Source organism: Trachypithecus francoisi, unplaced genomic scaffold (genome assembly GCF_009764315.1).
Source record: "Trachypithecus francoisi isolate TF-2019V2 unplaced genomic scaffold, Tfra_2.0 Lachesis_group8, whole genome shotgun sequence".
Taxonomy (NCBI): Eukaryota; Metazoa; Chordata; class Mammalia; order Primates; family Cercopithecidae; genus Trachypithecus; species Trachypithecus francoisi.
Window position 1 is genome coordinate 62,610,166 of NW_022681473.1, and position 237,412 is coordinate 62,847,577.

The following is a 237,412-nucleotide window of genomic DNA, read 5'->3' on the forward strand; positions in this document are numbered from 1 at the left end:
GACTTGGTATACTGGTGGCTCTGGAGTTCACTAACCAAGCCAGAGCTAAATGAGAGGAGGACAGCCGAGGAAGGCGCCACCAATTTGGCCTGCTGAGCTGACAGGCCAGAGGCTGGCTGAAGCTCTGGGGATTCTGGTAAACTGCATTTGCTAAATTGTTTGTGAATACTCAGTTCTGCTATAGAAGAAAAGAAAACCAATGGAATGGATGAAACTTATGTGTTAAGTATAGGCTAGTTACTTTGGTGACATGTTGAACAAATAAAGTTAGTAGAGTATGTGTGTGAACATACATAGAAAGAGATGGACAGACTCTAAATATTCATGATACACTGAATATGCTTGAAGCATATGAGGCCCTCAGTATTCATGAGATCTTAAATCAGCTACTCACTAGCACCAGCCGTTCTCTTTCCACATGCCCTCTGCCCAAATAATGCATATAAAAGTAATAGCAGCTCACAGGATAATTGGCAAGCTACAGCTGTGGCCAAACATACCTGTCACTGTGTTTCTCCCATAGATCAAGTCTTGGGCCAAGGTATCTTCTTTTATTACTATTATTTTTTATTTTATTTTATTTTATTTTAGTTTGGAGACAGAGTCTCGCTCTGTCACCCAGGTTGGAGTGCAGTGGCGCAATCTCGGCTCACTGCAATCTCCGCCTCCCGGGTTCAAGCAGTTTTCCTGCCTCAACCTCCTGAGTAGCTGGGATTACAGATGCACGCTGCCATGCCTGGCTAATTTTTTGTATTTTAGTACAGACGGGGTTTCACCATATTCCCTGGGCTGGTCTCGAACTCCTGAGGTCAGGCAATCTGATCGCCTCGGCCTCCCAAACTGCTAGGATTACAGGCGTGAGCCACTGCACCTGGCCAATCTTCTTTTATTTTTAAGGGATAGAGTCTCTCTATGTTACCCAGGCTGGTCTTGAATTTCTGGCCTCAAGCAATCCTCCCACCTCAACCTCTTGAGTAGCTGAGATTACAGGCATGAGCCACCATGCCTGGCTCCAGGTACCTTCTGTCCATTGCACCACCCCCCTAACCCCAGCCACTCAAACCTCAACTCTGATCCTCATTACAACACCATCATAATTACACCACTTACCGATTTAACTTGCTGTATGATTTGAATCCTTTCATTTGGTCTGTGAGACTTTCTGCTCCATGACCTCCAGGAGAGCCTGTCTTGCAGTATCTGGGGGCTGCCATGACACCAATGTATGCTCCCACCTCGCACTGTGGACCAGGGTCTTATTTGTGAGAGGACAGAAACCTCCAGGGTAGGTAGTGACTGATGCCAGGGAAGGGGAAGAAGGGGTCCTTGCTCAGGGAGTCTACCACAGGGCTAGGTCCCCGACTAGGTGTGAGGGAAAGGGCCCTGTACTGTGTTACAGCCCAGAGGGTTCTGGTTATATGTTCAGGGGTCATCTACAAAGCAGGATCCCCCTGTTGGGGTGCTTATTGTGAAGGACAGGAAGGGGGGCCCCTAAGGGACACTGCCACAAATAAAGGGTCCTACACGTATACCTGTGACCCAAATCACGTGTAGTGAAGTCTCCCAGACACTCTGGCTGCGGCCACAGAAGGTGCTCAGCTGTGTCTCCACGACCAGGGACTCTCCCAGCAGGAAGATGAGGAACCACAGACAGGAGGCGGAGTGCAGCAGGAACTTCAGTACTAGGATCTTTAGCAGGCGGCCCAGCTTCCAAGGGAAGGAGGGGGAGTAGGGCTCTCAGTCCTGGGTGTCTCTCGCTCCTGCAAGCCCTTCTAGACTGCTCCACCCACGTGACTCCCCTTTCTCAGATTCAGTCACGCACTATTCAGACATACATTGAGAATGTGTTACATATCAGGCCGTAGACTCATATCTGTCATCTCCTTTCCAACCATATGAGGTAGACATTAATATTCCCGGTTTTTTTTTTTTTTTTTCAAGAACTGAAGCTCACAGAGGTAAAGTAACTTTCCCTGGGAGGCCCCACAGGCTCTTCAAACTCAACCACGTTAAAAAATAAATTTGGCCGGGCGCGGTGGCTCAAGCCTGTAATCCCAGCACTTTGGGAGGCCGAGACGGGCGGATCACAAGGTCAGGAGATCGAGACCATCCTGGCTAATACGGTGAAACCCCGTCTCTACTAAAAAATACAAAAAACTAGCCGGGCGACGAGGCGGGCGCCTGTAGTCCCAGCTACTCGGGAGGCTGAGACAGGAGAATGGCGTGAACCCGGGAGGCGGAGCTTGCAGTGAGCTGAGAGCCGGCCACTGCACTCCAGCCTGGGCGGCAGAGCAAGACTCCGTCTCAAAAAAAAAATAAAATAAAATAAAAAATAAATAAATAAATTCATGGGCCGGGCGCGGTGGCTTATGCCTGTAATCCCAGCACTTGGGGAGGCCGAGGTGGGCGGATCACGAGGTCAGGAGTTCAAGACCAGCCTGACCAACATAGTGAAACCCCATCTCTACCAAAAATACAAAAAAATAGCTGGGCATGGTGGTGGGCACCTGTAATCTCAGCTACTCAGGAGGCTGAGGCAGGAGAATTGCTTGAACCCGGGAGGCAGAGGTTGCAGTGAGCAGAGATCCTGCCACTGCACTCCAGCCAGGGCGACAGAGCAAGACTCCATCTCAAAAATAAATAAATAAATAAAAATAAAGAAAGAAAGAAAGAAATTCATCATCTTCTATCCTATCTTGCTCTTCCATCTTCTTCTATGTTCCCACCTCATAAAATGACCCGGTCACCCAGGCCGGGAATATGAGACATCTCTATGTGCTTGTCCTCTCACCCCAGTCTCTCTAACTCCTGCCCTGCACCCCCAGCCCACCTTTCACACCCCTACTAGAAGGCACTTTCTGAAACACAAGACTGATGGGGGACTCGCCTCATTAATCCTACAATGGCTCCTATCCTCTGTGGCTTATAAGGCTCTGTGAGATCTGGCCCCTGCGTGCTTCTCCACCACTCTTGATCTAACTCCTTTCAGTTTCTCTAACACTTTGGGTTCTCCCTCTCCCAGGCCTTCACACATACTGCTCCTGCTTCCTGGAACATCCCTCTCCCTGTTCCTCACCTGCTCAGCAGGAACAGGGCTCTTCTTCATAACCCCAGTGCCAGGCACCATGCTTGGCTCACAGTTGGGTCTCAAGGACATATTGGTTGGATGAAGGGCTCCCATGGAATTTGTAGTCGGGGTAGGCCTCTCTTTAGGAGAGTATAGGGCTGTTAATAGGATTAAGGTTTTGGAGGCAGAGAGACTTCGGTTTAAATCCTGACTCCACTATTTCCTGTGTACTTTTGACAAAAAGAGCATTGCCCTTCCCTGTGCCTCAGGTTGCTTCCCTATACCACTGAAGCAGAATGTCTGCCTTCCTCGGGGCTGCACTGCCAGCTACTTAACGGAAACATTCACGCAAAGTTATATTCACCAGGTGTCTAGCCCAGGGCCTCATAAAACAAGTGCTCAATAAGTGACAGTTATCATTAATCTTATTCTTAGTACCGGGACTTTGGTGCCAGCCAGCAGCCAAGGCAGAGGAAGGGCATGGTGAGGAAGATGAGGAAGGAAACATAGAGCTTCCAGATGGTGGTGTTTCCACGCCAGCCAGCCAGGTTCCCACACCAGATGGAGGACAGGACTTGCTGGCAGATGGGGTGTGCTACAAACTAAGCAGAGATGGGGCATAAGCAGACGGGGAGGCCACCAGGCAAGGAGGAGGATGGGGGAGCCAGTTGGGTACACAGCCCTTCCTTCCTTGCCACAGAGATCGAACAATCCTTCATTTCTCCCCACATCAGCAACTTGCTTGTCATGTGACCATGGGCAGACCCATCACTCTCTAGGCCTTGGTTTATGGAGGGAAAACTAAACTCAAAGATTTTCCTGAACTCTCTGGACCCTACATTCTTGAGTCTAAGTTAGACAGTGGTGGGTAGAACTGGGGATCCAAGACCCAGAATCCCCAGGGTCCCTGGCCTTCTTAGAGATATGGGACATTAGCCTAGATGGTCTTGAGGAAGGCAGAAGAGGGAAACCAGGGTTTGCTGTATTGGGAGACAGGGCCAGGGGAGCCATTATGAAGGAAGGTTTTTGGTTAAGTTCCTGGTGGATGTTGAGGGTGGATGAGAGTGAGGAGCAATGGGTTGGGGGAGGCTAAACAAGGAGCCTGTCTTTAGCTTAGAGGGGAGGATGTCTGAGGAGACAGGAAATAATGGAATCTTTTGGGGGATATTTAAGGCCTGAGAGACCTAGTCTTATCTTGCTTTATAGAGTGATGTACTGGAATTGAACAGAAAGACTGGATTCAAGTAACTCAGCAGGTCAGAGATAAAGCTGTCTAAGACCAGATGTCCTGGTCTGAAGGTGAGGTCTTGGTGGGTAATGGGTCTTTCAAGGGCTGGGGAGAGGTTACAGGCTTAGATTGAAGGTAAGAAGGGAGGGGACCCACAGGGCCAAGGGTCTAGACAGAAGGGTGCTCAGGACCAAGGCCTGGGAGGGTCTTGAGGGCAGGAAAAGGAGTTGCTTAGGGCTGGGTCAGGGAGACCTAGAGGTGGCAGGGCAAGAGAAAAGGACAGGGAGGGGATATAGCTATGGCCCAGCTGACCCGCTTCTGGTTGTAGTTGACGGCCAGTTGCAGCCTCGCCAGGTTGGGGATGCCTTCCTCAAAGGCTAGGCCCAGGCCCTCAGCCTCAGGCTCAGTCTCGCTGTCCTCGGCCAGGTTGTTGAACACTGCAGTGACCTCGCTCTGGTTCTGGCACATGCCCAGCAGCTCAAAGCCATAGTCCTGGCTCAGTGACTCCAGGGCAATGTACTCAGGCTTAGGGAAGCAGGTCCGTGTGTGCCTACCACCCTGTGGACCCAACCCCATTCAATCAGCCCACTCCTCCCTACCCCCCACGCCCACCAATAGTGGGCCTGGGCCACCTCTGTCCTGCCCTTGCACCATCATCTCCTACGTCTGGTGTCACTAGGGCATTGATTTCTTTCTTCTTTGCCACCTCACCCATCCTTCTTGCTCTAATGAGGTACCTCCTGGGTCACTTTGCTTATCTAGTGCTATTGCTACCTCATCACTAAGTCACTTCAACCCAAACCCCTCTGTCATTTTTTCTGTCTCTTTTCCTTCCTCTTCTAATCTGTTTCTTGTCCCATTTTTACACCTACTCCTTACACCCTTCATATGCTCATTTAATTTATTGGAACACTTACCTTATAAGAGAACTCACGTTGGCAATTTTAGGAGATGCAGAAATGAATAAGGCAGTTCTTATTTATTATTATTATTATTATTATTTTTGAGACAGAGTTTCACTCTTGTCACCCAGGCTGGAGTGCAGTGGCACGATCTTGAGTGCAATGGCATGATCTCGGCTCACTGCAATCTCTGCCTCCCGGGTTCAAGTGATTCTCCTGCCTCAGCCTCCCGAGTAGTTGAGACTACAGGCATGCGCCACCACGCTAGCTGATTTTTTTTTTTTCCTTTGAGACAGAGTCTCGCTCTATTGCCCAGGCTGGAGTGCAGTGGTGCGATCTCGGCTCACTGCAAGCTCTGCGCCTCCTGAGTTCATGCCATTCTCCTGCCTCAGCCTCCCGAGTAGCTGGGTCTACAGGCGCCACCACCATGCCCAGCTAATTTTTTGTATTTTTAGTAGAGATGGGGTTTCACTGTGTTAGCCAGGATAGTCTCCATCTTCTGACCTCATGACCCACCCCCCTCGGCCTCCCAAAGTGCTGGGATTACAGGCGTGAGCCACCTACAGTGCCTGGCCTACTCAGCTGATTTTTTTGTGTTATTAGTAGAGATGGGGTTTCACCATGTTGGCCAGGCTAGTCTCGAACTCCTGACCTCAGGTGATCCACCTGCCTTGGCCTCCCAAAGTGCTGAGATTATAGGCATGAGCCACCACGCGTGGCCAGTTATTATTTTTAAAAAATAGGTGGGCGTGGTGGCTCACACCTGAAATCCCAACACTTTGGGAGGCTGAGGTGGGCAGATCACCTGAGGTCAGGAGTTCAAGACCAGCCTGGCCAACAAGGTGAAGCCTCATCTCTACTAATAACACAAAAATTAGCTGGGCGTGGTGGCGGGCACATAATCCCAGCTACTCGGGAGGCTGAGACAGGAGAATCGTTTGAACCCCGGAGGTAGAGGTTGCAGTGAGCTGAGATCGCACCACTGCACTCCAGCCTGGGCGACAAGAGTGAAACTGTCTCCAAAAAAAAAAAAAAAAAAAAAAAATAGAGATGAGATCTTGCTATGTTGCCCAGGCTGGTCTCGAACTCCTGTCCTCCTCATCCTCCTGTCTCAGCCTCCCAAAGTGCTGGGGTTAGAAGCGTGAGTCACCGTGCCTGGCCTAAGGCGGTCCTTGGCTCCAATTTATCCATTATATCCTGGGTTTTACTTGAGGCCCTCACCCTAGAGAGCATCCAGGGATGGCTTTCAGGAGGTGAGGTCTGAGTCCCAGCACTGTCCTCAGGTGGTATCACATTTGGGCAAGGTACTTCCCCTTCCCAGGCCTCAGCTTCTCTGCTATAAAGTGGGGATGATACTTCCTGCTATGCCTGTCTCTTAGGCTGCTATGAGAATGGAGGGAAAGTCCTTTGGAAAGGACTGCCCTTTCCTGCTAGCTGTGCAGTGGGGGCTTTTCATTCTCCTATCCTTCCACCACCCTGGGTACAACCTCCTTAGCCCTGTATTTTAACATTCGTGTTGGTTTCCCCACCTAATGGTCATCTTGGGGATGGGGATAGTCTAGCTTGACACACAGGAGCCATCAGGGGATGAGGGATGGACATACTGGACTGGCGGCATTCCAGGACCCTTACTAGTCCCTGCCTCCAGGCTCCTCTTCATGCATTCTCAGTCCTTCCTGCAGTGTCTCCCCCTCACTCATCACCATGTATATTTTCACTACCTGAGAGCCTTTGCGTGGACTGCAGCCCTATCTCAAATACCCTCCCTGCTCCTCTTCACTTGTATGTAACCACCCACTTGCGTAGCTCAGCTTAATGTTACTTCTTCCAAGGAGTCCTCCCTGAACACAACAGCTGTGGCTTTCCTGACCTGTTTTCTGGGCTTTGGAAGCCCTGTTAGCACCATTCACAGCGGCACTGAATGAAGACAAGCGTACTGGGAGCACCTTGTCCCCTGTCTCTGACTTTTCCCTGCTGTGATCATATGCTTGAGATCCGCAACACACCACGCTCTGGGTGGGAACACCTAGCAGGTATTTAAACGTGATGTATTCTACTGAACGTCATCTCCAAGTCTGTCCAGTTATTTTTCTAGTTGTTTCTGTTCTCTCTCCTCCCTCAGACAGACCCAGGGCTCCCCTGGAGTGGGGCTGTGCCTCCCCCATAAGACTAGGCCCCTCTGGAGTGGCTGTTCTCTGCCATTAGAATGAAATTCTCTTGGGGGAATTCTTGACTCCCCGTCAAACTAGAGGTTTCCTGAGAACAGAGGCCAGGCCTCGTCCTCTTTTTGTGACTTCCAAGTTTCCCAGAACACCCACCACAGGCCCAACCATGCTCCGGTGGAAGAACAGACATGGGGCACCAGGGGAAGAGGAAAGTATGAGAAACCAACCTTAAATTCAGGCTGTGTGCAAGGTGCCTGAGCTCACGGCTAAGCCGGAAGGCAGCCAGCATGGCATCCTCACTGGCCAGTGAGAGGTGGGCCTTGCTGGCAATGCCACGGTAGGTGTTGATGCGGGACAGAGAGAATTTAAGCAGGTCATAGCGGCGGGGGTTGCTGCACTCGAGGCAGGCACAGGAGACCAGGTGGGGCCAGGCAATGGTGTGGCCCTGGTCCATAAGCAGCTGTGCTATCTCGTACAGGTCCTTCTGGCAGGACAGGGTGAGGGGAGTCACACCAGGTGCAAAGCGGGAGCCATCAATTAATGAGTCAAAGAAAGCCAGTGAGAAAGACCTGGTGTCTACTTTGTGACCCTTCTCCTGTTCCAGGTGGGCCAGCAGGCGATACACCACTGCTGGCTGGTTTGTGTCCACTGCCACTAGCAGGGCCTCATGGATCTGGCGGAAATCAAACTTGACACTGGCCAACAGCACATCGGTGATGGCCTCATGGCCCAGGTGTATGTCCAGGTTGAGTGCTTCCTTCCAGGAGCGCTCCTCGGCCTCTTCCACATTGTGCAGGGCCTACCTGGCCCACTGCTTGTGGCCTTAACCTTTGACTCCAGCAGCTGCTGAACAAGGCCCAGCTGGCCCTCCTGGATGGCAGCCAGGAGTGGAGGTGGGAACCTGAGCTTCCTGTTCATGATCTCAGTTCAGTTAGGCTGTTGGTAGATGAAGGAGTGGAGAGGCTAGGACCCTGAGTTTCAACCCTCTTTGTGATGGGGCCTCTTTCACCCTTCCATGTTCTAGCACTTAACCCTCTATATCCAGCCACCATTATATTCTTCCTTGTCCCAAACACACACTGGCAAATATTGTCTTATTCATCATTTTATTGTGTAGATTCTCAGGTTAGGAAAATCAAGACTGTACAGTGGGGGCTTTCTTTTCTTCCCCCACTGGGGAGAGAATGGGGGCCCCTTCCTCAGCTGAGTTTGACTGGGGGCCCCTTTCTCAGCTTGACTTCCACCCTCACAGGAGCCCCCCAACAGCAGGGCTACCTTGAGCAAGGGTAGATTAAAGCAGGGGTGGGCTGCCCTGGCAGCCTAACCCCAATACAGGTGCACAGGATCTATTCAGACCCAGCTCCCCTCTTGCTGACTTAATTTCCCAGATGCTCTTCCCTCTCAAAGTCCCAGAGCCTCTCCCACAGGCAGGCCCAGACATGTCCACACAGGAGGGTTTTGTGTGAGTTTTGAACTGGGTTTTTGTCAAGCCCCTCAGTTCTGACCAGGGCCCCAGCAGAATCCCAATATCCTCTTTCTTCACCAACCCTCCCGCTTTGCCCTCCCCTGCTTTGGGGGACCTTTCTCCCCCTTGGCACTGCCTTGTCCCTCTCTTCTACTAGGCCTGGCCCCATCCACACTGCTCTTTCTTCTGGGTCCAAGCTCAGGGTTCCAGGGGCTCTTCTCCCACCTACATAGTGACGTCTGCCACCTGCTTGGCAGCTAGGATGCCCCTGCAGTGCCTCTGGGCCAATTTTTTGTTTTATTCATGGGCAGAAATGGGAGCAGAATGGGAGAAGGTAGGGGAGCAGGCTTCTTACCGTGATGGGGTCTGTGGTTGTGCCCACCTATGCAGGCACCTGTGCTGGCAGGGACCGAAGGACTGAACTCCTGCTCAGTCTTTTCCCTGACTGTGCCTAGCATCCTCTTTCCTATCTATTCAAAACCCCGCCCTGGGCCCTCTCTTTGCAGGACCAGCTGCTCCCCCTCTGCTCTATATCCTGGGGACCAGGGGAACTGGTGTTAGTACCACAGAGTGAAATCTTCTGGGAAAGGGGAGAGAAGACATATTTGCTCAAAGGAGGTGGGAACAGAATTTGGAATATCACAGCTTGAGGGAATCTTTGACATCCTCTGGTTCAACCACCTCCTTGTGTAGATGAGGAATGGGATCTGCCCAAGGTTCCACAGCCAAGCCTAGAACTACTCCTTACTCATTAACCAATTTGGTCCCTATCACAGTTCTGTGAGCGGGAGGTTGGGAGATTTTTTTCTCTCAGTTAATTCTGGATGCTAAAATAAATAACTTGCTTAGTGTCACATAGCATCACCATTACCTGATTATACCCAGGACAGGAGCCCACAAAGGAGACTGAGAGCTCAGTTCATGGGATGCTGGATGTCAGCCTCGTGCTCAAAACCCATACGCACATTCCCAGCACACCACAGGATTTTATCTGTCAGGCAGCATTTGCTCTTCACTGGGCCTCGGTTTTCCTTTCAGGAAAATGGGCATGAGAATGTGCACCACTCACAGAGGGAAAGACATTTTGGATGGTGTCCCAAGGCCCAAAAGTGCCAAGGAGACTTCCAAGGGGGAAAAGAACAGAGCTGGCCTTAGGAGAAACACATGCCATGGTCACAGAAGCCTTGACAACTGGGAATGGGGATCAGGCTAGGCATAGAGGTGCCCTCAGGCAGAGTCCTGAGGGAATGAGTGGAGAGGAGGAGAGAGGGAGCTTCGGCCTCATCAGCCTTTCTCAGCTCTCAAGCGATTCAGTCCCCATCTCAGTCATAGAGGGTGGGGCAAAACCACAGGACCTCATGGCTCATGCTTGAGGGAAGTCCCCACATATACTGGCATGCTCTTCTATTTCTCTTGCTGAGAACTGCAACTGGCAGATAGGGCACTGAACCCAGGAGACAGGGCGTGAACTTTCTGGGGAGGACACCCACAGTACAGACTGGGACGAAGATGATGAGGGAGAAGCCGGGTGAGGTGGGGAGGTCTCTCCACAAGTAGCAGCATGCTGGGGAAGAATCTCAATCCTGAAGGAGCCTATTTAGGGAGAGAAGGAGGTAAACAAAATGGCCTGCTCCCAGGCAGGATGTCACCCTAAGAAGTCTGGATAAGCTATGAAGACAAATAACATTGATACACAGCAGACAGTGAGAAGTGCTAAGTCCAAGGGAATCAGAGAATCCTGCAGAAGCTTAGTTGGGAAAGATGATCTGGGCAGATAAGAGAACACTTGGCAAAGAAGAACCATTTGAACAGAGACTGAAACAGCAACCAGCATTTGGACATATAGGAAAAAGTTACGAAGGAAATTCTATGCCCTCTCTGATTGCGTTTTACATTGTTTGGTTTCATGCTTCTCCAGAGGGCAGGGCCCATGTCCCTTCCTCAGCTTAGCTGGCACAGTGTGGACAGGTGCTCAGTACACACTTGTCTTGAATTACACTTGACTAAAAATACAGTTCCACACCTTGCAGCTGCAGAGATGACAGAAGCCAGCACTCCAAATTCAAATGTTTCTTGGCAGTACTCTCAGATCTCCTATTCCTCCCTCAAGGAATGCCCAGTTGTCATACAACAACTCCCTGTGCACAAGCATCTTACCTGCACAAATTGGGCACAGTCCACTATCCTGGTCACCACTTCTTTGGGCCTGTTTTTTTTGCCTTGCTCTTGCTGTCTCCCTCCTGTTTGGCCGAGAATTAGAGTTGGATAAAGGCCTGTGAGAAAGAACAGGTAAAGACCAGCTATTAGTAAGAGGCCATAAGGGCTGAAGGAGCCTGGAGTCAGAGCAAAAATAATGCAGAAGAGTTAATGTAGACCTAGCAACTCTGGGTTGGGGTCCTGGTTTTCCCACCTGATGTACCAGACGTGAGGGAAGACATTTAACCTTTGAACATCTGAGAACAGAGATTCCATTATTGCCCTTGGGTTATTATTTTTTAATTGAAATATAGTACACATACCATAAAACTCACTCTTTAAAAATATAAATTCAAGGCCAGGTGTGGTGGCTCAAGCCTGTAATCCCAGCACTCTGGGAGGCGAAGGCAGGCGGATCACCTGAGGTCAGGAGTTTGAGACCAGCCTGGCCAACATTTGCCTGTCTCTACTAAAAATACAAAAATTAGGCCGGACGCAGTGGCTTACGCCTGTAATCCCACCATTTTGGGAGGCCGAGGTGGGGGGATCACCTGAGGTTGGGAGTTTGAGACCAGCCTGACCAACACGAAGAAACCCTGTCTCTACTAAAAATACAAAAATTAGCTGGGCGTGGTGGCGGGCGCCTGTAATCCCAGCTACTCAAGAGGCTGAGGCAGGAGAATCACTTGAACTCGGGAGGCAGAGGATGAGGTGAGCTGAGATTGCCCCATTGCACTCCAGTCTGGGCAACAAGAGCAAAATTCCATCTCAAACAAACAAACAAACAAAAAACAAAAATTAGCTGGGTGTGGTGACGTGCACCTGTAGACCCAGCTTGGGAGGCTGCGGCAGGAGAACAGCTTGAACCTGGGAGGCTGAGGTTGCAGTGAGCCGAGATCATGCCATTGCACTCCAGACTGGGTGAGAAAGCACAACTCCGTTAATTTTCAGTTGTTTATATATATATACATTCAGTTCAAAACCCTGTATTGACAGAGTTCTGTAACCACAACCATGTAATTCCAGAACATTTTCACTACCCCCAAAAGAAACCCAGAACCCAGGCTGGGCGCAGTGGCTCATGCCTGTAATCCCAGAATTTTGGGAAGCCAAGGCAGATGGATCACCTGAGGTCAGGCGTTCAAGATCACCCTGGCCAACATGGCAAAACCCCATCTCTACTGAAAACACAAAAATTACCTGGGTGTGGTGGTGTACGCCTATAGTCCCTGCTTCTTGGGTGGCTGAGGCAGGAGAATGGCTTGGACTAGGAGGTGGAGGTTGCAGTGAGCCAAGATTGTGCCACTGCACTCCAGCCTGGGTTACAGAACAACACTTTGTCTCAAAAAAAAAAAAAAAAAAAAAAAAGGAAAGAAAAGAAAAGAAAGCCTGAACCAGACTCTGGCAACTGCTAATCTACTTTAGTGGTTTAGAATTGCCTATTCTGGACATGAAATCATATACTATATGGTTTTTTGTGACTGACTTCTTACACTTAGTATGGTTTCAAGGTTCATCCATGTTAGAGCAGGTATCAGTACTATATTCCTTTTTTATGGCAGAGTAATATTCCACAGCATAGATATACCACATTTTATTTATCAGCTGATAGACACTTGGGTTGTTTCAATTTCTGGGCTATTATTTTATTTTATTTTTTTTGAGACGGAGTCTTGCTCTGTTGCCTAGGCTGGAGTGAAGTGGCCAGATCTCAGCTCACTGCAAGCTCCGCCTCCCGGGTTTACGCCATTCTCCTGCCTCAGCCTCCCGAGTAGCTGGGACTACAGGCGCCCGCCACCTCGCCCGGCTAATTTTTTGTATTTTTTAGTAGAGACGGGGTTTCACCGTGTTAGCCCGGATGGTCTCGATCTCCTGACCTCATGATCCGCCCGTCTCAGCTTCCCAAAGTGCTGGGATTACAGGCTTGAGCCACTGCGTTCTGGGCTATTATTAATAATGTTGCTCTGAACATTTGCCTGTAAGTTTCTGTGTGAACACCTGTTATCAATTCTTTGGAAGTATACACCTAGGAGCTGAACTGCTAGGTCATATGGTAACTCCATATAAACATTTTGAAAAACTGCCAAACTGTTTTCCAATCAGCTGCACTAATTTACATTCCTACTGGCAATATGTATGAGAGTTTCAATTTCTCCATATCTTTGCCAACACTTGTTACTGTCCATCTTTTTTATTACATCCATCCTAGCAGGTGTGAAATAATCATTGTGGGGTTTTGATTGGCATTTCTGTGATGGCTAATGATGTTGAGCATCTTCTATGTGCTTAATAGCCATTTACATATCTTCTTTGGAGAAAATTCTATTCAGATTCTTTGTCAAACATTCTAAAAATTAGGGTATCTTTCTATTGTTGACTTGTAAAGGATCTTTATATATTTTAGATAAAAGAGCCTTACTGGGCTGGGCGCGGTGGCTCAAGCCTGTAATCCCAGCACTTTGGGAGGCCGAGACGGGAGGATCACAAGGTCAGGAGATCGAGACCATCCTGGCTAACCCAGAGAAACCCTGTCTCTACTAAAAAAAAGAAAAAAAAATACAAAAAACTAGCCGGGTGAGGTGGCGGTCGCTTATAGTCCCAGCTACTCAGGAGGCTGAGGCAGGAGAATGGCGTAAACCCGGGAGGTGGAGCTTGCAGTGAGCTGAGATCTGGCCACTGTACTCCAGCCTGGGCAACAGAGCGAGACTCTGTCTCAAAAAAAAAAAAAAAAAAAAAAAGAGCCTTACTGAATATGTGATATGCAAATACTTTCCTCCATATTCTATGGGTTGTCTTTTACTTTCTTGACAGTGTCCTTTGAAGATTCAGATTTTTTTTTTTTTTTTTTTGAGACAGAGTTTCACTCTTGTTGCCCAGGCTGGAGTGCAATGGCGTGATCTCAGCTCACTGCAACCTCCGCCTCCTGGGTTCAAGCGATTCTCCTGCCTCAGCCTCCCGAGTAGCTGGGATTACAGGAACGTACCGCCACACTCGACTAATTTTTGTATTTTTAGTAGAAACAGGGTTTCGCCGTGTTGGCCAGGCTGGTCTTGAACTCCTGACCTCAGGTGATCCACCCACTTTGGCCTCCCAAAGTATTGGGATTACAGGCATGAGCCACCACGCCCAGCCAAAGATTTAGATTTTGATGAAGCCCATGAAATACAGCATACTCATCTTCAGATTCTGGTTCACTACAGGACTGCCTCTTTGCCTAGTTCCAAACCTGACAACATGTGGACAAGGATATCTTTTCTTCAATGCCCTTAGGTCTAAACCCACAGGTTAAACCCAGACACAAGGATACTCTCTGACCTTAATGAAACAAGACTGGGGGGGAAGGATAGCTGCAAAAGGGCAATAAGGTTTGGGGAGGTGATTTGGGTCTTTCATGTTGATCTACTTACCTTTGGTGCTGCACTTTCCTTCTTTTCATTCTGCCCACATCATTCTCAGAGTTTTGCTCCTCTGCTCTGGGCTCTGTATTAGAAATGCTCATTAAACAAAACAGTCTTAACTCTTAAACAATACAGTCTTCACATATGATGTTACTTCTTCTAAGAATATTCTTTCTACCCTCTTTGCCTGAAGGCAAAGAGTGTGCCTTTCTCACTCTTCCAAGTCTTAGATGAAATGCTAATTCCTATGCGGCACTTTCCCTGGATTCTCTAATCTGAATCCAGTCATCCAATTATGCTTTTCCTTGACAGTACTCATCACAGTTTGAAGATTTAAATTTATTTGTGTGACACTGACATGTGTTTCTCCACTAGGGAAGGAGCATTGCTATTTTATTTACTGTGGTATCCCTGATGCCTAGCACAGAGCCTGGCACAAACGATGCTTAATAAATATCTGTCAAATGAGTGACAATAAAAACTACCAACCTCCATTCGTCTGGTTATCCTGAATTTATGAAATACTTTGTATAGCATTTAATATATTTTAAAGTGCTTTCATAGCTCCAGGGCCCAGCCTATAGTAGGTGCCCAAAAATTATAAGTTCCCTTCTAGTCTCTTTCTCTTAAAATAATAAACTACATCTTTCCTTCTGTGGTAGACAGCTGAGGCCCAAAGAGATAAGGATTGCTGATTCCTAGGCCAGTGCTCTTTCAATTAGTATACAATATTTGATTTGTCTTCTGGTAACAAGACACCAACAATTATCTTTTCTATCACATGAAGTCCCACTAGTGAGCCATCCCTGTAGAGCAATGGTAGATTCAGGGAGGAAAGACATTGCTAGGGACAGGAAGGAACAGGTCATGTGGACTCACCTGCCCTGTCTGAAGGACTGGAACCTGGTTCTGCATGGTTGTTCTTTGGGCTTGCCACACTGACTGGAGGCACCCTGCGGGCAGCAGAAAGCACCATGTGGGCTGAACGCCCCAGAGTCCCTGGCTGCATCTGTGTTAGGATATTCCTGAGCTCTGAAATTTCCTTGGTATCCCTGCAGGGAAACAGAGAGTACTTGGTTCCACTTGAAATATAGGTCTTATTCTGCTCACTCATGTCAATGGCATTTAAGCAAGAAAGCTAGTTTAATACACAGATAGGGTCAGGCCTAGAGTATGTGATTAATTTGGTGAACCCAGGCTGGTCTTGTGTGCTTGTCAGTGACTTGATAGAATTTCTTTTCCAGGAGAAAGATCTGAGAGGTGGCTGGGAGACTTCTACTCCGTCAAGTACATACGTATGGGGATGTGGGAAGAACGTCCTCCGGATGGAAGGATTAGCTAGCCAGGGGCTAGGACCAGACTCCTGAGCATCAGAACCCTGAGGAAAAAAAATTGAGAGATATGAAATACCAAGATTCACCACCAGGGGACACTGCTACCTAGTGCCAGGGCCCACTCAAACTGTCAAACTACTCAAATGACTGAACTTTTTGGGGACATTTATTTCATTATTTCCTTCTAAATATTATCAAATAATATTGTTTCATTTTTAGTATGATTTATTTTGTGAACAATTTTGTTAACTTGCAACTAAAAACCTACCAATTTTAGCCACAATTTCTAGCCATCTATAAAGAGATGTGTGTGTATGTATGCATATAGATATCATGTCTCTAGCATTAGCCACCATACCTATCACCAGCATTCTATAACCTCCTTGCTCCAGAAATGTCTATGTGCAATAATCTCCCAAATAATTTCTGCATAGAGATTTTATTTATACCGTAGTATGCTGGTTTCTTAATTCTTTGTCAAAATTCAATTTATCTGTGATTATACCCCTACTTTTTAAAAAAGAGGTGGGATCTCAGCCTGGGTACAGCGATTCGTGGCTGTAATCTCAGCACTTTAGGAGGCCAAGGTGGGAGGACTGCTAGAGCCCAGGAGTTTCAGACCAGCCTGAGCAACATAGTGAGACCCTGTCTATAAAAAAATAAAAAAATTAGCCAGGCATGGTGGTACATGTCTGTGGTCCTAGCTACTTGGGAGGCTGAGGTGCTGAGGTGGGAGGACTGCTTGAGCTTCAGAAGCCAAGGCTGCAGTGAGCTGTGACTGCACCACTGCACTCCAGCAAGGTGACAAGAGTGAGACCCTGTCTCAAATAAAAAGAAGAAAAAAAAAATTGAGTCTTGCTCTACCCAGGCTGGGATGCAGTGGCAGGATCACGGCTCACTGTAGCCTTGAACTCTGGGGCTTAAGCAATCCTCTCACCTCAGCCTCTCGAGCAGCTGGGACCACAGGCTCATGCCACCATGCCCAGCTAATTAAAAAAATTTTTTTGTAGAGACAAGGTCTCATTATGTTGCACAGGCTGGTCTCAAACTCTTGGGCTCAAGCGATCGTCCCTCCTTGGCCTCCCAAACCACTGAGATTACAGGCATGTGCCATTGCACCTGGTCCCTTATTATTTTTTCTTTTTTGAGACACAGTCACACTCTGCCATCTAGGATGGCGTGCAGTGGCATGATCTCAGCTCACTACAACCTCCGCCTCTCAGGTTCAAGCGATTCTTGTGCCTCAGCCTCCTGAGTAGCTAGGATTACAGGCGTGCACCACCACAGCCAGCTAATTTTTGTATTTTTAGTAGAAACAGGGTTTTGCCATGTTGGCCAGGATGATCTTGAACTCCTGGCCTCAAGTCATCTGCCTGCCTCGGCCTCCAAAAGTGCTGGGATTACAGGCGTGAGCCACTGCTCCACTGCTCCCGGCCTCCTAATTCCTTTTTCCTTTTTTATTTATTGAAATTTCCTTTTTCCCTTACCTTAAAAAATTTTTGTCTTTAATTTTCAACTCTGATTCTTCTATCACAGCTTATTTTAAAGGTAAATGTCTTTCTTGTAAAGCATGACTTTGGCTTCATTCTACAAGCTTGAGTAGTATTTTCATTCTCATTAACTCTTTAATATTTTCTTTTTTTTTTTTTTTTTTTTTTTTTTTTTTTTTTTTGAGACGGAGTCTCGCTCTGTCGCCCAGGCTGGAGTGCAGTGGCCGGATCTCAGCTCACTGCAAGCTCCGCCTCCCGAGTTTATGCCATTCTCTCGCCTCAGCCTCCCGAGTAGCTGGGACTACAGGCGCCCGCCACATCACCCGGCTAATTTTTTGTATTTTTTTAGTAGAGACGGGGTTTCACCGTGTTAGCCAGGATGGTCTCGATCTCCTGACCTCGTGATCCACCCGACTCGGCCTCCCAAAGTGCTGGGATTACAGGCTTGAGCCACCGCGCCCGGCCAACTCTTTAATATTTTCTAATTACCATTATAATCCTTTCTTGGACCTAGCAACAATCCTGAAATTTTTTCTTTAATTTTCCAGGTTTTTCATTTTTTCTTTACCTTGTCTCATGAATGTTATAGTGAATGCGACTAGAAAGGGTAACTAGATAGGTGTGTAGAGATAGTTTATTTTAACCTTAACTCGGAGATTATCAGGAAATTAATTATTACAAAATGATTAATTATTAGCTTCTGAGCAAAGATTACTTGGAATCAAGTGGCCCGGGTTCAAATCCACTCCAAGACTTATTTGGCAGTGTGACCTGGGTCACGCCACTAAATTTCTCTGTGCTTTTCTTACGAGAAAACTGGTGATCATAATAACCCCATTTCAGAGTTAAAAGCCCTATGTTTTGCTTTCACTATAACATACCAATTAAAATGATTCATTAGAAAAAAAAGTCTATGACGTTTTAGGCATCCTAAATTATAAAACTGAGTGCCATCAATCTGTAATCCCAGCTTACATGTACCATCTGTCTCTTGCTGAAATGTTTCAGGTCATTCCTTTGCTACAGTTTCACGAAGTACCTGCATGTATGTTTCACCCTGCTGCTGATGTTCAATACCCTTCTGACAAGGCTCTGCAGTTGTTGACTCCCTTTGACCTCCATCCTACCATGGTCCTAGAAGTGCAGGGTAATGTAGATGGCCAAAATGGAAAAGAACCCTGAGAAACTTTTGTTTATCCTAAAACTGGGGTGAACATAGGTACTGGTTTGCCTGGAACAGTCCTACTTTGTATCTGTTGTCTCCGTATAAAAATAATAATAATTATTATTATGTTTTGAGACAGGGCCTCACTCTGTCACTCAGGCTGGAATGTAGTGGTATGATTATGGCTCACTGCAACCTCGATCACCTGGGCTCAAGTGATCCTCCTACCTCAGCCTCCTAAGTATCTAGGACGACAGGCACGGGCCACCATGCCTGGTTAATTTTTATTTATTTTTTTCTTCAGACAGGGTCTAGCTCTGGAGTGCAATGGCACAATCACAGCTCACTGAAGCCTTGAACTCCCAGGCTCAAGTGATCCTACCACCTCAGCCTCCTGAGTAGCTGGGACTACAGGCGTATACCACTATGCCTAGGCTGGAGTGCAATGGCACAATCACAGCTCACTGAAGCCTTGAACTCCCAGGCTCAAGTGATCCTACCACCTCAGCCTCCTGAGTAGCTGGGACTACAGGCGTACACCACTATGCCTAATTTGTTATTTTTTGTAGAGATGGGGTTTTGCTATGTTGCACAGTCTGGTCTCAAACTCTGGGGCTCAAGCGATCCATTCGCCTTGGCCTCCCAAAGTGCTGGGATTACAGGCATGAGTCACTGCACCTAAGTTTTAAATTTTTTGTAGAGGCTGGGTGTGGTGGTACACGCCAGTAATCCCAGCACAGTGGGAGGCTGAGACAAGAGGACTGCTTGAGCCCAGGAGTTTGAGATCAGCCTTGGCAACATAGTGAGACATTGGTCTCTGTAAAAAGTAGAGGTGGGAGGTTGCAGTGAGCCGAGATCATGCCACTGTGCTCCAGCCCGGGCAACAGAGTGAGACTTTGTCTTTTTTTTTTTTTTGAGACGGAGTCTCGCTCTGTTGCCGGGCCCGGGCTGGAGTGCAGTGGCGCAATCTCGGCTCACTGCAAGCTCCACCTCCTGGGTTCATGCCATTCTCCTGCCTCAGCCTCCCGTGTAGCTGGGACTACAGGCGCCCGCCACCGCACCTGGCTAATTTTTTGTATTTTTAGTAGAGACGGGGTTTCACCATGGTAGCCAGGATGGTCTCGATCTCCTGACCTCATGATCTGCCTGTCTCGGCCTCCCAAAGTGCTGGGATTACAGGCTTGAGCCACCGCGCCTGCCCCAACTTTGTCTTTAAAAAAAAAAAAAAAAAAATTATTTGGGCCTGGTAGTATGCACTTGTAGTTCCAGCTACTGGGAGGTTGAGGCGGGAGGATTGTTTGAACCCAGGAGGTGGAGGTCGTAGTGAGTGATCACGCCACTGCACTCCAGCCTGGATGACAGAGCAAGCCCCTGCCTCATAAATAAATAAATAAACAATAAATAATAAATTTTTTGGCCGGGCGTGGTAGCTCATACCTGTAATCCCAGCACTTTGGGAGGCCAAAGTGGGCAGATCACAAGGTCAGGAGATGGAGACCATCTTGGCTAACACGGTGAAACCCCGTCTCTACTAAAAGTACAAAAAAGTATCTGGGCGTGGTGGCGTGCACCTGTAGTCCCAGCTGCTGGGGAGGGTGAGGCAGGAGAATGGCATGAATCTGGGAGAAGGAGCTTGCAGTGAGCCAAGATTGATCGCACCACTGCACTCCAGCCTGGGTGACAGAGTGAGACTCTGTCTCCAAAAAATAAATAAATAAATGAATAAACAAATTTTTTGTGGAGACAGCGTCTAGCTATGTTGCCCAGGCTGGTCCTGAATTTCTGGGCTCAAATGATCCTCCCACTTTGGTCTCCGCAAGTGCTAGAATTAAAGGCATGAGCCACTGTGCCTGGACTTAGTGTAATTATTAATAGCATTCTCCTTTGCCCTTAAAGTGTCCTGGTTTGGATGATAAGTTTTATGGTAACTCTATCTACAACTCCCCTTTAAAAGGTCACTTACATAATGAACATTTAAACTAAAAGGCTACTTTGCTCTGGGCAATGTTCTAGGTGCCAGGAATGCATTACAGAACCAGACAGACAGGTTCCTAATCTCATGGAGCTTTATTTTATTGGCTAGGCAGGATCATAGAGATCGAGCTCCACTCATGTCAGCTCTTAGCACTGCAGCAGTGGAACCTGGTAGGGCACACCGAACTGCCACTGTCGGTCCTTTTACATTTTTTTAGCCCTTTCCACAGTGGAAGAGTAGTCTCAGACCAAACTTGACTTTGTCTTATCTCTCTGGATCTCTCCTAAAACTGCACAACAAAAGGATCTACTCTTGTTCTTTCTGCTCTAACTTCATTTTCTCTTCCCTGTGCTGCCTCTTCTTTTTCTCAGGAACCTCAAAAGGATTGACTCTTGTGAAGTTCGCTCATGTGAACTGGGATTCTTTTGGTTGTGAAAGGTTTGAAACTTCTAAGAAAGTTTCTTGTGTGCACAAGAGGCAGAGTGTGTAGTGTAGGCAGAGTGTAGGGACAGGAGACCTAGTCCTTATGCTGTTCTGACTCACTGTAGGACTCTGAACATATAAAAGTTTTCCTATCTGGGATGGAAAATGAGATGGTGGGGGCTGGATGATCTCTAAAATTCCATGACTCTAGCTTTGTATGATAAAACACTCATTTTTTTATGAATGAAATATGATGGAGGGTACTGGCTTAGAAAGATAAACAAGTGTAACAACAAAGCAAGAGGAGTCAGAATAGGCTTAAGAAAAAAACTAGAAGCCTGGTTGAGCAAATCGAAGTAAATTGATATAACCTCAGGGCTAGAAATCCATATATCTTATCTAAGGAGTACAGGCGTACTTCATTTTATTGTGCTTCATAGATACTGTGTGCTTAAAAAAAAAGGAAGATTTGTGACAACGCTGCAAGTCTATCAGCACCATTTTGCCAACAGTATGTGCTCACTTCCTGTTGCTGCGTCACATTTTGGTAATTCTCACATTTCGGTAATTCTCACATTTCAAACCTTCTCATTATTACTACATCTGTTACAGTGATCTGTGATCAGTGATCTTTAATGTTACTATTGTAACTGTTTTGGGGTGCCACGAATTGTGCTCACATAAGATGGTAAACTTTTTTTTGGTTTTGAGACAGGGAATCGCTCTGTCACCCAGGCAGGAATGCAGCTGCACTAATCATAGCTCACTGCAGCCTCAAACTCCTGGTCTCAGGTGATCTTTCTGCCTCAGTCCCAAGTAGCTGGGACTACAGATGTGTGCCACCATGCCTGTTTCTTTCTTTTTTTTTTTTTTTTAAAGATGAGGAAATCTGAGGCTCTGAGGCTCAGGAATTAGGTGACTTACATGATTTTAGTCATGTAAATAGTAAGTTGTCTACCTTGTCCCTATATTATCCTTTTTTTTTTTTTTTTTTTTTTTGAGACAGAGTCTCGCTCTGTCGCCCAAGCTGGAGTGCAGCGGCACAATCTTGGCTCACTGCAACCTCCGCCTCCCGGGTTCAAGCAATTCTCCTGCCTCAGCCTCCCAAGTAGCCGGGACAACAGGTGCACGCCGCCACACTCGGCTAATTTTTTGTATTTTAGTAGAGACGGGATTTCACCGTATTGCCCAGACTGGTCTTGAACTCCAGAGCTCAGGCAATCCGCCTGCCTCGGCTTCCCAAAGTGCAAGGATTATAGGCATGAGCCACTGGGCCCGGCTAATTTTTGTATTTTATGTAGAGACGGGGTTTTGCCATGTTGCCCAGGCTGGTCTTGAACTCCTGAGCTCAAGGGATCTGTCTTACACAGTGCTAGGATTACAGGCGTGAGCCACCACATCCAGCTGAAAAAATTCTTGAAGAAAATTAAAAGTGCTACTCTAGTGAAAACATGTATGATAAGAAAGCAAAACAGCCTTATTGCTGACATGGATAAAGTTTTAACAGTATGGATAGATCAAATCAGCCATGATACACACTTATCCAAAGCCTGGATACACACTTATCCAGAGCAAGGCCCTAACCCTCTTCAATTCTATGAAGACTGAAAGAGGTGAAGAAGCTGCAGAAGAGAAGTCTGAAGCTAGCACAGATTGGTTCATGAAGTTTAAGGAAGAAAATCCATCTCCTTAACATTAAAGTGCAAGACGAAGCAGCAAGTGCTGATGGAGAAGCTATAGCAAGTTACCCAGAAGATCTAGCTAAGATCATTGATGAAGGTGGCTACACTAAACAACAGATTTTCAATGTAGATGAAACTGCCTTCTATTGAAAGAAGATGCCGGGCAGGCGTGGTGGCTCATGCCTGTAATCCCAGCACTTTGGAAGACTGAGGCGGGTGGATTACAAGGTCAGGAGTTCGAGACCAGCCTGGCCAATATGGTGAAACTACATCTCTACTACTAATACAAAAATTAGCCGGGTGTGGTAGTGTGTGCCTATAGTCCTAGCTACTCGTGAGGCTGAGGCAGGAGAATTGCTTGAACCTGGGAGGTGGAGGTTGTGGTGAGCCGAGATTGCGCCACTGCACTCCAGCCTGGGCCACAGAGCAAGACTCAGTCTCAAAAGGAAAAAAAAAAAAAAAGATGTCACCAAGGACTTTCATAGCCAGAGAAGAGAAGTCAATGCCTGGCTTCAAAGGACAAGCTAACTCTCTCTTTAGGGCTAATGCAGCTGGTGACTTTAAGTTGAAGCCAATGCTCATTTACCATTCTAAAAATCCTAGGGCCCTTAAGAATTATGCTGAATCTACTCTGCCTGTGCTCTATAAATGGAAAAACAAAGCCTGGATGACAGCACATCGGTTTACAGCATGGTTTCCTGAATATTTTAAAACCACAGTTGAAACCTAGTACTCAGAACGAAAGATTCCTTTTCAAAACATTTCTGCTCACTGGTACTGCATCTAAGCCAAGAGCTCTGATGGAGATGAACAAGGAGCTTAATGTTGTTTTCATGCCTACTAACATAATATCCATTTTGCAGCCCACAGATCAAGGAGTAATTCAACTTTCAAGCATTGCTATTTAAGAAATATACTCTGTAAGGCTATAGCTGTCATATAGATAGTGATTCCTCTGATGGATCTAGGAAAGCAAATGAAAACCTCCTGGAAATAATTGGATGCCATTAAGAATACTGGTGATTCATGGGAGGAGGTCAAAATATCAACATTAACATGAGTTTGGAAGAAGTTGATTCCAGCCCTCTTGTGGGCTTTCAAGACTTCAAGGGAGGAAGTAACTGCAAATGTGACACAAAATAGTATGAGAAGCAGTCCGGGCATGGTGGCTCACACGTGTAATCCCAGAACTTTGGGTGGCTGAGGCAGGTAGATCACTTGAGGCCAGGAGTTTGAGACTAGCCTGGTCAACATGGTGAAACCCATCTCTACTAAAATACAAAAAATTAGCCAGGCGTGGTGCTGTGTGTCTGTAATCCCAGCTACTCTGGAGGCTGAGGTGGGAGAATTGCTTGAATCCGGGAGGCAGAGGTTGCAGTGAGCCGAGATCATGCCATTGCACTCCAGTCCTGGGTGACAGAGCGAGACTTTGTCTCGGAAAAAAAAAAAAAAAAGAAATAGTAAGAGAACTAGAAATAGAAATGGAACATGAGGATGCGACAGAATTACTGCAATCTCAAGATAAAACCTGAACAGATGAGGAGTTGCTTCTTATAGATGAGCAAAGTGGTTTCTTGAGATGAAATCTACTCCTGGTGAAGATGCTATGAACATTATTGAAATGATAAAAAAAGATTTAGACTATGACATAAACTTAGTTGATAAAGCAGTGGCTGGATTCAGGAGAATTGATTCAAATTTTGAAAGAAGTTGTAGCCGGGCGCGGTGGCTCAAGCCTGTAATCCCAGCACTTTGGGAGGCTGAGACGGGCGGATCACGAGGTCAGGAGATCGAGACCATCCTGGCTAACACGGTGAAACCCCGTCTCTACTAAAAATACAAAAAACTAGCCGAGTGAGGTGGCAGGCGCCTGTAGTCCCAGCTACTCGGGAGGCTGAGGCAGGAGAATGGCGTAAACCTGGGAGGCGGAGCTTGCAGTGAGCTGAGATCCGGCCACTGTACTCCAGCCTGGGTGACAGAGCGAGACTCCGTCTCAAAAAAAAAAAAAAAAAAAGAAAGAAGTTGTACTGTGGTTAAAATGCTATCAAACAGCATCACATGCTACAGAGAACTCTTTCATGAAAGGAAGAGTAGATTGATGTGGCAAACTTAACGGTCTTATTTTACAAAATTGCCATGGCCAGCCCAACCTTCAGCAATAACCACCCTGATCTGTCAGCAGCTATCAACACTGAGGCAAGAATCTCCACTAGCAAAAAGATTACGACTTGCTGGCTGGGCGCGGTGGCTCACGCGTATAATCCCAGCACTTTGGGAGGCCGAGGCAGGCGGATCACGAGGTCAGGAGATCGAAACCATCCTGGCTAACACGGTGAAACCTTGTCTCTATTAAAAATGCAAAAAATTAGCTGGGCGTGGTGGCAGGCACCTATAGTCCCAGCCATTCGGGAGGCTGAGGCAGGAGAATAACGTGAACCCAGGAGGCGGAGCTTGCAGTGAGCCAAGATCGCGCCACTGCACTCCAGCCTGGGCAACAGTGCAAGACTTGCTGAAGGTTCAGATAATTGTTGGCTTATATACACTGAAAAACCAAAAAATGTGTGTGACTTGCTTTATTGTCATGATCTGGAACCAAATCTGGAACATCTCCAAGGTATGCCTATATTGTGCTGTACAGGGAGAAAAGCAAGGGAACAAATGAAACTGCAGAACACACATGTAAAGATATAACTTTGTTTAAGGGAATAATGACAGAGAAACTACACGGGAGCTTTGGGACTTACAGTGCTCAGAGGAAAAGTCTGATAAAAGCTACAGTCACCCAGTAACTTAGAAATAAAGTACGAAGTTAAGTTTGGATCCAAGAATAATGTATTTATGGCTAAAGAGCAAATGGTCCAAAAGTTTTGTGTATACTGTATCCAAGGCTCACTCATTTGCTTATTCCTCGTGTGAGACAGAGGAGTTCACTCTTACCTGTAAGAAAGGGTATCAAGCCCACTGATACTTGTATTTGTGTGTGTTTGTGTGTATGTGTGTGTGTGTCTATGCTTCAAACAAGCACCAGCTTCTTAACCAGAAACCTGCAAAGGAAGGGCAAACATTAAATCCTCACTCCACCATCATATATACCTTGTTCAGCACAGAGCTCACAAGGGCGGAGGGACCCACCGCAGAGTCATCTAAGGAGTCCAGAGAAGAACGCACCCGTAGAAAGGCCAGGCCAAAGGACTGATGACGCGTGAAGGGTTGGGAGCAGGTCAGGCGAAGTCGATCCCATAACTCTCCTGAGGCTGGAGCCAGGAAATCAACTCAAGGGAAAAAGAGAAAGAAAATAAGGGGGGAATGAAAATGCATAAATGGGAGAGAAAGAGGACGAAAAGGTCAATACTAAGGAAAGGAGCTATAGAGAGTAACCTCCAACAAAAGGAAGAAGGAGGTCATCAGCAAATGTCCCCTTAGGCTTGGGTGCTCAGGGTATGGTAATGCCAAGCAGGCCAGTCAGGGCATTCTCATATCCAGTCCCTTGCCTTCTCGTCATCATTCCTCTGTCACAGTTCCACACCATTCTCACCATGAATTCTATTCCTTCTCCAGGGACCTCATCAATATCTCATTTTAAGAAGTTACCTGCAGAGTAAGGGCCCAGTGGATTACCTGAGACATATATCAACCCTTCCTGGATCATAAGACTTCAACCTCCCTCACACCACCACGTGCTCTACATGCTCACAGTATCACATTCCGATATCACAAACTCTCCACATCTTTAGTTCCTAACACTGTCTAGTCAGTACCTCACTTCCTCCAAATCATATGCCCCTCCAACGTCACTCTTCCTTTACAACATTACAAATACTTCCAACTTAAAAACAGACAAATCCTTATGAGACTGTACATTCCTAGAGGCTAGGAATCAGATCTTATGTTTTTTCTGTAGTGCCTAGTGAACAGAGATTTGTATAAACAGAATTCAGTAAACATTATGTACTATATAACTATAACCACTATGTAGCCTTCCATCACTCACATAAACATCTATCCTACATCCACACTTATACCCACAAAAACTAATTATTGTTATTATTTTTTGAGACAGAGTTTCATTCTTGTCACCCAGGCTGGAGTGCAATGGCACAATCTCGGCTCACTGCAACCTTTGCCTCCCAGGTTCAAGCAATTCTTCTGCCTCAGCCTCCTCAACAGCTGGGATTACAGGCGCTTACCACCATGCCCGGCTAATTTTTGTATTTTTAGTAGAGATGGGATTTCACCATGTTGGCTAGGCTGGTCTCGAACTCCTGACCTCAGATGATCCACCTGCCCCGATCTCCCAAACTGCTGGAATTACAGGCGTGAGCCACCGCGTCCGGCCACAGAAATAATCAACAAGTGTGTGTGTTCTATATATTGGGCCCTACCGAACCACAAGTTATGTATAAATATAAATAGTTCATAAATCTCCATCTCTCCAGCTAGCATGCATCCTCAGCACACAGATCTCACACACAAGCACACCATTCCTTAACCACCCTTTGCCCCCAACAGATATAACTAAGCCCCTGCACAGGCTCCCTCTCCCAGTCTACACCTAATAGCACTCAACAGCCCTCTTTAGCACTGCAACTCTGTTTCTCATAAAGACCACCCCCATCTTTTCTGCTTTTGCCCTCTTTACCATCTTTAAACATGCGGACCCCGGAGTGGTTCTTCCCCTGCTTTGAATCAGTTAGAGACATTAGCATGGTTGCAGGGAGCAGGGTGACGAAAGCTCTGTCCAGGGGCCAGGAAGAACGGCCCACATCAATTTGCAGGAATGCACAGCCACAGTTACCTGGGGACAAAAGGTTGAGAGAAGGTTAAGAGGGATGAGACAACTGAAGACAAAGGAATAGGGTGGAAGGAGGACACTCCTCTACTTCACAGCTAGTTGAAAGCCAGAAAGGTTTATCGATATGTGGAGTCCCACAGGGAGCCAGTAACTGGAGTGGAATGAGACTCCAGTCCACTAAATACCAATGTCACACATTCACCATGTTCCTTCCAGCCAGAACCCTTCCCCTGATTAAAGAGACTTGTTGCTTCTCTGTCCTCTGGCCCTGGTGGAGAGCGCTAAATTCTGTCTCTTTTAATTCCTTGCTAGGGAGCCTGACATCTCTCTGTCCTGACGAAACAGACCAGTGGACTTGACAGTTCCAGATTCCAGAGAATTCTAAGGTCAATCTTCTCAATCCATAAACTCCTATTCAGCCTTCTTGGGTGATCCTTGCACAGTTAATCTCTCCAGCATCCTCCTGACACTGATATTTACAGGTGTATGCAGGTTCTATTTGTTGGGATTTATTTTTATTTTTTGTGAGACAGGGTCTCATTGTTGCCCAGGCTGGTGTGCAGTGGCATTATCACAGCTCACTGCAGCCTCAACCTCCTGGGCTCAGGTGATCCTCCCACCTCAGCTTCTCATGTCACTGGGACTACAGGTGTGCACGATCACACCTGGCTAATTTTTGAACTTTTGGTAGAGACGGGATTTTGCCATGTTGCCCAGGCTGATCTCAAACTCCTGGGTTCAAGGGATCCTCCTGCCTTGGCCTCCCAAAGTGTTGCGATTACAGGCATGAGCCATTGTGCCTGGCTGGGATTTATAATTACCTCAGTGTCCTAAGGTTTTATCCAAACCACTAAGATCAAAGCATGGTAGTTATGTTGCATAATTTGAGGAGCACCATTCACATTGTATTCTACGTGAATAGAGCCCTTGGAGTTCTCCACACAGATCTGCTCCAAGGGCAAGGGCCACATTTCCTTTTGACACCCAGGTAAAACTTATTCCATAAAGACTGCTCAGCCAGAATGAACTGAGACACACTAGTGGAGTAGTTAGAGGGGACTATCATTCCTGTGTTCTTCCTCAGAGGTTCCTAGGCCACAGAGAACTCACCCACATCAATGTAGCCAATGGGCACTGCCCTCTCCAGCTGTAATTCTACTTTCAGTTGCCCACTCTTGTCCTGAGGGCAGCTGAGCCAAGGTCTCCTTGGATTATCTGGGTTTAGCAAGTTCTGTACAGGATACCTGGGATCCTAAGTAAGAGAGGAGGAGAAAATCAGGAATCTCACTGAGCCCAAGGGAAAAAGGATGCCCACAAATGAGGGGTCCCTAAAACTCCAAACCGTCCCAGTCATCCTAACATGATAGAAAAGGCACTAGATGGGAGGCCATAGGAATTCTGTTATCATGTGCCAAGTGGTTTACAGATATCATTTTTCTCTATCTCATTTACCAGATGACCTCCTTTAATCTTCATAACAATTCTTAGGTGGTTACTATTATTACTTCCAAGTTAACAGATCAGTACTGAAGCTGAGAGGTTCAGAAACTTACTGAAGGCCATAGGCTCAATAACCAAGCAAAGCAGAATTCCCAGGTTTCTGAAAGCAGAGCTCTTTTTTTTTTTTCGAGACAAGAGTCTCACTCTGTCACCCAGGCTGGAGTGCAGTGACACAATCTCAGCTCAATGCAACCTCCACCTCCCGAATTTAAGCAATTCTCTGCCTCAGCCTCCTGAGTAGCTGGGATTACAGGTGCTCACCACCATGACTGGCTAATTTTTTTGTATTTTTAGTAGAGATGGGGTTTCACCATTTTGGCCAGGCTGTTCTTGAACTCCTGGGCTCAAGCAATCTGCTCGCCTCAGCCTCCCAAAGTGCTGGGATTATAGGCGTGAGCCACCACGCCCTGCCAAAAGCAGAGCTTTTATTTTTTTATTTTATTTTTTTTGTGAGACAGTCTCACTCGGTTGCCCAGGCTGGAGTGCAGCGGCGTGATCTCAGCTCACTGCAAGCTCCACCTCCCAGGTTCATGCCATTCTCCTGCCTCAGTGTCCCCAGTAGCTGGGACTACAGGTGCCCACCACCACACCTGGCTAATTTTTTTGGTACTTTTAGTAGAGATGGGGTTTCACATGTTAGCCAGGATGGTCTCAATCTCCTGACCTTGTGATCTGCCCGCCTCAGCCTCCCAAAGTGCTGGGATTATGGGCGTGAGACACTGTGCCTGGCCCAAAAGCAGAGCTCTTAACCACCATGATATGCTATTTCATTTATAAGATTTTTTTTTTTTTTGAGCTGGAGTCTCACTCTTGTTTCCTAGGCTGGAGTGCAATGGCGTGATCTCCACTCACTGCAACCTCCGCCTCCCGGGTTCAAGCAATTCTCCTGCTTCAGCCTCCCGAGTAGCTACGATTACAGGCATGTACCACCACCCCTGGCTAATTTTGTATTTTCAGTAGAGATGGGGTTTCTCCATGTTGGTCAGGCTGGTCTCGAACTCCCGACCTCAGGTGATCTGCCCACCTCGGCCTCCCAAAGTGCTGGGATTACAGGCGTGAGCCACCGAGCCCAGCCAAGATGTTTTCAAGGACATTTATTTATCTTTATAGTTATTCTGTGGGATAAGAAAGTCAAAGATTTTTATTCTAAGTTTATAACTGATGCTTAAAGTGATTAATCAAAATCAATAATAATGATACTGAGATATAAATTATGAGTTCTAACCTAAAGTCAGATATTTTTTGGTTGACAGATCTTGAGTAAACTACTTTCTCTCTGGGTCTAAATTTCTTTCCTTCTGTAATCCCAGCTACTTGGGGGCCAAGGCAGGAGAATCGCTTGAGCCTGGGAGGCGGAAGTTGCAGTCAGCCGAGACTGGGCCACTGTACTCCAGCCTGGGTGACAGAGTGAGACCCTATCTCAAATAAACAAACAAACAAATAAACAAATTTCTTCTTCTTCTTTTTTTTTTTTTTTCAGAGACAGGGTCTTGCCCTGGATGGAGTGCAGTGATACAATCATGGCTCACTGCAGCCTCAAATCCCTGCGAGGATCACTTGAGTGATCCCCCTTCCTCTGCCTCCTGAGTGAGTAGCTGGGACTACAGGTGTATGCCACTGCACCTAGTTAATTTGTATTTTTAATTGAGACAGGGTCTTGCTCATTGCCCAGGGTACAGTGCAGTGGCACAATCGCAGCTCACTGTAGCCTTAACTTCCCAGGCTCAGGAACCTCCCACCTCAGTCTCCTGAGGAGGTGGGACTACAGGTGCATGCCACCACACCCGACTAACTTTTGTATTTTTTGTAGAGATGGGGCTTCACCATGTTTCCCAGGCTGGTCTTGAACTCCTGGGCTCAAGCAATCTCCTCGCCTCAGCCTCCCAAAGTGCTGGGATTATAGCTGTGAGCCACCGCACCTGGCTATTTAAAATTTTTTTGTAGAGATGGGATCTTGTTACATTGCTCAGGTTGGTCTCCAACCCCAGCCTCAAGCTATCCTTCCACCTCAACCTCCCAAAGTGTTGGGATTACAGGTATGAGCCCTGTAATCTAAATGTCTTCATCCATAAGTGAAAGAGAAAGACCAGACTCATGGTTTTCAACCTTTTTTGTTTTAGCAATAAAACCCTTTTAACTGAAATCTTACACTGGTGTGTGTGTGTGTGTGTGTGTGTGTGTGCGCGCGCACGCGCACATGTGCATTTTTTTTGATAAATAAAAGGAGAGCTCTGGTTAGAGCACAGGTAGGGAGGACTAGAGACATACTTGTCCCCCTCTCCCTTTCAACTTCCAGAAGTGGGTCTCTCTACAGAGTACAGCTGAAAACATGAAGTTTGAAACTAGCTAATGTTCTCTAGCATTTTATAAGGCTAAAAGTCTATGAAGCAGTCGGGCGTGGTGGCTCATGCCTGTAATCTCAGCACTCTGGGAGGCCAAGGCAGGAAGATCATGAGGTCAGGAGTTTGAGACCAGCCTGGCCAATGTAGTGAAACCCTATCTCTACTAAAAATACAAAAATTAGCTGGGCATGGTGGCATGTGCCTATAGTCCCAGCTACTCATGAGACTGAGGCAGGAGAATCACTTGAACTCAGGAGGCGGAGGTTGTGGAGAGCCAAGATCACACCACTGCACTCCAGCCTGGGCAACAGAGCGAGATTCCGTCTAAAAAAAATAAAAAGTCTATGAAGCAAATTGTTTAGCCTGACCATGCAGGTAAGGAGAGTAAGTGTAACACTATTTTTCTTACAATAGGGGTTAATATATTAGTTCCTAAAGATCCTCTGAGGGTCTTTTCTTTTTCTTTTTTTTGATACAAGGTCTTGCTCTGTCACCCAGGCAGGAGTGCAGTGGCACGATCATGGCTCACTGTTAGCCTCAACCTCCTGGGCTCAAGTAATTCTCCCACCATGGCTTCCTGAGTAGCCGGGTCCACAGGCACATGCTCTCACACAGGGCTAATTTTTAATTTTTTGTGGAAATGGGATCTCCCTGTGTTGTTCAGGCTGGTCTGGAAGTCTTGGGCTCAAGAGATCCTCCTGCCTTAGGCTCCCAAAGTGCTGGAATTACAGGCATGAGTCCCATGCCTGGTCTAAGGATCTCCCTGAAATGTGTGGGGATGTTTTTGACTGTCACAATGACTAAGACGCCTGGGGGCCAGGGATGCTAAATATCTCATCATGCAAATGATATTGCTACAAAATACAGACTTATGGCCCCAAATGCCAATGGCACCCCTTGAGAAAGACCAGGATAACAGAAGAGGAAGAGGAGGAGTAGGAGTAAATAGAGCAGTGACAGGAGAGGAAAGGGTGGGAAGTCCCTAAGAATCACATCAGATCAGGCCTGGTCTCAGGGCCTAGAATCTAGCTCTAATTGTGATATTGTAGAACTTTCAGGAAGGAGGCTGAGATCACACTTGATGGTGGTGGTGATATCCTCACAAGTCTGGCATTACCTCAAGTGCCCTGCCCTGTTCTCAATGATAGAATGATCAAACTCCCTTTCTGAGGATCCTGGTGCAGTTTCTGGTCTTATAGCTTTGCCAGTGCCCTTCAAACTGGGTGGAATCCTGAGGGTGCTGTTTTGTATACTTTCAACTTTTCAGAACACTTCCTTTGCGCTTCCTGCACTTCTGTGGGAACAACCTGAGGGCAAGAGCTGTTTCTTCTCTTAGACTCTGAACTCACAATGTCTCTTCTGTTAGATTGGGAGTTTCCTGAAAGTGGAGCCAAGACTTCTGTTTTTTCATTCCTTTCAGTTATCAAGAAAACAAATCATGCCTGCTGATTAATATACCTGAGAAGAAAATGATACCACATGGCTGATCTTCACAGGAGCCATGGTGGCCGAGCAGCTGTTTCAAGTACAAGGCAAAAATGCTTCCTCCCAAGATTTCTTCTGTCACTACTTTGGCACTGACTATGTGCTAGCTTCCAGAAAAGCAAGAATCCTCATATCACTCCTGAAAAAGAGAACAGAAGAAAAACAAACTAGCCGTGCCTGTGATAACAGGAGTTATTTGTAGCAGTCAGTTCATTTCTCTCTCTTTTTTTTTCTGGGACAGAGTCTCGCTCTGTCACCCAGGCTGGAGTGCAGTCGTGTGATCTTGGCTCACTGCAAGCTTTGCCTCCCAGGTTTATGCCATTCTCCTGCCTCAGCCTCTCAAGTAGCCGGGATTACAGGCACATGCCACCACGCCCGGCTAATTTTTTATATTTTAAGTAGAGACGGAGTTTCACTGTGTTAGCCAGGACGGTCTCGATTTCCTGACCTTGTGATCCACCAGCCTCAGCCTCCCAGTGTTGGGATTACAGGTGTGAGCCACTGCACCCGGCCGAGTTAGTCCATGACCAACATGGGCCTGGTGGGAGTGGTGGCAGGGAGTAGGTTTGGATCAGCTGATGAGGCTCCAAAAAACACAAAATAACTCGAATGCAACCAGAAGGCAACACAGCAGCAAGTGCAAAATAATATATTAAGATGTTAATGTTGGATTTGTATATACGTGAGCTCTCAAGGACATGAATTGTGCCTTAAATTGTACACCTTTATATCACTAGAGCCTAGTACATGGTAAGGATAGGCAACAAATGTTCAACAAAATATATGACACAACTCTTTTTTTCTTCTTCTCCTAAAATGTATCTTCCTACATTTAGCTTTTCATGAAGTTATTCCTCTGCTAGACATCTTCAATGACGTGCTGATTTATGCAAAACCCTTGGTAAGCTGGGTGTGGTGGCATGTGCTTGTAGTCCTAACTACTCAGGAGACTGAGGCAGGAAGATCACTCGGGCCCAGGAGTTGGAGGCTGCAGTGAGCCATGATGGTGCCACTGTATTCCAGCTTGGGTGACAGAGTGAGACCCTAACTCTAAAAAAAAAAAGTTCACATGGGTATTTGTACTTCGTATTTTGCTAAACATTTTAGGTAAATTTTTAAATATATGCAAAAACACACATATTAGTATAATGAACTCATGCATCCATCACCTTGCTTCAACAATTCCTTGCTGAGAGTAGTTTTAAAGTTGTCTGAATGTCTTTAGGTGGAATATCTTCAAATATTTATCCCTGTCTATTTTATTGATGTTTGTTACCCATCTGGCTCCTGAAAATACGAGTCCATGACTCTTGATATACTCCTGGCCATAATGGTCTTTTTGCTTACCCTCCCCACCAAAAGTTTTTTTCCCTTTTCTCCAAGATTTTGCTCATGCCATTGCCTATGCTTGGAATGTTCTTTCTCTTTCCCATTTACCAAATCTAATGCATCTTTGGTGCTCAAATGTCACCTCTCCTCTGATGAAACAGCTTAAGGTGACAGCTCCATCCTGTCAATCCTCACTTAGCCTTTAACAGAGTGCCTCATATTACAATTATATGGGTATGTCTTCTTTGTCCCTTGACAAATTGTAAGCTCCTGGGGGACAGGTCTCATGTCTGATTCATTTCTGTGTACCCAATGTAAAAGGGAGAATATAGTTCCTGATTTGCAAATGTCTGTTGAATGAATGACCATAAAAATTGTGCTCCAAAGGGCTCACAGTCACAAAGCATTCAAAGTGGAGTAGATTGTAGCAATAGCAGTAACAAACTCTTAGTGAATCCCATCTAAACATCAAGCACTCCTCACAGGCCACAGCCAATATGGGGCTAAGGCTTCAAAGACAGAAGAATGAAGAATGAGTCCTGAGTCTCCTCTCTAGGGCTCAGATTAATTAAAGCTCACTATTCCCATTGTGGGAACTCACTGGGCACACAAATATCTTTCCTTCTTTCTGCTAGATTTTGGAGATATAAAAATAATAAAAATAAGACATAGCCTCTGTTTTGAAGAAACTCACAGTATATTTTTGTGATTTGATGCGAAAAACTCCACCATCTCTTATCATCAATGAACACCCAGGCTAGGCATGGTGGCTCACGCCTGTAATCCCAGCACATTGGGAAGCTGAGGACGGTGGATATCTTTTTTTTTTTTTGTTTGTTTGTTTTGGAGACGGAGTCTCGCTGTGTCGCCCAGGCTGGAGTGCAGTGGCCGGATCTCAGCTCACTGCAAGCTCCGCCTCCCGGGTTTATGCCATTCTCCTGCCTCAGCCTCCCGGGTAGCTGGGACTACAGGCGCCCGCCACCTCGCCCAGCTAGTTTTTTGTATTTTTTAGTAGAGACGGGGTTTCACCGTGTTAGCCAGGATGGTCTCGATCTCCTGACCTCGTGATCCGCCCGTCTCGGCCTCCCAAAGTGCTGGGATTACAGGCTTGAGCCACCGCGCCCGGCCTGGACGGTGGATATCTTAAGCCCAGGAGTTCAAGATCAGCCTGGACAACATGGCGAAATCCCATCTCTACAAAAAAAAAAAAAAAAAATTAGCCAGATGTGGTGGCGTGTGCCTGGAGCCCAAGCTACTCAGGAGGCCGAGGCAGGAGGATTGCTTGAGCTTGGGAGGCAGAGGTTGCAGTGAGCTGAGATCGCACCATCACACTCCAGCCTAGGAGACAGTGAAACCCTATCTCAAAAATAAATAAATACATAAATAAATAAACACTCTTGGTTTGGCAATTCCGACAATCAAACTGCTTGTAGTTCTCACAAGATTAAGTTCTTTGAGAACTCCTTCCCTTACAAAAACTGTTGCTGCCATTTTTTGGTAATTACTTGTTTACCCTGTGTGCCTCCTCACTAAGTAGTAAGCTCTTTGAGGATGTGGATTTTTGTCATGTTCATGATCTCCTACACTTCAGAGCAGCATCATGATTCTGTCAGAAGCAATAAAGTAATAAATGATGTTCAGGAAATTGGTTGACAATGAGAAGAAAAATAAAAGTAGATCCCTACCTCACAACATATTTAAAAAATTATACCTAGGCTGGGCATGGTGGCTCATACCTGTAATACCAGCATTTTGGGAGGTTGAGGTGGGTGGATCACTTGAGGTCAGGAGTTTGACACCAGCCTGGCCAACACGGTGAAACCCTATTTCTACTCAAAATACAAAAATTAGCTGGGTGTGGTGACACATGCCTGTAATCCCAGCTACTAGGGAGGCTGAAGCAGGAGAATTGCTTGAACCTGGGGGGCAAAGGTTGCAGTGAGCCAAGATCACCCCTCTGCACTCCAGCGTGGGTAACAAAGTGAGATTCTGTCTCAAAAAATGAAATAAAATAAAACAAAATAAAATAAAGACAAATAATTATACCTAAAAGGCTGGTACAGTGGCTCACACCTGTAATCTCATCACTTTGGGAGGCAGAGGCTCAGGAGGATTGCTTGAACCCAGGAGTTCAAGACCAGCAACATAGTGGGACCCGATCTCTACAAAATATTTTAAAATATCAGCCAGGTGTGGTGGCACATGCCTATAGTCCCAGGTACTCAGAAGGCTGAGGTGGGAGAATTGCTTGAGCCTGGGAGATGGAGACTACAGTGAGCAGTTATCACGCCACTGCAGTCCACCTGGGTGACAGAGCCAGACCCTGTATCACTCAGGTTGGGCACAGTGGTTCACACCTGTAATCCCAGCACTTTGGGAGGCCGAGGCAGGTGGATCACTTGAGGTCAGGAGTTCGAGACCATGGCCAACATGGCGAAACCCCGTCTCAACTAAAAATACAAAAATTATCCGGGCGTGGTGGCGCGTCCATAGTCCCAGTTACTCAGGAGACTGAGACACAAGAATCGTCTGAACCCAGGAGGCAGGGGCTGCAGGGAGCCCAGATTGAACCACTGCATTCCAGCCTTGGTAACAGAGCAAGACACCGTCTCAAAGAAAAAAAAAAAAAAGCACTTGGATTAAAAAACAAAATGAAACACAATAAAATACTGTATAGTCACAGCTACATATAATTTTTAAAAATGGATTGGGAGGGCCGGGCGCGGTGGCTCAAGCCTGTAGTCCCAGCACTTTGGGAGGCCGAGACGGGCGGATCACGAGGTCAGGAGATCGAGACCATCCTGGCTAACACGGTGAAACCCCGTCTCTACTAAAACGAAGAAAAACTAGCCGGGCGAGGTAGCAGGCGCCTGTAGTCCCAGCTACAGGGGAGGCTGAGGCAGGAGAATGGCGTAAACCCGGGAGGCAGAGCTGGCAGTGAGCTGAGATCCGGCCACTGCACTCCAGCCTGGGCGACAGAGCGAGACTCTGTCTCAAAAAAAAAAAAAAAAAAAAAAAAGGATTGGGAGAACACAAGCTAATTCTAATCCATAATAGTTGCTTCTGGAGAAGATGAGAGGGTAATGGGCTTGAGAGTAGAAAAAACAGGTAAGTTTAACTTTTATTGTATTACCTAGCTTTTAAGAAATGAGTAAGCAAATAAATCATAAGGCCAATAGTCAATTTAGGGTGATGGGTGTACAGTGTTTATAACATTCTCCGTATTAAGTTTCACAAAATAAAAATAATTATTTTTATTTTAAGTACATGAGATGCCTGTAGATGATGTAAATAATTCCCTCTAATTTTCTGTTGGTCCCAGTATAAAGCTGACTTTTCTAGACGTTCTGTGGACTCACAGGCCATCCTAGTTCCGTTCACCAGACAGATCCAGGCGGACGCCCAGAGGCGTGTGAACTGGGGCTACAGGTTTGCAAGGTATTGAGTTCACATGCTGCTGAAAAATCAGTTACGAAGGCATACGTAGGGGTGGGGCAGTATGGTGTACAAAAAGGAGGGTATGGCAGGAGCGGGGGCCGCAGGAACTGGGTTAGGAAAGTGTGCAGAGATGTATGAATTGGCATGACAGCCTAACTAAGACGCGGAATGTGGGGGCCGTGGAGGTCCCGCAAGGCTCTTCAGCTCTCAGTTTCTGGAGCTCAAGCCGTACCTCTGCTTTCACTGTTCATCGGGAACAGGCTGCTCTGTTCATTTCCTTGATGGCCACCCCTCCTCCCTCTCGGTCACTCCCCTCCCCATCAACAAATCCCAAAGCGCCTCACCCGGGACCGTGGACCTCGCGGAGCCACCGTTGCCTCAGATCGTGGACCACCAACCTATTCTCCCGCCAATTCGGCCCTCTAACCTTCGCCTTCTGACCCCGAGAGCTACTCTTCCGCCTTCCGTAGCACAGGAATGCGTTCTGGGCCTCAAGAAGCTGCTGTTTTTGAAAATGACTCCTACCGAGGCAAGACGGCAGGTGCTGCAGCCAGGAAAATATATTTGCGTGTGTTTTAATGTTTATTTTCACTCACTACAACCCTTTCTCGTGGAGGGAGCGGAATTTAAACTTCCGTGTCAGCCTCAGTGCAGTTTGGGAAACGTAGTTCCTAGTACCCACGTCTCGCTCCTTGGAGGCCAGACTGAGGGAGCGTCGCGAAAGTTTCCCGTTTAGGAACTCTCCTATTTCGCTTTCCACAGGGAAGAATTGGTTAAATAGTTCCACTGAAAATAATGCGATTCAAATTTCTCATTTTCCAAGAACGCTCCCTTGCTGAAGCTTGCAAGGGCACGGGACTTCTCTCTCCTTGATCCTGAAACGTGCAGCAGGTAGATAACCTCCTGATCCCTGACAGTCTCCGCCTGTTTTTGATGCCCCGCCCCCTCTGCTGGAGTCCGAGCCGCCGATTGGCTAGGAGCACTTGAACGGCGGAAGCAGCTGGCTCGCGCGGGACTGCGGTGAGGGGGCGAGCCGTGAAGATGGCGGCAGTGGTGGAGGTGGAGGTTGGAGGTGGTGCTGCTGGGGAACGGGAGCTGGATGAGGTAAGCGGAGTTGAGAGACGAGGAGAGACAGCCTGAGACTGAGGGCAGGGGCAGTGAGGTATTGAGAGGTGGGGGTCTTAGGAGAGACGGGAAAGATCCTGAGAGGGAAGGAGCTGACTAGGGGGCGGGTGCGTGGAGAGGGAAGTCAGAGGCACTACTGACTTGCGGACTCCGAGGCGGCCTTGGGAGTAGAAGACTTGCATTAGCTTCAAGGTTGGAGATGGAGGACAGAGAGAGAGAGGTCGGAGGGATGGGGGTGTTAAGATTTTGTGATTACTAGCTGGGAGTCTTAGGGTAGGACCGAAGGGCTAAGAGGTAGTTTGAGTTAGAGGGGCGTGAATTTCTTCAGGGGCTTCCTCTGTGAGAGAGGACTCTGTCTAAGCCTAGGATGGGGGTTGGGGACACAGACCTGGAAAGAGTGCTAATCCACTAGTAGTATAGCTTTGAGTTATCTTGAAGTTGGAAATGTTTTGTTTATCCTTACATTCTAAGATTTTGTATCTAATGTACGCTCAGTAAAGTTTTCGTCAACGAATGAAGGAACAAGTGGATGAATAAATGATTGTATGCCGGAATTCATGCATTTATTCACTTAATAAACATTATGACTTTTGCTCTGGATCCTGGGCCAGGTGCTAGGGAGACAAGGGGCCCCTCCGTTGAAGAGCCCACAATCTAGTGGTGGGAGACAGACAAGAATAGTCATTGCATTAAAGATATAATGGTGGCACTGAGAAGTGTGTAACAGTTCAGCTTGGGATAGGGAAGGCTTCCCGGAGTTGCTGAGTTTTAAACGATAAGTAAGTGTCTCTCTCTCTCCCTCTAGACTTATGAGTTCCTTGAGGGTGAGCTCCTTGAGATTGTATGTTCCCTTTACCTATCTAATTGGCATTTAAAGACTGGGATATTAAATTACCAGTGGTCCTTGAAGGAATCACTAGGAGAAAGGAGATGTTGAGTGTGAAAGGAGTGAAGGAACAGGGCAGAGAAGCAGAGAGAGAGGTGAAAAAGGAAAAATGAAAAGATTCTGAAGCCAGAGGCATAGAGATCTAGTGGTGTTTGTGATCCTGCACATGCCAGCATATGGACAGAGACATCACAGGGGTAGGAGGAAGGGGATTGGTTGTCAGAGATAAAACCAGGGAGATCTCTGAGGGGTCAGAATCTTAGAGGCCCCTTGCTGTGTGTTGGGTGTGGGAAGAGTGGGGAGGATTGGGGATGACTGAAGATGAGATTCAGAGAAAGGAAGAAGTGGACTTGCCTGGTAGTGGGATGAGTTGGAGGAGTTGGGTTACCTGATTGAGATCATTAAGATGGGAGGAAGGGACTGAGAAGTTGGCAGGTGATCACAGCAGGGGAATTTTTAAAGAAGTGTTGTAGTCTTCTACCTCCCAATCACTAGAGACTATAGGTGTTTGGATACTGGTTGGTTGGTTAGGTGAAGTGGGTGTGGAAATGACCTCTAAGACCCCTTCTGGCTTTTACATTTCTGTGATTACAGTTGGCTGTGGTTCAATGAGATATATTTGAAGACACTTTGGAAAGAGTAGATACTGCATTGAAGTTCTTATTTATGGTTTGTTAGTCATGGGCTCTCCCTTGAGACAATTATGTATATCTCAAAGCTTTAGTTATGTATGTCAGGGTTCATTGAGATAAAGAGCAGAAGTTTTGGCAGAGGAGAAAATAACATTTTCTTTCCTTCCTTCCCTCCCTCCCTTCCTTCCTCCTTCCTTCCTCCTTCCCTCCTTCCTTCCTTCCTTTTTTTTTTTTTTTGAGATGGAGTTTTGCTCTTGTTGCCCAGGCTGGAGTGCAGTGATGCAATCTTGGCTCACCACAACCTCTGCCTTCTGGGTTCAAACAATTCTCCTGCCTCAGCCTCCTGAGTAGCTGGAATTACAGGCATGCACCACCATGCCCGGCTAATTTTTTGTATTTTTATTAGAGACAGGGTTTTTCCATGTTGGTCAGGCTGGCCTTGAACTCCCGACCTCAGGTGATCCGCCCTCCTCGGCCTCCCAGATGTGCTGGGATTACAGGTGTGAGTCACTGTGCCCGGCTAAGCAAATAACATTTTCATTAAGACATTTTTGATTTTTGTTTCTTAGCTTTTCTTTATTGTTTTAAGGACTTAAGAGCTTCTAGTAGTATAATAGACTTTACAGAGTGTCATGCATAGAAGTTAACTTTATATGAACCACTAGCATTCATCCCAGAAACCTTGTTACTTATTTCATTTCCTGAGAAAAAGTATAATCTGTTGTCCGGAAATTACATGTGGACTGGTTCTATCTTTTTTGTTGTTGTGTGTTTGAGAAAGTAAGCTCTGAGAAGCAGGAACTGTCATCCCTTCAAGCTCCAAAAATAACAGAGGTCTGGTCTGGCAGACCTTAGTTTGTATTCAAGTTTCTACTAATGTCTCCCCAGCTGTTTCTTTGCAGCCTTAGCTTGTGAAAGAGAAGGTGAAATCCGTCTTTAATATGTAATTATGGGGTCTACCATGTGTCTTGCACTGAGAATTCAAAGATGAGTAAGACAGGAGCTTTACCAATTTACAGTTGAGTGAAGAGACATGCAAATAGTGTATTATAATATTAGATAATTGCTGTAATGGAGGCATGTAACAAATGCAGTGGGGCACAAGAGATCAAGCGCTTGAGTCGACTGGGGGAGTCTTTACGATAGAGATGGGTTTGAGCTGAAAAAGGTTGGGTTTACAAAAGAGCAGTGGTTTACATGTGGCGTTAATGTTGCCTCCTCTGTAGCACTTTCTGTTTGATTGATAGACTCTAATGTGGAGCTGAGATTATAATTGGGTAATGGGTAGCCTGGCTAAGATGGAGCTGTTGTACTTTTCTATTTCTTGGGAAAGAATGTACACGCTGTGTACATTCAGGATGTTATACCTATGTTTTCCAATTTTAGATGCCATTAGCATGATACATGGTCTGGAATAGCATTCATTCATATTCCTTTTCTCTTTTTTTGCCTGGTTTCGTTAATACTTTCTCTAGAAATTGAGACGTAATTTAGGCTTTCCTAACGGTTTCTTCCTTTGGAGAGAGAAATAGAAAAGAAGGTTTAGGAAAAGAGCTACCGGTAGAAAAGGCTACTGTTTCTTCAGCTCTTACCATACACCAGCCTCTGTTTAAAACCTGCGTCATCTTATTTATTACTAACAGTAGGCCTGTGAATTAGATGGAGCTAACCCCATTTTATAAATGAGACTGAGGCTAGAGAGGCTAAGGAACTTTCCTAGGATTCCACAGTTTGTGAGTAGGGAAGTACAGCTTATGATCCAGGCCTTCCTATGCTATACGGAGCTTAGCCCATTCTATGCTGAGCACCTGGGTTCCGTTTGTGCTCTAGGGGGTGGGTACTTTAAAATTGTATAGTCTTAATCATCTCATGTGTAAAAATGGATACCATATATTTGATAAGTGGCTGTGATTCAAAAGAGCATTTTGAATTTCACATTTGTGAGGAAAGTTTTATTAGTATTCCCTATTTATGATTGAGGAAGCTGAGGTTCAGAGGATTTGAGATATGTCAAAGGTCTTGAGACTACCAAGTGGTGTCACAAAGATTTAAACCCACGTTTCCAGATTCCAGAGTGTTTGTTTCCCTTCGTTCTAAAGACCCAAACTCTTTTCTTTGTATAAAAGTTCCATTTTCAAAGCATAAAGCAGCATTTCATCCCTGAGGGGATCAAAATGAGGGTTAACCAAAAGAATATTGGTTTTTCTATACAGATCCTTTAACTCACTGATAACTGGATTCTGCTGAACCCTGTTCAGGAGGAATGATTAGCCTATTGGTAGTTAGGGATAAGAGAGATGGGCCTAGCCAGCTCAGGTCAGGTGTTAAACTGGCCATGATGACTGCTTAAGCTCAGTTTTGTCTCTCAGCCTGGCAAAGTACAGCATGCTTGAGATGCTAGTAGGATAAGATGTGGGTACCAGTTAGGTGGCCCAAAGGCCAATCTAATCCTGGAGCTAGTGATTTCCTCCTCAAAGGGGAGGCTAACCAACCTCTGAGAGGAATTAGATGCACCCTTTGGGCACAGAAAGCTAACTTGGGAATTAAGGTAGAAAAGCACTTCAATACCCAATAGGGCCAGCCAGGGCATTGCCTGGCGGCTGGTGACTGTGAATCTGGATGTGTCCACTCCCAAGTCCTATTTATCTGCCAAAATGATGTGAAATCATGCAGATTCAGTGAGGAGTTTCCAGCTCAAGCCAGAGTTCAAAGCAGGTATCCCAGCCTGCAGCTAACTTGAGGTATTAATATTATTGCCTCAGGTGAATAATTTACCTCTCTTTGGCCCTGTTTTACTCTTGTTAAAAGAGGAGATTAGACTAGATTGGTGGTTTTTAAACCTTTATTTAGTCATGAATCCTTTTATTCAAACAAAATCTCACTCTGAAGCCTTGTGGTCCTTGAATGGATTCAACAGAACCCCTAAGGTGCTTGAAGCCACCCTTTGAAAACCAAGGATTTTTCTGTTATAGTCCACTGATTGGGTCAGCCCACTTTTTAAATTTAAAAAAAATTTTTAAAATTTTTTTGAGATGGAGTCTCGCTCTGTCGCCAAGGCTGGAGTGCGGTGGTGCGATCTCGACTCACTGCAAGCTCCGCCTCCTGGGTTCACGCCATTCTCCTGCCTCAGCCTTCCTAGCAGCTGGTACTACAGGTGCCCGCTACCACGCCCAGCTAATTTTTTGTATTTTCAGTAGAGACGGGGTTTCACCGTGTTAGCCAGGATGGTCTTGATCTCCTGACCTCGTGATCCGCCCGTCTCGGCCTCCCAAAGTGCTGAAATTACAGGTGTGAGCCCCCATGCCTAGCCTGGGTGACCCCACTTTGTGTTCCCTCAGCCCACTTGTACTTTGCCTAGGGCAGCCCCACCAAGCATTATAAAATTGTCTGCCTTCCCCACTAGACTGTAAGCTTCATGAGAGAGCAGAGTCCAAGTGTATCTTGCTCACCATTGTATTCTCTTCACTCAGCATGTTTCTGGCATACAGTAGGCACCCAATAAGTATTTGATAATCATTATTTTTGATTAGTAGTATGATAGCTACCATTTAGTGGATGTTTGTGATATGCTAGCTCTTCTGCCTAATGGTATATGCTTTTTTATTAAATGTTTATGACATCCCTATGAGAATTGAATTATTAGATGAAATCGTCTCCAGCTCTTTCTGGCTCTAGCACTCTATGTACTGTTTCTAATTACTGCCAGGCTTTGTTGGTGCTGTCCAGTCTGCCTAGAATACCTTTCTTTTCCCTTATTGCTTTTTGAAATTCCACCTGCCCCTTAAAGTTCTAGCTCCCTTGGCTTCTTGGACTATTCTGATCTACACTGATACCTTTTCGCCTTGCCTTTTATGGTTTTCTCTGTTTAAGTTTGTTCCCTCATTTCTCAACTTAGTCCTCAAACTTCTGAAACATTTGTGTGCCTGGCACTTTGGTGTGCCTGATAATACCAAGATGGATAAAGTGTGATAATTGCCCTCAGAGAGTTCACAGACTGGTATGAGTAGAGAAAGAGTGATAAGTACATGCAAAATATGTCACAGATACTGTGATAGTGAGGGGGGTGTGGTGGGTACATCAAGGAGGAAGTGGCAGTGAGTGTTACGTCTCCTTTTCCCAGATAGGTTGGTAAACCCCCAGCGGGCAGGCTGTGGAAGTGCCCGTCCCTTGCTTCTTCAAGCAGTAATCACTGGGTTTTTGTGTGTCCTTTCCCCTGTGGTTCTCTCCTTATAGACATTTAGTAAATGTACCTTGTTGCCAGGGATTTTCTTCTCTAGAGATTTTTGGTCCGAGCCAGTATCTTACTGAGGGATCAAGGCATATGTGACTGAAGTTTAGTGTGGATATCTGACTACCTCTGGATTTTTTTAGGCATGTAAAGTGAGTGTTGGCAAGTGTAGTGGGGAAAAAGCCATAAAGTAGTAAACAGTGGACTCATATTCTAGACTAGGAATAGCAGATTTATTTTATCTCAGAGACAGCCACCTGATCATAGATACTTAGAAGCCTGTATTGAGAAGGGTTCTGAAGCCAGGGCTTAGCAGAAAAGAGTGCTGACGGTGAAATAATACAGATTACTTATTCTGTGCCTAGTCCTGTGCCAAGTGTTTTAAATGCATTCTTTTTTTTTTTTTAGACAGTCTCACTCTGTCACTCAGGCTGGAGTGCAGTAGAGTGATCTTTGCTCACTGCAACCTCGGCTTCCCAGGCTCAAGTGATTCTCCCACCTCAGCCTGCCAAGTAGCTGGGACCACAGGTATGCACTACCATGCCTGGCTAACTTTTTGTAGAGACAGAGTTTCACCATGTTGCTCAGACTGGTCTCGAACTCCTGTACTCAAGCAATCTGCCTGCCTCGGCCTCCCAAAGTGTTGGGATTACAGGCATGAGCCACTGCGCCCAGCCCTTAGATTCATGATCTAATTTAATACCATAACCTTATAAGATATGTACTCTTATTACCATCTCATTCTATAGATGTGGAAGCTGAGGCATAGAGAATTTAAGTAACTTGCCCAATGTTATACAGCCAGGTGAGTGACAGAACTGGGGTTCAAATCCAAGACTACTTCAGTGCTTGTGCTGTTAACCACAACGGGCAATATGAGTACTCTATACTGCCCATCCTGTTCTACGCTAGACATTTCCATTTTGTACATTTGGGTCTTCCTTTCCGGAGGTGATTTAACTGGAGTCATGGTATTTGTCTTTCCCACCAGACTGTGTTCTCCTTGAAAGGAAGGCCTTTTCATTCCTTTATCCTTTGTGCCTGGCATAGAGTATGACTCAATAAATGTATAAATATGTGAACTCAGGAAAGATTCCAGTCTCTCTGTACCTCAGTTTTTTGTCTGTGAAATGATGGGTTTGGACTAGGTGACCTTTGAGATCTTTTGCAGCTTTGAAAGACTTGGATCCCAGAGTTTTATTTTGGCCATGTTTCTTATAACTCTCATCAGGTACTCAGTAAATACTAGTGAATGACTGAATGAATGAGTGAATGAAGATATAATTCTTCTTCTCCTTTTTTTTTTTTTTTTTTTTTGAGACGGAGTCTCTCTGTTGTCCAGGCTGGAGTGCAGTGGTGCGACCTTGGCTCACTGCAACCTCTGCCTCCTGGGTTCAAGTGATTCTCCTTTCTCAGCCTCCTGAGTAGCTGGGACTACAGGTGCGTGCCACCACGCCTGGCTATTTTTTTGTATTTTTAGTACAGACAGGGTTTCACCATGTTAGCTAGGACGGTCTCCATCTCCTGACCTCGTGATCCGCCCGCCTTGGCCTCCCAAAGTGCTGGGATTATAGCTGTGAGATTATAGGCGTAAGCCACCACGCCTGGCCTATAATTATTCTTAATAATCTGTGCTCATAATTAACATTGGGATGACAAAATTAAAAATGGTGATGGGGAAGGAGTAGACAAAAAGGCTTACATATAGCCTCTTATTCCATCACCTTTGACTTTGGAATTCAGCCAAAACCTCATGCTGTGCCAGATACCCTGGCAGATTCCCATTTGAATTCCCATTCCAATACCTGCCACCGCCAGCTCACCCTTGCTTTTTTTTCAGGTCACTTTTTTTTTTTTTTTGAGACGGAGTCTCGCTCTGTCGCCCAGGCTGGAGTGCAGTGGCTGGATCTCAGCTCACTGCAAGCTCCGCCTCCCGGGTTTACGCCATTCTCCTGCCTCAGCCTCCCGAGTAGCTGGGACTACAGGCGCCTGCCACCTCGTCCGGCTAGATTTTTGTATTTTTTAGTAGAGACGGGGTTTCACCATGTTAGCCAGGATGGTCTTGATCGCCTGACCTCGTGATCCGCCCGTCTTCGCCCCCCAAAGTGCTGGGATTACAGGCTTGAGCCACCGTGCGCGGCCTTTTTTTTTTTTTTTTTAAAGAGACGGAGTCTTGCTCTGTCGCCCAGGCTGGAATGCAGTCGTGCGATCTTGGCTCACTGCAAGCTCCGCCGCCTGGGTTCACACCATTCTCTTGCCTCAGCCTCCCGAGTAGCTGGGACTACAGGCGCCCGCCACCACGCCTGGCTAATTTTTTTTTGTATTTTTAGTAGAAACGGAGTTTCACTGTGTCAGCCAGGATGGTCTCGATCTCCTGACCTTGTGATCCGCTGCCTCGGCCTCCCAAAGTGCTGGGATTACAGGCGTGAGCCACTGGGCCCGGCCTGTTTCAGGTCACTTTTTTATTATGGCTTAATAACACATCTACCTCCAGAAGGAATTTAATATGTCAATCGATCAGTAAGGGGGTTAGGAGAGAGGGGAAGGAAAGATGAAGAGGAATGTTTTAATTCGTTGAGTGCAAGGACTATTTTTCTCATCTTTGTGCGTTCCTCAGTGCCTTGCTCAGAGCTTGGCACATAGTCCATATCAATATATTTATTGAGTAAATAAGAATGCTTCTAGGTGTGGATTCTGTCAAGGATAAAGGGAATGTTGACTAAATCGCAAAGTGTGACTGGCATGCGTACTATTTGACCGTATCAGTATTTGTTTTTGAACTGCCTATGAAATATTTTCATTGGATTCATTTAAATTAATGCCAAATTGGTCCTTACCAGTGAGTCATCGGCACTGCTTTCTGCTCCCATAGCTCCCTGTACAGATTTCCGTCAGCACTTACCATATCGTATTGTCTCTTCCATTAGGCAGGGAACTCCTTGAGGGGACTGCACCTTATCATTTTTTTCATCTCTGTATTTTCAGCACCTAATCTTGCACAGTGGCTAGCATGGAGTAGTTATTCAAATATTTATTGAACTTGAATTTTTATTTTCTATTTTTTTGAGACAGAGTCTCGCCCTGTTTGCCCAGGCTGGAGTGCGATCTTGGCTCACTGCAACCTCTGCCTCCTGGGTTCAAGTGATTCCTGCCTCAGCTTCTAGAGTAGCTGGGATTACAGACACTGCCACCACGCCCAGCTAATTTTTGTGCTTGAAAATGAATCTTAAATCTAGTCCATCCACCCATGTTGAACATCCCCAGAAAATGGACACCAGTGTGTATGTGAACCCGTCTAATGATAGCGAGCTAATCATTCCATGGTCAGACTATTGCTTCTTTGAATGCCTCTGTCGGAGTGTCCCTCAGGTTGGATTAGATTCTTATTTCTGTATTGCTTCAACTTTTTAGTCCTCATCATACCTTTTCCCAGATTCTGCTTCTTTGCATCTCTGACTTGCCATGGCACAAACACTGCCAGAGAATGCCTCTGGGGGATGTAGGCCCAGTACTCCTGGCTTTATTTGGTCTGAAATCTTACTCCGTGGAAGGCAACCCAATATAATCCATCTTGTGTCATTTCTCATCTCTATGTTATTTGTGTTTTCCCTTGAAGTCATTTGTTACCTTTATTCCTCAGAGAAAAATTTGTAGGTAAACATAAACTCATTAGTTCCCTCTAAAGTGAAACTTTCCCAAGAGGATGCTGGATCATGGCCGTGGGGTTTTTGGCCCCAGGCAGCTAGGGAGAGACTGGGGAAAGGGGAGGCAGAGAGCACAACCCCTGCCAAGGTTTCTGTTCATTTTGTCCTCCTTTTTCACAGGGTGTTATCAGTAACTCAATGCATTCTGTTACTTAGAAGCCTCATGTGACATTTTACTCCCTATTGCTCATAGGATTGAGCCTAACTACCTCTGAGCTTGTCATTTAGTGCCCTGCAAAAAGTCTTTTCTCCTATTTTAATGATAACAGGAATAGCTAACTTTTTTAGTGCATACTATGTGCCAGGCAGTAAAGTAAGCATTTTACAAGTGTAATCTCTTAATTCTTTTTTTTTCTTTTGAGACAGAGTTTTGCTCTTGTTGCCCAGGCTGGAGTGCAGTGGTGGATCTCTGCTCACCACAACCTCCGCCTCCTAGGTTCAAGCGATTCTTCTGCTCCAGCCTCCTGAGTAGCTGGGATTACAGACATGCGTCCCCATGCCCAGCTGATTTTGTGTTTTTAGTAGAGACGGAGTTTCTCCATGTTGGTCAGACTGGTCTGGAACTCCCGACCTCAGTGATCCGCCCGCTTCGGCCTCCCAAAGTGCTGGGATTACAGGCGTGAGCTACTGCTCCCGACCTTAATTCTTTTAAAAAACCTTTTATTTGAATTTATTTTATCCTGAATTTATTCTCTTACCGTACGTTTTTGTTTGATGCATTTCTTCTGGGATCTTTTTCTTCTGTGCAACCACCTCTTCTGGTTAAGGAACGATTTTCTCCTTTTTGGTAGGATCATCTCAGTGTGGCAGGGGAGCTCATGTATAGATTAATTTGGTCTTGAGCTCTGTAAATATGGCAGTGCATCTTGGGTGCTTCATGTACCTGGATGTGTTCGATGACCAGATATTCCATTAATACCTCTTAACTCTTTATTTTAACCTTTGAGATGGAGTCTCGCTCTGTCGCCCAGGCTGGAGTGCAGTGGTGCGATCTCGGCTCACTGCAACCTTTGCCTCCCAAGTTCAAACGATTCTCCCACCTCAGCCTCCCCAGTAGCTGGGATTACAGGCACCCGCCACCATGCCTGGCTAATTTTTGTATTTTTGTAGGATGGAGTTTCGCCATGTTGGCCAGGCTGATCTTGAACTCCTGACCTCAGGCGATCTGCCCACCTTGGCCTTCCAAAGTGCTGGGACTACAGGTGTGAGCCACTGTACCTAGCTCATCTAAACTGTTAAGTTCAGCATTACTCTGCATTTTTAAGTGTGTGCAGCAAAAATTCACTCTTTTTGGGCCATGAACCCTGTGCCCAGCCTCACTGTTTGACTTAGGCACACTTACTGATGCCACATTTGTAACAATGGAATGGCTTACATTGTTTCTATAAAGTGACATCTTTCAGATACTTTGTGGCTTTTTGGATTTGCATCGCTCCCCCAACCTCCCTCCACCCCCATGGCCTGGGCAGTTTCTTGCGTCTCCTTATATGAAGATTTTCATGTCTTGATTTGCATGATTTTGTGGGATGTTCTGGGTCGAATTAATAGGCAACCATTTTCACAGATCATCTTAGGCTGCTTACTGGAAGAGGAAGAGCTAATTCTGTTTCAATACTGTTATGATCTTAATTTTCCAGATGAGAAAAACTGAGACACAGTAAAGTAATTTATTCAGGGTCATATAGCTTATAAGTGGAGGTGGTAATGAACTTGGTGATACAACCTCATGTCTTCATGTTATAGTGTACACTATTGCTGGTATACACTATGACATGGATTCACTATTTTCAAAAGTCACTATGTATTTATTGTGCACTTAATTATGCCAGGTACTCTTTTTAGTCTTGGGAATTAATAAATGGATAAAGAGACTATCTCTGCTCTGAAGAGGTTATGGTCTAGTTGGGAGAGGAACCCATCAAGTGATAATGACAATATAGTATGATGAGTGGAGTTATAAATTATGTACAAGATGCCACAGGTGTGCAGAAGAAGGAGTGCTTAAGTCTATTTGGGAGCATTAAAGAAGACTTCCGATAGGGTATGGCATTTAGGCTGATTCTTAAAAGTTTACCGTGTGGATAGGAGGCCACTTTAGGCCAAGATAAAAGCACATGTATAAAGGAATAAAGGCATGAAATCTCTAATCCTTAAGTATATGATTCCTCACTAATGACATATTTACTGATAACTGCATGCTTTGTGCAAGTCACTATGTTAGGGATTTGGGTTGAGAGAAAACCATGTTTCTTGTATTTAGGGAATTTACAGTCTAGTTAGAAAAATACTTGTAGTCCAGTTGGAAAGATAGTGGCCATAATTTTAAAATAAGAAGTACTAAATTTTTTTTTCCAGTAGAAAAAAACAGAGTATTGTAGGGGAAGTAAGTCCCTCTCATTGGTATGGCTAGGGAAGACTTCGTGGAGTTCGGCCTTCCTGGATGATTTGAATTTCATTAGAGCATTAGGAATGAACGCTCAAGGTAAATGTTGAGAAATGAGAATGTATTTGTGATTAGCAAGTAAGAGAAGAGTAAGAGCTAAATTAGAAAAGGTAGGTTGGGGCCAACATGAGGTTGATTTTTGAATGCCAGACTGAGGAATTTGGATACATTTATTCATTCCTTCAGTCACCAATTAATGAGTGCTGATATATGCTAGATACTGTGCTGGGGACACAAAGATGAAAACTTTCTCAGGAGATTAATAGTCTCATGAGGTAAACCAGACATGGGAACAGATGGTTGTAGTATAGTGTCAGCATGTGTTAAATACTGTGGTGACACAAAAGAGGGAGCGATTAACTCTGCTTCAGGAATCCTTAAAGACTTAATGGAGAAGATGTTTGAGTTTGTTCTTGAGGATTAAGTTTGAGTTCAATAGATAGTCAAAATCAGTGAGGTAAGGAAGAGTGAGTGGTCCAGCAAAATGAAAAGATATGCAAAGCTTGGAGACGTTAAACAGCGTGGAATATTCTGGGAACTGTATGAAGTTCTGTATAACTGGAATTTAGGTTAAACATAAGGGGATAGCAGTGAGTGACTGCTAAAAAGCCTGGGCTGTAGAGAGCCACTGAAGAGTGTTGAGCAGAGGAGTAACATGTTAGATCTATGTCTCAGAATGACCAAGTCTAGTTGAAGTTTGGAAGTTACTTTTAGAGGGATCAGGTTGGAAAAAGGAGAATAAATCAGTTAGGAGATATTGCAGTAGTTGAGGAGCGAGATGATGGGGACCTGAGCTTGAGCAAAGACAATAGGGTGGAGAAAAGTGAGCAGCTATAAAAGTGTTAAATAGCAATGCTTTCACTTATTTGTGTTTTGCCCTTTATTTATCTCCCTAATTCATTCACTCACGTATTCAGTAAACATTTATTAAGTTTGTGGTCAGTATTAATTATTCATTATTTCCTTCTTCAAATACTTGTGACTTCAGTGTCAAACATTTTTCTAGGTCCCAGTAATTCAGCAGTGAACAAGACAACCGAGGTCCTTGCTCATATTAGGTTTAGTTTCTAACGTGGTAAAGCAGATAACAAATAAACAGGATAACTCCAGATGGTGACAAGTGCTTTGAGAAAAGTAACGTAATGTGATAAAGATGACTGGAAGAGAAGGGCTACTTTAGATAGGGTGGTTATGGAAAGCCTCGGAGGAAATGCTATTTGAACCAAGACCTGGATGGTGAAGACCTAGCAATTTCCAGATTTGAAAGCACATATGTTTCAGGTGGAAGCAAGTACAAATTAATGGGAATGAGCAAGGTATGTCCTGGGACCAAAAAGAATGCCAGTGCGACAGATGATAGTTAGCAAAGGAAAAATGATGTTGTATGAGGTCAAGGAGTCTGGCAAGGTCAGATTTATAAGGCCTTGTAGCTGCTGCAGTACATGTTGAATTTTATTGAGAGTATAATGAGAAGACTTTGATTGGGTTTCAAAATGGGAGTGATGTGAGCTGATTTACATTTTTATTTTTTATTTTTATTTTTTATTTTTTATTTTTTATTTTTTGAGACGGAGTCTCGCTCTGTCACCCAGGCTGGAGTGCAGTGGCCGGATCTCAGCTCACTGCAAGCTCCGCCTCCTGGGTTCATGCCATTCTCCTGCCTCAGCCTCCCGAGTAGCTGGGACTACAGGCGCCCGCCACCTCGCCTGGCTAGTTTTTTTTTTTTTTGTATTTTTTAGTAGAGACGGGGTTTCACCGTGTTAGCCAGGATGGTCTCGATCTCCTGATCTCATGATCCGCCCGTCTCGGCCTCCCAAAGTGCTGAGATTACAGGCTTGAGCCACCGCGCCCGGCCTACTTTTTTTTTTTTTTTTTTTTTTGAGGCGGAGTCTCGCTCTGTCGTCCAGACTGGAGTGCAGTGGCGCAATCTCTGCTCACTGCAAGCTCCACCTCCCGGGTTCACGCCATTCTCCTGCCTCAACCTCCCGAGTAGCTGGGACTACAGGCGCCCGCCACCTCGCCCGGCTAGTTTTTTGTATTTTTAGTAGAGATGGGGTTTCACCATGTTAGCCAGGATGGTCTCGATCTCCTGACCTCGTGATCCGCCCGTCTCGGCCTCCCAAAGTGCTGGGATTACAGACTTGAGCCACCGCGCCCGGCCCCGGCCTACATTTTTAAAAAGATCTTTCTGGCTGCTTTGAGAAGAATGGATTGTAGGAGGTGACTCAATGAGAGGGTTAGGAGGTTATTGTAATAGTCCAGATGGGAGATGATAGTGTTTCGGAGTTGAGGGTGTGTGTTAGTCCTTTTGGGCTGCTATAGTAAAATACTTTAGACTGGGTAATTTATAAACAGCAGAAATTTGGCCGGGCACAGTGGCTCACGCCTGTAATCCCAGCACTTTCGGAGGCTGAGGCGGGTGGATTACTTGAGACCAGAAGTTTGAGACTAGCCCGGCCAACATGTTGAAACTCTGTTTCTATTAAAAATACAAAAAAAATTGGCCGGGCATGGTGGCAGGCACTGGTAATCCCTGCTACTGGGGAGGCTGAGGCAGGAGAATCACTTGAACCTGGGAGGCGGAGGTTGCAGTGAGCCAAGATCGCGCCACTGCACTCCAGCAAGACTCTGTCTGGAAAAAAAAAAAACAAAAACACTATATATATATGTGTGTGTGTGTGTGTATATGTACACACACACAGAAAAATATATCACAGTTCTGGAGGCTGGGAAGTCTAAAGTCAAAGTTCTAGCAGATTTGATGTCTGGCAAGGGCTCTGTGCTTCAAAGGGGGCTCCTTGTTGCTATGTCCTCACGTGGCAGAAGGGACACACAGCCTCCCTAAAGCCACTTTTGTAAGGGCACTAATCCCATTCATGAGGTCTCCATCTTCATGACTTAATCACCTCCTAAAGGTTCCCTCCACCTCTGAATACTATTGCATTGGAGATTAGATTTCAACATACGAATTTTGGGGAACACAAACATTCAAACCATAGCAGGGATAGCAGAGACAATGGAGAAAAGTGGATAAATTTAGAATATGTTTTGAAATAGAGCCTACAGGACTTGCTGGTGGATTGGATATGTGATGTAAGGGAAAGAAAATAATCAAGCTTGACTTTTATATTTTTTGGAATTTTTTGCTTTGACTTGAATAAATGGCATCACCATGGTACCATTTAATGTTAATTAGGTACCATTTAATGTTAATTAGGACATTTGGAAGTTGTTCTGGATCTCTGATCTTCAGAGATCTGGCTTTTTATCTTAGCTCTGCCGTGCAGCTGTTATCTGTGACATGTCAATAGGTAATGCTGTCAGCTTTAAAAAAATAATAAAGTCATTTGTTCTGCCAGCCTCATGTGTGTGTTGGGAGTATCCTGTTCACTTGTTTATTGATTGGTCACACTGCGAATTTACCAAGATACTGCATTAGATGTGAAAGATAACAAAGACACAGGCCTTGCTCTCAGGCTCTCATGGTGTAGTACAAAAGTTAGTAAACAGATGTAATAATTGCTATAATACGAAGAAGCAGAGATTTCAGGGAGCACCAGAAATGGCAGGCAAGGGATCAGAAAAGGTATCCCTAGAAGTGATACCATAGCTGAATGTGAAAGTGACTAGAAATTAACCAGCTAAAGAAAGAATAGGAGAGCCCTCTAGGCAGGAGGAGCAGCATGTGCAAGGTGGGAGGTGAGAAAGGGAATGGCACCTTCAGGGAACTGTATGCGGTTTAGTATTACTGGAACCTCAGAGTAGAAGGTGGGGAGTAATGATAAAGTAGGGAGACTGAAAAGGGAGGCAGATGTGATGACACATAAGGCCTTATATGCTGTGCTGAGGAGTTTGGATTTTTTTTTTTTTTTTTTTTGAGGCGGAGTCTCGCTCTGTCGCCCGGACTGGAGTGCAGTGGCCGGATCTCAGCTCACTGCAAGCTCTGCCTCCCGGGTTTACGCCATTCTCCTGCCTCATCCTCCCGAGTAGCTGGGACTACGGGCGCCCGCCACCTCGCCCGGCTAGTTTTTGTATTTTTTAGTAGATACGGGGTTTCACCGTGTTAGCCAGGATGGTCTCGATCTCCTGACCTCGTGATTCGCCCGTCTCGGCCTCCCAAAGTGCTGGGATTACAGGCTTGAGCCACCACGCCCGGCCTGGATTTTTTATCTGTAGCTGATGATTATCTATAGAAGAGCTTTAAGAACTTAGGTTGGCCAGGCGCAGTAGCTCATGTCTGTAATCCCACCACTTTGGGAGGCTGAGGTGGGAGGATCACTTGAGGTCAGGAGTTCCAGACCAGCTTGGGCAACATGATGAAACCCCGTCTCTACTAAAAATACAAAAAATTAACCAGACGTAGTGTTGTGCACCTGTAATCCCAGCCACCTGAGAGACTGAGGCAGGAGAATGACTTGAAGCTGGGAGGTGGAGGTTGCAGTGAGCCGAGATTATGCCACTGCACTCCTGCCTGGGCAAAAGAGCGAGACTCCGTCTCAAAAAAAAAGGAACTTAGGTGAATGACATGGGTCAGATGTGCATTATAGAAAGATCATTCTTGGGGCAGAAATGGAGGAGGGATTAAGGGACAGGAAAAATTTGCCTTAATCCCGGCAAGTAGGGCTTCCAGATTTATCTCATTCTAAAATGCACATATTTTCTGATGTATTATATATACTGCAGAAGAGCCTATGTTAAGTCCCAAAGGAGCTGGGAGCAGAGGAAGGTAAAACTGGAAAGACAGCTAGGGGTCAGGTCATGGCCTTGTGTGGTCCTGAGAGCTCACTCTCAGTGCTCCTGTGAAGGGCATTGTGTAGTCTACTAAGGAGTTCTTACTTTCACAGACAGCATGAGGACACTAGAAGATTTGAACTTGGGTGACACAGTGACTCATGAAGTACATGAGGTTGAAGGACCTGAATTAAGTTTGTAGATTGAGTAATAGGAAGGAAGGAAAAGATAGTAGATATATTTCTTATCCCACTGACCTAGGCCTTCTGGTACTACCAGCTGTGAACTTTGGTTTTCCCTTCTCCCTAAAGCTTCCTTCAGTCCTACTGTATGCTATGTTAAGTTTGGAAAGTATTTACTGCTGGCTATTAAAGATCAAGTAGGATTATGTTAGTATTTGTCTTATAAGGAAGAGTCACTTTTTTTTTTTTTTTTTTTTTTGTTTGAGACGGAGTCTCGCTTTGCCACCCAGGCTGGAGTGCAGTGGCCGGATCTCAGCTCACTGCAAGCTCCGCCTCCCGGGTTTACGCCATTCTCCTGCCTCAGCCTCCCGAGTAGCTGGGACTACAGGCGCCCGCCTCGTCGCCCGGCTAGTTTTTTGTATTTTTTAGTAGAGACGGGGTTTCACCGTATTAGCCAGGATGGTCTCGATCTCCTGACCTCGTGATCCGCCCCTCTCGGCCTCCCAAAGTGCTGGGATTACAGGCTTGAGCCACCGCGCCCGGCCTTTTTTTTTTTTTTTTTTTTTTTGACAGAGTCTTGTTCTGTCACCCAGGCTGGAGTTCAGTGGTGTGATCATGGCTCACTGCAGTCTGAACCTCCTGGGCTCAAGTGATCCTCCTGCCTCAGCCTCCTGAGTAGCTGGGACTACAGGTGTGTGCCACTACATCTGGCTAATTTTTAAATTTTTTGTAGAGATGGAGTCTTGCTATGGTACCCAGGCAGATCTCCCAACTCCTGGCCTCAAGTGATCCTCCTGCCTCGGCCTCCCAAAGTGTTGAGATTACAGGCATGAGCCACCATGCTTGGCCAAGATTCACTTTTTTAAATTTATTTTTAAGATTTTTAATTTTTTTCACATGGCCACTGTGTCAAAAGGAGTCACTTTTAAACTTAGCAGTCATTGGCTGTTTCAGATGGCTTTCCCAGTTCCTCTGGATTCTTCTGCAATATCATCCCTACTGTTTGTTCAAGAGAGAATTAAGAGAGAGTTACTCAGTGTCTGAGTATTTTCCAAGCATTTGCTTTGTGTCTAGTACTAGGTGTGAAGTGTGAAGGGGATGCTGAACAAGTAAGCCATTTATCCTTGTTTCCAAAGCAGTTAATATTATTTAACATCTGTCTGTCATTTATTGAACACATACCGTATACCAGATTATGAACTAGTTCTCTGAAATACAAAGAATGAGACTCAAAAGATCCTTGAACGATTTCAGATCCACTAGGATGGCTAAATGGGAAAAACTGTTTGCAAATCATATATTAATAAGGTATTTGTCTGTAGAACATATAAAGAGCTTTTACAACTCATCAATAATAATAAAAAAAAAAAACTAGTAAAAAATGGGCAAAAGGCCGGGTCCAGTGACTTAAACCTGTAATTCCAGCACTTTGGGGGGCTGTGGAGGGTGGATCGCTTGAACCTGGGAGTTCAAGACCAGCTTGGGCAACACAGGGAGACCCTGTCTCCCCTGAAAATAAAAAATAGCCAGACACGGTGGCGCGTTTCTGTAGTCCCTGCTACTTGGGAGGCTGAGGTGGGAGTATCACTTGAGCCCAGGGGGTCGAGGCTACAGTGAGCTATCTTTGTGCCACTGCACTCCAGCCTGGGAGTAAGACTCTGTCTTTAAAAAAAGAAGAAAAAGAAAGAAAGAAAAATTGACACAGAAACTTATACGCAAGAGTTGATAGGAACGTTACTCGTAATAGCCCCAAAGTAGAAACAACCTAAATGTCTATCAACTGATGAAAGGATAAATAAAATGTGCCTGGCTATACAATGGAATATTATTTAGTAAGAAAAGGAGTGAACTCCTGATAAGTGCTATAGCATGGGTGATGGGTGATCCTTGAAAACTTTTTTTTTTTTTTTTTGAGAGGGAGTCTCCCTCTCTTGCCCAGGTTGGAGTGCAGTGGCGCGATCTCGGCTCACTGCAAGTTCTGCCTCCCAGGTTCACGCATTCTCCTGCCTCAGCCTCCCGAGTAGCTGGGACTACAGACGCCCGTCACCATGCCCAGCTAATTATTTGTATTTTTAGTAGAGATGGGGTTTCACCGTGTTAGCCAGGATGGTCTCAATCTCCTGACCTCATGATCCGCCTGCCTTGGCCTCCCAAAGTGCTGGGATTACAGGCGTGAGCCACCGTGCCTGGCCGAAAACATTTTGATAAGTGAAGGAAGACAGTCACAAAAGATCACATACTCAATAAATGAATTTATTTATTTTTGAGATAAGGTTTTGCTGTGTTGTCCAGGATGGTCTGTAACTCCTGACTCACACGGTTTTCCCCCTCACCCTCCACAGAGTAGCTGGGTTTACAGGCATTTGCTGTCACACTCAGCTGCTGAATGAATTCATTTGTATGAAAGGTCCAAAAAAGGCAAATATATAGCAGTATAAAAGAAATTAATGGTTACCAGGGTTTGGGGGTGGGAATGAGGAGTTAGTAAATGAGCATGAGGTTTTTTTTTGTTGTTCTGTGTTTTTTTGTTTGTTTGTTTGTTTTGTGATGGAAATCATTTAAAATAAGATGGTTGCATCTTATTTTATTTTATTTACTATCATCATGTTTTTGGAGAGAGTCTCCCTCTGTTACCCAGGCTAGAGTGCAGTGGTGCCGTCTCAGCTCACTGCAGCCTCTGCCTCCCGGGTACAAGTGGTTCTCCTGCTTCAGCCTCTGGAATAGCTGGGATTACAGGTACTCGCCACCACATCTGGCTCTTTTTTTTTTTTTTTGAGACAGTCTTGCTCTGTCACCTAGGCTGGAGTGCAATTGTGTGATCTCGGCTTGCTGCAACCTCCGCTTCCTGGGTTCAAGCGACTCTCCTGCCTCAGCCTCCCTAGTAGTAGGGATTACAGGCATGTGCCACCACACCTGGCTAACTTTTGTATTTTTAGTAGAGACAGGGTTTCACCATGTTGCCCAGGGTGGTCTCAACCTACTGACCTCAGGTTACCTGCCTGCCTGGCCTCCCAAAGTGTTAGGATTACAGATGTGAGCCACCGTGCCTGGCTGGTTGCATCTAATTTTAAATATACTAACAATAATTGAATTTCTCACTTAAAGTGGATGATATGGCTAAGCATGGTGGCTCACACCTGTAATCCAATCACTTTGGGAGTCTGGCGCTGGAGGATCACTTGAACCCAGAAGTTTTAGACCAGTCTGGGCAAACATATTGAGACCCCATCTCTACAGAAAATGGAAAAATTACCCAGGCATGGTGGCATGTGCCTATAGTCCTAGCTACTCAGGAGGCTGAGGCAGGAGGATCCCTTGAGCCCAGGAGGTTGAGACTGCAGTGAGCTATGATCAAGCCACTGTGCTACAACCTGAGTGACAAAGTAAAAGTAAGACCTGTCTCAAAAAAAAAAAAAAAAAAAAGGGCAGTGAAAGAGTGAAAGTGAGGGGAGAATTCTAGAGAGAAAAGACAGCAGTAGCCAAAGAAAGCACTGAGGGATGAAAGAGATAGATGGTTCAGTGTGGCTGGAATATAAGCCATTTGGTGGAGAGTGGTGAAATAAGATAGCTGGGTGGGCCATATTATGAAGTCCCTTGTGTGTCCTACTAAGGAGTTTGAACTTTAACCCCAAGGCAATAGAAAGTCATTAAAGTTTGTCAAAGTAGTAGGATGATGCAGTCAGGTGTGTGTCTAATAAAGATCACTGTGTCTGCTCCTGTGTCATGAATCTGTGCTGGCAAGGTTAGAGTTGAGGAGATCATTTTGGAGGCCACTGCAATTGTTAGAGAAAGAGCAAGGGATAAAATCTGAACTAAGGCACTATGGCAATGAAAAACTCAAGGGAGATTTTATAGATATTTAGATATGATCAGCACATGAACCGTCCAGGCTGTAAAGGCCTTAGGAGTTTATAGGATAGTTCTGTTCTGAAGGATTCTGGAGGAAGTGACACCTGGATTAGATCTTTAAAGATGGGTAAAATGTTTGGGTATATGGAAAACTGCAGTGCATGTAGGAAAGAGAGAGAGAGGAGGACCAGGTAAGGAAGAAGCCAGACTGAAAAATAGGAATTCGATGGGATAGCAATTGAAGAACCAAAGAAGCAAACTTAGGTGCTCCCAAATTTGAAAAGTTTAATTTAAAAAGCTTTTTGGCCAGGTGCAGTGGCTCACGCCTGTAATGCCAGCACTTTGAGAGGCTGAAGCGGTTGGATCACTTGAGGTCAGAAGTTTGAGACCAGCCTTGTCAACATGGTGAAACCCCATCTTTACTAAAAATACAAAAATTAGCCTGGTGTGGTGGCGTGCACTTGTAGCCCCAGCTACTTGGGAGGCTGAGGCACGAGAACCGCTTGAACCTGGAAGGTGGAGGTTGCAGTAACCCGAGATTGTGCCACTGCACTCCAGCCTGGGCAACAGAGTGAAACTGTCTCAAAAAACAAAAACAAAAACTTACCAACTCAACTGGCCTGGAGGATGTGCTTTCTGATGATGGTAGGAGGGGAGGGGGTGAAGGGCAGGCAGCAGCTGCAGCAGCCACATCTGCTGTTACAGCCAACATCTACTTTCACTTCACTGCCCAAAGTGTGCCACCCTTGTCAGTCTAAGCATATCCAGTGTCTGCATGATCTCCAGCTGATTTATGACTTTGGTGGCCTGAAAGATGAGGTTTCTACTTCAACTTATTAGCCTTGAATTCTTGGCAAAGCTAAGGAGTTGGGGAAGAATGTGAATGAGAGGAGAATGGGGAGCTACAAATGTGGTAGCCTGTGAACCTTTGGACTTCACTTGTTATCTTAATCACACAGAAGACCACAGTATCTGAACCCCACCAGATAGAGACAGTCAGCCTGGTTGTGCTGAACCTACCAGGTTCATGAGCTAGCTAATCTTTTTCTCTGGCGCTTACACAGCATTTTGTGTATATGTCAAAGGTTATCCTTATCATACTATATTTTGTTTAATAGTCTGTCTCTCCCTACTTCTTGGACTGTGAATACATCAAGGGCAAAGGTTGGGCTTCTTCCTCTCTAATGTTTTGTGAAAGAATGAAGTCTCAGCTGGGCATGGTGGTTCACGCCTGTAATCCTAGCACTTTGGGAGGCTGGGGTGAGTGGGTCACTTGAGCCCAGGAGTTCAAGAGCAGCCTGGACAACATGTGGAGACCCCTTATCTGCAAAAAATTTCAGAATTAGCTGGGTGTCGTGGTGCATGCCTATAGTCCCAGCTACTCAGGAAACTGAGGCGGGAGGATTGCTTGGGCCTGGAAAGTCGACACTGCAGTGATCTATGATTGCAGTACCGCACTCCAGCTTGGGCGACAGAGTGAGACCCTGTCTCAAAAAAACAAAAACAGGCCAGGTATGGTGGCTAATGCTTGTAATCCCAACACTTTGGGAGGCCCAGGCAGGCAGATCGCTTGAGGTCAGGAGTTCAAGACCAGCCTGGCCAAAATGGTGAAAACCCCATCTCTACTAAAACTACAAAAATTAGCTGAGTTTGGTGGTGCGTGTCTATAATCCCAGCTACTTGGGAGGCTAAGGCAGGAGAATCGCTTGAACCCAGGAGGCCAAGATCGTGTACTCCCACTGTACTCCAGCCTGAGCGACAGAGTAAGACTTCATCTTAAAACACACATACACGGCCGGGCGCGGTGGCTCACACCTGTAATCCCAGCACTTTGGGAGTCCGAGGTGGGTGGATCACGAGGTCAGGAGTTCAAGACCAGCCTGGCCAAGATGGTGAAACCCCATCTCTACTGAAAAAAAATACAAAAAATTATCCGGGCGTGGTGGCACGTGCCTATAATCCCAACTATTCTGAAGGCTGAGGCAGAGAATTGCTTAAACCTGGGAGGCAGAGGTTGCAGTGAGCCAAGATTGCATCAGTGCACTCCATCCTGGGTGACAGAGCAAAACTCCATCTCAAAAACAAAACACAGCAACACACACACACACACACACACACACAACACAGACAAAAAAACCCAAAAACCATAAAAAAAGAATTCTCTTTTGTTTAGTTGATCAGTCTTCAATATAGAAGGATCAGCTGAGTTGTGTGAAATGCTAGGTTGCTCAGCCAAAGAAGTAGAGGATTGGGTTTCAGAGTTTAGGGCCCTTTACAGTTAGCAGATGCTTGAAGCCAGGGTGGGAGGTCATCCTCTGAGTGATGGACATTTTTGGTGTATGCATATGGTAGTCGCTTGGTAGATTTTTATTGATATAGCTGGGCATGGTGGCTCACGCCTGTAATCCCAGCACTTTGGGAGGCCGAGGTTGGTGGATCACTTATGTCAGGAGTTTGAGACTGGCCTGGCCAATAGGTTGAAACCCTGTCTCTACTAAAAATACAAAAATTAGCCAGGTGTGATGGCTTGTACCTGTAATCCCACCTACTGGGGAGGCTGAGGCAGGAGAATCGCTTGAACCCGGGAGGCGGAGGTTGCAGTGAGCAGTGCTTGTGCCATTGCACAAGAGCAAAACTCGGTCTCAAAAAAAAAAAAAAAAATGCAATAATGAAAGTCATCTAAGCCAACTCTCTCATTTTATAAATGAGGAAACTGAGGTGTAGAGAGAGGTACCCTATCCATTGACATACAGCAAGTAAAGACCTGTGCCAGATTAGGATGTACATTGTTTTTTCTTCACTGAGAAGGGTAGTTTGTTGCCCTGAACCAATTTTTTAGGGTAAAAAGTGGGAGTGAGATACAACCCAGGCCCCTGCAGACAGTAGTCCTCTGTAGTCCCAGCTACATCGGAGGCTGGGGTGGGAGAATTGCTTGAGCCCAGGGATCTGAGGCTCTAATGTACAATGATCATGCCTGTGAAAAGCCACTTTACTCCAGGCTGGGCACCATAGTAAGACCCTGTCTCTTTAAAAAAAGACACCAAAAAAAACATAGATAAAGGCTATGAATAGACTTTTCTCCAAAGAAGATACACAAGTGGCCAAAGAGCACATGAAAAGAAGTTCAACATCATTTAGCTATCAGGGAAATGGAAAATCAAAACCACATTGAGATACCATTTCATACTCACTGGATGCTTTAATCAGAAAGAGATTATAAGTACTGGGAAGGATATGGAGAAATTGGAACCCTCACACACTGCTGGTGGGACTATAAAATGGTACAGCTGCTGTGAGAAAACAGTTTGCTAGTTGCTCAAAAGGTTAAGCAGAGACTTACCATATGATCCAGCAATTCTACTTCTAGGTATACACTCAAGAGAAATGCAAACATATATTCACACAGAAATTTAAAGATGGATGTTCATAGTAGCATTATTTATAATAGCAAAAAAGTAGAAACGATGCCAACATTCATCAGCTGATGAATGGATAAATAATGTGATGTTTATACAATGGAATATTCTTTGGCAATACAAAGGAATGAACTACAGTACATGCTACAAAGTGGATGAACCTTGAAAGAATTATGCAAAGTGAAAAGAAGCCAGTCACAAAACACCATACCATATATTTATGATCCCATTTATATGAATTGTCTGGAATAGGCAAATCTATAGATAGAGACAGAAAGTAAATTAGTGGTTGCCTTGGGCTGCAGGGAGAAGGGAGAGTGACTGCTAACTGGCTCATAATTTTTTTTTTTTTTTTTTTTTTTACTGGCTCATAATTTTATTTTGAGGTGACAAAAATGTTCTCAACTTAGTGGTGGTAGTGGCACAACTTTGTGAATATACTAAAAATCTCTGAATAGTATACTTAATTTTAAAAAATTTTAAATTGACAATTTATATATTTGTGTAAGTTTGTGGAATACAGAGTGATGTTATAATTTATAAATACATGGCCAGGCTTGGTGGCTCACGCCTGTAATCCTAGCACTTTGGGAGACTGAGGCGGGCAGATCACTTGAGGTCAGAAGTTTAAGACCAGCCTGGCCAACATGGTGAAACCCTGTCTCTACTAAAAATACAAAAATTAGCCGGGTGTGGTGGCATATACCTGTAATCCCAGCTACTCAGGAGGCTGAGGCGAGAGAATCACTTGAGCCTGGAAGGCAGAGGTTGCAGTGAGCTGAGATCGTGCCGCTGCACTCTAGCTGGGGCAATAGAGCGAGACTCTGTCTCAAAAAAAAAAAAAAACATAAAATAAAAAATTATAAATACAATGTGGAATAATTAAATCAAGCTAGTAACATATTGATCACCTCAAATACTTAACATTTTTTTGTGGTGACTACATTTAAAAAATCACTCTCAGCAATTTTGAAATGTATAATATTCTGTTATGAACAGTATTACCCATGCTGTACAATAGAACTCAAAGAAAAAAATATTCCTCTTGTCTGAGATTTTGTACAGAATAGTACATTTTATTTATTTTTTTAGAGATAGGGTCTTGCACTGTCACCCAGACTGTAGTGCATTGCTGTGATCAGGGCTCACTGCAACCTCAAACTCCTGGGCTTAAGCAATCCTCCTGCCTTAGCCTCCCAAGTAGCTGGGACTACAGGCGCACGCCACCACGCCTAGCTAATTTATTTATTTATTTTTCGTGGAGATGGGTTCTCGCTGTGTTGCCCGGGCTGGTCTCAAATTCCTGGCCTCAAGAGATCCTCTGCCTCAGACTCCCAGAGTGCTGGGATTACAGGCATGAGCCACCATGCCCAACCTCAGAGTAGCATACTTTAAATGGGTGAATTTTATGGTATGTGAGTTAGATCTCTGTAAAGTTGTTAAATAAAGAGTCAGGTGTACAGATGCATATGGCTGTAGATGCAATTTTTGAATGTGAGTGCTGGGATGTAGTAGCAGTGCTTCTCAAACTTTAATGTACATATGAATTACTTCAGTATTTTATTAAAATTCAGATTCTGACTCAGGAGGTCTGGGGTGGAGTCTGCGATTTTCTATTTCTTAACAAGCTCTCAGGGTACTCTTGGTGCTAGGCTGTAGACCACACGTAGCAAGGCAGTAGAAGATGTTTCTTCAATAAATGGGGTCTGTCTAAAGAGCCTTCTAGAGACCAGAAGGATTTGGCCAGAGTTTTGCAGTAAGGCAGAATGTGGTTTGGTTAAAGAAAGGGCCTTAAGGAACAAAATGAGCAGCCTGCCTACAGATGCAGAGATCATAGAGTTTATTATATTTTGGGGGGACAGGAGACCTGTTTGTGGGCATACATTAGTGAATCACTGAGTCTTTTGCACCTAAAAAAAATGTAGCAGTCAACTTCTCATCATTTTCCATCTTAGCAAAATTTTCTCTTGCTCTCTGCCTAGCATTTATTTTTGGTTTAACATCTTTCAAATCTGGGCATGACTGGGGGCCTTGTGCGATCCTAGTTGGGAGCGATTGGCTAGCATTAAGAAGCTGTAGGCCGGCCGGGCGCGGTGGCTCAAGCCTGTAATCCCAGCACTTTGGGAGGCCGAGACGGGCGGATCACGAGGTCAGGAGATCGAGACCATCCCAGCTAACACGGTGAAACCCCGTCTCTACTAAAAATACAAAAACTAGCCGGGCGAGGTGGCCGGCGCCTGTAGTCCCAGCTACTTGGGAGGCTGAGGCAGGAGAATGGCGTAAACCCGGGAGGCGGAGCTTGCAGTGAGCTGAGATCTGGCCACTGCACTCCAGTCCCGGCGACAGAGCGAGACTCTGCCTCAAAAAAAAAAAAAAAAAAAAAAGAAGCTGTAGGTCTTAGGAGTTGGATAAGGGCTCATGAATCAGTAAGTACCCTTACCTTGAGAGCCTTACCTAATTAGCCACCTGAACTTTGGATAAGGTGCCTTCAGACTGGGTTAGTGCTTGGCCCCAAATGAATAAACTCCTTAATGAGGGAGCAAAGAAAGATGTCTTTCCAGATGGTACAGGTTAATTATAGCCATAGTTTATACCTTCCCTTATTTTTTTTATTGGAGCCAGAAGACTGGTTTGGATGTAACTTAAATAACCTTTTTTGGTCAGGAGGCAAATATTAAAGCCAGATCATGTCTTACTCTTAACATTTGTAGTACTCCATGAAGTGCTAATGATCCTCTAAGCCTCAAGTCTAGTCTCAGCCTTAGTGCTTGCCCTTCTGAGCTGCTTTCCCTGAGGCTCTGACAGCATTGCTGTCCTCTGCTTCACCAACATTCAATTATCGCTGTCTTCTTCTAGTAGTTTTAAAATATGTCCACTTTCCCAGGAGGAAAGGCAATGAAATCACTTGATCACCTTGATTATACTTTATTCACAGCTCTATAATGAAGTCAGAAGTCTTATTTCTCTATTTTCTAGATGGAGAAACTAAGCCATAGACAGTAGCATGCTTGGTCCATTATGTCAAGGAGAGGCACCTTCATGCCTGGCCTAGTATTCCAGGTTTTCCTAGTTTCCCCCTCATTGGATTTGCTTCCTTGAACAGGTAGTTGCTTTGTTTTGTTACATAGTTTTTAAGATGATTTCCCTGGTGTCAGATGAATACTCCTTTCCCAGATGCTTGTTAGTTATTTTTCTTTTTTTTTTTTTTTTTTTGAGACGGAGTCTGGCTCTGTCGCCCAGGCAGGAGTGCAGTGGCGCGATCTCGGCTCACTGCAAGCTCCGCCTCCCGGGTTTACGCCATTCTCCTGCCTCAGCCTCCCGAGTACCTAGGACTACAGGCGCCTGCCATCTCGCCGGCTAATTTTTTGTATTTTTTAGTAGAGACGGGGTTTCACCGTGTTAGCCAGGATGGTCTCGATCTCCTGACCTCGTGATCCACCCGTCTCGGCCTCCCAAAGTGCTGGGATTACAGGCTTGAGCCACCGCGCCCGGCCAGTTATTTTTCAAGTGTTGGCTTACTCTATACAATTTAAGCATCTGCAGGTGAGGTGCTGGTTTGTCAGCATACTTGCTTCCCTTAATAAAGAGAATTTTCTTCAATTCCACAAGTACTCGTTGAGTGCTTAATATATGCTCAGCTCTGTGCTATTCTCCTTGAAAGACATAAATCAGTATAAAGTGTGTCTTGGCTCTGAGGGAACTAATAGGTTCATGGGATGGAAGCAAATAAACATATACAGGGCCAGGACGAGGGTGAGGGAAACAAGGTGCTGGGGTATAAACTTTAGAGGGCCATTCACTCTTAAGGTCATGCAAGTGCAGGATGGGTACCTGAGAGTGCGTGCTTCCTTAAATTTTGAGCCTCAGATCTCTTGCTTGCCCTATCCTGGTGCTAGAGACAAGCAGTCAGACCATTTAGAAAGGATGTCTAAGATAACATGAGACTGAATGACTAACATAGAACAGTACTTCTCAAATTTAATGTACATATTGATCATCTGGAGTTCTTATTAAAAGGCAGATTGTGACTCAGTGGGTCTGGAGTGGTACCTGAGATGTTATGTTTCTATCTAGCACCCAGATGATGCTGGTACTGCCAGTCCATGAGCCACACTTTGAGTAAAAAAGAGAAATATCCATGCTGGAGAAAGGCGGAGGACCAAATTCCCTAGGCTAGGGAATCAGGAAAGTTGCAGTTGGAGCTGAGTTCTTAAAGGATAGCTAGGATGTGGATAACAAACAACAACAACAACAACAATGAAAAATAGGGAAGGGCATTGTAAGCAGTGGGAAGGGTATGCAAAGGCCCAGAGACAGAAATGGTTCCCACATGTCTTGGGACAATGAATAGACAGGCTTGGTAAGATGCAGGTCCAAGTTGGAGAAGAAGAAGAAAAGAGTTTCGACATGTAGCTTGAAACCTGTGCACGGATTGTTATTTAGAAGTGTGATTCATAATTGCCTGCTCAGGTACCTCCTATGTGTTCTCTCATAGTATCTGACCTCTATTCTTCTGGGAGATGAAGACCTGAGTCAGGGCACCTGAATAAATTCTGTGAGGCAGTGTGGGTAGGAAAAGGAAGGAGGGATGTTGACTTCATTACCCAGATTGGTTAGGCAAAGTCCTGGTAAATTTATTTTTTGACTTAGCTGGGAGATGTAGAAGCTGGAAAGCCTGCCTTCAATAGTGATGGACATTTCCAGTACACATACATAAAGGATGCCTGGTAAATATGTGCTTATTTGACTCAGTAGTAGAATGGAGTTCTACCTATGTTATTATTTCAAATGTTCAACTTATGGGACTTTCCTGAAGTTATCAGAACAGTGGGTAAGAGGACCCTGAACATCTTAAGTACTAAAGGAATGGTTGTTGATTGATTTGAGTATTTCTAAGGCCTTGTCTCTCTTCTGTAGATCAGATCAAAGAACATTTTCAGCTCAATTCAGTATAAGAATGCATTGAGTGACTTATGTACTGAGTACTTGGGTATGCTTGTGTATGACTGCAGGGAGGTAGAAGACTTGAGCCCTAAACTCAAAGAATATAGTATTACTCTAGAGCAGTGGTTTTCTTTTTTCTTTTTTTTTTTTAGATGGAGTCTTGCTCTGTCACCCAGGCTGGAGTGCAGTGGCGCGATCTCGGCTCACTGCAAGCTCCGCCTCCCGGGTTCACGCCATTCTCCTGCCTCAGCCTCCAGAGTAGCTGGGACTACAGGCGCCCGCCACTTCGCCCGGCTAGTTTTTTTTTTGTACTTTTTAGTAGAGACGGGGTTTCACCGTGTTAGCCAGGATGGTCTCGATCTCCTGACCTCGTGATCCGCCCGTCTCGGCCTCCCAAAGTGCTGGGATTACAGGCTTGAGCCACCGCGCCCGGCGAGCAGTGGTTTTCAACTAGGGGGATGCTATGGCGATGTACAGGACACTTTCCTCAACAGAGAATGAACCACCCCAAAATATCAGTAGTGCCACAGTTGAAAAACAAGCTCTGAAAAGATAAGACTACCAAATAGAACCAGAACTTTGAGGTTGGATGACTAGTGTTATTGTTAGTTAATAGCAGCAGGGCAAGAACTAAGTTCAGTTTGCCGGGTCCAGTGTAGCCTAATGGCTACCATAGGGCCATTTAGAGTCATATGGTGTTATATTTAACTCTGTCTCCCACTAATCCTGATTGATACTTTTTGCTCTAGCCACACTCAATTGCTTGTGTACTATGCAATTTTATTCCTTCCTGTCTATGTTAGTCCTTTTGCCTAGAACATATTTCTCTTATTTCTTCTGGATAATCCACATCTCCTCCATAAAGCCTTCCCTAGTCTAAAACACCCCAGTTTGGGTTAAAAGGTTAAAAGGCAAGGTACCTCTTTATTCTATAGCTAGTCTTTATTATGTAACAGATAAATTTTCTGTTTATGTCTGTCTTTCTCACTAGGCTGTGAGCATCTTTGGAGTTAAGGATTCTTGTCCTCTTCTGCCCTTATTGCCTAGCACAGACGTGCAACACATTCAGTCATAGACATGAGCCAAACTAGGTGGTTAAAGAAGGGAGAGATCAGTGTGAAATAGAATGGTTGGTAAGGCTTCATAGAGATACTAAGACTTGAAGCTTCTCTAATTCCTTGAAGATACTGATAAATGTGTGAGCACCTTATATTGGCAGGCACAGTTTTAAGACAGTAACGGATTTTTCTGGTGGTGTCTTTCTACAGGTTGATATGTCAGACCTCTCTCCAGAGGAGCAATGGAGGTAAGTGTGGCGGTTCGGGCCTTGCAGTCTAGGAAGTTCAGGTGAACCCAGCTAATTGAGCGATACGTCTACCCATTTTGCTTTCCTGTCAGTAGGAGGCAGTGGCTCATGACCAGTAGGACTGGACTTTTGGGATCTCTCTAAGTACCTGGGTTGCTCTCTTAGTCTTGATTGTGTAAGTAGATGATTGGACCAAATCATCTATCTGAGTTTCAATACCATTTCTACAATTTACTAGCTGTGTGATTTTTGAGCAAGTTACTTTACTTCTCACAACCTTACTTTGCCCCATTTGTAAAATAAGGATCAGAACAATATCTATACCTCATAGAGTTGTGAGGATTAATATATGTGAAATTCTTAGAAGAGTGCCTGGCATGTGGTAAGCTTCCAGTAAGTGTTAACTGCTTCGAAGATGATTATCATTAACATCATCATCATTATCCATGATATAGGATGGGGAGCTCTGGTTAAGAAAATGGGAGATGTATCTTCGTTCTCAACTCTGCAACTAACTTGTTTTGTAAATAGAATGAGTCAACATATATCTTGTAATGATTTCTCATCAGTAAAAGGGTTTCAGAGTGCCTGCCCCGTGAACTTCACAAGGTGACTAACCAGTGAGGTGATATCAACCGTAGAATGTAATAGAAAAAACCTATTGATTTTATTTAGATTTAACATAGAATGGCAAAAATATCTGTTCACATGACAAACCCAGTGTGATTTTAGGTGATTTTAAGCTCAGTATGCACCAGTTGTGTACCTCAGCTACCAAAATATTCTGAATAATTTAGATGTTTGTAGAAATATGCTATCTGCTGTAAGAGAGGTGACAGTGCCACTGTGGTCTGCTCTGCTGAGGTCAAAAATATTTTGTTCTAAGCATGGCATATTATTAAAAAGATCTTTAACTGGATCATGTGTAGAAGACAACCCGGATTAATAGTCTTCATATCATGTGATATGAATAGTGATTAAAAGATCTAGAACTGTTAGCCTCAAAGGGCACAGGAAAATAGTGGTAGGATCAGGATAGTTTTGTTTTGTTTGAATAACATCATGATAAATCTTTGAAGGGGTAGCATTGGGAAAGAAGAGCCCATATGTCCTTTGTTGTTATGGAGTATGGGATTAGGTCTAATGGACTGAAGCTATAAGAAGATAGATTTTTTTTCTCATTGTCAGAAATGTCTTTAATAGTCAAGGTATATTGAGAGGTAATGAGCTTTCTGTCCCTAAAGCATTGGGATTTTATTCATTTATAAGCAAATATTAGTACCTTCCCAGGTGTGATAGCTCCCACCTGTAATCCCAGCACTTTGGGAGGCCAAGGTAGAAGGATCCCTTGAACCCAGCAGTTCGAGGCTGCAGTTTATCCAGCCTGGATGACAGAGCGAGACTCTCTCTCTAAAAGAAAGAATATATATATATATATGTACCTACAATGTGCCAGACACTGCTGGTTCTAAAATAGATTACCTTAAAAGGCATGTGTTCTCAGCCAGTGGACGTATTCAAGCAAAGATTGCAAAAATGATTTTTGCATTGGGTGGAAACTTGAGCTGGATGACTTCTCTGGTCTTTTCTAGATCATTCTTTGACTTCATTTTGTCCATATCCTTTCACGTATATGTTGTCTGAGAACAAGAAACTTATCTCTTGCTATCTTTATAACTCCTCATAGCCCTTAGGTGTTTTTAAGTGTGCTCTACCCTCTTAGCCTATTCTCACAACAACTCTTGAAGCAGGCAGAAAAAATATGGACTCCTTTTGACAGATGAAGAAATTGTGATGTACAGATGTGAGGTTAATTGGCTAGGGCCATATAGGTGGGCGTGAATCTAAGTTTCGAACTCCCAATCCTATTATCTTTCTGTCAGATTCTCCCACCCAGGGTAAAGTTTTATATCAGATGAACCCTTAGATGCTGAGGCTTACCGACTGGCCTTTCTTTTCCCCACTCTGCCCACCAAGTTTTCCCCCCTTACATTTTTTTTTTTTTTTTGAGACGGAGTCTCGCTCTGTCACCCAGGCTGGAGTGCAGTGGCCGGATCTCAGTTCACTGCAAGCTCCGCCTCCCGGGTTCACGCCATTCTCCTGCCTCAGCCTCCCAGGTAGCTGGGACTACAGGCGCCACCTCGCCCGGCTAGTTTTTTGTAGTTTTTAGTAGAGACGGGGTTTCGCCGTGTTAGCCAGGATGGTCTCGATCTCCTGACCTTGCGATCCGCCCGTCTCGGCCTCCCAAAGTGCTAGGATTACAGGCTTGAGCCACCGCGCCCGGCCTCCCCCCTTACATTTTGTTAAGAAAAACTTTAAATACGTAGAAAAGTTGAAAGAATTGTACAGTGAACACCTTTATACTTAACTACCTGGGTTCTACACTTAACTTTTTGTTATATTTGCTTTATTGTTTATCTATAATTCATCCTTCCAGGTTATTTTTGCTGTTAATGTTTCACTGCCCATGGAACTTCCTTGAAGATACCATTTATGTTGTCATTTTCCTCCGTCCTAAATATCCTGGTGTAATGGGAATTGTATAAAAGCTTATGACTCAAGTTACATTTGTATTTGATTTTATTATTTATTTAAATTTTCCCTTTTCCACACTTTCTGATGTATTTGATTTTCTCTCTAATTCTTCTCTTCTATTTCTTTTTTTTTTTTTTTTTGAGACGGAGTCTCATTCTGTCGCCTAGGGTGGAGTGCAGTGTTGCAGTCTCGGCTGACGGCAACCTCCACCTCCCAGGTTCAAGCGATTCTCTTGCCTCAGCCTCCTAAGTAGCTGGGATCACAGGCATGCACCACCACACCCAGCTAGTTTTTGTATTTTTGGTGGAGACGGGGTTTTGCCATGTTGGCCAGGCTTATCGCGAACTCCTGACCTCAAGTGATCCTCCGGCCTCAGCCTCTCAAAGTGCTGGGATTACAGGTGTGAGCCACTGCACCCGGCCTCTAATTCCTTCCTCATCCCTCTCCTTTGGATGACTGTGACCCAGAGTGGTAGTAGTGACTGTTCTTAGAGCAAGTTTTTAGCCAGTGTTGGCCGAAGGAATCACTTGCTGCCAGTCTTTAAGAACAGAGAATGCCAGCTTTAGATTAATAAAATGTTTCCAGCTGTACTCTCTAATTACTAAACTTCCTTGAGCCTTTGAGGAGGCTGTTTACCTGTGGATACTGAGGGTAAAGTCACTGTTGGATTAATATAAAGGTGAAGCAGTCCAGAGTTTTTAGGCTTTAACTAGTCTTAAGGATTTCTGACCCTGGCAGAGAGGATAGAATGAATAAAGGTAAGACTTTAATCCTGGAATCAGCATACCTTTGCAGTGTTACTCCTTTACTGCTGTCATAAATATTGGTGACTGAGAGTATGAGACTTTATGGCTATAACCTCTTTGGGTTACTTTCTCGTTCCAGCGTCAGGTTGAAATAGGCTTGAAATGGGCAATGGTGCGGGTTTCTCCTGGGGCCTCCTTCATGTTACAGGAAAGGTGTCAGTAGTTTCTGCCATGGGGGCAGGCAGCAGACCACTTAGCTCTAATTCCAATATCTAGGCTTGGTTGCTGGGGTCTGTAGAGCCTGTATTTTATCTCCACATGCCTGTCTGTTAGGGTGTGTGTCCTAGCCCCTAATTTGTGTGGTACCCTGCAGCTATGAATCAGGGAATGTGTTCCGAGCTTTGTACTGGTGGGATGTCCCTGGAAAGCACTGTCCCTTTATCACTACAGCATCCCTGACTTGATTCACCCCATGTGTTTGGCTTTCAGGGTCGAGCATGCACGCATGCATGCCAAACACCGTGGCCACGAAGCTATGCATGCTGAAATGGTCCTCATCCTCATCGCTACCTTGGTGGTGGCCCAGCTGCTCCTGGTGCAGTGGAAACAGAGGCACCCACGCTCCTACAATGTAAGCCACTTTGCTTCTTACTTCTTTGTCAGTCATCAAGAGACCCTTTCTAAGTATTCTAGGGCCCAGCCTAACCCAGGCCACATGGAGGTAGAGAAAGACAATAACAATGAACTTTATGTATGAATGATGAATAGTGTATTTGGGAGTGTGTGTGTCTAAGGGTCAGGTGATTCAGAGGGTGAAAAGGATAGGACATAAGACTACGTTCATAGGCAGAAAAGATAGGTCTTCCCTTCGAAACATTGTGGGACAGATTCATGAAGGAAATAATCATCAGAAACTATTCAATTGGAGAGAGCAAAGATCACTTGACTGGGAACACTAAGCCTCTCATGAATCTTACAGGATCTAGATTACACTAATCTAAATTTTTTTAAAAAAGGGCCGGGTGTGATTGCTCATGTTTGTAATCCTGGTACTTTAGGAGACTGAGGTTGAGCAGATGGCTTCAGCTCAGGAGTTCAAGACTAGCCTGGGCAACATGGCAAAACCCTGTATCTACAAAAAATACAGAAATTAGCTGAGCGTGGTGGCCTGCGCCTGTAGTCTCAGCTACTGGGGAAGCTGAGAGGTGGGAAGATTCCTTGAGCCTGGGAGGTCAAGGCTGCAGTGAGTTGTGCTCGTGCCATTGCACTTCAGCCTGGGAGACAGAGCAAGACCCTGTCTCAAAAAAAAAGAAAAAGAAAAAGAAAAAGAAAAAACAGTAATGGATGAAATGGGGGTGGGGGGAATGACATACAGAAAACAAATAGCAAAATGACAGAAGTTAATTCTTCCTTATTAGTAATCACTTTAAATATAAATGGATTAAATTCTTCCATTAGAAGACAGATTGGCGGATTGGTTTTAAAAATCTCCTCATTTATCGATATGCTGTCTATAGTAAATTCACTTTAGGTGGAAAGACACAAGCCAGGAGTGGTTGGCACACACCTGTAATCCCACCTATTGGGGAGGCTGAGGTGGGAGAATTGCTTGAGCCAGGGGGTGCAGTAAACTCATAAATGAGTGAAAGCCCCCTTGGCATTTCTGGGCTTATATGTAGAAATATTTTAAATTATATAATTTTGGCTAATCTGCAAATATTTTTACAACCTATTCTGAAGAAAGTGAGTATGCATATATGCACTGCAGTAATTTTCAATAAGAACTTTTTCCTTAAGTGTGGAATCCTTTCTTTAAACATTATCTTAAGGAAAAACTCAATCTGGAAAACAGTTGAGGCTGCTCTGCTTGATATGAGGGTTGGGTAACCCTAACACCCCTGCTTCCCCCTCTGAAATCTCTAGGACTCATCATAGCACTGTTAGAAAACCACTGATGTGTTATTCACTAGTTAATTCTTTTTTTTTTTTTTCTTTGAGACAGAGTGTCGCTCTGTCGCCCAGGCTGGAGTGCAGTGGCGCGATCTCGGCTCACTGCAAGCTCCGCCTCCTGGGTTTATGCCATTCTCCTGCCTCAGCCTCCCGAGTAGCTGGGACTACAGGCGCCCGCCACCTCGCCCGGCTAGTTTTTTGTTTTTTTTTTTTTTGTTTTTTTGAGACGGAGTCTTGCTCTGTCGCCCAGGCTGGAGTGCAGTGGCCGGATCTCAGCTCACTGCAAGCTCCTCCTCCCGGGTTCACGCCATTCTCCTGCCTCAGCCTCCCGGAGTAGCTGGGACTACAGGTGCCCGCTACCTCGCCCGGCTAGTTTTTGTATTTTTTAGTAGAGACGGGGTTTCACCGTGTTAGCCAGGATGGTCTCGATCTCCTGACCTCGTGATCCGCCCATCTCGGCCTCCCAAAGTGCTGGGATTACAGGCTTGAGCCACCGCGCCTGGCCGTTTTTTGTATTTTTTTAGTAGAGACGGGGTTTCACCGTGTTCGCCAGGATGGTCTCAATCTCCTGACCTCGTGATCCGCCCGTCTCGGCCTCCCAAAGTGCTGGGATTACAGGCTTGAGCCACCGCGCCTGGCCGTTTTTTGTATTTTTTAGTAGAGACGGGGTTTCACCGTGTTCGCCAGGATGGTCTCAATCTCCTGACCTCGTGATCCGCCCGTCTCGGCCTCCCAAAGTGCTGGGATTACAGGCTTGAGCCACCGCGCCTGGCCACTAGTTAATTCTTTTTTATTTTTTTTATTTTTTTTATTTTTTGAGACGGAGTCTCGCTCTGTTGCCCGGGCTGGAGTGCTGTGGCCGGCAAGCTCCGCCTCCCGGGTTTAGGCCATTCTCCTGCCTCAGCCTCCCGAGTAGCTGGGACTACAGGCGCCCGCCACCTCGCCCGGCTAATTTTTTGTATTTTTAGTAGAGACGGGGTTTCACCGTGTTAGACAGGATGGTCTCGATCTCCTGACCTCGTGATCCGCCCGTCTCGGCCTCCCAAAGTGCTGGGATTACAGGCTTGAGCCACCGCGCCCGGCCAGCCACTAGTTAATTCTTAACAGGAAACGTGTCTGTGACTTAATGAGGCCTGTTGTACTGGGAATGTGCAGTTTTCTCATTACTGCCACATCCTGTAAACATAATGCTAAATTTTATTGGTGAGAGGATATGCTAACATGATAGCACATCTTACACTGAGAAACTTAAACTCATATCTTTAGAAAATAAGAAAAGAAATCTACCTAGGAGTGGAATTGCTGAGTCATGTGATAACTCTGTGTTTAATGTTTTGAGGAACTGCCGAACTGTTTTCCACAGAAGCTGCACAATTTTCCATTCTAACCTAAAGTGGATTGGGTTTTTCATTCCTCCACATTCTCATCAAGACTTCTTTCACTCCATTTTTTAAAAAAAATTTTATTTATTATAGCTACTTTAGTGGATGTGGATGTCATTGTGGTGTTGATTTGTATTTCCCTAATGACTAATGACGTTGGGCATCTTTTCATGTACTTATTGGTCATTTGTATATTTTCCTTAGAGAAATGTTCGTTTAAGTCTTTGCCCAATTTTTGGTTGAAATTTTTGTCTTTTTGTTGGGTTGTTAGAGTATTTTATATAATATGGATAATAGACCATTATCAGATATATGATTTTCAAATATTTCCTCACATTTTATCGGTTGTCTTGTCTTGTCACTTTACTGGTAGTGTCCTTTGACGCATAAACAGTTTTAAATTTTGATGAAGTCCAGTATATCTATTTTTTCTTTTATTGCTTGTGCTTTTAGTGTCATATCTGAGAATCCATTACCAAATCCAAGGTCATAGAGATTTACCCCTATGTTTTCTTTGAAGAGTTTTATAGTCTTGGCCAGGTGCGGTGGCTCACGCCTGTAATTCCAGCACTTTGGGATGCCGAGGTGGGCGGATCACAAGGTCAGGAGTTTGAGACCAGCCTGGCCAACATGGTGAAACCCCGTCTCTAATAAAAATACAAAAATAGCTGGGCGTGGTGGCACATGCCTGTAATCCCAGCTACTCGGAAGGCTGAGGCTTGAACTAGGGAGTCGGAGGTTGCAGTGAGCCAAGATCACACTACTGCACTCCAGCCTGATGACAGAGCAAGACTCCTTCACCTCCCCGACTGCAAAAAAGAAAAAGAAAAGAGTTTTATAGTCTTAGCTCTTACGTTTGGATTTTTGGTCCATTTTGAGTTTTTGTAAATGGTGTGAGATAAGGATCTAGGTTCGTTCTTTTGCATGTGGATAGCCAGTTGTCCCAGCATCATTTATTGAAGAGACTTCTTTTTCCATTGGATGGTCATGGCAGTCTTGTCAAAAATCAACTGATCAAAGATACGTTGGTTTATTTTTGTACTCTCAGTTTTATTCCGTTGATCTATATGTCTGTTCTTTTGCAGGTACCACATTGTTATGATTACTGTAGCATTGTAGTAAGTTCTGAAATTGGAAAGTATGTTCCTCAACTTTGTTCTTCTTTTTCAAGATTATTTCAGCTATTCTGAGTCCCTTGCAATTCCTTATTAATTTTAATATCAACGTTTCCATTTTACAAACAAAAGCAGTTGGAATTTTGATAAGGATTGGATTGATTTCTCTAAATTGTTTGGGGAAATGTTTCCATCTTAACAATATTAATCTTCCAGTACATGAACACAGTGTATCTTTTCATTTATTTGGGTCTTTAATCTCTTTCATCAATGTTTTGTAATTTTCAGTGTACAAGTCTTGCACCTCCTTTGTTAAACTTATTCCTAAGTATTTTATTCTTTTTGATGCCATTGTTAATGGAATTTTAAAAAATTTCCTTTTCGAATTATTCATTGCTAATATATAGAACTTCAACAGATCGTTTTCTGTTAATCTTCCAACTTTGCTGAATTTATTAGCTCTAATAGTTTTTAAAGTATTTTTTAAGGATTTTTTATATGTAAAATTGGTCATCTGAAAGTAGAGATAGTTTCACTTCTTCCTTTCCAGTTGGATACCTTTTTTTTCCCTGAGACAAGGTCTTATTCTGATTGCCCATCCTGGAATGCAGTGGTGCAGTTTGGTGATTTTGGCTCACTGCAGCCTCGACTTCCTCAGGCTCAGGTGATCCTCCCACCTCAGCTTTCCAAGTAACTGGGGCTACAGGTGCGTGCCATACCACCAGTCTAATTTTTTGTATTTTTGGTGGAGAGAGGGTTTTGCCAGGTTGCCCAGGCGGGTCTCACTCTCCTGAACTCAAGCAATCCATCTGCCTTGGCCTCCCAAAGTGTTGGGATTACAGGCGTGAGCCACCGTGCCTGGTCTTCCTATTACAAGCTGTGTTTTAGTAGGAGTTAGCAACCTCCTGTCAGGAACGTTGTGGAGGGGATGTTTGTGATTTTTTATGGAATGGTTGACTGGACGTCTTGAAGTCCTCCCAGTTAGCTCTGAAATCTGTATCAAATTGAATTACCCATAAGAGGTGAAGGCCTGTCTTCTTGTTAGAGGATGAAGCAGACCTGCCTAGAGATAGGATGAGGTTTTCATTCTGCAAAAGTTATATATATTTGTTATCAAAAATTTGAACAATATAACAGTATGTGACATAGAAATCAAAAATGTCCAGAGGGAACCACTGTTAATCAATTTGTTATAGATAGGAAAAATCTGCAAGTATATGTTTATAAATTTTTAGATGTTTTTGACATCCATTAGGTTCTGCAGCATTTTCCACCTAATACTATCTCAAATATCTATCCGTATTGGTGTGTATATCATCCTCTTAAACTAATGACTGCATAGTAATTTTGTTTCTTTTTTTTTGAGACAGGGTCTCTGTTGCCCAGGCTGGAGTACAGTGGTGTGATCTTGGCTCACTGCAACATCTGCCTCCTGGGTTCAAATGATTAAATTTTTTGTAGAGTTAGGTCCCGCTATATTGCTCAGGCAGGTCTTGAATTCCTGGCCTCAGGTGATCCTATTGCCTTAGCTTCCCAAAGTGTGGGGATTATAGCATGAGCCACCACAGTTGGCCTTGTGTTTTTTAAATAGAATGTTTTTACTGATGTATAAATTTCTACTTTATATTATTTAAATATAATATTTGTGTTTTTTAAATAACATGTTTATACTGATGTATAATTTTCTACTTTTAAATATTATATATTGACTTCCTACTTTGGAAGGTAATAATTATATGTTTTTTGTTGTTGTTGTTGTTTGTTTTTTTTTTTTTTTGAGACAAAGTCTCGCTGTGTCACTCAGGCTGAAGTGCAATGGCATGGTCTCGGCTCCCTGCAATCTCTGCCTTCTGGGTTCAAGCGATTCTTCTGCCTCAGCCTCCTGAGTAACTGGGACTACAGGCTCGTGCCACCACACCCAGCTACTTTTTGCATTTTTAGTAGAGAGAGGGTTTCACCATGTTGGGCAGGATGGTCTCCATCTCCTGACCTTGTGATCTGCCCACCTCGGCCTCCCAAAGTGCTGGGATTACAGGCATGAGCCACGGCGCCTGGCGGTAATAATTATCTTATACTGCTATACCTATACCCCTCACATACTACAAACATTTCCTCCTCCCAATTTTTAAATAAATATTCATTGTTTACATTATTAAGTACTATACGTAAGTATTATTCATAAGCTGTATTATTCACAGCTTGAGCCATGTGGTATATTTGGTACATTTTCTTTCCTTTGCTCAGGTTTCTTTTGGAATGTTTCTTACTGATTTGTAAGAGCTCTTTGTATGTCAGGAATAAGCCTTTTGACATATTTGCTATGGATATCTTTCCCCAGTTAGTCATTTGATTTTATTTGTAGAATTGGTAGAGAAATTTTTATAGACTAGATTTATGAATGATCTGTTTTTTTTTTTCTTTAAGACGAAGTCCTTTTCTGTTGCCCAGGCTGGAGTGCAGTGGCGTGCTCTCCACTCACTGCGGTCTCCGCCTCTCGGGTTCGAGCGATTCTCCTGCCTCAGCCTCCCAAGTAGCTGGGATTACAGGCTCCTGTCACCATGCCCAGCTAACTCTTTGTATTTTAGTAGAGAAGGGGTTTCACCATGTTGGCCAGGCTGATCTCGAACTCTGGACTTCAAGTGATCCACCTAAGTGATCCACTTGCCTCGGCCTTGCAAAGTGCTGGGATTACAGGTGTGAGCCACCACCCCTGGCCCAATTTATGAACAATCTTGTTGGCTAAGTACTCTATCTTTTGCTATTCTGTTTGGATGGCCCATCTTGCTATTCCTGATTTTCTATCTTGGTTCTTACAAAGTTCTTCTGCCTGCCTGGGCATATTTTAGGTAATAGCCATAGCCACGAATTTTACAATTCTCAAATCTGCAGTAGGTTAAAGGTCAGTTCTAGGGAGGAGAAGCAGAGCATAAGTATAGTTGGGACATTACCACTTATGTAATTACTCAGACATAATTAATAACACTAGCTAGTATTTATTGTGTACTGTCTATTTATTTGTTCAGTCAGTAGATATTTGTTGATCCTTTCTATTCCCATGCTGGGGCTGTGCTCAGTTAAATTGTTTCCTTTGTGGAGAAACCACTTTGAAAAAAAGTTTCAAACTGTTTTTAAATTAAACTCTCTATGATCTGGGAGTTTAATTCCTAGCTATATGGCAGGAGAAGATTTTGGTACACCCTCCTAGGATTTTTCTTTCTTCTTTCTTCTTTTTTTGAGTCAGACTCTTGTTCTGTTGCCCAGGCTGGAGTGCAGTGGCATGATCTCAGCTCACTGCAACCTCTACCTACTGGGTTCAAGCAATTTTCCTCCCTCAGCCTCCCGAGTAGCTGGGATTACAGGTGCCCGCCACTATGCCCAACTACTTTTTGTATTTTTTAGTAGAAACAGGGTTTCACCATGTTGGTCAGGCTGGTCTCGAACTCCTGACCTCAGGTGATCCACCTGCCTCAGCCTCCCAAAGTGCTGGTATTACAGATGTGAGCCACTGTGCCCGGCCCCTCTTACGATTTTTCATAGCAACACTATTTACAGTAGCAAAAATTTGAAAATGACAATACGTAAAGGTGAATGGGTAAGTTAGTTGTGATATATTCACATAATGAAATATAAAATAATACATATGACATACTTATAAAAACAAAATATAAATAACTATAGCTACAAATAATGGTAAGGATGAAGCTTAGTGGTATAATATTGAGTACAAAAGATAAGCCCTAGAAGACCACCTATAAGTTGACACTTTTTATAGAAAGGTAAAAATAATGGAAACTTCAGTGGTATGTTTTCTTTTTTTTGGCTAAGTTTGTGTTATGCATAAACAGTGTGTTTTAAAATTATGTATCTGTGTGATAAAACCATATTTTACTTTATTTTGAGACAGGGTCTTTCTCTGTCACCCAGTCTGGAGTGTGGCGGCATGATCACAGCTCACTGCAGCCTCAACCTTCTGGGCTCTGTTGATCCTCCCACCTTAGCCTCCCAAGTAATTGGGACCACAGGTGTGCACCACCCATACCTTGCTAATTAAAAATTTTTTTTTTCTGGAGATGGGGGTCTTCCTGTGTTGACAAGACTGGTCTCCAACTGCTGGGCTCAAGCAATCCTCCCACCTTGACCTCTCAAAGTATTGGGATTACTGGCATGAGCCACCGTGCCAAGACAAAACCGTATTTTAAAAAGCAAGGGAATACAATCAAGATTCCAGATAATGGTAACCTTGTATAGAAGAGAGATTGCAGGATAGGATAGAGAAGAGCACATAGCTAGATATAAGTAATTTTAGATGTTTCACATCTTAGGTTCATTTGTGGGTTCAGTATTTATCATGTTATTAAATAATTAATGTAAAAAGTGAAGAAATTATGTCATGTGGTACAGGATGGATGAACCTTGAAGACATACTAAGTGAAATAAGCCAGTCACAAAGAGACCGATATGATTCCACTTATATGAGATATCTAAAGTAGTCAATTCATAGAAACAAAGTAGAATGATGGCTAGGGGGTGGGGGGAATTAGGGGCTATAGAGTTTCCATTTTGCAAGACAAGAAAGTTCTGGAGATCTGTTACAGAATAGTAACAGACAGTAATACATACCGTTATTGAACTGTATACTCAAAGATGGATAAAATGGAAAAGTTTTTGGTTTTTGAAACCACAAAAGTAGTTTTGGTTGACACAGTGGCTTATACCTGTAATCCCAGCGCTTTGGGAGACTAAGGTAGAAGGATCACTTGATCCCAGGAGTTCCAGACCAGCCTGGGCAATGCAGGGAGACCCCGTTTCTTCTAAAAATTAAAAAATTAGCTGAGTGTGGTGGTGTGCACCTGTAATGCCAGCTACTTAGGAGGCTGAGGTGGGAAGATTGCTTGAGCCCAGGAGTTTAAGGCTTTAGTAAACTATGATCACATCACTGTACTCCAGTGTGGGTGACAGAGTGAGACTCTGTCATTTAAAAAAAGACAAAATAATAATAACTTTAAAAAATTAAAAGTGGTCCATGCATGGTCTAATGATGAGAATGTTTATTAACCAAAGAATTTGAATAATTTATTTTTTTTTCTACCTAAAGTTCAAAAATAAAGCAAGAAAGAAAGCAACTACCAAGACAGGGACTTACCTTACCTTAAGATACACTATAAGAATAGACAAACAGACCAGTGGGACAAAATGCAGATCTCAGAGATAGATGGGAATTTAATGTACAATAAAGATGTAACCACCAATCAGTAAGAAGGTATTCATTGTTAAGTAGATTAGTTGAGAAAACTGGCTCACCACAAGGAGAAAAATTAAAACTGGATTTGTACATAATACTGAATACAAAGGAGACTCAACATAAAGACCTAATTATGAAAGGTAAAGTTATGAAACTAATTTTTAAAATGTAAGCAGACTGGGTGGGGTAACTCATGCCTTTAATCCCAGCACTTTGGGAGGCTGAGGTGGGCAGATCACTTGAGCCCAGAGGTTCAAGACCAGCTTGGGCAACATGGCCAAACCCTGTCTCTACAAAAAATACAAAACGTAGCCAGGTGTGGTGGTGCATGCCTGTAGTCCCAGCTACTCAGGAGGCTGAGGTGGAAGGATCACTTGAGCCCAAGAGTTTGAGGTTGCAGTGAACTGAGATCATGGCAGTTCACTACAGTGTGGGTAACAGATGAAACCCTGTCTCAAAATAAATAAATAAATAAACAAATGGAGTTTTTAAAAAATAAAAATATAAACAAGTAAGAAAGATTTGATAAATTTGATTTTATAGATTAAGGATTTCTGTTCTGTTAAAGATATGATAGGCAGAGTTAACTGATAACTGAATGGAGAAGAGATGAATAATGATTAAAACTGACAGTAGATTAATATCTATCCAGAGAAACTCCTACAAATCAACAAAAGACAGCAGCTCCAACAGAAAAACAGGCCAGGGATGTGAACATATTTACAGGAGAGGAAACCCAAAAGGCCATCAAGCGTGAAAAGAGACGTTCAGAGTCATTAGTAATTAGAGAAATGCACATAAAAATATGAGATATCGCTTTTCATCTATTTTTAGGTTGGCAAAAACTAGAAAGCTGAATAGTGCCAAGTGTTGGCAAGGATCAGAGGCTATAGGAGCTTTTTAGTACTTTTTTGTGGGTGTGAAGACTGGTGCAGGCATTGTGGATAGCAGCATGGCATTGCTGAGTCAGAGTGAATATGCACACACCCTGTGACACACCCTGAGGGGACTTGGAAGAGGGTGTTCCCTGCAGTGTTACTTATGGCTGAACATTGGGGAGTTGGAGGCAATGTGGATATCTATCTCTGAGGGAGTAAATAGGTAAAATGTGACGGATGCATATCGTGAAATTGTTTTACAGTTAAAAGCAATACATTAAGTACCTGTAGGAACTTGGGAGGACCTTAAAAGCATAGTACTGAGAGGAAAAAGTAAGAAACAGAAAGATGTATAACACAATGCCAGTTAATAAAAATATAAGCAGAGAAAGCAATAAACAGTTTGTATGAACAGGTACAAATAAAAATACACATGTGAAGCACATTAGAATGTCTATGGGGTGAGGAATAGTAATGAAAGAATCAGGAAGACTCCCCAGAGAATGTTGTGTAAAGGAGAGGCACTGGGATTGTTGTTGAGTAGTAGAAACATGAACTGTTTGAAATTAGCCATTAGAGCTTTCAAAAAAAATGCCTCTTATGGCATGCCAAGAAATGATGGAATTAATTGATAAGGCTCTGTTTCTTTCAAACTGAATGAAACTTTTTGTTCTTCACTAGTGCAGGTTGGTGGTGCAGCCTGTTAGTGGGCCTCCATGACCACTGAATGGAAAAGCACTAGCTCTGTTCTCCTAGACCAAGGTTTCTCAACAGAGGAACTATTGGCATTTTGGGCCAGATAACTCTTTGTTTTCTCGGGGGCTGTCCTGTATATTATGGAATGTTTAATAGCATCCCTACCCTCTATTCACTAGATGCTGCTGACACCCTTGTCCACTTGTAACAACCAGATGTCTCCAGACATTGCCACATGTCCCCTGGGAAACAAAATCACCCCTGATGAGAAACACTGTCATAGGCTCTAGAACCTAGAGCGATATGGATATTGCCAGCTATGAGACTGATGATGAGCAGGTATGCCAGCCCACTGAGAAGTATTAAGTTCTGTCCATAACTTAGAAGCTCAAGTCCAACCTTCACATTAAGAGAAATGTAGGCTGGGCGGCTGGGTGCGGTGGCTCATGCCTATAATCCCAGCACTTTGGGAGGCCGAGTGGGCAGATCACGTGAGGTCGGGAGTTGGAGACCAGCCTGACCAACATGGAGAAACCTTGTCTCTACTAAAAATACAATATTAGCCGGGTGTGGTGGTGCATGCCTGTAATCCCAGCTACTCAGGAGGCTGAGGCAGGAGAATCACTTGAACCCAGAAGGCGGAAGTTGCGGTGAGCCGAGACTGTGCCTTTGCATGCCAGCCTGGGCAACAAGAGCGAAACTCCGTCTCAAAAAAAAAAGAAATGTAGGCTGGGCATAGTGGCTCATGCCTGTAATTCCATTCCAGCATTTTGGGAGACTGGAGTGGAAGGATAGGTTGATCCCAGGAGTTTGACACCAGCCTGGGCAACGTAGTAAGACCTAATCTTTAAAAAAAAAAAAAATTACCTGGGTGTGGTAGCCTAGGCCTGTAGTTCTAGCTACTTTGGAGGCTGATATGGGAGGATCACTTGAGCTTGGGAGGTTGAGGCTGCAGTGGGCTGTGACTGTGCCTCTGCACTCCGTCCTGGGCAACAGAGTGAGACCCTGTCTCAAAAACAAAAAACAGTCTGGGCGCAGTGGCTTGCGCCTGTAATCCTAACACTTTGGGAGGCCGAGGTGGGCAGATCACCTCAGGTCAGGAGTTTGAGACCAGCCTGGCCAACATGGTAAAACCCTGTCTCTACTAATAATACAAAAATTAGCCAGGCGTGGTGGCAGGTGCCTGTAATCCCAGCTACTGGGGAGGCTGAGGCAGGAGAATTGCCTAAACCCGGGTAGCAGAGGTTGCAGTGAGCCAAGATCATGCCACTGCACTCCAGCCTGGGCGGCAAGAGTGAAACTCCGTCTCAGAAAACAAAAAGCAAACCAAAAAAAACCCCCAAAAACAAAACCCCTACTTACAAAGAAGAGGCCAAATAAATAAGGTTAAAAGAAGAACAAATGTAAAATTTAAAACAAAAAATTTGTAAAAATACAAAAAAAAAAAGCCCTGTTGTTTGGAGTAAGAGATCATACGGTATCTAAATTTTAGATACTGTTCTTTTCAATTCTAGCAATACTAATACTTTAGATTGCTTATAGTTCAGATTTGTTGATGATTTAAAAAATACTCCACCTACTCTGTTATAGCACTTATACTGAATTGTGGTTGGTTCTTTCTCCTCAGCAGACTTGAATTCTCATTTACTCTCTCTTGGAACCTCATAACAGCCCTGCAAGGTAGTCAGGGTAGGTATTTATCTCCAGTTTTCAGATTAGTAAACCAAGGTACAGAATCCTGAAGTGATTACTGGGAACACAGGACCATTAAATTGGAAAGTTGGACCTAAAACCAAAATCTGATTCTTGGTTAAGTGCTCTTTCTGTAGGTTCCTCTTAAAGGCTTCAGGAAATTTTTGTCAATTTCTGCCATAGTCAGAAGTTTTTAACCCTCTTGAGTTTCCTTATTTAACGCCTGTTGCATAAGTCCTTTCCTTGGATCTCAGGTACTTTCTCAACCTCCTCTTAAGTCTCTTCATCATCTTGCCTACCTGGCCTCTCCAGATTTCCCCACAAACTCAGTGAATGATGATTGGTAGGCAACTTAAGAGACAGAAGATCTGGATTGGAAACCTAGCCCAAACCAGACTTTTGGCTTCTGCATAGCTCAGTTTTCATCATCTAGTCAGAGTCTAACTTTACTCTTTAGCTCCCTCAGGGATGTTAGGGGAAGAGATAAGTTTATGCCTGGAAAACTTACCTCTAGCTTACAACATGAGGAGATGATCTCTAGCTTACAACATGAGGCGATGCAGAGGTGGTAAGATGAGAATCCTGAAAGTCAAAAGTGCCAGGCATCTGCGGACTGGAAAGGCACCTGATGCACCTGATCTGTTTTCATGAATTCTGATTTCTCTGAGATGAAAGGGATCTGCAGGTTTTCTTATTAGAAATAATTGTCAGGTAGTGTTGATTCCATCTCTACCAATACACCGTCTACTCATGGTTCAGATCTCAGTTAAGAGGCAATCCGTTTAAATGTGGAATAGCTCTTACTGTTAGCATCTGACATCACCATCTCAACTATTTTAGCCTTGTGGAGGAATAAGCAGGATATTGCTATTCTTGTCCCTCAGTAAATCAATGAGTTAGTTTCAGGCTAGTCTTCAGCTTTGTATTTATACGTTCAGGGAAAGAAGGATGAATGACTTTTGCGTTACTCCTTCCACCTGGCCAGACCCAAGCCTCCTTTAGAATCATTCAGAACTCTGCCTCTTCCAGGATGTTTTCCTCACAGCTCCTGCCTCATCTTTCCTCTGAATTCCCATGTCAGTACTTGATGCTTTGTACTGGCCACCTAATTCATGTGTTTATATCCCATCAGCCAAGTCCTGGAGGGCCAAGGCTTTCATGCTTTCTATAGCATCAGGCACAAGTGTTTGAGCAAATTAGTGAACCAAATGTGTCTCCGTAAGTGTTGCCATGAGATGGCACCAGAGGCCCTGCAATTGTTCTGTATAACTTTTAGCTGTTTATTGCCATTTATATGCCTTCCTTAATGAAGTTTAAACTTATTTACCAAGCAAAATGCCAATAAATACTGAAGTAGAAACTGAAACTTTGTTTTTTTTTTTTTTTTTTTTTTTTTTTTTTTTTTGAGACGGAGTCTCGCTCTGTCGCCCAGGCTGGAGTGCAGTGGCCGGATCTCAGCTCACTGCAAGCTCCGCCTCCCGGGTTCACGCCATTCTCCCGCCTCAGCCTCCTGAGTAGCTGGGACTACAGGCGCCCGCCACCACGCCCGGCTAGTTTTTTGTATTTTTTAGTAGAGATGGGGTTTCACTGTGTTAGCCAGGATGGTCTCGATCTCCTGACCTCATGATCCGCCCGTCTCGGCCTCCCAAAGTGCTGGGATTACAGGCTTGAGCCACCGCGCCCGCCCTGTTTTTTTTTTTAAGAGGCAGGGTTGCGCCATGTTGCCCAGGCTGGTCTCAAGCTCCTGGGCTCAAGCGATCCGTCTGCCTCAGCCCCACAAAGTGCTGGAATTATAGGAGTGAGCCACCATGCCCAGCCTACAGTAGAAATTTTAAACCAAATAAAGAAACCAGGTAACTTCCCCTTTTATCGCATGGTAGAATGTTCTGTTCACTCAGCTCCTCTGCCTTGCCCCTCCCCAGGAACTGGGCCCTTCCACCAGCAGCTGCTTTCTAGGCCCCAAGCATAAGCTGTCTTTCAGTCCCTAATGGAGACAGCCTGGGGACCTGAAAATGGCCTCAAATCCTTGGTTTGTGTTTTCTGATAATTTATTTTTCCTAGAAAGGACAATTAAACATTAATAAGAAATTGCTGGCCGGGCGCGGTGGCTCAAGCCTGTAATCCCAGCACTTTGGGAGGCCGAGACGGGCGGATCACGAGGTCAGGAGATCGAGACCATCCTGGCTAACACGGTGAAACCCCGTCTCTACTAAAAAAAATAAAAATACAAAAAAAATACAAAAAATTAGCCGGGCGAGATGGCGGGCGCCTGTAGTCCCAGCTCCTCGGGAGGCTGAGGCGAGAGAATGGCCTAAACCCGGGAGGCGGAGCTTGCAGTGAGCTGAGATCCGGCCACTGCACTCCAGCCTGGGCGACAGAGCAAGACTCCGTCTCAAAAAAAAAAAAAAAAAAAGAAATTGCTTATAACCTCATCACTTTTCATATGTCAGTTATTTTGGTTTCCTCATTCTGGTCTTTGCTCCTTTGTATGTGTGACTTTATACATTTTTAATCATGCAAAGCCGTAATAAGAGCTCTCATTTACTGAGCGCTTATTATGAATTATGCACCACACTTGTTTTATATATATTACTTCCATTTAAATATAAGAACTATTATATCGCCGGGCGCGGTGGCTCAAGCCTGTAATCCCAGCACTTTGGGAGGCCGAGACGGGCGGATCATGAGGTCAGGAGATCGAAACCCTCCTGGCTAACACGGTGAAACCCCGTCTCTACTAAAAATACAAAAACTAGCCGGGCGAGGTGGCGGGCGCCTGTAGTCCCAGCTACTCGGGAGGCTGAGGCAGGAGAATGGCGTAAACCCGGGAGGCGGAGCTTGCAGTGAGCTGAGATCCGGCCACTGCACTCCAGCCGGGGCGACAGAGCGAGACTCCGCCTCAAAAAAAAAAAAAAGAACTATTATATCAAATGCTTATATTTACTACACTACTCATAATGAGTGCTGACATTATTAGGCACTGTTCTAAGTGTTTCCATGCCTTAACTCATTTAATCCATACAACCTTATGAGAATAGATACCGTTAACCCCATTTTACCATAGTTTAGAGAACCGAAGCTTATCAGAGTTAAGTGATCTGCCTACGTTAACACAGTAATTAGCTGTATTGGGATTCATATTTAGATAGCTTTAATTCTAAAATTTCTGATCGTTTCAGTGTATCATTTCATTTTGTTCATTCTTTAATCATTTCTATTTGGACTTCTAGAAATGGTCTGAAGGCTAACAGAATCATTAAAATTAGAGTTTGATTTAGATCTTTTTCTTGCAGCTAACCTGGTAGCTCCTAGAGGACTAGAGGTCATGTTTATTTCTGTACTCCTTTTCCCATTAAATGCAAAATTAATACTTAATGAGTTGAATGAGTAAGTGGGTGAACACTGTCTCTACTGTCCTAGGAAGTCTGGGATACAGAACTAGTTGATAGAAACTTAGCCTGTTAGAACTTGAAGGGGTTTGAAAAATCAAGCCAATCCCTTCCTCCAAGGAAGGAGGAAGGACCTCCTTAGGGTGACCCAGTGAGTTGGAGGCAGAATGGTACTAGAACCCTGGTCTGCTGGGCTTCTACTCCACCATCTGGTTTCAGAAAGCCTAATCCTATCTCTAAATTCCTTTCTCTCTCCCCTTTTTTCCCTTTCTCTCTCGCCTCTTGTTCTCTGTCTCTTCTCTCTCACACACAGTCTCTCTCTCTCTTTCTCTTGATGTGACTTGATGTAGCTTTACATACTTGATGTATATCTCTAGATGTAGTTTTTTCATCCTAACATTTCAAGCCCGAAAACTACAAAACAAAACAAGATTTTTCTTTCCTGATGCCCAGACTTAATCCTAATTGTGTCTTTGTCCAACTCAGAATAGAATCCAGGATCTCTGCTTCTCTCCTCACCCAAAATGTGCAGAGCTGCAGCTCATGTAGAGAAACTTACCTTGATTCACATTCCTCCTCAGAACATGCTATTGGTGATTGGTGGGGAGTGGGAAAGAGCATCTTAGAGCAGGCTGGTTGTTTTAATGCAACAGCCAAGTTTTTGAAAAACTGGCAGGAGAACAGGAATTTCTGTTTTTTTCTCAGAGAGAGCAAATGTGACCAGACTATGTGATTTAATTCTTCTCTGGGCCTACTGTTTTGTAAACAGCCCCATGAGCCTGTTAAAGCAAATAGCGTGAAGACCAAAAACCCTCCACCCCTTCTTGCCATATGCCACCCTTTTAGTTTCATAAGTTGGGTTGCCTTTTCCCCTAGTTGTGATGTCTTTTCCTGGTGCTCCTAGTGTCTCCTAGAAAATGGCACCTGGGGCATTATTTGGGTAGCCGTTTGTTAGTACATGCTGGTGCTTCCACACTTTTTATGTAAGGTCAGACTGTTTTAGAATGCTTCATTCAGAGAGTCAGTTGTGGGTTCCTGTGCAGTGAATTGTTATTGAGGCTTCATGGCTCATGGACCAGCAGCCAGTACCCTCAGGTACACAGAATGGGAACCTCTAAAGCAAAGTGGTTCTGCTTACCATTTTCTCTGTTCTGTTTCTTTTTTCCTGTAAAATGACGCTTTTGTGTGGTGTGTGTGTGTGTGTGTGTTTTGTTTTTTGTTTTAAGATGGAATCTCACACTCTGTCACCTGGGCTGGAGTGTGATGGCGCGATCTCAGCTCGCTGCATCCTCCACCTCCCAGTTTCAAGCGATTCTCCTGCCTCAGCCTCCCAAGTAGCTGAAATTACAGGTGCCTGCCACCGGGCCTGGCTAATTTTTATATTTTTAGTAGAGACGGGGTTTCACCATGTTGGCCAGGCTGGTCTTAAACTGCTGACTTAAGGTGATCCACCTGCCTTGGCCTCCCAAAGTGCTGGGATTACAGGTGTGAGCCACCATGCCTGACCATCTGAGGCTTTTTCTTGTCACAGAGAAGTCTATAAGAGAATGGTAGCTACAGACAAACACTAAAATGAAGCTCTAAGCTGCACTACCTATTATGGCAGCCATCAGTCCCATGTGGCTGCTGACCACTTGAAATGTGGCTAGTCTGTTGTAAATGTAAAATACATATTTGATTTCAAAGCCTTAGTACCAAAAAAAGTAAGCCATTTCGTAAATAATTTTAATCTTGAATACATATTGAGATATTTTGTATATATTGGGATAATAGAATTATTATTGAAATGAAAACCTGTTTCTTCTACTTTTTTTTTTTTTTTTTTTTTTTTTTTTTTTTTTTTTTTTTTTTTTTTCTGAGACGATCTTGCTCTGCCGCCCAGGCTGGAGTGCAGTGGCCGGGTCTCAGCTCACTGCAAGCTCCGCCTCCTGGGTTTACGCCATTCTCCTGCCTCAGCCTCCAAGCAGCTGGACTACAGGCGCCCGCCATGTCGCCGGCTAGTTTTTTGTATTTTTTGTAGAGACGGGGTTTCACAATGTTAGCCAGGATGGTTCGATCTCCTGACCTCGTGATCCGCCGTCTCGGCCTCCCAAAGTGCTGGATTACAGGCTTGAGCCACCGCGCCCGGTTTCTTCTTACCTTTTAAAAAATGTAACTGGAAGATTTTAAACTATGTTCGTGACTTGCATGATATTTTGTTTGGATAGCACTGGTCTAGAAATCCCCAATCTTTTTTTTTTTTGAGACAGAGTCTTGCTCTGTCACCTTGGCTGCAGTGCAGTGGCGCGATCTCGGCTCCCTGCAAGCCCCGCCTCCTGGGTTCACACCATTCTCCTGCCTCAGCCTCCCGAATGAGTAGCTGGGACTACAGGCGCCTGCCACCATGCCCAGCTAATTTTTTTTTTTTTTTGTATTTTTATCAGAGACGAGGTTTCACCGTGTTAGCCAGGATGGTCTCAATCTCCTGACCTGGTGATCCACCCACCTCAGCCTCCCAAAGTGCTGGGATTACAAGTGTGAGCCACCACGCCCGGCCAAGTAAATACTTTCTTAGTTTACTATAGAACGCCAGGAAACTAGCCACTCTTTTCCTGTCTGTATCTTTCTTTTTTGTTGTTGTTTTTTAAAAAATATTCTTTCATTTTGTTGATGGCATCAGGAAGAAAACCTCCATTACATATTATGTGCTATCTTTTTTTATACCTGCTACTCACTGGAGAAGGGTGACATCTAGTGACAGAAGGGTGGTTGGGAAGGGAGTTAGGAGGCATTGGAGAGAAGACTGGCGATGACTTCAAACTTCTATCTTGGAGTTAGAATTATTTTTTGCCTTTAAAAAACTTCAGCTAACAAGTCTGAGGGAAGGCTCTGAAGGAGGGAGAGTAAAACAGGCACTCTTTAAAATAGAAATGTACCTCTCTCTGAGGGAGTCCTACTCTCGTTTTACTTTCCTTTTGTTTATTGGAATTTATTGAGGACATATCATGTGCCAGCAGTTTTCTAGTGTAGGGGAAATGGGAATACGGCCTAGTCACTGCCCACAAGGAGCTTACATACAGGTAGAGAATGAATTCAAGCCCAGCCTCATACTCTAGATAAGCACTATAATGATGTTAGAAAAGAAAATGCATTTGGAGCACTGGAAAGCACTTTCTGCCTGGAAAGGAGACTGAAGGCCTTGTGTGTCTTGGATGTGATATTGTCAGGCAGAAAGGCAGGTGGGAAGGACGACCTGATGGGGACAACCTGACTTAAAGGCCTGGGGAGTGGTAGATGGCCCTTGAAATAGTAGGTTGGGGCCATATTATGGGGGATTTGACAGCCTGGCTAAGAATGTTGGATCCTCTCTACTAAAAATACAAAAATTAGCCAGGCATGGTGGCATGTGCCTGTAATCCCAGCTACTCGGGAGGCTGAGGCAGGAGAATCGCTTAAACCTGGGAGGCAGAGGCTACAAGTGAGCCGAGATCAAGCCGTTACACTCCAACCTGGGCAACCTGAGCAAGACTCCATCTCAAAATAAATAAAAGGAATGTTGGATCCTGTCCTTTATGCAGGGGGACTGTTCAAGCAGAGAAATGACATGGTCAAGATTTCGTGTTCGGGGTACCATTCTTTCACTCCTCAAAAGGATAGACACTGAATGCAGGGAGATTAACAAAGAGCTCATTGCAGTCAGCCAGCCAAGTGGTAGCAAGAGCTCAAATGGAAAGGAAAGAATATATCCGAGAGATAGTTGAGTGAGGGATGAAAGGGAGGAGGAGTCAAATATGGTCCTAAGTTTCTGACTTGTATCACTAGTGGAGTTACTTTTGTCCAAAGTTGGAAGTACAGGAGAGGATCAAGCTAAAATAGAAAACAAGCTGCATTTGGGACTGTGGACAGAGCTGCAGAGGGAGCTGGCTAGAGCTGAAGTGCTTGTGTTTGTGTTTCAGATGGTGACCCTCTTTCAGATGTGGGTTGTTCCCCTCTATTTCACAGTGAAGCTGCACTGGTGGAGGTTCCTAGTGATCTGGATCTTGTTCTCTGCTGTCACAGCCTTTGTCACCTTCCGAGCCACCCGAAAACCTCTAGTACAGACAACCCCAAGGTGAGAGTTTAAATAGTGGAAAGAGCCCAGGTTTTCCGAAGCTAATGGGTTGGAATGCATGGGAGGAGCATAGGTTTAGACTGAAAAAATTCCTGGTTTTGTCTGCCAAAATTACTTGGCATGGGGCCCCTCTAAAACGAGCTGATTGGGAGACCCCCTCCCCTATTCATCGATTAAAAACCCGAGATATTTCTGTATAGCTTACTTTATGGTTTCAAGGTCTTTTTATATTAAAGGCAAACAAAAATAAGCAAATCATGGTGATCATTGTGGTCTCATTTTAAATGTTTTCTTCTGTGAACCCTTCTCTGATCTCTGAATTAGATTTTCCAGTATATTCTCTCATATTGCACAGTACTGTTCCTTCATATAACTTACCACAATTTATAACTAAATACTGTTTTGGGTATCTATCTCCCTCACTAAACTCTTACTTCTGCGATCAGGAACCACATCCATTTTGTTTGTCACTGTATATTCAAGCCCTGCCATGGGGCCTGGCACATAGTAGCTTACTCTGCGAATTTTTGTTGAATGAATGAATCTTAGCAAATTTATAATTTTCCAATAAATAATACTTCCTTCTTGAGTCACAAAGCAGCCATTGCCTGTATAATTCTTTTTATTTTATTCAAATTCGTTTCTCATTTGATCCTCCCAACCAGCGTGTGAGGTAATTTAATATCTGTACTCAACAGAAAAAGAGATTTTCTCATTCATTCAAATAAGCACCTACTATGTGCCAGGCCCTGTGCTGAGCGCTGGGGATACAGAGCTGGATAAGACATGGTCTCTGTCTCAAGGAGTACTCTGTTTAATGGAGGAGATGGACGAGAAAGCTCCTGTTGCAGTGCAGTTGGTAAGTGCTATGACAGATGTTTGTGTAGGTCCAAGAGAGCTTGACTGGCCAGCCTCAAAGTTGTCACCACCTGATCCAAAGTCTTTCAATTGTAGACTGCTCTTCTTTCTATTCTTATGTTCTACTTTCCTGCAAGCCTTTCTCTGGCCTTCTGGAGTTTCATTGTATAAGGTGAAATAGGTGATCCAGAAGTTTCTCTCTGGCTTTGGTAATTTACTTTAAGGGCCATTGTGGAAGATACAGGATGTGGAGCTGGATGAATGTGGATTGGGACCTCTAGCCCTGCCACTTGTTCAACTGTATGACCTTACCTTTCTGAGCCTTGAATTCTTCATCCCTAAAAATGGGACAGTAATTGCTACCTCACATAGGGAGATAAGGTGATATGAAGAAAAAGTGTAATAGAACAATGTAAGAGTCACCATGAACACTACAAACAGTGCCAACTTTTGGCTAAAATGATTGAAAATATGTCTCTAATATGGAGGATTTTTATAACAGTAACTACTAGCTTTTTTTTTTTTTTTTTTTTTTTGAGACGGAGTCTCGCTCTATCGCCCAGGCTAGAGTGCAGCGGTGCAATCTCAGCTCACTGCAAGCTCTGCCTCCTGGGTTCACACCATTCTCTTCCCGAGTTGCTGGGACTATCAGCCTCCCAAGTTGCTGGGACTACAGGCGCCCACCACCATGCCTGGCTAATTTTTGTAGTTTTTTAGTAGAGACGGGTTTTCATCATGTTAGCCAGGATGTCTTGATCTCCTGACCTCATGATCTGCCCGCCTCGACCTCCCAAAGTGCTGGGATTACAGTTGTGAGCCACCGTGCCCAGCCAGTAACTCCTTGCTATTTATTTATTTATTTATTTAGAGACAGTGTCTCACTCTGTTGCCCAGGCTGGAATGCAGTTCACTGCAACCTCTGTCTCCCGGGCTCAGGCAATTCTCCTGGCTCCGCCTCCCAAGTAGCTGGGATTACAGGTGTGTGCCACCACACCCAGCTAATTTTTTTTTTTTTTTGAGACAGAGTCTTGCTCTGTCGCCCAGGCTGGAGTGCAGTGGCCGGATCTCAGCTCACTGCAAGCTCCGCCTCCTGGGTTTATGCCATTCTCCTGCCTCAGCCTCCCAAGTAGCTGGGACTACAGGCGCCCGCCAACTCGCCCGGCTAGTTTTTTGTATTTTTTAGTAGAGACAGGGTTTCGCCGTGTTAGCTAGGTTGGTCTCGATCTCCTGACCTCGCGATCCACCCGTCTCGGCCTCCCAAAGTGCTGGGATTACAGGCTTGAGCCACTGCGCCCGGCTTTTTTTTTTTTTTTTTGTATTTTTGGTAGAGACCACGTTGGCCAGGCTGGTCTTAAACTCCTGACCTCAAGTGATCTGCCTGCCTGGGGCTCCCAAAGTGCTGGGATTACAGGTGTGAGCCACCATGCCCGGCCGGCCCTGTAACTAACATTTAATAGTGCTTTACAATTTCAAAGCACTTTTTAAAAACAGAGATGAGGTCACACTCTCTCGCCCAGGCTAGAGTGCAGTGCTATGATCACAACTCACTGCAGCCTCATTCTCCTCGGCTCAACCAGTTTTCCCATCTCAGTCTCTGGAGTAGCTGGGACTACAGGCATGCTCCACCTTGCCTGGCTATTTTTTTATTTTTATTTTTAGTAGAGACAAGGTCTCACTGAGCTTCCTAGGCTGGTCTCGAACTCCTGAACTCAAACAATCCTCCCACCTCAGCCTCCCAAAGTGTTGGGATTCCAGGTGTGAGCCATTATGCCTGCCCTCAAAGCACTTTCATAAACATCCTTATTTGTACTATACATGTAGCATTTCATGAACATGTATTATATACCAGGAAATGGGCTCCGTACACCTCTCTTGTCTCAAAGAGGTGATTTGACTTATCTGAGGTAACTTACCCAGCTACTAAAACATCACTTAATCCATATTGAGTTTTTTGACCTAAAATTTCATGTCCCTTTCACTATGTCTCTCTCCTTTATGATCAGTGCAAACCCTGGAGAATGGAACTGTGTGTATTCTTTAAGACAGCACTAGACGGAAGATGTTTGGGTCCTTTCTCTAGCCTGAGAAACCATCACTGCTTGCCTGGCCACAGCAAGGAGGCACGGGCAGGGAAGGACCTTGACTTTCCTTCCTAGGGCTCAGCAGGGTTGGTAGTAACCTAGTCAGCTCTCAGGAACCACACAGACTTGTGCTGCTTATTCAGGCAGATTGCTAACTTGTTCATTAGCTCCCATCAGAGATAAGAGTAGTGGCTCCTGATGATGGGAACCCACTCTTGTAGCCTTTAAAAGGCTCTGGTTTGGCCAAGCAGCAGCGGTTTATGCTTGTAATCCCAGCACTTTGGGAGGCTGAAGTGGGAGGATCCCTTGAGCCTAGGAGTTGGAGGCCAGCCTGGGCAACATTGCAAGACCCTGTCTCTAGCCAAAAAAAAAAAAAAAGGCCCTGGTTCATTCAGGAAACCGTCTTTCTTGCTGAGTCTAGTAACTGGGATCCATCAATTAGATTGTACACTGTTCTTCATTGGCTCCTGGGGCACCTGATCCTGCTTCTCCTGCTGCTCCTTCAGGAACATGAACAACCCCATTCTACTTCACCACCACCACACACTTGCATCCAACTCAAAAGGTACTTCTTAAGTGCCTCTCTCCTTTCCCTTCTCCCTCAGAAGAAAATTCATTTCAGAAGCAAATTCATTATACATCATTTCATTTTTGGCTTGTGGATAGGAACAAAGCTGTATTCAGACTAACCAGGCCCAGATACAAAAAACCTGTAGCTCATTCTACCTCGGATTTGTCTCTTGATTTCTGTTTCTGAACAACTAGCCTTCCTGCCTGTTAATCTTCTGAGCATAGTTGTGTTTAATATTTTTTACTTCCTCATTTGAGGTGACATAGCTGTCTAAGGTCAGCTGTGCTCTTTCTGTGAGGCAGAAACTGCCTTTTTAGGAATCTTTTCCTTGGTCTGAGACCGTGAAAATACAAAGCACAGCCGGGCGTGGTGGCTTACGTCTGTAATCCCAGCACTTTGGGAGGCTGAGGCAGGTGAATCATGAGGTCAGGAATTCGAGACCAGCCTGGCCAATGTGGTGAAACCCCATCTCTACTAAAAAAATATAAAAATTAGCCAGGTGTGGTGGTGGGCACCTGTAGTCCCAGCTACTCAGGAGGCTGAGGCAGAAGAATCGCTCGAACTCGGGAGGCAGAGGTTGCAGTGAGCCAAGGTCGCGCCACTGCACTCCAGCTTGGGTGACAGAGCAAGACTCCATCTCCAAAAGAAAAAAAGAAAATACAAAGCACTACTTCTCGAGTATATGGAGGCATTTCTGCAGTTAAGGAAGTGAGCAGCTTTGAATAGTAACCGAAGTTGCTCAGTAAGTCCTGAGCAAAGACCGTGGTGTCCCCACTGATGTGAGAATAAAGGATTCTGGTGATCCAGTGACCACTGAGGCCAGAATCTCTGTGTAAGCTGCACTAACTTTCTCTCCTTTCCCCAGGTTGGTTTATAAGTGGTTCCTGCTAATCTATAAAATCAGCTATGCCACTGGCATCGTTGGCTACATGGCTGTCATGTTTACCCTCTTTGGTCTTAACTTATTATTCAAGTGAGTACCCTTTGTTTTTGTTTTTGCTGGAGTTTGGGGACGAGTGGCTCTTGATATGTACCTCTGCTGCAAGTCATGGTTATTAACAGGAGGGACATAATATCCAGGATAGGAGACTTGGGTGCTGTGGAGGAATGGGAGAAGACAGGCTCTCCGTGATTTGTGCTGGCAGAAAGCAAGGAATGTCTGAATATATACAGTGTCAAAGTCCTAAATCATTTTATATTTTCCAAGGCTTTATATTTTAGTGGAAAAGTCTAGTAACCAAAGTAAGCATAATAGTTATTATAACCTGCTGTCCATAATTCTATCACTTTAACAGAGCTGTTTTTCTCATCGGTGTGTACTGTTCATTTGCAACATCCACTCTGCATGAATGGCCTTATGTTCAACTAGGCCAGGGGTTGGCAAACTGTGCCCTCTGTGCCAAATAGCCCACAACCTGTTATTATGAAATGAAGTTTTACTGGAACATAGTCATGCTCATTCATTTATTTATTGCCTGTGGCTGTTTTTCCACTAAAACAGCAGAATTGAATAGTCGTGATAAAGATCATATGGGCTACAAAACCTAAAATATTTACCATCTCGCCCTTTATAGGAAAAGTTTGCTGACTCTTGGGCTAGACCATCAACCTACATGACCATGGTTGGCTACAGCTAGCAACAGATTTGACTTAGAAGGATACAAAACAAAAAGATAGAGCAGAGCAGTGTCTGCAGTCTTCACAGTAGACTCAGAGCTTTGGTGTGAGGGAATGAGATGACACAGACCGGTGTGGAAGCCACCCTGGCCTAGGAGCCCCATTCCCCCCAGGAACACATCCAGTTTCAAGAATGTCCCAGTCCAGATGCGTTGTACTAATCACAGGTCATAATTAGTGTTTCCTGTAATATAGCTGACATTCGACAAGATTTCTCAGGAAACAGCTGTAGAAAGTTAAGCCATGGATGTTAAGTCCTGCTTCATTGTTGGGCACTTAGGTTGTTTCAATTTAGTACCGTCATAGATAACGCTGCTCTGTTGCTTCCTAAGGGTGCATTCCTAGGAATGGAATTTTGGCTATTGCCTCAGTTGTCATAAGCCTTCCAGAAGATCTCTATTAGCTTTCAGGTCTTCCTACCCCGAATTGAATCAGGTGCCAAGAAATCCTGAGCTCAAAGACTGGAGCATACAGTGAGGCAGATGAGGGTGGAAATATGATTTCTTGGATGAAATACTGGTGGCTGTGGACAGTGGATCACGAGGAGCCCTAAGCCTAGGACAGTGCACTGAAGTTAGAGATTTAGGATTCAAATTTAAGATAATAAATGGAATGATCACTGGCCTCTTCCCTGAGCCTAGGCAGGAGTAGGAGTCTCTGAAAGGAGTTTATTTTAGGACAAGTAAAAATAAATCCTGGCCAGGTGTGGTGGCTCTCACTTGTAATCCCAGCTGTTTGGGAGGCTGAGGCGGGAGGACTGCTTGAGGCCAGGAGTTCAAGACCAAGCTGGACAACATATTGAGACCCTCAACTCTAAAAAAAAAAAAAAAAAGAAAATTAGCTGGGTGTAGTGGTGTGCACCTGTATCCCCAGCTACTCAGGAGGCTGAGGTGGGAGGATTGCTTGAGCCCAGAAGTTCAAGGCTGCAGTGAGCTATGATTGTGCCACTGCACTCCAGCCCAGGTGACAAAGGGAGACTCCCATCTCAAAAAAAATATAAATAAAATAAATCCTGTTTTATATAGTGAGAGCACACTCATGAAATTCTTTCTTCCGGGGGTAGTACAGGCTGAAAGAATAAACAGGCTCCTGAAGGGTTTAGATGAATTCATCACTGTAGAGTCAAACACATCTTGTCGAAGAAAACAGATATCTCCTGGAAACTTTCTAACCTGTATGGTTAAAAAAAAAAAAAATCAAGATTCTGTATTATGGGGTTTTTTTTTCTTTTTTTTTTTGAGATGGAGTCATGCTTTATCTCCCAGGCTAGAGTGCAGTGGCTCACTGCAACCTCCACCTCCCGAGTGGCGGGTTCAAATGATTCTGCCTCAGCCTCCTGAATAGCTGGGACTACAGGCATGTGCCACCACACCCGGCTAATTTTTGTATTTTTAGTAAGGATGGGGTTTCACCATGTTGGCCAGGCTGGTTTTGAACTGACTTCAGGTGATCCACCTGCCTTGGCCTCCCACAAGTGTTGGGATTACAGGCGTGAGCCACCACGCCTGGCCTCTGCATTATGTTTTAAATATAATTCTTCTGTAATTACAGTTTCTTTTTACTTGTCTAAACTCTACAATGAGGAAAACAGAATTGAGAATCTTGATCATTTTTGTGCTACTGATCAAATTAATTGGCGTAAGATCAATGATTTCTAGTGAGTTAAATATTCAAGGTTCATAAGCAAATGCAACTTTGTATATAAATATAATTTGTAACTAAGCAAATACATACGGTTCTTTGTACAAATATTTTAACAAAGATAATTTTCTATAACAAAGATTTATAGATTCAAGGTTGCAAATTATTGGTCCTTGGAATTATTAAACCTTCTAATGTTATAGGCAAGATCTTTATCCTTCTTGTTAAATAGATTTGGACCAAAATTTAACTTTGATGACATGATACAGATTATTTATATATGTAGTTTATAATTTTATAGTAACTACTGTATATTAATAAATATTTACTAATTTTATCTTTTTTTTTTTTTTTCTAAACCTGTGTTTGACAAGCTGTTTCTGTAAAGGTCCAAATAGTAAATATTTTAGGTCTTATGGGACAATAGGACTATAGGCCAAGGCAGGTGGATCACCTGAGGTCAGTTCAAAACCAGCCTGGCCAACATGGTGAAACCTCATCCTTACTAAAAGTACAAAAATTAACCGGGTGTGGTGGCACACGCCTGTAGTCCCAGCTATTCAGGAGGCTGAGGCAGGGTTCATTTGAACCCGCTACTTGGGAAGTGGAGGTTGCAGTGAGCCACTGCACTCTAGCCTGGTACAAGAGGGAAAGCTCCTACCCTGTCCCACCCTGTTTGCCTGGGGAGGGGGCCAGGTCTCAGGTAGTGAGCATGCTTTGTGCTCAGTTGTCATAAGTCGAGACAATCTCAGAAGGAGGGGCATGTGGCCACTGGGATAATTTTCACTCTCTGCTCCAGTGACACCCAGATTCTGGCATGCCCTTTTCTCCTTATGGATAGCTCAGCTGCTTCAACTTGGGTGGCTAGCTGGAGGAGAGACAGCCCAGCAAGGCAGCTCACTTAATGTCTGGCACTTACCAACAGTGGAGTCCCCAACATGTAGGTCCCAAGGAGCCCAGGTCCTGGGCAGCTGCAAGTCATTGCCACCAGTTAGGGGAGGCAAGGACTAAGAGCAGAGTGAGGAAAAGGGGTAGGAGGGGATACTGTAGCTTGGTCTTTGCAGCCTACAGTGCTAGCCTCCTCAAGAGGTGTTCATGGGCCATGTAAAAATAGACAGCAGACTGGATTTGGTCATAGTTTGCCCACACTTGCTCTAGCCTTTGGGCCTTCTCGCTTTGGGCCCTGCTTTGTGTGTCCCAGAGTAGTAATCCAAAGAAGATATGTCTCAGGTTGGGTCTTTCTAGCTCTAATACTTCCCTTGCAGGATCAAACCAGAAGATGCCATGGACTTTGGCATCTCCCTTCTCTTCTATGGCCTCTACTATGGAGTTCTTGAACGGGACTTTGCAGAAATGTGTGCAGACTACATGGCATCTACCATAGGGGTGAGTTCATCCGGGTTCTTAAATACTTAATAGACTCTTGACACCTCCAAATTGTTCAAGTTGACGTCACTTGTTTAATGGACGAGAAAGGCACTAAGAGGTGAGATAAGCCAAATAAAATTCTTCAAGATGTGCGTATGCATGGATATTCCTTCCTTAAAGTTTGGAAAGCAATACAGCCATAAAAAAGGATAAAACCATGTCCGTTGCAGCAACATGCTAGCTGGAGGCCTTTAGTGTAAACCAGTTAATGTAGGAACAGAAAACTAAATACTGCATGTTCTTTCGTATAAGTGGGAACTAAACGTTGGTTATTCATGGACATAAAGATGGCAGCAATAGACACTGGGGGCTACTAGAGGAGGAGGGAGTGGGGACAGTGGTTGAAAAACTATCTGTTGGGTACTGTGCTCACTACATGGGCAACAGGATCATTCGTACCCTAGACCTCAGTATCACGCAGTATACCCATGAAACAAACCTGCACATGTACCCTCTGAATCTAAAATAAAAGTTGAAATTATTTAAAAAAAAAATTAGCCAAATCTCAGATATAACTATAATTTTTCTCTTTAGGGCCATTATAGGAAGGAGCCACTTTATCCAGCAGGAAGTTAACATTCATTCAGTAAATACTTTGTAATGCCTGCTATGTGTCTAGACACATAGCTATGTCCCCGAATTACAAAAGTGTACAAAAATAAATATTGTTTTTGCCCAGATAAACTGGGTGGGAGAGATGGCTATTATAGTAACAAACACAGATAAAAATAAAATTACAACTTTAATAAGTGTTATGTAGGAAAGGTTCATGATACTGTGAACACATGTAGTAATGTCATTTGACCTAGTCTCGGGGCTCAAAGATGGCTTCCTTGAAAAAGTGACTATGGAGCTGACTTGAACAATGAGTAGGAGTTAAGTGGATGAAGTGAGAACCAGGCAGAGGAAAAGAGCATTCGTAAGAGTCCTATCATGGGAGATAGTGTGGGTGTTTTTGAGGAACTAAGACCAGTGCGGTTGTATGGCCAAGAAGTGTCTGGAGAAGTAGTGACTAGACTAGAAAAAAGCCTGTAGGCCAAATTAAAGATTTTGATTTTTATACTAAAAATCCTGGGAGGGGCCGGGCACAGTGGCTCCCTTTGGAGGCCGAGGCAGGCAGATCACTTGAGCCCAGGAGTTCAAGACCAACCCGGCCGGGCGCGGTGGCTCAAGCCTGTAATCCCAGCACTTTGGGAGGCCGAGACGGGCGGATCACGAGGTCAGGAGATCGAGACCATCCTGGCTAACACAGTGAAACCCCGTCTCTACTAAAAATACAAAAAACTAGCCGGGCAAGATGGTGGGCGCCTGTAGTCCCAGCTACTGGGGAGGCTGAGGCAGGAGAATGGCGTGAACCCGGGAGGCGGAGCTTGCAGTGAGCTGAGATCCGGCCACTGCACTCCAGCCTGGGCGACAGAGTGAGACTCCACCTCAAAAAAAAAAAAGACCAACCCGAGCAAAATAGTGAGACCCCATCTCTACAAAAAAAATGAGAAAAAAAAAAATTAGCCGGGCGTGGTGGCACATGCCTGTAGTCCCAGTTACTTCGGAGACCAAGGTGGGAGGTCACTTGAGCCTAGAAGTTTCAAGGCTGCCGTGAGCTTGTTTATGCCACCAAACTACAGCCTGGGCAACAGAGCAAGATGTTGTCTCTAAATAAGTAAAAATTCACAAAGTGTACAATAATCATGCAAAGGCACAACAATAAATGATGGGGCACAAAAGTGCCTAGTCCATATTTGGTTATTGTTTTTGAACTGCACAGTGGTAGGAGTTGCTCCTTACAATTTTTACTTTGTGAACTTTTATTCCTTGACTTAACCCACAACAGCTACAACAACAGCCACTGTCACTCACTGCTTTACCAAAAATTGGGGAAGTTTTCATACTTGCTTTATTAATCTTTAACTGTATGTGTAAAGCTACACATTTCATTTCAACATTTAATATTAAAGTGTTTTGAGTATTTAAGGGACAATTTGGTGTCTCTTAAATAGAGGTTTGGTGATGTCTTTGTGACAGAAATATGACACAGGAAGTGAACTCATCAATTAGCCAGTGGTATAATTGGTTTTGTTATATGTCATTTCACTTAAAGTCACAGTTTCCAAGAAACTATCAATGAAGTTAAGAGAGGACATACTGTATTTGAGAAGTATTTTGGAGGTAAGTTAACAGGACTTAGATATAGTTTGGTTCTGAAGACTGAAGGGAAAAATATGAAAGAAATGTAGCTCTCTAAGCTGAGATTTCTGATTTGGCAACTACTTGGATGGTAGTACCTTTCACTGAGATAGGAAATGCTGCAAGAGGAGCAGATGGACATCACGAAGAGATGCTGAAATATGGGTAAATTAACAACCAATCTGAGAAATGCAAGTAAATATTTCTAATTTTTTTTTTCAGAATGGAAATATATCTTTGTTGTTTTGCTGTTTGTAAAAGAAATATGTTCTCTTTGTAATTATTTAAGCAACACAGAAGTGCTCTCTGTCTCAGTGTCATCCCCCAAGACCCCACCCCAAGAAGGAGTATTTCCATCACCTTGGGTAACTTTAATCTAGTACCGTTTAAGGCCAGGGACTTTTTCTCTCGGTATCATGGGAATATTCTAATTTTTTTCTCTACTGGATCAAATTGAAAACAGTACATTGGATCACTTAAAAAGTTTATTAGGTTCCTTTTTGAACAACTGTCTTGTGTTTTACCTTCATGTCCCTCTTACCTATTTGTGTAGACATTGGATCTTCCTTTAACCAGTTTACTCCCCAGAAGAGATTTCTAGACCATGTCGCCATTTTGACCATTTTGAAGTATACAGTTCAGTGCCTTAATTACATTTGCAGAATTCTGCAACATTGTCACTGTCTAATTCCAAAATTTTTCATCATCTCAAACAAACTCTGCCCATTAAGCAGTAACTCCTCATTACCCCTCCCCGCAGCCCCTGGTTTACCTCTAATATAGTTTCCATCTCTGTGAACATGCCTGTTGTAGATATTTCTTATAAATGGAATCATACAAGATTTGTGCCTTTGTCTCTGGCTTCTTTCACTTAGTGTAGTGTTTTCAGAGTTCATCCGTATAGAATGTATCATTCCTTTTTATGGCTGAATAGTATTCCATTGTGTGTGACACTGCATTTGGTTTATTCATTTATCTGTCGATAGGCACTTGGGTTGTTTCCACTTTTTGGCTACTGTGAGTAATGCTTGAGCACTGGTGTTTAAGTGTGTTTAGTCCCTAGTTTCATATCTTTTGGGTTTTTACCGAGAATGGAATTGCTCGGTCATTTGGTAATTCTATGTTTAACTTTTTGGGGACATGCCAAACTCTTTTATTTCTTAGTTATGATAATGCTTAAGTGAATATCTGTATTCATGAAACTTTTTTGACACTTCCTCTTATTTCTTTAAATTCCTTGAAGTGAGATTAATGGGTCAAAAGATGCAGCAGTTTGAGACACCATGCTAAATGCTGTCCGAAAGGCTTGAACCCCTTTCGCTGCTGCCGTAGATGTCTGAGAACGCCCTTGTCACCAAACCAACATGGCACTTAATAGTTCACTGTTTTAAATGTTGGAGAATATTGCTGTCCATTTCTGATGGAACCATAGTCTAGCGACAGAATGGCTTGCCTCACAAAGCTCCTGATCACCAGCCCCGAGTCCTTCTCCCTCCTCTTTCCCTTATCCTTTGGTGCTGATCTAGCCCAGTCTACAGGTCCTGTTACATCTAACTTCCCAACTGTCTCTAGTCCGGTCACTTCTCCCCATCTGCCCAACAAAGATGATGTCATTTTGACTTGTAAAAGATGACCTTTTCTAAACAGTTTAAAAAAAAAAAAAATGTCCTCTAACTGTGGGCCTCCACCTGCCACTGTGCCTCCTCTCTAGAAGTCCTGAGGCTTCTGTGGAGCTTCCTACTTTGGCTGCTTCTCACAGCTTTTCCTATCTTTCCTTCCTGCTATTCTCCTTCAGTTCTACAGCGAGTCGGGCATGCCTACCAAACATCTTTCAGACAGCGTGTGTGCTGTGTGTGGGCAGCAGATCTTTGTGGACGTCAGTGAAGAGGGGATCATTGAGAACACGTATAGGCTGTCCTGCAATCATGTGTATCCTGCCTGGAGCTCCTGGGCCACATCTCTCCTGCAACCTGCACACTCCAGTGAGGGAGAGAAAGGGGATGGTCATGACCCTAGGTGTGCTGTCCAGACCCTTGAGTGTAGGAGAGCCACGAGAGGGCTGCCTTCCCCGCGCTTTCCCACATATCAGAGCCACTCTTAGGTAAACAGCGGTTACAACCTGGCTGGGTCTGAGAGGAACCTGAGGCTGCAGCTAGTGAGGCTATGCTAGCTTACCTGAGATCGGACCAGTCACAGGGGAAGAGGACCCTCTAATGGGATCCCTCAGTTTAGCATCAAATCCCCTATTCTGAATAACACTTCTAATATTTATCATGTATTTACCCAGCTCCCATTCTGTGCCTATGTTGAGAGAGCCATGTGTTGTCTCCATTTTGCCCCGTAACAATCTTGTGAGACAGGGATCATTATCCTTACTTTACATGTGAGGAAACAGGTTCAGACAGAGGGACTTGCCCAACATTACAGAGCTGATAAAGCGTGAAGGCAGGATTTGAATCTTTTAAAGACTGGCCTGGGGCTGGAGTGCTGCCTTGGCTCTCACCATTTCCCTTGACCAGCGGTGCTCAGCTTCCACGAGTTCTGCATCCGCGGCTGGTGCATCGTGGGAAAGAAGCAGACGTGTCCCTACTGTAAAGAGAAGGTAGACCTCAAGAGGATGTTCAGCAATCCGTATCCTTTATTGGGGTCCTTGTTGGGAGTGGGCTGTGGGAAGAAAGTACTGGCCAGTGTGACCTGCATTTGGGTCCTCCTGGGGCCCTCACTTCTGCCTTCAACCTATTCTCAGCCTCCTTGCAGCTATTGTCACGGACAGATAGATTTGTGTCAGCCTTAGGCTGTATTTTCTTACACTGGCAGTTCCTTCTTAGAGAATGTGTTACAGGAGGCCATCCCTGCATGTTAGTCGTGGGGAACTAGGATTTCTCTCTCTACCTCTCTCAGGGCTGCCCTGCCTCCCATACCAGTCCCCTCTGTTTGCCTCCTGCATTCTCTGCGTTCAGCTCTACTCCAACGGACAGGCTGTGAGGAGGAAGAGGAGGGGGAGGGCAAAGTTGGGAGTAGGCTGAGTAGGAAGTGAGGCTGGGCCCTTCCAGAAAGCCTCCATTCCTCTAGGCTGTGGAGCAGCTGGAAAGTGGGGCAGACCCAGGGAGCCCCACCGCCCATGCTAGATCACTCCTGGCAGCTCTTGCACGGAGCCTCTTTTCTTTAACACACTGACAGCTGGGAGAGGCCTCACGTCATGTATGGGCAACTGCTGGACTGGCTTCGATACTTGGTAGCCTGGCAGCCTGTCATCATTGGCCTAGTCCAAGGCATCAACTACATTCTAGGCCTGGAATAGTGACGAAGAGCATCAGTGGAGAACCCACCCCACATGCCGTGGAGCTCAGGGCACTCTCCTGCCTGCCCACAAAGACCTCCTGGGTGGGAAAGACTCAAAGGGGCGCTTGGGCCACTCAGGACCCCTCCGGTTGTGTCGGACTGGGGAGGGTATGATGGAGACCCAGCCAGTGGGGCGGTCAGCAGTGGGGGGCTTTTTAAAAGAAAACTATTTTGATGAATATATTTTAAAAACCTTTTTTTTTTTTTTATTGTGGAGCATAGGAATTTCCCCCCTCCAGGCTTCACCCTCCCTGCCTAAGCAGGGTGGGGGCAGAGCCTTGACATTTTTGGTTTAAAGGAGCCTTCTCATCTCTGGCCAAGAACACTGCTGGGCTCCCAGGTAGCTGAAGACCTCAGCCCACCCACTCCCTTCTCCTTCCCTGTGTGGGGCTCAAGCCTGGTGCACTTAGTATAGAAGAGCTCATGTACTCAGGCTGGTGCCACGGGTGAGCACTGAGGTCCCAAGTGTCCTCCCTCCCCCACTGCCTGGGACAACAGGACAAGTGTTGTATCTGACTCTGCCTCCCCCTGTCCAGGAGCTATAGGCCGGTTGAGGCAAGTGGAACCTTATCAGTGACTTGTCCAACAAGGGAAGCCTTGGGGCCTCAGAATTCATTGAAGATTTGTTTTGGGACAACTGGAAGAATCAGCACCATGGATACTTGCCCGTGGGCAGGGCTGTGGTCAGCCAAGAATAGAGGTCATATAGTTGGGCCATGGGGCAATTGTTGGCAGCCATGACTGACGGCCCCTTGTGCAAGCTCATTCTTCAGTGGATCCTTCAGTGGAGTGGTGACACGTGCCAGCGGTCACTCTGCCACATCACTTCTTTCTTGAAAGCCTAAGAGTGCGTATGCATGTGTGTGTGTCTGTGTGTGTGTGTGCACGTGAGGCAGAAGAATATGACAGATGTCAACTTCTCCCTGTGTCAAATGATATGCCCTTGAAGCTGGCAGGGGATTCCCAGTCCAGGGAATATCCCTACATGATTTTTGTCGTTCATGGGTCCTCCCTGGGCCTGCCAACAAGAGTGGTGGGTGGGTAGAGGGATAAGGCCCAAGTGAGTACAGGTTCTGAGAGGGGGCTTCTAGGAAGGCCCCAGCCCTAGTACTAGGCGACTTGAATAAAGTGGGAGGTCAAACATGAGCCTTTGGCATTGGGTTTCTAGGGAATATGACCCAGTAGGGCCTGCTCCTTCAAGGGCAGCAAGAACCAAGCAGGATGTTGTCACTCCCGTCTGAATAAAGCTCCATGAGCTGGGTTGGAAAGCTGAACATTTATCTTGCTTTCTTCTTCCCACCTCTTTCCCTGGAGTCTCCAGGGGTGTCTTGCCTTTGCTAACCCCCATCTGAGACCTGAGGGTCTGGGGATGGTTGGGCCTGCCTTTCTGCTGTTCCTGGCTGTTCCCCTGCCGACATCCCTAGGAGTGGTGGAATGCCAGGCTCCTGTGCTGTGGCCTAAGCGGGCCTGGGGCATCACTGGGCCTGCTTTCAGACTGAAGTTGCTCTATGTTCTCACTGCCTGAGGCCAGTGTCCTGCCACCACCTGCCTGCCTTAGGGCCATACTCAACTTCAGCTTCTCTTCCCCAGCGATGGCTTCCCATGGTACCCTGCTGTTTATGCCACCTGTGGGGCTGTTCCCCTCCTCAGAGAGGGGAATGGGGCTGGTCAAAGGACCCAGGGATCACCTTTTCACTTTTTTCCCCCACCCGCATGTCAGGCTCGGGTGAGAAGCCAAGACCAGGCTGTCCAAAGCTCTTTTCATGTGTAACAGTCCTGAGTCCCTTGACTAACTCTGGGCTTGGTTCCACTAAGGCAGAGTCCTCTTGTCTCTTCCTACCATCCCCCACTGGACTGTCTCTCAGAAACCCCAGGCAGCCTTGCCTCCTGACCTAATTCCTGGAGATACCGGTGTTCCTGGGAGGAATTTCCCCTGCATCTTATGTGCTAGAAGCCCCTGGGGCAAGAGGTAGGGGGAGGAATTGAGAGGAGGAAAAACGCGAACTCGATACCTAGAGAAGAAGGATGTGATTTGTAGTCTCCTATGTCTAAATTAGGAATATGAATCTGGTTTTCCTACAAGAAACTTGAGATCACAGCTGACTGTGTTTCTGATGCATCCACCAAACCCAGTTCCATCTGTGGGCCTCCCTGGCTCTGTCACCCTCCTGATCACAGGAGTCACAAACCTCAGACGTGCAGCTCCTGTCCACACTTAATATATGCATGCACATTGGATCACCCAGCCCTGATCTTTCTGCTTCCATGGATAACTGCATGACCCTGAGAGCGCAAACCTCCTTAGATTTAGCATCCTAGGTTCCTCACATGCCTCACCCTGAAACCTGGCCCTCCCGCAGCCCCAGCACCATTTGTCCCATCAGTGACCAGATTCATATTCTGGTGTAGCCTCTGTTGCCGGAGCCAGTGCTGAACCAGTCCGCCTCTTCCCCGGGAAGTGCCCGCCCTTCCCTCCTGTTAGGGTTGGCTCTCGAGCTTGTGTGCCAGTTCCTGGGTTGGCCGTGAGAGTTCTACAGACAAGGGGGAAGTGCTCTCGGTGTATTTCCTGTGGTGGGTTCACATGCAGCTAGACACAGCTAACTTGAGTCTTGGAGCTCCTAGAGGGGAGCTTCTGGAAAGGAAGGCTCTTCAGGACCTCTTGGAAGCCAGGTAGGAGTCTGGAACTACTAGTGAACCTAGACTTGTAGCTCTGGCCAGAGGGGCTAGGATGAGAGACGGAGGGTGTGATGGTGGGTGCTGGGAGATGCAGCCGACCTTGGGGCTGGTGGCTGGGGGAGTGGGGAGCCTGGGAAAGGCCAGGATGTGGATGGGCTGGTATGGCATTGAGCCTGAAATGGTCCAACTTGGGGTCCCCAGTGCCTAGGAAAGTTGTCCCCTTAAATATTAGTGTGAAGGTGAAGGAGGAAGCAGATGCCTGTTCATATGGAAACAAAGACCTGGCTGTGAAGGGGGGAGGTGAACACCAAAGTCCTGACACTTGGATGGGACAGAATTGATCTGTGAGAGACTCTTATCTAGTTCACACCTAGGTGACCCTGGGGGTGGCGTGGGGGTAGAGATCCCAGTCTGGTATCATCTGAAGAGTAGGGGTCCCAAGAGCTGAAGGTTTCTGGCCACTGAACTTTGGCTAAAGCAGAGGTGTAACAACTGCTCAGGATTCCCTGGTTAAAAAGTGAAAGTGAAATAGAGGATGGGGGCAGTGCTTTCCCAGAAGGATTGCTCGGCATCCTGCCCTTCCCAGAAGCAGCTCTGGTGCTGGAGAGAGCACTGCCTCCCTGTGTGACTGGGTGAGTCCATATTCTCTCTTTGGGTCTCAGTTTTGCTTTCCCTAATGAAGGGGTAAGATTGGACTAGGTAAGCATCTTATAACCATTTGTGGTCATGAGAGCTGGGGTGGGGAAAGATTGTCACTTGATGACCCCCCAGCTCTGTTTCTGAGTACTGAAAGAGCTCCAGGCTATGCTACGGGAGGAAAAGCCAGCTACTGAGAAAAAACGGGAGTGGTTTACCATTCTCCTCCCTCACCTTTCACCAGAGAAGAGGACATTGTCACAGATAAAGAGCCAGCTCACCAGCTCCTGACACATGCATCATGACCATGAGACACAACTGGACACCAGGTAGGCCTTGGGGCTACGCATGGGCAGGAGGGGTAGGGTGAGGTCTATGAACAGAATGGAGCAATGGGCTAACCAGGAGCCTTCACCCCAAGGCAAACGCCACCCAATAAACCTGGTGCTGCTGCTTTAAGAACCTAGGCGGATGCTGTGGCTCTGGCTCCATTCTAAAGCTCCTCTGTACTCTATTCAATAAGGGGCTAAAGGGGTGGGTGCTGAGGTGCCCCTCTTCCCACTCGGATTCCCTGGCTGGAGCCTAGACATGTCTGGGCTGGAGTTACATCCTTACCCGGGCAGCCCACTCTGTCTCCAGTCCAGATATGAGCCAGGATGCTAAGCGCTCCCAGGCAGCCCAGCCGCTGACCTGTGACTATCCTTTCCTCAGACCTCAGCTTCTTGTGGGTCCTGCTCCTGTGTGCTCACATCATCACTTTTCTGGTCAGAGCCACACCTGTCTCGCAGACCACCACAGCTGCCACTGCCTCATCTAGAAGCACAAAGGACCCTTGCCCCTCCCAGCCCCCAGTGTTCCCAGCAGCTAAGCAGTGTCCAGCATTGGAAGTGACCTGGCCAGAGGTGGAAGTGCCACTGAGTAAGAAGCACAGTGGTCAAGGGTGGGCTATGGGCACAGAGGTTCCCAGGGTCGGGTTGACTCCTGAGCGCCAGCCCCCTTCTGCCATGCACCACCAGCTGGGCCAGCTGGACTGAGCGTGCACCATTCTCCCTCCCCAACCCACTATCATGGGTGTAGGCTTGGCACAGCTCCCAAGATGCTCCCTATGAAGTAGGATAGAGAACTCAAGACATAAGTAATGGTCACAGACCTCCCAGAGCCTTGGTTGCAGTGGACTCCAAGGCCAGCCCCGCCACCCAGAGCCTGCTGGCCTCTGGCCATCTCAGAGGAGCAGCAGCCATCCAGCACTGCCTCTGTCACCTGGGTTCCCAAGTCACCGAGGCTGGGCACTAGAAAAGGTCATCCTGAGGAGACAGGTTCAGTAGAGGAGTCATCACGTGAACCAAGGACCCTTCCTCACATTCCCCATGTTTAGGGCTAGGGCCTTCAGAGACAACTGCACTTCCCCTTTAACGGACATTCCCACCTGGGTGGTGTGCAGAGCAGTTCTCTAGGTTCCAGATTCATGGGGACTGAGGGGAGCTGGCAGGGAGGGCACAGGAGAGCAGGGCAGGGGAAGGGCCTGCTCTTCGGAAGGGCTAACTGCTGCCTGTGTCCCTAGATGGAACGCTCACCTTATCCTGTACGGCCTGCAGCCGCTTCCCCGACTTCAGCATGCTCTACTGGCTGGGTAATGGTTCCTTCATTGAGCACCTCCCAGGCCAGCTGTGGGAGGGGAGCACCAGGTGAGGGTCGCAGCAGCCAGGTGGGTGGGAAGGCCTTCTGCGGCCCTCTCATGACCTTTCCTTCCCCTTCGTTCCAGCCGGGAACATGGGAGCACAGGTACGCAGCTGTGCAAGGCCTTGGTGCTGGAGCAGCTGACCCCTGCGCTGCACAGCACCAACTTCTCCTGTGTGCTCGTGGACCCCGAACAGGTTGTCCAGCGTCACGTCATCCTGGCCCAGCTCTGGGTGAGGAGCCCAAGGAGAGGCCTCCAGCAACAGGAGGAGCTCTTCTTCCATACGTGGGGAGGAAAGGGTGGGCTCTGCCAGAGCAGCCTCTAAACTAATGCCCAGCATTCCTCAAGGTCAGCCAGACAAAAAGGAACTTGGGTCTTGGGCAGGGGAGGCGTGGCCTGGGGCAAAGTGATGAGATATCCCTTGTTTCCTTGGCCTGATCCTTGTCTGCCTTCACTTCCCTAGGCTGGGCTGAGGACAACCTTGCCCCCCACCCAAGAAGCCCTGCCCTCCAGCCACAGCACAGGGCCACAGCAGCCCACAGCAGCAGGGTTAAGACTCAACACAGGGCCAACAGCAGCACAGCCTTGACCAGAGCCTGGGTCCTACCCGTCTACCTGAAGTGAACAGTCCCTGACTGCCTGCAGGCTGTGTGGGCGAGCAACGCACTCCCTCCTCCTCTGCTTTGGGTCCCTTCTCTCACCAAATTCAAACTCCATTCCCACCTACCTAGAAAATCGCAGCCTCCTTATAATAATGCTTCCTCCTCCTGCTGCCATTTTCTCTCTATCTACCCATTAGCTTTCCTAACGTCCTACCCCTCACACTGCTCTACTGCTCAGAAACCACCAAGACTGTTGATGCCTTAGCCTTGCACTCCAGGGCCCTACCTACATTTCCCACATTGACTTTCCGGACGCCTCCAACTATTCTTGCTTTCCCCAGACAGCTCCCACTCCCATGTCTCTGCTCCTTTAGTCCTGTCTTCCTCACCATCCCAGCAGGGGAACTCTGAAGCCTGGTTGAAACGCCACCTCTTCAATGAAGTCACCCTTGTTCAGCTCTGGCCACATTCTGCAGACTTCATGTCTTCTTGCTGTATGTTGTTTTTTTGTTTTCCTTCCCTCTAATGGGCTGATCCAGGGAAGGGATGGGGGCAGTGGCTGCTTCGGCTCCACACTGTATCTGTGTCATCCCCACATGGGTCCTCATAAAGGATTATTCAATAGAGGCATCCTGACATCTTTTCATTTAGGCTTCAGTTCCACTCCCAGGAACTTTGCCTGTCCCAGGAGGGAGTATGGGAGAGAGGGACTGCCACACAGAAGCTAAAGACAAAACCTGCTTCAGGGGAACACAGGCTCTTGAAAAAGAAGAGAGAATAGCCCATAATGCTCCCCAGGAGCAGAGGCCAGTAATGGAGACTGGGAAGACCCTGGAAAGATGCGCCCCCAGGAAAAGGGATGAGAGAAAGGAGGTGGTCTGGAAGACTCAGTGGGGACAAGGTAGGCTCCAAAGAGCCTAGATTTCCCCTCCTTTTCCCACATAGATCAAGGCAACTCAGTACTCACGGGAGAAAAATAGACTTTATTTACAAGTAATAACATTTAGAAAAGATCTATCCCCGGCCCTTAAAAACCTTCCCATCACTCCAAATCCCACCCCAGTGCAAGTCTGGGGAAGGCAGGGTGTGAGCTGCCGCTGAAGGCTGTCCCCCCAACCCCACTCCTGAGACACAGGCCCATCGTCCTGGGAAAGAGCATCCTCTGGCAGGTGCTCCCACCAGGTCAGACCCAGTCCTGAACTTCAAGAGTGAGGGCCCCTGCTAGGCCCAGCCTCCAGGAGAGCAGGAACCAGGGCCTACTCCTCTTATGGTCCCTTCTAGATCCAGAGGCTAAGAAGAAGACTGGCCAGGCCCAAGGACCCAGCCATCAAAACCAGCCTCAAATCTGGTTGTGATGGAGAAGTGACTTTGCTTTAAGAAAAAAGGAGGCAAGGTAGGGAGAGCGCCCACACTGTCCATGCTCCAGGCCTCCTGGGCCAGCTCTGAGAAGTTGCCAGTGAAGGTCCGGGGACCAGGTCAGGGTGCGGGCAGGCATCACTGTCTCTAGGGGTTTGGCTACTGTTGGCCTGGGAGCTGAGAGAAGGCACTGAGAGGGACAGTAGAAGGAGGACCAGGTGAGGTCAGCATCAGGGACACAGGTGGGGCCACTCACTGGTACTGGCCCTTTAATGCTTTGCCTGGAAGAGACAGTCACAAGGCCAGATGAGAACTTGGGATGCCAGCCTGCACCCACGGGTTCGGAAGTCCTCTTCCTGCTCCCACGCCCCCATCTGGATCCCCTCCCTTGTGAGCCCCGGGGTTATGAGGTACTGGCTGTGCCTGAGCAGCTCTGGGTGCTCTCCATAAGAATGGGGCCATCTGTCTTCTCTCCTTGGTAACGAGTAGCTACCAGGACAGCGACACCTCTTACCCCGCACCCTCCAGCAGCCTGGCGTGGTCCTGTCTTGGATGCTACTCCGTGGGGTGGTCTAGGGGGTGCCCATGCTCCCATCGGGTTTCCCTCCCCCATCCTGCCAGTGGCCTCTACCTTGCCCTTGGCTCGAGGGGTGGCAGTGGTGGCAGCAATGGCAGCAGCAGTGGCGGCGCTGGCTGTAGTGGTGGCGATGCGCGGAGAACGGCGGGTTCCACTGCGAGTGTTGGGGGAAGCCTTGGACAGGGCCTTCTTTGAGGCTCCCCGCCGCAGAAGGCTGTTCCCTAGCTTCTTGGGTGTGTTGAGGATGCTGAAGGCCATTGACTGGCGCCGGTCAGCCTGCAAGGAAGGGCTGTCAGACTGGGAGACCCAATGCTGCCTTCCCAGGCCAGCCTGCTGTGTCACACTCTGCCAGCAAGGTCCTGCCAGCCCCAGCCTCACCTGTTTAGCTGAAGCTGGAGCCGCTTTCTTCTGGGCCTCAGTAGTGCTCCGTTTGCGCCCTTCATGTGGGTCTCGGGGAGTCATGGGGCGTGGGAAACAGCTGGTGGCCTTCTTAGACTATGGGGAAGAGGACAGTTAGGCAGACAGTAGCACGAGGAGTCACATCTGAAGCCAGGTGTCTTGTCCTCTTAGAGCTGAGTGGACCTTGTAAGTCAACTTGTGCAACCTGTTCCCCTCCCCAACTCTGGGCCAGAGTCTTCCCTTCCCAACAGTTCCCATCCATGGGTCAGGCCCTTGGAGAGAGGGAAGGAAAAGGGGAGAGAGGGAAGGCTCCCTTTAGTCCTTGGTGAGCTGGGCCTGACCTGGGCACAATGCTGGAGCAACCCCCAGGAGCCTACCTCAGGAGTTCCAGGGCCCTGGTGGGGCTCTAAGGAGATCCGTTTGCGCTGCTGCCGGGTGGTGATGCCAGTGCCCTCGGCTATCTGGATTGGCTGCATGCTGGCTCGGCGCAGGGTCTCCTGGGGATCTCCAGTTTTCATCTCCTCATCTGTGATGGTGCCCAGGCTCAGGGAAGGCTGCATGGGTGGAAGAGGCGGTCAGTGGACTGTAGCTGTGTGGAGATGGAGCAGGACCTGGGGCTGTCCCAGAACTCTGCACTTGCCCGCCATTTAGGGTAGGCAGGCCCTTCCTACCTCTCATGAGGCCTCCCTTCCTGTTCTGCTTTCTACCTACACCCTGGGCAAATGGCCACAAGCAGTGCAGTCCCGACCAGATTCCTCTCTGAGCTCCTGCTCATCCCCAGGGACTTCACTCCTAAGCACCTTCCCTGCTGTCTGTTCTGCCTGGAAGCATGAGAAAGTCACCCTCCCCATCCTTGGCCAGTCAGCGATCCAGGGCTCTAGTGCTCAGGCTAGATCAGCAGGTGGGATTCTAAGGGAGGACAGGGATGGGAGGCCCTGCACAGTGACCCCAGGGCTCACCCTGGACTCCAGGGGATAGCAGGTCTTCAGGTGTGGGGGGCACACTCGATTGCGCTGCTGCAGCTCTGCAATGCGGTTCCAGTCATCCAGCTGCTCAGGCTCATCCTGGCAAGTGCCCATGTAGAAGCTGTTCCTTCCTGTGGATGGCAGGGAGGTGGGAACAAATGAGCCCCGAGTCAGCAGGTGGCCTGCTGGCCCTGGCATCTTGCCAGCCTTTGCTGCCACCTACCCCATAAACTTGAAGCCCAGCACACCAATCTGATTCAGTGCCACAGGTGCAGGAGTATGGCACACAGACTATTTCTATCCTAGGGGCTTGCTCACCGCCTTCTCCTTGGAGAGGGCAGAAGAGGTCACACGCAGAGGCTGCTATTACATCTTATTCACCCGCCAAGGCTTGGTGCCCAACACCCAGAGGAACGAATTAAGGACCAGGAATTGATTCCCAGGGGCTCTCTGGTGCCCAAAGGACAAGAGCTTCCAAGAAGAGTCTGGCCAGCCTGGCCTTTCCAGCAGCCCATCACCACCTAAGGGCATGGAGGACTCCCCACAGCTAAGTGTCAACTGTGCTGGGAATCCCAGGCCCTTAACTCTGGCTAAGAGTGCCCCCAACACAGCCAGCCCCTAGATAGGCAGTTAAGGAAGGCCCTGAGGCTGCAGGAAGAAGGGGCAGGTGGAGGTGGACGGTAGCAAGGAGGCCAGCCTTGGATTTTTAGAAAGCTTTCCTCTTTGCCCTGTGCCACGATCCACCTTCCATTCTAATTTTGGGGTATAGTAAGTCCCTGTAGTCCCCTCACCTGGAGGGGCCCCACTGGACACCCTGGCCTGGGAGCGACGAGCAGAACTGCGAGTGGTGGGGCGGTAGCCAGGCAAGCTGAGCAGGGCTGAGTTGCCATAATCGGGAGAACTCAGGCGAGCTAGAGACTGAGTAGAGGATGTGGCTCGCAGGCTAGCCTGGGAAGCCGGAGCAGACCGCGTGCTATAGAAGGATGAGTTGGCGCTGTCTGGCTCTTCCACATCTAGCTTCTGGAAGAGAGAGTGAATCTGTTGCAATGGGGTGGGCCCTGGCACTGTACAGAAGCCTCCCATTCCCTCCCGAAGCCCTCAGATCCCACGGCACATCCATGCATTCCCAACAGCTTTGCAAAGGCCCTTAACGTGTGTGTCTGCAAGAAATGGGCCTTGTTGACAGAAGCCCTCACAAGGTGGTGCTGGTGTTGTCAAGACTCTTTTCTATGCATTTTTTTCATGGAGTCTATTCATAATGCTTTGAGGGAGGGAATGCAGAGTGTTTATCGGCCCATTTTAGAGGTGAAGTGCAAAGAAATGAAGTGACTAGCCCCAAATCACACTGCTAGGAAGTATCAGAGCTGGGGCTGGGCCCCATGTCTCCTGACTATTCAGGCTCATCCCACAGCCTCTGCTGTCCCTCAGTCCAAGCTTCCAGGGCCCTTACCATTTTCTAGAACTTCCCCAACTTCTTGGTAGCAGGGGACACCCTGCACACACAGGTCCTCCCTGCTGTACCAGGGGCCCCTGTCCCCTCCTCCCAAACCTCCCCTTCAAGATGTGGAAACAAAGGCAAGGGCCCACAGCCTGGCAGGCAGTCCACTGGGCAGCAACAATGCCTCTCAGCTGCATGGGGCATGCTGGGAGGCACTGGATGGGCTGCAGCTTCACCATGTTCTCTCCCTTCACCCTGCACAGGCTCAGTGCTACACACGGAGAGAACACTAGCCTTAGTCGGGAGGCAGGGATCTAATCCCAGCCCTGCCCTTTTCTTCAGAAGTGCCCCCAACCAAGTCACTGCCCTTTTTAAGACCTCAGCTTTCCCACTGTAACACGGACTGGCTGCTCATCCCTGCGTGCTCCTGACTGAGTGCCCAATGCAAAGACGCCCTTGAGAGGAAGTGGGAATTGCTGCCCTGCAGCCCCTGTCCCGGCAGCCTGACCTTGGTCATGGTGATGTTGATGATCTGTGTGGTGCGCCGACGAGCAGAGCGGGTCTTACGACCTGAGTCCAGGAAGACATCTCCTAGGGAGTCCAGGCTGCTCTCCAGGGGGGCCTGACTCCGAGCAGGGATGGGAGTGAAGTAGAGACTCTCCAGGGATTCTACCTTGGGGGGCAGGCGCTGGGAGATAGGTGAGGCTGGTTCTCCAGGGACGCTGGTGCCATCTGGCTGGGTACGAGGCAGCTTGCTATGGAAAGGAGACCTGCTGAGGTACAGTCCTTTGGACTAGAAGGCATTTTGTCCAGCCCTCTTCCAAAGTGACCATTTCCCATACTTACTACAAGCAGATGAGGTCAAGCAGCCCATCTCTCTGATTTTTCAGAGTACCAAGGAAAGCCCTTGACCTGGGCCTTCCTTTCAGTCCACTCCCCTGGCTTCTCCTAATACCTCCTCATAGTGGCAATGCCAAGACCCAGATGTCCCATCCTCACCTGATGCCCATGGCTGCTCCACAGCAAACACATCCCAATCTAAGCCCACTTCTCTGTTCTTCCTCCATCTCCCATTTCAGTGAATACAAGCACCCGCCACTCAGGCCCCCAAACCATGAACATGGGCATAATCCTATGTTGTCCTGCTTGGGAAGCCCAATCACTAAGCTTCCTGAACAGCTCTCCTAACCACACCCTCTCCATGCTCATGTCCTTTCCCTGGTTTGTCTTATCTCCTCTCACCTAGACTCATCATGGCACTGACAGAGGCAGATGAGTGGTGACAAGCAAGGACTCAGGCCAGACTGCACAGAGTCAAACCCCAGCTCTACCACTGGGGGACCTTGGGCAAGTGACTGCCCCTCTATGCCCCAGATTCATCTGTTAAAGGAGACAGAATAAACCTACCTCAGAGGGTTGTTGGGGGATAAATCAGGTATAATTGTTATGAGTGCTTTATGTCTAGCACAAAATAAGTACAATGTAAGTGTTTAATAAAAACAATATATATTTCCAGTCTTAACTTCTATACTGGCTATTAGAATAATCTTTTTAAGATGGAAATTACCCATGTACTTGTCAGTTTCAAATTCTTCCAAGGTTCCTTTTTTTCCTCCCTTAAACCTTTCAATTACAGCCACCAAGGTTTCCTCAATGCCTTTAGGATCAAGTTTTTTTTTTTGAGACGGAGTCTCGCTCTGTCACCCAGGCTGGAGTGCAGTGGCCAGATCTCAGCTCACTGCAAGCTCCGCCTCCCGGGTTCACGCCATTCTCCTGCCTCAGCCTCCCGAGTAGCTGGGACTACAGGCGCCGCCACTTCGCCCGGCTAGTTTTTTTTTTTTTTGTATTTTTAGTAGAGACGGGGTTTCACCGTGTTAGCCAGGGTGGTCTCGATCTCCTGACCTCGTGATCCGCCCGTCTCGGCCTCCCAAAGTGCTGGGATTACAGGCTTGAGCCACCGCGCCCGGCCTAGGATCAAGTCTTAATAGCCGGTCTCCAACGGGGAATCCAGACGGCCCTCTAGGATCTTGGGCCTTCCTGGCCTTGCATCTCAGCGGCTCTTTCACAGCCTCTGTTCACACTGCTGTTCTCTGTCAACCTGGCACACACACCTATGGATGCTTTCAAGACTCAGCAGGAGCGATAGCTTCCATGAAGCCTTTCTTGACCACTTGCTTTTTATTCCGACTGTGCCCTAAATAGACATCTGGTATAATACCTGTTTTTCTTTATTCTTCTCTAAGAATAAATTTAGATCACATCTTACTTCTCTCACCAGGATACAGCCTGATAAACAGTGGGTACTCCATAAACAACAGATAGAGGGAGGAAGGGTGCCTTCTGACCTGGTGATACTGAGTGGGGTCCCCTCCTCGCAGCTCAGATCCAGGCTGTCGATACTCAAGTCCAGCGGGGGCTTAGCCTGGGGCTCACGGCTCTTTAAAGCATCAGTTGCCACCTGGAATTTGCCCAGGTCTCGAAGCTGCTGGTCTGCGTGGGCAACCTGAGAAGGAGAGGGCCAGGGGGAGAGTGAAGAAAAACCTAAGGCAGCAGTGGCCTAGGAGGAGAGGGCACAGGGGTCCAGTGGAATAAGGATGAGGTGAGTCTGCCAGCCAAATTCTTACCTGTGCCTCCAGGCTGCGCACCTGGGCAGTAAGGTGGCGGCACGTCTGTTCAGCCTCCTTGGTCTTCAGTCCAGCCTGCTGTAGCTCATGGCCCAGCCGTTCGGCTTCAGCTCGCAGCTCTTTGTTTTCCTTTTGCAGATGCTCCAGGCTCTGCAGCTGCTCCTGCAGCTCTTGGTTCTGCTGCTTCTTGGCATCATAATGAGTTTTGGCTTTCTCCATCTGTGGGCAGAAAGGATGGGTGGGTGGGGCAGAGGCTGGAGGGCAGGAGGAAGGTGGCATGGGCTGAGGCTGGGCTCCTTACCTGCAGCTTATAGTGCTCAGCTGCCTGCTCCTTCTGGCTCAACTGGGCTTGCAGTTCATTCAGCCGGGCCTGGAGGCGCTGGGCCTCCTGCTGGCTCTCACCTTCCTGAGCCTGGACAGCCTGAGAAGAAAGTCCACTCAGGAAAGCTTGTCTGGCCCCTCCACCCAAGTCCACTCATCTGCATCAGCCACTGGGGCTCCACAGGTGCTTCAGACTCCTGCACTTAAGAAGAGGAAGAAAACCACACCACCCCAGATACACTCCACCCGACTACAGCCTACTGAACCTGAAGTCCCACACGCCCTTCAGTCCACATCCATAGTGGCCTTTCCCTGACCAGCTCCTGCCCTATCTTTGCCTTCTTTCGGATCAGACACAAACTGTCTCACCCTCTTTGCATGCACAGACAATCTCCCCTAGGAGGAAGGGAACCGATCCTCGAGGAACACCCAGGTGCGCAGCCTGGAGTGAGGCACTTGGCATGTGAGCTCTGTGAGGACAGGGGAACTTGTTTCTCCTCAAAGCCACTCTGAGAAGTCACTTCATCCCCTTTTCAGAGGAGGAAATTGAGTTCAGAGATTTAAGCAAATTGACCATAGCAACAATGACTAAATGGCAGAGTAAGATTTGGTCCACCTAACTCCAAAAGCCCATGGGGGCTTATTTATGATGCCCACACTGCCTCCTGTCCAGACCATAACTCCTTAAGAGCAGGGCCTGATTCTCTGTCCATCTGTAAGGCCAGCAAGCACTTTGCTGTAGATACTGTATAGAAGCATCCCACCTTTGCCTCTCCTAACACAGGACAGGCCCCACGAGGAGCAGAATAAACATTTGTTATTGCAATCAAGACATGCTGTGGCACCATGGTATGAAGGTAAGCAGGCGAAATGAAGCTCTGAGCTCCCACCAACTCCTAGGACCCACCAGGGCTTTATTGAGTCCCAATACCACTGATGCCCAATTCCTTTGCCCCTGGCTAAAGGCTGTGAAGCCTAGAACTGCAGAAAGCAAGTATTAAACCAAAGAAGGTGACACAGTTGGAAGCATTAAGAATGTTATTAAACTGCACTGTAATATTCAACACTGGTGACACTCGTTCTTTCCCTGCCCAGACTATCTGGACTTACATGGTTCAACAGAACTTTATGCAACGGTGGAAAGTTCTGTATCTGCGCTGTCCAATACAGCAGCCATAAACCACATGTAGCTACTGAGCAGGGACACAATGTAGCTAGTGTGATTGAAGAACTGGATTTACTTCAATAAATTTCAATAACCACACGACTAGTAGCTGCTGTAGTGGACGGTGACAGTTGAGAGATGGGAACCACCCTGGTTGTCTCTTGAGAGCTCCCAGAAGACACATGCAGGGGCTTCTAAGCCACAGGCTTCCTAGGAGGGCTGCCTGGAACACAGGGTGCCCCTCCTCTGCCCTGACACCCCCACGGCCCGAGAGCTTAGAGAATAGCTTTCCTCCCCTGTCCAGAGGCCAGATCTGTTCCCCCAGCTGCCCCACCTTCAGCTTCTGCTGCTGCACTTTGCTGGCTTGGTCAGAATCAGCCAGTTTCTTCCTCAGTTCTTCCACCTGGGGAGGGAAGAGGAGGACAGAAGACTCAGGAGGACTTCCCCTGGATGTTCATCCCAGATGTCCACCCATCATGGGGTGGCCCAGACCAGGATCCCCAGTGTTCCTAGAATAAACTCAGGCCCTTTCTCTGGCCTCCCATTAGGGAACAGCCTGCTGCCCAGGCTGCTTGGCAGGGCCTGAATGAAGCAATCTAACACATAGATGTTGCCAGGGCCACCTGTCCATACTTGCCTCTACCCTGAGCCTGCAGAGACAGAGGCCTGCCCAACCCGTCACCCCCAGAATCAGAATTGGAGAGCTGACTCCTCACCACCACCCTGCTGCTGCCACCACTCTGCAGCCGCAACCTTCCCAGGACCTAGTCTGTAATTCTAGCCGACATACTCAATGAATTGCCATGCCTCCCTCCCAGAAACTGCCAAAGTCCAAGCCCACAGATGCTCAGACCTCTTCCCAACATCCACAGGCTGTTAGGGCTGGTGCTAGCAGCATGGCTGCTGTGGTTAGCACTGGGGGAACAGATTGCTGGAAGACAAGCGCAGGTGCAGCACATGTACTCCAAAGCCCACCCATCTCCCACAAAGAGGAGCACAGGGAGTAGGGGAAAAGAAAGAACATAACAGCCCCATGCACCCCTGGCTGCTTCAAGTATTCTGGGAGTTCAAGCATGACCAGGCAGCACAGGGGAGAGGCAAGGGCTCCATTGCTAACTGTTTGCTATTCACTTTGATTCTTCCTCATCACAGGCTCCTTAGAGGAAGAGGAGGGCCCAATTTTTCGGCAGTCCTGGGGTGGCTGGGTAGGACAGTGATGGGGAAAGCGTGCTCTAACACTAGCTCTATAGCCTCGATGTTCAGGCAACACAGAGATTCCCGTGAGAAAGAGGCAGCCAGACCATGTGACCCCCCACTCCCCTTCCCCCATCTGGTATAGACCCCTCCTGCTACTTCACCCTCAGCCTTCCTGCTACAGACATCTCTATGCTGTGCTCGGGGTCAGAGCCCCAGAAAGTGATGGGCAAGTGTCCTGTGCCCACAATTCTCCCTAACCTGTGGGGGCTGCCTCGCATATCACTTTCAAGGCTTCCATAAAGCTGTACTCTGGTAAAAAGGGACACAATGTTAAACGAGGCCCCCAGGTAATTCTGCTGTTCCTCTTAGTTGGGTATCCTTAACTAGACACAGTACTTGGGAAGTTTTAGAATCCCAAAGATTGTGTCTGTCATTGGTTCAGGTGTGGGAAAGATGAAGCCAGTGCTACCCCTTGTCCCTGATAGGCAGATGAGAGAAGGTGCAGAAGGGTGGAGAGGCCGACCTGGGACGGGTGGGATGAAGCCCGAGAGAGCCCAGCACACCGCATTCCTGGGGAGCCTGGGCCTGGATTCCATGGCTTGACCCTGCCCCCTTCACAAACAGTTCACAACAGGAGCTGGTGGAGGCAAGCTGCAGCCGGGCTCATGCACCGAGACTGGTCACCGTTTAAGCAGCCAGCATTTAGCGAGGACCCCAGGCATTACCTGTTTAGTTTGCTCTCTCTGAAATACCTCTAGCTGCTCCACCTGTACATGGGGGAGGGGCAATGGAGACAGAGTGAGATGAGGCCAAAGAGGCACCAGCCCTGCTGCCAGGCTGACCTCACTGAGGCTCTGATACTTTCCGCTAAGGCGCTAGATTGAAGTAAGTTTAAAACGCCAGTTAAACTGATTCTAGTCCCCAGTGGCTCCTGAGGCATCCAGTGCAGGTGCACCTCTGAATGGGCTGGTGGTCATCACAGCTTGACTCTCTAGTGACAGAGCCTTCAGGAGAGGGGAGGCCGCTGACATTTTCTTTAGGATGACAGGGGCAACAGACTTGAACTCCATCAGGTACCTCTCCTTTTCTGCCACCCAGTGAATGAGGAAAAGCAAGACACTCCAGTGTAGGAGCCAGAGGCCCTGGAACACAGAGGATCGATGTCCCCACGCTTTCAGCTCCTGATCTTTGGGAGGGTGGTTGGGCTGAGTACCTTACCTGGTCAGTGAGTTTCTGCTTCTCTTCCTGGAACCGCTGCCTCTCCTCCAGGACCTTGACCTTGGCACCCTCATACTTGGCAGTCATCACCTCCAGCTCCCGGGCAGTGCTCTGTGCTTCCTGCTGTACCTCAGCCAGACGAGTCTCAGCATCAGCACGTACAGCTGCCAACTCTTGGACATACTTCTCCCGGGCCTGGTCCAATTCCACTTCCAGAAACTGCCGGCCAAGGTTAGCCCGCTCACCCAGCCCCCGGTTCTCCTCTGCCAGCAGGCCATGTGCCTTCTTCAGCATGCTCAGCTGCTCTGCATAGCTGGCCTTCTCTGCCCGCAGCTGCTGGGCTGTTCGCTCCTGCTCTGCCACCTTCTGCCGCAGAGGAATCAGCTCCCCAAGCTCCCGCTGGGCCCTCAGCAGCTCTGCCCGCAGCCCCCCAGCTGCCTGCTTGCTCTGCTCCAGCTCCTCACGGTGGCGTTTCTCGGCAGCGGCCTGCTCGGCCTGCAGCTGCTGGCAGAGGTGCTTAGCTGGCAGCAGCTCACTCACCAGGGCCTGTGTGCTGGTGTGCTCGAGCTGCAGGGTGGAGAGGGCCTGCTCTTTCTGAAAGAACTTCTCCTGCCACGCCTTCAATTCTTGGCCCAGCTCCTCCGCACGCTCAGCCTGTGAGGTCAGCTCCTGCCGCAGGTTCTCTGAAGCCACCCGCTGTTTCTCGGCCTCCTCCCGGAGGCTCTGCACCTCCTCCCGCAAAGCAGAGCTGCGTTCTGCAGCTCTGGCACTGATGCTCGCTGTCTCTGCCTGGAGCAGGCGCAGCCTCTCTTCCAGCTTCTGGCTCTTCTCTGACTCAGCCATCACCAGCCGCTTCAACTCCTTGCTCTCCCCCTCCTTCTCCAGGACCTGGCGATTCAGGATGGACACCTCCTCCTCCAAGCTGCTGATGAGGCTGTTTTTCCTCTCAGCCTCTTGCCGGCCCCGGGCCACCTGGGCCTTCCACTCATCTTCAGCCTTGCTGTGGTCTTGTACCTTGGTGCGAAGGGCAGCCAACTCCCTTTGGGCCGAGGCTAAGGCACTCTGACTGTGCCCAAGCTCCTGGGCCTTCTCCTCTAACTGGCCCTGCAGAGTCTCCAGAGCACTGTCCCGCTCAGCCCGGGAGGCCCGTTCAGCCTCAAGGCTGCGTTCCAGACTGTCGGCCTGCTCCTGCTGCTGCTGGCATTGCTGCTCCAGCTTGCTCACCTCTGCCCGCAGCGCCTCCAGCTTGGGGCCTGTTGGCTCTGTCCTGCCAGCAGCCTCAGATTGGGCTCCTGAGCCAGATGCGTGCTCCTTTTCTTTCTTAGCCAGCTGTTCCTTCAGTTGCTTCATGGTTTGCCTAAGTTCCTCCAGCTCTTTTATCTGGGCTGCCTCCAGGCCACGAAGCTTGACCAACTCCTGGTCCTTGCCTTCCTTTTCCGTCAAGGCATGAGCCAGTGCCTCTTGCAGGGTAGCAAACTCCACACGCTGCTCATTGAGGGCATTCTGCAGCCGCATCTCAAGCTCTGCTTTGGCTGCCTTCTCCAGGGCAAGATCAGCTTGGGCCCGGCCCCGCTCCTGGGTCAGCCGTGCCACCTCTCTTTCCTGCTGCCCACGCTCCTCCTGCTGCTGCCCCTGGCTCTCCATCAGTGCAGCCCGCAGCCGCTCCAGCTCATTGCCCATCTGCTCTGCCTCCCGTTCCATAGCCTGCAGCGCTGCCTGTGTACTGCAGAACTGGCGTCCCTGTTGCTCTTCCAGCCACTCGGGCTCTCTGTCCCCTGCCCTCGCAGGCTCCTTGACTAACTCCCGGGAGGCTGTTTCCTGCTGCTCACCTGCCTTGCGCACCAAAGTCTCCAAGCGGGCCACCTCTTTGCTAGTGGCAGCCATCTTTTCCTGCAGAGCGGAGAGGTCGTCTGCAAGCTTCTGGGCCCTGACTTCCTTCTCTTGGACCTGCTGGAGTGCTCTGGCCAGGTTGGTGTGGAGCTCAACTAGCTCATTCTGCTGCCGGCTTATCTGGAGCTCGCTGTGGGATTCTATGCCTGCCACCTTCTCCTTTGCCTCCTGCAGCTCCTGGCGGGCCTTCTCACATTCTTCCTTCAAAGTCATCAGCTGTTCCTGGAACATGGCGCCATACTGCGCCTCCTCTTGCTGGCTATCCTCATACCGTTCACGCCAGGCAGCTACTTCTTTGATGAGCTGCTCACACTCACTCTCAGCTGTGCGCTGGGCAGCTATGGCCTCTGCCAGCTCCTGCCGCAGGGCTTCAGTCTCGGCCTGATGGGCCTCTCCAAGCTGCTGTAATCGAGCCTCCAGCCCCTTGCGCCCAGCCTTCTCTTCTTCCAGCTCCTTTTGTTCCTGCTTATGCTGCTCTACCAGGCTTCGGGTCTCTGCCTTCAGCTCAGAGATACAACGCTGTTGCTCTTCCAGGGCATCTGCAGCCCTGCGCTTCTCCTCTTCAAGGCTGCCCTTGGTGACTTTCAAGGACTCTTTGAGGGCCTGGAGCTGCTCCTGGAGCTGGTCCTTCTCCTGGGCCACCCTCTCTTTCTCAGTTGCTTTTTGCTGCTCAGACTGCAGCTGGAACTCTAGCTCTGCTACCTGGGCCTGGGCCTCATGCTGTTCCCGGCGGGCTGTCTCAACACGGGCACGGAGTTCCTCCACCTCCTGGCTCAGCTCTGCCTTCTCCCGCTGGGCCTGTGTCACTGAGGTCTGAGCACTGTCCCGGGTTTCATTAGCCACCTGAAGTTGCTGCTGCAGAATCTCCAGCTTCGCAGCCTTCTCCTTCTCCAGTGCCTCCAGCTGCTGGAGAGCCGCATCCCGCTCTCTTAAGGAGGCCTCTCGCTCCTCTGCAGCAGTGGCCAGTTGCTGGGCGTGGTCCCGCCTAGTTACCTCCTGCCTCTCTGCTACCTCCTTCAACTGCTGCTCCTTCTGCTTCAGGCTACTGCTCAGCTGCTCCACCTGGTGGCGGAGGCCCTGGGAGGCCTGTTCTTGCTGTTGGAGGGTCTGTGCTAGCTGCGCCTGCTCCTCTTTGGCCTGCTGCTTCAGGTCAGCCAGTTCTTGATCCTGTTGCTGGATGGTGGCATTGAGTGTGGTGAGCTCAGAGGTCAGAGAGGCCACCTGGGCAGTCAACCGGGCCCCATGAGCCTGGGAGGCCTGCTCCAGCTCTTCCTTGGCCTGGCTGAGGTTGGAGATGGAGCTCTGCAGGTTGGCGATCAGGCTAGATAGCTGCTGCTTTTCTTCTTCAAAGTGGTCCCGCTCAGCAAGCAGCTTGGCTTCCTGCTGGCCCTGCTCAGTCTCCAGCGTCTCCACCCTGGCTTGGAGCTGTGTGTTGTTTGCAGCAAGAGTGGCTGCCTCTTGTTTCAGGGTTTCCAGCTGGTGGTATAAAGAGATAAACTGGGATCAGCATGACTCCTCAGTCACCAAGCCCCCTCTGGAAATGGAAGAACACCAGGAACCCAAAGGTACTGAATGTGAGTCCACACCAACTCCCAGCACACAGGTTGTCCTGTGCATTCCTACCTGCAAGACATCACCCAGCACCTCGCCCTTCTCCTGGGGTGGGTTCTCCCGCAGCAGGGCCAAGTGTTCTTCCAACTGTGAAAGTTTTCCCTGAAGGATTTCGTTCTTCTCTTCAAGGCATTTCTGGGAGTAAATGAGACCCATGTGAACAGAGAGGTGGAACAGGCACCAGATTACCACACAAGCCCTCATAAACATCAACAAACATGGGGCCCATCATCTTGTTACCAAGATATCCCTTTGCCATGACCTAGAAAAAAGCAGAAACCATGGAACTGGAAGCATGAGGGACCTGACTCTCTAGACCTAGTTCTAAGGCAGAATCAAATCATAATGTGACCTTCTTACTACTTCCCCAAGGCTGCTGAGTTTACTTCAAATTTCCTTACTGTATACCCTTCCTCAGATAAGTCTTGAGTCCTAGATTATCCAAATCACCACCAGCTGCCCACCATCCTCTGGGCAGCACTGGCAGCAGCTGCAACATCCCCCAGTCCCAAACCCACTTCTTCACCACTGTTCACTGAGCACCTATAAGAGGCTGTGCTGGATGCATCCCTATTTTTTTTTTGAGATGCAGTCTTGCTCTGTCGCCTACGCTGGAGTGCAGTGGCGAGATCTTGGCTTACTGCAACCTTCGCCTCCCAGGTTCAAGAGCTTCTTCTGTCTCAGCTTCCCGAGTAGCTGGGACTACAGGCATGCATCACCACACCCAGCTAATTTTTCTTTTTGTATTTTTAGTAGAGTTTCACCATTGCTGGCCAGGCTGGTCTCGAACTCCTGACATCAGGTGATCCACCCGCCTTGGCCTCCCAAAATACCGGGATTACGGGTGTGAGCCACTGTGCCCGGCCTGGGTGCATTCCTGAATTTCTAATTCACCTACAAATATGAGAGGCAGCTATTACTATTTCTCTTACAGAGCAAGAACCTGAAGCAGATGCTAAGTGCCTTGATCAAGGGCTACATGGTTATTACTAAGTGGCCAAGTTGGGTTCTTACCAATAGCAACCATAACAACTGGTTCACTGAGAGCTTACTTTACACTACGTGATGTATGAAGTGCTTTACATACATTTTCTCATAATAGGTGATGAGGCTGCTACTCGTTATTACAAAATCCCATTTTAGGGAAAGAATGCTTAGAAAAACAGACTGATTAACTTGTCCAAGATCCACATCTTATAAACAGCAGAGATAGGATTGAAAGGTATACTGTAAAGTGAGGGCACTGACTGGGGAAAAAAATAAAAATAAATTAAAAAAAAAAAGAAAGGTGTAGTAGACTGAAGCCCACAATCTTTCAACCTTTCAATTATAGCACACTATCAAACCTTGAAGAGAAAGCAGCTTAACACCCAAAGGCCCAGAAGAGCACAGTGGTAAACTGGACTCAGCTTTGCATGTGTGGTCAAGACTGTGGCTGTGACCCAGGCAGAGGGTTACCTTATCCTGCAGGGCTGTGCTGAGCTCCTTCTCCAGCTGGGCCTGCTTCTCCAGCCACTCCTGAGTGGCCCTGCTGTGCTCCTCTGTCAGCTCATTGAGGGCATCCTGTAGCTGCTGCAGGTGACTGGCAAACTCCCGCAGCTGAGATGGGCGAGTGAGAATCCCCATCACCCAGGGTCAACGCTGACCCTACCACTGCTGTCTGCCCCCTGAACCCCAGGGGCTGGATGCCTCCAATTATCTTGCCAACCCTCCACAAACCAATCACAGCCATCACACCTCTAATTCAGGACCACAAATCAAACTTTAGGGTCACAACTCAGTACCTGGGAAGCAGCCAATTATGGGACAAGGAAAGGGGCAAAATATGCAGGTCTCTGGAGAGACTGGAGCGTAAGACAGGTGCTGGGACATTCTTCTCAACCCTCTCTTGGGGAGCCTTCCAGACCGCCTCAGCCCTGAGGGGCCTCCATGCACACACCACCTTAACACCCACCTTAAAGGAAAGGTCTCCATTCTCCTCCAAAAGCTGGCTGATCTTGCGATCCATCTGGCTCTTCTCTGTCTTCAGGTCCTGGCACTGCTTCAGGGTTTCATGCAGCCGCATGGTAAGGCTGTGAGGGAGGGAAGCAGCGAGAAGAGGGTATGGATGGGTCCCTGGCTGGGTGCACGCAGGGGCTGGAGCCTGGGAAGGAATGCAGGGAGAGCTGTACCTCTCATTCTTGTCACGTAGCTCCTCAAGCTCCCTGGGCTCCAGTGGGCTGGCTGCCTGCTTCTCATTCAGCAGGGCTAGGCGGTCAATGCGCTGCTGCATCATGGCTATCTGTGCATCTGCCCAGAGTGGAGGGAGAAGGAAAGGAGAATCAGTACAGAACTATGTGCAGGAGGGAAAGGGAGGAGGTGGCATAGGGAGGAGGAGGCATACGGAGGAGGAGGAATATGGTATCCAATCTAAGGGAAAGAGAAGATGGGGACAAAGACAGAACCCAACTTCCAGGAGGTCAGCCTGACCACAGGCCCAGGGCTGAGCTCTAAGCTCCAGGGGCCAGCAGAGGGGACAACATGGGAGGCCAAGGGGACATCCTTCTGGCAAGTCTATTCACACATCTGCCAGCATGCCAGCCACCTACCCTTCTCGGTGAGGAGCTTGCGGTTCTCAGCCAGCTCCAGCTCCAGCTCATCCCTATTACTTCTCTCATCGGCAAGCTGCTTCTTCAGCCGTCTCATCTGGAACTGTGGGGTCTGCAGGATATCGCCCATGGGAGAAGCTGGAGAACCTGAGAGAAAGCTGAGGAGGGAGAAGGCCCAGTTGCATTGGTAAGAGTCTAAGATCTGAAGCAATCAGCAACAGGCAGCAGGAAGGGAGTGGGGTCTGTGGAAGTGTCCACTAGCAGCTGGGAGGCCTGTGCACCTGGGTTCTATTTGCAGTGCTACCTCAAGCCTCATGACATGATCTTGAGAAAATTTTTCTTCTCACTGCCTTAATTTATTTGTCAGAAAAAAAAAGTGATATATGATCCTTGGCTCTGCAGAGATGTGCTAAGAGAAGGGACTTCATTGTAGTCTCCGAGGAAGAAGAGTATTCCATAAACAGGGAACAGCTTTTGAGGGAGACCTTCTGTGCATGACAAATCCCAACCAACTCCCCCCATTAATACTGGGGAGGTGAGGAGATCCCAGATCTACAGGATTCTCCAAGCACTCCCAGAGGCTGGTCAACAGCTTAACTCTAGAAGGTAGGAATGTGAGGAATAGATGGATGCTGAGGCCCTATCCCAGGAGGAAAGGCCCAGAACATACTTGTTCCCACTGGAAGAGGAGGCAACCTTCTGTAGCTCTAGGAAGCGAATCTCCCTCTTGGCCTGGTGGCTAGGTGGGGAGAGCTCTTCAGGGAATGTGCTAGAACAGGTAGAAGGGACAGGAGCTGGGGGTAAGAAATAGACAAAATAAATCAACAAAGATTAGTAAGAAGGTGAAAAGATTTGCATCTTTATGCAATCTGAGAACTTGGCCTTAGTGGGAGTGAATCCGTGGATACTTATTATGTAAACTATCAAGGAAGGCACTGGGCAGAACCTGGTGTCTGGGTTATCCACAGTTCCGTGTCTCTAACCAAAACAAAGTGCAGGGCTTCCATTTCTACAAAGCATCACTACTCAGAGCACAGTGGAGTGAGGGTGTTCTCTGGCTCAGAAACTGCACCAAGTGCTCAGCTTTTTCCTCAAGTCCATACTGCAGAGATGGCTTGGGGAGCCCTGAGCAGGATCTCCTTGCAGCCCCCAACAACCTTTCCTATCAGAGTCACTGGCTGCCATTTGGAATTCTTCCCCCCAAAGTCTTGTACCTCCAAAATGCCCTCCTCCTCAAAACCCTTCTCTTTCCTTGGTTTCTGTGACCACTTTTGTAGGACTTTCCTACCTCTAATCACCCATTCTTAGTCTCCTCATCTGCTCCTCCCTCCTCTACCCACCCTCTAAGCTCCCAGAGATCTGATGGGGCCTCCTGGCTCTGCCCATAGTGCCCACGGCTTCAGTGGCCATCCAATGCTGACTTGCAAACCTATCTTCTGGTTCAGAGCCAGCTCCTGAATTCTGGACTCACATTTCCAACATCTCCACCTGAAGGTCTCATGAGGAACCTGAATACAAGGAACATCAAACTCAATGGCTAGAACTCGCCTGGACCTCCTTCTTACATTCCTATCATCCACCAGCTGACCTCTTCATCAGAAGACCAGCAGAACGATCACTCTTTCTACTGTAGCACCAGCCGAGACTGTTGATGTATTCTGTACTTAGATTCCTTATCATATTTCCTGGTTTATGTATCTGCCTTTCCACCTAGAACATGTGCTACATGATGGGAAAAACATTTTTTAAAAGACTGTGGGCTGGGTGCAGTGGCTCATGCCTGTAATCCTAACACTTTGGGAGGCTGAGGCAGGTAGATCACTTGATGTCAGGAGTTTGAGACCAGCCTAATCAACATGGTTTAACGCCATCTCTACAAAAAATACAAAAATTAGCCAGGTGTAGTGGCGTGCACCTGTAATTCCAGGTACTCAGGAGGCTGAAGCAGGAGAAATGCTTGAACTTGGGAAGCGGAGGTTGCAGTGAGCTGAGATCACACCACTGCACTCCAGCCTGGGTGACAGAGAGAGACTCCATCTCAAAAAAAAAAAAAAAAAGACTGTGCATTATCAGCTTCTAAGCCTAGAGTAATGATTGTTTGAAAAATAAAAAACAAAAGTAGGTATGATCACTTGTAAACATCCTACATCACTGCTGCCAGGCAGCAAGGAGGCGCTCCATAGGAACTGAGATGATACATGACCCAGAAATCGACCTACTCCATTACACACACTTTTCCTGACCACCAACTCTGCCTTGTGTTGGGGACAGAAACAAACCCCCACCACACTTCTTGACAACTCAGGATCCTAGTATTCCCCATTTCAGAGATGAGGGGATTCTCAGGAGTATGTACCTACTCACCTTTCTGTAGGAAGTTCTCTAGGTCCTCATTAAGGTTTAGCCCATCCTCATGGTCCAGCACAAATTTAAGAATGACAGCCAACTCAGCCTGGGCCACAGAGAGAAAAAGAGCATCACTGAGGTGTTAGGCCTCTGAAGGGAAGGCTACCAGGAGCTCCACACTGGCAGTGCCAGTCCCTGGCTCCCTCGTGCCCTAGAAGCCTGCTGGATCCCATTCTCCCTCTCAGAGCTGAGGTCCTATGACCCAGCCAACAACATTCAACTAGAGGTATGTTCACCCCACTTGCTCCCTTCCCTCCCACCTCCCCTCAAGATGTACCCAAGTCAGAGTTCCTGACTGACTTCACTCCTGACCACAAGCGAAGTGACTGTTAAGGAAAGTAACACAATCAGAAAGTTGCTTTTATTGTTATTGTTGTTAAGGAACAAGGTCTTGCTATGTCACCCAGGCTGGAATACAGCAGCACAATCATAGCTCACTATAACCTCCAACTCCTGGAGTCAACTTCTCCTCCTCAGCTTCCCAAGTAGGTAGAACTACAGACACACACTGCCACACCCAGTTCATTTTTTTTTTTTTTTTGAGACAGAGTCTCGCTCTGTCACCCAGGTTGGAGTGCAGTGGCCGGATCTCAGCTCACTGCAAGCTGCGCCTCCCGGGTTTATGCCATTCTCCTGCCTCAGCCTCCCGAGTAGCCGGGACTACAGGCGCCCGCCAGCTTGCCCAGCTAGTTTTCCGTATTTTTTAGTAGAGACGGGGTTTCACCGTGTTAGCCACCAGGATGGTTTCGATCTCCTGACCTCGTGATCCGCCCGCCTTGGCCTCCCAAAGTGCTGGGATTACAGGCTTGAGCCACCATGCCTGGCCAGCTCATTTTTTTAAAAAAATATTTTTTGTTGAAACAGGGTCTCGCTATGTTACCCAGGCTGATCTTGAGCTCCTGGCCTCAAGCAATCCTCCTGTCTCAGCCTCCCAAAGTGCTGGGATTATAGGTGTGAGCCACCACACCCAGCCAGGAAGCTTTTATTTTATTTTATTTTATTTTTATTTTTTTGTTGAGACGGAGTCTCGCTCTGTCGCCCAGGCTGGAGTGCAGTGGCCGGATCTCAGCTCACTGCAAGCTCCGCCTCCCGGGTTTACACCATTCTCCTGCCTCAGCCTCCCGAGTAGCTGGGACTACAGGCGCCTGCCACCTCGCCCGACTAGTTTTTTGTATTTTTAGTAGAGACGGAGTTTCACCGTGTTAGCCAGGATGGTCTCGATCTCCTGACCTCGTGATCCGCCCGTCTCGGCCTCCCAAAGTGCTGGGATTACAGGCTTGAGCCACCGCACCCGGCCGAAGCTTTTATATATAACTATGTTGGCCTCTTCCAGATGACCCTACCAGAGGAAAGGATGAGATAAATGAAGTGCAAGTTCTGTGGAAACACACACACACAGAAACACATATAGGAACAGAGAATAATTTCTATGTATTATCCTAAAACACATTACAGTTAAATATATGCACATAAAAAAGGACTTGAAAGTACATCCTTTAAAATGTTAGCAACCTCTGGAAATGAGTTTATCGGCAACTGTTATTTCCTTCTGCATGCTTTTCAACATTTCCCAGATTTTCTATGATGAATGGCAATAACTGTTATAACTGTATTTTTAAAAAGACCAGTATCTGCTGTTCAACAACAAGTCGGGTGAGGTGAAGCATGGGCTAGGCCTGCTAGGTGGCATGGAGGCACAAGGGCTTACCTGAATTTTATATTCAAACTGTTCCCAGTCCCTGGGACTTTTGGAGCTCATGGTAGAGTGGTATAAGAGCAGCATGGTCATCTAGAAGCCAAACAGGAGGCAGTCACTGAGTGGGGCTGTCTCTTGTCTTAGTGGCCTCATTCTGGGCAGTTCTGGGGATTCTGAGCTATTCTGGCGATTCTTCTAAAAGTCCTAGAATCCAGCAACCCCAGGCCACCATCCTTAACAGCTCCAGGAAACATTTTGGTTTTTTTTTTCAATTGAGGACACAGCGTACACTATACAAAAAACTGAGCACCAAGATTTCTGCATGGCTCAATTCCTGGACTCATGGAACCCTGGGTGTGAAGCTTTAGGTACCCTCTATAGGTCAGCACCCAGAAAGAACAGAGGGAATGAAGCAGAGTGAGCTATAATAAAAATATGGTGATAGTCGAGTGAGACCTGATTTCTGCCAGGTCTCCACCAAGGCCCACAGTAATGGTCTAGTAAACTATTGTTTATTTCATAATCTCTGTCATAAGATCATGGGCTCCTAGAATCCTTGGGCTAAATCAGTCTCTGACTCAGACAGGTGGCTGCCTGGTTCTACCTCCAACGTACTAGAGCCCCAGAAATAAAGCACCCATCATCTCCCCTTGGGTTAAGAGAAGGCCCTGCAGGGTCCCTCAGGTACCATCACTCCAACCCTGCTCCGTCTCCCCAGTCGGGTATTCCATAAGTACCTTGGCCAGTTCTAGCTCTGATCCCTCTAGCACCTTCTGTGCAGACACCAGGCATTCTGGAGAAGAGGGATGTTTTTGATTTTCTGCAATGACAACAATGTAGAAAACAGGGTGAACTTCCTGGGAACCATACCTGAGATCCCAGAACACTTAAATCTGGGGAGCAGAATGGCTATCTCTGGTGGAGCTATGAGATGTAGGGCTCCTTACTCCTATGCCCTCTTTCCCCTGCCTTACAATTTTCCATCTGAAGTCAGTTCTATCCTGGGTCAATCCAAGGGCTACAGGGATAATGGAAGAAGCAAGCAGCCTGGGAATTCACAGCAACTCTGGGTCATGACATTGCACTCTCCCACCCACTCACCAACTCTCTCTCAGCACCACAGAGGAAGAGCCCAGAGATGCCAGGTCACTTAGAATTCTGTGCCAACTGAGATCACAGAGGAAACCTGCAGCTGGGTCAGAGGAGGACAACTGGGGATACCTGACTCTTATGCTGCCCAAGGGTCTGGGCTCAATTATTAACACCTTGCTTTATTTAAATATAGCCTCACTTTTCCTGTAATTCTCTAGGGGTGGAGATGGCAGCTAGCTCCCCATGTCAAAGACGAGGACTGTGTGGTCTACGGCTGGACAAGGGGAGGGGAACTGAAAAGCACTGTACTAGAAGCTTTGCATATGTTCTTATTTAATCCACCCATCCACTTGAAGAACAGTTATCATCTCCATATTATACACAGGGAACCTATGTCCAGAAAGGTCACACAAGCAGTCAGGGAGGTCAAGATCAACCTTAATCTGCCTCTGCCCCTAAACCTATCGCCTAAGCAACGAATTCAAAGTTATCTGGGAAAAATAGTTTTTCTTGCAAGGGAAAGACTCTTGCTTCTATCTCCTTGAAGCTGGGGGAAACAGAAACTTAAGGTGCTCAAAGAGTTCAAGGTGATAGGTCCCAAAAAGTAACCTTCTGGCTACACCTAGATCTCTGAGAAGGGCTCTGGGACCGAAGGGACACTCTTCTTACACCAACTGATGGAGGCATTACAAGACCCAGGGGATCTGAACCAGCTGTTTTAATCTTTGTGTTAAAGAGTGGCGAGTCTTGAAATTTTTCTCCTCTAGACACTCATGAACTAGTTCCTCTGGACTCTCCAATCCCACGAGCTGAGGAAGCAGCTTCTTCATAGCTGGATAAGAAAGGTGCTTACTCTGCAGAAAACTGCAAACAAAGTCCAGTCTCTCTGGCACCGGCTGCTGCAAGATTTGCTGTCCCTCTTCAGTGCCATGGCTAGAAAAAGAGCAAGTATTAGGACCAGAGTATTCAGCAATCTTTGCTTCTTTGCTGCTGCATTTCATACTACCTCCCCATTCCTTCCAGTCTTGATCTCTGCTGGATCTGGAAGAGATTCAGATCAGATCGGGAGACAGGTGACAGATACCAGGACACCATTTATCCAGAAGGAACTGTCTGGTGGGTGGGAAGTGGAGACTTGAGGCATGGGGCTCTTCTGGAAAAGATGGCATTCTATCATCCTCTTTGCAAATATAAAAAAGCTCTGTGGAAAGGGGCTGAGAGGAGATGGAGGCAGCCCAGATGAATGGGAAGCTGGATTACACCATCTGGAATGTCTCAACTCTAAGCTGTCAGGAAGCCTGGAGAACACACCTAGGGTAAGAGTGAGAGAAGACCATGGGGAAGGAAAACCACATCCAAGAACTGAAAGAACAGGAGGAAACAAAGCTCTGAAGTGACAGGGTGAAGTTCCCCCACTAGGCTGAAGGCTGAGATGGCAAAAAGCCTCCCAGAGGAGGATCCCAGGGACTAGTTTTTTGTTTGTTTTTTTGAGACAGAATCTCGCTCTGTCGCCCAGGCTGGAATGCAGTGGCACGATCTCGGCTCACTGTAACCTCTGTCTCCTGAGTTTAAGCAATCCTCCTGCCTCAGCCTCCCAAGTAGCTGGGATTGCAGGCATGGACCACCACACCTGGCTAATTTTTGTATTTTTAGTAGACATGGGGTTTCGCCATGTTGGCCAGGCTGGTCTCAAACTCCTGACCTCCACCCACCTCAGCCTCTCAAAGTGCTGGGATTACAGGCTGGAGCCACCGTGCCCAGCCAGGACTAGTATTCTCGATTAGTGTTTCTTGTCTGTACTTGCTTTACTGGAAGAGCAGGAAGTGTGAAGAGAGCATGAGGAGAGGGAGACAGCAGGGGGAGCTCTCACACAGCCCAGGAGGCTGAGGCAGAATTGCTTCAACCCAAGAGACAGAGATTACAGTGAGCAGAGACGGTGCCACCACTGCACTCCAGCCTGGGTGACAGAGGGAGATCCTGTCTCAAAAAAAAAAAAAAAAAAAAAAGAATACTAGTCCCTGGGATCCTCCTCTGGGAGGCTTTTGCCATCTCAGCCTTCAGCCTAGTGGGGGAACTTTGCTGGATCCCCTAGCTAACTGTGGTTCCATTTTCAGAAGCAGCAAGTGAAATACCACTTCAGTTAGAAGGCTGAATTCTCTAGGCTACAGTGGGAGATCCTGATTAGTGGGCCACTTGTTTCTCAGAATCTAAACCCCTAGTTCTCAGCCAGCTTTCTGGAGGGCAGGGCAGGTCCAGAAACTTCCAATGCCAGAGACATCATGAAGCACAAGCGTCATCCAAGCCAAGACTATGACTGTACCTCCCCCCCATATCCCATGTGATTACAAAGGCTTCTTCCAAGTGAATCCCCCACTAGAGGCACTCTATCTGGATAGTTGGTCTGAGATCAGAGACTCCTACAAAGTCTTAAGGAGATGCTAATCTCTTACAGACTCCCAAATGAGCCATTTCCCCTACCCACCCACAATCTGGAATGTTGTGACTCCTTGGCTCAGTGTGGAGCAGTATTTACCTCAGAGTATTCCATTAACTAAAAATAAAAAGAGGTTCTCAGGTGAAATGTTTGAGAAATGCTGGGTTAAACTGAACATTTTTATAAAAGATACAACATGCATTATTTCCTAAACCTATTTGATCACAAAACCCTTCCCCCTACAACACACAAAGCCTGGTGTAAGTAAAGCTGCATGGAGCATGCTTTGGACAACAGTAGTCCTAGAGAAATCCAGCCCATCCTTTAAGACAGTGCTGAAGTCTCATCTCTGTCAGGAAGCCATCCACAACTCCTGCCAGTCATGCCTCCACTGTCCTCCAGCACTCATGAATGCAACTGCACCATTTACAACTGCCCACTCCAACTGTACTAGCTGAAAGCCAGGAATAAAGTAGGTGCTCAATATATATGGGCTGACTGACAACTGAGGGATGCTTTTTACTGAGAAATAAATGTCAGCAAGATAAACGTCAGAACTGTAAGTTTTCTGGCAAAATGCCTCCACTATACTTTGTTGTTCAAGCCTCACAGCTATCAAAGAGATGGGACAGCCTTTTTTGCTTTAGCTATTCACGCACAGAAGAACAGAAAGGGAAACTTGTCAGAGGGGTTGATCCCAGTTAATTTTCCCATAGAGAAGGCCAAGTGGCCAAGCAATTAAACCCTCCTCAACTCCCACAGCTTCTTTTTTTTTTTAAAGAATTATTTTTTAAAGAATTGTTTTTCTCAGGGCGCCCCTTGTCCAGTGTGCAGACAGGAGTCACCCAACTCCCACAGCTTCTATCTACCCTCCAACCTTGCCATCCTCTGCTGCCTTCTGCTGAGAACTAGGCTGCTGATTTAGGTTGGCACTAGTAACAGTACCAGAAATGTAAGAGCCAGAACATATTAACCAAGAACCTCCACTTCCCAAAAGGAAGCTGGTCTGCAATGTGCTGGATCTGAGATGGAGATTAGCGTTAACCTGGGATTTTAATATCGCCTACCTCCAACTCCCCCTTCTACTGCAGCCTAGGTTCAGGCAACACCCTAGAAGACAACTTGAAAATGAGTATCTTGAATTTTTGATGCTTCCTATGAAAATTTCCTACCAGGTTATAAACCTACAGTGGCTAACCCAAGGACAACACACATCCTTACTCTTGGGTACATCTACTGCTCTTGTTACCAGGCCAAGGAAATTTCTCTCTTCAAAAGCAAAAGTTCCTTGATCTATTCTGAGGTCATAAAAGCATGCTGCCCCATATTTTGTGTTATAATACAAGGCATATTATATCTGGCTGCTTCACTTTTAGTGAGGTTAAAATTAAACACAGAGTTAGGTATTGCCAGCCTAATGGTTTTACCAGCCATTAATGTTAGGTGCCTGGATCTATCACTTCCTTAGGGTTTGCAAAATAATGATTTTCAATAGAAGTTCCAAAATGCTGACTTACAGGTGGTATACAACCCCAACTATGAAGTGTCTTTGCCAAAAAAAAAAAAAAAAAAAAGTGAATCAAGCTTAGATCTAATTATCAGTATATAGGCAATAAGGGGAACAATGGAACAAGTTAAGCCGCACCATAATAATGCAATTAACAGAATCCAGGATTTAAGAATTTCTATAAGATTAAAAAAAAATGAGGTGGTGTCGAGTGGGGAGAAAAAAAAGCAAGAAACAAAACTGGTGAGAGGAAATGATCCCCTGATGAAAGATCTTAAACACCAGGCTGAAGATTTTAGATTTCTACCTATTAAAAATGAATACTCACTGAGGTTTGATGAAGAGTCACTGAAGTATCACAAAGAAAACAAGATTTGAGAAAGATTATTGAGAACTCATGTATAGGAATGAACTGCAATAAGGGCAGATTAGAGAAGAACTAGGCTAGAAGAACTAGAATGAGGCAGAGGGAGGGACATTGGTTGTGAGCAGAGAGGATGATGACCAATTAGAGATCAGCGCCAAGGAGAGAGAGAAGTCAAGATGATGTTGAAATGTCCTGCCTGGGTAACTGGAAGAGAAAATGGTAGTGTCTGGACCAAAATAAGAACAGTGACTTCTTTTAGAGGTACTAAGGCAGGTCCTGGTTAGAGCATATGGAATTTTAAAAAATCCTATAAGACAACCCACGACCAACACACATTTCAAATAAAGAACCACTTTAGCAGACCCATCTGTCCTGGGCTACTCAGCCCCACTAGACCTTGCTGATGGAGAATATCAACTCATCTCTTCACTCAACAAACATTAAAACCTAACCAATGTAGTGTCCTAAGTTAGGTAGGGAAGACCCCAAGATGAATGAGACACAGTTCTGGCCTTTGATAAGCTTAACTTTACCTTCTTTCCCTATCAATGAGCTGTTACCTATGAATGGGTAAAGTGCTTGCTTCACAGAGATGTGAGTCCCTAATACCAGTTCCTAACTGTCACGCATGGCACATAAACACCTTCAACACTTCAGTCTATTCTTGGCCTGGGGTAAACAATCTAATGTGCTTTCTTAAAAAAAAAAAAAGACAACGACTGATCTATGCTTGGTCCCAAAAAGGTAGGATACTGGGAGGAAGCCCCACTCTATTCATTTCCCAGATAACTGTGATGTTCAAAGGAAATGTGCTAAAGACACAGACCAAAAGGCCAAACTACAATCCTTGCTGCATGGTAACAACAAGCTTTTTAAATGCTCATGGACCTCAGAAAACAAGTTAATTGAGGCAGTAAAAATCCCAGAAGTGTATTTATTTTATAATGGCTTAGAAAGAGGCATATCTGTACTGTGCTAACAAGTTACAGATGAGATTTCTAGATGTTTCTTCTTTCCTTCAGATGTGAGAGCTTTCTCTTTCTTCCCTCAGAAGGTTGCAAAGAGGGCTTGTGGCATAGGGTAGGGATGAGTCAAGAAAAGAGGGTTGCAGAAGGCTTCTGGTGAGATAAGAGAATGCGGAGCCCAAGAGTGAGCACTTGTAAGAATGTGAGGGCATGGAGCCTTGGAGGCTCTCCTGTGCAAGAGTGCAGAAGCCTCAGGATGGGACAAGCGTGAAACCTCTCCCATGGAGTGGCACAGCGACTGGAAGATGAAGTCAATGTATTCGTGCCTTTAGGCCCCACCCTGGCTTATGATGTCCCAATCCTGCCCCTGATTTCTGGTCATATCCATCACCAAGTAAAGAGAACAAATACAGCCCCCACCCCAGCAATCAGCTTTGCCTTAGAGGCTAGAGAGAGGTATGGTGCGTACTCACAGTCTGTCAATGATCTTGATGAAGATGCTGCAGTCCTGGAGCTGCAGCACAGCCTCCACAGGGTCAGCCACATGCAGACTGTTCACCTGTGAATCAAGGGGAACAGCCTAGTGAGATGTTACAAATGCCAGAAGCAATGTGGTTTGCTCCTTTTCCCAGAGGCTCGATGTGAGTGCTTACAGTTTGTAGGCTATAGGAATAAAAGAACTGATGATTCTCAGGTTTTTAATTTCAGGAAGGAGTGCTGCTGCACTCACTCATCCAGTTACAGCCACCTGAAATGCAACCATCAGACAGTCCTTCCTTTGGCTTCAACTAAATAAAAGCTTAAACTCTCCTAAGATGTTCCAGCACTGGGAGTATACTTTTAGGCATAAAATGGTTTTGGAAGGATACACCAATAAATTGGTACTAACATTGCTTCTAAACAGAGGAATTTGACAGCAGGGAGTCTGAGGCAGGAAAAGAAAGGCTCTTACATTATAACTCTCTGTAGCTCTTAAATGTACTATAGCCCTTTGTATTTCTTGAATGTTTACATTATAAGTTTCTGTATCTCTTGGATTTTTATATTATAGCCCTTTGTAGCTCTTGAGTTTTCAAATATCTATTCAAAACATAAATATTACATATATGCTATACACTCCCACAAAGACATAAAATCTTATTAATGCATTTTTATTCTTTCCACACATAAAACTTTGGCTGAGGGGAGAAGGGAAAAACAATAGGGGAACAAGATGATTTTTTAAAAAGGGGGTGGAGGGATCCAGGCGCGGTGGCTCACACCTGCAATCCTAGCACTTTGGGAGGCTGAGGCGGGAAGATCACTTGAGCTCAGGAGTTCAAGACGGGCCTGGGCAACATGGTGAAACCCTGTGCTACAAAAAATACAAAAAATTAGCCAGGTGTGGTGGCACACACCTGCAGTCCCAGCTACTTAGAAGGCTGAGGTGGGAGGATCACCTTAGCCTAGGGAGGTCGAGGCTGCAGTAAGCTGAGATTGCATCACTGTACTCTAGCCTGGGTGACAGAGCAAGACCCTATCTCCAAAGGAAAAAAAAAAGAAAGAAAAGGAAAGGAAAAAAAACGGGGTGGGAATGAAAGAAGAAGACGAGCTGGGCTGGGAATCTCAAAGAAAAACTTCTTATTCTGATTTAGTTGCCTGTTCCCATTCTTTGGCTTCAGATAGGCATACATCTAAATCAGTTTTTACCACTAGAAAATTTACCAGGGGTCACATGCATCAGGTACACAGGTTATTCAATAAGTATACACGGTCGACTTCTACAGGAAAACCTCACGAATTCCATAGGCAGTAAAGTTCAGAAGTAGTCTGGGCTGAAGTTTACTTTTTTATTAATACAAGAAGAAACGGTTTGCTAAGTTAATTATTCACATATTCAACACTAAGAGGGGAGAGAGACTGAGCCTGCTTTAAGAAACAAGGTATTTTAAAGAACTTCAGCATAGTGGTTATGTGCAGACAACTAGATTCTATTGCTTATAAATGTATTCTCTATATTTGGGCTGGGAGCCAGTACATATACATTTTGGGCCCAGCTCCTCCAGAAACTTGCCAGCAATCTTTGTTATAAACTTTATTTCTCTGTGCACTAGTTTTCTCTCGTGCCAAATGGATGGAACCCCTACCTTATCTACTTCAAAGGACCAGTGTGAGCTCAAATGGATTATGGATGCAAGAACACATTTAAAAAAATACAAAGTAGGACAGGCGCAGTGGCTCACACCTATAATCCCAGCACTTTGGGAGGCTGAGGTAGGGGGACTGCTTGAGGCTGGGAGTTTAGGACCACCTTGGGCAACATAACAGTACCTTGTCTCTGCCAAATAAATAAATAAGCAAGCAAGTAAGCAAGCTGGACATGGTGCCTGTAAGTCCTAGCTACATAAGAGGCTGAGGTGGGTGGATCATTTAAGCCCAGGAGCTGGAGAAGTTACAATGAGCTATGATAGTGTCCCTGCACTGTGTGGCCTGGGAAACAGAGTGAGACATCTCAAAAAAAAAAAAAAAAAAAAGAAAGAGTAATAAATATAAGGCACTATTATGGCTAATAAAATTAAAATAATGAAGTAGATATAACATTTGTATTTCTTAACAGTTAAGTTAGCTGCATGCACTATAGAATTAAGAGGATTTTTAAAAGTCAATGATTCCTCTACAGACATGATAGTATTTATTTCAGTTAAATACTTTCACATGTAGAAACAACTTTAAGGCCAGGTGCAGTGGCCCATGCTTGTAATCCCAGCACTTGGGGAGGCTGAGGCAGAAGGACTGCTTGAGGCCAGGAGTTCAAGACCAGCCTGGGCAACATAAGGAGACCCTGTCTCTACAAAATAATAATTTAAAAAAAATTATTAGCTGGGTGAGGTGGCTTGCGCCTGTATGCTCCTGTAGTTCCTGCTACTTGGGAGGCTGATGTGGGAAGATCGCTTGAGCCCAGGAGGTCAAGGCTACAGTGAGCTATGATCACACCACTGCACTCTAGCCTGGGCAACTAGAGTGACTGAGACCCCTCAAAAAAAAAAAATAAAATAAAATAAAAAATAAATAAATAAATAAATAAAACTTTTAGGCCAGGTGTGGTGGCTCATGCCTGTAATCCCAGTGCTTTGGGACGATGAGGAGGGAGGATCGATTGAGGCCAGGAGTTTGAGATCAGCCTAGGCCACACAGCAAGACCCTGTCCCCCCAAAATTAAAACAAAACAAAACAAAAATCAACAAAAAAAAAACAGCCCAGCATGGTGGTGCATGTCTGTGATGACTGTGGTCCTAGCTGCTCAGGAGGCTAAGGTGGGAGGCAGAGGATTGCTTGAGAGCAGGAGTTCCAGGCTGCCATGAATGCAACTGCATTCCAGTCTGGGTCACAGAGCAAGACCCTATCTCAAAAAGAGGAATCTTTTAGATGAATCCAAATTACAACAGATTAAAAGTTTTTTAATGTGAAATAAAATGTGACTTATTGACATCTTAAAGAGTTTGCTAATATATTTATAATATATTTATACTGTCTTTTGAAAAAAGCTCAATCTAATTGGTCAGGACAGGTCATTGTAAGTTTTCTAAGAAGATTCTGAAAACTTCAGGCCAAGATTCCATTTTACCTGCAGAAAATGGAGAGACTGCCAAGGCTAAACCATCTCTTATCAATACCTGCAATCTAGGTAAAACATTCAAGGGCTATGGATGCTTGTTCACTAACAAGACTAAAAAATCATACCAATTAGCTGATGTAAAGTCTCCTAAGGAATCTGGATTCATCACATATACCAATTAGGTAATAATCCAGCCACAGTTCCTTTCATGGATATAAAAAGACTTTTCTTCCTGTGAATTATTTTGCTCTCAAGTGAGAAATCATTTAAAAGTTAAGGAAGTAGAGAAGTTCCTTCATCTCTAGTCAGGACATAAAACATGAGAGTGAGGACCAGGCTCACCATGTAACTCAAGAGTTGCCCTTTAGGATTGCAGGGTTGCTTAAGGTTGTCAAATCTTAAAATATCCTGTAACAGTTTATTCATTATTAACTGCTGTTTACAGAATAGTTTCAAGCTATAATTTAAGTATTAATAAAATAAACCACTAATTTATTTTTATGTTATAAATTACTGAAAATTCAGAAGACAAAAAACAGAACTCCCAATAATTCTAGTATTTTAATACAAGTACTTTTTCCATTTTGATGTATTTATTTCGTTTTTTCCTAGGTAATTTTATTTATTTATTTATTTACTTATTTACTTACTTACTTATTTATTTATTTATTTATTTATTTATTTATTTATTTTGAGATGGAGTCTCGCTCTGTCGCCCAGGTTGGAGTGCAGTGGCCGGATCTCAGCTCACTGCAAGCTCCGCCTCCCGGGTTTCTGCTATTCTCCTGCCTCAGCCTCCCGAGTAGCTGGTACTACAAGCACCCGCCACCTCGCCCAGCTAGTTTTTTGTATTTTTTTAGTAGAGATGGGGTTTCACTGTGTTAGCCAAGATGGTCTCGATCTCCTGACCTCGTGATCCACCCATCTCGGCCTCCCAAAGTGCTGGGATTACAGGCTTGAGCCACCGCGCCCGGCCGGTAATTTTTTTAAAACTGTAGTTGGATTATCATGTGTGTGTATGTGTATGTTCTATGCCACTCTTCTCACTAACATAACAGATGCATTATTTCATGCTACTATAGTTTCATAAAATTTGCTTTAGCTCCACAACTTTTGTTTAAATTGAAAAAATTCTCTATAACTATATTTATATATATTTTTAAGAGACAGGCTCTTGCTATGTTATAGGTTGGAGTGCAGCAGCTATTTACAGATGCAATCATGGCTAACTGCAACCTCAAACTCCTGGGCTCAAGCAATTCTCCCATCTCAGCTTCCCAAGTAGCTGGGACTATAGGTGTGCACTACTGAACCCAGCATATATAACTATACTTTAACAATTTCATGCATGTTCTTTGTTTTTTTTTTTAGACAGGCTCTCACTCTACTGTCCAGGTTGGAGTGTAGTGGCACGATCACAGCTCACTGCAGCTTCAACCTCCACAGCCTCAGGTGATCCTCCCACCTCAGCCTCCTGAGTAGCTGGAAGCACAGGAGCACACCACCACGCCCAGCTAATTTTTGTATTTTTTGAAGAGACAGGGTTTCGCCATGTTGCCCAGGGTGGCTGCAAACTTCTGAGCTCAAGTGATCCTCCACCTCAGTCTCCCAAAGTGCTGGGGTTACAGGTGTGAGCTGGCCTCATGCATATTTACTGTGACTTTTGAGAAAAGGATATAAGTAGCTGCTATAAATAAAACTAGTCTTAGGCCAGGTGCAATGGTTCATGCCTCACACTTTGGGAGGTCAAGGTGGGTGGATTGCTTGAGCTCAGGAAATCAAGACCAGCCTGGGAAAAAATGGCAAAACCCAGTCTTTACTAAAAATACAAAAAATTAGCCAGGCATGGTGGTGCATGACTGTGGTCCCAGCTACTAGAGAGGCTGAGGTGGGAGGACTGCTTGAGCCCAGGAGGTCAAGGCTGCAGTTAGCTGTGATCACACCACTGCATTCAAGCCTGGGTGACAGAGCGACACTGTCTCTAAATAAATAAATAAATAATTAGTCTTGTGTTTATTCTCTGTAACAGTAGTAGTCACTGTAAAAACAAGCCTAGAACCTAAATAAATAAACCAATCAACATAAAATAATGTGGCTAAAGGAGCCCCCAACATTCAGTTACTCGCATTGAACTAGAGATGTTGCTCAGGTTCCCCTAAAACCCAACCAGCCTTTTTGGGGGGAAATGCGAGGAGAGTAGGAGAAGGAAGAGACAATGTTCCTAATAGAGAATAAAACACTGGCATGCAATATAATTATAAAATATATAAATATAAAAATACCCATTTTAAGCTACACAAAAGAAAATTACATCCATTTCAGAAACTGAAGACTAAGAATGAATATTTTGTTCATTAAATATATATTTCCTCACTCAAGATTTGATCATGACTAAAACAACCTGTCTTATTAACTCAACCCTAACTGGAAATTAAAAATTCATTCCCTTTTAAATATTCTCTAATTTAAAAAAAAGTTGGCAGCCAGGTGCAGTGGCTTACGTCTGCCATCCCAACACTTTGGGAGACCAGGGTGGGAAGTTTGCTTGAGGTCAGAAGTTTGAGACCAGCCTGGGCAACTTAGCAAGACCCCATCTCTACAAAAAGTTTTTAAAAATTAGCATGGCACGTACCCCTGTGGTCCTAGCTACTTGGGAGGCTGAGGTGGAAGGACTGCTTGAGCCCCAAAGTTTGAGGTTACAATGAACTATGATTACATCACTGTACTCCATCTAGGCAACAGAATGAGACTCTATGTCTGTTTTTTAAAAAAAGAAAAATGGTTGGCTCTCCAATTGGCCCTGATTAATCAGTACTCAGGGTGAATACTAAATATCCTGTATCAACAAGCATGCCCAGGAAATATTTTAAATATGAAGAACTATGATTTATTGAGATATTATGCTAAATGACTGCATGTGTGTGGGTACTTGTGCACACTAAATGTATCTCATTATCCTTGTAATAACCCCATGAGGTATTTTATTTTTTTCACAGTGCCAAGAAAAAGTAGAACTCTATGAGGTATTTTAATTTAAAATCATCCTCATTAAAAAAAAAGATACTGGCCAGGCACGGTGGCTCACACCTGTAATCCCAGCACTCTGGGAGGCCAAGGAGGGCAGACTACGAAGTCAGGAGATCAAGACCATCCTAGCCAACATGGTGAAACCCGTCTCTACTAAAAATACAAAAAAATTAGCCGGGTGTGATGGTGTGCGCCTGTAGTCCCAGCGAGTCGGGAGGCTGAGGCAGGAGAACTGCTTAAACCCAGGAGGCAGAGGTTGCAGTGAGCTGAGATTGCGCCACTGCACCCCAGCCTGGCGACAGAGCAAGACTCCATCTCAGAAAAAAAAAAACAAAAGATACTGAGAGGCCAACTTGCCCTGGGTCACAGGGACCAGTGCTGTGATTCCATGCTGGGCATCTGACTCTGAGGCCCATATTTATCAACACACCCCATGGTCTCCTCTGTTTCTTTAGCTTTATTTATTTTTTATTTTTATATATATTTTTGAAACATGGTCTCACTCTGTCTGTCATCCAGGCTGGAGTGCAGTGGTGCAATCATGGCTCAGTGCAGCCTCAACCTTCGTGGCTCAAGGGATCCTCTCACCTTAGCCTCCCAAGTAGCTGAGACTACAGGTGCACAACACCATGCCCAGCTGATTTTTTAATTTTCTGTAGAGATAGGGTTTTGCCATGTTGCCCAGGCTGGTCTTGAACTCTAGGGCTCAAGCGATCCTCCTGCCTCAGCCTCCCAAAGTGCTGGGATTACAGGTGTTAGCCACCACATCCAGCCTCTCTAGCTTTAAATATCCAATGCACTCTATTATTTTTTCATTTGCCATTGTCTGTGGAAGAAAATATATGAATGATCTAGCAAAAGAATTTTGATGGAGTAATCAGCAAGGTAACACTTGCTGATGGACAATGGCAACAGACAGAAAGGGGTGAGAGAGTGATGAGAACCTTGTCCTAAGATTAAAGACCTCTGAAGACCAAAGTCCCTGCATATGTTGGTCACTAAGGTCAGCATTTACCCTTTTTTTTTTTTTTTTTTTAATTTTTCAGACAGAGTCTCACTCTGTTGCCAGGCTGGAGTGCAATGGTGTGATCTTGGCTCACTGCAACCTCCACCTCACGGGTTCAAGTGATTCTCCTGCCTTAGCCTCCCGAGTAGCTGGGAATACAGGTGCCCGCCACTACACCCAGTTAATTTTTGTATTTTTAGTAGAGACGGGGGCTTTCACCAGGTTGGCCAGGCTGGTCTCGAACTCCTGACCTCAGGTGATCCACCTGCCTTGGACTCCCAAAGTGCTGGGATTACAGGCGTAAGCCACCATGCCCAGCCCACATTTAACCTTTTATTCAGAAAAATACACACAGAGCAGATGAAAATGCATTTCCATGCAGTCTAAAGGAAAACTATTTCGTCTAGAAATGAGAAGACTTTACATAGCCCTGGCTCCTACAAAACTCCTCTCCTAACCCTCTCAAGCTTCCTGGAGAAGTATAGCCAACAAAAGAGAGGAAGACTACTTACCCAAGAGAGGAGTGCAGCCCCCCGGGTGGCGTGGAGTGTCATCTTGGTGATACCAGACAGTCACTCCAATGCGCCTGGAACCCAAGAGAGGAAGAAAAGCAGTTAATCATATCAGATATCCATGATCAAGAAATAAAGGCGAAATGGTTCCATTTGCCAACTCTCAACACTGAAATCACTCTTCACTGAATCCACCAAGACACCATGGAAATTTTTAGAAAGCTGAGTATACATGAAAATTACTATAGAGCTTATATCAGAGATGACAGGAAAGAATTGTGCATTTAACTCAATGTCTACCCCACGTAATTTTTCAGTTTCACAGAAAATACAACATTCAAAGTTGGTCTTCAACCCTACTCTTTGGGACATGATGCCCTTAAATACAGAACAAACATGGTTTTCAGGCAGACCTGGGTCTGGATGCTGATTTAATATGACCAGGGTCATAGGACCTTAGACAAACAACATAACCTCTTTTAGTCTTTTTCTTTATCTGCAAAATGGGATCCACATACACCTCTCTGGGTTATTGTGATGCTTAAAGATAAAGCAAATAGTACAGTGCCTGGCACATGGTTGGTTGTCAATAAATAATTACTGTTCTTAAGCAGAAATGTTGATTTCCAGCTCTTTCTACAGGTACCCAAATTCTACCTAACAATACCCAAGTCCTTGGGGAAACTGTTCTAGTTTCTGGATTTTTATATCTTCCACAGAAATGTTTCACAAACATGGTTCAAATGGGGGATTGAGTATATCCAAACGTAGGTCTCTGGATGAGGTCAACTCCAATTCTGGAGGAGAGCCCATGGGATATTAAATGAAAATTAGGTACCTGTCCTGGTGTTCTCATCCCCAATTGCCTTTCCCATTGAGATTCTGCCACCTGCCTGCCAACCTACCCAAGAGACTACAGGCCAGATAACTAAATATTCACCAACACCTCCTATCAGCCCTTACAATTTTCACTAATCTCCAGGGGCACAATGAGCCCTGTCCCACATCTCCTGCCACATGTGCTCAGTCTGTAACTACTCTAGAAGGAGGAACAAGAGTGGTAAGAGCCACATCGCCTATAAGTCTCCCCATATATTAGCATCTCCAGAGTGTGGGCTCTGCAGAACCAGTTTACTGTATGCAAGTTGGGGATCAAGAAAGACACCATTCTTGCCCACAAGGTGCTCACTGTCTAGTAAGGGAAAGAGATACAAAAATCTGAGAATTCATTCCCCATTATCTCTTGGTCCTTCCTATCCAAGTATACTCTGTTTATCAGCCAACCGAAAGGTATTTTCTTAGTTCCTAAATATGATCATCCTCGCCGGGAGCGGTGGCTCACACCTGTAATCCCAGCACTTTGAGAGGCCAAGGCGGGTGGATCACGAGGTCTGCAGATCGAGACAATCCTGGCTAAAACGGTGAAACCCCATCTCTACTAAAAATACAAAAAAATTAGTCAGGCGTGGTGGCGGGTGCCTGTAGTCCCAGCTACTCGGGAGGCTGAGGCAGGAGAATGGCATGAACCCGGGAGGCGGAGCTTGCAGTGAACTGAGATTACGCCACTGCACTCCAGCCTGGGTGACAGAGCGAGACTCCATCTCAAAACAACAACAACAACAAAATATATATATATATGTGTGTGTGATCATCCTGTGCTAGAAGCTACATGGGAAATGGGAGACAATGACATGGTCCTTGCCTTTGAGGGGCTTAAAGCAGGGGAGGGAGTAAAATTAAACATACATGAAGCACTAATAGAAGAAAATAATTAAATACTAAAATATAACTAAATGCTAATTACAATTAAGTGCTTCCTGACCCTGCAAAATCCAACATGATTCCACATGTCATGCCAGCATCAGTCTTGGAAATGAGCCAGTTCACCTGGGCTTTGGCAAGGGCAAATGAAATGGTTAAGAGAGCTCTCAGCAGGGCAAAGAAGCTAAGGGGCTTATGTTCCTCAGTCTTGGATGATTATCATCAAGTATGCCCTATCCATGGGCAAGATTGTATAGCCCTTGAGGACAGGCATGGATGGATGCAGATAGCCCCAAGTACTGCACTGCAATAAGGCTTTTCTGTGGTTGACAAGACTAAAGCTCAAGGGATCACACTTGGCTCTGTGGTGGGGCGCCAACAGCCAGACACTCAACTGGGGCTTCTTTAAAAAAAGGCCTCTGAGCTATTAAATCACAAGGAATGAGGCGGAGATCACCTCTCCCCCATCCTCACTGCTGCTTATAGACTTGCAGTCTTTTTGATGAGGCCCAACACTTCAGTCAGAAATTTTATTTGCAACTGTAGGCAGATCTTGCCCCCTTTGAAAGATTCACAGCTGTGCTACTAAAAATGTCCTGAAGTTTAACCAACCTCTTCATCTCAGAGGCAAAACATACAACCCTGAGGTCCTCCCAGGAGAGCCTGTCTAAAACTAGTTCCACTGCTCAAGAAAATGAGTGTCAAGGCTAAATATTCTTTTCTGTGTTCCCCAAGCACAGAAATACGAGGAACCCAATATTCACCACTAGGAACTCCTGAAGGACCTTGTCTGCTCTTCAGGTCTAAGCCTGTAAAGAGGTACTTTCTTAGAGATAGAACATCAGGGTGAGAGGCTTCAGGAGAGCCCCAGCCATTCCCTTTTCTCTGGGTAAGGAATGACTGAAGCCAGGAGCACAGCTAAGTCTTCTACATTGGGACTATAGCTTTAAGCAGACTTTGGCTGGGAACCCAAGGGCTCCCAGTCAGAGTACCATCCTCCCCACCCTCCCTCTGAAATCTGAGGCAGGCCCCACCCAGTACACTGGGTGATGCTGATGGAAAAACAGATCCTTGCGATGGTAGCCTGGAACCATTTCACAGAAGGATCTGCTGAGATCCACCCCAGCTGGATCAGGCACCCCCGCAACCCTCACTCAATAAACAAAGAAACAAAAGGCCAGGCCCTCTGAGGGCACCTTTGGAGTTCCCATCTACCTGATTCTCTGAGAAAGAAATTCCCCCAGAATCTAAAACAGAGGCCTCAATGAGCTGGTAAGGCACCCTCCCTTTTCCCTGTTCTCAAGAAGTAACCAAGGACACAGAAGCAGTTATGTAATAAACTTAAGGCCCTGCATCCTTTTTACATTTCCCAAACTGAGACAATGCAGCTCCCCGGCATCAGGACCAATTCCCACATTTATAGTAACTCCTCTGTTTCCAGAAAATAAGTATCAAGATAAGAAGAGTGACACTAAAGAGACATGCAGCCACTTTGCTTGTACCCTCTCTGGACCTTAAAGAGTTAAAGTCTAGCCATTATTTCCTACCAGGGCTGAAGCTAATATAAACCACCTGCTCAGATGCAAGAAGTGGGACCAGAGGGTCAAACTGCTGAGCTCTGGAGTCTATTCTGAAAAAGCTTCAGTTTTAAGTACAGAACAAGTGATAGGCCAAAGGCCAGAGGGTCTGAGCTGCAGCAGTACTGCTCTCCTTACCCCACCCCTGGCCTGGGTGCCAGCTCCTCTGAGACTGCCTCTTAGTCACTTATTGCCCATCAAGGGAACACCAGCCCTACCTCAAGATAACACCAAAGTGACCTTTGGTCCCAGAGAGTTGTTAAACCACACGTATCTCTCAGCTCATGGGCCCTTGCTTCTGCTGAACCCTCATTCTCTTAGTGCTAACTCCCACTCCCAGAATTTCAGGGCCCAAAGCCCACACAAGCTCCCACCTCAAAGGGTCCTTCCCAGAATCCCACTCCCTTCTCCACCTGATAGTTCCAAAGGACTACAGCCTCACAGCTCACAAAGGAAATGGCTGCCCCATCTGTGCGCCAGTGCTCACTTGCAAAATTTACTACCACTTACCCTGAGACCCCGCCTGCCTGTAGCCTAAGAATTCCATGCTCTGTACCCCTTTCTTAGAAAGATACTCCCCATCTGAGAGACACTCACATCCAAAGAGTGAAAATCCTGATCTTACGGCTCCTCCTCCTCCTCCAACTCTGGGATGGATAGGTCAGGAGGCACATGCAAGCAAACACCCAGACCTCACCTGGCAGGTTACCCCAGAGGGGCCAAGCCACCTTGCCCTAGGCTAACAAGCTATAAAAACAGCATAGGAAATACGTCGCTAGTACATCCCCTGCCTCTGAGAAGATAAAAGGCAAAAGGACCAGTGGCTCCAAGAGACGTCATACAGAGAAAAACAATCTTTTTCAATTCCTGGGGAGTACTGGGTAGACCGTCTGGTCCAAGTCCAAAGAGTTTCCTGAGGTCAGGGGCAAACCAGTTTGGTCCTTCTAAAGGGACTAGCTTGGGCTCAGGCCTCCTCCTCTTAACACAGACCACCCCATCTTTGTAGCCTAGAGTTTGGCACAGAACCCCAAGGCCCTGGAGAGGAACAACAGAGGGACTGCAGGGGAAACCAAGATTCTCTGGTTTCTTCAAAAGTGGCTTACTGATGTCTGCCCCTTCTCCTCACGCTCTGGAGAGTCCAGATCAGGATGATGGCAAAAGAGCTGCAATCAGGAACCAGACCCGCAACCAGGCCCGCAGCCATATATTGTACGGAGGCGCGTACATACACACTTACACACATACACTCACCTGGGCCCCCACCACTATATTCACACACCCTGGTCCCTACTAGCTGATAAAATGAACCCTTTTTTTACTGCCCACCACCGCGCACACACCCAGGGCCTCACACACCCAGGGCCTCACGCAGAAATGGTGAAGCCCTCTCATGAGCTACCCCTACAGCTCAACGTGCAGGCGCACACGCTTTCCTTCTCTGAACAAAAACATGCTGACATCTACGCAAGGGGGGAAAGAAAGCAACCCTTTGCTCTGAAAGGCGCCAACTCCCGGATGTTGGCAAGCTCTACTCCACAGCGCCTGTTTCTGAGTATGTTTACTTGCTCTCCCTCTTCTCTCCCTCCCCTTTAAGGATGGCGCAGGAAAGGGAGGTGAGGGGGGAGAATCCACCCCACTCCCTCTTCCATGTTTGAACAAAAACCCAGAGAAAGAGTGAGAGAGAAAAAGTCTCGGTGCAGGGGGGCCTTACCAGACTCCTAAAGCCAAACGTATCTACAGGTTTTAATCCGCCATTAGCATTTAAATCTTGAAAGGAGAGGAGGAAGGGGGGGGCCAGTGGAAAGTAACCCCACACACAAAAGAAAAGTTGTTGGTTTTCTTCTCAGTCTGCCTGGCAGGAGCGATCTTCCTGGCTGACAGCCAGAAGTGCGTCACAGCCAGGAGTCTGCTTTCTTTAAAGGCACAGCAAGCTTCCCTGATCTGGGAGCGGCAGCAAGCAGGGGACTCTCAGTGGGGGTGGGGCCCAGAGGGAGGGGGTGCACTGGAGAGGAGGGGCTGCAAAGGGGAAGGCTGGAGGCTTGGTCCACGAACAAGAAAAGCAGGACGAATAGGGGTGGCGGATTGCGGGTGAAGGTACAAGCAGGCAGGCAAAATTACAGAACTCCAACAGCAGCAAGAGCCAAGGCAAACTGTGGCATAAACACACAAAACACATCTCACAGTGGCCTGCCTGACAAACCTGGGATCAACCGGACACTCCCCCTTCGCTGTTTTCCACCCAGAGTTTAAGGCAGCAGTAATAATCTGTCCATCTCTCTGGACAGCAATGGAAGGGTAGCACAAGGGCTGTCCTGATAATTAGATCAGCCCCTGCCTGGCGGACCGCAGGGCAGGGAGGAAGACCCGGGAACAGAGGCTTTGAAGAACAAGCAACATGCAGGCCCTTTGATCGGGGGCAGCTTCCTACCGGCCCCAGGGCAGGCTGTGTCTTTAAGCACAACCATGCCGCTCACACACAAAGCACCCTGCCACCTTCCATGGGCACCGCCTGCCCTGCTCTGGGACACGGCCACCCCCTAAGTCCATTTCCCGAGGGAATCTCTCCAGCCCATACCTTCTGCGTGGCAAGGCCAGGATGCCGCGCTGTGCCCGCTCCTCCCCCTCCGCCACCCAAACAAGAAGCCCAGGCAGATTCTGGCCCTGGAGTACAGGCCTGCGCTGTCCTGTGCTGCGTGCTATTGTCGGCTGTGGAATGGCCGCCAAAATCCCAGCTGTGCTGCCAGAACCTAATCCCCTGTTCCGCTGAGCATTTGTGGGGAGGGGCTGAGGGGCCAAGGCACGAGACCGAGTACGCTAGGCACTGGCTGCAGCCCTTAACAGACGAAGGCACCGGGACTTGTAGGTTCTGCTTCTCCTACATGGCTGAAAACAAAAGATGTCTGACTCTTAGAAGACAAAACCACAGCATTTCCCCCCACTACATAGTGACTGTCACCAAGGTTGAAAGGCAAGCCCACCAGATGGTCAACAGACACCGCCTAATCTTATGCCACAAACATTTATTGAGCACCTACTATGTGTAAGGCACTCCTATAGGAAACTGTAGGAAGTATACAAAGATTAATTAATTAAGCCCCAGCATCTGCACTGAGGTAGGTTGTCATTCCACAGGAGATATGAAATGTGACTTGAAGATTAATTTCAAACTGGTGTGCTACTTTCCATAAAAGCTGTAAAGAAAAATTCTAACCAGTTTAAAGTAGGGAAGGGTTATAAAAATGAAGTGCCATTTTAATTTGGACCTTGAAACACACAGGTAGCATTTCCCCAGATGGAAACAGAGAGGTGTGGGGAGGAAGAAAAAGCAGAGATGAGGCATGGAAGCAGTAGGAGAAAAGGCTTGAAGAGTGAGGTAGGGTCAGAGAGCTAGGAGGATCTTGAACCTCAAACCAAGGAATCAAAGATTTGTAAGTTTATTTGTTTGTTATTAACACAGAGCTGTGGTATGACACAAACGGTGCCCCAAGTTTATTCTGATATATACCTGAATGAGACTAGCAGCAATGAGGTGAGTCAGGAGGCTGCACAGTCAGGAGACAGGTAATGGGGACACACAAGAGGGTAAGGTAAGAAAGAATGGAAAGGGGGCTTGGCACGACGGCTCACACCTGTAATCCCAGCACTTTGGGTGGATCACTGGAGCCCAAGAGTTTGAGACCAGCGCGGGCAACATAGGGAGATCCCATCTCTACAAAAAATTTCATGAATAAAAAATTAGCCAGGTATGGTGGCCCGCACCTATAGTTCCAGCTACTCGGGAGGCTGAGGTGGGAGGATCACTTGAACCCAGGTGGAAGCTACAGTGAGAGACATTGTGGAGACAGCGTAAAGAATGGACAGGAGGCAGAGAGAAGAACTGTACAGGGGAGAAAAGTATGAGGGATGATATGAAGAATTAAACTGAGGAGATGACATGATGTCAGAAGAAGAGAGAAAACAGAGTATAATAAGTAGTAGCTGGTGGGTCACAGTGGCTCATGGCTGTAATGCCAGCACTTTGAGAGGCAGCCTGGGCAACATGGCGAAACCCTGTTTCTACCAAAAAATACCAAAAAAAAGCACACAAAAACACAAAAACAAAAAATTAGCCAAGTGGAGTTCTTTTTTTTTTTTTTTTTTTAAGAGGCAGGGTCTCACTCTGTCACCCAGGCTGGAGTGCAGTGGCAAGATCATAGCTCACTGTAACCTCAAACTTCTGGGATCAAGTGATCCACCTGCCTCAGCGTCCCAAGTAGTGGGAGTACAGGTGTGTGCTACCATGCCTGGCTAATTTTTTTTTTTTTCTGTAGAGACAGGGTCTCACTATGTTGCCTAGGCACAGCATTATTATAAATTCTTCTCTAAAAATTCTATGCTTCTCCCAAAGCCCTGGGATTACAGGCATGAACCACCACACCTGGCCCAGAGTTGTCTTTGTCTTTTTCTACTAGGAGGTATACTATAGAGGTCACAATCATTGGCTACAGTTTATAACATATAGGCTAAAATGTTTTACACATAAGACAACCAGTAAAAACGTCATGATTTACAAACAAATTAGTGTCTTTTTTAGTGTCAAAGTCCCAGCTACTCAGGAGGCTAAGGTGGGAGAATTGCTTGAATGCGGAATGAGCAGAGATCATGCCACTGTACTCCAGCCTGGGTGCCAGAGTAAGACTCTGTCTCAATAAATACATAAATAAATGGACAGATAGATAGACAGACAGAAAGACATATAGTAGCTAACGCTTACTGAGTGCATACTATATACCTGACACTATTCTACTGACCTAACATGTACGAACTCATTAATCTTAACAACTCCCTTATGAAGTAGGTACCATTATCACCCAACCTTATAGAGGAGGAAATTGAGCTACGAGACTAAATAATTTGCCAAGATCACACAGCAAGTAAATGGTAGAATTCTCTACCACATGCTGCTAACTATTTGATGTTGGCAAGAAAATTCTGAGCTTTAGTACCCTTATTTGTAAAATAAGAATAAAGACACCTGTTATAAAAAAAAGTAATGAAAATTAATTCAATAATACCTATAAGGTGTCCAACACACTGGCTAGCATGTAAGGCATGGATGGGTGCTTCCTGCAGACTAATTCCTGTTTGGCATTTTGGTCGCTTGTCACCAAGGTGTCCAAACAGAAGTTGGCTCACCAATTGTTTGGGAAGCCAGAGAGCGTATTCTGCCTGGAGCAGGAGGCTGGATCCTCTGTCTGTCTGCCTTCTTCCCATCAGTCTGCCTCTCTAGGTTTTACTTTAGGGTCCAGCTCAAATATTTAATATATTTGATTTAATATTCCTAACTCCTCAAATATTTAACAGTTAACAGGGGTTACCTTGCGGGAGGAGTTAGATCGTAGGGAACATTCACTTGGGGACTTTCTATGCTGTATTTTTTTTTGGGATGGAGTCTTGCCCTGTCACCCAGGCTGGAGTACAATGGCATGATCTTGGCTCAATGCAACCTCCATCTCCTGGGTTCAAACAATTCTCCTGCCACAGCCTACCAAGTAGCTGGGATTATAGGCACCTGCCCCCATGCCCAGCTGATTTTTGTATTTTCAGTAGAGACAGGGTTTGACCATGTTGCCCAGGCTGGTCTCGAACTCCTGACCTTGTGATCTACCCACCTCAGGCTCCCAAAGTGCTGGATTACAGGTGTGAGCCACCATGCCCGGCCTTGCATTTATTTTTAATAATCTTATATTACACTGGTGATAAGAAAAATGTAACTACCTCCTACTCTTGGCACTTATGTGTATATGCATGAAAGTCTTGTCTTCACATCTAGAATGGAAATTCCTCAAGGGCATAACCAGTTCTACTGCTCTCTCTCTGTGATCCCCCATAACACCTAGCACACTAGCACTCCTTAAATCTGCTTCTCCAAACTACATCTGGATGTCAGGTTTACAAATTCAACTTTCTGGCCACCAGAGAATGACTGTGGTGGGTGGTTGGAATAAGGTGGGGGTGGGGGTCAGACCAATGATCATTGCTGTAGGCTCCCCATCACCCTGCTGCTTCTTCCAGGCCCTGTAGGCTATTCCCACTGTATGATTTGTAGTCTGTAGTTAGCAATCACTATTAGCAGGAAGAGAAGTTCTTATTCAAAGGAGCACCATGAAAGAAAAGCAAAGCAGATACCAAAACTTTTATAGAAAAGCAAAGTGGCAAACATAATTGTTTGGGGTTTTGTTTTTTGTTTTCTTGAGACAGAGTCTCACTCTGTCACCCTGGCTTGAGTGCAAGTGGCACAATCATGGCTCACTGCAGCCTCAGCCTCCTGGGCTCAAACAATCCTCCCACCTTGGCCTCTGGAGCAGTGGGACTACAGGTGCGTGCCACCACGCCTGACTAATTTTTGTATTTTTTTTGTAGAGACAAAGTTTCATCATGTTGCCCAGGCTGGTCTCAAACTCCTGGGCTCAAGTGATCTGCCTGCTTCAGCCTCCCAAAGTATTAGGATTACAGGCATGAGCCATCACAGGCCTGGCCAAACTTAATTTAAAGACTGGCATTATCAATGCTCCAGAAAATGTATAAGGCGAAAATAGGAGGGAGGCCTGCTAAAACTGCCCTGGCCACATATGGCAATGGGTCAGCCCTGAAGCTTCCTAGCCCAGATAGAACTGACACTGTCTCAAAAAGTCTCCCCAGCCTGGCCCCTTGCTCTAAACTTAAGGCAACAGCTTCCAGCTGTGCAGCTTCTGAGAGGCTGAACCTTCCCCTGGAACCCCTCTGCAAAGCTGCCAAGTTTCTGGGCCAGCTCTTCAGGGCAGCCCAAGGAGCCTGGCCAGTTTCTCCAGCGTTTCCCTCCTCTTCCTCCCGCCTGTGGCAGCAGCAGCAGAATTTCGACAGCTCCTCTCACAGCCTAGACAGGCAGCAGGCAGCCACATGGCTCCTGCCTGATTCTTACTGTCCCCAAAAGAGTGGGAAAGGAGTGGTAAAACCTTTCTAGAAAAAGAGAAGGGCCGGGCATGGTGGCTTATGCCTGTAATCCCAGCACTTTGGGAGGCCGAGGCAGGCAGATCACCTGAGGTCGGGAATTCGAGACCAGCCTGACCAAGATGGAGAAACCCCATCTCTACTAAAATTACAAAATTAGCTGGGTGTGGTGCTGCATACCTGTAATTCCAGCTACTCAGGAGGCTGAGGCAGGAGAATCGCTTGAACCCGGGAGGCAGAGGTTGTGGTGAGCCAGGATCGTGCCATTGCACTCTACCCTGGGCAACAAGGGTGAAACTCCGTCTCAAAAAAAGAAAGAAAAAGAGAAGAAAAGAAAGGCGTGGGGGTGGGGGAGGGAGAGGGAGAGGGAAAGAGAGAGAGAGAGAGAAAGGAACAAAGGAAGGAAAAGAGAAGGGAAGGAAGGAAGGAAAGAAATCACTTTAAATTTGGTAGGGCGGGCTGGGCACAGTGGCTCACGCCTTAATCCCAGAACTTTGGGAGGTTGAGGCGGGCAGATCGCTTGAGCTCAAGAGTTCAAGACCAGACTTTCCAACGTGGCAAAATCCCATGTCTACTAAAAATACAAAAATTAGCTGAGTGTGGTGGCAGGAGCCTGTAATCTCAGCTACTTGGGAGGCTGAGGCAAGAATCACTTGAATCCGGGAGGAGGAGGTTGCAGTGAGCTGAGACTGTGCCACTTCACTTCAGTCTGGGTGACAGAGTGGGACTCTGTCACAAAAAAAGAAAAAATAAATAATTTTAAATTAAAATAAATAAATAAATTTCAGTAGAGTTCAGATAGAGGTTGGAGGAGGGTGGTGACTGGTTAGGAGCACAAAGGTTATTTCAAAGGGTCAGGTGATGCCCCTGCCTCAGTCTCCTGAGTAGCTGGGACTACAGGCATATGCCATCGCACCAGGATTTATATTATCATTTTTGAAAGTTTAAACAAAAAAAGACTGGAGCTGGGTATGGTGGCTCATGCCTGTAATCCCAGAACTTTGGGAGGCCAAGGTGGGAGGATAATTTGAGCTCAGGAGTTCAAATTCCTCAGGAGTTCAAGACCAGCCTGGGTAATATAGCGAGATCCCCGTCTCTACAAAAAAATAAAAGAATTAGCCGGACATGGTGGTGTGCGCCTGTAGTCCTAGCTACTCAGGAGGCTGAGGTGGGAGGACTGCTTGAGTCCAGGAGTTTGAGGTTATAGTGAGCTATGATCATGCCACTGCACTCTAGCCTGGGCAACAGAGCAAGACATGTCTCAAAAAACAAAAGCAAATAAATACTAGGAGAGTTCAAGTCCCCAATCATCCCCATGGGATGATTGTAACATAAATAATTAGCCTGGCACTCAAGGCCCTCCATGACCTGCAACTTCTAGAGTTCTAGCTTCTAGAGTCATTATTCCCTTACCCAAACCCTCCACTCTGCCAGGCAGGTCTATAAAGTTACAGATTTGTCAGCTAGGCGCGGTGGCTCACGCTTGTAATCCCAGCACTTTGGGAGGCTGAGGCGGGTGGATCACTTGAGGTCAGGAGATGGAGATCATCCTGGCTAACGCGGTGAAAACCTGTCTCTACTAAAAATAGGTGTGATGGCAGACATCTGTAGTCCCAGTTACTCAGGAGGCTGAGGCAGGAGAATGGCGTGAACCCGGGAGGCAGAGGCTGCACTGAGCCGAGATTGAACCACTGCACTCCAGCCTGGGCGGCAGAGCGAGACTCCGTCTCAAAAAAAAAAAGTTACAGATTGTCCTGAGGATTAGACAAGATGACCACAGGGGACAGGCTCTGGATTAGCTATGAATAACAACAGTAACAGCAACGATAATGATAGACTTTATGATGCCAGAACATAAGTGACAGAGAAAAGACTAGAAGGCATTGTATTGGGCAGTTTTATTTTACTTTATTTTTTAAATAAAATTAAAAAAACATATGGAACTCTTCACAAATTTGCATGTCATCCTTGCACAGGGGCCATGCTAATCTCTGTATGGTTCCTATTTTATTTTGTTCCAATTTTAGTACACATGCTGTCGAAGGGAGCACTGGGTAGTTTTAAAGATGAGGAAATCTGAGGCTCTGAGGCTCAGGAATTAGGTGACTTACATGATTTTAGTCATGTAAATAGTAAGTTGTCTACCTTGTCCCTATATTATCCTTTTTTTTTTTTTGAGATGGAGTCTCGCTCTGTCAGCCAGGTTGGGGTGCAGTGGTGCGATCTCAGCTCACTGCAACCTCTGCCTCCCAGATTCATGTGATTTTTGTACCTCAGCCTCCCAAGTAGTTGGGATAATAGGCATGAACCACTGTACCCAGTTAGCCTATATTATTCTCTACAGCTGTTAAATAGACAATCATTGAATGAATGAATAAAAGCTAGCACATTCTCAGCGAATCGAAGAAGTCGTACGCTTTTCCTCATGAAAATCAACTTTTTTTATTTTTTGAGACAGAGTTTTGCTCTTGTCCCCACGCTAGAGTGCAATGGCACGATCTCAGCTCACTGCAACCTCCACCTCCTGGGTTCAAGCAATTCTTCTGCCTCAGCCTCCCAAGTAGCTGGGATTACAGGCACCCGCCAACACGCTGGGCTAATTTTTTGTATTTTTAGTAGAGATGGGGTTTCACCATGCTGGGCTTGAACTCCTAACCTCAGGTGATCCACCTGCCTGGGCCTCCCAAAGTGCTGGAATTACAGGAGGAAGGCACCGCACCAGGCTGAAAATCAACTTCTTAATCAAAATAATCAAACACCTCCAATTTCAAAACTAATCGCTAAAGAGTTTTTTTTTATGAGAATCCGAGAGCTTTATAAACCTTAAAGGACCAAAACTCCTCTGAAAACAGCAACCACCAAGAAAAGTCTTCTACTAGAAGGGATGTGGCAATATCTCAAGGGTGAGAGGGGGAGGCTGTAAGGAAACGCTGGTGCTAAAGGGAAGGACTGCTGTTTCAGGAGCCTGACCTTGAGCTTATTTACCATGGCCTCATTCTCCCTCTCCAGAGGATAGTGGCTGATTAATGAGGCAGTGTTGGTAAGCCTGAGGCTTCTTGGGGAGAAAAGCAGAGGGCAAATCAAAACCCAGAGAGGATTCATTATAACATCCAACAGGCCCACTCAGTTCTCTCTCAAGAAGGCCTTTCTACAAAACAGCTAAGAACCTCTCCACCCTGTTTCACTGTCACAGAGGAGTAAAACAGCTCTGTCCCTACAGGCAACATAAGAAGATATCTAGCACGTCTGCTCACACACACAGAATTAATTATAAGAAATGCGAAAGAACCTGAAATGGAGGGGGAATACTCTTGCTGCAGACAGCCTCCATGATGGTAGAAAACATACCAGATCTGGTGCTGAAAACCCCTGGAGGGGGGATGGGTCACTCACTAGCGATGTGGCTTAATGCAAGTCACAGAGACAAATTACTGAGACCCAAGCTAGGGTCAGATCAGCTCTAAAGTACCTTTTCAGGGCCAGGCACAGTTGCTCATGCTTGTAATCCCAGCACTTTTGGAGGCCAAGATGGGAAGATCACTTGGGCCAAGGAATTTGAGACCAGTGTGGGCAACATAGTGAGACCCTCTCTCAAAAATATATATGTATATATATTTGTGTGTGTGTGTAAATATGTGTGTATGTGTATATGTATATATTTGCCTATCCATCTATCTATAGATACACAGATAAGCAAATATATATCAAAAAATGAAAATTGGCTGGGCATGGTGGTGCGTGTCTGTAGTACTGGCAACTTGGGAGGTTAAGGTGGGAGGATCACTTGAGCCCAGGAGTTTGAGGTTACAGTGAGCTATGACCATGCCACTGCACTCTAGCCTGGGCAACAGAGTGAGACCCTGTCTCTAAAATAAATAAATAAAGTACCTTTCCACTTCCAAAAATTCCCATGATTCTTTCCATAGGATACCATTCTCAACAACAAATCTTTTAGTAGAACTCGTCTCCTCAGAATCTGGTCAAAACATCACTAGTTAGGGTGTTCTTTCCAAAAAATAGCAAATTTCCTAGAAACAGGCACATTGTGTGTTACCCTATTAGGACCCATCCCCAAAGCGAGGCACATACAGGTGCTTCATTAATACTCTGTTGAAAGGAGGAGGTCCTTGGAAACTGGTAGTACCAACTTAGCATGGCATACAATGAAAGGTGATTGGAGGAACTACAAGGCAGCTTTTCATAAATAAAAGCCACAAAATGCAATTTATAACTACATCTGTCTAAAGAGCCTAAAGAAAAGTAGCTTTCTATACCTAGGTCTTCACCCCTTCTCCTCCCCATAGCTCTACTTTATCATCCCTGTCCTACACAGTACTGAGACCCCTGTCTTTCTGTCCAGGTCCACTTTTCCTTTTTCCACACTAGAATGCCTTTAATCACTGATAGAAATAAACAAACACGAATATGAGTTCTAAACAGGAAGGTAGATTGCCTCAAGAACCAAACTTGTCAATATGTTACTAATAAGTGAAATAAGTGGGAATGGTGCCTAACATGGGCAGATAAAATAAAACCCTAAAATACATATTGTGCTAGGGATTTGAATAAACTTCAGGATTTTTAGGGAAGGTTGTGTCTCACATCTCAATTTTCCCAAAAGAACCCTAAGAGGCAAGGTTTATTCCAATTTTATAAATTAGGAACCTAAGGCTCAGTAAGAAGAAAATACTGGCCGGGCGCGGTGGCTCAAGCCTGTAATCCCAGTACTTTGGGAGGTCGAGACGGGCGGATCACGAGGTCAGGAGATCGAGACCATCCTGGCTAACACGGTGAAACCCCGTCTCTACTAAAAAAATACAAAAAAACTAGCCGGGCATGGTGGCGGGCGCCTGTAGTCCCAGCTACCCGGGAGGCTGAGGCAGGAGAATGGCGTAAACCCGGGAGGCGGAGCTTGCAGTGAGCTGAGATCCGGCCACTGCACTCCAGCCTGGGCCACAGAGCGAGACTCCATCTCAAAAAAAAAAAAAAAAAAAAGAAGAAAATACCTGCCTCAAGGTCGACTGGTAAGGCTGCAGAGCAAGAACTCAAACAGACGTCTTCTAAATCCAGTGCTCTCTCCAGCACATCTCCGCTACATCCTCTATCTTTCTCATCAGTATAGGTCTTTATGTGTACAAAGCATTTCTGCATTCATTGTTTATACTGCTTCTGCCACGGCTCATGAAAAGGGCAAGGGCAATGCAGGTATCTAAATGGCACCAGATCTATATCCACCTTTTTTTTTTTTTTTGAGACAGCGTCTTGCTCTGTCACCCAGGCTGGAGTGCAGTGGCACAATCATAGCTCGCTGCAACCTCAAACTTCTGGGCTCAAGTGATCCTCCCGCCTCAGCCTTACAAGTAGCTGCTGCTACAACAGGCATGCGCCACCACGCCTGGCTATTTTTAATTTTTAGTAGCAATGAAGTCTCACTATGTTGCCTAAGCTGGTCTCGAACACCTGGGCTCAAGGGATCCACCTGCACTGACCTCCCAAAGTGTTGGAATTAAAAGGTGTGAGCCACCGTGTTGGCCTATCCACACTTTTAAAGGTGCTAGTAAATAACCTGATCACCATGACAGAAAATAAATCCTATGTATCTGGAATCACTGAGAAGCACAAAATTTCACACAAGCAATTTTCCTACTGAAATTTATCCCTTTTAAGGCAAAGTTCTTTCTTTTTTTTTTTTTTGAGACGGAGTCTCGCTCTGTCACCCAGGCTGGAGTGCAGTGGCCGGATCTCAGCTCACTGCAAGCTCCGCCTCCCGGGTTCACGCCATTCTCCTGCCTCAGCCTCCCGGGTAGCTGGGACTACAGGCGCCCGCCACCTCGCCCGGCTAGTTTTTTGTACTTTTTAGTAGAGACGTGGTTTCACCGTGTTAGCCAGGATGGTCTCGATCTCCTGACCTCGTGATCCGCCCGTCTCGGCCTCCCAAAGTGCTGGGATTACAGGCGTGAGCCACCGCGCCCGGCCAAAGTTCTTTCTTTATATCAAAACATATTCTCCAAAATATGTAAGATACATTACTCTTTACTTAGAATTAATGAAATTTAATCAGGAATATTCGACTATAAACATGATACAAACATCCTTCATACTGTGCTAGGAATTCAAAGATTTTTTTTTTTTGAGACAGGGTCTCACTCTGTTGCCCAGGCTGGTGTAGAGTGGTGCAATCTCAGCTCACTGCAACCTCCGCCTCTCAGGCTCAAGTGATCCTCCCGACCTCAGCCTCCCAAGTAGCTGGGGCTACAGGCATGCGGGACCATGCCCAGCTACTTTTGTACTTTTTGTAGAGATGGGGTTTTGCCATGTTGCCCAAGCTGGTCTCAATCTCTAGAGCTCAAGCAACCAGCCCACCTTGGCCTCCCAAAGTGCTGGGATTACAGGTGTGAGCCAGTGCCTGGCCCAAGGGCAAATCTTTAAACTTGAGTTTATAATCTTATAGAGGAAGAGACACATCTGTAACCATAATATGAGGCCAAAGAACATAGGCTTGGGGTGTGCTGAAAGGAAGGTAAGATAACACAAGCAGGGCTAGTGGGGGCCAACAACCCAGGGTGACTTACTGAAGAGAAGTGGAAGACGCTGAAGAGTCCTGGGCAGGAGAATGGTATACTACTTGTGCTTTTTGAAAAGATGACTCTAGTGCAACAGTGAGGCCAGAGGCAGAAAATGGACTTAGGTGGCAGCTGTAGAGGCAGACAGAAAACTGCACTGCCAGGGCAGGGGCAGTAGGAACTAAAACAGGTGGATCTGAAAGGCATTACAGAGGTAGAGACAATGTTCTTAGAATATAGGGGTGTGGGAAAGGTGGGGAGCTAAAGAGAACACTAAGATTCTTGCTTTCATGGAAAGACTTTAGAATGGGAAAATAAGAGAAGGTACTGGTTTAAAGGAGCTGTGAGGGACTAACTCAGGATGGGATGGAATGATGGGGAATGCTTTACATAGGAAGTGACATTTAAGCTAGATACTTAAAATATGAGCAGGATAAGTAGAGTTTCACCAAAAAGTAAAAAAGGAGTATTCTAGGCAGAGAAAACAGCACGTGCAAAGACAGAGCATATTACAGTTGAGCAATGGCATGCAGTTTTAGGGAGATGCATTAGATGATAAGAAGGGTAATAAGTAAGGCCAGGTGCAGTGGCTCACACCTGTAATCCCAGCACTTTGGGAGGCCAAGGCAGGTGGATCATGAGGTCAGGAGATTGAGACCATCCTGGCCAACATGGTGAAACCCTGTCTCTACTAAAAATACAAAAATTAGCTGGGTGTGGTTGCGCGCCTGTAATCCCAGCTACTCAGGAGGCTGAGGCAGGAGAATCATTTGAACCTAGGAGGTGGAGACTGCAGTGAGCCGAGATCATGCCACTGCACTCCAGCCTGGTGACACAGCAAGACTCTGTCCCAAAAAAGAAGAACGGTAAGTAATACTAAATTGTGAGGCACTTGCCTCATGCTAAGAAATTGTAGGTGATGAGAAGACAATCAAGGTTTCTAAAGAAAGAACGTAAAGGGGAACAGCATGATCAGGGCTATGTTTCAGAAGGGAAACTGTATGAAGTACAGACTGGAAAGGGAAGATACAAGAGGAAAGCAATAGAGCATAATGGCTAAGATTATGAGGTCTGAACTTAAAGACAACCTAATACAAATTCTGGGTTTATAGCTTAATAGCTCTGCAACCTTGGGCAAGTTATTTACTCTCTCTTTGCCCTCATTTTCCCCAGCTGTAAAATGGGAATAATAATAGTACTTTATCAGGCACATGCCACCACGCCTGGATATTTTTCTTTTATTTTTGTAGAGACAGGATCTTGCTATGTTGTCCAATCTCGAACTCCTGAACTAAAGTGAAGCTCCCACCTTGGCCTCCCAGAGCACTGGGATAACAGGTATGAGCCACTGTGCCCAGCCCATAGTTTCTAATTACACCTTTTTGTATTTTATTAATTTATCTTTTTCTCACTGCCTTAAGTTCCATGAAATCACAAACTGTGTGCTCACCACTGAATTCTTAGAAATCAGTACAATGGCTGCCACAGCATGAGTGTCTTGATAAGTACTTCTCGAATAAATGAAAGATTCCAAACCATATATTTTAAATTAACTCTATTTAAAATGTAACCTTTATATAGAACCCCAGGACACATAGAAGACAACAGTTTGAAGTAAGGGGTATTTGGAGACTTGTTCCCTCTGCTTCTCCCTGGTTCTTGAGTCAGTTCTATAGTTCCATAAAGCTTTACAGAATGCAGTGCAAAAACCATTGTTTGTTACAAACAAGTAATGTATGTCTGAAGTAAGGCAATGACAATAAAGATGCAACAGTAGCTTTGAAAACTGTTTATGATAGGCCCTGACAACCAATTATAGTAGGCCCTCTGTATCCATGGGTTCCCCATCTGTGGATTTAATCAACCTGAGATCAAAAGCATTTTGGAGAAGAAAAAAGCATCTGTACTGAAGATGTATAAACTTTTTTTCTTGTCATTATTTTAAACAATACAATGTAACAACTATTTACATATTATTTACATTGCATTATATAAGTAACCCAAAGATGATTTAAACTATACAAAGGATGTGTGTAGGTTACATGTAAATATTATACCATTTTATGTAAGAGACCTGAGCATCCAAGGATTTTGGCATCTGTGGGAAGTCCTGGAACCAATACTCCACAGATACTGAGGGACAACTGTATAAATGAAGAATGAGAAAAGGAAAATTCTTGAAGCACCTCTAAATTTCATAGCTTGAGTGAACAAATAAATTAACATGTGTGCCAAAAAGCAAGATAAGAATGTAAGAGTGGCTGGGCACGGTGGCTCACGTTTGAAATCCCAGCACTTTGGGAGGTCGAGGCAGGTGGATCACTTGAGGCCAGGAGTTCGAGACCAGTCTGGCCAACATGGTGAAACCCCATCTCCACTAAAAATACAAAAAAATTAGCCGGGCATGGTGGCAGGCACCTGCAATCCCAGCTACTTGAGAGGCTGAGGCAGGAGAATCGCTCAAACCCAGGAGGCAGAGGTTGCAGTTAACCGAGATCACACGATTGCAATCCAGCCTGGGAAACAAGAGCAAAACTCCATCTCAACAACAACAACAACAAAAAGTAAAAGTAACAATAACAATCTCCATTCATCTGAGCATAGTATCACCCCATCAAGCAAATACTATTAATACCCTCGACTTATAGAATAAATCTTTCACAATGTTAAGCAACCTGTCATGATCTTTATTAAAAAAGATCATGAGGCTAATAAGTAGCAGAATTAAGATTCAAACCCAAGTCTGTCCCACTCCAAGTCCAAAATCTAAACAGTCTTGCTATATTGGCAAGCAGTTTGAGGGTTAGGTCTTAGATGTGAGATATCTACTGGATGAACAGTTAGAAATAATCAGTAACTAATGAAAAATATGATTTGGGGTTAGAGATATGGATTTGGGCTCCATTTGGAACAGTGAATAAATTCAGAAGAGTGTCTATCAGAGGATCATGCTTGCTTATAAGGCCTGTAAATGGGTGATGTACTCATTTGCGATTGAAGTTTGTTGATTTACCAAGGTCTCTGCCTTGCACAGATCTAGTGGGCATCAGCATTAAGAGAGGAAGTAAAAAAAACTTTAGGAGAAATTCTAGATCTCTGGGGATTCCTGTTAGGACCTTTATATTATTTTTATTTTGGGAGAATTTAACAGAAAGCCAGTGACACCAACGTCAACAAAAAAAAATGAGACAGCAAAGGTGATAAAGAGAATAGATTTGGGGATCATCATTTTCTCTCCTGCTTGAGATTCCACCGCTCTCAACAAAAATGACTATTATTTGTGCATGGCTCTTTACAACTAACAAAGTGTTTCCCGTTTACAAGGTATTTCCTGTTTACCAATAATGTCACATGAACCTCACAACAGCTCTTTAAGGTGAGGGCATTATTATTTTCACTTTACCAAAGAGGAATGAAGTCCAGAAAAGTTAAGTTTACCTTGCCTAAGGTCATACAGTTAAAAAGTAACCGGGCCACGATGTAACCATGGTCTTCTGGCTCCTAATCTGGGGCTCTTTCCAGAAGACTCACCTGAGATAACATGAGCCACTCACTTACGAACCAAGAGTCATCATCCCTATGTATACTTTCACTGCATTTAAAAATAAAACAGTAGGGGGATAGTGACTGGGAAGGGGCGAATAATATGCTGGTAGTGTTCTGTTTCTTGATGTAGGTGCTAGTAACACAGGTGTGTTCACCTTGTGGAAAGTCCTTGAGCTGTAAACTTTATGTACTTTTCTGTATATATGTCATACTGTAATTATTACATGCCAGGCAAGCCAGGTGTAGAGGCTTGCACTTGTAATCCCAACGACTCAGGAGGCTGAGATGGGAGGATCACGTGAGCCAGGAGTTCAAGACCAGCTTGGGTGACAAAGTGAGACCCCATCTCTCAGAAAAAAAAAAAAGGAAAGAAAAAAAAAGAAAAAAATTGGTTGGGCACGGTGGCTTACGCCTGTAATCTTAGCACTTTGAGAGGCCGAGGCAGACAGATCACCTGAGGCCAGCAGTTCAAGACCAGCCTGGTCAACACGGTAAAACCTCGTCACTACTAAAAATACACACACACACACAATTAGCCAGGTGTGGCGGTGCATGCCTATAATCCCAGCAACTCAGGAGGCTGAGGCACAAGAATCGCTTGAACCTGGAAGGTGGAGGCTACAGTGAACTGAGATCATACCGCTTCACTCCAGCCTGGGTGACACAGCGAGACTCTGTCTCAACAAAAATAACAACAAATAAAAAAAAATTAGTCAGGTATGGTGGCATGCCTGAAGTCTCAGCTACTCAGGAAGCTAACACAGGAGGATCACTTGAACTCAGGAGTTTGAGGCTTCAGTGAGCTACGACTGTGCCACTGTACCCCAGCCTGGGTGACACAACAAGATCCCATCTCTTTTTTTTTTTTCTTTTGAGATGGAGTTTTACTCTTGTTGCCCAGGCTGGAGTGCAGTGGCACGATCTTGGCTCACTGCAACCTCCGCCTTCCAGTTTCAAGTGATTCTCCTGCCTCAGCCTGCCGAGTAGCTGGGATTCCAGGTGTCCACCACCACACCCAGCTAATTTTTGCATTTTTAGTAGCTAATTTAGTAGCTAATTTTTGCATTTCACCACGTTGGCCCGGCTGGTCTTGAACTCCTGACCTCGTGATCCGCCTGCCTCGGCCTCCCCAAGTACTGGGATTACTGGCATGAGCCATCGCGCCCAGGCAAGATCCCATCTCTTTAAAAAAAAAAAAAAAAAGGCAAGCAAAACAAAACCAAAACTCAGGAACACTAAGTTGGATGTGTCACATTTGTTACTCGATTTCTCAAACAGTAGCTACATATAGGACATCCATCAGTTATAAAAAGATGTACAAAATTCCTGCACACTCAAACAATAGTCCCAGTCCAGAATGTCTTAGTGATGTGAATGAATCTGACAGGATTGGAAGTAACAGAAGCCCAGGAAAGGGCAAAGATTTTTGTTAGGAAAACAAAAATGGCATTGAAAATGGAACTATCCTACATCATCAATGATGAGATACCATCAATGATGAGATATCTCAATTTCAGAGATAACAAAAATGTGAAAAAAAAATGGCCATTGACAATTGAAAGATACTACTAATTGTAAAATACATCCCAATTTCAGTGTTAAAATATTTAAAAAGCAAAAAAACAAAAAAAGAAAGCATTTTAAAACAAAGGAAATATAATATTCTAATCTCAAAAGGTAGCTCAATTGTGGGATAACAGATTTGTGAAGCACATCTGCTTGTACAAGCTCTTTAGTTTTAGAGATAAGGACACTAAAGCCTTCAAGTTATTAAATAACCTTACTAAATTAAAGCTCACACATCAGAAAGTTGGTAACTACAACTAGAAAGCTGGTTCCTTGAATGCTCGTTCTCTTGCCACTACCCAGATGCCTCCCTTAAATCCAAAAGAAGATTTACATATTAATTCCATATTAAAACTCTATTTTGACTTTTATATTTCTTTACTTCATTAACTCACTAAAAAACAATAAAAGTTAACCTTTAAAAATCATTTAATTTATTTTTGGGCGTGGTGGCTCATTATCTATAATCCCACCACTTTGGGAGGCTGAGGCAGGTGGACCACTTGAGGTCAGGAGTTCCAGACCAGCCTGGCCAACATGGTGAAACCCCATCTCTACTAAAAATACAAAAATCAGTCAGGCACGGTAGCAGGTGCCTGTATTCCCAGCTACTTGGGAGGCTGAGGCATGAGAATTGCTTGAACCCGGGAGGTGGAGGTTGCAGTGAGCCAAGATCGCAACACTGCACTCCAGCCTGGGGAACAGAGCGAGACTGTTTCAAAAAAAAAAAAAATTGAGCTGGGCGCGGTGGCTCACGCCTGTAATGCCCGCACTTTGGGAGGCTGAGACAGGTGGATCGCCTGAGGTCAGCAGTTCAAGACCAGCCTGGCCAACACAGTGAAATCCCGTCTCTATTAAAAATACAAAAATAAAAAAATTTTTAAAAGCTGGGCGTGGTGGCAGGTGCCTGTAATCCCAGCTACTAGGGAGGCTGAGGCAGAAGAATTGCTTGAACCTGGATGGCGGAGGTTGCAGTGAGCCAAGATTGCGCCACTGCATTCCAGCCTGGGCAACAAGAGCAAAATTCCGTCTCAAAAAAAATTAATTAATTAAGATGAAATGATGTTTAGGAAACTTCATTTCTTGCTTACACAAGTTTGCTCTCCTTGTTCTTCAAAACCAGTGAAGCAATAAAAAGTTAGATAAAAGACAAAATTGGTAATCTCCCAGCCCCTTTCCATTCCTCTCCAAGGCCTCCTACAAGATGAGAAATGGTAACATATTTTTGTGCCCCCAAAAAACATAAATACAAATATATTGGAAAGGGTTTTGTTGCTCTCTGTTTTTAGAAAACTAGGTTTAAACTTTACACATTGCTCTGCTACTTATCTAATAATTTATCAACATCTCCCCCCAAGCGTCAATAACTAAAATTCTAACTCATACTTTTAAAAAGCTACATAGAAGTCCATATAAGGAATATCCATAATGTGTTCACATATTTTTCTATTGAGGGCATGGCTATTTTCATTGTTACCATTTCAAACAATGCTGTAATGAGTATCCTTGATATATTTCAAGTGAAAGCAAAAAAAACTATTTCTACACACTTTCCAACATACTTTCCTTGTTGTCCCATGTTTTGATTGCTCCCGGTCTTATCATCATCCCTACCTCCCTTGCTCAGAGAATCATCCTCAGGGTCCAGTGTGATGACAGAGAGCGAAGTAATTTGGAGAATGTCAAGATAAGACATGTGATAGTGACTGCTGGTAAATTGAAAATGGCCTGTCGGCTGGGCACGGTGGCTCAAGCCTGTAATCCCAGCACTTTGGGAGGCCGAGACGGGCGGATCACGAGGTCAGGAGATCGAGACCATCCTGGCTAACACGGTGAAACCCCGTCTCTACTAAAAAAAATACAAAAAACGAGCCGGGCGAGGTGGCGGGTGCCTGTAGTCCCAGCTACTCGGGAGGCTGAGGCAGGAGAATGGCGTAAACCCGGGAGGCGGAGCTTGCAGTGAGCTGAGATCCGGCCACTGCACTCCAGCCTGGGCCACAGAGTGAGACTCCATCTCAAAAAAAAAAAAAAAAAAAAAAAGAAAAAAAAGAAAATGGCCTGTCTTGGCTGCCTCTCCCAGCCACTTGCACATGCTATCCCCCTCCTCTCCTTACATGTGCTCCCTGTTCCGGTCCCAGCACCTGCTTCCAACTCAACTGATGTGAAAAGAGTTGCCTACCTTGACATATTCCTAACCCTGGCAAGTGCAGACAGGCCCGGGAGCTCTCCAAACAATTGGGAAGGAGAAAAAATACATTATCACTGTGAAATAATATAATACAGAGGTATCTAGAGTAAAATGTAAAACTCTCTCTTCGTTAAGCCTCAATCCACATTTGCCAGTGGCACTCCCCAGCTCACAAGTGACCACTGTTAGAAGTCTGTTGTACAATCTTTCCGATTTTTCCTAAGCATGTACACATACAGGTATATATTCACATACAGGTATGTATGTTTGGTCCACATACCTGTAATCATACCATATGTTCTGCAACTTGCCCTTTTCATGTAAAAATTTCTTTGACATGTTTCCATATCAGCACATAATAGATTCCTCACATTTTTAAATAATTTTTTTTGAGACACAGTCTCACTCTGTCACCCAGGCTGGAGTGCAGTGGTGCCATCATGGCTCACTGCAACCTCGACCACCTGGGCTCAGGTGATCCTCCCACCTCAGCCTCCCGGTAGCTGGGACTACAGGTGTGCACCACCATACCCAGCTAATTTTTTTGTAGAGATGGGGTTTCACCATGTTGCCCAAACTGTTCTCAAACTCCTAGGCTCAAACAATCCACCCACCTTGCCCTCGCAAAGTGCTGGGATTACAGGTGTGAGCCATCGTGGCTGGCAATTCCTTACACTTTTAAAAGCTTAAAAAGGGCCGGGCGCGGTGGCTCAAGCCTGTAATCCCAGCACTTTGGGAGGCCGAGACGGGCGGATCACGAGGTCAGGAGATCGAGACCATCCTGGCTAACAGGGTGAAACCCCGTCTCTACTAAAAAATACAAAAAACTAGCCGGGCAAGGTGGCGGGCGCCTCTAGTCCCAGCTACTCGGGAGGCTGAGGCAGGAGAATGGCATAAACCTGGGAGGCGGAGCTTGCAGTGAGCTGAGATCCGGCCACTGCACTCCAGCCTGGGCGACAGAGCGAGACTCCGTCTCAAAAAAAAAATAAATAAATAAAATAAAATAAAATAAAATAAAATAAAAGCTTAAAAAGATCCTATGGTAAGAATGTGCCACAACTTTTTTTTCCCATTTTGCTACATCTGGACATTTAAGTTGTTCACAGTGTTTTGCCATGTCAAAGAATGCTGCATTGATAACACTGGCAGCACATCTCTAATTTTACACACAAGCTAATATTTCTCTAGAATATATACTAATAATTAGAATTGATGGGTTGAAAAGCTTGTGTATTTTAAATGTTAAAAGACATTCCCAAGTTACCATCTAAAATTGTGTACTATTTTATAGTCTCACCAACAGAGGATAAAAATTCCCATCTACACCCTTCTACCAACATATTTTATCAATATATAAGATAGAACATATTATTGTTTTAATTTATATCTTATTTCCAGAAAAGTTAAACATCTCCTCACATGTGCAACTGTTCATTCTTATTTCTTATGAAAGGTATTACCATTTTGATTTTAAACATGAGGGTTCAGAGATGCTAGAATAACACAACCAGTAAGTAGCAGACATCAGAGCTTTTTTTTTTTTTTAACAATTTCCCATCAAAACTAGGCCTCTTTTTGTCAAGTGTACTTCCCCCTACCAGCAGCCAGCAAACTATAGCCTGTAAGTTAGTAGCCCATATTTTGTAAATCAGGTTTTACTAAAACATAGCCACGCCCATTCATTTAAGTATTGTGTACGGCTGCTTTTGTTCTCCAATGGCAGAGGTGAGTAGTTACAACCATATGGTCTGCAAAGCCTAAAATATTTACTACTGGGGTCTAAACAGAAACAATAACTTGGCCGGGCACAGCGACTCACACCCGTAATCCCAGTACCTTGGGAGGCTGAAGTGGGTGGACTGCTTGAGCCGAGGAGTTTGAGACCAGCCTGGGCAACATGGCAAGATTCCATCTCTACAAAAATCACAAAAATAGCCAGCTGGGGTGGCACACACCTATAGTCCCAGATACTCGGGAGGCTGAGGTGGGAGGACTGCTTGAGCCTGGGAGGCCAAGGCTGTGGTGAACCGTCATTGCACCACCACATTCCAGCCTGGGAGACAGAGCGAGACTTCATGTCAAAAAAAACAAAACACACACACACAAAAAAAAACAAGAAAAGTTCAAGTCTGGGCACAGTGGCTCAGGCCTGCAATCCCAGTACTTTGGGAGGCCGAGCGAGTCCCCATCGCTACAAAAAATAAAAAAAATTAGGCTAGGCACGGTAGCCCACACCTGTAATCCCAGCATTTTGGGAGGCCAAGGTGGGCGGATCACGAGGTTAGGAGAATCGAGACTATCCTGGCCAACATGGTGAAACCCCATCTCTACTAAAATTACAAAAATTAGCTGGCCGTGGTGGCATGTACCTGTAAACCCAGCTATTCAGGAAGCTGAGGCAGGAGAATCACTGGAACCAGGGAGTTGGAGGCTGCAGTGAGCCGAGATCATGCCACTGCACTCCAGCCTGGCGACACAGCAAGACTCTGTCTAAAAAAATTAAAAAATTAAAAATTAGCCAGGCACAGGGGTGTGTGTCTGTAGTTCCAGCTACTTGGGAGGCTGAGGCAGGAGGACCCCTTGAACCAAGGAGTTCCAGGTTGCAGTGAGCTATGATCGCACCACTGCACTCCAGAATCTGGGTGATAGAGCAAGACCCTGTCCCAAAACAAAAAAAGAAAAGCTTCTCAGTGGGGATTAGTGATGGTCTAATTGGCCACAGCCAGAGCATGGCTATGTTACAGTGTGTGGCTCATTTTCTAATAAATTTATATGCAGTATAGGTCTGGTATATAATCCCAAAGGAAAGAGCCCAAAACACTCAAATGAAGTGTTTGGTGTTGCAACACCAAAAGATTTCCTATGCACTACTCTTCACCTTCCTTGTTTCCTTCTTTCTTTCTTTTTTTTGGAGACAGAGCCTCATTCTGTTGCCCAGGCTGGAGTGCAGTGGTATAATCACAGCTTACCACAGCCTCAACCTCCCAGGCTCAAGTGATCCTCCTTCCTCAGACTCCTGAGTAGCCGGGACCACAGGTGGGAGCCACCACCCCTGGCAAATTTTTGTATTTTTGTAGAGACAGGGCCTTGCCATGTTGCCTAGGCTCATCTTGAACTCCTGGCCTCAAGCAATCCTTCTGCCTCTGCCTCCCAAAGTGCTGGGATTATAGGCATGAGCCACCATGCCTGGCCCCTTATTTAATTTTGTCTAATGGGAAACAAACAAATCTGGTTCCTACTGTCCTTCAGTGATTTTGACAATGTAGTTCCTACCTACACACTACAATAATATAAAACCAAAGCAAGCTCCACTATTTCTACTGCTAAACACCCCCAACAAACACACATACACACCATACCACCCCACACCCCACCCCCACCCCACACCACACCACACAACCCAACACAGGTGTCTCCTTCCCTTTTGCTAGCAGATTGGCTAGGAAGCAGCTGAACATTTCCAGCATGTCAAACCAACTGCTAAGAGCTAGGGCCCCTGACCATTGTGGGAAAGGAAGGCCAATTCTCCCCTCTAGATCGTACCCTTCTGAAGATCCTGGCCATGAAAAAAGTTATTTCTACAGAGAATTTTAAGCCATTCAATTCCTGTACGGCAGGCAGGGAAGGTGTCATCCTCCCCATTTCATCAGTGGAGGAACTCAGTGTAACTTGTTTCATTTCCTCTTACTTCAAAAGGTCACTTTAAGTAACAGGGTCATTTAGGTAATATCAGTGATCTTTTCAATTTCTCCTCACATTCTTTCCCAAATTTTGGTTTTACAAAATAATGGTTAAAAAAAAAAAGCTATCATACTCTCCAGGAAATTTAACTTAATATAGAATTTTGAATGAGAAATTAATAATCAAAGAACAGTGCATTTTAGGCCAGGTGCGGTGGCTCACGCCTGTAATCCTAGCACTTTAGAAGGCCAAGGCGGGTGGATCACTTGAGGTCAGGAGTTCGAGACCAGCCTGGCCAACATGGTGAAACCCTGTCTCTACTTAAAATACAGAAAATTAGCTGGGTGTGGTGGTACGCACCTGTAATCCCAGCTACTTGGGAGGCTGAGGCAGGAGAATCACTTGAACCCGGGAGGCGGAGGTTGCAGTGAGCTGAGATCGCGCCATTGCACTCCAGACTGAGGGACAAGAGCGAGACTTCATCTCAAAAAACTAACAAACAAAGAACAGTGCATTTTCTTACACAAATAAACAGATATTAAGTGGTTCTCTGGATAGGAACTTGGCAATACATATCAACCTTAATGCCTGTAATCCTAGCACTTTGGGAGGCTGAGGCGGGTGGATCACCTAAGGTAAGGAGTTCAAGACCAGCCTGACCAACATGGAGAAAACCGTCTTAAAAAAATACAAAATTAGCCAGGCGTGGCAGCGCATGCATGTAATCCCAACCACTCGGGAGGCTGAGGCAGGAGAATCGCTTGAACCTGGAAGGTGGAGGTTGCAGTGAGCTGAGATCGCGCCATTGCACTCTAGCCTGGGCAACAAGAGCGAAACTCCATCTCAAAAAAAACAAAAAACAAAAAACAAAACCTTGATATTTGGGCCAGGTGTGGTGGTGGCACATGCCCAAAATCCCAGCACTTTGGGAGACTGAGGTGGAAGGACTGCTTGAGCCCAGGAGTTCAAGACCAGCCTAGGCAACATAGTGAGACCTCATCTCTACAAAAAAATTAAAATTTAGCCAGCTATGGTGGTGCACACCTGTGGTCCCAGTTACTCGGGAGGCTGATGTGAGAGGATCACTTGAACCCCAGAAGGTTGAGACTGCAGCGAGCTGTGATCACACCACTGCACTCCAGCCTGGGTGACAGAGTGAGACCCTGTCTCAAAACAAAGAAACAAAGAAACAAAAATGTTCATATTTGGCTGGGTATGGTGGCTCACACCTGCACCAGGAGAATCTCTTGAGGCCGGGAGTTCGAGACCAGCAATCTTCTCGCCTCAGCCTCCCAAAGTGCTGGTGCTAGGATGACAGGCGTGAGCCACTGCACCCAGCCTAAACTAGTAAATTTTGTTACATACATTTTACCAAAACTCAAAAAAAAAAAAAAAAAAGCTGGCTGGGTACAGTGGTTGAAGCTTATCACCCCAGCACTTTGGAAGGCCAAGTTAGGAGGATTGCTTGAGCCCAGGAGTTCAAGACCAGCCTGGGGAACACAGTGAGACCATGTTTCTACAAAAAATTTAAAAATTAGCCAGGTATGGTGGTGCACACCTGTAGTCCCAGCTACTCGGAGGCTAAGGTGGGAGGATCACTTGAGTCTGAGCTTGGGAGGCTGAAACTGCAATAAGCTGTGATCATACTACTGCACTCTAGCCTGGGTAATAGAGTGAGATCTTGTGGTCAAAAAAAAAGAAGCTCATGTTCTTTTATCAAACAATTCCAATCACAGAAATAAAAGTTTAGGAAACAATCTGAAATACAAAGATACATGGACATTAACAGAATTATTCATTATTCTGAAAAACTGAAGAAAAACTAAATATCTAACAATAACTTAAATTATGGCATGAATATACATATGATGAAATCTTAAGCAGTCACTTAAAATGTTTTAAATAAGTTTGGCTGGGTACAGTGGCTCACGCCTATAATCCCAGCACTTTGGAAGGCTGAGGTGGGAGGATTGCTTAAGGCCAGGAGTTCAAGACCAGTTTGGGCAACACAGTGGACTCCACTTCTACAAAAAATAAAAAAATAAAAAATTAGCTGGGCATGATGGCATGCGTCTGTAGTCCCAGCTACTTGGGAAGCTAAAGCAGGAAGATCACTTGAGCCCAGGAGCTCAAGGCTGCAGTGAGCTAGGACTGCAACTGTACCACTGCACTCCAGCCTGAGTGACAAAGCAAGTCCCCGTCCCTGAAAAAAAAAAAAAGTTTTAAATAATTTTAATGACATGGGGAAATACTCAGGAAACGCTGAATTTTAAAAGCAGGATATAGGCTGGGTGCAGTGGCACATGCCTGTAATCCCAGCCCTTTGGGAGGCCAAGGCAGGTGAATCGCTTGGGCTCAGGAGTTCAAGACCAGCCTGGGGAACATGGTGAAACCCTATCTCTACAAAAAATACAAAAATTAGCCGGGCACAGTGGCATGCACCTGTAGTCCCAGATATTTGGGAGGCTGAGGTAGGAGAATCACTTGAGCCCAGGAGGTTGAGGCTGCAGCGAGCTGTGATTGTACCACTGCACTCAAGCCTGGGTGAGAGAGTGAGACCCTGTCTCAAAAAAAAAAAAGGTAGGATAAAACTATTATGGTATGGCCCCATTTTTAGAACTATATATACAAATATTTATAGACAGATAGATATATCATATACATATCTATCCCTCTCCCCACATACTTGTGAATTTGTATATGTGTATGTATACTTGTAAGGAAGTATACCAAATAACGTTCATTTCCGAGTTGTGGAATTATGGGTGCCTTTTACTTTCTCCCTTAACACATTATTTTTCATGTTTTCTAAATAGTACCATCATATACAATTAGGAAAAAATTAGTTTCATATTTTTTTTTTTTTTTTTTTTTTTGAGACGGAGTCTTGCTCTGTCGCCGGGGCTGGAGTGCAGTGGCCGGATCTCAGCTCACTGCAAGCTCCGCCTCCCGGGTTCACGCCATTCTCCTGCCTCAGCCTCCCGAGTAGCTGGGACTACAGACGCCCGCCACCTCGCCCGGCTAGTTTTTTGTATTTTTTTAGTAGAGACGGGGTTTCGCAGTGTTCGCCAGGATGGTCTCGATCTCCTGACCTCGTGATCCGCCCGTCTCGGCCTCCCAAAGTGCTGGGATTACAGGCTTGAGCCACCGCGCCCGGCCTATATTGTTTAATCTAGTAATCTATTTGTAGATATGTATCATAAAAAAAACCAAAAACATAGACAAAAACTTATGCATAATAATGTTCATGTAAAGATACACAAAAAACTATTAATATATAATGGTTACTTCTGCAGGGCAGAACTAGGGCAAAGACTTTTTGGGGACTTATTTGTTACATCTATTACAAAAATGATTTGAAAAAAAATTCAATTATTATTTTTAAAAACCTGAAAGCATATAAAATTCCTATATGATAGACTATTATGCAGCCATTACAAATATTTATGAAGAGTATATATAAATTTATATAATGAAAAAATGGTAAATGGGGAAAAAAGCAGAATATAAAATTTTAGGTAACATATGATCTGGAAATTGCAAAACCAGAAATATGCAAGCACAAAATACTAAAAGAAAATATGCTAAAATAAGAACAGTAGTGTTCTCCAGATAGTGGGATTATGGGTGATTTTAGTTTTCTTCCTTATACTTCTCTGTGTTTTTCACATGTCCTAGAATGAGTATAGACTATTTTCCAATCAGGCTCAAAAAATGTTTTTGGTTTCTGCCCTATAATGAAAAGCCCGCTCCTTGTGAGAAATTTTATCCACAAAGAATTATCAGTAGTAAGCAATCCACTAGCAATAAGACTGTTCATAATGTATATGCCTAAGAAAATCATCTTTAGTGGGTAGTGAGCTCAGTGTAAAGGGACACAGCTCTGACCACTTCCTGCCTTCTTGCTTTTGGAGTTGTTTTAGTAAATATAACTGAGGAATCAAGATCCCAAACATGAGATGCCTGACAAACTTTATACTGTATTATAAGAACCAGGACCACCACCTTCTCTCAACCTAACCTCTAAGACTTTACACCGAAGAACAGACAAGATTTAAATAACATAGATTGGGTCATGTTAGTCTGTAAATCAAAAACACTTAATAGCTAATTCCATGAAGAATAAAATCCAAATCTCTTAGCCTGACACTTAAGGTTCTCTAAGATCCAACCATCAAAATTTCCTTCCCAGCCTCATCTTCAGTTCATTCCCTAAAATATCCTCTATCTCAGGCACATTTTCCCCATATATGCCAGGCACTTTCCAAGCTCTGTGCCTTTGCCCATGGTGTGACCTCCATCAAATGCCCTGTCTCCTAAACCTACTGAACTCCTATTATTCCTTTACAACCTGGCTAAAATGCCTTCTCCCTTCAGAAACTCTCCTTATCACTCCCACAATCAGGAACAATTGTTCTTTCCTCGACATGCTCCCATATTGCTTGTTCCTCTGCAAAGTTAATTACAATCCTCCCTGGGTGGATGCTAGCTGTAATACTTGTTTCATTTTACTAAACTCCTGGAGGGCAGAAACCATTTTAAAATCATTTCTACTCCAGCACACTGCTTGCACACAGTAGGTACTAAATATGCTGCCTGAGTAAATGACAGCCAATTGGCCCTAATCTGAATTCTTTCAGTGGTACAGCCATGGATGGCAAATTGTCAAAGAAGCTAGTCCCTCTAATTGCAAATTATATATGTAGCATGAGTGACCAGCAGAAAATGTCAAGGGCTTGCCACTTTATGAGGACTGGCAACATGACTACATTTACACAATCTAATTAAAACTAAAGGGCACTGAGGGAAAAGAAGAGAAATAGGGAGATTAAGAGGTGTGGATTCTACAGGTCACCTCCTCTCCTTAGTGAGCTTGCTAGGCACTAGGCTGGAAGATCTGGGCTACAAAGTAGCCTATTTTATCTTTGAGGTCACCTGTAGGATCTAAGTATTGAAAAGCAACTGATTATGCCACTTTGTCCTCCAGCAACTGGCCCTGCTCTTGGGCATTAACTTCTAATTCTAGTACACAAGGCTTTTTCTCTAAATGAATCCCACTGTACCAATCATGAGGAGAATCCCTTTAAAGAAAGGCTTGAAATTAGTAACAGCAGGAAACAAAGTCTCTCAATTCTCTGAATCACAATATCTACACTGTCCATTTTGATGAAATTCACCCCCACCTCCTTCAAACAATAAGTCCTACCAAGGAATGACTTCTCTTGGGACTAACATGTCCTGTGATTGTTTTTCAGGAGCAGGCTTCCAGTGCCTGCTTCTCATTAAATAGCTACTTAATATTTGATCATCCAGCTGTGACTCTAAGTACAGAGTAAAGTAACTATAATTTAGGAAGTAAAAAGGAAATTCCACTCCTACCCCAAGTCCAGTAGTCAAACAGCTTAGAATAGACATTTCCCTACCTCAGACCTCCTTAGGCTTATCCAATTTTCAGATCTAGAACTTTTAGCATCTCTTAACTTTTCCAATATAAAAATGAGGAAAACAATGTTTAAAGTAAGAAAGAGAACTGCAAATGATTATACAGTAACTTAGTGACAGAATCTTTTGAACAGGCTAATACCTCATTTTACTGATCAGTTTTCAAGACCACCATTTCCAGGAACAGACTACAGGGCACTATAATATAATCAGCTTGATTTGCATATATTCAAGGTAACAGCCCCTATGCTTGACCCCTTCACCATCTTCCTGCCTACCTTTTTTCAAACCCACAACTGCTAACAACAAAAAACAAATCAATGTAGTGATTTAATACATCATTTCTCCCTAAAACAGACTGGAGCTACCAAACCATCGGCTTCAGCCTCATCACCTGGGACTCATCTTGATTGATTTGGGTGTGCTGGTGGGCAGTGGCTGCCACAGCCTGAAGAACTCTTCTAACTCTTTCTGTGGGTCTTCTGGAGATGGGACTGCAATGGCTCCTCAGCTGCAGTTTCCTATAGAGCAACATGTTTCAACTCTTTTCAGCCCTCAACACACTTGTGATTTGGGAGGAGTACCAGGAGAAAGACCAGTTTTTGGCAGGGCACGGTGGCTCACGCCTGTAATCCTAGCACTTTGGGAGGCCAAGTCGGGTGGATCACTTGAGGTCAGGAGTTCAAGACCAGCCTGGCCAACATGGTGAAACCCTGTCTCTACTAAAAATACAAAAAATTAGCTGGGCATGGTGGCACATGCCTGTAATCACAGCTACTAGGGAGGCTGAAGCAGGAGAACCGCTTGAACCCGAGAGGTAGAGGTTGCAGTGAGCCGAGATCCCGCCATTGCACTCCAGCCTGGGTGACAAGAGACCCTGTCTACAAAAAAAAAAAAAAAAAAAAAGAAAGGCCAGTTTTCTCCACTATCTAGTCACCCCAATGTATAAGCAAGCATATGCACAGTTACTATAAAGGGAAGTGACTTGTTTTCAAGCAGACATTTCTAATCTTATTAAATCAAATGAAAACTGCAATCAAAATACTCTCCTTAGGAAGTTATTTACTTATTCTAACAAAACACTTCTTTGGGAGCTGCTTTTAAAGTCTACTCCATGTGAGACAAACAGAAAAATTTGGTGTTACTGTTTTATAGTCACACCTCATTCTTCACCAAAAAAGGTATGGCCTTGCATGATTTTTTGGCTCATGGCATCTTCTGGCTGTTTCTAAAAACGGAATGCACCACGCTAAGAGTAAAGATTTGCTACCTCTGAGCATACTCAAAGATTGGCTCAGAGGTAATCTGAGGCAATGACACCATCACCAAAGGAAATCTAAAGGCTGAGAACACAATTACTTTGAAGGGGTCAAACTTATAAACATTGTAATTACCCCATAATTACAATCAAGGGGGCAAGACATATACAATATCTGTCACATTTGTTCAGCTATTACATTACTTTATAATTACACATTATATAATGATAAATTTTGGCCCTGGAAGAAATCTTCAAGATCATATAATCCAAACTGTCCCTTTACACATATGAGGAAAGTTCAGTCCATTGAAGTTAGGCAATTTGTCCCTGGTCACACATCTGGTTAGCGACAGTCAGGACGAGAAACCCAGACACCCAAACTCCCAGCATAATGCACCCACACATACTTATGCATACAGCTCCTCCTCCCCTGCTTCTCACTTCCTTCATTCCCCTGATCAAAAGGGACATAAATAACTTGGGACACTAAAGCACACCAAGAATGGTTCTGAAACCCAGTAGTGGAGAAATAATGGCTTAAAGACCAGGACTTCTCTGCAGTGGCCTCAATGGCCAATGTTTAGTGTCTGGCTCACAAGAGTTCGAGGCAATCTACTTCAGAGCAAGGTCCAATGAAAACCTCTGAACACCACCCTACCACAGTTAGAAAAATATCTTTATTAAACCTCTCTGCTCTCCTCCTACAGTAACCTGTTTGCTTCAAATAATTGAAAGACAGTCATTCTGAAGAACCTGAGTCAAGGAAAAAGTAAATAGTAGAGCTCCTGCTCAGGACAAATCTGACCTATGAAAAAGTAGAGGGCAGGAACCATTTTGACTTACCTCCTGGTGGAAGCCTCCACGCACTAGAACAGGGTGATCCCTGGCAGTCTGGCTTAGTTTCCACCTAGGGAAGGGGCAAAGGGACAGGAATGATTACTCATTCCCCTAACCTACCCACTCTTGGTCAGCTCAGCCTCACGTTATCCTGGGCAACCCCAGCATTCTGTGGATCGGACAGCAAGCAGAAGGGAAGCCATGCAGGCCAGGTCAATGGGGTGAGTCAGTGGCAGAGCAGGAAGAGTCACTGGGGCAGAAATTCTGGCCTTCCGTGGCAAGACTGCCAAGCCACACCCACACTTGGTCAGCACTGTGAAGGCCCTGCCCTGTTAGGATTTCAGTCTCTAAGCCAGAAAGCTGCTTCCTCAGGAGGCCCCACACCACTCTCATTTTCAAGTGTCTCTCCTCCTGCTCAAAAATCTTCCACCAAAAAAAAAAAAAATCTTCCACAGTTTTCTTCTCCCTAAAGCATCATATCTAAATTCTTTGGCTTAACTTTCCAAATCCTCCATTATATGGCCTCAAGTCATTTATTCAACCTTATTTCCCACTATTCTACAGAATACACTCTGAATTGATCAAGCCAATCTTCCCACTTCTCTCTGCGTGAGCCAAGCCTTTTCTTATTTCCCTGCCTTCAATTATCCAGGAGTGGTAAATTCAAACGTCGTCAGGGGTCAGGCAAGTAACAGAAACAAATGATCCAGGCAAGGCGCAGTGGCTGACAGCGGTAATCCCAGCACTTTGGGAGGCTAAGGTGGGCGGCTCACTTAAGCTCAGGAGTTCGGGACCAGCCTGGGCAACATAGAAAAACTCTGTCTCTACAAAAATACAAAAAATTAGCCAGGTGTGGTGGATTATGCCTGGGTTCTACCTACTTGGGAGGTTGCAGTGAGCTGAGACCACACCACTGGACTCCAGCCTGGGCAAAGGAGTAAAACCCTGTATCCAAACAAAACAAAACAAAACGATTCAGCGGGGCACATGGCAGATCTAGGAAACGATGCACTCCCGTAAAGGCATTCAAATATTTTAATTCAAATATTTATGTAGTATCTCATTGTGAGCATCACAGTAACCTTTTTTTTTTTTTTTTTTTTTTTTTGAGACGGAGTCTCGCTGTGTCGCCCAGGCTGGAGTGCAGTGGCGCGATCTCGGCTCACTGCAAGCTCCGCCTCCCGGGTTCCCGCCATTCTCCTGCCTCAGCCTCCGAGTAGCTGGGACTACAGGCGCCCGCCACTGCGCCCGGCTAGTTTTTTTCTGTATTTTTTAGTAGAGACGGGGTTTCACCGTGTTAGCCAGGAGGGTCTCGATCTCCTGACCTCGTGATCCGCCCGCCTCGGCCTCCCAAAGTGCTGGGATTACAGGCTTGAGCCACCGCGCCCGGCCCACAGTAACCTTTTTTTTTGAGACGGAGTCTCGCTCTGTCGCCCAGGCTGCAGTGCAGTGGCCAGATCTCAGCTCACTGCAAGCTCCGCCTCCCAGGTTTACGCCATTCTCCTGCCTCAGCCTCCCGAGTAGCTGGGACTACAGGCGCCCACCACCTTGCCCGGCTAGTTTTTTTGTATTTTTTAGTAGAGATGGGGTTTCACCGTGTTAGCCAGGATGGTCTCGATCTCCTGACCTTGTGATCTGCCCGTCTCAGCCTCCCAAAGTGCTGGGATTACAGGCTTGAGCCACCGCGCCTGGCCACAGTAACCTTTTAAATAGTTACTAATACTCTATCTTGCAAATGAGGAAACTTCCCCAAGGTTAGGTAACTGGCAAGATGCTGGGCACAGTCTCTAAACCTGTCTGATGCCAAAGCAAGAGGCTTCTAGCAGTACAAACACCATGGAAGATATAGAACCCTCAAAGTCACTTTTCATGATACACAACCTTAATAGTAGGATGGGAAGCCCAAATCACAGCTTATCTAATCATATCCCAACTGCCTCCAATTCTGTCCATCTTCCAAACCCCATCTTTCTCCCAAAATATTTCATTCCTAGTTATTCCAAGTCCTACTGAATTCCTTCTTCTGTAAATTCCTACAGGGTTTATAGATTAGATAGCACAAATAAGTGCTAAATTATATACTGTCTTACAAAATCAGATACTGCTTCTATGTATTTTAGTGTCAGCCTCATCAATCAAACTATTAATCTATATAGTTCTACCACCAAAAACGCCTAACCTGAATCTAATCCAGAAGAAACAATCAGACATTTGTCTTTCATGCTATGAAAGACAAAAAGGCGGCCGGGCGCAGTGGCTCAAGCCTGTAATCCCAGCACTTTGGGAGGCCGAGACGGGCGGATCACGAGGTCAGGAGATCGAGACCATCCTGGCTAACACGGTGAAACCCCGTCTCTACTAAAAAAATACAAAAAATTAGCCGGGCGAGATGGCCGGCGCCTGTAGTCCCAGCTACTCGGGAGGCTGAGGCGAGAGAATGGCGTAAACCCAGGAGGCGGAGCTTGCAGTGAGCTGAGATCCGGCCACTGCACTCCAGCCTGGGCGACAGAGCGAGACCCCGTCTCAACAACAACAACAAAAAAAAAAAAAAAAAAAAAGAAAAAAAAAAGAAAGACAAAAAGGCATTCAGATTAAAAAAGAACTGTTCAAAGTTAAAGCAGACTAAAGACATGACAGTCATGACAAGTGCATAAATACATGCGTGATCCTTCAGTGAATCCTGAATTTTAAAAAACTCAATAAAAGACATCATTGGGAAAATACAAGAAATCTGAACAAGTACTATACATTGGATGCATTGAATCAATGTTAAGTTTCCTGAGTGTTAAGAGTACTGTAGTTATACAGGAAGATACTTTTTTCTTATGAAATACTTGCTGAAATAAGGATTAAATAATATGATATTTATATCTAACAGTCAAAAAGATTCAGAAAAGGATAAACAGAGAGCAAATTTGGCAAAATGTTAACAGGGAAGCTAAATGAAAAGTATATAAGTATTTGTTATATTATTTTGCAAAATATCTATAGGTTTGAAAATTTTCAAAATAAAAAAATTTAGTAAGGAGCGAAATCCTGTACTATATACTTTTTTATATACTCAGATCTGTGACAGATATAATAGGCACTCATTACATTAGGTGTCTGCTCACTACCTAAGAAAACTGGGCATTTGGAGGTCAGCAATCAGACAGAGTCCACTTTGCTGCAGCTCATGAGGGGTATAGTAGGAAATTCTTAGGGAATAAGAGGTTTCTCCAAAACTCACATTGTCGGCCGGGCATGGTGGCTTTGGCTCAAGCCTGTAATCCCAGCTCTTTGGGAGGCTCAGACGGGCAGATCACGAGGTCAGGAGATCGAGACTATCCTGGCTAACACGGTGAAACCCCGTCTCTACTAAAAAAAAAAAAAATACAAAAAACTAGCTGGGCAAGGTGGCGGGCGGCCTGTAGTCCCAGTTTCTCGGGAGGCTGAGGCAGGAGAATGGCGTGAACCCGGGAGGCGGAGCTTGCAGTGAGCTGAGATCCGGCCACTCCACTCCAGCCTGGGCGACAGAGTGAGACTCCGTCTAAAAACAAAAACAAAAACTCAAATTGTCTCACCACAGGAAATCTAGAAAAGCAGGCAATTACCTCTCTCCTCATTGAGGCCATTACAGAAGTACAGGCCATCACAGGGCTGAATGCAGTTGCTGCCCACACGTTGGTACCCAGTGGTAAGGTGGATACAATGTGACCTCAGAGGACCAAGTGTTGAGGTCACATTGCATCCACCTTGCCACCAGGTACCAAAAATTTGACAACATGCAAAACAAGTGTCTCTGGCCAGTCACAGGAAGGCACTCAAGTATCAAATAAACATGCCTGAAATACATGCAGTCTTTCCTTCTCACCAGATAAACCAGTTCTCAGCTGCAATAAAGCAGAAGAAATCTGCAAGGCTGAATCACTGGCATTTCCTGTGCAGACTTCAAAGAAACTGGCCCTTCAATAGGAGAGAAAGAGCAGGCGACACAGCTGCCAAAAGAGGCCTCAACCCAGGATCATGCTATGCAATAATGCCTTCTCTCCCTTCTACAGCCATCAGATACATCATTTTTACTTTTGCCAAATGGCCCCTTATTAGGGCAACTGATTATCTAATGGTCAACTTTTTACCTTGGTTCTCTCCTCCCCTCAATGAGACCCAAGATACTGGCCTTTCCAGACAGCTTCTCCCCCAATTTTCCAGAGGAATAGTCAAAACCATTCCCCTAAAACCTCTGTTAACTGGAGTAAAATGTATAGTGCTGTGACATGGAATTTGTTTCTCAAACCTATCAGGTTTAGCCTTTTTACCAAAGACTTAGAATGAAAACCTAGAAGGCCTGCTTGTCAAGCTTTGGAATTAAACTGTGAATCATAGACAATATAATGTTTTTAGATTTAACCAGGCAAGAAGATCTCAATAGATCTGATGTTACCAAAAAATAAGAAATAATGTAACAGAATTAAGTATAAAGTCCTGTATTTAGAATAAGAAAACCAAACCAACAATCATAGAATAGTAGAGACTGGTACAGAAGCTCAAACTGCTATAAAAAGGCTGCCTTTGGCCAGACGCAGTGGCTCACACCTGTAATCCCAGCACTTTGGGAGGCTGAGGCGGGTGGATCACCTGAGGTCAGGAGTTCAAGACCAGACTGGCCAACATGGTGAAACCCTATCTCTACTAAAAATACAAAAATTAGGCCAGACGCAGTGGCTCATGCCTGTAATCCCAGCACTTTGGGAAGCCAAGGCAGGCGGATCACCTGAGGTTGGGAGTTCGAGATCAGCCTGACCAACATGGAGAACCACCATCTCTACTAAAAATATAAAAAAAAAAAAAAATAGCTGGGCTTGGTGGCACATGCCTGTAATCACAGCTACTCAGGAGGATGAGGCAGAAGAATCACTTGAACCTCAGAGGCAGAGGTTGTGGTTAGCCGAGATTGCGCCATTGCACTCCAGCCTGGGCACCAGGAGTGAAACTCCGTCTCAAAACACAAAAAAATCCCCAGAAATTAACCAGGCAGTAGTGGTGTGTGCCTGTAATCCCAGCTACTCAGGAGGCTGAGGCAGGAGAATCACTTGAACCCGGGAGGCAGAAGTTGCAGTGAGCAGAGATTGCACCACTGTACTCTAGTCTGGGCAATAGAGCAAGGGTCCATCTCAAAAAAAATAAAAAGTAGTAGTTTCTGTAAAGTACTTAGAACAGTGCCTAGTTCACAGCATATACTGGAAAACAAAGTCACCTATTGCTATTACTAACTGTTGATAGAACAGACCAGGCTGGGTGTGGTGGTTCATGCTTGTAATCCCAGCACTTTGACAGAATTGCTTGAGCTCAAGAATCTGAGACCAGCCTGGGCAACACAGCAAGACCTCGTCTCTACTAAAAATAAAGAGTTGCCAGGCACAGTGGCGTACACCTGTAGTTTCAGCTACTCAGGAGGCTGAGGTGGGAGGATAGCTTGAGTCCAGGAGATTGAGGCTGCAGTGAGCTATGATGACGCCACTGCACTCCAGCCAGTGACAGAGCAAGACCCTGTCTCAAAATAACAAGCAGGCTGGGTGCGGTGACTCACGCCAGTAATCCCAGCACTTTGGGAGGTCGAGGTGGGTAGATCACCTGAGGTCAGGAGTTCGAGACCAGCGTGGACAACATGGTCAAACCCTGTCTCAACTAAAAATACAAAAATTAGCCAGTTGTGGTGGCACATGCCTTTAATCCCAGCTACTCGGGAGGCTGAGGCAGGAGAATCCCTTAAGCCCGGGAGGCAGAGGTTGTAATGAGCCAAGACTGCACCACTGCACTCCAGCCTGGGTGACAAGAGTGAGACTCCATCTCAAAATAAATAAATAAACAAACAAACAAATAAATAAATAAAATAAAAATAATAAACAATACAAAAAACAGACCAGATAACCTGAACACCTTCCTATTAAATATGCCTGGAAGTGCTCAGAAAAATATAATAAACATCCTTTTAGACTGTGCCAGCTATTAAGGTATTGTCTCTCAGCTCCAAATCTACCATTATGCTCCGCTTTGTGATGCTGGGGCCTGGACTCCACTAAACCCCATTTCCCATTTGCCAGCTGACTCCCTGTCAACAGGGGGTGATAAAGGGAAAACAGAAGACAAGAGAAGGCTACAAGAGACTTCCTCCTTCCTGTAGCCTGATGTTTCTTGACAAAAGAAGCTGGTTCTTCCCAGTTGCTTTCTAACCTCCCCAAACCAGCCTCCTGTCACTCAAAGGCACCAGCATCAGCTAAGTAAGGCTCAATAGAAGCCAGCTCCTCCAGGTTCCTCCTATGAGGGCCTGAGAAACCAGCAGCACCAGGCAACACCCTCTCTCCAGAGAATCTGGGTGCAGATCCTCCAGATCCCTCTAGACTTCTAGGTTCTGGTAACCCCAACCTTCCTCCCTGTTTTTCAGTCCTGGATGAGAAAACTTCTTTATGCAGTTATTATATCGAAGTTACTTTAATATTCCCTTTTTGCTTTTTCAGCCCTCCACCAAGGCTTTAAAGCAATCTCCTTTATGGATTTCACTCTATTGTGTGGTTTCTGTTTTGCTGATTGGATCTGAACTGACATATAGATAAACTGAGCTCTCAAGAAAGTAAGAAAAATCCCCAGGAACCAAAAACAAAGAATTAGTGAGGAGGATTGAGTGAGCTGATGACATAGCTGTCCTAGCAGTGTACGGAATTTATAACACCCTCATAGGTTCAGAAGACAGATCTTGAGTCCACAAAAGGCACTGAGATCCCTGTGCAGAGGCGAGTCTCTTAAATTTATACTAAGATAATAAACTAGAAAAAAAAAATCTGTCCAGAGAGAAATAAAAAAGCTTGCCTTGCTCACTTAGTGAGATAGGAGGGAAAAACCTTCTAGGAATTCAAAACAGGCTGGGTGAAGTAGTTCATGCCAGTAATCCCAGCACATTGGGAGGCTGAGGTGGGTTGATTGCTCGAGCCCAGGAGTTCGAGACCAGCCTTGGCAACATGGCAAAACCCTGTCTCTACAAAAAATATAAAAATTTGCTGGGTATGGTGGTGTGCACCTGTAGTCCCAGCTACTTGGTAGGCTGAGGTGGGCAGATTGCTTGAGCCCAGGAGGCAGAGGTTGCAGTGAACCAAGATCCTGCAACTGCACTCCAGCCTAAGCAACAAAGCCAGATAGATCCTATCTCAAAAAATTAAATAAAATTCTAGAAAGCAGAAATTAATCTGTAGTGAAAAACAAACAAACAATCAATCAGCGGTTCCTGGTATCAGAGTGAAAGGAAAAATGGACTGTAAAGAAGTATGAGAGAGAGGCGCAGTGGCTCACGCCTGTAATCCCAGAACTTTGGGAGGCCGAGGAGGGCGGATTACCTGAGGTTGGGAGTTCAAGACCAGCATGACCAACATAGTGAAACTCCGTATCTACTAAAAATACAGAATTAGGTGGGCATGGTGGCACATGCCTGTAATCCCAGCTACTCAGGAGACTGAGGCAGGAGAATCGTTTGAACCCGGGAAGCAGAGGTTGCACGGAGCTGAGGTTGCACCACTGCACTCCAGCCTGGGGAACAAGAGCAAAACTCCATCTTTTTAAAAAAAAAAAAGCATGAGAAATCTTTTGGGGGCGAGAGAAATCCTCTGTATCTCAATTATGGCTGCTGTTTACAGGTGTAGACATCTGCCAAAACTCAACTTTCTTTAAAATGATTACAGACACAAAATTGAAAACATGAGACAAAAACAAGATCACGAAAAACAAGCAGATTTGAAAATGAATCAAAGAGCACTTCCAATAAATGAAAAAGTTAGCTAATAAAAATAAGAATTCAAAAAACAAATCAAACCTAGCTGAAGAGTAAACTAGTAAACTAGAAGATAGATATAAGGAAATTATCCACAAGTTAACACAGAAAAATAGAAATGGAAATTATGAAAGAAGGAATAAGATGTGGATGACAGAATGAGGAAGTTCAACATAAGTTAAGCATGAGATGTGAGAGAGGTAAAGAGATAATGATCGGGAATTTTTACACAATTAGTGAAAATATATGAAATTTCAGATTAAGGAATTACTATATGCCCCCAGTATATAGTGATTTAAGAAAATGGCCGGGTGCGGTGGCTCAAGCCTGTAATCCCAGCACTTTGGGAGACCGAGACGGGCGGATCACGAGGTCAGGAGATCAAGACCATTCTGGCTAACACGGTGAAACCCCGTCTCCACTAAAAAATACAAAAAACTAGCCGGGCGAAGTGGCAGGCGCCTGTAGTCCCAGCTACTCGGGAGGCTGAGGCAGGAGAATGGTGTAAACCCGGGAGGCGGAGCTTGCAGTGAGCTGCGATCCGGCCACTACACTCCAGCCTGGGCGACAGAGCGAGACTTCGTCTCAAAAAAAAAAAGAAAAGAAAAGAAAAGAAAAGAAACTTAAATTCATGCCATGTAATGGAAGTACAGAACACAAATGACAGCAAAGAGGATCTTAAAAACAACCAGAAAGAAAGACAGATTACCCACAATTAAATAAGTTAATCTGTAAGCATAGTTCTCAGGAATAACAACAAAAAGCCAGAATTTCAATGAAAACACAGTTTCAGGTTTTTTTTGTTTTTTTTTTTTTGAGACGGATTCTCGCTCTGTCGCCCAGGCTGGAGTGCAGTTGCGTGATCTCAGCTCACTGCAAGCTCCGCCTCCCAGGTTCACGTCATTCTCCTGCCTCAGCCTCCCAAGTAGCTGGGACTACAGGCGATCACCACCACGCCCGGCTAATTTTTTTGTATTTTTAGTAGAGACGGGGTTTCACCATGTTAGCCAGGATGGTCTCGATCTCCTGACCTTGTGATCCGCCCCCCTGGCCTCCCAAAATGCTGGGATTACTGGCGTAAGCCACCGCGCCCGGCTGAAAAAACACTTTCAAAGTGCTAAGAGGCAATAATTGGAAGCCTAGTACCCAGCTAAACTACCAATCAAGACTGAAAGTGAGCTGGGCAGGAGAATGGCGTGAACCCAGGAGGCGGAGCTTGCAGTGAGCTGAGATTCAGCCACTGCACTCCAGCCTGGGCGACAGAGCAAGACTCCGTCTCAAAAAAAGACTGAAAGTAAAATAAAGATTTTTTTGAATGAAGACAGTGTTTACCACTAACAAATTCCCACTGAAGCAAACATCTGGGGGATGTATGTATCTATGCAATAAAAAAGGAAGGAATAAAATGCAGGGAAGAACGGTGAAAAAGCCAACAGCAGACACACATGGGTAAAACAAAATAATCACTAACAATACAAAACAATATACATATTTTAATTGAGTTGGGGGTCTCACTCTGTTGCCCAGGCTAGCTAAGAACTCCTAGGCTCAAGCAATCCTCCTGCCTCAGCCTCCAGAGTAGTTGGGCTGACAGGGCAAGCTACCATGCCCAGCTACAAAATAATAATTATTAATTAAAATTGTTCAACATAGAGATGGATTGACTTTGGGAATGATCTCATTCTAGAAAGTACTCACTTTGAGTCTGGACAACACCTTTTGGTATGTTTAGTGTACACTGGGTAAGAGGCTGAATTAAATGACCACACCATATATTAGGTTAATGCAAAAGTAACTGCGATTTTTGCCATTACTTTCAACAGCAACAACTGCAATTACTTTTGCACCAACCTAATATCTTCTGATCATAGTTTTATCAATTAAACACAGCTGTCCAAACAGCCACTGATCAGCTCTGTTCAGCCACCCGAGCAGCGCTATGCCCTCATCCTAACAGTTCTAGAATTCAGTTTTATTTCAAGGCATTCTTCCCACTTCCGTGTTCCACATGTAAAAAAGAATTCTATGTTTCTTAATTAGCTTTCAGGTAAGATCTTTAAGCTTTTGGAATGTACAGCTTTTCGCTTTGAACTAAAAGCTTAGACATTACAATTAGTCATCCCTTGCTCAAACTTAGGCTAAGAAAATAGTACTTTTGAAGCTTTCACAAAGAAGTATGTGGTTCTTCCTCTAAAGAAGAAAATATCACACAGAAAGAGGGAGAGAAGAAACACACACCCATCTGTGCTGACAGAAAGCACCTTACATGATCCTCATGTTCGCCCCAGATTCCCATCTATTCACAGCAGTAAAGAGAGGCCCAACTCCCTCACCATTAAAGCTTTAAAGACCAGACAACCCAGAAGTTTGGAAACACAGAACCAGGCAACAGATACTAGAGAGAGGGAACTATGTATTAAAGCAAGCAACTATCATCACGTTTTCAAGAAGGAGTGCCATTCCAGAGAAGACAGCTTAATACTGAGGTTCAAATGCCACTAAATGAAAATGGGAAAGCGAAGTTCCTGTGCCCTTTCAGCCCAAGAAATTATTCCAAAGCATACATTTATTCCCATTACATGTCGCAAATCCTGCCTGGCCATTAGGATGCAGTGACGAAAAAGTCTCTCATTATCTAGAAGGGCAGACAAACTCGCATAGACTCAAAATACCAGATGACAGGCCGGGCATGGTGGCTCACGCCTGTAATTCAAGCACTTTGGGAGGCCGAGGCGGGCGGACCACGACGTCAGGAATTCAAGACCAGCCTGGCCAAGACGGTGAAATCCCGTCTGTACTAACAATACAAAAATTGGTCGGGCGTGGTGGCGGGCGCCTGTAATCCCAGCTACTTGGGAGGCTAAGGCAGGGAATTGCTTGAACCCGGCAGGCACAGCTTGCAGTGAGCCGAGATCGTGCCACTGCACTCCAGCCTGGGCGACAGGGTGAGACTCCGTCTCAAAAAACAAAACAAAACAAAACAAAACAAACAGATGACAAGCGCTAACTCAGAGGTAAGCAAAAGAGAGTACCCATAGGCTGCAGCATTAACCCAGTGGGCTCCCGCCCACCCACAATCTTCACACAGTCACCCCACTTATAGTCATAAATTTGTACTCTCCGAGGTGCGTGTACGAAACATGTTATCTGTGAGAGTCTGTGGAAGAAAAAACAAACAAAAACAAACCAAAAAATTATTAAAAAAAAAAAAAAAAGACATACCTGTTTTGACCAGGACAACCACCCCAGGAAGTAGGTAAGGCAGGTAAGGTCACCATTTACATATATGAAAAGTGAGGCTCAAAATACACCGACCAGTCTAAGACAACGCACGCCCCCACACAGCACCTTCCCCGTCCCCATTTATGCCCAACCCGCAAAACCTCAAGTAGAGCCAACCTCGCACTGCCTACGTAAACCAGGCCAAGCTAAACATTACAAACCTCAGGCTCCCCATCTTTAAAGTATAACAGGTGGTTAGGAGATTAAGAAGATAAACATTTGGCAGGTCATTGTGGACGGTGTAGCTCAGAAAATGCTGACTACTGCACTACCATAATTACTGCCATTGTTACCGATAAAAGATGAAGACTTTCCACGATCTGACCCTTCGCTTACAAGCCTTTCAGGAACTTGCCCTACCCCCGACCCCCGTCACCTTCAGACTTAATTCCACAGACACGCCCCCAAACAGACCCTCCCCTTTAAGGCACCCCCGGCTCCTCCCCTTGAGGCGCCTCTCCTCACAAACCTTACCCCGCTAGATTCTGCCCTTTCGGACTCGGTTAAGGAGGAGGCCTTATGCTCGCGCCGGCCTCTCCAGCACCCCTTTTAGGCCTGGCACCCCTGCGGGTGCCCAGGCCGCACGCCAAACGCGGGCCCACGCCGGTTACCTGGCTGCCCGCTCGCGCTCTGCCTCGCTACTCACCCGAATCGTACCTAGTCGTGGGCTAGCGCCAGCGTTGTGAACGCACAATTAGTTTAAACTATGGCCCCGCCCCCTCGCGCGGCCCTCTGATTGGCCTCTGTCGGCCGTTGACTTACGCGGGGCACGCTTAAGGACCCGGGAAAAGGAAGTTTGAGGGCCACTGGGAAAGAGAAGGGGTATCACCGCTTCCGGACCCCGGCCGGGACTTGAAGGCAAAGAGAACCACAAATCCCAGCGTCACCCGCGGCCTTAGAGCCCCGCCCGTGACAAACTACAGGTCCCGGTAAGCACCGCGTCAGTTTTTATGGCGCCTGCCGGGTCGTGGTGACGAAAGCAGTTGCCATGGAGTTGCCCTGAGTAACCGTGAGGCAGTGGCACGCCAAGACTGGCGAGGAAGCGACTGCGGGTGAGTCGGGCGGGAAAACAGGAAACCTGGTCTAGGGGACAAGAGATCTATGGAGAAGGGAGGGGCACTCACAGAATGACTAAGAACCTCCCTGCTCGGGTATCTGAGATTTTCCCAACCGACCCTCATCACCTTTCACAGTGAACAAGACACAACACTCACATGGGACAAACTGGGCAAGGGGAACAGAGGGAGGGAAAGGCGTTGAGATATATATCCATACAGATTTGGGGATGCTTAAGAACCTCCCCCAGGGCCAGGAGCGGTGGCTCACGCTTGTAATCAACACTTTGGGAGACAAAGGCAGGCGGATGGCTTAAGGCCAGGAGTTCGAGACCAGCCTGAGAAACATGGCGAACCCTGTCTCTACCAAAAATACAAAAAAAATTAGCCGGGCTTGGTGGCGCGCTCCAGTGGCCCCACCTACTAGGGGGCTGAGATGGGAGGATCGCTTGAGCCCAGAGATTGAAGCTGCAGTGAGTTGCAGTGATCACGCAACTACACTCCAGCGTGGGCTACAGAGCGATATCCCCATCTCAAAACAAAACAAAACAAAACGAACCCCGCCCCCAACGCAAACATAAGGCTCCCAAAATCGGATGCTTCAAGTTCCAGACATAACGTGGGAGATCAGAAACGCCCTCAGAAATGGGGTTTTCCTCTGAGGAACTGAGACCTCCTTCCAAGACATGTGGTTAGCATTAGATAGAGTAAATCGGAGTCCCTACCCTAATTCTGGAGATGTAGGAAACTTCCTGGGGCGTGAAGTGCCTCTTTCCTTCCTCTTCCAAGGAGTAAAAAAACCCCTTCTCAACCTGTCCCCAGATTCCCTTTTCTCCCCACACCTTCTCCATGGTCCGCTATTCAAAGCTCTACAGTTAGAGCTTCATTCTTTTTAGTCCTCACGACAGATCTATTACATTTAGTAACCTACCCAATGCTTTCACAGTCTGTCTTTTGATACTCTTTTTTTTTTTTTTTTTTTTTTTGAGACGGAGTCTCGCTCTGTCACCCAGGCTGGAGTGCAGTGGCCGGATCTCAGCTCACTACAAGCTCCGCCTCCCGGGTTCACGCCATTCTCCTGCCTCAGCCTCCCAAGTAGCTGGGACTACAGGCGCCCGCCAACGCGCCCGGCTAGTTTTTTTGTATTTTTTTAGTAGAGACGAGGTTTCACCATGTTAGCCAGGATGGTCTCGATCTCCTGACCTCGTGATCCGCCCGCCTCGGCCTCCCAAAGTGCTGGGATTACAGGCTTGAGCCACCGCGCCCGACCTTGTCTTTTGATACTCTTAACAGCTCTGTGAATCAAAGATATTTATCTTCATTTCACAGATTGGAAAACTGAAACCTAGAGAAAAGGGACTTGCCCAAGGCCACACACCAAATTAGTGACAGAGCTAGAACTAGACTCCAGTTCTCCAACTTCCAGCTAAGTCTCTTTAGCTTCAGCCTACTGCCTCTATAGCTGAAGGACTTGTCCCAAGGAACAAGTTAAACTGCCCCAGGGAAAAGGAACCTGTATGGCCTACTTTGGATTATTTACACTTCCGCTGGAATGAATTTCAGATCCTCCCCTGAAAGTTTTAATGGGGAAAAGGAACTAGAGAGACTAAGACAATGAGACTTGAACATTTTTAACTAAACAGGAAACAGAAGGGCTAACACAGCACCCATGTCTGAAGTGACCACCATGATTAGCTGGTTTCTAGCTGGTGGCTAGCTAGCCCTGATTGGTCCACTTACTACCTTAAAGTTCTCCCAGGTTTGGGCCTACGCCTCTTGCAACTGCACTCTATATTCTCTTCTTGGGTACCCCTCCACACCCACAACTTCATTTTCCACCTGTATGCAAATGTACACAAGTGTGTATCTCTAGCCCAGCCCTCATCTCTAAGCTCCAGATCTATATAGCCAATTGCCTCCTCAACATCTCCTTTAGGATACCTCAAAGGCAACCCAAACTCTACATTTCCGAAATTGAAACCAATCTCTGTGTATCCCAACCCTTTCCTCCAAGTCTGGATCTCTTCCAGTGCTCCTACCTTTATCCACAATATACACAAGCCCAAAACCCAAGAGTTAATACCTCTTCCATTTACTTAATACCTCTTCCATTTCCCATCTATCATTAAGTCTTATCAGCTTTACTTCCTGAATATCTTTTATATAGGTCCTGCCATATTTGCATACTGCAACCAGAGTAATCCTTCAAAATGCAAAGCTGATAATTGTTCACTCTCCACCCCACCCCCAATTTTCTTTTTTGTTTTTTCAAGGCAGAGTTTCACTCTTGTTGCGCAGGCTGGAGTGCAATGGCGCAATCTTGGCTCACAGCAACCTCCACCTCCCGGTTTCAAGCGATTCTCTTGTCTCAGCCTCCCAAGTAGCTGGGATTACGGGCATGCACCACCACATCCGGCTAATTTTGTTTTTAGTAGAGATGGGGTTTCTTCATGTTGGTCAGGCTGGTCTCGAACTCCCAACCTCAGGTCATCTGCCCACCTTGGCCTCCCAAAGTGCTGAGATTACAGGCGTGAGCCACCACGCCCAGCCAACCCTCATTTAATATTAATACTTTGTGGTTTCCTATTGCTCCCATCTCTCCAGCCTCCAGTCTAACCATACATATTCCTCCTCCTCTCCCGTTCAGTTATATAACCTTTAAGGTCTTCAAAATTTCCAAGTACCCTTCCACCATAGAACCTTTGCATATAGCAGTCACATCTGCCTGGAATGCTCATTCCACAGCACCCCCTACCCCATAAGTTAATTTGTACTTATCCTTTGGATTTCTCTCAGTCACTTCTTCAGGAATGTCTTCCTGTAGACTGTTCAGACCAGGTCAGACCCCTCAATTAGAGCAACCTCATGTCCCTCTCCTTTGTAGTGTTATTTAGTTGCAATTTTTAATGTGTTTGTTAAGCACCTACTACTTGCCAGCACTATGAGATACAACTGTAAGAAAAATATGGTTTCTGCCCTGGTGGTGTTTATGGACATACAGATAGTAAGCAGATAATTATAGTGTTATGAGTGCTACCATGGCAATCATAGCACTATAATTACAGATTTTAGGATAAAGGTAGACTTCTCAGAAAAGTTGAAACCTGGCCGGGCGCGGTGGCTCAAGCCTGTAATCCCAGCACTTTGGGAGGCCGAGACGGGTGGATCACGAGGTCAAGAGATCGAGACTATCCTGGCTAACACTGTGAAACCCCGTCTCTACTAAAAAATACAAAAAAACTAGCCGGGCGAGGTGGCAGGCGCCTGTAGTCCCAGCTACTCGGGAGGCTGAGGCAGGAGAATGGCGTGAACCCGGGAGGCGGAGCGTGCAGTGAGCTGAGATCCGGCCACTGCACTCCAGCCCCGGCGACAGAGTGAGACTCCGTCTCAAAAAAAAAAAAAAAAAAAAAAAAAAAAGTTGAAACCTGATCTGAGCCCTGAAGTAAGAATTAGCAAAGCAAAAGGAGGAAAGAAAAACTATATTCCAAGCAGACAGAGCTGGAAGGAGACACTGTTCCACTTAAGAGGCCCAGCGGCAGCTCTGAGGAACTTACGGTGAGTAGTTACATTTGGCTGGACTGCAGAATTGGAGTTGAGATGGTAGTAGAGGCGGGTAAACAGAAGCCAGGTTGAATCTTGGGCCTCCTTTTGGCACCTGGGAATATAACCTCCCAGAATATATTAGATTATGTGGCAGATTTTTCTTTTTTCTTTTTTTTTTTCTTTTGACAGAGTCTTGCTCTGTTGCCCAGACTGGAGTGCAGTGGCACAGTCATAGCTCACTGCAGCCTCGAACTCCTGGGCTTGAGCCATACTCCTACCTCAGCCTCCCAAGTAGCTGGGACTACAGGTGTGAGCTGCCATGCCTGGCTAAATACGTGGCAGATTTTTCATAGCAGTCTTTGATTTTTTTTCTACCATCAGTCCATCATCAGAAACTCTCAGGCCAGGCTGTTGAATCTCCTATCAGATTTATGTGATTATTCCTCAAAGCTTCCTGTGTTATGTTGCAACTTGCCTGAGAGAGGTCAGGAATAGGCTAGCAACAATCAAATTACAAACTTTAGTAATTTCCCAAAACTGAAAACGGTTTTCTGTCAACTTGGGATTGGTTAAATAAAGTTAAATTAAGTGAATAACATTAAAGTATGATACATAATATAAAATACTTTGCAACTATTAAAAAGGCTAATAATCTACAATAATTCAAAAATTTAAAAATAGGTTTATAAAAGAATATTGTTTATTTAAAAATATACATAATCTAGGCCGGGCACAGTGGCTCACACCTGTAATCCCAGCACTTCGGGAGGCCAAGGTAAGTAAATAGCTTGAGCCCAGGAGTTTGAGACCAGCCTAAGCAACATGGCAAAACCGTGTCTCTACAAAAAAAATACAAAAATTAGCAGGGTGTGGTTACATGTGCCTGTAGTCCCAGCTACTCGGGAGACTGAGGTGGTGGGATTGCCTCAGCCCAGGAGGCAGAGGTTGCAGTGAGCTGAAGTGGCACCACTGCACTCCAGCTTGCGCAACAGAGTGAGACCTTGTCTCAAAAAAAAAAAAAAAAAAGAAAGAAAGAAAGAAAAAAGAAAACCACGCACGTGCGTGTGTGTATGTATAAAACCTTATTAGCTATACATTCTAGGAGGTTATATTCCCAAACTGTTAATGGAGATTCAAACTTTGAGTTCCTATTTGATGTTCTTCTCCATGTCATTTCACTTTATTCATCTATCATCTATCATATTAGCTTTTACAATTAAAAAACAAAACAGTTAAAAGATACTGTCAATTTGGAAATGAGAAATTTCAGTTCCGAAACAAGGCAGGTATTCCCCTAACCCGGTCATTCATCAAGTCAGTCAGTCTGGACAGATGAAGGTGCTGGCATCTGATTATCTCCTGGTCATAAGCCAGAATAGCAGATGGGAAAGACTGACTCCAAAAACACAGCCACAGGATTAAGCATGGCAGCATCAAGGCTTTGTCAGTTCTCTCCAGCAGTCAAGCTCTCTATGTGATACCTTGAAGACTCCATTAATTCCTTCATTTCTTCTTTCATTTTTCCATTGTCCATCCATTTTCATTTGTCCATCAAACCTTTAGTGAATATGCATTTTTTTTTTTGCCAGGCTCAATGTGGGGTAATGATGAGAAGGGAGAAAGAAGTCTGAGTCTTGTCCCTGTCCTCAAGCTTATAGGGAGTAAACAAAGTTGGTTATAATGAAATTAACAAAGAATACAACTGCTTCCATTTATTGAGCACCTGATGCCAGATGTACAATGGTTCTAAAAGTAGGGTTTGTCTCCATTTCACAGATGAGTAAACAGGCTGAAATAAAATTTTGTTCAATAAAATTTTGTTCAAAGTACAGTGGGGGCATGCAGAAGTTAGCTATTGCTGTGTAACAAACCATCCCAAAACACAGTGGCTTAAGATAATAAACATTTATTATTGCTTCTAAGTCTTAGAGTTAGCTGGATGGTTCTTCTGGTTTGGCTGGGCTTACTCATGTGTTGGCAGTCATCCGTGGGTTGGGTGACTCTCCTGATCTTGACTGGGGGTAGGCTGACTGTGGGTTAGTCTAGGATGGCTTCAGCTGGAATCACTGGCTCCTTCGCATGTCTCTCACCTACACATCTCATAACCCTTCAGCAGATCAGCCATATTCTCATGGCACTGGCAGAGAGCAAGAAGGCAGGCCTCCTTTAAAGCTTCTGTTTGTTTCATGTTTATCGACATCCCACTGGCTAAAACAAGTCATATGTCTGGGCCCAGCATCAGAGTGAGATGGGACTATAATGTTATAGGCAAAAAGGGATGGATACAGGGGAGACCATGAATAGGGATCACCAAAACAATCAGCCTAACACAGGACACATTAATCAATTTTATCTGGAAAAGAAAGGCTTTATAGAAGAGGGTACACTAGAACTGAGCGTTGAAACATACTTAGAGTACTCACTAAGTGGGCAGCTGTTACTTGGAACTGGATGCAAGCTGGTTTGCCACAATCAATAGAAACTCAGCAGGTCTTTCTGTGCTCATGACAGAGTTCTATTATTTGTATCTTGGCTTCATTTCTTCTGGTCAGGCACAGAGCAGCAAGCACTCAACAAATGTTTGCTGAATTGAACTGAGTATCTTACTGTGAACAAGGTGTGGACTGAAACAGCTGAACCTGGGAGCCAATTGTTAGAACAGCTTAGCATCAACTCTTCTGAAACAGAAATCCTCAGAATTGGCAGTTTCTCATTCATTCATCCCACAAACATTTTCTGAGTGCCTGTTGTAAACCTGGTTCTATGTTGGATAATGAATAAGACGCGATACTAACTCACAGCCTGGGCTACAGCTTAAATGCAGAAGGCTAAAAATTTAACCAGCTTCGTGGGGATCCATTTGTAATACTAATTCAGAAAATGCAACAGGACCTGGTGCTACATGAAATCAGAAGTCTTTAGGAACTGCACTGGGGTTCTCTGATAGTCAAGAAAACTAACAGTAAAAATCTGCCCTTAAGTATTTTAAGTTAAAATCCATGTTCAGTGGTGCATAACTCTGGGGTGCCAACCCAGTATTTACTTTGAGAAAAGTATCCAATCTTGTTCAAAGGTATCAAATCTGTTGTAGGTGCTGAAGTGGGATGGGCTTCTGTATAAGCTAGGTTCCTCTAGTTCTATAGTACACAGCAGGTTCCTCTATTTTTACAAAAGAATAATGTGTTCTTTGTTGTCTGCCTGTAGATTTAATATCTAAAAGATTCAAGTCTCCCTAATTGACAATCCATGCCCATGGGACCAGTTCATAACAGAAGCTGTGAAGTGACTCAAGCTGGCACTTCCCCAAAGCTCAGTTGGGACTGCTATTTTTTCAGAACAAGACATTCATTTTCCTCTAAACCTACTGAACTCTATCCATGTATATGTTAAATTGCCAAAAAAAGAATTTACTTGAACTGTATTAAGCTTCAGCTGAATTATAAGATATCAGGTCCTTGGTTTTTAACAGAAATTCTTTCTTTTTTCTCTTTTCTTCTTCTTCTTCTTCTTTTTTTTTTTTTCTGAGACAGGGTCTTGCTCTGTCACCTAGGCTGGAGTGCAGTGGCACAATTGTAGCTCACTGCAACCTCCAACTCCTAGGCTCAAGCAATCCAACTGCCTCAGCCTCCCGAGTAAGAAATTCCATTTTAAGGTTTTTTGCCAATTTCATTGTCTCTGCAAACTAATTTATCCTTTGAATCCAATGATGAGAACTGCAATCCCAAGGTTTCTCTTTTTGCTTTGGCTGCCAGGAATTTCAGAGCTAAATGTAGGCTTAGATTCTTAAAGTGCCTGGCACATCTCTCTCTTCCTGTAATCTACTTTCTGATCTTTCTCTTCCATTTTTAACTTTCTTTTTTTTTTTTTGAGGCGGAGTCTCGCTCTGTCGCCCGGACTGGAGTGCAGTGGCCATATCTCAGCTCACTGCAAGCTCCGCCTCCCGGGTTTACGCCATTCTCCTGCCTCAGCCTCCCGAGTAGCTGGGACTACAGGCGCCCGCCACCTCGCCCGGCTAGTTTTTGTATTTTTAGTAGAGACGGGGTTTCACTGTGTTAGCCAGGATGGTCTCGATCTCCTGACCTTGTGATCCGCCCGTCTCGGCCTCCCAAAGTGCTGGGATTACAGGCTTGAGCCACCGCGCCCGGCCCATTTTTAACTTTCTAATCTGCACTGTCCAGTATAGTAGCCACTAGTCATGTACATTTGACAGGTAGGCTGGTCCAAATTGGGATGTGCTGTAAGTGTAAAATATCTCAGAAGGTTTTAATATTGATTACATATTGAATGATTTTTTGATATACTGGGTAAAATAAAGTTATTAAAATTAATTTTACCACTTCATTTTACTTATTTTGGCTACTAGAAAATTTTAAATTATATATGTGGCTTGCATTTGTGACATTATATTTCTAGTGGACAGCACTATTCTGCAAATCATCCGTTTTATGACTGTATTATTGTAAACCTGAAATCCTTTTGGAAAGCAGATGAAATAATACAAATAATAATACAAAGGTAGCAGCAGTGGATGGAATGAGAAAGGGGAGGTCGACTGGGACAAGTTCTTGTCCTTATCTTGTCAATTTGTCTTTTGCTTGTGTGATTCACACACAAACCCCTTGTTAAAGCTCTCTTTATGTTGTCAGCTCTCTTTATCCCAGGTGAGTAGTATTCTCATGGTTCTCTCTTGTCTCCAGAAAAACCTCAGCTTTACTTTAGCTAACAAATTGGAAACCACCTGATAAGACAATTCACACCACATTGCAAGTGACTGATAACAACATTGTGTTCATCCCTCTCAGGGAGTATTTCCATTTTAACCGGAAACAATCCCTGAACCCACAGGAATGAATCCCTAATGGTGGAGTTTCAGGCATCAGTGACAGGTGAGAGGTAGACTCTGGTTTTGTGTGTGTGTATGTTTATATGTGTATGGCTACATTCAGGATAGGGCTGAAAGTAGGGTCTTTGGATGGAAAGGTAATGGAGCTGACACCAAAGCCAAGCGGAGAAGGTGGCAAATCCCCAGCTGGGCCAGACTGAGAGGGCAGTCAGACACCAATCAGATGTAGTGCAGGCCCTCAGGGATTTGTTAAGCAATAGAATAGCCCAGTTGATGTCACCAGAGGGTGGGTATCAAGACAGTCTCCATGGTAGCTACTGTAAAGTAACAGAAAGGGTCTCAGAGTCAGGAGATTATGACTGCAGTCTACAACTGACTCATTGGCTTAACTCCGGGCAAGTCCTTTTACCCCTTGGGTTTCAGTTTCTTCATCTGGCATTTTCCAGACAAAGAAATGGGTGCTACAACTCTCAAAATGAGTTCTAAGAGATGTGAAGGGGCTCTGAGAAGTAGAAAGTGCTCTATACATGCAAGGAATAGTGATTCATATCTTAAAATGGAAATACAGCCAGGCAGGCCTAGAGTAGTAGAGGATAGAAAGCAGGGATGGAAGACTAGGGGGAAACCTGAAGGCCGGTGTACTTGAAACACCTGTCTTTCTCTGTCCTCCCAGGCTGAACCCGGACTCCCAGGGCACCTGCTTTCACCTGATGAATGATGGCCTGAACTATGAACAAACGGGACTATATGAACACTTCGGTACAGGAGCCCCCTCTTGACTACTCCTTCAGAAGCATCCACGTCATTGAAGGTCAGCCCCCAGAGCACAACACTCCACTCACTAAGGCAGCAGGCCCAGTGTGGTCCCTAGGGAGAAACCATAATCTTCTACTTAAAAGCCTAAAGAAAGTCTTCCTATATGCTTGCAGATGTGTTGCTACTGTCTTTTGGAGGGTAGGGGAGAGTGAGAGGTTTTTTTTTTTTTTGTCTTTTTGTTTGTTTTGTTTTTGCCCCTGACACAGCCCCAGGAGATCCTAAGAACATGTGCCCCTGTTTGTTTTTTTTAAGGAGCAAATCTGAAAGGAAACAGGGGGCTATCACAGTAGTTGATCATCTTTAAAAGAAGCCAGGCTACAGAAGGAAAGTCAAGTGGAAGAAAACTGGGAAGCCAGTCTACCAGCCAATAGTTTTATTCTCCTGTTTTTACCTGAAGAGAGGAGGAAAACACAGGCTCCTATGGAGTCCCAGCAAGTAGGCAAAACCCTTCTCCTCTGTCTGCAGACACAAGCCTATTCTGACTGGCCAAACATGAGGGGTCTTATCAACAAACTGGCATATTTCCAGTTTAAATACTTACTGACAAATTTCTTACACTCGTTCCAGCCATATCCAAGTTTATTCCATCATCATCTACACTTACTGCAGATTCCAACACTGCCCACACTCGCTACCATTTTGCCATTCAATGTCTTTGTAAATGGGTAGCCAGTCCCTTCAGGAGGGAACATAGGGAGGCTCTCAGCCATGTCATATTCCCAATGAGTTATCCGATCTTCCTAGGGAAGTTCCGCCATCCCTGGCTTTTGTTATCGCTCTTTCATTAAAGCATCAGTCCATCTGTCCTCACAGAATATATGTTAACATCCACTGTCTTAGAACTATTATTTGGCTTTAGTCGTCTCTCAGGCAATTGATAGCCACCACCTTTAAGCTCGGGAAGCTGGCAAATAGCACCAGTCTTAGCTTGGGTTTAGGGTCTACTTGCGTTATCATCAGCCACAGTGGTAACTCATATTTGTTCTCTCACGAGCACACAGCCACCTACTGTGATCTTTATTGTGCACTGCATCACTTCTGATGTAGTCCATGTTTCACAAGCGGTTGTAGCTGCAATAGTAACTATCTCTAAGATGGGTGAAATGACAGAGGTGGGAGGGAAGTATACCTTCTACCTATCATGGGAATTTCTAACTCTGATGGAGGTGTAGCTCTGTCCTCTATGGAGTCCCCAGAATTGGGAGAGAGACAAGCAGTACCAAGGGTAACTCTACATCACAAAACGTAATTGGTACAGATGCCCCATCCTTCTTTCGACCATTCAGTATTTACTGAGCACTTACTATTAAGCATTTATATGTGTGTGTGTGTGTGTGTGTGTGTGTGTGTGTGTGTGTCTCATATGTATATGCCAGGTATTGTGCTCCTTGCTAGATGTGTGAGAGGCACATCAAAGGCCCAAAAGGTCAGAGTCCCTTCAGATTTCCCAGAGCTTCTGAAAAACTTATTTACAGCTGGGGTTAAGGGATACAATAGAGTCTGGGGGTACTTGGCACACTATTTGCTGAATGAATATATATTACAGAATATAAAATGGCAGTGCCTTTGGAAGGCATCTAATCTGTGCTCCCACCAACCCAGATCCTCTAACTTTTCACAAACCTAGAGTATTAAGGAAGTCTCCCACCATATATACACCTACCAACCCCTTCCAGTTTGTGGTTGAGGGATGACACAGGGAAGTTCTATCAAACTAACTTGTATTCTGACAGATGGAAACAGCTACATGGCAGCCTTTCAGGGAAAGGAAAACAGGAACATAATTTCCCAGATCTTCCTGGAGCTAAATGCTCCCCAGTTCTCAAAGTACTGATATTTGTGGTCCAGCTTCCAGACCTGCTTTGGCCTACTCTGAACAAGAAACTTTATAGATTCTTAGGCAGTATAGGGCGTTGGTGGAATCTGAGAGGAGCAGCAACCTGTGGCAGCCTGGATATACCACTCCATCCCTGATAAGAGCAGCTCCAGCCAGCATCAAGTTTTAGGCAACTCCTCAAGTCCCACCAGTGATTCCCTCTGAGCTTGGCCTCCAGCCCATGCTTGGTGGCATTCCCCAAGCTGCTACCTTATCACATGGGGCACTAGTTCATGTGGGGTTATTTTGACCTTAATTTTGATTCATCTGTGTCATTCTGTTTCAGGGTTTTCAGGAGGTGTGGGGAGGGAGGCAGGATTAGGAATTCATGAGCTGGGGTACGCCGTTCTAGTACCCTCCTGCAACCTCAGGCCCCAACTGTGAGTCCTGCTCACTCTAGGACTAAGGCAGAGAGCCATCTGGTGGATGCTGCCTGACCTGCAGCTGAGGAGGAGGCGAGGTGGGGGTGGAAGGGCAAAGGGTGTCCTTCCAGTAGAGAGCAGAAAAGAGAGTGAAGAAAGCTGGCTAGCTTCGGCAAATACTAAATACTTCCTTCCCCAGAGGTGAACTAGGGAACCAAAGGCTTAGCAGCAATGGGAAAAATACAGTTACCTCAGCCAGACCTGGCATCTGGTTCTGACTCTATGACTTTGAACTTGGGCAAGGCCCATCCTCTTTCTGGACCTCATTTTGAAAAAGTGGGAGTGAGGGTTTGGGGTGTTCCATACACCTGAGTTTTAACATAATCCTATTCCCTATTCTCTCTCCTCCTCAGCCAAACTTTCTGAGGATGTTGTTTATGCTAACTGCTGATATCCATTCACTTTTTTTTTGGTAGAGACGGGGTTTTGTGATGTTGCCCAGGCTGGTCTCAAGCGCCTAGGCTCAAGCAAACCTCCTCCCTTGGCCTCCCAAAGTGCTGGGATTACAGGCATGAACCCAGCCTCTATTCACTCTTGAACTCACTCACTTCAATCTGGCTTCTGCCCCCAGACCCTTGCCATTCCACTGAAGCAGCCAAGGTTACCAGGGACTTCTAAGTTGCCAAAATTACTTTTTAGTCCTTACCTCCCTGGAACTTACTACTATAAACTATTTACTCCCTGAACATCTTTAAACTGTCCTCTCCTGATTTTCTCTGATTATTTAACTTCTCTAATGGATTCTTCTTCCTCTGACCTTCCTCCCTACCCTCACTCTCCATGAGGAATCTCATCTCTTTCCCTAACTTGCATGCCTTTTTTGCTAACGATTCTCAAGTCTGTGTCTCCTGAGCTTCCGACCTTCATCTCCAACTACCTACTTGGCTTCTGCACCTTTTTGTACAGGAACCTCGAACACACCAAAGCTAAGCCTGAACTCTTCACCTTCCCAATGCTGTTTCTTCTTCCTGTAATTCCTTACTAGTTAATACAACTGACCACCACCCTTTAATATTCTTCTACCTTTACATCCAGTCAACCAGATTATGTTGATTGTAGGTCCGTCCCTCTCATGTCTTGCTTGGATGACTCAAACAGCCAAATTGGTCATTCGGTCCAACTCACTCCCTAAAATCCATATTCCACACTGACACTTCAGAGTGATCTTTCTGAAATAAAAGATTTGAATCATTTGCTTTTAACAATCTGGTGCCTTCCCATTACCTACAGGGTAAAGCCCAAGATCCTTAGCCTGGCATCCGAGACTTTTGACTAGATTCCTGCCTCTTCTTTTCCTCTTTGTCCCCCTTGTGCAGTGCGTGCGAGCACTTGTGCAGGCACACAAACCTGCCCCAGACTCCCCGGCTGTCCTGTACCTCTATACCTTTCTTCATGCTGTTCCCTGCCTTTTTACCCTTCTTTGCCTGAAAAACATCTCCTAATCCACTGAGATTCAGCTCAGGCTTCACCTGCCCTGGGAAACTTCCCTGAGCTCCCATACTGGGTCAATAGCCTCTCTTCTGTGCTGCTACGAAATGACTATTATATAGCACTTATCACATCATATTGCCAGTTTGCTCCCATCTTGCCCGTATAAGCTCCTCTAAGGCACAAATGTCTGCTCTCTGCCCTATTATTCATACAAAGTCTGCAACAGACTGTCTCTCATTTTGTTTATCACTGTATATCCAGTACCTGGCATACTGCAGGTACTCAACATTAATGGAAAAAGAGGGAGGATATCAGAGTGTATTCCACTGAAGTGAATTCTATAGGCTTTACTAGTGGTTAATTCAGGATTTTGTGTTATCATCTACTCGGCTCAAGCCCAACAATTCTCGTTCTTTTTTTTTTTTTTTTTTGAGACGGAGTCTCACTCTGTCGCCCGGCCTGGGGGGCAGTGGCCGGATCTCAGCTCACTGCAAGCTCCGCCTCCCGGGTTTACGCCATTCTCCTGCCTCAGCCTCCCAAATAGCTGGGACTACAGGCGCCAGCCACCTCGCCCGGCTAGCTTTTTTTTTTTTTTGTATTTTTTAGTAGAGACGGGGTTTCACCGTGTTAGCCAGGATGGTCTCAAACTCCTGACCTCGTGATTCGCCCGTCTCGGCCTCCCAAAGTGCTGGGATTACAGGCTTGAGCCACCGCGCCCGGCCACAATTCTCGTTCTTAGTTTTCCTCAACCTGACACTGGTTTAGTATACAAAAGACCCAGTGGTACAGTGGACATGAGAAGTCCATGTAACCTGAAAAGCCAAGAGTTTGAGATAGAAGTCTCTGGCCCTTAATCTAAACTTACTGATTGCTGGAAGCTATGGGACAGGGTTGCACTAGACTCAGCTACAGCTTGGATGGCTAATCTTTCCAGCTCTGTCCCTTCTCACCCCCTCAAGCCAGAAAAGCAAAGATGATACCCAAGTCTCACTTTGTCCCCACAGACCTGGTAAATGAGGAGCCAAGGACAGGACTACGACCACTGAAGCGTTCAAAGTCAGGGAAATCACTGACCCAGTCCCTGTGGCTGAATAACAATGTTCTCAATGATCTGAGAGACTTCAACCAGGTGGCTTCACAGCTGTTGGAGCACCCAGAGAACCTGGCCTGGATCGACTTGTCGTTTAATGACCTGACTTCCATTGACCCTGTGAGTTCCTAACACTAGGAATCCAGTCGGGGGAGCCTGAAGCCACTTTGTTCAGACCCCAACCTCTCCACTCCTACGTGTTATCAAGGAAGTAGTGAGGCAGCATGGTGCAGTCCAAAGCACAAGGCTAGGGGGCCAGACAGATGTAGGTTCAAATCCTGGGTTTGCCTCTTACTGACGTTGAGCAAGCTACCTAACCTCTCAAAACTGCAGCCTCCTTGTCTGAAAAATGAGGATAATATGCCAGTATCATAAAGGTTTTGTGAGGATTGAATGAAAGTACATGAAAACCAACAAACAACTGGTACATCAGAGGCTGAGGTAAAATTGTAACTGTCACTGGGCACCCACTGTGTCCTGTGCTGGGTTCTCCTGTGGAAGAGGTAGTCAATAAAAGTACAGCACTTACTTTCTGTGAACTCAGATTCAAGTTTTAAGAAATAAAGTTTGGCCTTTTCTGGTCCAAGATCCCTAAGAGGGGAAAGGAGCTGGAGCATGACTTGGAAACTATTCCCCTGGTGTGGTGATCTCAATTTAATCAGTATTTTAAAAGCTTCTTATGTGCCTAGCATGATTCTCTGTCTTCCCGTTGCTTGCTGTGATAGAATCATAGATCACCAAAGCTGGAAAGGTCTTCAGTGAAGGGGCAACTAAGGCTGAGAGAGAGGCAGGAGAGGCAAGTCACTGGCAGTGCTGGTACCCAGGCCCATATTCCTGACCCTCAGATCATAGCTCCTTTTCAGTGTGATGCCCTGTATGTCTTAAAAGGTAAATAAAAGTAGGTTAGAGTCATACAGTATGGCTGTGGAGGGTTGGAGTGGAGGGCAGGTTGTTCCCCACATTCTTTCTTCTCTGCCCACGAATCAGCCCTGAGCAGAGATTAAGGGTCCTGTCCTGTCTAGCCTGGCTTTTGGTTTCCTTCCCCAACAAGGTCCTAACAACTTTCTTCAACCTGAGTGTCCTCTATCTTCATGGCAACAGCATCCAGAACCTGGGGGAGGTGAATAAGCTGGCTGTCCTTCCTCGGCTCCGGAGCCTGACACTCCATGGGAACCCCATGGAGGAAGAGAAAGGGTATAGGTAAGTGCCCTGCCCCTTGGAGGTAGGGTCTAGCTGGGCTCCCCTAAGGGAGAGGAGGAGGAGAAACAAATCTAAGACCATTCTTCTGCCATGCTTAGACCTGGGAAGTGGGTAGCCGACCTCTAAGCATTCCTTGCTCTCAGTCAGGATAAACTTAATCTTCCCCAAACTAAGCTCAAGTCCCTCCATTCCTTGCAGTCTGGGAAGACAACAGCAACTGGTGGAGGGGGAAGGGGATTTTGGTGGGGGGTCTGGCCCCCAGCCTGAGTCTTCCCCACAGGCAATATGTGCTGTGTACCCTGCCCCATATCACCACGTTCGACTTCAGTGGGGTCACCAAAGCAGACCGCACCACAGCTGAAGTCTGGAAACGCATGAACATCAAGCCCAAGAAGGCCCGGATCAAGCAGAATACACTTTGAGGCTCCCACGACCCTAGTAGTCCTAAAGGCCTGAGAATAGACAGCATGGTTTGACAATAAATGATTTGAGCTGTTGAGCAGATGAGAAGTCACTTACACCTTGTAGAGATGTTCTCTAACTCAGGCAACTGCAAGTAGCTCTAGCCTTTTCTTTTCTTTTTTTTTTTTTTGAGACAGAGTCTCACACTGTTGCACAGGCTGGAGTGCAGTGGCACGATCTTGGCTCACAGGAACCTCTGCCTCCCAGGTTCAAGAGATTCTCCTGCTTCAGCCTCTCCAGTAGCTGTGATTATTGGTGCACACCACCATGACCGGCTAATTTTTTTTATTTTTTCATTTTTTATTTTTTGAGACAGTTTCACTCTTGTCGCCCAGGCTGGAGTGCAGTGGTGCGATCTCAGCTCACTGCAACCTCCGCCTCCCGGGTTCAAGCAATTCTCCTGCCTCAGCCTCCTGAGTAGCTGGGATTACAGGCGCCTGCTACCACATCCAGCTAATTTTTTATATTTTAGTAGAGACAAGATTTCACCATGTTGGCCAGGCTTGTCTCGAACTCCTGACCTCAGGTGATCCACCCACTTCAGCCTCTCAAAGTGCTGGGATTATAAGTGTAAGCCACCACCCCTGGCCTTTTTTTGTATTTTTAGTAGAGATGGGGTTTTGCCATATTGGCCAGGCTGGTCTCAAACTCCTGACTTCAGGTGATCCGCCCACCTCAGCTTCCCAAAGTGCTACGATTACAGGTATAAGCCACTATACCTGGCCAGCTCTAGTCTTATTTTGCTGAAAAAGGGAGGCAATTGAGGGAAAGGCCTGCTGGTCTGGGACTGGAGACCTGGGTTTACCACATAGCCTTGGGAAATTTATCTAACTTTCTGGGCCCCTTTGTACTTTTCAGCTTAGAGATTTGGGGGTTAAAGTAGATCAGCAATTTCCAAACTCTTCAGAGTACCAGGGTCTGTAGAGATGCCTCACAGGTCTCCATGACAGGTCAAGAAGATGGGCTATGATCTCTGAAACCAGCCTCCACTTCAATCAGATCAGAGTAATTCCATTCTATGTTTTATATGCTGGGATTCTGCTTAGGATTTCATTTGATAAAAAGAATCTTCTGCTTAAAAACATTTGCTTGCTGACTCCGTATTAGATATTCCCAGAAGAGTCTAGTCTGCTTTCACTCTCCACCCCCCGACCCGCGGTGTCTCCCTTCACCCCCAGGGGCTGTTGGTAATTCCACTGAGTCTGAGGCAGGGCCCCCAAGAATCAAAGTTGCCTCAGATTCAGGTCTGTTCAGCTTTGACAGTGTTCCCATCATCACTGGACAAGGGACAAGAACAGTCTCATCCAATCTGAGGTTAGCCCAAGCCAGGTCTCAGCTAAGAGCTGACACCCTAAACCCTTATCTCTTGGATTCATCTTCAGTGCCTCTGGAAGATGTCCCCTTTCCCCCCATCTTACTCTCATAGACCTAAGTAGTCAAAAGTAGAATGGATAGGACAGAGGGGCCAGAACCAGCACATGGATGAATATACTTCCTTTATGGAGGGTGACAAACCAAAACAAAAAAAAGACTAAACATGTAAAAACCCAGGGTTCTAGAAATACAAACTGAATTCATTCAAATTCAAGCTCATCCAGACCCTGATCACAAACCCTTGTGAGGTGCCTATGAGCACCAAGTCAGGGAGAGGGGGCAGGAGTGACTTTGAGGCCAAGAGAGAGGGTGGGAAGGGGATCTCCCTAGGTCCCCTGGTGATCACCCCCCACCCAAACTGGTATCTCCACATTCTCAATGACTATGACGACATACCAGGCTCTGTCCTTTTGGCCCCCACCCCATCCCTGGCCAGAGCTTCAAAGGCCAGTCCCAAAAGGTTCTACCCTCACTTGCTCAGGCTTCTAGCCTTCCTCTTTTCCTCCTTCTTCACATTTTTCTCTGTGATTAGTAGCAGGTTAGGGTACTGTATAAGCCGCAGTGAGGCTGGGGGCCAAGGGGGTGGGGTAGAGATGGGATGAAGAGAGGAGAAGAGCTGTCCAAGGACCCCTCTCTTCATGGGATCCCAAACTGTACAACCAGCTCCTCTTTTGCGTCCACACGGATCTGAGAAAGTGCACTGTAGGCATATGCAGCTATCCTGGAGACCTAAGACAGAGAGGGGCCGGGGAGGAGAGGAACAGAGACAGATGAGGAGGCCGATCAGGAAAAAGAGGGAGGGGAGATAAGATGGTGATGAAGCAGAAGGACGGAATGATGGGGAACAGGAAGGCAGAGAGAAAGACAGGGATGGGAGAGACAGAAGGAAAAGAACAAAGGGGAGTGAAACAATAAAGGTTGCGGGAAGGAGATAGGAAAGACATAAGTTAAGAGAACGAGGTGAGAGGGAACTGGGGCCCACAAGGCTACCAGGCTCCCTAACTCCATCTTCCCTACCTCCTCTGAAGCAGAGTGGGTGAACCCTCTGCCATACCCTGGGCAGTGTGGGAAGGGTGGGCAGGGGCACGCAAGGGGTGTCTCACCTGCTGCAAATCAGAGAATGGGATGGGCTCACTGGCCAGCACTTGGTGAGGCTGGCTGGTAAGAGACGGCAGCGGTGGCAGCTTCTTCCAATGGGTCAGGCTGCTGCTCAGCACAGCCAAGCGGGTGCTGACCAAGAGAGAGGGGGTGGGGGTAGGCAGTTAAACCACAGTCTGCCCTGCCCAGCCCAAGTAAGCCTCATCCCCTCAGGCCAGAGAAGCAGGGTGCCGAGGCGGGTATCTGGGAGGGAAGGTCTCAGCTCATCACAGACTCACTCTAGGCCCACCTCCCTTGGCCTCAACGCCCTCGAGAGTGTCACAGGGTAAACAGGGCTGATATGAATATTTACTGAAGCACCCAAGTGATCTGTGGTCAGTCTCCAGGGCTGCACCAAATGAGAAGCTTGGACTAGGGGCCAGGCTCCGAAGCTGGAACAGTGATGGAGGGTAGGAGCCCAAGTAGCCGGAGGGATCCACACTGGCCAGTTGCTCACCTGTACTGCCTGGCACGGTCCATGTACTCATGCTGCTCCATGCCCTGTGAGTCTGCAGCAGATACATCAATGATGTTGCTTTGGGGAGAAGAGACAGAGATGACATGAGAGGTGCTTTTGAGAAGGACAAACAGGACTCAGTGCCAGGTACCAACTCCAGGGCTATCTGACACCAGTTTCCCTCCTGCCTACTGGAGCAGGGCTGGACATGGAGGCACCTCTCTCCAGTGACCTTGTCCCATCCCTCATGTCCTGAGCCTCGCTCCTTCTATCCTAGCCTTTAATATGGATAGAGGAGCTCTGACCCAGGCCTGGTCCTCTGACATTTACCTGGCTGTCTTGGCAAGGATGGAAGAGAGTAGGGCCTGCTCATCAGTGCGAGCGGAAGGCAGGCTGTGGTAGTTGGGCTCGGCTCCATTGAGAGCTTTGGTAGGGGGGCTGCTAGGGTCCAGCAGCAGCTTCCGCTCCTCTCGGTCCTAGAAGTGGTCATGGGAGAGAAGTCAGCCCCAGGACCCTTAGATCCTGCCTTTCATGGGTGCTACCCTCAGCCCAGCTCTGACCTTAAACACCAAAAATATTTCTATAAGGAATATCCAAAGCGCCCAGCTTTATGGAATGCCAGATAAGACTCAGTTCCTGCCTATCCTTGGGAGCTCAGCTGAGTTGGTGTTCTAGGATAAACGAGAGGGGAGCCAGGCAGTCCTAGAGGCCCTGAAAAAATGGACAGAGGCACAAAGCAGATAGTCAGCAACAGCCCTGGAGCTTGAAAAACATTCTAGGACCTGGCAGAGAAGGATACTAGAGGCTGGAAGACAGAGGAACTGAGACGTAGCAAAGCAATGGGAGCTAAAGGGGAAACCAGTGCAAGTCAGGAGCCCAAGAACAGCCCTCCTCATCCCCCAGGACCAGGCCCTCCCCAGCAAAGCTGTTTCCTTCCAAGATGGAAGCCCTGGCAAGTCCAGACAAGGCCCTAGGCCCCAAGGGAAAGCAAGCCCAACCTCTCCATGGCCATTTCTCAAATTATGTCAGGGCAGGAATCCCAGCCCAGCCCTGGGTCACACAGTACAAGTGTGTTCCCTTCTTGAAGGCAGGTCCCTAGGAAGGTGTTCACCCTCCTGTGCTCTGGTGCTCTTTTTCTATGTGACTCCCAGAATCAAACTGAGGGTACAAGGTGTATCCTGATCTGAGCAGTAGAGCTGTACCCGTGTGTGGTGATTCACACTGGGAATCCCAACACTTTGGGAGCCCAAAGCAGGAGGACTGCTTGAGTCCACGAGTTTGAGAACAGCCTGGGCAACAAAGCAAGACCTTGTCTCTACAAAAAAAAAAAATTAGCTGGACTTGGTAGTAGTGTGAGCCTGCAGTCCCAGCTACTTGGGAGGCTGAAGTGCGAGGACTGTATGAACCCAGGGTTTGAGGCTGCAGTGAGCTAGGATTGTGCCACTGAACTCCAGCCTGGGCAGGAAAGCAAGACCCCATCTCAAAACAAACAGCAATGGAGCTATTCCCGCCCTTGCTAAACCATCTGAGTAGCCCATGTAAATTTTCAGCAGCCCTGTTACTGCTGGCCTATGCTGATAATCACAACCCCTGAACTAACGTAAGACCAAACCAAGCTTCCTCACTGGTTTGGTCTTACTACTTGTCCTGTTTCAGTCCCCTGTTCTATCTACTGTAATATTTCTGGATTTGACCCTGCCTTGAGTCCATCAGCTGCAAATCCTTGATTGCTGTATCAGTGGTAAATTGGAAAAACAGACCTGCTGGGTATCTATCCAACCCATAAAGAGCAAAAGTGCCCTGGACAAAGCCAAGGATGGGCCCAGGGGGACATCCTGGCTAATGCTGACTCACCAACCTTCAGTGCCAGACCCCTCAATGCTCCCCTCCAGGCCTGTCTCAGTTCCTCAGTCTTTCCTGCTGCAGGCTCCAGCTCCCCTGCCCACAACTCCAACTCCACAACTCTCCTTGTAGAGGGCTACTTCCTCCTGCCCTGCTTAGGGAGGCCCAGCCTTTTCACCTTACTCTTCTTTCTCAAGCCTAGGTTGCCCAAGTGTCCTCAGGCAATTTGATCCAGTTCCCAGCAGCAAGAGACAGAAGCTGTGGGCTTTGCCCCATCACCTCTATAAACTCCCAGACACCCTTCCTCCCTAAAACACAGGCTCAGTATTAAAGAGCTAAAAAGACAAAATGTTTGCCAAAGATAAAACTATGTATTTCTAAGGAAAGCTGGCTCCATAATGAGGCCCAAGTTAGCTTCCTATGTGTCTGTCCTTCTGCCAGCTCCACTTCAGACAGATCTTTCTGCAGGACAGGGTAGTCTCTTCCCTCTCAGGGGTTCTTCAAGAAGGTTGGCTGATCACTTCTCAGCCTTCAGCTAAGATCAAGGGAGGAACAAGGTTGTTTTCTTGAAACCTAGACTTAAAGAAGAGGCCATGCTACCTCCTTCAGAGTAGACAAATATCATCCCACTCCCGAAGTGCGAGTGGAGCATGGGTTAGGTTTGTCACATCAAGGTTTGTCTCTGCGTCAATGTAACGCAAGAAGCAGGGTTTCACTGTCTACCTTAGCACAGACATAGCAGCCTGCCCATGACTGGCCACCTGGTCTAGGGGCATAGATGAGACCGCCTGGCCCCATGGATAAAATACATGGCTTGGCATCAGAACACCTGGGCATTAGCACTTCTCAGCTTGGCCAAATCACCTAGCTTCTCTGAACTTCTTCCTCACCTTTAAATAGACATAACCCACACGAACATGACAGATGTCTGGCAAGAGTCAAATTAGATAACTATCAAGGCCCTTTGTAAACTGTAATGTGTTGTACATTTTTTATTGTGATAAACAGACAGAGATGAGAGTGGGAGAGGAGCCTGCCCAAGAACTGAAAGAGGGACTGTGGGAGGTGGATGGTTATGGCTCTTGCTACATAAGGCCTCAAATCACCCAGCAGTGATTAAACAACTTCTCTGGGTGTTAGGAACAGAAAGGAGAGCCCACCATGGAGAAGGTAGAGATTCAAGAGAGCAGCAGGCCCAGCTCTTCCTTCCAAGTAGAAGCTGGTATCCTTTCTCATAAGGCATTAATCCTTCTTGACTCATTCCCTGCAAGAGTCCACATTATGCTTTAAGGGACAATTTCCCACTAGGCCACAGCTCTCCCAGTAGGCAGGGTTATTGTCTCTTTCTCAAAAAGGTGGAGGTGAAGTGAGAGGTATTAGGCATGACACATGCCTAACACAGAGCAAAGGAAATATGTGTTCATTGGGTGTACGGAGAACTGAGAACCAGAAGCCACCCTTGCTTCCCATACAAATGACATTTTCCTAGGCTTAAGCCCTTAATCCAAAATATATTCACTGAAGAAATAACTACTTCCCAAGTACCAGTGATATAATCTATTTTTGTGACCATCTCCCCTATTAGACTGTGAGCTGCTTGAAACCTTTCTACTTTCTCAGGTCTACTATATGTTCAAATGTAGAATCCAGGGTTAGAGACGATCAAAAAAGGAGAGTGGACAGCAACTTGAGACTTCATCCTTGAATGTCAGGCCAGGCGGGGCAGGGATTAGAATATGGAGAGAAGTGAGAATGCACTAAGAGGAAGAGGGAGAATTTAAAACTGTAGAGGTCTCCCCAGCCTAAGCCTTTCGACAGAGGGATCAAATCTACAGCCAAATTCTCAGAACAGGCATGTCTCCAGCTAAAGGAACCCTCAGGCCCCAGGCAGACTGCACTGAGGCAAGCCAAAGTCAGAACCAAATGAACTTCCCGCTCCATTTCTCGTTTCCCACAATCTAGTCAAAGCTAAACCCTCTTTGTTGCTTCCCAATTTCCCACATGTCCCGATGTCCTTACTGTATCCATTAAATACTTCATTGGCCAACTCAAAGGCCACCAACTTCCAGAATCGTCCTCTGGCCCTAGACTAGCAGCGATCTTCCTTCTGCAACCCCAGGGAATAAGACGATACACGAATTCCTGATTCATCTCAGGACAGCCTAACCCAGGGCCTCAGCTTACCCACTCCTACAATGGATTCGCAAAGCCCACTAATACAAAGACACAGGAAGCTGGGAAGGGAGTGTTTCCCGGGGACCTAGACTGAGGATCCTTGAATCTGGAAAGTTTTGAAGGTAGGAGCAAACGGAAGTGGTGAGAGCGGGGCGGACAGGCGGCTGCCTGCACACCTCGAGGCGGGGACCGTGTAGAAAGCTGGGGCTTTAACGGGGTAGGAGTCCGGCTTGGCGTCTCCTGTGTAATCTGTCCCCTCCAGGCCTCCTTATTCAGTGAGCCCTGCAGTCCGGCTGCCCGTTCTCCGCAGATTTCTTTCTGGGCCCCATGCCCCAGGGTCTTAGCCCTCATTCCCGAGCCCCGCCTGCCGCGGCCGCACCTGGTCCGAGTCCTCGTTCTCGCTGCTGTAGCAGCACCCCATGGCCGGGGTCAGGCCGGGCGCTCAGGCCGCGCAGAGGAGGGACGGCGTCCGTCAGGAGCCCTTCCGGTCACATGACCCGCAACTGCCTCCCGCGGCAACCACCCGCCCCCACCCCCCGTATCCCTTCTCCCGGAGCCGCTGGGCCGTCTCATCAATACCCCGGCTTCCGGTCCCGCCCGCTAGCGCGTGATCGTTGTCAACCAATGGGAAGGCGTAACCGGACACGCAGGCAAGTGAAGCGAGGAAAGGGAAGGGCGGATCACATGACTTCATCTTTCCAGTCTCTAAACTGGCCGTAGTGGCCGTCCTGAATTGTGTTATGCGTTCTTGTGGCCACTAGGCCACTTTTCTGGGCCATTGAGCGAACTCGTACCAAATGCCCTTGTATGCCCTCGTGATACACTCTTCTAAATGCCATGCGAGGGGCGAGTGGAATCCAGGCCTGACGCTCCTAGATCGTACAGCCTGGGTGCACACACAGAGGATCCAGATGACCTGTACCCAGTCGGGGAACAGAGGGGGTATCGCCCAGCTGGGCTGGGGGTGAATACACAGAGGGTGTATTCTGCACCTGGGCTGGGAATCTGCGACTTACAAGAAGAAGGGACCTTATACTACCTTCACATGCTGACGCGGAGTGGAGATACATGCTGGTGGAGGAGATAGAAGTCACCTCATTGACCTCTCTGCCTTCAGGCTTTTATCTTTAATTCTGCCTTTTTTTTTTTTACAGCACCCATAGTAAATCTAACGCACAAAGCTGACCATCATCAGTTCTCTTTTCCTAAACGCTCCCCCCCCCCCATGTCTTCCCTTGGGCCCTGAACACAGGTCCAAGTCCATCCAAAATTGTATAGTGATCCATTTGTTGTTCATGCGCGTGTGATTGGGTGTTCACCCGCATGTGTGAAATGCGCCCACCCTCAAATCTTGTTTTGGCACATTACCCATCTGACATATCAAAGTCATGCAGAGCCTGACACCTCTCTCCCACTGCATGTTCTGAGGTGAGGGGTGAGGGGGTGGAGGGGTGAGCAATGTGTTTCACTGGACGTAGAGAAATGATGTTTCCTGATTGATCTACTGGACTTTGCACATGCAGCCTGGTCTGCCTACTGTCTTCGAGACTCAGTACAATGTCCTCCTGATTACCTTATCTGACCCCATTCTCTGGACATGTCCAGCTCCCTATGCTTAATCCTCATCCAGTGTTAATTCATGCATTTATTAACAAATATTTGCTGAGCGTCTACTATGTGCCACACACTGTTATATCTGGATATGCATCAGTTCACAAAACAGCCAAAGTCCCTGTAGTCGTGGAACATCCAATAGTGATCACACTATATTCTATGTTCCTGGGTCAGTCTCATCTACCAAACTTGGGAGTTCCTGGAGCACAATGACAGGTTCTGACTCTTACCTGTGGCCCAAGGCATGGCCTTGCTTACAGAAAACTTGCATATCAATGAGTACATTACAGTCACCCCATCACCTTGGCTCACCCCATGCCCCATCTTCTGATCCAAGGGATCGGAAAAGTCGCCAGATCTCGTACCTCTTATAATCCCTCAAATCAAGACCCTGAGTTTCTGTAAATCTTTTGAGGTTCCTGAAGGGCAAGAGGCAGCTTAAGCTCATCCCTGGGGCTAGTAACTTGAACTGCAGGTCTCAGGTGACAGCAGCCACCTCAGCATGAATAATTGAAAGTCAGTCCAGCCTCCTGCCTCAGAGTTATCCCCCACAGCAGGCCCTGGACTCCCTCAACCTGTCCTGTGCTCTGGTCTTGCCTAAGCAGGAGCCTCCAGCCCAGGTAAGCAGGGCCCTGGATTGTGGGTTCCCAAGCACACCAGTTCAAGCCCACCGCATCACTCACCTATTCACACCCATCCATACACTCTTTCATTTTTACTCCCCGCCACCACCAGGGGCCTTGCAAGAAGGCCTGCAAGGAGGTCAGATCTGGATGAGGAAGAGAATGGCCCAGGACATGGGAGGAGAGGCCCATTCCCCATAGGCCTCTGGAGAGAAGAGCTGAGTAGAGGGAAAATGTGTGCTGTGTGTTATGTGTATGTACACATTTGTGAAGGGAATTCTGAAACAGCACAGGAGAAGAGGGGAATACAGCGGAGAGGAGATAGGGCTGGAGAATTATTACAGAATCAAAGACTCCTCCTATCCGCAGGGAAGAGCAGGCAGAGGGAGAGTCCTGGGGTGGGAAAGAGGACATCTCACCCTAACACCCTATGGAGTATTTTCATTGCCTTTTACTGAGGCAGGGCACAGTGATGGTGAAGGTGTTTTTGACTGCAAACCTATGCTCTTTTGCTACACAGCAGTGGTCAGAGGAGTCCAGGCAGGCAGAGGGTAGGGGTGGGGGAAGATACCCCAGAGGGGAACTAGTGAAAGGGGTCCTGAAGAAGGGGTGACGTCAGGGATAAAGAGAAACAAGTCAGGAAAACGATGTGAAGATGGAACCAGGGGTTGGGACTGGGAAGAGGTGATTTGGGGCTGGGTGCTGAAAGTAGACAGTATGGAGTCCTTGAAAGTACACAGGCTTGGAATCATACTAACCTGGATTCAAATCCCAGTTCTGCTGTGTGACTCTGGACAAAAGACAGCCTTTCTGAGCCATGGTTTGTAAAACATAAGGATAATTGCTACTGGCAAAGGCTACACAAATAGGCAAATTGTGGGTGTGGGTTTCCCTCCCTCCACCCCAGGACCCAGGTAGGGACCATGTCCCCTGCCATTGCACTGGCCTTCCTGCCACTGGTGGTAACATTGCTGGTGCGGTACCGGCACTACTTCCGATTGCTGGTTGGCACGATCTTGCTGCGAAGCCTCCGAGACTGCTTGTCAGGGCTGCGGATCGAGGAGCGGGCCTTCAGCTACGTGCTCACCCATGCCCTGCCTGGTGACCCCGGTCACATCCTCACCACCCTGGACCACTGGAGCAGCCACTACGAGTACTTGAGCCATATGGGGCCTGTCAAAGGTCAGTGTTCCCTAGCCTTCTGCTCCAAGAAGTACCCCCAAGGCAGTGAAGGAATATTTGGGATCTGTTGCTGCTTTACTGGGTGAATAGGGCAGGTTCTTGATCCTCTTTTAGGGCCTGTTTTTTTTCTCATCTGGAAATGAGGAGCTTGGACTAAGTCATTTATTCAGCACACATTTATTGTCACCTCTTTTGTATTAGGAATGTGCTAGGTGCCAGGGAGGGGGTAGAGGCCACAGAGATGAACGAGCCATAAATGCTGGCCTCAAAGGAAGCATAATACACAGTGGAATAACCATCTCAGCAGATAACCCATAGCTTTGTAATTATCTGTCTCCACATTTTTCTTCTCCACCATGGAGGCTTCCACATACCATTTAAGGTAGCTGTCTGCCTGGATTTATCTCAATCCCAGCATAAGTGCTTTTAGGGTCTTATTTAAGAAATTCGGCTGTGTGGTGGTTCACGCCTGTAATCCCAGCACTTTGAGAGGCCGAGGTGGGCAGATTGCCTGAGCTCAGGAGTTTGAGACTGGCTTGGGCAACATGGCAAAAACCCATCTCTACAAAAAATGCAAAAATTACCTGGGCATGGTGGCACACACCTGTGGTCCCAGCTACTTTGGAGGCTGAGGTGGGAGGACTGCTTGAGCCCAGGAAGCTGAGGCTGCAGTAAGCCATGATTGTGCCACTGCACTCTCCAGCGTGGGTGACAGAGCAAGACCCTGTCTCAAAAAAAAAAGAAAAAAAAAAAGAAAAAGAAAAAAGAAAATAAAAGAAATTCAGAAATTCACTGGCTGGGCATGGTGGCTCGTGCCTGTCATCCCAGCACTTTGGGAGACCGAGGCAGGAGGATCACTTGAGCCCAGGAGTTCGAGACTAGCCTGGGCAACAAAGCGAGACCCCTGTTTGTACAAAAATTTAAAAATTAGCCGGGTGTGGTGGTGAGTAACTGTGGTCCCAGCTACTAGGCAGGCTGAGGTGGGAGGATTGCCTGAGCCTGGATGGTCAAGGCTGCAGTGAGCCATGATCACGCTACTGCACTCCAGCCTGGGCAACACAGCAAGACCTGGTCTCATAAATAAATAAATAAATAGAAGTTCGTCCAATTCCAAGATCAGAAATATATTCAATGAGCAATAAAAGGGGAATGAAACTACAAATTCTAACAGAGACCGTTCATAAATCTCAAAGATAGGGTGGTTGTTTCTGCCTGGGACCTCATGGAGAAAGAGCAACATTTGAACTGAATCTGGAAGTTTTGAGTTGGCCAGGCAGATGGAGATGGGGGTGGGAAGGGCAAAGCCAGCCACGTATACACATGTGGCATGTAGGAATGAGAAAGCATGATGGATTCTGGGTACAGTTGTTTGGGATGGCTGTGATACAGGCCACAGGTGGGAAGTGCTGGGAGATGAACCTGGGAAGTAGAATAGGCTCAGGTCCAAGGTCCTGAATGCCAGGCTGAGGATCCCAAGTTCAATCCCAAAGGCCTTCAGCTCACAGGAGCCAAGGAGTAATAAGGTCAGATTGGTTGGAAAGATTCCAGGGCTGGTGTGAAGACTACACTGTAGGAGACGGGGACCAGGAGGGCAGTTGGGGCTATGGTACAAGAGACAGATGAGACCCCAGCTGGTTGGGAGCTGCAGTGAGGCAGGTGAGCATTTGAGATATCTTTCTATCAGGGGCCCTGCATTCGTCTCCCATGTCTTCTGCAACAGCCATCTCCCCACATAGGTCAGATCCTGATGCGGCTGGTGGAGGAGAAGGCCCCTGCCTGTGTGCTGGAATTGGGAACGTACTGTGGATACTCTACCCTGCTTATTGCCCAAGCCCTGCCCCCTGGGGGTCGCCTTCTTACTGTGGAGCGGGACCCACGCACAGCAACAGTGGCTGAAAAACTCATCCGCCTGGCCGGCTTTGATGAGCACATGGTCAGTCTCCCATCTCCCCACCCCAGATTTCTGTCACCCCAGGCCTTGCCCTAGCCAGACATCCCTTGTGAGGGACTCCCATCTAAGGAGAAGGAAGCACCTCCACTCTGGGGACTGTGATGCTGGATGGTGTGTGAGCTCCTGCCCTCCTGTCCCAAGTCATCTGCACATTATTTTCTGCCGGATGACAAAAGAAACACCTAAGAGAAAGGCCTGTGGAACCCAGCAAATTTGGGTCCAGCTCTTACTCTGCCTCTTGTTAGCTATGTGACCTTTAGCAAAGCATGCATCCTCTGAACCTCAGCTTCTTCACAGGCAGAATGGAAATCACAATACTGATCCTGACTTCTTAGGTTCTGAGGTCAGAGGAAATGTGAGAACACTCATGGGGAGCTAAGCCAGGACCTGGCATGAAGTAAGCCAGATCCTGGTGGGGTCTTCACTGGGAGAACAATTCCCCCCACCCTCACCTCCAGCTTCCCCTATCCTCACAGGTGGAGCTCATCGTGGGCAGCTCAGAGGAGGTGATCCCGTGCCTACGCACCCAGTATCAGCTGAGTCGGGCAGACCTGGTGCTCCTGATACACCGGCCACGATGTTACCTGAGGGACCTGCAGCTGCTGGAGGCCCATGCCCTACTGCCAGCAGGTGCCACCGTGCTGGCTGACCATGTGCTCTTCCCTGGTGCACCCCGCTTCTTGCAGTATGCTAAGAGCTGTGGCCGCTACCGTTGCCGCCTCCACCACACTGGCCTTCCAGACTTCCCTGCTATCAAGGATGGCATAGCTCAGCTCACCTATGCTGGACCAGGCTGAGGTCCAGGCCCAAGGGTACTTACTTACAGGGATGCCCACCCCCACCCCCACCCCCACCCAAGCAGGGACCTCAGAATCTGCTCCCTTTCCTGTTTGGGGCCTTGACACATGCTGGGCTCAGGGCTAGGGAGTCTCTCTTCCCACCTCTGACCCCTTTCAGCCTCTACACTGACCTCAAGTGTCAAGTTCTATCAGGCTGCTTGGTTTCACTAGACCCCCTCTTTCCAGGGAGAACCATGGACTGACAGCATTCTTTCTGAGCTCCCGACCCATCTCTGTCACTGATTTGCTGAGTGACTCCAAGGGAATCCCCACCTTGCTCTGAGATTTAATCTTCTCTCTTAACATGAAGGAAGCTGGATGGGAGAGCTCCAGGGACCTCCCAGTTCTCGGCCTCAGAAAGCCTCCCATCCTCAGCCCATGCCATTCTGGGTGGGATCAGAGGAAGTGGCAGACAGTGAGTTAGAGGCCCTGCAGGAATAGCTGGATGCAAGCTGGGCCAGAGAAAATGGCACAGAACCCTGGACCCAGGGCCAGGCATGCCCTGGCCTTCCCTAACCCTGGCCCACTTAGCCAATTAGGTGTGGCTGATGTCCCTTGAGTGCCCTCTCCCTAAAGCCCAAAAGACGACGCTGGACTCCTCTGGGCCCCACCGACAAATAGGGAATAGACATGGGGGGAAAATCATTCCTTTGTCTTTATTAAAGAAACTTAGAAAGAGACCAGACCTGGCAATCAAGGGGTGAGGTACTGGCCAGGAAGGTGGAGTGGGGCTCAGGCCCTGGGGATTTCAAGTGCAGACCGATGGCCTGGGAGGGGCCAAGGAGACCAGATCCTGGCAGCAGCTGAGGAGGTGCCCAAGGGCACTTTCAGGCACTGGGGCCATCAGCTGGTTCTGTGGGCAGGGGTTGGGGGTTGGGATGCAGGGTAGTTTGGGCTGGCCTGGAATCTCTCTGAGGCCACCCTGCCTTGTCTACCTAGATCATCCACTGGTCCTGATCCTGTTCGTTGCCTTCCATGTCCACCTGGAGAGGAGGCTGGGTGTGGGTGGGGAGAGGCCTCAGCCAGCCTCAGCCCCAGATCCTGCCCCTGGCTGGATCCAGGGTTTCTGTACCCTTTGGCCTTCAACTGGGTCAGGAGCAGGGGCCCAGGAAGAGAGGCCCTCCCCCATACCCCTTGCCTACCTCATTGACCTCTCCGTCATCAGGCGACTCATTGTAGTCATTCATCTCGTCCATGTCCTGCATGTCCTCATCATCCTCTGAGTCCTCTTCACTATCCTCATCGTCTTCATCATCCTCTTCTTCTTCGTCATCATAGTGCTGGTGGGCAGGACAGAGCCTGTAAGCCCTACAGGCCTGCGTGGACCAGTTCAAGAACTGACCCACTTGAACCTCTCTCTAGGGCCAATGAATGACCCCCCACCCCAACCCTCCCTCCTTGAGTCTAGCAGGCTGGTGCATGTTCTGCAGGACCTTAATGCTAGGCCCAATGCCCACCCCTTCTATCTCCCGTTTTTGCCCTTCACCCAGATCTGAGAACCACAACTGCTCTGGGTCAGAGGCAGGACATTCAGAATTAGAGCAGAGCCTCAGTCCACTGTGGCCCCCACACAGGCCCCACCTGCTAGAGCCACTCACCTCTGAGGCTGGCTTGCCAATAGGAACCAGGTTGTTGTCTTTCTCTGCGATGCTTTGGAGCTGTGGGCAAAGGCACAGAGGAACAAGGCCAGAGCCCAAGTAGGGCAGGTCAGGGGCATGGGACTGGCCCATTCTGCCCAGAAGACGAGCCACACGTGTGGGGGAGAAGCTTCCTCCCAGTTCTCAGGGCGATTCAATCCCTTTCTTGTCATCTGCCATTTATGAACTTGATCTAAATACTTAAACTCTCTGAGCCTTGGTTTTTTCGTATAATTATGGTGAGGATGAAGTGAGAGACTTACCAGCCTAGAAAGCGTCATCTGCTAGATCCTCAATAGTCAAAATTATTTCCTGTGCTTTAGGGAAAAGAGCTTGGGCTGAGTGTCAGCAACCTGGGCTCTAATCTGGCCCAGAAGTCACATGGTACCCCTGGAAATTAGGGTATGACAAGATGAGAACCTTGGCTCCCTGGCTCCCAGCCTGATTATTCCCAGCTGAGGGCAAATATTTCCGGAGTAAGGCTGGGTCATGGCCCACTGAAGGGGGTCTCTGTCTGTGCTGGGGTCTCTGTCTATGCGGGGTCTCTGTGCTGTGCTAGCTGCTCACTCACCCAGGCCTGATGCTGCTGTTCCTGCTGCTGCAGCTCTGTCTCTTCCACACAGGGTCGATCCAGATTAAACCACAGTGTCTCAGTCACACGAGGGAAGAGTGAGGGGAACAAAGTGGACATGGCTCCTAGACTGAGGGAAAGGGTCAAGTGAATGTGTTTTGCTTAGTTTTCGTTTCTAATTTGGTTGTAATCTGATTTAGGGATAGGGTGGAAGACAGCAGGAAAGCAGCCCCTCCCCCTAGGAATCAGACAGACCTGGCTATGAGTCCTGGCTCCAACACTTACTAGCTGTTTGACCTTGGCTGAGTCACTTAACCTTTCTGGGCCTCAGTGTCTTCATCTGTAAAATGGGGATAATAACAATTATACCACCGTCAAAGTTATTCTGATAATTAAGTAAATAATGGATAAATAAAGCTGTTTGCAGGGTGTTCAAGGAGGGAAGGGAATGGGAGTCAAGTGTAGGAATAGGAATCCAGAATGCAGACTGGCATTATGAAATTATATAAAATTAGAGGTAGCAGGGTTCTACTGAAATTATCCCTACCTCCTCCACACACTAAAACCTGCTTTTTGCACCTTTATGATGGCCCATACCACACCCACCCAGTGTCAGAAATTTAGGACACTAACGACCGCTCATGAATCACAGCCAAATGTTGGGGTGGGGGGATTGTAGCATATGCAAGCAGGGCTTAGTAAGACATTCTAGGAGGCATGAATAAGTGGATAAATAAGTAGATGTAAGATTGAATGGATGAACTAACATTATAAGGGTACAATCAGCTTTGAGCGGCTGAGGGAGCCAACCAAGAGGGCCAGATAACCTTTATTAAACTGAGGACAGGCAAACTGAGGCCCAGCGACAGGCAGAGACTGGCTTTAGGTCATACAGTGAGTCGGGGCTTAGAACTCCTCCGTGAAAGGGATGAGCAGGAGAAAAGAATTGATGCCTGGTCCTGCTTCTGTCCTAATTTATCTGACCGACCCAGGGCCAGCCGCTGCCCTTCCCTGTATCTCAGATTTCCAACCCGCGTAATTAGGTACGAGGGAAAACACCCTCATGTCCAAGAAGTTCTGACAGGCCAGAGATCTCGGCTCGGAAAGCCCAACCCACTGTCGCAAAGCCACCGCCCATTCTTTACTCATTACGGTAATGACCACGCAGTTGACCAACAGAAAGAAAGTAGGGCGGGACTCAAGACAGAAATTTGGCCTTATAGGGTTGCTAAACGCGAAAAAAGCGGGGCCTGGGTAGGGCCAATTAACTGAAAGAAATGCTGGGTGACAGGAAGTGACACCAATGAATGACGGACCTTGTGTGACGGGGTGGGGCTTAGTCTCGAGGAAGCGGCCAATGAACTGGAGCTCTTTAAGGGTTAAGGACTCTCAATATGGAGCTCCTGGGGAGTCGGGTCAAAGGAAATGGATTTCTGTGGGAGAAGAAGGAATTAAGGGGCAAGGAGACGGCGGCAGCCTTGTCTCTCTACTTACCGCGCCGGGAGACTGCAGCCGGCGGCGACCCGGAAGCGCTTCACTCAGCCTGAGCGGAAGAACCCACCAGAATCCGGGACTCACCAAACGCATGCGTCCTTCGTCTCCTTTTGTTCCCTGCTCCCGCCCGCTAAACCGGATGTGACGTTGACATACCTTAGTCACATTGTTAGGGAAGAAAGTGTGCAGTGCCTGCTTATCTGACCCGCCTCGAGTCTCAGCCAGTCGGCCTCTCCATCCTGGCCCCACTACTACGGCTACATTTAACCCCTGCTCCTTTGTTCCCAGGCACCATTTGCTTGTTAACCCCTTCTGAAGAATAGTTGACAGCAACCTCTTAGTGCGAGGGCCATTTGTCCTACTGCATCCCAGAAAACTAATCTGTTACTACTCCAGAATTGCTGGTTAATGTTATGTCCCTCCTGTCTGTGCTCTCTTGGCTTCAGTTTCCCGTTTGAGCACATTCATTCTTTTTTATTTTTGCTCTGAACAAAAATATTTGAGTTCCTATATTACTATATTCTAGGCCTTGCTAGAAACTGGGGATACATCTATGAAAATGATCGCTTCCCTGAAAGACCTCACAGTCCAGGGAAGCCAAACCCTGCAGACATGCAGTAGACTCAGTGATCTCTCTTAAGGTTGTCTGTTGAATTTTCACATTGGCGATTATGTACAGACTTGAATGACTAGTCAGCCTCAGGCACAGCATTCTGTTGCTTGGGGAATCTGCTGCCCTCCTCAGACCTGGGCCAAGTCCCCTTAGAGGTCAACCTTGTAACCTCTCCCATTCCTTTGCTGATGCCTCAGTTCCAGTAACCTCTGACTCAGCTTCCCCTTTAGAGATACTCATGCTTTCTGGCAACAGAGGTCCTTCAAACCCAATTCCTATTAAGCTCCATCACTTACCAGCCTCTTCCAGGGACAGCAGTCGTTCACATTTCCAGTACTGTCCTGGCTAGATGTGTGAGTTTTGGCAAGTCTGTTTGCTCTCTGAACTCAGCTTCTTTGTCAACCAGCATCATAATCTCTGCCCAGCCTTCCTTCTATCCTGGGCTGATGTGAAGATTGGATAAGAATTGTTCAAGAGGTCATGTACTGTGCATATTGAATGTGATTATATTGCCAAATAGCACCGTTTGTTATAGTTTTTCATTAAAGAGTACACTTTGCCTCTTGGAAATGACTACCTTTTTCATTCGTTCAACAAATACCTATTGAGTGCCTTAGTATATGTCCATCACTATTCTTAGTAGTGGGTATACAGTAGTAAACAAAACAGACCAAAAAAGTCCCTCTTTTCATAGAGCCTTCATTCTGAGAGAGGTAAACAATGAAGAAGATAGATAAATAAAATATGTAGTTTTAAGATTGCAGTAAATACTGAGGAGAAAAATCTGAGAAGTGGGAATAAAATATTTGCAGGAGAGGTGTTTTATTTTTGATTGGGGGGCCAAAGTCACTGGGAAGGTGACTTTTGAGTAAAGGTCTGAAGGAACAGAGAGCCTTCTGATATTTGTGGAAGAGCACTTCAGTGAGAGAGAATGGAAGTGCAGAGGGCCTAGAATGGTTTGGGCATAGTGTCCTCTAGGGCGAGTAATAGGTAGGACATGAGGAGTTAGGGAGTCAGTGGAGGGTTGTGAGCACAGGGTCCACACAATCTGATTTACATTTTAACTGAGTTACTCTGGCTGTTCTATAAAGAATAGACTGGGCGTAGGGGAAACAATGGCAGAAGCAGGGAGACCAGTTGGGAGCCTATTATGATAATCTAGAGGTAGTGGATGAGAAGTGGTTGAATTCTAAATTTAAATGGTAGAGACTACAAGGTTTGCTAACAGATGTAGAATGCCAGAATAAGAAAGGAGCCACGATTTTTGGGCTGAACAACTAGAAGATTGGCGTTGCCACTGTTTTGAGATGGGAAAGACTGGGGAGGTGATGAGGGAGGGATTTCTCTTTTTTTTGACGGGGAGATCAGGTTTGAGTGTGTTGAGTCTGAGATGACCATTAGAGTAGAGATGTTGAGGTGGCAGGGAGGCATATAAATCTGCAGGTCAGGGCAGAGATCTGGGCTGGATTTGGGAGTCATTGGGACATAGATGGTGTTTAAAGTCATGAGACTGGATGAGATCACCAAGGGAGTGAGTGTAAATGGAAAATAGTGTCCTCCAATATTCCGAATTTGAGGAAACTAGGAAAAGCAACAAACCAGATGGAGAAGGAAGACCAAAAAGATAAGTAGAAAGCTGGATGAGTTGATGGTATCTTGGAAGCCATGCAAAGAAAGGGTATTAGGAGGAGAAAATGGTCTACTACAGCCTCATTCTGTACAAAATTGTGCTTCTGTTTATTTCCCCAGCAGACCATGAGCTCCTTGAGGGCGGGGACTGAATGGTTACTATGTCCCCAGGGCCCAGCATGACCTTCTCCTGGATTCCTCATCTTCCTCCTGTGACCTGTGTCTCCATCAGTTTCTCCTCCGGCATCTTTTTCTTACAGGATTCCTACGTCAGGTACCGTTTGCCCTGTCCTTCGCTATAACTCCACCTGCTGGAAATTACCTAGTAACAGAGTTTATTTTGAAGGTCATCAGCCAGGCTCAGTAAGTCATGATGACTGGTTAGCTGGTGACATTTACTGAGTACCAACTGAGTGCCAGACACCTTTCTAGGCCCTGGGGACAGAGGAGAAGCAGAAATAATTCCTGCCCTAGAGAAAAATAGAGTATAGTGAGTACTAAGACAATTATAGACAATTATAGAGGAGGGTAATAATTGTTAAAATCTGGCCGGGTGCGGTGGCTCAAGCCTGTAATCCCAGCACTTTGGGAGGCCGAGACGGGCGGATCACGAGGTCAGGAGATCGAGACCATCCTGGCTAACATGGTGAAACCCCGTCTCTACTAAAAATACAAAAACTAGCCGGGCGAGGTGGCAGGCGCCTGTAGTCCCAGCTACTCGGGAGGCTGAGGCAGGAGAATGGCGTAAACCCGGGAGGCGGAGCTTGCAGTGAGCTGAGATCCGGCCACTGCACTCCAGTCCGGGCGACAGAGCGAGACTCCGCCTCAAAAAAAAAAAAAAAAAAATAATAATAATAATAATAATTGTTAAAATCAATGTATGTAGAGAATACATGAGAACACAGAGGAGGGGAGATGAATGGGTTCTGGACAAACTAAATTTAGGCTTTTGTTCCAGAAAAGAAAACATTTGAGTGGGCCTTGAGGGATGAGTAGGAGTTAAGCCCACTGGTAGATAAGTGGGAAGAGGGTGCACAAAGAGGCATCTTTCATTCAAGGGCATGTTTGGAGAACATTGAGAATCTGGGCAGAACTAGATGTGTGGGGTAGAGAGAGATGAGAAAGAATGATAGGGGACCCAGATAGGGAAGGTCTTTGGTGGCCCTATATGGAATGGATGGGATGGGATCCGGGCATCTTGGGTCTCACCTTTGTCTTATTGCTGACTTGCTGGGGACCCCAGGTAAATGTCTCCCCATTCACAAGCTTCCATGTTCTCTAACGTAATAGCCTAACCACGTCGCCAGCTCTGATGTGAGTCCCTGGAAGGAATTCCCCTAGCTTAACCCTTCCCATTCTTAGATTTTTACATTTGCCTTATTTGTGATTTATACAAACCAGGGCCTAGGAATGGAAAGCAGGGGCAGGATGGAGATTTCTCAACAGAAATCAATAAATCCAGAGCCCAGAGGCTGAAGATAGAAACCATGACTCTATGCAGATAATGCTCTAGGATCCAGGAAGGGCCAGATTTGAGTGGTGTGAATTCAGTGCTAGTAAGAGCTGCTTACTCATTCCTTTCATAAGCCTTGAGGAGCATGGCTGACCCTGGTAGGGGACAGAGGAGAATGTCACAGTCACAGTCACTACCTTTCATACATATGGAGGGATGGTTGGTCTCCAGAGGGTTTTCCCACTCATAGTCTCCACTTATCCTTAGCCCAGCCCTGGGAATTCTGCCTTCATTTAGCAGATGAGGAACCTGAGGCTCAGGAAAGTAAAGCAGCTTGTCTGAGGTGAAGCTACAACTCAAGAATGTCAAAATCTTGCATTGTTCCACAAATCTTCCTTATGGGCTGGTATGTGCTTGCCGATGGGGACTCACAGAGGAATCCGATTTGAGCCCTAGTCCTCTTCAACTACCCGGTATGGTGTGGGTACCAGACTAACGCAAGTCATTTGGCCCTTTAGGCCAGATCTCTGTGTGATTCATGTGTATTTCCCCGGCACCTTGCACAGTGTCTAGCAAAGTAGTCACTCAACAAATGTTTATATAAGATGGATTTGTTTCCTTGGGTCTAATGGAATTATAGTTCACATGAAGAATGGTATAACAGGGATAGGTTCTAAAAAGAGAAAAGTGGTAATGTTAAAAAGAGAAGAGCAGTGTGGGAGGGGAGGTGGAGAAGGCTCCTCAGGAGATGAGACCTTGCAAGAGGAGTTAGGAAAGAATATTCTAGTCAAGAGCAGACAGTATGTGCAGAAGTACAGAGGCCTGAAAGGGTGTAGTGTGCCCAGGACATGACATTGACCACGGGCCTGTTGTGTGGCCATCTTGGTGATGGGCACTACGAAAGAAACAGGACCAGGAGACAGTACCCTGTGCTCAAAGGACGAGGTACACCCTTGGAGGAGGACAGGGACATGCTGAGAAAGGCTTCCTTGAGCAGGGGAGACTTCAGCTGGGTCTTGAAGGATGCTTCAGAGTTCAAGTCAGAGAGGAGGAAAGAGGAAGCCTCCCAGGTGGGAGGGGCCTCTTTAGGCAGGGGCTGTGGTGGGAGGGAATGAGGAGAATGCCCAGGCAGGAGAGCATGGTGTGTGGAGGGCAGGTTGGTGGGGTGGGAGGGGCTGGAGAGCTCCACTGGGTGGGCTAGCTGAGGGAGTGCACCTTAGCCCTTAGTATGGGGTATAAGGCTTGTTCTGCCTCGTGGTCACTCAACACCTCATTTATTTCCCATCATTGTGGCCTCTCTGGACCTGATTCTGAGCTGGGGATGGATAGATGCGTTGGAAGGGATCTCTGTGAATTATCTTCCAGTTCCCTAGAAAGCCAGCCCCAGGAGAGGTGCTCCAGCCAGGTCCCTATTTGCATGGTGGTTTTGCATGTATTTGCTTACCACAAATATATGGTAAGGTTTCCTCACTAAGGTTTAATGGGCTAAGGTTTCCCCATTCTGACTATAGCAAAATAGACACAAAGTTTGAAGAGGGGCCCTCTGCATTGGAGGCAAAGGCTGAGGAGACACAGACCTACACACACACACACACACACACACCCTCACTTTTATGCAGAATGAAGGCTCCCCGGAGATACCCGTGTCCTAATCCTATGGTGTCTATCTTACCTGGCAAAAGGGACTTTGCAGGTGTGGTTAAGGTTAAGGACTTTCACATGGGGTGATTATCCAGGTGGGCCCTATCTATTTACACGAATCCTTAAAATCAGATCGACTAGACAAGGAAGAAGCGTCAGAGAGATACTACATTGCTGACTTTGAAGATGGAGGAAGGGGCCATGAGCCAAGGAACACAGGCAGCCTCTAGAAGCTGAAAAGGGCAAGGAAATGGATTCTTCCCTAGAGCCTCCAGAAAGGAACAAAGACCTGCTGACATCTTAATTAAAAAAAATTTAAAAAAATTTTTTTTGAGACAGAGTCTTGCTCTGTCCCCCAGGCTGGAGTGCAATGGTGGCATCTCAGCTCACTGCAACCTCTGCCTCCCAGGTTCAAGCGATTCTCCTGCCTCAGCCTCCTGTGTAATTGGGATTACAGGCGCCCACCACCACGCCTGGCTAATTTTTGTACTTTTAGTACAGATGGGGTTTCGCCATGTTGGTCAGGCTGGTCTCAGGTGATCCGCCTGCCTTCGCCTCCCAAAGTACTGGGATTACAGGTGTGAGCCACTACACCCGGCCCCTCATACCCTAAATTGAGACCCATGTTATACTTGTAACCTACAGAACTGTAAGTTAATAAGCTTGTGTTTTTTCCTGGGCACAGTGGCACATTCCTGTAGTCCCAGCTACTTGGGAGGCTGTGGAAGGCATGTTACTGGATAGTGCCCGGTAGTTTCAGGCTCTTGGTGTTCTGAACAAAGAACTGGACTAGACACACAGAGATAGCAAAGCAGCAAAAGCTTATTAAGCACGGTATTACACTCTCGGAGGGAGAGAGTGGACTGACCTCTGGCAGATGAGATCAACATTAGTTTGGTATACTCTGGGGCTTTTTGTGTGTGTGTGTGTGTGTGTATGTGTGTATGTGTTTCTTCTCTTCCCAAAGCTGCCTAATCTCTAGCCAGTGTCTGCCTTTTTTATTGATAGATATGTTGCTTAGTTACTTTGGCCCTTGTGTGTCACCTGCACCCCATAATTTTAAGTACATGCATGATTTGCAGTCCATATGCACAAGCTTCAATGAGCTAATTACCATACAGGGTCATTTTAAGGATACTTTTTATCTTTAATGTGCATGCCCATCTCTAAGGAGCTGCCCCTGACAGGTTTGGTCCAGATTTAGCCCACATGGGGGCTTCTTTCTCACTTTTGTTTTGGCTGTTCTGCTTCTTATCTCGCTTCTTGCTCACCTCCCCCTTCAGCTTGCTTCTGCTCCCTGCTTTTACTCATTCTGCCCTTGATCCAACTTTTAATTCCCTTTACTATTCTCCTGCTATATTTTTCCTCTTCCCCTGCTCAGGAGGATCACTTGAGCTGAGGAGTTTGGGACCAGCCTGGGCAACAGAGCGAGACCTTGTCTCAAAAATCAATCAATCAATTAATTAATTAATTAATTTGTGTTGTTTTAAGCCACTTAGTTTGTGGTAGTTTGTTATGGCACCAACAGAAAACAAATGCACAGGCACACACATATATCCTCCCACCCCGATGGACAATGAACCACAGTCATACATGCTCAGGCAGACACAGGCAGGGAGACCCAGGAACATCAGCTGGCCCTAAGTGGGTGCTGGGGAGAAATGAAGCTTCAGGTGTGTGCTGCGGGGTGGGGTGGTAAGGCCTGCTCCTTGGCTGGTGTGGAGAAACTTTGACCACATTTATCAGGCTTAACTTTGCTCTGCTTCCTCTCAGTCTTTACATCATACTTTTAGCAACCTTTACAACATTTTGTCCTAAACACTGTTGCGAATACATGTATGAACCTCAAAGACTATACTAAATGAAATAAGCCAGTCACAAAAGGACAAATACTGTAGGATTTCACTTTTCTGAGGTTCCTGGAGAAGTCAAATTCAGAGACAGAAAGTAGGATGGTGGTTGCCAGGGGCTTGGGGAGTAGGGAGTTATTACTGTTTTGGGTTTTTTTTGTTTGTTTGTTTTTATGGGTATCCTGTTTCTACTTAAAGAGTTATTACTGTTGACCCATGAACAACACAGGTTTGAACTGCATGGGTCCGCTAATATGTGGATTTTTTTCAATCAATCACAGATAAAAAATATAGTCTTCAGAGGATGCGAAACCCACATATGTGAAGGGTGGGACGTCAGTATGTGTGGATTTGGGTATGGGGGGGCTCCTGAAACCAATCCCCTACATCTGTTGAGGGAGGATTGTATTTAATGGATACATTTTCAGCTGGGGAAGATAAAAAGCATTCGGGATGAGCCTGGTCGTGGTGGCTCACACCTGTAATCCCACCATTTTGGGAGGCCGAGGTGGGAGGATTACTTGAGCGCAGGAGTTTGAGACCAGCCTGGGCAACATGGCAAAACCCCATCTCTACCAAAAATACAAAAATTAGCCAGGTATAGTGGTGTGTGTCTGTGGTCGCAGCTACTTGGGAGGCTGAGGTGAGAGGATTGTTTGAGCCCAGGAGGTAGAGTAGAGGTTGCAGTGAGACAAAATGGTGCCATTGCACTCCAGCCTGGGTGATAGAGCAAGAACCTGTCTTTAAAAAAAAAAAAAAAAGGAGTTCTGGATGGATTCACAACAATGTGAATGTACTTAATGTGAGTTTACTGAACTGGACATGTAAAAATTGTTAAAATGATTTTTATTGTATGTATGTTGCCACAATTAAAAAAAAAAAAAACTTGTAGATTAGGCACCATTTTGGAGAATGGGTTCAGGGGAGCCTCCAGTCAACCTCCCCATACTGCAGTGCAGCTGGAAACTTGATAACTGGTTCTCTGACACCTCGCCATCACTCCCAGCCCAGTGCCACATATCCCAATCTCCATGCCCCACTCCAGTCCAGAGCCATCTGTTGCCTGGGCTACTGCAATAACTGGCTAACTTCCCACCACACTACACTTCGAACCATACATGGCTGCCTAAAACCTTTCCCTGGTTTCCCATTGCTTTTAGCCTGTGAGTTGAAGTCCTTGCCAGGCAAGATCTGGCCCTGCCTGCCTGTCTACCCTCATCTACAGCCAACCTCCTTCTTGCTTTCTGCACCCCAACCACACCCCAACAGTTTTGCAGATCTTCAGACCCACTAAAACATGTTCTGCCTCAGGGCCTTTGCACAATGCTTCTGTTGCCTGGGACGCAGTCCTCCTTCTTTACTGGGTCAGCTCCCTCCCTTTTGGTCTCAGAGAGGTCCCTCCTGCAGCCCCAAACCAGATTAGCTCTGGTGCAAGGAGCACTCTTCCACAGTATCTTCTCTTTTTCTCATAGCACCTCACCTAATACATACACTCACACACACATTTATGTGTGTATGTGTGTGTGTGTATATATATAAAATACATATATTATATATATGTATGTATATATAAAATACATGTATTTTATATGTATGTATGTGTGTATATATATAATGTGTGGTAAAATATATATAACAAAAATTTTACAATTTTCGCCTTTTTTTCCTTTGGACACTGAGTTTTGCTCTTGTTGTCCAGGCTGGAGTGCAATGGCGCGATCTTGGCTCACTACAACCTCTGCCTCCCGGGTTCAAGTGATTCTCCCACCTCAGCTTCCGAAGTAGCTGGGATTACTACAGGCATGTGCCACCATGGCCTGGCTAATTTTGTATTTTTAGTAGAGATGGGGTTTCTCCATGTTGGTTGGGCTTGTCTCAAACTCCTGACCTCTGGTGATCTGCCCACCTCAGCCTCCCAAAGTGCTGGGATTACAGGTGTGAGCCACCGTGCCTGGCCAATTTTAGCCATTTTTAAATGTACAATTCAGTGGCATTAAGTACATTCACATTGTGTGTAACCATCACTACATCCATTCCTCAGAACTCTCATCTTTTCCAAGTGAAACTCTGTAATTAAACAGTAGCTCCCCACCCAGCCTCCCCAAGCCCCTGGCACCCACCATTCTACTTAGTCTCTATGAATTCTGACTGCTCCAGGTACCTTATGTAAATGGAATCATACAGTATTTTTCTTTCTGTAATTGGCTTATTTCACTTAGCATAATGTCTTCAAGGTTCATCTATGAAGCTGTTG

General features: G+C 46.2%; 7 protein-coding genes, 1 long non-coding RNA gene, 1 other non-coding gene and 1 pseudogene across 46 annotated transcripts; 5 read left to right on the forward strand and 5 right to left on the reverse strand.

Annotated features, from left to right (window-relative positions):
- Window positions 1-8,451: 8,451 nt before the first annotated feature.
- LOC117081478 (short transient receptor potential channel 2) lies at window positions 8,452-38,020 on the reverse strand. 7 transcript variants are annotated; one of them, XM_033207471.1, is made up of 10 exons: window positions 37,804-38,020; window positions 32,583-32,748; window positions 28,393-28,534; window positions 27,130-27,285; window positions 25,584-25,762; window positions 15,717-15,799; window positions 15,301-15,473; window positions 14,431-14,503; window positions 10,985-11,100; window positions 8,452-10,420 (listed from the first exon to the last, which is right to left on the reverse strand). In XM_033207471.1, exons 2-10 carry the CDS (start codon window positions 32,625-32,627, stop codon window positions 10,191-10,193), a joined length of 1,197 nt encoding a protein of 398 aa, XP_033063362.1. In that variant the 5' UTR covers window positions 32,628-32,748; window positions 37,804-38,020; the 3' UTR covers window positions 8,452-10,190. The 7 variants fall into 7 exon arrangements, with proteins under 7 accessions (XP_033063362.1, XP_033063365.1, XP_033063366.1 ...); XM_033207474.1 differs by having other exon boundaries at window positions 25,659-25,762; window positions 37,721-38,020; XM_033207475.1 differs by having other exon boundaries at window positions 15,301-15,374; window positions 37,721-38,020.
- Window positions 38,021-38,061: 41 nt separating this feature from the next.
- Window positions 38,062-107,593, forward strand: RNF121 (ring finger protein 121). 2 transcript variants are annotated; one of them, XM_033207476.1, is made up of 9 exons: window positions 38,062-38,480; window positions 68,785-68,822; window positions 72,593-72,734; window positions 92,383-92,537; window positions 96,913-97,020; window positions 100,631-100,751; window positions 104,773-104,906; window positions 105,507-105,608; window positions 106,158-107,593. In XM_033207476.1, exons 1-9 carry the CDS (start codon window positions 38,418-38,420, stop codon window positions 106,276-106,278), a joined length of 984 nt encoding a protein of 327 aa, XP_033063367.1. In that variant the 5' UTR covers window positions 38,062-38,417; the 3' UTR covers window positions 106,279-107,593. The 2 variants fall into 2 exon arrangements, with proteins under 2 accessions (XP_033063367.1, XP_033063368.1); XM_033207477.1 differs by lacking the exon at window positions 68,785-68,822 and having other exon boundaries at window positions 38,083-38,480.
- A 348-nt stretch (window positions 107,594-107,941) lies between these two features.
- On the forward strand, window positions 107,942-113,288 carry IL18BP (interleukin 18 binding protein). Of its 4 annotated transcripts, none has more exons than XM_033207485.1 (6): window positions 107,942-108,989; window positions 109,876-109,960; window positions 110,343-110,549; window positions 111,193-111,316; window positions 111,394-111,541; window positions 111,773-112,541. In XM_033207485.1, exons 2-6 carry the CDS (start codon window positions 109,933-109,935, stop codon window positions 111,896-111,898), a joined length of 633 nt encoding a protein of 210 aa, XP_033063376.1. In that variant the 5' UTR covers window positions 107,942-108,989; window positions 109,876-109,932; the 3' UTR covers window positions 111,899-112,541. The 4 variants fall into 4 exon arrangements, 3 of the variants coding, with proteins under 3 accessions (XP_033063376.1, XP_033063377.1, XP_033063378.1); XR_004436175.1 differs by lacking the exon at window positions 107,942-108,989 and adding an exon at window positions 112,563-113,288 and having other exon boundaries at window positions 108,996-109,960; window positions 111,773-112,405; XM_033207486.1 differs by lacking the exon at window positions 107,942-108,989 and adding an exon at window positions 108,996-109,694.
- NUMA1 (nuclear mitotic apparatus protein 1) lies at window positions 112,875-195,193 on the reverse strand. 8 transcript variants are annotated; one of them, XM_033207461.1, is made up of 27 exons: window positions 194,950-195,193; window positions 183,265-183,328; window positions 147,868-147,941; window positions 140,201-140,286; window positions 135,308-135,387; window positions 134,100-134,182; window positions 133,375-133,455; window positions 131,625-131,712; window positions 129,931-130,054; window positions 129,261-129,418; window positions 128,844-128,961; window positions 128,627-128,744; window positions 128,131-128,271; window positions 126,685-126,807; window positions 123,172-126,537; window positions 122,679-122,720; window positions 121,091-121,159; window positions 119,572-119,691; window positions 119,271-119,489; window positions 118,992-119,149; window positions 117,155-117,401; window positions 116,000-116,228; window positions 115,203-115,339; window positions 114,621-114,797; window positions 114,223-114,339; window positions 113,899-114,120; window positions 112,875-113,548 (listed from the first exon to the last, which is right to left on the reverse strand). In XM_033207461.1, the coding sequence occupies exons 3-27, from the start codon at window positions 147,907-147,909 to the stop codon at window positions 113,537-113,539; spliced, it is 6,357 nt and encodes a 2,118-aa protein (XP_033063352.1). In that variant the 5' UTR covers window positions 147,910-147,941; window positions 183,265-183,328; window positions 194,950-195,193; the 3' UTR covers window positions 112,875-113,536. The 8 variants fall into 8 exon arrangements, with proteins under 8 accessions (XP_033063352.1, XP_033063358.1, XP_033063354.1 ...); XM_033207467.1 differs by lacking the exon at window positions 122,679-122,720 and adding an exon at window positions 176,079-176,176; XM_033207463.1 differs by having other exon boundaries at window positions 194,813-194,961.
- Window positions 126,527-131,100, forward strand: LOC117081486. 2 transcript variants are annotated; one of them, XR_004436177.1, is made up of 3 exons: window positions 126,527-126,635; window positions 128,006-129,447; window positions 130,706-131,100. It is a non-coding gene; the product is annotated as an uncharacterized LOC117081486 (long non-coding RNA). The 2 variants fall into 2 exon arrangements; XR_004436176.1 differs by having other exon boundaries at window positions 126,527-126,626.
- LOC117081817 lies at window positions 160,106-160,217 on the reverse strand. Its single transcript, XR_004436300.1, has one exon. It is a non-coding gene; the product is annotated as a U6 spliceosomal RNA (small nuclear RNA).
- LOC117081481 (leucine-rich repeat-containing protein 51) lies at window positions 195,152-224,491 on the forward strand. 8 transcript variants are annotated; one of them, XM_033207484.1, is made up of 9 exons: window positions 195,267-195,390; window positions 203,739-203,822; window positions 204,453-204,590; window positions 209,329-209,534; window positions 210,466-210,614; window positions 220,230-220,295; window positions 221,206-221,480; window positions 223,217-223,413; window positions 223,908-224,491. In XM_033207484.1, exons 3-9 carry the CDS (start codon window positions 204,509-204,511, stop codon window positions 224,226-224,228), a joined length of 1,296 nt encoding a protein of 431 aa, XP_033063375.1. In that variant the 5' UTR covers window positions 195,267-195,390; window positions 203,739-203,822; window positions 204,453-204,508; the 3' UTR covers window positions 224,229-224,491. The 8 variants fall into 8 exon arrangements, 6 of the variants coding, with proteins under 6 accessions (XP_033063371.1, XP_033063375.1, XP_033063374.1 ...); XR_004436173.1 differs by lacking the exons at window positions 221,206-221,480; window positions 223,217-223,413; window positions 223,908-224,491 and adding an exon at window positions 217,975-218,183 and having other exon boundaries at window positions 220,151-220,259; XR_004436174.1 differs by lacking the exons at window positions 221,206-221,480; window positions 223,217-223,413; window positions 223,908-224,491 and adding an exon at window positions 218,006-218,183 and having other exon boundaries at window positions 220,151-220,258.
- On the reverse strand, window positions 210,051-218,638 carry LAMTOR1 (late endosomal/lysosomal adaptor, MAPK and MTOR activator 1). 3 transcript variants are annotated; one of them, XM_033207503.1, is made up of 5 exons: window positions 218,441-218,606; window positions 214,375-214,520; window positions 214,045-214,122; window positions 213,554-213,680; window positions 210,051-210,190 (listed from the first exon to the last, which is right to left on the reverse strand). In XM_033207503.1, the coding sequence occupies exons 1-5, from the start codon at window positions 218,480-218,482 to the stop codon at window positions 210,185-210,187; spliced, it is 399 nt and encodes a 132-aa protein (XP_033063394.1). In that variant the 5' UTR covers window positions 218,483-218,606; the 3' UTR covers window positions 210,051-210,184. The 3 variants fall into 3 exon arrangements, with proteins under 3 accessions (XP_033063394.1, XP_033063392.1, XP_033063391.1); XM_033207501.1 differs by having other exon boundaries at window positions 210,051-210,294; XM_033207500.1 differs by lacking the exon at window positions 210,051-210,190 and adding an exon at window positions 212,556-213,179 and having other exon boundaries at window positions 218,441-218,638.
- On the forward strand, window positions 219,342-219,439 carry LOC117081903 (annotated as a pseudogene).
- Window positions 221,647-228,104, reverse strand: ANAPC15 (anaphase promoting complex subunit 15). Of its 11 annotated transcripts, none has more exons than XM_033207488.1 (6): window positions 227,973-228,104; window positions 226,734-226,818; window positions 226,479-226,608; window positions 225,869-225,928; window positions 225,413-225,550; window positions 221,647-222,899 (listed from the first exon to the last, which is right to left on the reverse strand). In XM_033207488.1, the coding sequence occupies exons 3-6, from the start codon at window positions 226,596-226,598 to the stop codon at window positions 222,645-222,647; spliced, it is 573 nt and encodes a 190-aa protein (XP_033063379.1). In that variant the 5' UTR covers window positions 226,599-226,608; window positions 226,734-226,818; window positions 227,973-228,104; the 3' UTR covers window positions 221,647-222,644. The 11 variants fall into 11 exon arrangements, with proteins under 11 accessions (XP_033063379.1, XP_033063385.1, XP_033063387.1 ...); XM_033207494.1 differs by lacking the exon at window positions 221,647-222,899 and adding an exon at window positions 224,902-225,265 and having other exon boundaries at window positions 226,479-226,603; window positions 226,764-226,818; XM_033207496.1 differs by lacking the exon at window positions 221,647-222,899 and adding an exon at window positions 224,902-225,253 and having other exon boundaries at window positions 226,764-226,818.
- Window positions 228,105-237,412: the final 9,308 nt, after the last annotated feature.

Excerpts from the sequence above, each read along its gene's own strand:
- LOC117081478 (XM_033207471.1), bottom strand. The coding sequence starts at position 32,627 with ATGGCTCCTGTGAAGATCAGCCATGTGGTATCATTTTCTTCTCAG. Across the intron at positions 27,286-28,392 it reads CATTGGCTACATTGATGTGG|GTAACTGTGGCTGTGCATTC; the intron begins GTGAGTTCTCTG and ends TTTTGTCCCCAG. Across the intron at positions 11,101-14,430 it reads AGGAAAGTGCAGCACCAAAG|GCCTTTATCCAACTCTAATT; the intron begins GTAAGTAGATCA and ends TCTTTCTCACAG.
- RNF121 (XM_033207476.1), top strand. The coding sequence starts at position 38,418 with ATGGCGGCAGTGGTGGAGGTGGAGGTTGGAGGTGGTGCTGCTGGGGAA. Across the intron at positions 97,021-100,630 it reads GGTCTTAACTTATTATTCAA|GATCAAACCAGAAGATGCCA; the intron begins GTGAGTACCCTT and ends CTTCCCTTGCAG. Across the intron at positions 104,907-105,506 it reads AGGCTGTCCTGCAATCATGT|CTTCCACGAGTTCTGCATCC; the intron begins GTATCCTGCCTG and ends AGCGGTGCTCAG.
- IL18BP (XM_033207485.1), top strand. The coding sequence starts at position 109,933 with ATGACCATGAGACACAACTGGACACCAG. Across the intron at positions 109,961-110,342 it reads GAGACACAACTGGACACCAG|ACCTCAGCTTCTTGTGGGTC; the intron begins GTAGGCCTTGGG and ends TCCTTTCCTCAG. Across the intron at positions 111,542-111,772 it reads TCATCCTGGCCCAGCTCTGG|GCTGGGCTGAGGACAACCTT; the intron begins GTGAGGAGCCCA and ends TCACTTCCCTAG.
- NUMA1 (XM_033207461.1), bottom strand. The coding sequence starts at position 147,909 with ATGACACTCCACGCCACCCGGGGGGCTGCACTCCTCTCTTGG. Across the intron at positions 126,808-128,130 it reads GCACAGCCCTGCAGGATAAG|AAATGCCTTGAAGAGAAGAA; the intron begins GTAACCCTCTGC and ends ATTTACTCCCAG. Across the intron at positions 122,721-123,171 it reads AGCAGAAACTCACTGACCAG|GTGGAGCAGCTAGAGGTATT; the intron begins GTAAGGTACTCA and ends CCCCATGTACAG.
- LOC117081481 (XM_033207484.1), top strand. The coding sequence starts at position 204,509 with ATGAACAAACGGGACTATATGAACACTTCGGTACAGGAGCCCCCTCTT. Across the intron at positions 204,591-209,328 it reads AAGCATCCACGTCATTGAAG|ACCTGGTAAATGAGGAGCCA; the intron begins GTCAGCCCCCAG and ends TTGTCCCCACAG. Across the intron at positions 220,296-221,205 it reads AGCAGGAGCCTCCAGCCCAG|GACCCAGGTAGGGACCATGT; the intron begins GTAAGCAGGGCC and ends CCTCCACCCCAG.
- LAMTOR1 (XM_033207500.1), bottom strand. The coding sequence starts at position 218,482 with ATGGGGTGCTGCTACAGCAGCGAGAACGAGGACTCGGACCAG. Across the intron at positions 214,123-214,374 it reads ATCCTTGCCAAGACAGCCAG|CAACATCATTGATGTATCTG; the intron begins GTAAATGTCAGA and ends TTCTCCCCAAAG. Across the intron at positions 213,180-213,553 it reads CATTCTCTGATTTGCAGCAG|GTCTCCAGGATAGCTGCATA; the intron begins GTGAGACACCCC and ends TCTCTGTCTTAG.
- ANAPC15 (XM_033207488.1), bottom strand. The coding sequence starts at position 226,598 with ATGTCCACTTTGTTCCCCTCACTCTTCCCTCGTGTGACTGAGACACTG. Across the intron at positions 225,551-225,868 it reads TTGGCAAGCCAGCCTCAGAG|CACTATGATGACGAAGAAGA; the intron begins GTGAGTGGCTCT and ends CCTGCCCACCAG. Across the intron at positions 222,900-225,412 it reads ATGACGGAGAGGTCAATGAG|GTTCATCTCCCAGCACTTCC; the intron begins GTAGGCAAGGGG and ends TCTACTTCCCAG.